This window comes from Oculina patagonica, chromosome 10, assembly GCF_052425735.1.
Source record: "Oculina patagonica isolate OP01 chromosome 10, crgOcupat, whole genome shotgun sequence".
NCBI classification, from domain to species: domain Eukaryota; kingdom Metazoa; phylum Cnidaria; class Anthozoa; order Scleractinia; family Oculinidae; genus Oculina; species Oculina patagonica.
Window position 1 is genome coordinate 3076882 of NC_135767.1, and position 285230 is coordinate 3362111.

Genomic DNA, 285230 nt, shown 5'->3' on the forward strand with positions numbered 1-285230 from the left:
GGTGAATGCCAACAGATCTCAGCCTGTTGCTGGCTACCCTCGCCATACACTTTCGGGGCTTTCGAAAGCGTTTCCAAAACAGCGCGGTTCAGGTAATCATCTGAAGTGTCGTCGGGCGAAAGAATAGTGCTCACATACTGATGCATAGCCGTGCGATGTTTTCAACCATAGTTACTACCTATGATTCAACTAGTTCGTACACAATGTCGGTCGTTTCGATTTTCACCAAATTGATCGCAATATCAATAACTGTTTGTGGAAAGTTAGATAAAAAATTTAGTAATCATTTCTTCTTCGTCAAATCCTCGCGAAGTGCTAAGGTAAGATATACGGATTTCCGTATCGGTGGCACTTTGCTCGATAGAAGTTAAGCTAAGTATGCAAGTTTGCGACCGGTACGTGTACAGATATGAAATTATTGTCATTATTTCAATTTGAAGTCATATACTATAAAAAAGTTTGAAAATATATATTAATTGAAGTACAAATCAAACAAATATCTTCAAGTGGAGGCATGCATATGCGATCGAGTACGTTTAAAAGTAAACAAAGCAATGTTGGCCCATGTAGCTACTTGAGGAATTTGTTTTTGATTTTGATTAAAAGTTTATTGTTCAAATTGACGAAAAAAGTTACGTTAACAACTTGTTCCCGGCGAACCGGATGATCTTTTAAACGAAACAGAACGAAAATACCAAAACAAGAGCTAACAAGTGCGTGATTAGTGATGAAAGCGTCAATCGTCAGACCACAAAAATGCAACAGTACTGAAGAGAAATCTAAGTACTGTAAATCTCACGGTGATGTATGTTTTCAAAGAAGCTAGTATAGGTAAAAGCATGCTATACAAACGAAACTTTAGAGCAAAACCATTAGGATAATTTCAGACAGAAACTTACCTTTAGATCTCTTAAAGTCACGTTTCACTTCAAAACTGCCCCGTTCCAAATTGCTCAACTGTTCTGCTTAAGTGATTTTGCTTGTTTTGCATAAAATTATTAACGTGAACTCCACGCCGAACAATAATTGTGTTCTTTGTTATTTTAATCTTGTTTCCTCTGAGAATTGATAATAGAGTATTTTGATAACAGTCCTTTTGTACTCATGTAGACAGTTGAAAGGAATGACGGAACAATGCCTAAAGTCTGTGAATTGCTCAAGCATAGCACTGATTGGATCTTGATTGTAACGAAATTCAAAAGCCTATTGCATGGACATGCATGTTTAACATTTTTTGTTGCGCAACAAATGATATACGCTTATTATCGTTAAACTCATTCTAGTTGTATATTTCTATAGCTCTCTCGTCACTCAATGGCCCAAGAATCGCCCTTCCCTCCCTCTCACACTCCCTTTCGGACGACCCTTCCGACCGCTCGACGGAAAAGAAACTGGGTCTTATACTTTATGTAAACTTTGTCAAATGTTCAAGATGAGGCTAACTTGATGGCGGATTGGAGGTAGGAAACAGTTTATTGTAGTTAAAGTAGCTTTCTCATTTTAGATGTCAAAGATCTTGTTCGAAACAACAAATCTCGATGTCTTCAATGTTGTGTAAAGTAGTTGTAGTTGATTGCGCAGGAAATTTATAAACAATAATAAGTTTATATAGACTTTTAATATACACTCCACCAGGGTCAGCCGGGGTTTTTAGGTATTCGGTATACAGGGGGATTTTAAATTGGGTATACAGTACTTTTATGCTAAAATCGTGCCTTTTATGGGTATAATACTGAGGTTTTCCATATGTTGGTATTCTGCATGTTGTTGAGGGGAAATTTTGGGTATACTGGGTACATGTTTTTCAGGTATTTTGGTATACCAGTACCCCCTGGCTGACACTGAATATAGTTATAAGTATTCCAAAAATTTTCCGAACCCCCTGATGGAAGGCAACCTCTGTCACTAAACCTTTCGGAATATTTTTAGGGCGTACGGTACTTTTGAGGAGTTAATATTTACAAAGGTAAAGACTGCATTCAAGCCTGGTGTCCCATCAGGCGGGAGCTTGTCCAAGTTTCCATAGCATGAAGCGACTAGGAGCATTTAAGTCACCCCTAGATGGGATGCTTGTCCATCACAGGGTTTTTCCCCAACATTACCGGTATATCTGCCAGTACCCATTTATACCCTTGGGTGGGGAGAAGCCCTATGAGAGGTTAGTGTCTTGCCCAAGAACACAAAGCATTACCTTGGCCAGGGCTCAAACACAAATTTCATGATCAATAGTCTGGCACACTAGCAACGCCTCCCAAATTACTTAAACACTAGTGTATAATAGTATAAATTACAGTGAAGTTTTATCACTACTTTTGGGCAGTCACTATATTTAGGGATTTAATTGTCATTTTACTCTAAGAATTATTTTATTTATTTATTAGTTTATTTATTTTATTAGCTTCGCCTTATAACTTAAGGCAGGGTACCCGCAACAGCAGAGCCAATTACTGCGGGCCCCCCAGGGGGGTACTCCGGCTTGTTAATGACGGGGATGATCGAAGGATTTTTTTGGGTTTGAAATTTTCGATTCCGGATTCTTTTGGGTTGGAAAATTTGGCAAGTATTTTTTGGGGTATCTTGATTTAAATAGGGGATTTTTTTGGGTATTAAAAACGAACTAAAGTGCCTTGGTGCGGCCTTGGCGTATTTATGGTATGATGAATAAACAAAACGAGTGTTCTTTGTGTTATTTTATTGCACCTCCTGGCAATTTAGGGGTAATTTGACAAGGGATTTTTTTGGGGGTTATTTTTGGTTCAGGGATTTTTTTGGGTAATGTCGGAAGAGTAGGGATTTTTTTGGGTCCTGAATTTTGCCTCCATTCGATCATCCCCGTCATTTACAAGCCGGAGTACCCCCCCTGGGGCGGGCCCGAGCCATTAGCCATATCATAATAATGGCAACCAGTGCAACTAGGTAGAGTGTTTAATTATAATGCAGTAGTTACAATGATTGATTCATATGTTTTCATTCTTACAGTACAGTGGAACCCCGATATAACGATATGCCAAGGGGGCAGTAAAATTATATCGTTATATCGAGGAATCGTTATATCGGGGTTCCGTCCCATACATTTTACTATTGCCGGGACATAACATATTCATCGTTATATCGGGAATATCGTTATATCGAAGATCGTTATATCGGGGTTCCACTGTAAATTTATACAGCTGTACAAGGACTTCTTCAACTGAGGAAATTCAAATCTATATACATCATGTGTACATGTAAAGGTACATTTTCTATTTATTGTTTTGTAAAGATAAAAAAAAAACATGTGAAGTTCTAAATTGATGATTTCCTATGATTGGAGATGTGTTTTAAATGAGCTGACTAAAATATAACTATTATAAATATTAGCTCAGTGTAGATGAAATCTTAAACATGTGGACATGTAGCAGGGTCATTTTGCAGTGACGCATCCCCTCATGAATGTGTGCTGAAGTTTTCGGCTCTTGCAACATGAGTTGTCACTGCAACATGTCCCTGCTACTGCTGTGCATGTACATGTATGTAATGTCAGAACAGTACATGATTTTGTCACTACTTGAGCCCATTGATGACCCACCTTGACAACTCTCTAATGCTCATTTATACTCATGAGTGGAGAGAAACGTTGCAATAGTAAAGTGTCTTGCCCAGGAACACATCATTAATCCCCAGGCCAGGGCTGTAAACTAAACCTCCAAAGTCAAAATCCGCTGAACACACTCACAAAGGCCACAGAACCTTTCACAAATTTAACCACTTTAAAAAATGCACAAATTTATTATTTTTCTACAGGGCTCATGTGTTGCAAGTCCTGCTAACTGAGAAAATTCACGGTTCCATATTGTCAGCATCAGAGTTGAGATGGAACAGGAAGTAATCAAAAAAGAAGATAAGGAAGTTGAAGAAAAATATTTAATTTGCTTTTTAAATCACAACCACAAGTGCTACAGTCACTGAAGCTTACTGACTAACACGTTGGTAGCTCCACGACATCACTGCTCCGCAGGTTCTTATTAAAAAGAAACTGTCTCATCTTGTGTCTAAAAAAACAACAACAACAACAACAAAACAACAAAAAAACGTCAGGTTCACGAGCCAAAGTTGCTGGAGTTCAGGTTGGAGATCCTGAACGACCTGAACTAGTCCCTCCTTTAGCTTACTATCTATAATCAACCACCACACTAATAACGCAGCAATTAAATTAAGGCAATGCAAAATGGTAACAGGCTATTGGACGAGTACTTTTATCATCATTATTACTATAAAATTATTTGTGTCACCGTATTTTGTTGCTGGCCACTGGCCTTCATAAAGTTATCGAGTTTATTTCTCCATTTTCTCGCTAGGTTTAATTTCGATTGAGAAGATCTCCACACAGTATAGACAGTGTCTTGTCACATTCCCAAACTCAAGAAGTTCGTTAAATATACTGCGCTGTGCGTCGTATTTCAACTCTCTTCTAGGTGGTTGGAAATGTATTACCCACTGCCTCTCGTGTTTTATATATAAGAATCATCCATGATCAAAATTTTCGATCAGCGCAATACCCCAAGCCTCCCCCCCCCCCCATGGGTTCCCGCTGGGTTGGTTCAATCCTATATTTCCCATTGCAGTCGCTGTGGATTCTTTAAAAAAATAACTTGTCTCGGTTTCCTCGTTCCCTCGCGCATTTCCCACGGTGCTTTCCCCATGTTTCCCGCTAGGTTCCCCGTGCATTCCAAGTGAGTTCCTTGTGATCCACTTGCTTTTTGTCATTTGTCCCCCGTATATTACTGTAAGCGCAAGGCTATTATATTGCCCCATCACCGCTCCAGGAATACGTGTGTGTAATCTCGTTCATTTTCTCGTGCCCTACCCCATACCCGATGTTTTCCCTTGCGCTTTCCTTTGGGTACCGCATTCCCTCGCGTTTCCAGTGTGTTTCGCCATACGCAACCCCGTGAGTTCTCCCATTTGGGTGCCCGGTGGGTTCCCTCCTACGTTTAGGTATTTAAAAAGGTCTTTAATTAAAATATTTCGAACAGACGGTTTAGAAAAGGGACGCAGTGCTCTTAAGTAAGTATGTGGAAGGGTCCCTTTTTTAAAACAAAATACCTTTCTTGTCAAAGTAGTATGCTAAAGGATAGTATATAAGAGATTGGACCTCGGGGCGAATCCTCCCCGTAGAAAACTTTGTTAAATACTGCCTCGGGACCGTACATTCCCTGCGCACACTAATGGATGAGGTCCTATCTTTCTTTGCGTTACCTAGGCCTTTGCATTTCCTCTTGAGTTTTTTCCTTGCGTTTCCCCCGCATTTTGCGATGCTTTTTCCTGAGCACTCCACCATGAGTTCCCGTTGTTCATGAGTTCCCTCTTACGTTCCCCGGCCATTATATTCTGCTTCCCCTCGTGCACTGATTTCCTCGCCCTTTCTCCGATGTGCCCACTGCATTTCTAGCGTTCCCTTCCATTAATGTGCGTTGAAAGTATTCTGATAATTATAGTGTTTTATAGCTATAGTGTGACCCGGTCCATGTGAAGGTACGGCGATAAAGGAGATAAGATTGCTTCCTCTTATAATTTCTGAAATCAAGCGTTATCTTTTTCCTCAGTTTCGACCGTTTTTCTGCAGGCGCGCGAATCTTCCCGCCTGGGACTGTTACTACTATCGTAAGAACTAGCAGCGTCACGTCTTCACATCTCGCATTTCCCGCCAAACACACACAACTATCTAAACATTGATCCTTTATTTTGGCTCTACTTTCTTAGGCCAACCTGTCTGAAGGCAACGGTTCAAGACCATAACTTTGGCCGGACTTGCATGAGGAGGTAAACATTATGCGATAGAAATGTGTCTAGTAATTGTCAGTGTGAATATTTGATATTCAAATGTGCGCTATGTATCAACTGCAGGGCTGTATTTTTTCTTTAAGATAAATTTTTCTGTAAGAAAAATGTTAAGGCGGGGTACACCTGAAGGCCGTTTATCTACCGATTAACGTGGGTTAAATGCAAATCGCTCGTTCGCGTTTTAAGCAATACAAAACTCTATTCTCAAATCACGAATCTATGTTTTGCGGTGTTTTGTAATTTTTTTTTTGGTGATTTTTGGGGATGTTTCGGAGGGGAGATATTTGATCAATTTAGGATTAGTAAAATTTAGAGAAATAAGAAACAATTCGTAGAGGGACAAAATTTCACTCAAATTAACGTTTACCCTCGGCTTAAGCGGAACGACGTTTGTTGCTAAGAACTAAGTCATTTCTGGAGCTTGGCGTCGATGTCTTTTCTTTTGGTTGTTTTTCTGGACTCGGAGCCAAGTTAGAATTTTTAATTTTCACGGGCCTATTGTCTGTTTTGCCTATGCAGGTTCACGTAGGCCGCCATAACAAAGCAAATGCAAAACATTTTCAGAAGAACGCGTGCAAAGAGGCGTTGCCACTAAAATTTGTGATGTACTTCTTTGCCATTGGTCTAATCTTTTTTTTTCCATATTCATGACCACGCAGGTCCGAGATGTTTGTTTGTCAGTCAGAGAAGTTCGCGCACGGGGTAAGATGTGAAGCGCTCCCTTTCTTCACGAGAAGAACTTTGAAGAAGAAGTATCGAAGCCGTTTGGGGAAACGTCAGTCTACACCAGCTTTATTCCATGGTTAGTATGAATTTCTTGACGTTTTACCTTCGAAAGTAATATTTTTACTAAATTACCGGCTCCAAACCTAACACGTGCGCTTGCAGTACTCGGTTTAGGTTTCGTGTCGAAGTTCAAAGCGCCTCCATGGCCAGTTAAGAAGCTGGCGCTGGAAGCATTCGAAGTGCTTAACTTTGTAGCCGTTGTTTCGACGAAATTTTGCTGGACTTGCTTTCATGAAACTATTTCTTTAACGAAATTAGTCTTTGCAAACGACTCAACGCGCATTCATGTTAAATTATTCACTAGGAAACTTGTTAATTCATTAAAGTTTACATACTTGGTTTGTTTCTTACGCTTTTTTATCCGTTCTATTTTCAGATGAAAAAGACCTGAAAACAGCAAAGTCAGCAAGAAAAAAAAGATGGAAAGGATTCAAGCAGGAAAATGTTCGAAGTTGGAGGACGCAGAGATAAGAATAACATTTAAGAATTTTGTGAATTTTAAATCTTTCCGATAAGAAATGGCAGACTTCTAGGATAAAAATGGGTTCAAAATTCTAAAACAGTTTAATTGCTGGGAGTTTGAAGTTTATTTTTCTTGGCTAAAATTATTACATTCGAGTGATATTTAAGCGGGGGAAAACAACGTTAAAATTTGAATTAATTCTGCCATATTTGTCGGAAAGGTTTTAAGAACTTTTTTGTCTGTACAAGTTTTCAAATTTTGAGGAGTTTTATTCTTTAGCGTTCAATATGCTTCGTTGATTTAATTGAATTTCTCGGAATTTTGGATACTTTACGTTCTTGCAAAATTTTTATCTTTTTGTTTTTTGTTTAAATCATTAAAACGGCTTGCAGAAATGAAATCGCTCAAGGCTCCAAAACAATTTGAAAACATGTCCTTAGACAACACACATTGCGCTCATTTTTTAAGGTGGCACTGCATGCATGCTGAATATAAGCCGTGATAGCAATTGGCCTTCTGTAACTATTGGCTACGTGATCATGTCAATCAAAACAAATAAAAAAAGTCAACGCTAAAAATAATTTGTCATGTTTGAAAAAAAAAACGCTTTAATGAAAGATCATTTTCAATTAATAATGTGAATTGTCTGTTTCAGGGCATTGCCCTTGCTCAAAAACGATTGAAATGAGAGGAATCGCGTTTCAACTTAGAAACCTATTGTCACTTGGTGTAGCTATCAAACATTTTTGATTAATTACCGTGGAATTATTAGGGATTAGAGTTTAAAGAGATAATTATTTTTGAGTCGTTCTGATCTGGCCAATTTTTACTTAACAAATTATTTTTGACAATTTTTCAGGTGCGAAAAAAATTATTTATTTTGGTTCTTTGATATAAAATTGAAAACTTTTAATTTGTCTTGTTTACAAAAACGTCACCATGGACCAAAGTTGACCTTTTCAGATATGAATCGTGTGTGGAGGACAATAATCTTGTAGCTTGATTGCGCTTAGTACCTCAACCAAACGCTTGTTATTATTTCTTTCTTCTTCACTTCAAATTATCTCTGAGAGGAAAAACGTTAATGATATTATTTGACCTTTGAATTGGTTTTTAAATTCATTCAAGTTAATTTTGTTTCAGTATGACGAATAAATTTCTTCAAAACTTACCAAGAAAAATCTCGACATTAATTTTTATTTGAAGCATTTGTTGACATGATCACAATACATTCGTTCGTTCGTTCGTTATATATTTTTTCAGTTTGGGTTTTGTTTTTTGTTTTTGCGTTTTGGACTAAATTTCGTGTAAATTAATTTTTTTAGCATTCCTTTTTGTATTGAACATGCAGAGCCACCTTAAAATAACTTTACAAGAGAATATTGGGTTTCTGAAATGATCTTCGTTCGTTCACAAACAATAATTTATCGGCCTTTAAATTTGTTCTATTCTTAGGCATATCGATACGGAAAACGTTCGGTTTCCTGGGAGGGAAATAAGCATCGAAAATCAATCAGAAACCTACATATTCTCTCGTTACATGTATTTTCAGTGAGGCTGTAGTGAATTATGTCTGGTTTCAAGTAACTATGGCTAGAAACGATCGCGTCGAAATAGGAATAATCGCTAGATCGCTTGCTTTTTGAAATGAAAAATCGATCCAATTGTCTGATTCTTCCAAAATATTATCGATACCATTCGTAACTAAGGAACATTTTTACTTTTTAAATATGTAGCTCAAATTTTCTCTGAACTTCCAAAATATTACTATCGTTCGCAACCGACGAACTTTTTTCACTAAAACATTCACTATTAGATCTATTACTTTTCAAAAATGTAGCTCAAATTGTCTCTTTTTCTTCTAAAATATTGTCATTCGTAACTGGCGAACATTTTTACCGAATATTTTATCTATTAGTTCTTTACCTTTCAAATATCTAACTCCAATTGTATGATTCTTCCAAAATATTATCCATCATTCATAACTGACGGCCATTTTTAACAAAAAGATAATCTATTGGTTCTTTTACTTTTCAAACATGATGCTCCAATTGTATATGATTTCCAAATATTATTGCTATTGTTCGCAGCTGACGAACTTTTTTCACTAAAAAATTCACTATTAGATTTATTACTTTTCAAAAATGAAGCTCCAATTGTCTCTTCTCCTTCAAAAATATGATTGTCATTCGTAACTGACGAAAATTTTTAGCGAATATTTTTTTATTAGTTCTTTATGTTTTTAATATATAGGTCCAATTGTCTGATTCTTTTTAAAATATTATTGCTTTCGTTTGAAACTAACGAACATTTCTACCAAAAATATTCATTATTTGACTTTTTTACCTTTTTATCTTTTACTAAAATATTATTGCTGTCGTTTACAGCTGACAAACATCAGTAAAAGTATTTACGGTAGCCATAGGATATATAGTGATATTTTTTTAGGTATTCCTTGAAAACCAGACATTAATTTTTAGAGCCTCACTGAATGTATCTGAGCTTTCGTCAAAGCCAGTTTCTGAATGCTACACAGGACAAAGCGCAAATGTTTTTGAAGAAAGTTGTTTTGTTTTTTGTTTTAAAAAAAAATCAAACTATTAAATGCGTTTTATTTTTATGAAATTACTTTCACAAAAACTGCGCCATAGATTTATTTCAATTTTGCTATGATATTTATGCTTCGTCTTGCTTGTTCTTTGTAGCAAACCGAAGCGAATGGTCTTGACATTGCTCGATTTAATTTCTTGAAGGTAGCACGGCAAGCCATAAACAATTCTTTTTAATTGCTGACAATTATTCGGATTTTTAGTTTTTCAACTCGGCTAAAATGTGACTAAAGCTTGTATCAAAATTTACCAAACACTAGATCGAAACTTTCTTGGTAGCTTTGTTTTATTTATATCGGACTGATCCAGTTTATGGCTTGCGTTTGCTATCTTCTTGAAATATAGTGCATGATGATATCACGTTAAATGGTAATGCCTTGAACGACGGCCAGCTAGAAATCTATTTACGGATTCGAGACGAACAGGTTAAAATTAAGACAAATGCAAAGTTTCTGCACACTTGTTTGAACATTGATGAGGTAGGACATTTTGAAATCGCAGTAGTTAAGAGGGTTTGTATAGTTGGGTCTCAAGTTATCCGGTTATATAAACTTTCTTAACTATTTCGATTTAAAAATGTGTTTACCCTCTCAATGTTGTGCAGAAACGTTGCAGTTGTACAAATTTTAACCTGCTCTTCTCATTTTGTAAATGGATTTCTAGCTGCTCGTCGTTTAAGTGCAAGCTATTTAACAAGACATCATCATGGAATACACCATCTTGTACACAAACGACTGTATGTTCGACGAAGAAATCGTACGTTTGGAATCAAAACTTTTTTCCGAGAGCTAGTGTATAAGATGGTGTATATTGTAATTTTTTGGCGGGAAAAATTCAAGGGGATACCCTCTTAAAATTTTTGTCAGAAAAGTTGTCAGGGGAAACGCTGTGCAAATTTTTCCAAATTTTCCCGCCAAAAGTCTTAGTATATATAGGAGGAATTTTTTCTTCACACCTTTGTAATTAATTGAATTTTAATAAACTAATTAAATAATGCTTTGTGATTTTGTTTTATTATTGAATTAAAGTCATTGAATATCAATAAAAGACACAAAAGAAGACTTTAAAACATGTTTGATTATTATCACTTTTATTGTGTGGATCAAATAATACTTTATTTACCGTACAAATTATAATATAAACGATATTGAAATATTACACATCAAAATGTTTTTTTTTTTTAAAAAAAAAAAAAAAACGGCGCATGCGTATTTTAGGCGCCTTTTAGGTTTTATGGCTGGAAAAATAACATGTATTTACTGACAGTGATTCAGAGGAGGATTTTTTTAAAGAAAACGGCGCATGCGTATTTTGAGCGCCCGTATTTTTTCTAAGTTTTTTGGCGGGAAAATTTAAAATTTTGACATAGGTTTCCTTGTAAGGAAATTTTCGCAGTCAAGACAATGATTACAAAACTTTATTTGGGAAAAAATGACTATGTAAAACACTGAAGCAAATGTAAAAAAGATTAAAAAAAACATTTGTAAGAAATTCCGAAATTTCAAATTCTTCTTTGTCGAAAAAATTGAAATAAGAAAAAGCAACTCGAAAAAAATTTGGCAGCAATTCGTTTTATAATTTCCTGAAAATAATTTTGACAAACAGACAATTGCAATTGAGAAAAACTTGCAGCAAATTGTGCATTCTAAACACGAAGGCTCACTATGAATATTTGCTTCTCAACGAAAATCAAAGACTTACGAAGCTCACGATGCGAGAATTTGGTGAATCATGCGATAGAATCGTACGTGACCCTTGAAACAGTAGTCTTGCATTACACTAGCGACTGTCAACAATATGTTAATAAAGTTTGCACGGAAATTATTCCAATTCAAGTTCTTAAAGTTGTTGTATTTTCTAAACTGTTAATTTAGAAAATCAAGCATACGAAGCAACTTTTGGTGCTCTGCTGTCTTGCTGTTTGCCTGAACAAGCCAACAGAGAATCAAATGAAACTTAGCGTACTTGATTTACTAAATAATAGTTGAATTTTCAATAAATATTGCAATACAGTGTATTTAAATTTCCCGCACAAAGCCTTATTAACATATTATCAACAACCGATAGTGTAACACAACACCACTGTTGCTCAAGAGTCACGTACGCCTCAGTCACACAATCCACCAAGCTCTCGTATCGTGAGCAAAGAAAAAGGAAAATATTGGATTAAAATTTGTACAGCGAAACTGATGAAACATTCCCTTACAAAACTAAACTGCAAATCATTTGGTGTTGGCCCCAGTCCCTTTCATAGTGTGCCTTCGTGGTTCCTGTTCAATTGAAATTTGAAAGAAAATTCTGCCGATCCTATTAAACGTTTTATCAACGAAAGGGAAACATCCAATCTTAGGTTCCGTCTTACTTTTTTCCCTTATGTAGTATTGTCTCCAATGCCTTGTCTTCAGTGTCTTGCTAGTGTCTTGTGTCTTGACTTTATTCTTTTCTTATCTTGATCGTGATGTCTGAAATCCTGAAAGAAATAAAAGAACGGTTGATTAATTATACTGAAATCGTTTCCTTGTGTGAATAACGTCAAGCAAAGATCCTGGGGGAACAGCTCTTCAGTTGTGTTTCTCTTAGCATCCACGAAGCTTACGTGCATTGATTTGCTCAAATGTAAATTAAAAAGTTAGAATTCTAGTATACGTTCTAGGAAAAATAAAATATATAATATCAATCCCAATCTCTATCGACATTATTTTGGTACAAATCATAAGGATCTGAATCTTGTTGTTTTTTTAATTTGTTACGTACTTTTTTTGCAAAGACTAAAGACTAACCTTTAGAATCGGCAGAATTTTCCAATTGAAAAATAAAATCACGAAGGCGCACTATGATATCATTTGTCAGTTGTCAGTAGAGATGTTGAGATCAAAACATGATTGGTAAGTTAAAATTTCACATCATTTGTCAGTTGTCAGTAAGGACGTTGAGATCAAAACATGATTGGTCAGTTAAAATTTCAAAATTATTAGTCAGTTGTCATTATGGATGTTGAGATCAAAACATGATTGGTCAGTTAAAATTTCAAATCATTTGTCAGTTATCAGTAAGAATGTTGAGGTCAAAACATGATTGGTCAGTTAAAATTTCAAATCATTGGTCAGTTATCAGTAAGAATGTTGAGATCAAAACATGATTGGTCAGTTAAAATTTCAAAACATTTGTCTGTTGACAGTAAGGACGTTGAGATCAAAACATGATTGGTCAGTTAAAATTTCAAATCATCTGTCAGTTATCAGTAAGGATGTTGAGATCAAAACATGACTGGTCAGTTAAAATTTCAAATCATTTGTCAGTTATCAGTAAGGATGTTGAGATCAAAACATGATTGGTCAGTTAAAATTTCAAATCATCTGTCAGTCAGTCAGTAAGGACGTTGAGGTCAAAACATGATTGGTCAAATTTCAAATCATTTGTCAGTTGTCAGTAAGGATGTTGAGGTCAAAACATGATTGGTCAGTTAAAATTTCAAATCATCTGTCAGTCAGTCAGTAAGGACGTTGAGGTCAAAACATGATTGGTCAAATTTCAAATCATTTGTCAGTTGTCAGTAAGGATGTTGAGGTCAAAACATGATTGGTCAGTTAAAATTTCAGATCATCTGTCAGTCAGTCAGTAAGGACGTTGAGGTCAAAACATGATTGGTCAAATTTCAAATCATTTGTCAGTTGTCAGTAAGGATGTTGAGGTCAAAACATGATTGGTCAGTTAAAATTTCAAATCATCTGTCAGTCAGTCAGTCAGTAAGGACGTTGAGGTCAAAACATGATTGGTCAAATTTCAAATCATTTGTCAGTTGTCAGTAAGGATGTTGAGGTCAAAACATGATTGGTCAGTTAAAATTTCAGATCATCTGTCAGTCAGTCAGTAAGGACGTTGAGGTCAAAACATGATTGGTCAAATTTCAAATCATTTGTCAGTTGTCAGTAAGGATGTTGAGGTCAAAACATGATTGGTCAGTTAAAATTTCAAATCATCTGTCAGTCAGTCAGTAAGGACGTTGAGGTCAAAACATGATTGGTCAAATTTCAAATCATTTGTCAGTTGTCAGTAAGGATGTTGAGGTCAAAACATGATTGGTCAGTTAAAATTTCAGATCATCTGTCAGTCAGTCAGTAAGGACGTTGAGGTCAAAACATGATTGGTCAAATTTCAAATCATTTGTCAGTTGTCAGTAAGGATGTTGAGGTCAAAACATGATTGGTCAGTTAAAATTTCAAATCATCTGTCAGTCAGTCAGTCAGTAAGGACGTTGAGGTCAAAACATGATTGGTCAAATTTCAAATCATTTGTCAGTTGTCAGTAAGGATGTTGAGGTCAAAACATGATTGGTCAGTTAAAATTTCAGATCATCTGTCAGTCAGTCAGTAAGGACGTTGAGGTCAAAACATGATTGGTCAAATTTCAAATCATTTGTCAGTTGTCAGTAAGGATGTTGAGGTCAAAACATGATTGGTCAGTTAAAATTTCAAATCATCTGTCAGTCAGTCAGTAAGGACGTTGAGGTCAAAACATGATTGGTCAAATTTCAAATCATTTGTCAGTTGTCAGTAAGGATGTTGAGGTCAAAACATGATTGGTCAGTTAAAATTTCAGATCATCTGTCAGTCAGTCAGTAAGGACGTTGAGGTCAAAACATGATTGGTCAAATTTCAAATCATTTGTCAGTTGTCAGTAAGGATGTTGAGGTCAAAACATGATTGGTCAGTTAAAATTTCAAATCATCTGTCAGTCAGTCAGTAAGGACGTTGAGGTCAAAACATGATTGGTCAAATTTCAAATCATTTGTCAGTTGTCAGTAAGGATGTTGAGGTCAAAACATGATTGGTCAGTTAAAATTTCAAATCATCTGTCAGTCAGTCAGTAAGGACGTTGAGGTCAAAACATGATTGGTCAAATTTCAAATCATTTGTCAGTTGTCAGTAAGGATGTTGAGGTCAAAACATGATTGGTCAGTTAAAATTTCAAATCATCTGTCAGTCAGTCAGTAAGGACGTTGAGGTCAAAACATGATTGGTCAAATTTCAAATCATTTGTCAGTTGTCAGTAAGGATGTTGAGGTCAAAACATGATTGGTCAAATTTCAAATCATTTGTCAGTTGTCAGTAAGGATGTTGAGGTCAAAACATGATTGGTCAAATTTCAAATCATTTGTCAGTTGCCAGTAAGGATGTGGACGTCAAAATATGAATGGTCAGTTTAAATTTTTAAGTCATTTGACGGTTGTCTGTAAAGAAGTTGAGATCAAAATATTTGTCAGTTAAAATTTCAAATCAACTGTCAGTTGACAATAAGATGAATGTTGAGATCAAAACATGATTGGTCAGTTAAAATTAAAACATGATTTGTCAATTATAATTTGAAATTTGGAGAAATCTGTCCGTTTTTTGTAAAAATTTTAAGATGATTGAAGCATGATTTGTCTGTTAAAATTTTGAGTCAACTGACAGTTTTCAGAATTATAAGGTGTTGAGGTCAAAGCATGGTTTGTCAGTTACAATTTCAAGTCATCTTTTGGTTTTCAGTAATGATTGTGTGATCGAAATCGATTGAAACACTGATGGTTCGTCAGGTCTGTCAGTGAAAGTGAAAAATATATGCCAATTCTAAAATCCTAATAAATATCAACTACAGAGATCTTGAACTGAGTGTCAAAATCTTGTTTCTCCTTTCCACAACAATACATTGATATGCAGACAGCTGATGAGAATAAAGAAGCTGGTCAAAGAGCGGGTCATTATTAATGTCTCGACCAAACAACAAATTCTCAAAAATGACATCGAAAAAAATATGGCGATGAGTGGAAAGATTTCAAGTTTTGAACTTCGGAACTTAAAGACCAAACGTTCAACAGTTTTTGGTGTTCTGGGTAAAAAGTAAAATTGGCTAGGTTTAGAGCATTAGTCCTGCATCTGAATACAAAATAGAGAAGAGGCAAATTTACGTTAAAGTACCCGAAGAAGTTTCCGACTCTTATTGTCCAATCAGAAAAGAACGAGCGTTTCTAAATAACCTAGACGACGAGCAAGGCATGCGTGGCATGTACATGTAGCTAAGCAACAATCCTGCCGAAAACTGCAAGCTTCGTAATTTCTCTGGACGAAATGTTTTGACCAATAGTGTAAATGAGCTGTTCCCCAAACTAAATATACAGGTATACTTGCAAACTCTATTACGAATATAATATAGAGAGAAACACTGACTGACCTGCCATTGATAAACTTGACTTGACCCAATGATCTTTAAGTCTTCCAGTGTCGTGACTTCATAGGCTCCTTGTTTGCCTGATAAGAAATACGAAGACATTGGGATAAGTTTCTTTCAATTTGCCACACATTACGTCTGCTAGAAGATTTTGAAATAATAATGTAATGTGCTTAATGTGCTTTCTGTACAAAGAAATCTATCAACAAGAAAAAGGTATTTTGAAATAAAAGTGATCGTTTGAAAAGTTGTTAGTTCACGCAGCTTTCTTGATCATGATTTCCCCTTCGATAAAACTAGTGCGATCTTGTATATTCTTACCAAATATATTAGTAGCTGTTTTATAGAGGTACACTTGCCTGAGATACTACAAAAAATATTAACTGACCTGTCAAAGCTGTATTTGTACTTCGGTGTTCCCGCTGATGTCGTCACTTTATATTCCTTTGCCTGATGAGAAATAAAGATATTTTGATGAGCGACGTACGATTTGTTACTGTAGTTATTTAACAAGGAACTAAAAGTCTGCATAAATGTATTGAAGATAGATAAAATTTCCGGGGCGAAAAAGGAAAATCTAAAAATAAACCTGTCTGTCAAAACGCTGCATCACGAATATGTATCAGTTGCTCTGACTCCGAATTATCATCTCCCGATTTACGATCGTAAATTCAACTTTATGAAAACGTCAATATAATTAGTGATTAGTGATACAACAGTGTAGTGTAGTGCACTATAGTAAGCATTAAATTACGATCTACTAAATTCCAGACAATATAATTATGTCAAAGCACATTGCCATTATGGTTTTTATTAAAAACACTCGTTGCAAGAAAAAGGAAAATCTAAAAATAGAATATGTAACACACAGGGAGCCCAAACGCTGTATTAGCTATTCATAATCTTAAAATAAAAATGTCCTTATTTACCTGCGTTCCTGTGTTTTTTACCGGTTTTGGGGGCGATTTGAATCAGAGCGAAAGCGGTTTACGTTGCGAGTTTTAAACGGTAATCGATCTGTCGCAATGTTAATACGACGCGCCTCAAGTTTCAATTTTTATTAACTCAAGTTACTATTAAACACCATTAACTATTAACTCTCCTCGCGGGGAGTTTTGTGCTTCAATTTAATAACAGTTAAAGTAAAACTTGAGACATAATTGAGGCGCGTCGTATTGACATTGCGACAGATCGATTACCGTTTAAAACTCGCAACATAAACCACCTTCGCTCTGATTCAAATCGCCCCCAAAAGCGGTTAAAAAAAAAAACACACAGGAACGCAGGTAAATAAGGACATTTTTATTTTAAGATTATGAATAACTAATACAGCGTTTGGGTTCCCTGTGTGTAACAGTTGCTTTCTCCGAATTATCATCTCCCGATTTACGATCGTAAATTCAACTTTATGAAAACGTCAACTTTGATTAGTGATACAACAGTGTTAAAAATACATTTGCACTATAGTAAGCATTAATTACGATCTACTAAATTCCAGACAATATAATTATGTCAAAGCACATTGCCATTATGGTTTTTATTAAAAACACTCGTTGCAAGAAAGAGTCGCATTAATTAGTTGACAAAGTTCTGAACGGAAACGTTCCCGTTCGTTTATACAAGATTTCCGCTGCCCTAGCGTTAAATAAGTCGAGCTGTACTACAAGAAATATTGACTTATTTTAACCAAATAAATATTTAAGGCGTTTACTCAAAAGCACAAAGTTTCCATTACATACCATGGTTATTTCAAGGATCCTTCACATCTTCAAACTGCACGCGTTTTTTTTGGCTCTCAGGATCCACATGTGGCCGAATTTCACTCCAGAAGGTTTCACCAACAGAAATTTCCGTTTGGGACATGTTAAGCAACGATTCCTCAAATGTAGAAACGTTATTAGGCGAAGTTTGAAGCAAGAAGGTCAAGAAGCCGAACTTGCAAACTCCTCGTGCGCGCAAAGGTGGTGAAGAACATGAATAGTCAATGAGGGTAAAAATATTTGCAATGCAAATTCAAGTTAAATTTTGTGAGATGATAAAGGAGATTGGGACCAACGAGCTATCAATCAGTAGTTTCAAAAGTCTATGCAGTGTATCCTATTTTCGTATGTTACAAATAGCGATCAGTCGAAATATCATCATAAAGGAATATCAAAAAGAGGATTCCTTGCCTTGGAGGTGGGTAAAATGGTATGTTAACGTAGGTCATTTTCTATCATTTGATATTTTTTCCTTTGCACGGAAAGGCATGGTGAGCTAGGGAAGGGTACTAATTGAAAAATGAAGTTATTAATGGGGGCTGAACATTGGAGATGGGGCTTTTAAGTTAGTAAACCGCGTGGAGGAACGAATGAACGATGCAACGAAATAACATATGTAAAACAAGAAAAGAAAGTTGCGTATAATAAAATAGCCTAAAGTCCACATGTGATGTTTTAAGTTCTCTTTTTATTACGTTAATAATTTTATTTCATTTTAAAATTTATTTACGTTTGCGATGAAGTACAACATTATCTTATTTTTAATTACGGCTTATGTTGGCTTAGGTACCCTTACTAGAAAACAGGACGAAACTTAACAGGTAATAGAATACTGAAGGTAACGTATTGACAAGAATATCTACACTCATTGGCTTTCAGAGAGTAATTGCTTATAAGATTCGTAAGTTTCAATTTGGACCTTAATAAAAACGGGAAATTGCCTAATATTAATTTGTTTTACAAAGCGGTAGACGAAAGGAATTTGCGTACCTTGTGTTGAAGCATGCAATGAATTGTGCTGTTTTACACCAAACGTCGTAATTGGAATTGTTCACTATCCTAATCACACGTTTTTGCGAAATTTTAATTTAATTAGTATTATTGCTTTATCCCCAGATTAAGAAACAACTTTTTGCAAAGTTAAAAAAAATTATCTGGAGCGTTTTCAGAGACACCTTAAATTTTCAAAAAATTAAGATGGCTCTGAAACCGCTCCAGAGAATTGTTTTTTGGACTTTGCAAAAAGTTGTATCTTAACATGCTGATCATTATTCAATAATAAAAAATGGGGGTCACCGGACTCGTTTTGGAGTTATAAGCACTTAAAGCTAAAATTAAGGGTGTTTTCAACAGGTTATACAGTTGCTATGGTTACCAGTGAGGGCAAGAAAATAACCACAATTTGTTTATCAATGATAGGTTATTTGTTTGATATAATTTTTGTAGTGGTAACTAATAAATGTTTGTAGCAGTGCCCCATCAAAGTATATAAGATCTGGAAAAAACTGTGGAAACTGTTTTGAGCGTCCATAAATTACAATAGTTTAACCTATAACATTATTACTTCTGAACTGAACTGAACTGAACTGAAGTTCCAGGGCCGCAGGAAGGGGGCGCGATGGGTGCATCCTCACCCACCCACGGTCTACAAAGGTCCGCCTAATCGGGGAGTGAGGGTTAAAATGACTCTCAGAGTGTAGGAAATGTGAGACTTAAACAACTTGAGACGAGACGCTCACGCCTCTGGCCCTCGCACCCACCCATGCCAGATCCTGCTTACGGCCCTGCGAACTGAACTGAATTACTTAAATTACAACAATTAAATTAACCTATAACATCATTACTTCTGAACTAGATGGATTGATAGCAAGTTCTAGTCCCTACGTTTCAGTGTTGTTTGTTTGTTTTGGTTTTGTTTTTGTTTCACTTTTGAGTCAGGCAGCTATCGTCGTTTCAATCTACGCAGCATTTAAAAAGTGATTCCAATAAAATATGTTAAACGAAATAAACGCACAAGGAAAAAGAAAACGTGACACAAAGTCAACACCACTTGCAATCGAGGCACATGGTCCTTTCTTCTTAATTTCTATTGGATCCTGCTCTTTTGACCTGTCAATCATCTCAATGTCATTCTTGTTATTTGACATCAAAGGGATTCCGCTGTTACGGGCTATCACGGGCTCGCTGCTGCTTAAAAGCTTCTCCAAATTGAGCAGACTTCGTTTCTTTACGAACTTCCCTTGATAGGCGTCTTCCTTGTTGTGTGATTTCTGCAAAACAAAAGACATTTACGTTAACAAGAAAATTGGAGCTACCAGGAGCCATATTTGATCCCGTCGACGGTAATGGCTCCTGGAGCTAAGAGTGATTCAACACTTTATATTTTAAAAAGAATTCGTCTTTAATTGACGAAACATCAAGATACCAAAAAACACAGGGCAGAGCCCCGTTAATAGAAACACGTGGGGCCAACAAATTCCGGTTGTATTAAAGGAGTGGGCACTTCTTTTTACGACGAACTTTCCCGTGTGAAGTGTGGTCGCCCGCGTATACGTAGGGAAGCCTGGGGCGAACTATGGACTTAGTTCTGGTCCAAATTAAACCCCTTCAACACGTTGGACTGGACTCTGGACTCTGAATAAGGAGGTCCGACAGTCGATCTTTGACCTTAAATCTGCCCCCGTGTCGTTTACCTGGGAAGAACAAATAAACTGGGAGCGCATTTAGTCTTTGCGCAGTTCCTCCGCTGGGTGGGGGTGGGGAGGCGCTCGATATGTCGCTTCAAATTCGCGTATTCGCGCCGCACGCTATAAAAAGAAAAAGACTGCCCGCACTCTAGGTATTTTGTTAATTTTCATCCAGAAATTTGTCTAAATAGGTAAACTGCCACCTGCTTTGGATGGGCATGCTATCCATGAGGGAGTTGCAAACTACTTCTAATCGCTTCTTACTACCAAAAGAAGAAAAAAAAACAGCAAGAAACAAAAAGCGGAGTTTGGCACGGCGACCGATAAGCTAACTAGTCCTAGAATTTACCCACCCCTCCCCCTACTTTATCTGGCTACGTACCTCTGTCATGCCTTGCTCGAGATCTACAGACTTCTCTGCAGTTCTATCCTTGAAAGTTTGCTTTTTGGGACGCAATATGTACACGAGGATACACTCCACCAACACAAGAAAAACAAACAGGAATGACACGATCAGATACCAGTCGATAGCCTTGGCATAACTCACGCGTGGAAGAGCAGTATTAACAGAGCCCAGAAGAAACATTATAGTGAGAAGAGTCGTGATACCCAGTCCTACTCGGCCACCCATGTCGTCTTGATCCAACCAGAACACGATCCAGCTGATTGTGACTATAAGGGTGTCTGGGACATAAACTTGATTGATGTAATAACCGATGCGTCGTTTAAAGCTGAAGGTGATAGTGAGCTGTGAGTAGTTTCCTGCGGAATGAATTCGGCAGTTTGTTTAATTTCCAGATTCTAAACCAATGTGCTCTTTGTAGCCGAATGAAACAATATCCACCATGCCAGAAAGCAAGCTACGCCCTGAGACATTCAAAATTAAACAAACTGAATTCAGATCATGCTTGGAATTTGTACCAGGTGGCCGTTAGCTGCAAAAAGCCGTAGTAAAAAAAGTTTTATTTCGGAGGATTTCGTTAACAATAAGGTGGAAGCATGAGCAAAAAAGTGCGAACATTTCTCAAAAATAAACGAATTTCTTTACTTTTTGAATGTTTCGCACCTGAACAAAATTGTTTTGACAAATGGTGCCGACAAGTCCGAAAATTTCCCGTTTTCAAACGTACATTTTTTTGTAGCTGAGTTCTAACACCAGTAAAGCACCTAGCTTTAAAAAGCGAAAATCATAACCTTATCTTTGAAGTATATTTTTTCAACTTTTTGTCGTTTGACTGCAACCAACTTAACCATAGCAACCTTGAGCTCATACAATGTATCACGTTTAAAATCGCATATATTTTTTCTTTTTCTTTTCTTTTTTTCAAAAAGTTATTTATTGAATCAAAAATGCAGGACTAGTCCCTCAGCGAAACAGTCACTTACCCCCTCTGTTAATTGGAACAATTACATTTGGCCGAGCTGGGCCTGGGACTAATAAATTATAATACCAGAGAATGAATTGTAAGTTTTCAACAGCGAGCGGCGTGGTGTAGTGGTTAAGGTGATTGACTTCAAAGCGGGAGGTCGCAGGTTCGAGGCATGGTGGGAACATAAAAAAAAAAAAAAGAAAAAAGAACATACGGGAATAAGGGGAGTCTGAGTGATAGGAACTTGGGGGGCGAAACTAGGGGATGAGAAAGAGACCGGCGGATTACGGGGGAGATGGAAAAATGGGGAGAATAAGGGGAAGGGGGAATTCAGGGAAGGGGGTGATAAGCACATAGGAACTTAGGGGGGTTTAACTAAAAGGGGAATGTGAGACAAACTCGGATAGACAAGGGATCAATTAAAAGGGATGAACAAAGGGGAGTTTGAGGGGGAAGCAAAAGGGGAGAAAAGGGGGGGACGTCGGTGGGCGTCAGGGGTGGTGTCAGTCGCAATATGACGAAATAACGAAAGAATTTGACATAGTTAAGACGACTGTTACAGTAGGTGATAATCTCGTGTTTTTTTTTTCTCAAAAAAAAAAAAAAGAAATCTAGTGGACAGTACACACCATATAATCTTGTTGAATGACTTTATTTCTTCCACCGCATATTTGTCAAATAAATGTAGAGTTGGTCAAAGAATTTGACAATTTTTAAAAGTTGAAAACTTTGAAAATAAAAAACTTTGAAAACTTTGAAAATTCCAGAAAAGCTGATTCGGGGAATTTTGGTATTAAAATTCTGCGTTTTCAAGTAATTTTGATACGCGCAAAACAGATCATGTCATCAGACAGAACGTAGACGAAAGTATAACTATTTCTTGCATGAAATAACGCCCGTTTACCTTAATACCTATGAAAAGGCAAGAAACAAGAAAAACTGGCTTTCCATTACTCCTTCGGTGTTCTGTGATTTCCTACACGCGCGCTGGTTTTCTCGCATGTGTGTGTTGGATTTTGAGCCCAGTTTCCCGCAGCTTTTACATGTCATTTATAGTAAGTCTTACATGACGTGACTGACCTGTTACATAAGACATAACTTCTGAACGCAGCTGAACGTCCTTCACGTCAAACTGAGCAATGCTTTTCTTCTCAACTAATATAGTGTCTCTCTTCCACTTATATATGACATCCTTCATGCTGTGACCATCTAAAACAAAATAAATTTTACTGCTGTTTAATGACACTCTGCTTGCTCTTAGACTCTTTTTGAAAGAAGAGCCATATCCTTATCATTCAAACATTAGAGTTGTACCTTCAGTTAGGGAGTACCTCCAAAAGTTGAAAATGACTGCGTGGTTCTATCACGATCGAAGACTCATATGGTTTGCTAGAGATCCCCCCCCCCCCCCCCTCAGCGCCCAAAAATTCGAGGTGAGTAAGGCCCGGGCCAAACGTCGAACTTCACGTGAGTCGAACCTAATGCAAATTACCAAAAACAACAGGTTTTGCTCATTTGCGTTAGGTTCGACTCATGTAAGGTTCGACGTTTGGCCCGGGCCTAAGTTTCGACCGACGAGGACAGCCAATGAGGAAATAAAATCACGGTACCTTAAGAATAAATCTTCTTTTGTATATAACTGCATAGTTTAAGAAAAAAATGCAGTAGTTTATTTTAACTATTATCCTGTTTACCAATAATGATTTTGTTATACATAAACAACTAAAAACTAGCGATATAAACAGACGTTTCGGTTTTCTTCACAATGCTTATGTGTTTTTTAAAGACTAAAAAGTCTCCGAGTCCAATAAGGTCAATAAGATGTTACGCCAAAATTACATAATTAAGGATGCGAGGTTAAATTATCGAAATAGTTTTACACGAATAATAGATCAGTACTTACAGCTTCCCAGTGTCAAAAAACAATGCTGTGTGTCCATTGGAAAATTCTCTAAGACCATGTCACAAGACGCCACAATTTTTACGCTGCAAACGATGGAAAAAACATACACAAACGTTTACTATTGTTATCCAGAAAATAGAAACGGAAAGTATGTAGGACTACAGCAAGTCATTACAGTATTTGTAACTTTTCCTATAATAAGCTCGTATTGTAACCCCAACTTGCCTGGCCTTGGTTGTTATATCGTTATGTTTAGAGAATTTTATTACGTAGTATTCTTGTATGCATGCAGCAAAAAGAAGTAGAAACCCAAAGATTTTTTGGAACAGAAATTTACATCTGATGCACGTGCAAAGAGCGTGATACACGCGAGACGGGGCGAATACGCGAGAGTAACAAGAGACAAGCGAGACGAACACGAAATACGTGGCCAGATAAAAAATTTATATTTTCTTTGCCAACATGCATCTGGCGTCTTAAAAGTTTGCTTTTTTCATCTTCCAAGTTTTATTAGTTAACTTTTAACGTACCCCTTCGAGTAGAAAATTGAACCATCCGGGTAAACAAAGAAGGCGCTTTCCACTTCCGAGTCCTTTTGTCTGAGGTTCGACTGTCTAGCGTTACTTATGTAAGTGTCTGGAGTCCACGCATGCTCAATAGTCGACCCCTTCAGTTGGATGGTCTCTTGGGATTTATTCGCTAATCGTTTGTCAGTCCAGTAGTGACGAAAATAACCAAATATGGCGTACTCCTATCACAAAAAAAGAAAGGAAAGATTCTAACTGCTAGTAAAAATAGACTGGTTAACAACCAGTCTATTTCTAACCGTTGAAAGTAGAAATTTTAAAAAGTTTGGTGCTATGGTTTTTACAGCGGTCAAACGCATAAACGACTCCTGGTTTTCGCCTTCTCGAATTTTCTAGAGTTTGAAGCGGAAATGTGCAAGACTTTTTTTTTCTTAAAAAAAGTTAGTAGGTGGATAACAATTATTAAATTTCCCATGGATCAGCGACGTAAAAATCTTACTTTTTAGTGACTGTCTTAATTTTTGACTTGAAAGTGCAGGATTCGAAAATTTGAAACGTTTATAAGTGGCAGTTTTTGGCGGGAATTGCGCTTGCGCAGTGCGTTTGACCGCTGTGATAGTGTAATTAGGCTCACACAGCGTACGAGGGATCATGAATAAAAACAGATCGATTCTGTGAAACTTTGAATTGATTATTTGATTGTGTGATATTTCAAACAACCGCTTTTGCTTATTCTACCTTAGATAATCAAGCAAGAAGCCATAAAACTGTGAAGAAAAAATAACCGCGCTAAAATGGGGCCGAGGGGTGAGTTGGCATATGGTTACATGGTTATATGATTTTCCTACCATGTTCGCTTCAGCAATATTCGCGAACGATTCAACATACAAGTCGACTTCCATCAGCACTGGTCCAACTGAAAGGAAAGGTCGATAAATAAGAAAGATAAGATAATGTTTTTGACTGAATTTGAAGATTTGAGGATGTAATAGCTCTGCTAAGGGGAAAGAAAGACAGGAGTTAATTTAGTAAAGGGAAAATAAAAGAGGGAAGGAATAGGGTTATGAGTAAACCACAATTTAAAGCCATATACTGTTCAACAGTGGTCTATTAGCTTAAGGGGAGACTATTCTCCGACTATTTCTTTGAGGTTTCATGTAAACTAATGCTGTGTTTACACTTGAGCGTTTTACCGAGGTATTGGAGTTTACTTACCTAGGTAAATATATTTAGTTCGATTAACCCTGTGATCAGGTATGGTTTAGGTCGGTAACCAAGGTCGAGATGACAGATATATCCGCTTGCGGTCGCATAGTATTTCACATTCCCTGGTGTCCAGATTGCGTCAGTGTCATTTGATTGCGTTTTCATAGCCTGCGAGCAGGCTCACTTTGGGGCAAACACGAGAGCTACGGGGCAAACACGAGAGCTACACGGGAGCGGCGAAGCCGCGACTCCCCGCCTTCTCCCCGCCTTATCGCTACGTGCTCGCCACTCGCGCGTGCCCCAAGGTATTTTCGCGCGTGCCCCAAGGTGAGCCTGCTCGCAGGCTAGCGTTTTCACGACGTCGTTTCCACGTTTCTATTTGATCTACCTATCAATCTGGTGTTCTTCTTTGCCAAATCCGGACCAACCACTCGGACAGAGTAATCGCACGTTTCTCTAGATATTCTGATTTTTTCTTTCCACCAATCTTCAACGAAATTTCTTTGTAAAAGGGATTTAAACCTGAATTGGTTTCTCGGCAATGATCTCGCACATTCAGCGCGCATTGTCTTTTGAAGCAAAATCAATTGCTCTCGCCTCGACTTCTTGAAGTACAGCTGTACTGCAAAAGTAAGAGCCGCTGAAATATTGTGACCTGAGTTCGCAGCTCAAAAATATTAAAATAAAACGCGAGGACTACAAGAGCCACAGCTTTTCTTTTTCTTTGGCCGCCAATTTGATTTGATCGTTATCGTTATTGATGACAGAATTACCTTGGTTTATATTTAAGCCAGTATAAACACTGTACAAATGTACCAAGGTTTAGTCAGTAAACGTTAACCGCGGTAAATGCTCAAGTGTAAACAGCATAAAAATGCCGTGATGGATGTGTAAGAGAATGAACTATAAACCTTTTAAGATGTTGATGAAGGAGGAGCGAGATGGGGAAATATTAAGAAGAAAATTTAGTAAAGTAAGATTTAGTAAAGATTTCAAATTTGGTCGTTTAAGTAAAAATATCTTTGCCACAAGTGTACAAGAAGTAAACATAATATTATATTTGCTCTGATTCTCTTTAGTCTTAAAGCCACTGAAAATAGTGAGTTATACAATAGCTACAATAGCTACTGGCAATGCAGATAAAACACCTGATTCAGATTTTATTTTCAAAGACTGTTAAATTATTGGTCTTTTGATGTCAGAGCTTATTGAGCTCATTGAGTATTTTCTAAGATACGCACCTCCTTGGTTTGGTCTGACATCTTTGTCATAATCTGAAAACAGCAGCTCCAGAAGAGTCTTGTTTCGTGCTGCTTCTGTTGAGCTAACGAAAAAAACGTAAGTTATTGCAGCTAGAGTCACATGGTACAAAATAACACCTTGCTAAAGGCCAGCTATGCATTGGGGCACCCAAAACAGTACCAGAGTGTAGTTTGACCTCCACCATGACGGATTTTGTACCATGTGACCGGAAGCTGCAGAGGGCCCTATGGGCCGAGAAGAAGTAACCAGAGGAAAATGTTATAAAAACTCTCTAAAATGTTAAAAACTGTTTGTTTGCATGAAAAACATCAGAAAACTACCTGATTATAGAGCATGCAGAAGTGAATGTTTTGTCAAAATTATAGCTCCGTAGGCTTTATCACAACCGAGATTTTACAAAAATAATTTTAAGAAAATTACATTATTTAGCATGTAGCCGCCATGTTTGTGCCCCTCCTTGGGGCACAAATATGGTGGTCATAGAATTGTAAAATCAGTATTTAAAAGTAGATTCTACCCTGAATATTATCGCTTTTACTTAAAATCATTTTGAATCTCACCTCTTAATTATTTATCGCATATGAAAATTGAAAAATGCGATAAAAATGTCCGTTTTTGAGACAGTAAAGAAACACGTTCATCCGGGACATAACAAATTGTAAAATGATTAATCTCCTAAACGAAGCACTGAATCGTTATCAAAATTTGCATAGGGTTTTATTTTCTTTACGTGTAAAAAAAGTGTAAAGAACAGCTTTGTAGGATTAACATTTTAGATTTTAGAATTTGACGGCGTTAGATGAAAACCAACATCAAAAAGTTAAATCATAGTTAATAGAGGGAAATCGTTAGGAAGCCCGGCAAACATCAAAGGAGAAAAAAAAGAGCCAATTTTTTTGGCCCTTTTTTTTTCTTACTTTATATATTTGAAAAAATAACTTTTTTTTTTTTTTTTTGAAAGGAAAACCCAAAAAAAAGAAAAAAAAAAAAAAAAAAAAACAAAAATCCCCGGTTAAATGCTATTTCAAGGGACATCTTGAAAGCAGTTGAGATAAATATAATATTACCCTAACAACAACAAAGAGATCTCAGGATTAATAGTAGGTATTTTGGTGCTTGAGAATTACGGCACAAGGCCATCCGCATAGTTAATAATAACAAGGTTTAAACTTAAGGTTGAATATAGATAGAACAAGTTTAATTTGGTATAGTTCATAATTAATTGATGTCACTGTTTTTCTTTCAAACTTTTATTTATTACGCTTTGTATACAACGGTCAATGCAAAGATGTTTAAAACATTGTTTGAATTTAAACTTAAAACACTATTTGAAGTTTATGGACACTTGTAAATTCAAGCTCTTGGCTTTCAGTAGGGTTTTCCATTTTCCTTACTTGGTTTAACATATTTATCTCCAAATTTCCAATTAATTTTAGTTTGAAGTTGCTTTGGAAAAAATGCAAAATAACTGAAGGTAATTTCGTTTAAAATTTGCAATATGATTGGATAGCTGTTAACAATAAAACCACTTCCTCCAAAACATAGTTCTCAAATTCCTAACTAGCATGCATTGCAGCTGTTTCCTTTCCGAGAGCACAGAAGGCGAAAAGAGAAAGACTGTTATACAGGCTATTTCCTGACTTCCGTGACTGACATGCGCCACCACAAAATATCAATGAACAGTAAAAAGCCTTCTTGGGGTGAATGAAATGCACTTTGACATTTAATTAGAATTTATGCATGATAGATGATGTCTGCGTGTTTGTCGAAGTGTCCCGCGGTGTTTATGTAAAAATAATCTTCAAGTTATTATGCTTGGTGTAAGTCTCGTTCATAATTTATTGCAGTGAAGCCAATTTTTTCATCTTCTAGCATCAACAAACAAGAAAATCCTTCGAGAGCTAGAAAAAATGATTTTCCTCTTTTAACAAAATTTCTTGGGTCAAGACAATTTTATTTTCATTTTCTCTAAATGTGACAAATTTCTTAGGAAACTAGAATTTATAAAGCAAATAAATTTTAATTTTCACAGATGAAAATTATGACCGTTAATTCTGCAAAGGTTTAGCAACCTTACTGCTAATTTTAATTGCGTTTTCCAAAGCATCAGTAAAGCTGGATTAAAAATAAAAAGAATATTAAATACTGTGAATTTCTGCATACTCATGTGTAAAATTTCGAAATATAGTGTGGGTCATACTTGCGTATAGCTTTAAGTCTCTGAAATGAAAACGTTCTACAATGTTTCAGTGTGAATTATGCATGTCAAAAAATTAAAATACTAACTAAGCTAATGTTAAAATGCCATGGCTGTAGGTTAGATTGGTCGTGTCTAGAAGATTTAGAAGTTTAATATAATTTAACTTTAAGGAATTTTCTTTTCTATTTTCATCTTTCGTAATGACAAGTTTGAATTTCACCTACCCACAGCGAAGAACGAGTGTAACGACTGCTGTAATTGTCAACAACCTTGAAGAATTTGCGTACAATTCACGAAGGGACGACATATTGCTTCAGTCCAACTGTGACTTCTTTGTTGACTAAACACCAGATAGTGGAAGCGACTCATACACACTCAGGCCGCAACTAAATAGCACTTGGCCTGTTCAGGAGGTCTAAAAAATAACAAAAGGAAAATGTCCTGATGTCGCTTTTTTTGAAGTACCTATTTCAGCAACGACATAAATATTGTTTAAGTAACTGCAGTGTATACTCATTTCAATAGCGAAGACGCTTTATGCCAACTGTGCAAGTAGCTAAACGTATCTTTTTTTTTTCTGAAGGGTAGTGACTTAAAATGGAACTTTTTGTATTGAATAATATTTACTACCTTCCGGATGAGCCTTCAGGTAGGGCACTCAGCACTGTTAGAACTCTATGACTGCTGTGAATAAGTGAAGATAATTGCAATTCAAATTTATAACCGTTTCGACTTGCCGAAGACGATAGAGGCCGTCACTTCATGCTAGCTTTGGGGAACACACCTTGGTAAAGATCGCACGCAGCGACACTTTATCCGAGCTCTTCAGTTTGATGGTAAAAGCATTCACTGCCAACTAATTAGGCAATGCCCACGCGCTTTACGGTAATTTAAATAACGATGAAATTAAGACGCATTTGCCGCAGAATGCTGTTAAGCCCCTGACTGAGAGAAAATTAAAAACATCAACCCTTCCTCATTTATAATTTCAATGCCCTTTATACAGACTTTGCTTGCGAAGCACGCCCACCGCCTTTTTGTCCTCTTTTAAATCTATTTACACCGTCTTATTCATCTTTTCTATGACACTTAAAAGTTTTGATGTAGAAAAGTTAAATTACCACGATAGCTCTTTCTAGCCCAGTTAGTCTTGGAAGAGTATACCAGCAAGCCGGAGTGAATATTATTTGAAGGTTAGCTATTGCTGAACAGCTCTTTCCTCTTGAAGATTTGAAGATTTGAGTATTGGTGATAAATCAAAATTGATTGCATTTTACCATCGGGCAACTTTTTAAAGACCAGAGGGATGTTTAAATTCATTGGACGGACTATTTTTAAAGGCTTAAGGCATAGTGTCAACCCTAAAGCTAAATCAATCGGAATGAACACAGCCATTTATTAGTACATTGACATTTTGCGGGTCTAGTGTATGAATCATTTATAATCGGAAGATGAAGGGTGTCGTTATATAAAAGAGTCTCGTCTGGTTGCATATTTCAACTTTATGCAATATCGAACACTTATTTCATGGGCGTGTGTTGGACACGAGATGGCAGATAGGCCAAAAAGCGCGTTATTTTTTAATAAAAAAACAACCAAAAATTATTGAGAAAAAAATGGCTGGCGTGTTCACTGGCCATATTTGTCTGGCATGAAATATCGATTGAAATCCGATGGTCGCTAAGCCGAACAAATCTAAAAAAAATTCACATCCGATGCTCAAGGATTTAATAATCTTAGTTATCTACTTTCCGTCGATGGCGTTTTTCGGAATATGCATGGCGAATGATAAAAGTGCCGTAAGTGTGAAATGTGAAATGTTTTTTTGCAAAGAAAGCAAACATGCTTAATTAATGGTTAAAATCAATGAATTGTAATTAAGGAAAATTGACATCTATACAAACACAATTAAGTAACGGTAAAAAGGTTAGCAGATTGCAATCAAGGGTATTATATCGGTCGAGCAATTTAAAATTTTCACCGTTTTAAATTACGATCATTACCCTTCAATTGCAAAACACGAAGTTCTGTTACGAATTGATAATTATAACATCAATGAAAAATCGGGATTTGAGCTTCTTCGTTGATTCTTTTTTCTCCCTTTTTTTCTTCTTATTTGCACACGAAAATCTCACTTGAATTCTGACTTTCGGCTATAAAGGCGCAGATAAGAACCAGAACCCATTTCACTTTAAAGTGCACCGTTCAATTTCAGCGATCCATTTTCTAGTAATTATAATTAGCCACCTGTCAGTAGACACCTACTATATTTACTTGCGTTCTAATTAAGGCTTGCTTTGCATTTTTTGAGCTTATAACTTTTTATTCTGGGCGTACAAAAAAAATAATCGAGAAAATTAATTTTTAATACTTTCGTCAGCAGAAAATGTTGAGCTGCGTAAGCTCGTTCAAGTTACACCTTAGGAGATATCAACCCTTAGATGAAAAATATGGGATACATACAACGATTCACGATCATCATTAAAAGCTACAAGCTTGTGTGTAAATAATGGCAGGCATGAGAAGAACCAATCAGAATCGTAGATTGTGTTATTGAAAGATGCGATAAATGGGGTATAAATTCGAAAATTCGAGACCCACCTTGGGCTACAAAAACGTTTATCACCCCTAAATTTTTTGGCATGCTTTAAGCAATAATGTATCAGTAACTGATAAAATTTGAGAGTTAAAAGCATTTGTTGAACGTTGTTTTACTCGAAAGTTCTGTGGTATTATATCGGTTTCTAAAATAAGAACAAACTGCAGGAACCAGACCTTCCTGCCTAATTACAGGGCGATTCGATTACTAACAGTTACAAATGGCATGGTAATCTATACTGCTCGCGCTCAAATTGACAAATTTGGCTATCAGAGGCCCAATCAGAATAAATATCTTTTTCCGACACTATGATTAGTTTAAATATGCTTCATTCAGAAAATGAATGGCTTAGAAGCCTCGTAATTACACTTTTGAAATAAATTCAAAAGTAAACTTCAAATAAAAGGACAACAACCTTCATGGACTTAATTTTGTCTGAGGACCACCTTTATATTCTACAGCTGCGGGTCACGTGACCTACCTCCCAAATAATGACAAAAAATTGCGACAGGGAAGGAATGAAAAAATAAAAAAGAAAAACAAGACAACGTCATTGAATCCTCGACAATTTAAAAGTGTATATCACGACATTAAACAGAGATTAAATGGGGCGCCATCGAGTGGCCGGATTTCGCTCCATTTTGCTGGTCAAAACAGTTCTAAAGCTATGCCTAACTACCTTCACTCGTACACAAAATGCACCTAAAACAAGAGCCCGACTATTTAGTGCAGAGATAAACAAGCCCGGGACTTGCCTATTAATTTACACAAGGCCGAGTATACAGCTTCAAGACCGAAGAATCTGGTACTGAGCCGAACGCTTAGTAAGAAAGCCAGGCGCACTGCCGGCAAGGCTTTCGGTGGGAAATCTTGGAGGCCGCGATGAACGCCGGGAAACTTTCGTGGAATAGACCCATGGGATACCGCAGAATATATGCAACGGCTTTAATTTCTAGGCTCTTGTTTGGCTGCATTCTTCAAGGCATGAGATAAAGTGTGATATAAGTTTAAGGTGATTCCCTTGAAATGAAAGATGACATAGAATTCGAAATTATCAGAAACTTGTCCTTGTTAATCATTTCGATTTAATATTATTAATTTCAAATTGTTAAAAAAGCTAGCCACGGTATATTGTAATTCCCGAGTCTTGATTGGTTTACAGGTCATGGCATATGAGCCTATACGACACCACGGACCACAAAAGTGGTAGGTGAACGCGCCATCGTGAACAGCCGGGGAGCTAAGATATTGAAATTCTTTGGTTGTTTTTAATAAAACAATTATTCCACACGCGCTTGTTGTATATGGGATAGCTATAGCCAACTCAGAGCTACGCGCCTCGTTGGCTATCTACCATTTTATGTCCAACGCGCGTTCGTGGAATAATTGTTTAAAAAAAGTATATTGAATAAACGGAATGGGACACCATGCCTGGGAAAGAAATGTGATCGGTTAAAGGTTGCCTCATATTAAAAGAAGTGAAGCTATAATAATAAAAGTAGCTGCAATAACTTTGTTAATTGGCCAATTTTTTTTTCGGAACATTGTGCGTTTTATTTTACTTTATAAAATGTAAATATCTTAAAAACGCATACCGATTTTTGCGTCTTTAGTAAAACGGCTATCATAAATGAAAAAGTAGGTAAAGTGACTACACAATTTGTAGGTATAAATTATACATTATTAGGTATACAGTCAACTCTCTCTTAACGGACACCTCTATAAGACGGACACCTCCATAAGACGGACACCTGGTGAAGGTCCCTGCCGTTTTTCAGTCATTTTACTGTAACAAAACTCTCTGTAAGACGGACCTTCTCTAAGACGGACAACGGACATGAAACCGCCAACGGACACGCACAAAAAGTTTTTTTAGTATATACTTCGAACTGGTACAAAAAGATAGTAGGCGCAGATACCAAACTACCAAAACCAATCCGCTATACGTATTTCTTCTCTGCTTAGTATGTGGCACAAGATTTTTCTATTCACCGTTGTTATAACGTTTTTTTTTATTTTTTCCACTTTAGTTTCTAAGAGCGACAGACGTTCGTTGTCATAGCCGTTAGCTTTCTCTCAATTCGTGTCACGTTACCCGACTTATAGGAGACACCCCTAAGACGGAAGTGGGGCCGGTCCGACGGTGTCCGTTTTAGAGAGAGTTGACTGTATACACGGATGCTTGGAATGGATCTACCGTATTAATTCGATAGCGCGGGCGCTATTTTAATTTGACGAAAGTGGGCGCTACGAGGGGGCGCACGAAACTGAGCGCTTATTAACTTTTCCTGCCTCAAGGTGGGCGCCACGAGATGGGCGCTATTTGAGGTTAAGCGCTCAATTGAATAAATACGGTATCTTTTATTTACAGCAAATTATTTTACGAGAAGACTGTAGTACAACTTCCCGTATCTCACACAACCTCCAACAATAAAGAAACGGATTTAACGAGGAGTTAATAAACACGATAGTGGACGTGAGGGATCTGGCGAGGAATTCATTAATCGGATAAAATGAGGAGAGGATATAAACAACTAGATAAGGGCAATAACAGATGATAAGTACCAGAAAAACTATAAAAGCGTTAAACGCAGACTTTTTTAGGCCCGACATATTGTTACAATGTCCAGTGTTTCTTTCAACTGCTTGCAGCTGAATTTGAATCGCATGTTGATGATAGCGCACAATTTTGTATATTTTTATATGAGAAATAGTGGAAATGCACAGACAAACAAATATCACACTTCCCATTAAAATAAGCAGCGTTGTTTCATGCCATAACTGTGTACTTGCTAATATAACACAACCTGTCCAAATCGCCACAAGGATGCGCCTAACTCGCGGAATTGTGACAATGTTCGGGTACTATAGGGACTTTTGAATGGCAATCAGTCTATCAACGCTAATCGCAGCGACTGTACAAAGAGAGATCCCACACAAGGAGAAACCCAACATGTTGTAAATGTTCAAGAAAAGTTGCACATGTATCGATCGTTGGCATTGCGGATACAGTGCTATTAAATCGTTTGCGATGAAAAGTGGCTGTACAACTGCACTCACAGCTAGATCAGATAACGCTAAGCCACAGAGTAAAAACATGGACGTTGAACGAAGAGTCGGTGATTTCCATACAGCATGTAGAACCAATGAATTCCCGATTATCGATGTTAAGGCGAGCGCAATGTTTAAGGCACAGTTTATCACCAGGATTTTCAGCATGGCATCGGAAATGTTCTGTTCCCCTATGGATTCACTGTTGTTAGGGACAATATTTATAGCAAGCTGTCTTATTATCCAGTTTGTATCATTGGGTAAACGCATTGTTTTCAGATTTTTAGCCCGCTGTTGAGCGATTGTTGATTACATCTTTTGCTCAGCAACTTTTTAACAACTAAACAAAAAGGTTTCAAAACAGGAGTATCCAATTTACTATCCACAGCAAGAAACAAAACAATATGTTGAATATTACTTCAGAAACTGCATTTTAAATTGTATCTTGTATGAAGCTTTTAGCTGGTGAAGGTTTTCATTTGTATACCATGACATGATTGTCCAAAAAGTGACATTTGTAAGAACCTTTTAACCTATATCCGCTCAATATGGATTTGAAATTAAGTAAAATACTAAATATTAACGTAGAAAAATGCAATTATCCTGTTCTGGAAAACCACGGTTTAACAGGATAAAATGTCGAAAACAAGAAGTTAATTGTTCCTGAAATAATACTACAAAATTATTTTAGTGTATGATTATCGTCTGTTTTCTCATTGCTCAAACTGAACAAACCTGTATGTACACAGGTGTCCCTTTGTAATATGATACATCGCGACCTTAACATAACGAAGATTTTAAAGTCGTAAAATCTTTTAAAAGCTGACCATGTACGCTTTGTTTGCTATGTAATAAGCCGGTGATCCTTTTTTCAGAGAAACCACCAAAAGAAAAACAAAACCAATGAAAAATACAGAAGCAAATGTAAACGACATAAGTTTTTGGGATTGTACATTACCCCGGGGGGGGGGGGGGGGGTTAAAAATTTTTTGGGGGGGGCCCCCCCCCCCCCCTTTTTTTTTTTTTTTTTTTTTTTTTTTTTTTTTTTTTTTTTTTTTTTTTTTTTTTTTTGCCCCCCCCCATCCCCCCCCCCCCCCCCCCGTACGTTACTCTTCACCAACTCGTCAACCCAAAAATTTCAAAGATCTATTTATGGTATACCCTTCGACGACAACTGACAAAGGAAACCGTATCTCAAACAGTGACACATTTATTCAACTTTACATCTGGCCAAAAAATAAAAATAAAAAACACGGTGTTTTATTACAAGCTTTTTTATTCTTCTTTTCACACAATTCAGAATGTTGAATTGACATTTCAACAACATCTGTCAGTCACTAACGTTATTGTATACCAAAACTGCAAACAGTCCTGCAGATACAACAGATACAACGTAGTAAGATAAGACTAACTGAATACAATGTATATTCAGAGATATCGCATTCTATCTGCATAACAAAAGCAGATGTTGAAGCCTTCGCGGCGAAATGTCACTCCTTAGGCGTTCACGCATCCCAAAGGCTTCAAAATGGTGAAAACTTGGCCTTTCTCGAGGAGCTTACCAAGATTAAACTTGAATTTCTGTTGTTTGTTTTGAATTTTTTCTTTGCTTGTTTGTCTCCGTCAACTCAAGCAGGTGCAGATGATTTTTTTTTTGGTCCGGAAGAAGAATCTTAACGACAATGCATCAAGTGACGAGATTGTTGTTAACGTTGTTATTTTCTCAGCATTCTTGAAAGATGAACCTAACAAAACGTTATCCGTGATAAAAAAAAGATCAATACCCGGAACTTGGTCAAAAAATTACATCCAGTCCAAACGATGAAAATCGTCGAAGGTCAGTATGTTTTGACGTTTCAGCTCATTGTTACGACGAATAAATATTAGTTTAAATCCACAACTTAAGGTTTCCCGTGGAAAGCGCCTTTTTGCCGTCATTTTCATTGTTTTATCCTGAGTGAGTATTCAAAAACATCACGCGGTCAAAAACTTGTGAGATGATTGGTCGAATAATATAGTCTAATCTGACTATCATGACTGTTAAAGCGGGTTCAGTGTTCAGTGTTAGAGTGACATCTGTCAGTCACAACGCTGTGGTATCCCAGAGCTCTAAGCTCGGTCATGACACTCCATACTTCTTGGCCAAATTATGGACATCTTCTTCACTTAACTTCAGTACCTCCTTATTTTCCCGTACGTGGTGTAGAAGGCCGCTTATAACTGGAACACAACACAAAGAGAATAGATTAACTGTAATTACTGTACATACGCCAAATGCAAACGTAAAATCGTGTATTTTCAAATTTCAAGTGAAAACTTACACTTTCGAGCTCATGGTTCAGAGAAGGTGACTTCCTAGCTTACCTAGCAATGCACGCAAGTTCTTCTGGGACAGTCACGCACACGCCATACTCTTCATGCAATTACGGGAGCTTTCGCCAACGAGATGTCTAAATTCGAATGGTCTATCTTAGCGAATTAGTGTTATAGTGCGTTGCACGACCAATTAAAGCCCATTAGAATCGAAAATGGTTTATCATCCATCATTGCCGATAGAAACTTCAAGCTCATAGTCAACTGTTAAATTTCAAGAGTCATTCAATGAAAAATCAACAGTTATACATGTTTGTATTGCACTGTAATTGCATTTCTGCCAATATAGCATGCCTAATTTTAGCCAGATCGTCAGCGAGAATCAACTGTGAATGTATAATAATGTACCTTTCTTATCCTTGTCTGATAGAAACATGACAGCCATGCTAAATCTCTTGACTTCAGCAAGGTATCTTAACTCCTTGTACACAGGAATACCATTTCTAAAATAAATACCGATAACGATATCAGTAGAATTAAGATTTTTTATGCAAATACTGCAATCTGATTGGCTAAACTATCGTACGCTATCAGCCAATAGTGTGCCGAGTGGCCTAAAGTCCTTTACAAAACGGACCCGCTTGATGTGAGAAGTTCTCCATCTGTTGACTTTTTTAAAACCAATTTTAAATTTTTTTTTTTTATTTTTTTTTTTTTTTTTTTTTTTTTTTTTTTTTTTTTTTTTTTTTTTTTTTTTTTTTTTTTTTTTTTTTTTTTTTTTTTTTTTTTTTTTTTTTTTTTTTTTAATTTTTTATTTTTTTAATTTTTTATTTTTTTTCTATTTTATTTTTATATATTTTTTTTTTTAGGCTTTGATATTTTTTTTAAAATAAAAAAAAAAAAAAAAATTATTAACGTGTCTTTTCCCAATACACAAAAGCACAAAATTGCAAACTCACGAAATATAAAAGTCCTGCAAAAGCTTGGTTATCTTCACCAGCGTATCAGACTCGAGAGACTGCTGAAACAACTTGGGGTACGATTCTGGATTGATTTTCTGAAGAAAGAAAAAAAAATGAGAGAAAATAAAAATACTTTAAAAAAATACATGATTGTACACCTCATGGCCAATACAGCAGTATGCATTCCTAGTTTTTCTTAAAAAGCAATAAATAAGTGTGAGGGTAATCTCCTTCTCAGCCGCGGTCAGCATGCAACACTTCCGTCTCCTCACTTGGTGGGAGAGGGAGCGTTGTATGACGAGTCCAAACAAAGGCTGCTAAGAAGCAAGTTATTAAGCGAGGGTAATTTCCCCCTTTGAAGCCAGTATTTGGGTCTTCCCCAGCGCTTCTCTACACTCTTTGGGGGAGACGGTGTTGTGTGGCGAGTCCAAACAATGGCTGCTAAAGAGACTAGCAAGAAGGCCATACTGGGAGATTATGGGGCTTACAGTTGTAGGTCTACACTGTATGGATCAAGTGCAGATAGATCCATACAGAAAAGACTGAAACCCCACGTTCTCCCATTACTGCCCCAAACACGTTAGGTTAACAAACGATTTACATTGAGCTGTCTTGTACTAACAAGTGTAGTAGTCTATGAAGAGCTTACCCTAAAATAATGAAAGAGTTGTTCGGGTTCTTTCTGCAGTGCTCTCCAATCTGCTTGAAACTGCCCAGATGTTTTTGGCACAGTAAATGTCTTGCAAGTGGACTGGGACTGGGTTTTGGACGATGGAGTCTGGACACGAGCTGATGATGGCAATGATGATGATGATGATGGTGATACTTTACAAGGATTGTCTTTTGATTCTGCTTTAAAATTCTCAGCTTGGTTAGAAATGTCTGTAAAGACAGCTTGATTTGGGTGATCAGCTCTCTTCTCTTCAGTTGACAAAGAAGCTGTCACTTGTGCCTTGGTAAAAACTTTATTAGATTCATCTTCATGGTCACTCTCACTTTCTGTTCCAATCTCTTCTATAACAATTCTTTTAAGAGGCTTCTGGAAAATATATTGGAAAAAACCAGCAGTAAATTAGGGGCGTGGCCGCAACTCTAAATAAATTTTTTTTGAGGCAAACCAAGGCACTTGCCTCAGTCATTTTTTTCGTTTTTGTTGTTGTTGTTGTTTGTTTGTATTATTTTTGGAGGGGGGAAGTAAATACCTGGGAAGAGAATCTAACCATGGGCATTGCCTCAGTCATAATTTTTTTTCTGGCAACGGCCCTGTAAAAATACAAATTATTCATTGTGAAATAATTGTAAAAACATAAAGCAGGTACAGCATGGCATATACCACCCTCCATACCAAAATGAATTAATTTTATGAAGATGACAATCTGGGTGAACAGTGGGGGGAGGGGTGGTTTCAAACTCCCCTCCCTCCAAGAAAAAACTAAAGAATATTTTGAGAGGATTTACAAACGGTTTTCACAAGTTTTCAAAGAGGCTAAAAGACAACAGAATACAATAGGATATCTTGCTTACTTTGGATTTAGCTGGCGATTTTCTGCTTGCTTCATCTTTGTGTAACTGTTCTTCTGTTTCTGCTGGTTTACCACTCTTATTCAAAAGCTGAAAAAATATCCAGGCAATCAGTCAATAAATCAATCAATCAATCAATCATCAAGCAATCAATCACTCAATCAACCAATCAGTCAATCAATAAATCAAGAAAACAAGTAAGCAAACAACACCCACCAACCTACAGATGTAGTCACTGAGCTGCTAGCTTTGGACATTTTGAACAGACAGTTGACAAAAATGGATAAACTAATTCAGCAACTAATAAGCATTAGTGAGGAAAGATTGATATTTTGACCAGGCAAGTTTACCTTTATGATGTTTTTAAGTTCCTCCTGGGCCTGTTTGTTGCTTGGTTCTAGTGCTAGCACCTCTCTGTAGTCAGCTTCGGCCTCTTGGATCCTTCCCAGCTGAAAGCGTGCTGCTCCCCTTCTCAAATATGCCTTAGTGTAAGATCCATCCAGAGACAAGGCTTGGTTGCAGTCTGCTTCGGCAGCACCATATCTGAGTAAGGATTTGTTAATTTCATCAAATTATTATGCAGCACCAATTGAATTTGGGAGGCACAGTGGCCTAATGGTTAGCGCACTCAACTTTGAGTCAAACGGCCCGGGTTCGAGCCCCGGCCGGGGTGCTGCGTTGTGTTCTTAGGCAAGACACTTTACTCTCATAGTGCCTCTCTCCACCCAGGTGTATAAATGGGTACCAGCAAATTTACTGCTGGGGGGGGGGGGGGGTAACCCTGCAATAGACTGGCATCCCATCTAGGGGGAGTAGCAATACGCCTAGTCGCTTCATGCTATGGAAACCGGGATAAGGTCCGGCTGTATGGGCCACTTGGCTCGGACACAGACTTAACCTTACCAATTGAATTGGTAATTGTTGCAGGAGGGTTGTTTGTATCATTTGAAATTTGGTAGTTCACCTATCAGTCCACCAATTCTTTCCGAGGAACCCCTTGTTTTCACATAATGCAAATAAAAATGTAAATAATTTTTGGTCATGCCATTCTCACATGGCAGATTAGCATGGCACCTGGAGTAATTAAACAACAATCTTTAATCAGTGACTTAGACCTCTGTACAGTAGAATCCCGATTTTGCGAACCTCTAATGGAAACAAAAACTGCTTTGAGAAATCGGGGTAAAATTAAAATTACAGAGAAGTTTTATCCAAGAGAAATGAAAATTGGAATCAGGAGTTTTGAGACACCAAGGGTTTGAGAAATCGGGAGGGTTTGAGAAAACTGTAAATGCACTGACCTTTGTAATTTTAGTAGACACATTGCCCTGTTAGCTGGGAGAACAGCATTTGTTGGGTCCAACTGAATTCCTGTTGTGTAGCAGTTAATAGCCTCTTCATATTTGCCCTCCTTGAAGAGAGCATTTCCCTGTACAAAGAATGTTAAAGAAAATAAAATTTAATATTAAATAAAACCACAGTTAGGAGTTGATTGGCATGCATATTTGAAGAGTGTCACCACACAGACAGAAAACGAAGATTACTTAAAAGAATACTTTAAGTTCATAATTATACATGTACATGTACAACTTGTACACAGTCATACAGTCATGGTATGCATGAACATTCATGAATACATACCGTAAAAATCCGGTTATAAGCCCTGGGCTTATACAACTTCATATGGGGTTTTGGGTGGGCCTATAAGCAGAGGGACTTATATCCGGCAGGGCTTATAAGCGGAATAAAAAACACGTTTCGAAACGAGCCACGGGAGTGTTGATTGAAATACGTTTTTAGGTTAAAAACGCATAATAAAGCACATTTTAGCCCTGTTCAGTACTGTCATCCAACAGAGGGGGGCTTATATTACGGGGGGAGGGGGGCTTATAATCGGATGGTTTTTTTTTGTTTCCAGGTAGATGGGCCTATAAACTGGGGGGCTTATAAGCAGGTGGCTTTTAACCAGAATTTTACGGTATGTGTATTAGTTAATCATGCATTACATGTATTCGTGAACTACTCTATGGTTGTAGATTAGGAAAATCTGGCAAAATTATTGGCTACTTAATAGTAATAAATACCTTTCATGACCTAATTCAACTGTTACATTAAGATTTCAATAACTTTCCTGGATGTAATGTACTTAGTTTTCACAACCTTAATTCTTAATTTCTAATTAACAATTAGACTGCGAGCCCGAGTTTTCTATGAGCAAATAGTCAACGAGGCGCAGCCGAGTTGACTATCGCTCATAGAAAACGAGGGCGAGTAGTCTAATTGTTTTAGTAGAAACTCTAAAGGATTGCAGTCCAAAATCTACAATATTGTGCACTTTGAGGACAAAAATCAAGAAAATTTACCGCTTAAAGAGCTACGTGCGCGCGCGACTGTTTTCTATCGGCGAATAGAAAACAGTGGGAGAACCAATCAGATTTGCGGATTTCCAACAGAACACAGCTGAGTTTCTACTAACAACTGTTAGACATACGTGTCTGGTTTGTGACAGGCAAACCAAAACTAACCTTGTCCTTTTCAAGAAGTGCCCTCTGTAATCTTCTCTCATTCTCGATATCTTCATCAGTCTCATCACTTTCATCCTCAGAGCTGGAAAATGTCTTCATTTCATCTTGATCATCCATGTCTTTTAACACTTTGTCCTGGCAAAAGCCAGTTGATCATAAATGTATAAATTATACTACATAAATACAAAGCTACATGTATAGCTACCTGCAGTATTTATATTGTATGCATGTGCAAAAACTGACAGTATTATTGACTACTTGCGTAAAAAGAAATTATTAAACTAAATATTACAGATAGGACTCTTCAAATAGCATGGTAGATATTCCTAAAACTACATACGGGTGATTCCACATGAGACCTTGCAAAAGTGAAAAAAATCAAATCTATTTTTTCTGATTGAAACTTGTGCTAGCAGAAAGCTAATACAATGTGCTGTTTGAAATTTCCAAGCTTTTGTTTATTTTGACCATACTCACTCAGTAGGAGGCTATGGAATTTGGGACTATTTTAATCCTCTGGTTTCGAAAAGTTTGGAAGGGAACTTTAAGACAGGAAATCAAAAACACTAAAATGATTTATGTAACCATTAGAGTATGAGTGCAAACCCTTTACCATAAACAAGCATGAAGCTATAAAAAAATTACCAACCAGTTGCTTCTTTCTAGGAAAAAGCTATTTGAATTTGTGTTGCAGACATTACGTAATGTCCGCAACATTGAGGCATTGTCTTTTAATTCATAGTAAAGAGTTACACCATTTTCAAGATATATTTATGCTGCTCTTTTAGTTTGATACAAACATTGTTTTAGTCAAAGAAAGTTGGCCAGGCAGGTTTTCTGTGTCCAGAAATTATGTGGGTTATTGTGTTGCGGACATTACGTTGCGGACATTACATGTTTTGTATCCTTCTTTTGTGACAAATAACAAAGTTCTGGACAGAATATAACTTTAGTTATTTTGACAGTGTTTTTTCAGTAAGTGATAAAAAAACTTAATTCAAGAATCAAGGAAGCTATTTGAATTTGTGTTGCGGACATTACGTAATGTCCGCAACATTGAGGCATTGTCTTTTAATTCACAGGAAAAAGTTACACCATTTTAAAGATATATTTATGCTGCTCTTTTAGTTTGATACAAACATTGTTTTAGTCAAAGAAAGTTGGCCAGGCAGGTTTGAGAAAGCTCTGAACAGAATATAACTTATTTTGACAGTGCTTTCTTCAGTAAGCAATATAAACAAAGCTTAATTCAAGAAAACAAAAGACATGTGGACAATCAATGTCATCCCTTCCTGGCCAAACATATGGTCAAATACTCTAGTATGCAAAACCTTGGATGTCATAAACTGGTTTTCAAAACTGGTTTTTAAATGACAAAAAAACAATATTTAGAGCTTTATTTCCATAAGTACATTCTTTAAAACATATACAAGTACCCAGTATGATCAACAGGTTAAAATAAATATGATTTGAAACATATTCCCAAAAATGTAATGTCCGCAACAGATTCTTTGTAATGTCAGCAACACGAATTTTTGTTTATATAATCAAATAGAGTAGATTAGTAAGAGTTTTTTCAAGGCAGTTGGAAAGTTTGATCATTCCTATGTTTAAAAGTATAATAATTTTCTTGTCAGGATTTTTTAATTCACAGGAAAATTAATTTTAGGAAAATCACTTTATCCTTTGGTTGTTTTTTGGTGTAACGTCCGCAACACACCTTCTTAAATTTGTTGTTCAAAGGCATTGTGAGCAAATTAATTTTTGTTTTGGGAAAATGTTAGGAGTTACTTATAAGTTATTCAACACATAAGTTTGAGCACCTCAGTAAGCTGTGTAAAGGTTTGGCGAAAGCTTGAAATTCAAATTTTTGTGTCTAAATGTAATGTCCGCAACGTGGAATCACCCATACGCAATTTTAGGAAAACTCACTGCCAGACACGTCAATTTCACATTAACTTTCAACTGATTTTTATCATTTTGTCATGTTTTTCTTTTCTCATTTTGTGCACAAAATTTAACATGAATTCACTTACATGTATCGGGTAATAAATATTGTCATATAAACACACATGTATTCATTATTTTAAACAGTGACTTACAACATCGAATTTATCCCATGATCTGTAGTCGTAAGAGCTTATTCTTGTTTTTTCTTTTGGTTTGTTGTCTTTAGCAGTATCTTCTGACAATTCTTTCTTTTTCTTCTTCTTTTTCTTTGTCTGATTCCTGACAGGAGGCAGGCTCTGTGGGACCATAAAAAATAATTCTGCTCATTTTTGTGCTGTTCCAGAACCCCTTCCACAGAAGGTTTTTTGGTTTGAAACCCTCCACCCTGCTGGAAATTCCAGTTAAGCCCCATACGTGACCGGCTTAAATATTTTGTCTTTTGAGACCCCTGAACCCCTCAGAATTTCCATGACCTTCCATGGGTGGGTATGGATTTTTCTGGAACTGTACAATAAAATTACAACTTGTTTATGTATTTAACAAAAAACAAAATAAAATAAATCACGTAAAACCACTGTAGTCATGCACACAGAGCTACTGCATGTGTGTGGTGTACATGTATACCGTATGTAGTTTCCAGACATGCCAAGTAAACAGATGAAACAAATGATGACAAATAAACATATTGTGGCTATCATGGTTGAGAATCCTAACAGGCAGGAAACAGACTGATTGGCTGTCTAGCTACAAAGCATCAGTGACCAAGGAGTTGAACTCAGATTTACCAAAAACAAAATACCAGGTACATGTAATCAATCTCAGAGTGGCTGTGAGCAGGGCTTGAATCCAGGACCCCTAGAAATACAAGACCAGCACCAAAGCATGTGCACAGGGTTGGAATGAAGGTCAGAATTGAAAGCACAAGAGTCACAAGCATCATTCTGGGCTGAGTCCCAGCAACTACATACAAAATTAAATCTACCACAACTCACCCTGGGCAGGCTGGTTACCTGTAAAGGTGACTAAATGTTTTTCTTATTTTGTCTAACATATCAGTTCTGACTCTGCTACTACAAAATTTCTAAATGATCCTGATTTCTGAGTAATGGAACACCAGGTTTTGCAAGAGATTCCCAGCTGCATTTTCCTCGTATCTCTTTAAGAACTTTTCCCATCTCCTACTGGTATAATGCTTACAAATAAGTTACAGCTACATTACGAACGTCTAAATCTCCATCCGGATTGTACAGTCATTCAGATTACTATGGTATCTAGACATACTGTACTTGAAACTGTAGTCTAAGTTATATCGATAGTCGATAACATTCGATAAACAATGCCAAGAAAAGACTTTAAAACCAAACCTTTTTTGTAATTATCTTTGAATGACGAAGCTCTTCGTCTTTGACTTTCATATTATCCTGCCAGCTATCCAGATCTTTAAGTATATCTTGTAATTCCTCGGCATTTTGACGAATGCCTAGTTGCACCTTCAACGCGTCCGCCATCTTTTTTTAGCCCTTTGTAACCTCGCTTTCTCTTTCGGAGACGTTTCAGTGTCGAGGCTCATGAAGCATGTACTGTTTTCGCGCCTTATCACTGGGGGGCGGGGGAGCTTATCGGTAGAAACAGTATAAAAACCGTTTGTAAATGAGCTAAAAAGAAATGGTAGGAGTTCGGGTTTGTTCATTCATTCTAATCTGGATCTAGCGGTCCGGGGTTCTAGCCCTGTTCTTCAGCTGGTTATTTTGTGTTCTCGGACAAGACTGCCTCTCTCCGTCCAGTTGTATAAATAGGGACTTTAAGGAGGGGGAGGGACAGGAGAGTAAATCTCCCTCCTCCCTACTTTTTGCGCCAATTTCTCCCTCCTCCCTCCTTTTTTGGGCCAATTTCTCCCTCCTCCCTATGTTTTTGAGCCAAAATTTCTCCCTCCTCCCTATTTTTTGCCAAAATTTCTCCCTCCTCCCTAATTTTATTGGGCCATTTCTCCCTCCTCCCTATTCTGTACCTCCCCCCTCTTTAAGATACCTGGACGGCTGACCTCGTGGACGGCTGACCGGAAGTAATTTTTCGCGGGTAGCCTATATTGCGCATGCCCGCTCCACGCACATTGCCGTCCAGCTCCGTCCAGCTGTTGTCGAGGACGTGAGAAGTAGAGTTTTGCCGTCCACCAGTGAACGTGAATGCTTTTTGTTTGATTTCATTTAACAATCTCATTATTTTTAATTCTGTTACTTTGTTAGGTGGTCCTTTATGGTATTCTTGGTTTGGTACTGATAAAAAGTTAAGAAGTTAAGTTTTATTTGCGGTTGCGAATATATTTGCTGTACTTCGCATAAACGCTGATGGCGAAGCCACGTGGGTGAAATTATGAACTTCCTTGCTTGTGTTTCTACAAAAATTTCACTTGGAATTTGTACCCTGTGAATGAAAATCGTGCTTTCTCGTCCCGGACTTTTCGCTAGAAGCGCCAAATGTTTTTCTTCGCATGTTTTGGGCTAAGGAATTGTTGATCCACTAACGAAGCCGTTCACACACGCCAGCGCTAGCTCTTAACGTTGAAAGTTCCTGCCAAGAACGTCGACATTAACCCAATCCTCCTCGCGAGTCTACCGTCCTCGCACCGTCCTCGAGGTCAGCCGTCCAGGTATCTTAAAGTCCCTAATGGGTACCGGTAGACATCTCATCCACTGGTTAGGGTGGGCTTGGTGTGGGGGTGACGGTGGAGGAGGGGGGGGGGGGGGAGAGAAGCTAGAAATAAAGGCACTCCTAGTCGCTTTATGCTACGGAAACTTGAAATAAGCACCGGCCTGATGGGCCACTGCGGCTCAAACACAGTCTTTACTTTTTAAGTAGTGCTGTTTTATTTTCTATTGTCCCTCTTTGCCCTTCCATCTATTATATTTTCGTTTAGTTTTGAATTCATACATATAATTCTCGATTACTTATAAATTGTTTGTAAGTTGTGTGAAATGGAGAAAACTTGAATTAAAGGAGTGAAGTTACTGGTTGGGGATGGGGTTTTTTTAAAGGGCGGCGGGGGGGGGGGGGCTTATGAAGCCACCTTGTTTCCTGAGTGAGATCCTACCCCTTCTCTTGCCTAGTTCCTAGGCCTCTATTTTCGTCGCGGTCAACTCGTTTCGGGTCACGTGGTCCGAGCGAAAAACTGAGGCCTTTCCCCGGCCGTTCGTCCCGGATACGTCACCGAAACGAGTAGTGACGTCAATAATACCGTGAAGGCCTGGGAATAAAGCCGTACAGGAACTAGGCAACCCCTTCTCCTCTCTCCCCAGCCTTATAGCCGCAAAATGCAAACATGAAATCGCAAAATGACTGAGGAAATATTCGTTTATTCATTCCAAATCTGAATTGAAGTGATTCACAGAAATTCACATCAATGACCTAAACCTGAAATGAAAATTAACTAATGTACAACTTATGGACAAAGTCCTGGCACCGACATGAAATAATTAATCTGATTAATGTTTCATTAAATAATATTAGAAGTGCTTATTAGCTGATAAACACTTCTGATAATATTAAATATAATTATAACGAGATAGTCATGATATTATGTTCTGATAATTAGAAAAGTCTAAAATTAATTGATAACTACACAATTCTATCTCACTGGTAATTTTAACTGGATACAAATCAACGCGTGCAAAAACTCCACTCCTAGCAGACCCGGCGGTTTTGGTACGTTCCCCATGGATCGGACAGAGTGCAAAAGAATTCTGTATTCTGAGTGCAAAGGACGTCTCTTTTCACGTGGTATATTCTAACTCTTCTCGAGACACGTCTGCGATTTACGGAAATATCCCATACCGGTGACGTAACTCGACGGAGAACCGTACTGAATGCGTCTATGATTGGCTTGTTCGGTTATGAATTTTCGCGCGCAAGTTTGAAAACACTAAGCTACAGAAATCCCTGTAGAGTCGCGACATCGTATGGGACTTTTTGGGACAAATCTTAGACGTTTCTTGAGCGCGAGAAGATTTAACCTCGTAAGGTGTCACGTCTCTTTTTCGGACCTCTAGCCTTTTTTCTTGAAATTATTCAAGAGGTCTAAAATTTGCTATTTTCTGGTCGCTAGCTTTAGCTATAGTTATTACTAGCACTGTCAAAAGTGATTTCTGTCCAACAAGAACGTTGTCTATCATAGTTTAAATCTTTTTTTGAAAACCACCATGCCAAACATTTTTTCTCCTTTTTTCTTTTCTTTAAATTATCTTCCAAAACCAGATCTCTAACTACAAAAAAAAAAAAATAGGAAAATAGACTTTTTGTATCAAAACTAAACATGAGGCATTCAAAAAATATATAACGCTACTATGTATACAATGATAAAACCTAATCACTTCCGATATAGAAATAATGTCAATAAATCTAATTTGTTTGTTTGTTTGTTTGCGTTCTTATTTAACCAAAATAGCTAAACATCCAAACATCGCCTACATTGCGAAAAGTGTTACTGAGCAAAAAGCTTTAACTACACAAAACAGACTCATATGAACTACAATACACCTAGTGTACGTTATGAAAATGGGCACCAAAAGTAAAACAAAACATTTTACCTCCACATATATCATAATTACCTGGTTTATGGTCCAATTGTAACTTTAAATAAACAATATCGTGTACCAAGATATTTACAGCAAAACAATCTACCTTTATATTACTGAGACAATAATTATTTTACTTATATTAAGCAATAATACCACTTTAATATTTTTAATAACCCGTTTCACGGTTGTAGGAATAAATTGATTCCTCTTGGGGCCAAAACAAAACACATGCCTCGCCCGAAATCGCCAAAAAACAGACTGGCAGAAGTTTGAAAGCGCTTAAATTCAGATGTTTCTAAAACATCTATTGCATTTGAGTTTGCCCCGTTTAACCGTGAAGTGAGATATTGTCCATATACATATATTTAAGCTCATAATTCAACCCAAATTTAATTTTCCAAGGATTATGCAACACCCCTTCTTACTTTCCTACACATCGATAAAGACTCAAAATAAAGTCGAAACTAAAGGCAGTGAAAGATTACGTAGTACTAACAGGCTTAACTTCTCTACGTCATGATATGAACCTTCATATTCTCATTACCAGTTTATTAGATAAATAGTCGATACTGTAAAGAGAATAACGTCGTCGTCTTTAGTAAGGAATGTTTTACACAACCTGATCACGAAATAACTAAAGCGAGCACATAATAAACGTCTTTCTTAAATGAAGAGATGTAATCGGCAGACGTTCCACATAATATAATATTGTATAATTTCTTTAGTGGTTATTTCAAAGAATTTTTGAAATTTAAGCAAGAAACATTTGTTGTAAAATACAGAAAGAAACAGAGCAAAGCATTTTTTCTGTCACGATTGCTAACCTTTATTCGGTTTGAATATAACTACTTTGATCAAAGAAAGGCAACTTAAAAATAACAGTTTACTAAGGGAGAAAGACACAAAAGAGGTAAATAATAAACAAGATAAAGACGGATTACGAACGATCTGAATGTAAAGAAAATTGATAAATTCTCCCAGACGTGCCAACCATGTCGTACACAAAAAAAAGAAAGAAAAACTAAGGACCTGTTTATATGGAGAAGAGTTGTCCCTGGTAGGAGGGTTACTCTCCATAGCGAGTCACCCTGTTCGAGAGAGCTTTTCAAATATTTTATAATTATGCCAGAAGTCCCAGAGTTGGTTCAAAGGCATGGGTGTCTAGGGTGATCCAGGTCGGCGCCGGTCACTCGCTGAAAATAATGTAACGATGGGGTCGCGATAAGTTTTTCAAGTTTCCTAAGAAACACTGTGGCTCATTTGACTCACCTACCAGAGACGAATCTGGACATACATAGCATGCGCAAAACCGGGAGGGTCAATTTCTGGCCCCGAATATGGCTCGCAGAATTAGGAGGGTACCCTAGTTCCTACCAGGGACAACTATTCTTCAAATAAATAGGCACCTGAAGTTTAATTACACATTAGTGTCAACCTCGTTCCCAGGGTCTCCCTCTCCCTGCCCATCGAGCTCGAGGTTGACACTGGTGTCATCTGGATGTTTTGGTGGTTCACCTTGATCTTGAGGTGAAAACTTCTCTTCAATTTCCTTTGCAATCTGTGTCAGCTCCACCTTAGGATCCCTGAGAACCTTGATCAAGTTTCCGATTGTGCTTCCTGCTTTCTCTCCGTAGGCCTTGAGGAACTTTTCGGTTGGATTATCAGCCATCTTCCATGACTCACATTCATCACGCAGGCCAAGTTTCTCTGCGGTTAATGCCCAGTAGAAATAACCTAAAATACAAAAAGATTCCTCATCACATCTTTCAAAATTAAGAAGAAATCATACTCCTTGGTACATATGTGCAGTCTTTGGCCCAGAAATGAGATTAACAGTATGCTTACCATCGTAGTATCTTCCATTGAGCCTCTGAGCTATGAATCGTCTTTCATCAATTGAAAGATTTTTTATTGGAAGATCCAAGCCTGGAATCAAACAAAGAAACGCCAGAATGAAATTTTGCATGTTAATAAAAATTAAACTCGGCCGGCCGCGTCTTCATGGACGTTTGAAAAGTAAAGCCTCGATCAAACGGTTATGATAGTTGATGATAGTTCGCTGCTTCCAACTATCATTCACTATCATATTGACTATCATGTTTGCGATCAAACGCTCCATGATAGTTGACGATAGTTTGTCAAAATCAGGCAATGCGCTCGCGCATTTCATTTTTTGATTTTCTCGTTCTCAACTCCACTATCACTCGGTGCAGAAATGTTTTCATGTTTTTTCCTTGTTTCCGTTGCTTTCACGCCGTCTCTTGCTTCTGGCATTCATATTTTCAGTGCTTTCTCGATGCTGTTTTTACTCTTCTTCTTCCCACTCACTTTCTCGTTTTCAGCTTCACTTTAGTCCAAATATTAATCTAAATTTCGGTTTTTTTCTTCACCGAACGATAGAATTTCCTTTGCAGCAGCCATGAATCTTCGATTGAGCCCGTCTTTGACTGAACCACTGACCGATAAACTATCATGCACTATCATCCCCGCGATCAAACGGTAAAAACTATCGTCAACTATCATGTTGAATTTGAGCACGTCCAAACTGCGTGATAGTTGGTGATAGTTGATGATAGTGCATGATAGTTCGTGTTCAAACGCGCGTGATAGATGGAACTTTCATCAACTATCATCAACTATCATGACCGTTTGATCGGGGCTTTAAAACTAGTCAAAACGTAGGTTAAAAAGACATTTTTATCGCTGATTTTAATTTTTATTTCTATAACACGATGAGAGGTAAACGTTTCCAATAAATTTCAATTCTGAACCTTTCAATTTCCAAAAGTAAACAACCAAAAATAAATAAATCTACAAGTAACGAGGATAAGCCCACTTATGCTTGTTATTCTACTGGTCCTCTAGTGTAGCAGTTGCTATTGTTTCGGGGGCTAGGGGCATTGTTCCTGCTGTTTGTTCTATTGTTCTCTCGAAGGGTAGAGCTCGAGAGCCACTCATGTTAGACCTTGCGAGAGCTGTTACGTGACAGGCATTAAAACGTGCATAAGGCGATTGAAGGTGTGACTAGTACCACGTAATTTCTGGACCACCAAATATTCAACGCTAAACACTTTGGTGGAGATATAGACATTTTAGATATTTTATCCAAGGACAATGCAGTGAAACCGGCCAGGGCTCAAACTCCGGACCACTCGAACCGGAGTCCATGGCACCAACTATTTCTGTCCTACACTGTATGAGGGGGAGAAGCTGGGATATATGGGAGAGTTAATGCGGGTTTTAAAACAAAACCATGACATCAGTACTTAAAAACTCACCGCATTCAGCAGATGGCATCAGTGGAGTCCTTTGCTGCATCTCTTCCCCACGTGTTGCAGCGGTCCTAGCATTCACATCATGCTTCCTTCGATTACTTTTTCTGCGTATTATAACTACAACTAACGCTATAGCTATAATTAGGATCCCCACACCAACTCCGACCCAGAGTCCCGCCTTTTGCACCAATGGAGTTGAAGCTGGTGACTCAGTTCCTCCAGCAGCTAACGCTGGATCTTCTGGCTGTACTTTGCTGCCGTCATCGCTACTGTTGGGGATTTCTTTTGCAGAACCCTTTGAGTTATTACCTAAAAGTATAAATATTGTTACTTATACTGGTCGACCCAGAGGATATTTTACTCCTTTCTCCAACTGTCGCGTCAAATTTGATTGACACTGTAGAAAAACCTCTGGGGCAAGGGTAATTGCAGTTGTGTAAATTCAAACTTTACGGCAGCTTTACGCTAACACTACGCCACCTTTTCGTGCTGTGTAAATCACTATCAAATTGAAAGGAATATAGCGAGGGGGGTGCTTTTGGTAGCGCCTGGCCTAGAAATCGTCCATCGCATGCTGCCAAAATCATTAAATTATTTAACTAATTTTAAGGACGACTTGGTCAACTGGTCTGTGTCTACAAAACTTTAAAATGTAGCTTTGATTTTAGTTATCCGTATATCGGCTATGCAATAAATATCGGGCAGTTGCTACCAACCCGCCAGACTGTGAAAAGAGGTATCTAAGGGACCGGTCATTATTTATCGCCTGGGGGGAGCGGAGGATTTTGGGGTGGATCACTTGAATTATAGATGAACAGAAGGGGGGATCAGTCGTAACTGAGAGCCCAAAAGGGGGGATCAGTGAAAATTATGGGAGGAATCAGATGCAGGACAACTCAAATCTGTTGGGATAATGCAAGTTTGAGAGCATACAAAATACACTGTGGAATGTGTACATTTCAATTTATATCTAGAACGTTTTGTGTTAACACTTTATATTTTTCCTTTAAATCGTGCTTAGTTATATTCATCTTTGAACATGACAGGTGAATTCTAAATTGTGAGCCATAACCCCTGATAACTGAAACATAGCAAAAAAAAATTTTATTACTTCCAAACGGAAGGAAACCGCAAAATAATAGTTTTCTAACATAGAAAAACAACAAAGGAGTAATAAAAATGCGAAAATAACCGAGGTTGGTTTCGACTGACGAAGATTAGGACGGATTACAAACAACAAACTTGCCAATTTTTTCAATATGGGGATTGCGTTGTCCGCGACGTAGCTGCTTTAAACATGAAACATTTGTCGCCTCTCCTAGAGATTGGTCCGGCTCTTGTAAACCTATAGTAGCGGACTGAGGTTCCGGGTACAGGGTTCTCAGGTTTCGGGTACTAAATGGGCGAACTTATTGCCTTCGAATGCAACTCTTTATTATGCCTGAAATGAACTTATTAATGTTTCGGTACACTCCGTATTTCTCACTCTTAAGGACAACTATTCGCTTTGTTTGACAGCTCCTCTTGTTCTATGTTTAGCATGTTTAGCGCCCATCGCATTTGCTGTTCAGTGTTCAAGCAGCTAGTTCCTGAACCCAGATTACTTGCGACGAAACACAGAGACGTTAATCTGTTGGCTAATAAAGCTGTTACAAAAAATCTTCAATTTCATGGAGTGTTGTTTTGCAGAAGACATTTTTGTCAGGGCTCCATAACTGGTAACTGAATATGCAATGGGTGCAAAGACATCGGGGGGGGGGGGGGGATCACGAAAGTTATTAATAGTAATGAGGGGATCACTTCATGGAATAACGTTTAAAGGGGGGATCACCTAAATTTCACTATGTTTATCCCAAAATCCTCCGCCCCCCCCCCCCCCCCCCAGGCGATAAATAATGACCGGTCCCTAAATACACTGACTAAAATATCTGTAGTAGGGTAAATAAACTTACTTAAGACCGGGCCCGGTCTTGTTGTCGGTTCTGTGCTTTTTGGTGTACACTTTCGGTCATGAGCAGTGCTGCAAGATCTTGTTTCGTCTTCAAGGATGTTGCATGGGGGCGAGCATTCAACACACCCTCCATGCCCAGAATTGGGGTCAAAAAAATTGCCGTCTGCACAGCCATCACAAACAGGTGGGGAATAAATCGTACAGTTTTTGATCTTTTTGGGATTACCAGGGAGACAGTTCGAATACTTGTCACATCTGGAAAGAAAGAATACATTTCTCAAACAGGAAACGTAAACGGTTATTCAACGGTTATTCATTCATTACTGCATGACAGCTGATCCCACAAGTAAAATTTCACAATAAAAAGTTAAGCATAAACATAACTTTATTGAAAGGTGGACTGATCACGCACATAGCTAAAAGTTTACGGTGCATCTTATTCAGATGCACTATATGCCACTAAAATAAATAAAAATTAATACGAAATTTATAATATAATAATGAGGATAGCTCCCTGCGCAACCTCGGAACGGCCAATACACTTGTAATTTCTCTTATAAATCGAGAATACATTACTATAGACTTACTCAATACATCCATCGAAGCCGGTGGTATTTGAGTAATCAAATCCGGGCCAGCATCGATGACACTCTGTGTTCTGTTTCGAAGAACATTTCGTCTTCACGCCATATCCTCGAGGGCAAGATGAACAGGAAGCACAATGCGTCCCGTTCCAGTATTCCATGTTGGAGCAGTCATCGACTGCCGCCATCTGAAAGTCAAAATACGACCGTGGTCTGTGATGACTGCACAATGCTTTGGATACGTCTTTAGAGCCTATAGCCCTCCAATATTGATTATATAAAACTGCGAGGGTCTCGCATAGAACTGAATTCCTCTGGGTCCCTTAGGCCATCCCAATAAAATGTTTCGTTTCCCATCGCCCCGTCTCTTGTGATGGTGGGTCGGTCGGTCGGGCAAGAAAAAGAATGAACACTTTAACAGGTCTGGGTTCATTCAAGAAGCCAGGAGATGCAGAACTGAAAGATTTTGTTCCAGTCGATCTCGCTGAGAATGTTGGAACAATCGTTAATGCCCTTGGCACGAAACAGCCTTTGAAAAACTTAGTATCGATGTTAATTAAAGACAAGGACATCAAATCACAGCAATTGTTGTTAATAAAACAAGATCGTGTGCTTGTAAATAAAAATTCTTGTCTATTTGACTAGTGAATCTGGATTTTTATTTTACATTTCGAAAAAAAAAAATTGGTCGGTAGGGCGATGGAAAACAAAACATTTTATTGGGATGGCCTTAGATAGAAAAAATCTCTGGCATTTGTACACGAGGAGGCGAGCTGGGTGGTAAGTCAAGTGTTATCAATCTCGTATCAAATGGCCTTGAACCTCCTTGATTCCGAGGAGAACGTTATCGAAGATGATCATATCGTGCGCCTAGTCTTTTAGAAGCAGACTGTCTCTGAGGTATTTAGTTACATGTGTAATAAATGCAAGAAGTGTTCTCGGTCTTAACTTACGGAATAAAGACTCGACAAAATTCAACGAAGTGTTTTTAGGAACCAATATCTGCACACGAAATTTGTCAGAACCTTTACAAGGATTGCACTGTCTATTGTTTTTAATAATTATCTCGGAGTTATACTTGAAGATATATGACATTTCACGACACAGTAACTAAATAAAAATAAAAATTGAACTGTAACCAGGATAAGACATATTAAAAGTGTAAAAAAGCGTTCTCTGGTTTCAAAGGTTTAGGAAACATAAAAAAAGAAGTCAGCCCCGACAACTCCTCCTTAGCTTTTTACACTTCTATTGTATTTTAGTTTTTAATCTTTCTGACACCCTCCCTTGCATATATTTCCAACCACGCGCTTTCTCTTTTTTACATTCGTTAAAGGCTATAGTAAAATAGCCGAAAGCTAATATTTTTCTTAAGGCCCGTTTACACAGGCGATTTTTGTCGCGCAACTCAATGCAATTTTTGTCGCGCCGAAGTTGCATCATGTCGCCGCGATATCGCGGCGACTTCGTGCAACTTCGGCGCGATATCGTGGCGATAAAATCGCCATGAATCGCCGCGAGTTTGCACGCGTGAAAACTAGCGGCAATAAAATCGCCGCGAATCGCAGGAGTTTCGAACCTGTTCAAAACTTGATGCAACTTCGGCGCGACAAAAATTGCATTGAGTTGCGCGACTAAAATCGCTTGTGTAAACGGGCCTTTAAACTTTTAAACCAGAGAACGCTTTTTTACACTTTTAATAAATAAAAATAGTAAGGGTATCAAATGGTCTTTGCGAGCATTTGCGAGCATGCGAGCACAGCGTTTTTCTTTGCGAGCACGAGCATTGACAAAAACTAGCCTTGCGAGCAACGAGCACTTTTCAAAAACCTACCTCCACTAAAAACCGAGCATGCGAGCACTTGTAAAAATGTGCGAGCACGAGCAAACGAGCACCCACTAAAATTTTTCGAGCATTGCGAGCACTGCGACATTTTGTGGGACCATTCTTGACTCCTAATAGTCATAACCGCGGCGTCTTATTAATTCAGAGACGAGCTCGAAAGTTTTTGCAGACAAAAACTGACTGATGAGCAAAAAAAACTCATTTTTGTCTTCATTTGAAAGAAAATTTTCGAGTCTAGAAACTTTTCACGGCTTGTATGGAGGGTAATTAATTTTACATCGCAGTGCTTTTTGCTCTGACAAGGCGCGCCAAAATTCAGTGAAGCACTTGCAGGCACTTTATTAGTACTGAAAACAGCTGAGACCAACTGAATGATACCCTTACATGTAGCAAGATAAAACTCATACAAAAACAGTGGAATAACGTTTGATTTTGCAACTTTAGAAGTAATTTCCTCTCAAGTACAATATAACTCTTTGCTTCGATTAACTTTAACTGTTTACAAAACAATGGTAAATGAAACAGGCTTTTAAATGTATTGATCTTAATGGCCTTAATTTGTATATTGATTGCAAAACCACGGCACTTAACGCCCTGCAGTTTGTTCAACATAACTCCAAGCTCAACATAATGAAACAAAGCAAAGCTGTACCGCTTAGATAATAAAAACACAACACAATCCAGCCAACCAGAACATGGCCCAAGCGATCAAAAAATGCTTGTCTGAAAAGCAGTCTTCTTTTTTCAATGACATGCCGACAGGGAAAATAGATACCCCGGATTTGATCCGGATTTCCGCTGCAATTAATCCGTTAAGTTGATATCATTTGAGGATATTAGCCAGTTATCACCTGTGTTTAGGCGATAATAGTGATATTTAATCAATTTTTTTAAAGAATGGTTTTGTCTACCACACGCAGTGTTTAAGACATCGTGTCTTAAGTCATGACCTTGCCGTTTTCAAAAGAGATTCATGGCGACATTTGATTTTCATCAACACGAAGTTGCTATGTCCAAATGTTTTCAAAATAAAATGTATATCACAGCCTGAATTAATGAGGTGACAAGTGGTCGAAAGTTGTTAACAGATAATCATGAAAAGCTTTCTCGCTTTTCAAACAATAATCGCATTATTAAGGTGGAACTTTAAACCTTGTAAATAGGCATTACGAAGATTGACACTTCAATATTGCTTACACAGAGGAGGTCTCTCAACCGAAACGTCACGCATGATGAAATACTTATGTCATCTGAGAATCTCAGTGAAAGGATTACAATCTTAGACAGTTCGATAAACCAACCAACACCACATTTCTCACTAGCACCCTAACAGCATTTATATCAAAAGGAAGGAATACTAAAACAAATACTTCATCTCAGAAAAGGAAAGGGCCCTTTCAAGTCTTTCAAGGAACGCGCGTGAGCCCGACATCAAAAGACGCCGACATCACGGAATTTTCGCGCCAAACGACACACGTCAAAACCTTGCTTACAAAGCATAAAATAATTTGACGGGATTTTTCTGCCCGACCGGAAAAGGATATTAATTTTAAGAAAGAAGTCTGCGGTTTTACATATATATTCTATCACGAATTTCTAACCGACATTTTTAAAGCGAACACATGCCTAATAAGAACATAGCAACTGCGTCCTGATTTATTTGCTGTGACAAAACTACAAAAATGTAAAATATTTTGTTTTGTAAACTAAACTAATTGTATTTAGTATACTTCAAAACTTAGATATAACAGGCTTCCAACAACCGAGAGCGGCCAACTTGAAAATTCTAACAACAACGTCAAATATATTTAATGCAGAAAGAGCGTGAGCCGAGATATAAACCGGACCTAGACAAGCGTAACCGGTATTTCCGGTAAAAAGAAAAACAGAATTCAGGGTTTAAATTGAATTGCTCATGCTTATAAAAAGTTTATCCGAATTTATGTTTTCTATATCGTCTTGTTACACGTATGTGAGACCGTCAGTATTATTATTCAAAGTATTTAAGCTTAGCATTCCAATACAGCGAGACGTGTGCGCTGAAGTTGTTACTATTTAAGACATTTATACTGCCACACCTTAAATTGTAGCTGTTAACATTCGTCCAGGGCAATAGAACCTTCATAAAGCTTTAAAATATAATGTGAACACACGAGAAATCAAAACATACATGAAAAACATACCGATGTTCCAATCTCCACCAGCAAAATTAACAGAGTTACGGCAAACATGTCTTTAAATTTAGTCGACTTCCCATGTGCTCGTAAAGTCACTGTTAGTATCACTAACGTTCTTAACCTTAGAACTGTTTTGGCCTATCAAGACACGGCTATGCGCATTATTTTTGAGAGCTCTTAGGAATACGTGGCACAAGCTCATTATGCATTGACGGCATCCCACGATCAGCCAATCAAATCTTGACAAAATGATGTAATGTGCAAGGGGAAGCCCCCTTTTCAACCGTCGGACGTGGACCGGAAATGCAGCCTTTGGCACAAAGTTAATACTGAATGTTTGTTTTATTCATAACATGAAAGCTTGGGATGTTTCTATATGGAGACTCGAAGTCCACAAATACAGTTAAAATAACTTTTTCAAGCGGTATCTATCTTAAGTCAACAACAGTCAAAGCGTGGGGTATAATTAAAGATACATAAAAGGGAGTCAAACCCTTGGATGCACTAAATCAGTTCGTTGATTATTCCTTTGTCACGCGATCACGACAACGAAATGTTAAAAGAGTCCAATATTAAAAATTCAATTTGTATTGAAAATATACCGTCGGGTTTGCACTGTGAACAAAATAGTTCCCAGAACTAGCTTGTAAAGATCGAAATATGAAAGTGGCTGAGCTCGACTTACATGTACTCTCTTTTCAGATAACCGTGATAAAAGCGAATGTAGCGATGGTACAGCACTTTCATGTACTTGTACATGACCAAGTTATGAATAACATCTTAGACATGCTTAATTGCTATATATAAAGCAGTCAACAATTTAAGTACCACCAAAATTTGACAATTTAAGCACTAATAACGGAAAAATTATTCCACTATCTTTGTAAGATGGATGTCAAAGCACACAGCCCTTTCACAGAAAGCTTGAAAACTAGTCATGCGCCTGTTTCTAAGGCCGCCAGTAGACAATCAAAAGCAAAGAAAAGACATTTTTTTACAAACTGCAAATTTTGATGACTGAAATTGGCTCATTTCAGCCTTATAGAATATATATAAATATTATATATCTAAATCGTGAGACTAGAACAAAAACTTTAAAGTTACTCTTAAAAAAATGCTTGGCATTGGCGATTTGTGACCTTTCTAAAGTTTTCTTGTTTGTTCATATAAGGCGAATTTAAAATGCAGTATATCAATTTTAATGGCAAATAATGCAGTATTTGTAACTGCAGTCACCACGGGTGCAGTCACTTGCTAGGGAATCGAAAATGCCAGTTTTGATTGAAGTTATATAAGCCGATCATTGCAAAATTCCTTAGTAGTTCAAAGACCCGTTGCATTGCAAGCATTGATTATTATTTTACGTGAAAGAATTTAATTAGTATGCACATATCATTCAGTATAAAAATAGGTTGTTGAATTGTTTTGATAACGCTGAAGTGTATACGATCTTTTTAATCAAGCTGGTGAAAACGATTTTTCGATCTTAGTAAAAGAATTCAATGCGGCGTTTTAAAGTTTCAACTTGCATCCGTTAAACGACCATAGGAAAAGATTCTAAATTAACTGAAACTTTACACCATGCAGGTTGTGTTCTTCTCTTAAAGTGATTGCCTTTTTTTAGCATTCCTGACGCAGTCTAAATATTTCATACAAAAGGTCAAATTTAATGAAAGCACGAAATTATAACTTGGGCTCCACATTGTCGATCACGCAATCTAAATTTAGCAGTTTATAAAGCAGTATTTATAGAAGCCAAACATTTTACATTTAACCACAACTTAATTTAATTCAAACAGGAATTGGATAAAAAACTATACCAGTTATTAAAGAAATGTGTCTCCCAAGCATTCGGAAAGAGATTCTTGACAAGAGGCCAAATAACAGGTAAGATGACAATTCAAACATACTTGCCGCCGTAACTATTGTGTCGGCTTTCGATTGAGGAGCCGGTTTATATCTTTATTTTTCAAGTGTATTCCTTGCTAAATAGTGCTATTTTTGAAAACAATATGAAAATTGCAGACTCACAGTTGCCGGCTTTGTTTTGAAAAGGATTTCAAAGCTCCCACCCGCCGCGACACTTCGCTCAAATCAGCGAACTACGAAATTGTGCACATAAAAGCATTTTCGCCGCGTCACGTACTGGATTCAGCGGCAAAAAAAATAGCTTTACACCAAATTGTATATATTGTATGTTGCTCAAAACTGTGAGAAAATTGAATTAACATTTTAACCTTGATTCTTGAGGCAGCTGAGAAAGAAAACTGGTTGCCAGCGTGCTGCGAGATCCTCGAATTGGACTGTTTGAAACCGCGCCCCATTTCCACGTGCTTTTGTAAAATGCGCTCTCTTGATACCTGATCTTAAGTTTAAAATGCCAGACAAACTAACAAAACTTGCAAAAATCACACAAGCAGCATTCGAGATCAGAAGGATTTGATAGATCATTATTTTATTCTACTGTTGGCTTGCCGAGCATCAAAAATGGAAAGCAAAATATTCGGGTTCGTGACTTCCCAATTCGGTAATATGAAATGTCAGCAAAATCTTGCTTACCGTTACGCTCAGGATTATAGACAGCTCCAGGAAAAAAGCCCAAAAAGCCAACAGTGTCATCTGAAAACCTGGTGGTTGATCTGGTTCCACTGACTACAGAATAATCGGCACCGGATCGAGTCGCGGTTAGGCGAACTTAAGGTGATCGGCTAGCTTCTGTTTGGAGCCTTTACTGTACATGCGAAGAACATTCTAGATTCTTCTCGAAGTTCAATTATCAATTGATTGACATTTTGGAGAGCTTTCATTATCAAAGCTTCTCGATTGGCTGGTTCAGTTCGTATGGTAAAGCCTAACTCGCTGCCTGTCAGCCCTTTTGATCGCCAGTTTCTCAACAATGATCTACACGAATTTACAACTAATTTGGCCGATATTCCTACACGAGAATAAAAATCCAAGTCCATGGTATTTTGGATTCAGCGACTTCGGGTTGCGTGTGTTACTAATCTCAATCATTTGACACATATGCTGAGTAAGCCCTTTTCATTGTTTACTTTTCTTCTAATCCATTTGCATTTTATCGTTTGTATGTCTTCTTGCAACATAAGTTGGCAGAAAAAAGCGATACTAAATCGCCAGTCTGTAACAAATACCTGGAGGTCGAGACAGAAGAAATATAGATCAGCCAAGAAACTTTGATGGCCAAACTGTTCAGTTGCTGACATGCATGTTAGCATATACGATAAAAATTTGACCTTGGTTTTTTTTTTTTTACTGTGAGGTCTAGCCGATGACTTAGCTCAGATTGTATTGAACATTCAACATTAAAAGAGAACGTTTTTATTTTTCGTACTGTGCTTTATAACGCCCATAAATTATCTAAGCTCGTCAAGTTATGTAATCGATTCGAGTGTTAATTCCTGAATAAATTGTTGCAGGCTGATTCATTTTTTTTTCACTGGTTTCATAAGAACTATGACTGAAAATAGACAGAGCCTTTTAGGCAGTGTGGCCGCGTGGACGCAGACAATCATCTCACAACCGGCTGAAACTGCCGGCGGTCTGCAACTAATAAATATCCAACTGTTCTTTTGTGAAACTCCTGTTATTTAAAAGCGTCATTAATCTTCTGTAAAGCGGTTTTAATAGCGTTGTGACAGCCTGACTTTCAAAAGATGATTGATGGCATTTATTAATTATTTGGCCCCCTTGAGGTAATATTTATCATTCTAATTCTTTGACACAACTGATTGAGAAATTGCATAATGTCAGCTTTAATTGCTAACATAAATCTTTACATGTGAAAAACAGTCGTTATTTTAATAACCTTGACGACCAACTCAATTTGATCAACACGCGAGGCGCTATCCACCTGCTTTGTAAGCAAAATGCATCGACTGTTGCACCCGTTTTTGTCAATAAATTAGCTATGCATGGGCAGCTGTTGCATCAAATGACTTTTCGGTAATGTTTAGATTTAAGCAAAAGCTGTTTAATCGATGTTTTAAAACTAAGTTTTCCGCGACGTGAATGACTTCCTGCTGTTCACCTTAAAATGCTTTTTAGTATGTTATATTGTGTTGCCAAGGTGCGCCAGTTGACCAATGTTGACCATGCGAGGATACGACGATTACTTGCCGGTTATCAAACAGAAGACCCAGACTCTGCAGAAGACCTATCAATTAGTTTATGTTATTGTTAGAAACGGCTCAACACACAACAAAATCTGTCAGTTATCAGCTATTCAAATGCTCATCCCATGGCGTCGAAAGATGGTCGAAGAGTTGACGAATTTAACCCGACTCTCGCGCGTGTAAGTCGAAAAACACGTTCCAGATCTGTTTTCGCCGAGAATCTGGTTTTGGTTTTACACCTCATGATCGTAATTTAAGTAGGTGAAAATGCCTGTATAAAAAACAAATTGAGCTATTTATGTTTGACAGCTATTAAAAGAGCAAATCCACTTACGTACATTGTATCTTAGAGTGTTACGGGTGGTCTACCACGCCGTACATTCCAATCTGTCTGCTTTTAGTAGCGCAACGTTTTTACTACTGATTCAAAATTAAGCATTATGTAGTTGTTTCAAAAGATCGGAAACCTCATACTGGCCTGTCGAAGTATCTTGAGACATAAACATATTCCTTTACTTCAAGCTAAAAAAAAAAAAATGGCCGTCAATCAGCTAAGGAATGTAAAATGAATGGGTGACCTTAATGAATAATTCTTTGACGACTAAACGTACACCGTGCAGGAGTTCGAAGATTTTGAACTTCTTCCTCCTCTTTCACTTGCTCATCTACAATATCTCAGCTTTAGAGTCCCATTACCAAATGATCACTAAGGTAGAGTTCTAACTTAAGCTGGGTTTAGGCCCATGGCTCTTAGGTTATAGGCGGCTATGCTTGAGTAACTCATGCAGTTAGTTTAAAAAGTCGTGCGTCTTTTCAGGCAACAGGATTTGTTGCTAAACAAGACACCAGTAAGAAAGTAAAGAGGCAAACATACCGTTATTCCAACGCTAAGCGCCAGATTAAGAAGAATTTTGGTCAGCATAGTGATTCCTTGTCGGGTATTGATGTGGATATAACTCACAACGATAACAACGTGGCTACCGAGCTCTTGAGCGCATGAAACATGTGCACGCATAAGTTATCGAGCGGACTTTGATTCTACGGGCAAGGCAAGGCAAAGTATTGTCAGGTCTGTCACTCAAAACTAGATCAACCAATGAGACGCAAGTTGACGCAAAAGCTTGATTTTGATAGGGAAAGTCCCTTTCCACACCAAAGCATTTTCAATATCCACATGGTTGGGAGGCTACGAGCAAGCCCAGACTTGTCACAACCGCATGGCAGGTTATCTTTTAAGTTCTTAAAAGAATTAATCGTGATAAGAAATCTTGGCGGTGTCAGGCCGTGATCTGATCGTGAATTTAAAATTGAACTAATATTAAAAGCGAGTTAGTTAGTGAGTAAAGCGAGTAAGTTAGTGACTAAAGTCTAACTCAGAAAGAATGAAAAAGACAGGGAAACGAGCGCTTTCTCTAGCCTTTTCTGTGCATGTTGACTGAAAAACTTCAAGCTTTCGGATGCTGTTGTGTAGACTTGCTATTTATTATAACTATATATATAGCATTGACGCAGAATGCGATAGCGTGCGCAGAATGAGTAGCTGAGGCCTTTTAAAGGTCGAGAGATGGCAAATTGACTGAAGGCAAATCAGCAAAAACTGGCCCGAAATTAAAGTTGTGCTCGTGTTATCGCCACAGTCACGCGACAAGACTTTGAGTTACACAGGGCGTACGTACTATAACGGGCGTATCCAGGAGATGGGCTCCTGACGTATCTATATCTTCTTTAGCTGCCAGCAAGTGGTGTATGAAATATCTTTCCAGCACCCTGATCGAATCCTGGAAAAATGAATTCAGGAAGGAAAGACAATCCGTCCTTTCCTGTGCTTGTGCTCGATCGCGTTATCAGAGAAACGGGTCTCATTGAGACAAAAACGCCGGAAAGAAAATGATTTTTTTTTTGCGTCAATTTTGAAGGAGTACTATCGAAATAACTGGAAATTGTTAAAATCTGTGATTAAAGACCCAAAATGGATGAGTGGACTTGAATGCTAATTTCCTGTTCACCCCACAAAAGATACGGCCGTCAGAGAATTGTTCATTCAACACAACACACATGTACAGTCTTGGTCATAATGACATCGATCCTAACCTGACTGCAAATCTTTTTTATGCCTTATATTTGCCATGAATTCAGCTGAGGCTAAAGTTGAGTTGTGACTTACAGAAAATGTTTCGTCTGTGCCATTAAAGATAACCATAAGTGTTTCTGAGCTTCATTTGAATTGGAATTTTAATATGTCCTAGTTGTCAGTTTCCTGTCTCTTTGAAAAACAACTTGGTGTAAAGAACAATATCTTAAACGGCGACGGAACACATTAGAAGAACAAAGAGAATTCGAGAACAAACTAAGTGGGCAATAGCTGAATAGTTTAACTGCCAACCGGCTGGTCTCGATTCGTCATGTATCGCTGCTTATCGTATTTACTTAGCCCAACACCAAGATCATCTCAATTAGCATTCGAAAATAAAGCAATACATAACCATTAAGTGCTAGTTTATTTGTCAATACGTTTACCCTGTTTCTTTTTTCATCCTTTTTTTTCCCGGTTATTTCGGTACTGAAATCTTAATTAAGGCTGACTAGCAGAAGAAAGCTTTTTCAACTTCATATGCACTGATACAAACTCGGATATTGGAGCCTTAATAGTTTTGACTTTCCTGAATTCAACAGATTGTTTTAATGATTCAGATTGAAAGTTTTTGTCGTTCTCCGCTAAAAACGTCTCAAACCTGTTTAGAAAGCTTAAAAACAACCGTGCGTGTTTAGAGGTTATGTCTGGTTTCGATGACAACATAAAAACCGCAAAGCCGCCCACTGTTTTGACTGAACACTAGAAAAACAATAGCTACTTATTATGGAGGCGGAGAATTTAACACAAAGCAATTATAATTAATATATGCCGATCATGTGATTGTTCAACAGGAATGTTTCATGCCATTATACATCTGATTAGTTACGCGCCAGATTGTGAGCGCGACGGTGAACTTTTAAGTAACGACACAAATAAAATAAAGTCAAAAAACTTCTAATACATAAACAACCGGGGCAAGATATATTTATATGCAAGCCAACTTAAAAACAAGGATTAAAATATTTACGGCCCAGAGTGGAACAAGTGTAGAAGCGTAAACGTGGATTTTTAAATACTGTAAACATGCATATCGGCGAATATATTTCATACTGAGAAATATCACAGTGCCTTTTACTTACCGACGATGCGACAAATGTAATGAATCCTACAAAGAAGCCAATGTCTTGAAACTTTCGGGCCATCTTATTTTGAATAATAGAAGCTTAGACTACGTTCACGTGTAAACACAATGACTTGAGGAATAAATGTCCTACTAACGGCGCTGGCAGAAAAGGATTGCCTTCTTGCAGCCGTCTCCCTATATAGAGATTGGTATCGAGCTGCATGTTGGGATACGGGACTGTCCCTTGTAGTTTTCGGTTGGCAGAACGCATGGGGTAAACCAGTCGGCCAAGCAAAAAGCGTTTGTATTCGGTAACAAACCTTAGTTAGCCGGTCGTTTCTATGCCGAAGTACTTACTAGAGACCGCATAACTATTTCTTCTATTTCCAGTTGCGGACTGGCAACATAAAAAATTGCGAACAGGCATGCATATTGGTCATCGCAAAGGTTCAGGAACACGGTGGTCGGTAACCAAGGAAATATCCTCCGCGACGCTATTTTGGTCACGTGATCCAAGCGTCTACCAAAATGGCGTCGTTTCCATAAATTATGTAAATAAACTTGGCTGACTTCTCTCGTTGGTCTATTTGTATTGTTCTTTCCATGTTGGGGGCTTGCATAAATTATAATGCATCTTTTTGCTGAAAATCTGCCAGGGAGGTGTGCTAGGGCTGTTGTCGTTCAGAATTTGGCTGTCTTATTGACCCACTAAATACATGTTAGGGGTGGTATTGCAGACCACATATGGACATAATGTTTTGGTCTTTCTAGTTCTGAAGGAGTACAATTATATAAATAAAGATTTGAGCATAGAAAGTGTTTCATGTTTTGACCGTGCTCCGCGTGAGAGCACATTTCAGCCCGTGGAGCCCCTACTTGAAGAGTTTTTTGCTCTTATTGAGAAATAAATCCCAGCAGGCAATGCCAGGCATAGGCATCGCACGTTCAGAACAGAGTTTGAAGTAATGGCTTCCGTCAGCGACGAAGAGAGAGACAAGAAAAGGTATTTACAACGAGTTGAAACTACCGTTTTGAATTCTATTTTAGCCGTCCGCCATCTTGAAATTCTCGTATCGTCATTGCTAAGCAGAAAACGTTTTTGGTTTCTTTCAGCGGCCGAAAACTTTGCTCAAAGAGCAGAAAATGCAGCAAAAATGACCGCCATCATGGAAAGTGCGATTCGTGGAGAACAGTGAATCCATTTTAGGTTCGATCACCTATTCAAGTCGGAAACTCGATCAAACGGGAGGCACGAAATGTCGCCAGTGAGGTCGAAGCGGAATGCGAGATTAAAAAGGCTCGAATAGATGAAAAGGAAGCCAGAGTTTCTGTTAGGGAATCAGAAGTGATTGAGAAAGAAAGGCAGATACAGGAAGTTGAGGAGAAATATGCAACAGCTAGAGTTGAGACAGGTTTGAGTCAGACATTATTTTCCTTAGGCTCTTGTGTTCTAAATTTAGAAGCAAAGATGGTTGACCTTTTAGGATGTCTCTTTATGGCTGTATTTGAGAAATTTTATTTAACAGATTTTTCATTATAAGTAGAAGAAAATAATTGTTTCTTTACCCTGCTTTACTACTTGAGCTAGACCTTGGTGCCTTAATAAAATACACTTAGATGATTTTATTTAGCACAATTTATATTATACATGTTTTTAGAAATTCAAGGGATATTTTCATGAAAATATTTAAAGGTAGATCAGAAACTTTTAGTCTAGTTGTATAATTCAGTGAAGTGTAATTGAAATGGCAATATTTGAATGTGTAACTGTGAGATTGCAGGTGAATAAAGATTGGTTGATTCGACTGACTGATTTCATTTTAATTTATTTAATTTTAGAGAAATTAGAAAGGCAAAAGGAAACTGTTGCAGTAGAGCTTAAGGACAAAGAAAAGCAGTTAGACACCATATCTAAAGAATATGAGAAACTTAAGGTGCTACTGGAACAAAAACAAAATGCCAAAGCACGAAGGATGAATACGGCCACAACCTTTGAAATGGTCAATAATCCACACTCTAGCACAAGATACAGGCGAAGGCAGGAAACCAAAAACATTCTAGAATTTATTCATGGTGGGGAGGAAGGGTCAATCTATGGGGCATGGGACTATTTACAATCAAATGCAACAAAAGATCAAATGGAGAAATTCATTGGTAGTTATAAGAGGGGTCGTTTTCTACAGGGTGTGTTTGGGAGGGCTATGAAAGAATATGGCAACAGTGAGGAGGCATTAAAGCAGGCTGTTGCCATGAAATATCAAGCATTTCTGTCCATCACAGGGTTACCCCCCAGCAGTAAATTCACTGGTACCCATTTATACACCTGGATGGAGAGAGGCACTGCGAAAGTAAAGTGTCTTGCCCAACAACACAACACAGCGTCCCTGCCAGGGCCCGAACCCTGGCCGTTCGACTCAGAGTCAAGTGCGCTGACCATTAGGCCACCTAGCCTCCCATTAAAAAAAATACATGAATCTACTGTAAATACACCATGTCTTCCAGGTTCTTAATCTGATGCCCAACCTCTATTCCAAAGTACCTGTGGACTGTCTGAATGAATAAAGTGTAATAGATACTTTTTGAAAACCTTTAAAGATTAAAGCAGCCTGGTTTTGCTCACATGGTTTTTTTAATGGTAATTTAGAACAGAGTTTGATAATTTGATATTACAGCCAAGTGAATTTTCAATGACTTAATATAGTTTGAGTTTTTTTTTCTCTCTCAAAAAAGAGTAGATAAATTAAGTTCTTTAATTGATGTTGAGATTGGAAAACTGCTTGACAGCAGAGTTTAACCTTTGTGCATGTAGTTGCAGTATATGTTAGCAGCTAACATATACTGCAACTACATGCTAAGCATACATGATTCTCCTTACTCATCTCCATTAATTTTGTATCCTAGAAGAAATTTGTTAAATGTGAAAATAATTTTAGCTTGATAATTAAACAATATTATTTATTATTTATGAACAAAAAGATGACTTGTACATTGATATTATAATGATAAAATAGATACTGATCACTCTTGCTGCTTAATATATTATTAACTTGGTAAGGCTTTGTAAAATGTATATCATGTTAAACTATATAATACACATATGTTGCTACAAAATGTCTATTTATTGTTCATTATCTTTTGTAGCTGACTGTCAATTGCAAAACCATCTTCGGTGTACCTCTGAATAAATGCTGAGAGTGTAACACGATTTGCTGTCATGTTGTAATCTAGTTTCATCGGTGTGTTTTTTGTAATAACCACGGCAGATCTTCCAGAATAGCGATATTTTCCATCGGACAGCTTCTTAAACTTCCGGTGTCCTAAGTAATTTTGGCCGGAAAATCTAGATGGGCAAAACATTTTTCTGGCCGTAGCTTGGTTTTCAATGGTGACTTCAATTCTCTTCCCACGCTTGAAAACATTTACCTCGCATTTGTAGCCACGAACCAGTGTCAGTATGTGTCTAAATATCATCCAAGGGATAAAAAGAACGATAGGGTTAACAAGCCCAGTTGCCTTTGAATGGGTTTGCTTCTTTTTCAAACCCTTTCCTAATTCGCGAAGATAGCAATCGATGAGAGGTCCAGCCATTTCAAGTTTGTTGCCACAAACCTCTTCGTGTAGGGAATCCATTTCGCCCATTCCATAATTGGGCTTATTTTTGGCAACTCTTACAGGCTTGATCCATTTTTTCTCAACTAGGGACTTCATTTCTACCGTGCTTGTGTTCCAAAACTTTTCATTTCGCTCAGAACTACCATGATTAGCCTTTAAATCTAGATTTCCTTGCTCCACTTCGTCCGCCATTTTTGTTTGCTCTTGAGAACTCATGGGGAATTCCGCTGCATACTAATGAGCCCACACACGTCTTTGGAGAAGTTCCGCTGCATATTAATGAGCCCGCACAAACGGGAGAAATTTCCTTAGTTACCGACCACCGTGGAAACTACTGCTATCCTTCACATCACTTGTCAGAGCAAAGAAGAACAAAGAAAGTTCCTGTGGCATTTCCGGACAATTGTGTTCCTCATCCTTTATGAAACCACTGACAGCTAAATTTGTTTTTAAGGTACTTGAAGACTTCAAAGAAAGAACAATACTGATGAACACTCGTGGAATACTATGTATAGATCAGTGTAGATAACTCCTTATTTATTATTGTAAAGTTTCAATTATAAAAAGTCATTTCGATAGAGTTTGCAAAACATTCTTCAAAAATTTGAAATTCATGGCTCTATTCTTTTCTACTTCTAAACGTTTTATATTCAGTTTATATTGTTCATTCATTGACGCAAACAGGAAATTATTCAGCAAATTCTTTCGCGCCATGAAAACAAAACTAATAAAAACAATCGTGGCGGGTGCACTTGCGTAGGCGAAGTTTAGTTAATCTTTGGGCTATAGTTTCTAGGAAAAGATTTCCCTGTCCATGATTTTACTCTTATGAAGATACAATGCATATCAAGCTTCTAAAACGAGGATCCTTTTATTGCCAACGTTTGTGTGGGAATTATTTCACATCGGCTTCCCCTATCAACCATGTTTGTACTCTTTCAAAATGCATGGAGAAAAAAGAAATCACATAAACTAGTCGGTTGCTCACTAGATTCGATGTTATTCGAAAGTGTTTGAATCCGCTAGACTGTTCACAGCCCTTTTATCTTTCATTCATGGTTTTTCTTCGATCGTTGAACGCAGAAAAGAATCACGAGAGAACTGGACGCTAGCGAAAATAGCGTTATTCAGTTGCGCGGAAAATTAGAGAGGCTTAGCGATTTTTTGAGCGAAGCGGGACGGCTGTACACAGGCTAAGAGAGGTTGCGAACAGTCTAAAGTCTGCGGGAATTAAACTATTCGAGACCTTGTTAACGTAGAACCGTGATACGCAACCACATCGATCAAGTTAAATGAATAGCAGCCAGCTGTTGTAAGTTTTAACCTAGTAATTAAAATTAGATCTGATTAAATAAGGTGGATGAGTTGTTGTTAACTGGTAGCTTGAGACTACACGCTTAGACGTGGTGTAAAGACTGCTTTCAATAACAACAAAATCTTCAATTATGCGAAAATTAGATTGAGGTTAAAACATTTATTGAAAACTGAACAACAAGGTTATTTCAAATAATTTATTCACGATCCATGATAACTGTTGCAGAAAAGTATTATTTGTATTCATTGAAACAACACAGTCCACGTACGCAAATGATAAGAAAATAATTATTTGTAAATCTTTATAAATATATTTTGATTTTCTAAAATATTAGATTTTAAAGGCTAAATCGTTTAAAAATGTTTAACATAATTATATAAACTTTACAATTTACATCTGAAATCGTGTTTAAACAAAAAATATCAGAGGTAATTAAGGGTACTAGGGATCGTCTTACCATTAAACATTTCAATTTCAAATTTTTTTAACAACCTCAGGTTTATGCCTTACTATGTCTGTACATCTTTTAAATAAATCACGTACAATATAAACCAATTTAATTAAGTTTTAACGGCATCAATACACTTGAATAAAAAACGATTCTTTCGATGGATTTGGAATCCGGCGTATAAGTTAAAAATTCGTTAAATAATGAAGATGCCAGTTAAGGAATGAGATTTTCCGTCACAGATTTTGAATCCGCAACATAAAATATTCTACAAGCTCAATGCAAGTTCAATAGATCTATTTCGAATACTAACTTGGTTCTGAGGTTTAGGGAAATAAAAACATAATATATATATATATATATATATATATATATATATATATATATATATATATATATATATATATATATATATATATATATATATAATATATATATATTATCCTTCGACCGAAGGCCGGCTCGCAGCCAAATGGGCCTTTTGCAGCTTACAGACACATGGTACAAAATCAGCTATGATGGAGGGCTGGAAGGAGGGCCAGCTACGTTCTGGGAAATTCAAACAAGCAAAAGTTAAGCATAACATGGGTCACAGCATGTAAAAATTGGGATTTACATTAAATTAAAGGTGGTTAAATCTGGTGTAAAGTCGGTTATCCAACTTTACACCATCAATTAAATGTTGTTAAAGGTGGTTAAACCGACCTTTATGCTACCGTGTGTAAATGTGATTTAAAGTTGGTGTAAAGAAGTCTCTTTATCTACCTTTATACTTGAGTGTAAAGCTGGGATAAAGGTCAGCTTTAAAAAATGTAAAGTCAGCGTATAGCTGAATAAATTCCAAATTTACGACAGCTTTATTTGAGCTTTACACCACGGTAAATTTATGTTTTCATGCTGTGGTTGAAGTCGCCCTGTTTTGGATGTCTCAGCGCGCATGGCGCGTAGCTTGTCCTTCAGCAAGGTGCCATTTAGAACCACGTGATCGTTAGCTGCAAAAGGACCATTAGTTTTTTAATGCATCGAAATAGGCCTGTTCATTTTGCAGTATTCGACCTCTGTCTCTAGCTTCGGCCTGTGTAGCAGGTGCAGGATTTAAAAAATGAAAGGGGGGGGGGGGGGGGGGGCACGTATTGACGTCTCAATTGTCCTGCTGCTCCGAAATATAGTTCAATCTATTCCTGCTCTGTACTTGACAATTCGTCTTCTTTCTGCGCGGACTGACTGCATGGGTCGAATCAGTTAATTTTTCTCGAAGCCTTGAGTTTTACCGTAAGGCGTCTGGAATTCCTGCAACCAATTCTGTTCAAAAATAACAAAATCAACGCGCGTAGATATTGTTTTATAATTTACTATAGCAAAAGGAAGAAATAGTTAAATAGATGTTACGAAGTTTACAACTTCCGGCGGGCGGCGCTTCTCCCCTCTTGAGGGGGAGAAAAGAGGGAAAAGGAAGCCGAGAAAAAGAAAAAAAAAAAAAAAAAAGGAACTTGATTCTGCATGATAACATAAAAGACTACGAGCAATCCCTCTTTTTTTCTTAGTCCGTCAAGCCGTAAAACGAAAAAAAAAATAGAGCACGAGAAAGGGGAAAACCTGGGACGGTCATTTTCCACTCGCGTTCCGTTTATTCGTTTGCTTGTAGTCAAGATAACATATATCTCATTAACGAATTGAAGGGGTTTTTTTACTTACGAATTATACTGTCGTCTTCGTTGTCCGCCTCGTAACCAGGGTCGTCATAGTCGACTTCTTCGTCGCTCTCCTCATCCTCATTTCTGTTGTCGTGTCCGTCGGGGTGGCCATCATCGTTATTGCCATCGCCATTCTCGACTTCATATTCCTCATTCACCTCTTCAGGGTGACCATTGGGCGCACCATAATAATCACGTTCATTATTATTTATCGCTGTTATAATTACCAATGTTATTAATATAACTTCACCGTCCAGCACGGACGTTGCAATCAGGATGACGATCATCGGTTCTTGTACGTCCAGAACAATAACAGGTGCTTTTCGACTGCACAGTGGGCTAAAAAAGAACCAAAATGAATTAAACTTCAAAGCTCCATTGAAGTGCACTTTCTCGGCATCAGACGAAAACAACAAATGATCGAGTGGGAAATGTGAGGCTCTTTTATACTGACAAAACAGAGCTGTCAGTGACCTCTTAATCTGATGTTGTATTGATTATAGCACTGGTCACAGTACAACGTCAACTTTACGAGAAAATCGACACAATCGAAGGAATAACACAACCTTAATTGCAAACCAGCAACCGTTTTCATAGCCTGGATTACAGATTAATTGTATAAAGACTGCAGTGAAAAAGTACAGCAATTAAGGAAGGCGGGGCTGAGATTCCGGCTTCGGTGGATTCCGTTCGACTAACTAAGAGGCTTATTGTAGCTTATTATTAAAATAGGGATATTAGGGAAATAAACACAATAGCCACCATTCGGCTTGAAAAGTTGTTTATTAAGAGATGGTCTGGTTGTTCCCCAACGCAAGTTAGCAAAGACGATTTTCCCAAACAGAGTTTGCTATAAATGGAATATATCTCACATTAAAGACCCAGTTCTAATAAATCAATGTCTTTGCCAACTACACGCCAGGTACGAAGTTAGTCCGTATCACAGAGTAATAAGATAGACTTTGTATGTGAGTTGGAAGAAGAATCACAAAACCAGATTATCGCAGACGATACTATCTTGTTGGTAGATGACATTTATTCCCACCTGTGGAAATATTTACACTACGGATTAAGACAGGAGCCCATTACTAATTAATGGGCTCCTGATTAAGATTATAACATCCTTCCACACGCTTCCTGTGGGTGCTCGTGATAAGCCCAAAGAACGTCCGCCGATTAATATAGCGTAACACTTATTAAGAGTTTACCATCTAGCTTTGTCCTACCCTTTCAATGTTCTAGTTTAGGTTGAAATGCTGCAAGAGGGTTTGCATGGGGCTTAATTACATGTTTAGTGTTGCCCTTTATTAGTCAGTATTAGTGTTAAATTGGCCAATTGTCTCCATAAAAATACTGTTAGTAGTTTGAAGAGTTTTTCTTAGGGAAATAATAGAATTTAGCATTACAAAAACCCTTTTGCTCTTTGAAGATCACTAGTTAAACTTTTTCAATCGCAATGCTTGAATTTTGAGCCTGTACCGAGAACAGGAAACGATTCCTTTTTGAAACACAAGGATTACAAATACCAGAGGATAAGGTTAAAGTTTACACATAACCAAGGTCAGAAGGCAATACAACATGTATATCAGTCTACAGGTGCTGTTATTTAAAAATGGATTTAATTAAACAGAGATTTAATAAAGACGCCAGTGATGCGGTGAAAATTGCGTTGTTGACAGTTCTGCTTCCGTTAACGTTTCTGCCGCACTATGATGGTCTAACATGCTATTAATAACAAATAGTTATAGTCTATGTCTTTTTGGAACGCAATGTTTCATATGACTAATTCAAGGCCTTGCGTTAACTTCGGTGTCGATCAAAAAACTTTGCTCTCTTAGGGTCTTAAGAAGGCCGCCCACCCTTCAATGCCCAAGGCTAGGTCGTGCAAAAATGGTAACTATTTTGTAGACTAGAAAGGGCCGCGCGGCCACTATACATTCAATATTCTCTGGCCTTGTTACCCTTGTGTGGTTATAAAAACATGGCATGCTCTTACAATTTAAAGGGCAATTTAAGACATTAAAATATCAGTATGATCCTCGACAACCTCTGGTCATTGTGCACATTCTTGCCCGGATGTTTTGAAAATAAACCTAAATAATGTATACATTTTCTGAAAGCTTTCAAATATATGAGGAATTAAAATATATACCTAAGTTATAACTCGAATCGAAAGCAAACTGATTTTGTTTTTTCAATGCGAAGCAGGCTAAACTTTTTCAGGAAACCGGTTTTGAACAGGAGCTATCAATATTTTAGCTATCAATAGCAGCTATCATTATTTTAAATCAATATTTTTAAAATGTCTTGTATCGCAATATGACTGTTTGGTAAACTCAAACAGAAAACATGGCATACTTACGGACGCTTTAAAAAGTTAGTAAACAGATTTCTTAAAGCAATCACGACGGAGATGCAGATCCTGATTTTGTGTTGTTGTTACGACAGAGGAAAACAAAGAAATATACGCAACTTGTCACATCAGTTCTTCCTTTTGTGTAGCGGCGGACTCGTTGCCGTTATGGATTGCTTATACTCCCGATAATGATCATTACCTGACTTACCGTATTGTCGACAGTACGTTCTGCAGCCAAGCAAGATAGGAAATTACTGGTTTTAGTCGAGCATTCGGGTTGCGGCCGGACCAAAAGTCTTGCTTCACATCATTTGGATGCAGCGACTTAAGAGTCACTGAGCTATATTCATTTATAGCTACACGCCATCGCCGCAGGCGTATAAGCTTTATCTTGTGTAAATAAAGGTCATCCATCCCTCCCGATCGCTTCATCAGCGGAAGCAGCGCTGTTCCAGTTCCGGTTGTTGTCAACTTAAATAATGTAACCATAACATAATGTTGCTAGACTGAATGTGTTTACATTTGTCACTCTAAAATTGTTATTGAATATCTAGTCCGTGAAATTATTTTATGCCCGAAATCATCTTATTGTCGGCAACGGTGTAACTTTGATCAGAATGTGTCTCAGGCTATTAAATTGTGTTATAATTATGACCCCATTAAAGAAGAGAGGCTTGGCTTTTCGAAAAGTAAACATAATAAGCTACAAAATAACGCAAACAAATTCCTTCATAGGCACTTTAAGCTCTCGTCCCATGCTTACTTTCACTTTCACGGAAAAAGCTTTCTGTTAGAGGAAAGGGCGAAGAAAACGCACAGGGAAACCGTACGAGTCGTAGGCGTTGTGAAGTTACCTTAATATGGTAATAAATCTTCATACAACCCTTGGCGGTCTTGCTTTATAATTCCCTCTTGAAGGGTGGCCAATTAGTTTTTTAAATCATCGACACCGTTACGTTGCTATAGGTTGTTACTGTGCAAGTAAAGCTTTGTAGTGGAGTTGATAAGCTTTTGCCGTAAGTGGATTTGATAAGCACCACGCGCCCCAACTTTCAAGCAAGTCTACTAACAAAACGAACATCTACATTTTTCAAATGTGCTCAGTGAGCCGCGCACTATAAGCTTGTAGATTTGTTAACATGAGTGGTTGAGAAGAGTATATATAAAAGTTGTCATGGCTATGAATAACTGACACTCAATCCTGTTTCAACACAGCCTCTGTACACAAAGAAAAAGCCGGCAAAGGACGTTTTACTTATCTTGTTATCGGGATCTCTTTAGCAAATTAAGCACTATACAAATACGGAATAAAATATTGACTGCCATGCTTACCTTTAAATATTGACACTGCTGACGGTCGAAAATCAACACAAGCTTTTAACAAACTTGCCGCTCTTTTAATATGCTCTTTATAGGTACATAAAAGCTAATATCAGCTTTAGTGGGCGGTCTCGATTGTTTTGTTATTTATCTTATCCCAGACGATTGTTCATTATGCCGTCGCGATTGGAAAAGGTTGAATATTCGATTTAATATTGCCGTGATATCTCGAAGACAAATTTCATTACAGTTGCCGGCTGTATAACCAGACTTTATTTTAATCAAAACGGAAAGATTTAATTCTTAGCTAAGCTGTTGATAAGCTTTAAGTAATTAAGTGACACCCATCATCAATGTCGTGACACTCTAGGGCGGTCTAAAATTAAACGTTGACAGCAAGCATCTACCTGCTATGGCTTAATTTTACAGTTCAACTCATAATTGATACCCCCAGGGTTTTCTTTATACATACCCCAGATAGTTTGCAATGTGCGCGATAACCTTCTAATGAAGACCAATAAACGAAATCTTAAAATAGTAACTTACTTTGTAGAAAAACAGCAAATTTGAGGTAAGCGAAAGGAACGAAACAAGAATTTAGCTAAGACTGGAGAAAAGTGGGACTGATTTACGAAAGCCCCTTTCAAAAAGTACGCCATTCATTTAATGCATGTATGTCAGTTTCACCCCTCTTAAGAGCCAACTAGTAGGGTGGTCAAAGCTATCAAGCTGAATTGCTCCATTCAAGCTAGCGGATTATGATAAAATATCTGAACTAGCGAGGAAGTATGCGGAGTTAAAATCGTGTTACAAAATATATGGCCTAAAAATGTTAACTATACATTCTACATGTAGAATTCATCAAAAAGTTTCATTGCCTTTCGTAACTAACAATGCAAGTAGAATGAACAGGTGTGCGGCATATGACAAATATTTGCATAAAAGCACAAGCAATCCATTTGCAATTGGCCATTTCTTTCCATTGGGGCTGCTAACACGAATTACATTTCTTCTTTATCTTTTTGTCTTATCGTGTAAAATGATGTCAGTTGCTCAGTGTATTATCAAGCTTCGCTCGTTTGGCCTCAGTTAAACTACAAGTTTGAGTAGCGGGCTCCTGGCTTAAGAGAAAGCAAAAACATAAGAATAAAAAGATGAAATGCCGACGAAGCCGTTGTTTGTTCCATTTGAAATTGTTTTGTCCTAAAATCATGTTGAATTAGGCAAGAGAAACCGATTGCCACAACACATGCACTATATCCCTGACGGCTAGTCGATCGAGCCAATACTTAAGTTTCTGATAACTTTGATCGCCGGCGACAATTGATATAAATATTGTTTGACAAAATCAAACTATTTGTATAATCACAAACTGCTAATCAAATGATACAGTTCTTAACGATCTTATACTTTCACTAAACCGCTTACTGTACCATACACATCGAGAAGAAATGGTCTGGGCGCGGAACTGCCCAGCTTACCTCAGAGTCCGATAGAAGATAAGCAATCCTCCCACTCAGAGCAGACTGCTCGAACGCCAATCGCGCAAAGTTTCAAAGAGCCAAACTAGTTCAAGTAATATATACTTTATCAATATACGACCTGCAATATCGGGTTTTCTATCAGATTATTGATGACGTGTGTTAGTAAAAATAGCATTTGCCAACGTAAGCATGAAGTCTGGTTACAATAGAAAGGTCTTAATTATATATTGTCATGTGCGCTTTTGAAACTCGTCGTTCATGCAATTCAAACGTTGGGTCAAGCTAAATGTTTCTCAAACGTTTCTGTTTCCAGCCAACGTCTTTTGTTATTCTTACTGATATCTTTGGAGTCGCAAGTTCAATTAATAATCTAATCATCCATTCCATTCGGCATTCACGGGTATTTGGTTATATTTTTATATTTCCGTTTAATCTTTGTAACCATTTGACACTCCAGGGTGGTTTAAAACAACACTCATTTTTGAAAAACCTTTATCAACTGATAAGATTTTTCAATTAGTTTTGATTTGATTCCGCAGGTCTTGTGAGCAAGTCTGATGTTGTGTTATAGATGAAAAAGCGGGTTTAATTAAATTTACTCTTAAAAGTAATTGGCGTAGCAGGACCGTGCTTTAAGCACCAAGCACAAGTATATGCACAGAGTATGTTTATTTTCTTCCAGTTCTAATAGCCTAAAAGTTCAAGACTGTTTAAATCCGCATATTTATACTAGCCTTCTACTGAAAAGGCAGGTGTTCAGCTGAAACAGCGGGAAGTTTACTATAAGTTTATTAAGTTTTTAATATTAGGAGCAGCTTTATGATATCATATTTAAAAAGAAGCTCAGCCTTTTTGGCTGAACGCCACTGGTTTTTTGATTTTCTGTATCGGAATGTTTTAACTTTCTCACTTCATACTAACTTCATGCTAACTTGTATCTAGAATTATGCTGCAGAACAAGCGGAGAGCGCGCGCGATAGACGAGCGTGAAGCGCAAGGACGAGACGAAAAATAAGCCATACTCGTGCACCGCGATTGTCCTTGCACTCCGTGCTCGTGAATCACGCTCCACTGGATGCCACTTTCTCGCTTTATACTTGTATCAAGGATTATTCTGCAGACAAAGGGCGGTTAAGCGGGCCAGAGTGCGGAGCGCAACACACGAGCGCGAAGCGCAAGGGCGATGACGGAAGACGAGACGAAAAATAAACCACGCTCGTGTACCGCGCTCCACTCTCTGCCACGCTAAATAAACTGTTTGGCAGGCTAATCAAGTATTTACCTTTAGGACACTTTGACTTCCGTCCTGGCTTTCTAAGTTTCACACTACACGTTACGGACAATTCCGCATTCTTCACCAAGTCGTATATTGTCCTCGGCCTTACGCTTGCTTGTCGAAGAAGTCAAACTGGTCCACAAGTGCGTTTACGCCTTCCCAAGACAACCTTGCAGCCGTAGCACTGCCTTCAGTACACCCCTCTGTAACAGACCCAGTGGAACCCAACCCAGTGGATTATTTTCCCCTACCCAGTGAAAATCTAGTCTCCCCGGTACCCAGCAAATATTTTGATTTTACCCGCCTATTTTTGTGCTTCCCCAGTGACTGTGCGTTGTGACTTATGTCGAATAAACCTACTTTAGAAAAAAGCCCAAATAAGCTGACCCAGTTGGAAATTGGCCAACCCAGTGACTTTTTTCAGATTCCACTGGGTCTGTTACAGAGGGGTGTTTCAGTAAGCCACACGCAACGGGCATCACAGCGCATGGCAGGCATCACGAAGATTGTACTTTATGTTAATAATGGATATCTAATAGAGAGTCACGCCACAAGGCATTTTGCAAACCCACAACGTTAACTGATTTTTAAACATGATATAAAACATCGGGAAAATAATGAGAGAAAGTACTCAGGATGTATTTTTTGGATGGAGTACTATTGACAGCAAGCCGAGATAGTTATTTTTATTGAAGCATAATGTAGAGCGCTGCTTACAAACACATTGAGTTTTGTATAACTTGTTGTGAGTGGCAATCGCGGAACGTTATTTTAACCAAGCCGCAGCTGACTCTTTGGTGGCTTCTTTATAAAAGGCATCCAGCAGTGCAGTTTATTAGGTTGTGATGGGAGTACTTATTAAGGCACCCTAGGCCTGCCGGTAATCAATAAGCAGTGTTTGCCACCAGCATTGAAATAGCAAGTCAGGCAGTCTGGGAGGCCTACAAAAATTCCCGCTGTGGTCAATATAAACGTCACTCTTGTTTGTGGAGGGGGACAGGGGGGCGGGAGCCCGGGAGAAAAGGGGCGGGAAGCGGGAGTAGAGGGGGCGGGAAGCGGGATTTTTAAGGTGGCGGGAACCGGGAGAAAACGAGTGAAATTTCATAACATTTCATTATATTTCGCAATGGACATGGAAAAAACAGGAGAGAACCGCTACGGAAAGGGGCGGGAGGCGGGAGTAAAATGTACGGGAGGCGGGAGGTTCAGACCCACCTGTCCCCCCCACTTGTTTGCCTGCCACGTCGAAATGTCATGATTCTTTTTAGCTGCTGCTACTTTACAAGAATAGTTTTTAAGTCAAAATTATTGTGATCAATAAGCAGGAAGAAAAGTATATTGTGTAGGTCATAAACGATTCAACTGTCTCAAAGGGAGAAAAAGCTTGCTGAGTGCAATCCATGTCACTTGCATTGAGAAGTCAGATCAATCGACATACTCAATTCGTGGCTTTGGATAATCACTTAAAGTTTTTGTGCGGAATGTTGGTGTAAGTGAAAGAAACGCTACGCTCCGCGGGTGAGCCGGAAGTAAAAATTTGCGTGTCCTACGGCTTACCAGGTCAAGTAGCTACTTGGGTAACTAATCAAAAATGTACAAAAAAACAGAATTTAACACGAAAGTCCAGCTTGAATTAAACGATAACATTGAGAACAAACAGTTAACATTTAACGGCTAAAGGGAGCTCACAAGGATCAGACCTATTCTTAAAAGGGAAGCCGCGCAGTTTTATAGCAGACTGAGTTTAACTGCTATCACTTAAGGAAGGGTTCAGACATGGCACAGAGGCAAACTTATGGCAGCGAGCTGAAACTATATTTTCCTGCATCGCAATTTAAAGGGCCTTTGTCACGGGGATTGCGCAGATTTTTGGTCCAAATGGTCTGAAATTTGCCGTAAGCAACTTAACCCATCTGAAAACATTATCTTTGAACAACTGAAGGAAGATATAACCTTAATTTGCGGATAGAATCAAGCAACGGCTATAAATATCGTTTTTTTTTTTTTTTTTTTGAAGACGCGTGGAAACAACTTGAAAAGTTAAGCCTTAATGTTTCAGATTGCAATCTGTTTCCATCCGAGCTGCCATCTTGCAGCCAAAGCCCGCGGGGGGAGGGGGGGGGGGTGGACTCGCATATGAAAGTGACGGGAATGCTCGTCGTCTCGCTTAGGGATAAATTTTGGCTGTTTAGAAATGTGGTAAAATCCGTGAAAACGCCCCTTTAAGAAAGGTTTTGACAAACGTAAACTGAAAACATGTATGACAAACATAGTCAATCTACTTATCAAGTGCTTAACCTTGTCCGTGTGGTTTCATAGACGCACCTCCAAGTATCGTGAAAATGAGAGACTTGATGAGAGCATTTTCCGCTGAGAGCAAGGTGGAAAACCAATCAAACAACGCTATAGTGGTTTTAAACAACCCTAAATCCAGGAATCCGGACTTCCAACTATTTCCTTACAAAAGAATGTTTTGACATCCAAATCTCATTTATCGGACAGTTGAGTTGATTATTTTGACAGAGGCAAATTCGTAGTAATTACATTACATATAGACCCATGATACTTCATCATACGATGGTATTCGCGGAAGTCGTTTCTAGTCATCCTAAAAACCTGAACTTGTATGTTAAAAGTTATACGAACGTGTGATAAAGTTAATCAGATCGCTTGCCACACTTACCTCAACGATACTCTCCGCACAACAAGGTGTGAAAGAACGGCAGTGGGTTTAGAGTGTAGTTTGTTGGGCGGTTAGCCTCAAAGTGACAAATATTGACAATGTCAACGCGGATATAAAACACCGAAAGGATGTTTTGACAACCACTATATCGGTTTATCGAGCCGATTACTGACGTAAATGTGTAGGTAGTTAATTATAATAACATTATCGCTCCCGCAATACACGGGGAACACAGTTTATAGTATCTGGCTTTGTACATAAATACATACGTACTGTATAGAGAGGTCGAGAAGTCAACACTGATTGTGCATTCGCAAAGGACAAGTTGTTCCTTTTGTTAAACGCGCTGCTCCGGCACTTTTGCGGTTATGAGCCTTTAATACAGGTTTCCGGCCGTAGTTTCACATTTGTCAAGCATTTGAGATATGTCAGTTTTTCTTTTCCTTGCGTAAAAAAGCCAAAATATTAACTGTTAACCGTAAACGCCACCGCCTTATGGCGACCCTGTGCTAAATGAGGATTACTAAAACTAAAATATCCCGACCTTTCGGGAGGAAGTATTTATTGAAATAGGCTGAATGGCCAGTTTACGGGATTTTGCCTCTTTTCTTGTCATTTTCAAAGGATGAACTGGTTGATAACAGTTCTAACTTTACTGGCTTGCATCAAGTACTTACCTTAGTTAGTTGGGGCTAGGATCGTTTGACTTATGTCTTTGTAGATTCGCACGTCACAGCCAATGTGTACTTCGCCAAGGCCGCAGTAGACTAAAAGAACCGACTGTCTCTTAGACCGTCCGAGCGAGACGCAAATAAGGAGACGCAAAGCCGCGCTGATATGGTTTGAATACAGTGCGGTCTTGAGCGCTCCATTTTATTGAAGTGTTTCTATTGGTTTAACAAACTATCAACAAGAATCAATGGCGATAAACATCTCAGTAAGAATGGGATTGTTTTGTTTGTATAAATGGCGGCTAAGACACAAATCTTGTCCATCTTGTCCATTGTACTTGCTGAGAACAATTAACTGTAAATGCAATTAAGATGCTTATCGCAACCTTTTATCGCCGGCCGCTAAATGTTTGTTAAATTGTTACCGAAGCGTATCTCATGGCAGTGTGAAAAGGTTAGCTTAAACACAAACAAACCACTTTCAATCTCTTGGTAATGGTCGCAGACTTCAGATTCGTACCAGGCTGGAATTTTTCTACGAAACTGCAAATTACACAGTTAAGCTTTTCTTTTAAAAAATTTCATTGAATTTCGCGCGTGAGACAAGATTCTCTTGTTCACTCTTTCACACCGAGAGCATGTCTCAACGCATAAAAGGCATCCAGCAACGCCGGCGCCGTTGTTTCAAAATAGTGCCACAGGGCACAGAGGAGTCAAGTTTGTCCGCAATTCAAAATCTCTACCGTGCAAAACGACCTTCAAAGCGATCGTGTAAGCGTACGTGATACAGCGCCGTCATGCGATACTTGTTTGCAGATCGTCTGGTGATATCGTATTCTGACAATGGTCGCCTGGGGCGAAAAAAATCGTCGCCCTTCGGGCGACGATTTTTTTTCGGAAAGCGAAGCTTTCCGACGAGGCACGAAGTGCCGAGAAGAAAAAGAGACAAGGGACGAAACATTATACCACGTGATCGGCTCGATGTCACCCGAAGCATACTGGTGGCGGAAACGGAAGTCGTGTGTAGATCCATGCTGTGACAGATCTAATCAGCCGTTACTAATCCGAAATTCAAAACAACAGCTGATCCTTCGACCGGCGGTAAGATTCAAAATATGAATAGTGCTCTTCGGGAAAAGCGAAATTTCCAGACGAGGAACAACGCAATCCGAAGAAATTGAAAGTGGAAAACAAGGTTTTCTCTTCAAAGTACTAAGTTACTTGTGAAACACATTACGGTATTGCAACATCACATGTCTTGTGACGCATTTCCGCCACCAGTATCCTCCAGTCCACATTCTACGAAAACGAATTTTTAACTGCCTTAAACTCGTCCCCCGAAATACAGCTTAAACGACTTGTTTGAAGATTTTCTTACAGCGTATGGGGAGACAATACTAGTCTTAAACCACATGTTAAAAATGAGATCGTTTCGTTTGATTTTGAGCGAGTAACGAGGGATCGGAATTTCGCCTCAAATCGCTTTCGTCCCTTGCTCTCTTTCTTACTGCTGGTCTCTCTAGTAACGCCCACAAACATTGCTGTCTGCGGATGTCGCATGAGGGTACGAATACGATATCACCAGACCAGACGATCTGTAAACAAGCCGTACGGCTTACACGCGTACACGATCGCTTTGAAAAGCTTTTGAAGGTCGTTTTGCACGGTAGAGATTTTGAATTGCGGACAAACTTGACTCCTCTGTGCCCTGTGATAGTGCTAGTGGATTCATTACCGTCATCAATCTGCATTTATGCGGTTATAATTAAGTTGTTGACAGTTTTGATTGACGACATTTATTCTAAGGTACCCTGTGGTTATATTTATCAATGTTTGCTGCCAAAAGATCAATATTGACCGCCTTTTTACTATACGTGTCTAACGATTGGAAGCAGAGGAGTTCAGTTAATTAAAACTAATCCATAAAACGTCTTTAATACCTCTTTAAAATGTACTTTGCGTATATTTTCCCACTAAGCACCTCGTCTGCGAACTAGATAAAAATGCACTCATTTGCGACGTGGAAAATATACGCAAGAGTGCACTTTAAAGAAGTAAGACGGTTTTTAAATTGATTATTCAGTAACTGAACTGCTCTGATCCCTGTGGTCTAACAGGCTGTCTGTTTGTATAACACAACTTTTGCCATACTTATTCACTGCACTCAATTTCAACTTCGGTGTCAAAAAACGTTACTCTGGAGTGCCAATTCTTACAGGTTCGACACTCTTCGCGAGAATTAAGTCTGTTGATAAAATTCTGAAGTGTTGCATTTCAAATGTAACCTAAACATTTTATGTTAAGGCCGTGCAGTACAGGTGTGTGTCATATTTGCTTTTTGTGCTTTCGCATTCTTTGTGGTCTTTGCAGTATATTAACCCAATCCCCGCAAAGGTCTCACGATGTTTCCAGTTAGAACCGAACCCTTTTTAGAGAACCGTCTCTCTGAAGCCATGCCAAAATTTATAGGCTTGTTTCGCGGGAGGCAGCGAAAATTTTAGACATGACTGTTTTGACAAGTGATCAGTCCCAAACAAATCGTCTTGTAGGGTCAAGCAAATTCTGCGACTAAACGAAAGGTCAAATCAATCAGAGCTACCGACAACGTTGACTTAATTCGCTGATAATTCTCTCTGGGAGAGCCAGTATAAAGAATGCACCACTTCTTTTCTTTTCCTCTGCCACCAAAGTAAGATTTCTAGCTGCTACTGTCATCAACAAGCAAGCTCACCGCTGAAAGGATGTTGCTGTGTTGATAAAATGAACGGGGCGCGTTTCCTTTTCTACACGGCGTAGAAATGTTTGCCTACTGACATGTTTTGGCTTTGATCACTGGCCAAAAGTTTTATGTGGTTTACCGTAAACAGCATGTCGCGTAAAATGGATCATGACCAATGCAACACAAGTAAATAAACAAAACATACGGGTACTTACGGGTACATACAGGTAACATACGAGTATTACAATCGAATAATAATCGAAAAATCAAATATTGGTCATTAGATGTAACGCGTTTCTCCATCGCTCTCCCCTCCAAAAAAGATTGTGTGACAAGCCCAAAGGACAAGGAGCAAAAAAATAAAAAATAAAAAATAAAAAAAAATAAAATAAAATGAAGTGAAATGAAATAGGAACTGGTATGCACCCGTATGTGTCATTATGTTACTCGTATGTTACGGGTAAGATAGTAAGTATGTAAGTGAATTCAAGAAGATGAGCTATTGATCTTATGACATTTCAAATTCTTGATACGTCTTCAATACGTTTTGTTCTTGGGGTTCGTCACGCAAACTTGTTGAGGGGATGGGGGGTTGGGGAGCAACCATATATGCTTTTACGCATATATGGTGTTTGAGGACTTCTTTAATCAGATTGAGAGTGTGAATCTACTGATAAGCCGTAGGCCACGCGGCGCGGTGCTTACCTCCGTCTAAACCCCTCAAACACATCCACTAACATCATCTTACGGATCATGACTAATACACCACACGAGTACTACGAGTAACATACGGATAACATACGAGTAACACACGGAACATACGGGTACATACGGTTACATACAGGTAACATACGAGTAACATACGGATACATACGAGTAACATACGAATACATACAAGTAACATACGGATACATACGGGTGAATACCAGTCCCTTTTTCATTTCACTTTATTTTATTTTATTTTTCATTTTTATTTTATCCTCCCCAACCCCCCATCCCCTCAACAAGTTTGCGTGACGAACCCCAAGAACAAAACGTATTGAAGACGTATCAAGAATTTGAAATGTCATAAGATCAATAGCTCATCTTCTTGAATTCACTTACATACTTACTATCTTACCCGTAACATACGAGTAACATAATGACACATACGGGTGCATACCAGTTCCTATTTCATTTCACTTCATTTTATTTTATTTTTTTTATTTTTTTATTTTTTATTTTTTTATTTTTTTGCTCCTTGTCCTTTGGGCTTGTCACACAATCTTTTTTGGAGGGGAGAGCGATGGAGAAACGCGTTACATCTAATGACCAATATTTGATTTTTCGATTATTATTCGATTATAATACTCGTATGTTACCTGTATGTACCCGTAAGTACCCGTATGTTTTGTTTTTTTACTTGTGTTGCATAAAATAAAAATGACAAATAAAATGAAATGAAATGAAAAAGAACTGGTATTCACCCGTATGTGTCCTTATGTTACTCGTATGTTATGGGTAAGATCGTATGTAAGTGAATTCAAGAAGATGAGCTATTGATCTTATAACATTTCAAATTCTTGACTTTTTGCTTGTGAAAAGTTTTGTGCCTTACTTTTTCGTTCGTGACAGCGAAGTCCAGCAATGCGTTTTGTCCTTTGGGCTCGAAACGCAACCCGGTTGAGGGGAAGGGGGTGGGGGAGCATAAAATAAAAATGAAAAATAAAATAAAATAAAGTGAAATGAAAAAGGAACTAGTATGCACCCGTATGTATCCGTATGTTACTCGTATGTATTCGTATGTTACTCGTATGTATCCGTATGTTACTCGTATGTTACCTGTATGTAACCGTATGTACCCGTATGTTCCGTGTGTTACTCGTATGTTACCCGTATGTTACTCGTGGTACTCGTGTGGTGTATTAGTCATGATCGACAGGAAGTTAGGGATTAGCGCGAGCTAAAAATAAGCATTATTTTATCAAGCCATAAATTGGCGATTACCTGTTGACACATTACAAAGACGGTCGATCCTTCAATCTTGTGACGCTCCAGGGTGGCCAAACTAAACAACATGTCTTACCGTTAGATTTCATCAGTAGCTTCAAAGTTGGCACAGTTATAATAACTTTATTTACCACCACTCACGGTAAATGAAATGCAGTGATGTAACAAATGTTTCTCGAAAAAAATTGAAAAGTAGTGAAATGAAAAGGGAAAATGATACGATATATTTTAAATAAATTCGATTAATCATTCCCCACCCCTATATCGCGTCTCGTTGTGCACTTTTTTTTCGAAACAAAACACTAACTAAGAGAACACTAACTTTACCTTGAGCGGACTAAAAACACTCCTGGTCTGTAACATGCCCCAGCTTACTTCGAGGCTATCATATTTTATCCCCTACAGGAAATTCATTGACAACAAAATAATGGGTGGTCTCATTCTCGTTCCCAGAGCCCGCGTCCCCCTGGACCAGCGGTCGGGATCATTCGGGAACCGCTGGTCCAGGGGGACGCGAGCTCTGGGAACGAGAATGCCGCCATATTGGTTTTGTATTCTGCACTTCCGGTTGCTGCTACTGCGCACGCCCAAAATTGTTGCTCCCAGAGCTTCGCGTTTCCCGACCGCTGGTCCAGGGGGACGCGGGCTCTGGGAACGAGAATGGGGTGGTCTAGCCTACGTAGCAGGCGTCTGTTTACTGTTTAGTTTTTAGCGCGTTTTACGCGCGCTAGAAACTATACGGCGTCTGCCACGCAGGCTATGGGTGGTCTTTTATGTCAGACTCTGTCTCTTGTTCTCCTGATATTACTGTGCAAATGATCGATGAGATAGAAGTGCAACTGAGAGGTCTGCTTAAAGTAAGAAGGGACGTCATTTTCACCACAAAACTACGTTTTAATGAAATACCCTCAGAGCCACCCAAGGTCATTTTGCAGCCGGTAGATGGATGAGTGTTTTAACAAAGTGGATTTGAAAACGTTATCGATCTTCTTTAATACAGTGATAATGACATTGTTGACAGTTTTGCACCTAGTGATAATTCGTGTTTGTTCAGCTGGACTTTAAGTGTTTTCAGATTGGTGGTGCTAACGTGTTTTTGGTTCCAGTCTGTCTTTCGCAACTCTTTCGCATGACTAAACGTTCATATTCCAACTTGAACTTCTCGTGAAGGTCGTGCGAAAAAATGTTGTTTTGCAGGCAAGAACCGGAGACGAAGGCATGGTTTGCGTTGTTGCCCTTTGGCGGCCATAAAGCCCATACCTGAGCGACTCTAACAATCGGATTAACACTGTGCCACACACCCTCATGTAGGACCTAATCCCGGGATTAAATGAGAGCTAAAGAAGAAAGAAATCGAGAGATTAAACTGATGAGAACAAGAAAGAAGAGATAAAATTTCATCGAAATCGTCTCTAATATAATTTACTTACCCATCGCGCAGATAAAGTAGTGTCTTTTCTTCTTTTAAAATTTGACAGACACATAAGAGAGCCAGTATGCTAACTGGAATGGACACTTCATTTTTAAATCAGCGGAGATATGCTTATTTTGCACATTTCAGTTGCATTGGACGGCTTTGATGGCAAAAAGTTTACTAGAATTTTATGCATTTGTTTATGCATTTTATGAGTGAAACGTCAATGGTCTTTTTTGTGCCATATTTTTTATTTTATCTTTAAATGTCGATGGTCTTACAGACAAATTATCTAAACAAATATCACATGTAAAATATTATCTGCATGCGAGAGGAAGGGGTACCGTTTAATGACAACTTTGAATAATTTTTTGTATTGTTTTCGATTGAGTTTTAATAATTGCAGAATATGAAAGTGGTGTGTTTCAACTGCTTGTATTTATAAAGGTTTGAGAGAAAAAAAACGGGTTCGAATTATGGCTAGATATTATGATATTTTCCCAATAAACTAAAATCAACTTATCTCCATGCCTGTTGTCTCGTCTTTCGTTATCTCGTTTCCCAGGCCGATCAGGAGCCGCCTTTTAGGCGAGTTATGGCTTTTCGAGTTTCAACTGAAAAAGGAGTAAGGAAACTGGAAAAGCCATAACTTGCCAGGTCGCCTTCGCAGCAGTGGTTTGATACGGCATGCATGCAACGCTCCCTCCCTAACCAAGGTACGGATGGCCAAAAGTGACGAAGACTGAAATGGCCGATTGCGATATAGGTTTTTGAAATATTGTTGGGCTGAACAGTTTTCAAAGTTAGTCTAGTTGCAATTTTTAAATTATAACGCCCGGGAGACACATTTGATTGCAATGAAGCTATGGTTTTGTCATCTAGATCCATAGAATAATTTTCTTTGCAAACTTTAAGTTTCATAGCAAGTATTTGGCAAAACTTCACGAAATAAACTTAACTCAGCCGTGACACAGTCCCTTAAGAGGTAATTATGGTATACATACTAGCTCCCTGTCAGGTGAAAATATCGAGCTCTGAATTGTTTGACTTCATTCCAGTTTGCCTTGTAGGCATATCCATGGCAGGGGGCTTCATCATGGTAGTCCTCACAGTCTCGCGCGGGCCTGATTTGCATTGAAAAGACTACATGTAATCCAAGCGAGACTTGATTGCGTGAGAATGTGTAAAACCGAAAACCTACGTCTGGCAAGAAAGATAACACTTTGGAAGCCGAAAACAACCAGGTTTTTTGCTTAAGGTAAGAAAACGTTAAAGTTATAGCTAATGCTTTAAACTGTAGTTGAAGACAAGTTTTATAATAGAAACTCGTTTAGAGATGTCAGACTGTTATCACAAAGCCGGCATGTTTTGAAATGCGTAAAGAAATTGTAGATCTGTTCAACCGCTCATATAGTTGATTAGGTGCTTTGTTAACTGCGAAGATACCCGCGGATGCTTTCATATAACGGTTTTAACACCGATGAAACGCAATGAGGTCCTTTCGTTCGTACGAGTGCTGGTGGCAGCTACTAAATGTAAACTGAAAGCCTAACATAAGGTGTTCCAAAAAATCGACATAAACTCGCTATTATAATCAATTATCAATTGCCAAATGCTAGCCATTTATTTCTGCAATCGATATGACAATCGCATTTGGTCGTTTTAACAAAGTGGATTTTGAAAAACGTTACTAATCTGCATTAATGTGGTGTTAATGACGTTGCACTTGTTAAAAGTTTTGTTTCATTGACATCCTACCTAGACTTTCAATAAAGTCCTTCGTATTATACTTGCGTCGCTCGTTTTCGCAACTTCAGGTCACTCAATAGGCCGCTTTCGCGATCATGCACTGGTTACGCAATTTAGAAAACGTAGTCTTGTCTCCAAAGACTCCAAACGCTTACTGAATAATGAAAATAATGTATTGGAAGGAAAAAAGAATTACGGCTTACAATCGCACTCGACGAGAAAAACAAAAACAAAAATTCAAGGTTTACGAACTAATTACCATAAGTATATTTTGGTCCGTGAAGAGTCGGGAATTTTTTCCGAAGACTGTTAGGAGAAATACAAGCTCGAACACTTGACTATACTGCTTCACATTGAGGTTAATAAATTGTGATTCTGACAACAAATATGTGATTTGAAGACAGTGGTAAAAAGAAACGGAAAACATTGCAACCAGGAAAGTAAATTACCATGACAACGGTGTACGATACTTTATTGTCCTGCTGAAAACCCAGTGTGACGCATTTTATATTTTTATTCTCCCACTATGCAACAACTGCATGCATAAAAAGGCCAACCTGGAACATTAGAAAAGAGTTCAGCATATTACGTATGTGTTTGGATAGAGTAATTAATTAGGTTTTTCAGTAAACTGCGACGCTGCGCACATTCTACTAAATTGCATGGTTTTCGACTTTGATAGAGTGTTTGTTTTAGTTGATCTTCCGCCGTAGAATTACAAATCGATCAGTAATAAATGGAAAAAAAAATCCTTGTGCTGCGTGGCACTTGTAAAAGTACAAAGTTAAAAATAAAGTGTTCACTAATTGAGTAGTAAGTGCCTTTAAAAAAAGTACAAAGTTCCAAAGGTTTTGGGCTCAGCCCTTCATCAGTGGAAAGCCTAGATTTCGGCTTAAAAAATTACGAATTTTGTTTTCGGACCGTAACCAGCCGAGATAATAAGGTAAAATAAAATAGTAATCAAAACTTAAAAAAATAAACAAACTTTTTTTAACGACATCCTGTAAAAAAAAAACTCATATTTGAAAAGCGTTTTACACTAAAGTGTCACTAAGTCTTGTTCACCGCTGTGGGTCTCCGGACTTCCTTTTCTTTTATTAATTTCAGGATTTCTATAAGTTTCCATGGTAATCTGTCAGTTTTACCTAAAACGCACCAACTTTTCTATTCCAACGCATCAACCGGCTCGCGTTACGGAAGATAAGAAGCACCAATTGTAAAGACATATTATACCGGCCTCATGTACCTTGCCAAGCAGAGCACTTTCTTTAAAGGTAAGACCCAGAAAAAAAATTCGCATCTAGGACACAAATTCATCTGTTGGTTTACGAGTTCATTTAAGAAAGAAGCAATGTAAGGAGAAATCGCTTATTTAGGTACTCGCTTAATTTAAAAATTTCTTTAAGGTTTCCGTCAACATAATCGACAAAATATGCCAAAACGTCGAAAAGATCGCTTTCAGTAATTTAGTAGTTAATGGTGGAAAAACCATTTCGCTAAGGCTGATGTTGTTTCGAAGAAATCATAAATTTTTCGAAATTTAAGTCTGCCATCTTGAATGTGGAATAATACTGATCTGCAAGGACAAAAACAGTGTTTGTATAAAAAGAAAATAACCTGATATAAAAGAAATCTACAAACAATTCAGACATACAGGTGCATCATCTATTATGCTGCTTCCTATTAGAAAAATCCTATATATTTATCTATGTTTATGTTTCGCCCTCGACTCCAACATAATACTAGAAACCTCTACTAAGGTCTCTAGTAAGAAAACAGTCGTTTTGTGTCAGGGATATTTGATTCGTGTCAATACACATTGCGTAAAATTAAAACATATTTTCGAGTATTTGCGGACCCGAGCAGGTAGAAGTTCGTAAAGCATTTGTCTAAAACACAGTGCAATAAAATCCGTTCAAGCCTACGACGAATTTTATTCTGCGAATGTTTTGAATGATTTACGGTGCATCTAGCTATTTTTTATAGTGATAAAATGCATTTCAATGTTGTTTTTATGTTTTCATCTGAAGAGAAATGGGCTTATTTTTATTAAAATGACAAATGAGTGCCTGAGGTCGCTTTGCATCAGACAGAACTGGCCGGCCGGTTCGGTGGTGTTGAATATGAAATGGGCCTTTTTGATGAGATTTTACCACAAATCCACCACAACAGTGTATAATATTTATGCATTGACTGATTTGACAGGACAAATCTGACAAACAACGAAAACCTGTTCTAGAATATACTGGGTCTGACCAGCCAGTTCTGACTTATGGAAAGCGTCCTGAATCTTCGACACATTCCTTATGTGTGGTACGGTGTACTTTTGATGACATGGGGGGTCTTCAACGTTAACTAAAGTATATACTTGAAGGGCAGCTATAGCTAAATTAGTTTATTTGCCAAATCCGTGAATCAATCCCGGTAAAGGACCTCAAAGATTTTTTTAACTCTGTTATATATTTCTTCACAGAAGCCGTGATGTGGCCAAGAACATTGATGAGATTTGGCGGGGTTTTTCTGGGTGTAATAATTGGCTTAGGAGTTGCCGGTATCATGATCGCATGGACGAATGATGGTTATTACATGAGACAACAACCACTCATCTACGATAATCGTGAGTGATATTAAATTATATTTTTGTTTTTTGTTTGTTTGTTTGTTTGCTTGGTTGTCTGTTTGTTTTGGACAAAAGGTAATGGGCGATCTTTTGACAGAAAAAGCTAGTTCCAGATTCGATTCCCTTATGAGACTTCGTAATATAGAGTGTGTTCATGACGGCCATATTGTAGGAGTGAAACAAGTGATTTTTGAGTTTTTTGGGCCCGGGCCGCCGGGGGGGCGGGGGGGCTAAAATGATTGTCCTTAGGGAAAAAATCATTTTTATGGAAATATAATTTATTGTTTGACTCCTCCAACATGGCTAACATTATATTAGGCGACCAAATATACAGTAAGGGTTTGGGTTTTGTGTGACTTCCTTCCACCAAAAAAAGAAAGGGATTTCAATTTTTAATCTCATCTTTTGTTTGTTTGTTTTCGACGGGGGATAGTTACATTTCGTTTTAAGGACGGGCCAAGGACGGGCCAAGGTAAATAAAATATATTGTTTCATATAGTCGCTTAATATATGTCGACAAATCGCCTGTGCGCAGTTTCTTTGTATGGTCAGGATCGCTGGTGCCTTTAACTAATTTGGATCGAGATCTTGTGTAACTGCATTATATTACTGCTCAATATTCAAAATGAAATTATGATTTATGCCTAAAAGCGTTCTTATACTTTTTTCCTGATTCGCCTGTCGAGTTGCTTATTCATTTGCATTTAAACACGCCAATTTAATCATACTGACACCACTCGGCAGGAAGCAAGAGACAAACTTTAATTAACGAACCTGATAAAAAAAAAAGCATTTCCCTCCTACCACGAATAACAGAACGATTACAAGTGCGAAGTTTTTCCAAAACTGAATTGAAAAAAAATGTCTTTGAAGCGCACAACAACAGCGGCAGAAAAATGGGATGGATACCAGCGCTATTTTCGCCAAAACAGTGCTCTGCACTTCCTAAAATTAAAAAAGAAAAAAAAAACGAAACAAAGAAATGAACGGTTAATGATTGTATGCAAGTGAAGCCAATATATATTATCCAGGCTGGTAAAGGGGTTTTTCGTGATCCGTGATAGCGTTTTTTTTTTCCCACGTGAATTGTGAAATGGCTATGTTTTCCCGTGGAAAGTGATCAAGGACGTTAAAGGGTTTTTTCGTGATCCGTGAGAGCCTTTTTTTCCTCATGAACCGTGAAATGACTATTTTGTTTTTCGTGAAACGTAATCTAGACCGCCGCCCCTACCACACTGATTTTTTTTTTTTATTATTTTTTTTATTTTTTTTTTATTGCAACACACAGAAAAAAAAAAATAATATAAAGCCTACTTACAGAACAAATACTTAGGTTACCTACATGTCTTAACTTACAATTTACTTACATTTTTACATTTCACTGCATTAGAATTGCTTACATTCTTCACACTACTTACACTACAAACATTACTCACATGCCGGTTACATTACCTAATGAACAATAATTACATTGTTACAAACATACTACATCACATTGCTTATTATAATCACTATTTAGCTCTCCCTATTTACCCTAATGGACGCATAAATAAAGGAAGAAGAACTTATTTTACTAAAAAAAAGATTAAGGTAAATTTTCACATCTTAGTTTATAGTCAAGTTTTTTTTAAATTCAGCCCAGTTAAGAATTCTCTCATATTCTGAAATGAGGTATAATTGCAAACAGGAGGCAGAAGTTAAATTTCCTTAGGGTGTTGTCCTTAGAGTGTGGTACGCCAAAGAGAAACATGCGTAGGAGAAATAGTTTTGCACCCATGAACCAAGTACTTTTGTGAAAAGATATGCCACACAGAGTAGGAGAGCGACAGGCCACCACAAAAAAGCATCTTTATGCGTAACATAGAGATTGAGCTCTTTTTCACCACAAGAGAATTTCTTATAATAAAATTCTCTCAATCTATTTCTTTACAAATATTTTTACTCTGGTGAAGATGACGCCAAGGCAAGGTTGCCGGAGCAAGGTCACGCTCCCATTTCAATGGACCGGTGGCTTGAGTCTTATTGTTATGAAGAAAAAGCCAAAGAAATTTTATAAGTTTAGTTATTGGGGCAGTGAATAGCGCGTAATGTGACCCGCCCTGTTTCAAATAGGCTGTGCGGATTAATTTAAGAAAGTTGCACTCATACGTTGTTTAATTTCAAATATATCAATGAATAGTAGGGCACCTATCAACCCAGTTTATAGAAAAAAGTCTCTATTTTCTTTTTTTAAAGAGAACTGTTCCGCCGTGTTGAATTTTTAAGTTTAGAAAAAAATTTTTTGAAGAGGGGGTTGGGTTAGGGCGTAATGAGTGTAATAGAAAATAAGACCCCGTTTTTATATTTATTTTGCCCTGGGCCCCAACGTCATTTAGCAAGCGCGGAATCACGAGACGAGGGATGAAAATTTTCGTTACCTAGCCCACAAGGAACTTCTATTTTTTTTCCACAAAAATTTCGACTGATAAATTTGTGGGAGTAAATGGACGCAGAATAAACAATCTGGGAAGTCCCAGCGTCTTTCTATCAAGCTCCTTCCAAAAAGAGAGTCGCGAGCGCCAACCAGTTAGCATCATAAATTTCTAAAAGAAATCCTTCTCTCGCGGAGAGGACCATAGGATCAGGCCCCAACCGTTTTTGACTTTACGAAGTCTGAGATACCCTTTTTTTTACGCTATTGTTTAGAAGCAATTTTATAATCCACGTTCAATAAGGTGATTGGACGCCAGCTGGATAACTCAAGGAGGTCCGAGTCATTTTTGGGATCAACGTGATTACTCCTCTTTCTGGGATATAGACATTTCCCCCTGAAAGTAGGCGGCATTGAGGCTCTCACTGATTATCCTTATGTATATACTTAATAATACGACGAATCCACATAATTTCACCGTTGCCATTACCATTTCCATTCGAAAGTTAAATTTTAAAAATTTGGCATTTTCATCGTTTATATTATCGTTATTAAAAGGCAGTAGCTTTTGTTGTCGCTGTTGTTGTTGTTTTTCAGTAAATTCTGTAGGTAACATTATTTTTTTTTTCCTTTTCCTTTCAAAGGACCGATAGACGGTTTCCGCGTAGAAACAACCGTATCAAGTGGACCAGTTAAGAAGACAATGGTCCAGGAAAAGCATGTCGTTAAAGAAACAGAGAAAAGGACATTAGCAGGTAAAAAAAAGTAAAATTTCCTCAGTTGTTTCAATTAAAACTGTTTCTTGAGAAAATATCGCCCCCCCCGGATTTCTATTGTTTGAAATATATATAAAAAATAGGTGCAATGTCCTGACAATAGGCTGAAGTCCTATTTAACAAATTTCGTCACGTATCTTGCCTGCGTCACTGTGGCATGGCTTAGTCGCCAATGGTTAGCGCGCCTCCGACTCCGGAACTAGTTGACCAGGTTCGAGCCCTGGCCGGGGTCCGCTGTGTTGTGTTCTTGGGCAAGACACTTTACTCTCATATTGCTGCCTCCACCTGGGTGTATTGATGGGTATCGTCGAAATAATGCTTGGGGGTATGTACACTGCGATGGACTAGCATCCCATTCAGGGGGGAGTAGAAATATTTCTAGCCGCTAAATGCTAAGGAAACTGGGATAAGCTCCGGTAGTATGGGCCGCATGGCTCGAGGCTTCCCTCCAAGGCCTGACCAAAGCAAGAATCTCTTTTAGTTATTTTGCTAAACAGTAATACCAAACACTAAAACACTATCTGTTACTTGGTGAAAAAATTTAGAGACAATGTATACGCTTGCGTCACGTTTCGCAAGTCTTTTTTGTCTTATTTTTTAAAAAAAGAATATATACGTGTACTACATCCGCTCTTCCCTGTTCACTAGCTCCTTCCAATACACTAAACATCTCCCATTTTAAACTTACGGTTTTGTTACAGAATCAAAGTCACTTGACAACTTGTACAAAGCTTATGGTCACGTGCACACAGTCTTGTTTTTCATTGGTTATCCACGTAGTCGTCACAGTCTCCTGGGATCACTGCTGGATGCTCATCCACACATGGTTATCTCGGACGAAACATTTGCATTTATGAGATGGAGAGGAAATCTTAAGAAAAGGAAAAATGGTACAATATACCAGTTTTATGATTCAATGTTCGGGGCTTCGCAGCGTGCAGTCAGTCAAGGCAGAAGGTCTCGGGTATTCGAGGGAAGTGTTGTGAACAAGACTTCTTCATATGGATATTACGTACCGAACCAGTGGCAAGGGACCTATGATCAGTATGTTGAGGTGAGTCGAGTTTACCGCGTTTATTTAACTTTCTGGTCAAAACGGGAACATAATGACAAAAAATACTTAACGTTTTTCTCAATATCGAAAAACAAACAGTCACTGTATGAAAGTACTGCTCAATAGCTTATTATTTGAATGGTCACACACTAGGGATTAATCCGCAGACTTAAGGTTTAGACCACCTTGAAAACAGAGTAGTACTACATGGAAGTACTGCTAAATAGAGAGGTTTACACTTGAGTGTCGAAAGTAATTCGCGTTTACATTGATTTGCATTACTACGCTCAGGGATTGGTTTTAAACTCTTGTACCACTTCTCAGCCAATCAGAAGTAAAACCAAAACCAATCTTTACTCACTCGCGCACATTTTCCCGCGCTTCGTGCCGGCTACATGTATTTGCTTCGAGTTTTGATTGGTTTACTGGATTGTCTGTGTTCTTTGTGATTGGCAAGGGTGATTACAGTGGAACCCCGATATAACGATCCTCGGTATAACGATATTCCCGATATAACGATGAATATTCTATGTCCCGGCAAAAGTTAGAGTAAAATGTATGAGACTGAACCCCGATATAACGATCTTCGATATAACGATATTCCCGATATAACGATGAAAATTTAGCGGACCGAACGTAAAATCCTCCCGATATAACGATATTATCAGTTCACAGTCACAATTTATTTGCAAAACATCGAATTTAATGCAATAATATTACAGTTATTGAGTGATCTCTAACGTTTCTGTAAACAGCTTTGTACGATGATATACGAAAATGATACTGTGTTCTTAGCCTCTTTATCAAAATTATTCTCTTTATCCTCCTTTATATGCAGTAAAAAAATACTTGTTAGGCTTACCCCGATATAACGATATTTTCGGTTATTTTTCGCCCACATCGTTATATCGGGAGTTTCGATATAACGATACCTCGAAATAACAATATAATTTTACTGCTCCCTTGGCATATCGTTATATCGGGGTTCCACTGTACTTTGGTTTTGATTTTACGACACTCAACTGAAATTTGCTCCAACTTAAATTGAAAAGGTCACACTCAGTCTAGGGTTACGTTTGATCCTAAGACGTTTAAGTCAAAACCACCTTGTAATACATTATAAATAATACAACGTGGGAGTACTACATAATCGCTTTCATTTGAATAGTCACACACTAGGGTTTAATCCACAGGCTTAAACGTTGGAACCACCTTGGAGAGTATTATAAATAGTACCACATGAAAGCACTGCTCAGTAACTTTAATTTTAATAAATGTTCACACACTGCAGTTTCATCAAAACGCAAACGAAGATAATACATATATTATTCTGTTTATTATATAAACCTACTTAATACGATTTTTTGACGATTTTCCGAAGATTTCCGACCGTTTCCCGATGATTTCTGACTATTTTCAAAATGTTGTGCGAAGGTCGGACGAATGTTTCCGAACTTTTCCGAAAAATTCCCAAGAATGCCAAAGATTGCCAAGGAAGTTTCAAAGATGTTTGGACTTAATATCGATTAACTTTGGCCAATTCAACATTGCAACAGGGCAAAGTTGTCAGGAAACGTTTCGAAATCGATATCTTCACGTGTGAAGATATGATTTTTTCGCGCGAAAGATTTCCTGGTATTTCATTGATGTTAACAAAATAAACAGTTAAATTAATTAACTTCCAAATGAGGTAATCACTACGAGACTTTTTCTGTTTAGACAAACATTGAAGATTTTTCACTTCTCACAGGTAATCGGTGACAAGTCAGGGGCTTTTACGGCGAAAGCAATGAGGCAACGGGATGCTTTAGACGCTGTTCGCCTGTTAGAGCAAGCTTCGGGCGCAAAAGTGAAGTTTGTTCATGTTGTGAGAAACCCATTCGACAATATCGCTACAATGGCTCTCCAGGATGCAAGGATTAAGAAACGGGACGGGACACACGACAAAAAGGTATAAATGGTATTTTATAAAAAAAATAGCTTTAGCGACAGCTAAACTAGAGGCCCCATTAAGTGTGATGGGTGGGGGGGATCTGAGTATTTCATATCGCATTAATTTTTGGCTTAGATATCCCGTGTCCGGTTATTTCCTGTGATTTGTATCCCAACTTTGATTTTCGATATCTCGGAATCTCTTTCTTTAATTATCCCGTATTCCGTTAATTTTTCTCCAAATATCCCGTATCTCTATAATTTTGTACCTGAATATTCCCTATCCCGACAACCCCTAATATGGCTTCAAATTACGCACTGTATGATTTATGTCCTCGTGCAACATGGCCGCAAGCAGTAAATTATCATTAGAATTGTGCGTGAACGAGAATGCTTTTAGTCTACCATACGTTGGGATTTTTTGGCCGCCATGCAAAATTCAAAGATCATAAACTGGGTAAAACGTAGTGTGAACCTTTTATTCACTCTCAAAAAATGAAAATACTCTTCGTCCGATTTTATAGTAGACGGCAAAATCAAACGAACAAAGTACAATCTTTATAAGTATAAGTTTTTAACAAAGACACAGTTACATAAAAAAATAACTTCCATTAATCTTATCTGCAATTATGCCGTAATTACCACGTCATTGTAGATTTTTTTCTTTTTCTGACCGAGTTAAAGCGCGCTGTAGAAATAAATCTGAGGCTAATCAAATAAATTAATCCCTTTCTGGACTCAAAATCAGTGTCTCAGCTGCTCTCGCTGCTTCGCTGCTAGCCCAACTGGGGAAAGGGGGGTTTAATTACTAAACATCACAAAGACATTGAAACTTTAACGATAAATATCTTGGACTTTGTGATCAGCAGGTCAATGTTCCAAAAGTAGTTGACGAAAGTATACTCCGGTATTTCAGCTGGGCTGAAGGTAGTAACAAAGCCAGAGAAGCTCTTCCTGGAAGCGTCCTTGATATTCCAAGCATGGAGGTTGTCAAGAATCCTGCAGGAACTCTAAGAAAAATCTGCACGTTTCTGGAAATCTGGTGTTCAGAACAATATATCCAGGACTGCGCGGCCACTGTGGATCCAGTCCCCTCAATAACACGTGACTTTATAACATGGACCGCTGAACAAAAGAAGCGAGTGTACGAAGAAATGAAAAAGTACTCGTTTTTTAAGGGTTATTCTTATGATAGATAGGTTTTCTAATGCAAAAAAAAACTTGGCTTATGCGTAGAGAGGAATGGAAAATATTAGAGTAAAGCTGGGGCTAGACAACGTGATCGTCAGCTTTTGTTAATCAAGAAAAAAACATAAAGAAGGACAGAGAACGACAATTAACGTCTTTCAAAAAACATTTAGGCAATGTGGAGACTAATAGAGGGTGTTCAATTAAATATTGGCATTACCCAGTGACTTTTTATTAGAAAACTTGCAATTTGATTTGCTAGCTACAAGGCATTGCCTGTTAGCTTTCGACTAAGCTCCACAGTGGGGCATGGGGTGAAACGAAATCGGCGAGCGAGACGAGCCGAGAACGGCTGCTCACTTCAATCGCCGATCGATTTCTTTTCGCCCTTTGCCCCAGTAGGGAGCTTGTTTATAGGCTATTACCTGTTGACTGATAGTTGGTCTTGGAAACCATGGAAACAGTCAGCCACCAGTTTTAAAAAAACTTTTACCTAGACCACTTAATTTGTTCTGAGATTCTTAACATTTTGATAGCTGTCTAGAAACCTCAAGCACACAGTATATAATGATAAAAAAATATTACTTTAAGGCTGTTTTAGCCTTTCAGCCTTTCATTATCACGTACGTGCAGTAAGTTAATAAATATGCATAGCACGTATTTGCGAAAATTGTTTCTTCGAACTGATGTCTAATGTTCGAATTGTCATTGATATCCTCAAGCAATTTTCAACAAAAATCTGTAGCTATGGTAAAAAGGGATAGATTCAAAGGGGTATTCCATATAAAATGGCTTGGAAAGTAAACATTTCTGAAAAAATGTTTAATTGGTATTGTTGGTAAAAAAAGTCTTCTACATTGTTCTGTTCATCGAAAATCGCAGTTATCTGGATGATACTTGTGCAAACTCTTGATTTGCGCACTTGACAAAAAACTCCTCCTTGAAGAGAAACTTGAACGTCATGCCCGGTGTTTAATTTTCTTGTATACGTATTAGCACAAATTTTCACATTAACTTTTTGAGGTTTCATGCACGCTATCCTAAACGGCTGGCACATGTAAGCATTTCATGGTCGGATTTGTAAACTTTTGTTAGTTAAAAAAATGTTTGACGAGTTTTGTTTTTTTGAAGGGATGGGGAATAATGGACTTAAATACAGTAGCGAAAAAATTGATACGTGAAGATAACCTATTTCTTGAAAATTGTGAAATAATTAGTATAATTTTAAGTTAATAATTAATTGATTGACACCAAATAAACTTTTGTCAACCCGAAGTGTTCGCGTATTGCAGTTAGTTTATTTTATTGCTGTGTGTATAAGTTTATCCTTAGTTAATTTTCATCCCATTTCATAAAAAAAATGCAACTTAATATCCTTCAACCCCTCACCAAACCCCTAACGCCCGAAATGTTTTTCCCCTTAACGTCAACAATATGTAAATGCTTACTAAGTAAGTATTGAGCAACGTAACTAAGTGAAGTTATTTTAGACCACTTGATTACAGTACGGAATTTAAAAAAAATGGAAGACCGGGGAAAAGAAAGAAATAAGACGATGCACTTTTCGCTGAATAACATATGGCGGCCAATATTCTTGGCACATAACCGCATCGTTTAGCCCCTTAAATCATTAATGTAACATAAATGCACCTAGTTAACAAGGCCAGGTTTTTGCATAGTGTCAACTGGTGGTTGAATTGATTGGCTTTTTAGTAGCGGAAAACAGTTGTAGCGGCCCTGGAATCGATGCGTTGGTTCGGTCCATTTTTCTTTTGGGGGACTTTTGTTTTCACTTTTCTAACTTGGCGGTTGCACCCTGTATATGGCCTTCCCATCTTATTAGGACACTTTAAAAACAATACTAAGGTTATATATTAATCACTTTCTTTGTACTGGTAGAATGCTAGTAGAATGCAAATGAAAGTGCAATAATAGGCGTGAATGATGCGGACCCATTACTCGCACTAAACGGGTGTTATCAAATTGAGTGATGGAACGGTACCTAGAGAAAGCGCGTTAATGCACATAACAAAGATGACAGCGACTATACATAGGAGCCAGTTGTGAGAAAGATAAATATATTCTGGACTGAAAAGATATACGACTTTTGTTACTGAGGTGGGAAGGCAAGTTTGTCTGTTTGCTTTGGTAATTTGTTAACACTTAACACGTGTTAAAGGTTATAAACTACTTTCTAGTTCCATATGATTAAATATGAAAATCATCCCCATGATTATCTTAGCCTTGTTTTCGTTGTCTGTTTTAGTTGTCTTTTTGCTCAGACTGGTTTCCCTCCTTCAATTCCAAGCTGTTTGTCAGGTATTCAAACTCAAGGTGGCGTTTACTCAACTGCCATACCTGTTTATATAAATTCAAGTATTACTTTGTTGTTTAGTTACAGCATGTTAAATGACTTGCTCGCCTTTTTTAAAATGTTTAAGAAAAGCTTGGCTTAGGTGCAGTAATTACTGTAATTTTGAACGTTTTATTTATTAAAATCAAGGATAAAATGTCATCTGATTCGGCTTACGGTCATCGTTGCATACTTTAGTTACTGTCGATTTTCTTGGACGATGGCTAACCGTTCCTGGGTATAAAATATAATTGTGTCACAGTCATATACTTTTCTAAATTCAGTTATCACTTGCAGTATAAATCTTTACGGATCGGAGCTGCAGTGTTCAATAACTTTTTCTTCCACACGATTAACGTGCAGGTAATGCATTTCAATATATCGCTGCCAGGAACAGCTGAGTCCGCACGTAAGTTCATTAGTTCAGATAATCCTTTAAGCTCTTGATAAAACTTTAAAAAGATAACGTTCGGTATTATTTAAGTTTGCGTTGTTTCACACAAAGACTACATGTATTGACGGCAAAAAGAAGCGTCGATCTTCACGCGTTGCTGTCTTGGTAAAGAACATTAAAAAGGACATCTGGTAAGTATAGTAAAGAAGAAAGAGGTTAACATAAGTAATATTTAATTTTAAACAATCCTTACAACTGGTTGGTTTTGAATTCAAAAGTTTTTACTGAGTCTTTGTAAATTTGCAAGATTTTAATAAAGCTCAGTTAGGGGTTTGGTTTCTGGCATTTTTTTCCTTTTTTCGCAGTGTGGACATTCCTAGATTTGCCATGAGGGTGGCACAGGCAACCTTCATTTTACTTGTAATGACTAGAGTGGCTGTAAAGACGGAACAACTGTCGTGTTCCAGTGGAAGGACTTTTATTATCACTGAAGGTAATTAGCAAGTGAAGCGGAGGGTGTGGGGCAGTGGTGGGATGGTAGGTGGGAATTAGAATGGATGGAGGGAGGGCGAGGAGAGGAGAGGGTAGAAATGAGGGAAGGAAGAGAGGAATGGTGAGTAAATGAGTGAGTGATCATCATGATTGCGTGAAAGGTCTTTGTATAACAACTGTGAAGAGCCACATTTATACTGGCGTTTCAATCAAGGCTACGATAACTTTCGATTCGCGTTGATAAAAGCTTAACTTTTAAGTGTATTTTCTATGCGTTTAGTTTTCTTTACTTTTTTTATTAGGACACATTCTCTCTGGACACGCAATCTCGACCCACCAGGTGTATTCCTTGCCAGAATGCCATGACTTGTGTTTGGAGCATCCAAGATGTTTGTCATACAATTATCAAGTTACGTCGATATCATCGACCCACTTGTGTGAGATCAATGACGCTACAGCAAAAATGTGTCCTCAAGACATGATTAAAACCACAGGATACAAGTACTACGAGGACAAGGTAATCAAGTGATGAACGATGTTAGAAAATGCTGTTAAAATAATTTACTGGCTTGACGTGAGACTAAACCTTGTAAAATCATGTAGTACATCTTTCTATATGGGGTACTATCACGTACGGGTATTTTTCTCTATGTTAACGTTTGGTTAGAGAAGTTCTAGATTAGGACTATTAACCCATTCACACCAAAGCTAAAACACGTTTAAAAGCTGTTTAGTTAAAAAGGTTTAAAAATGTTTTCTACGTTGAAGCTGCTAACTGATAATTGTCGACTTCGAATTTAGCACAATGAAAGCACCAGTTAGAGCTTACTTAAACCCTATATAAATAAAGTCTTTTAGTTTTCTGTTGTTGATTTTCATTTCGTTAAACCTGCTTTAACTAAACACGTTTAGTCTGTATGAATGCAGTAGCTTCGCTCATATACACGACTAAAATACCAATTTTAACGTCTGATCGCAGGTTAAGTTTGAAAAAGTCTCCCCGACTTTTACGATTTGAGATCAAAACCTATGAATGCGTAAATCGTAACAGGTTTAGTACGCTGTAGTATAGACCATCTTTCTAATGATGTAAATATGTCTTTTGGCTTTTTTGCTTTAGTTCAGAAGTCTCGTCAATGATAATGCCCCTTTAAATGGACAATTTAATATTGTACCCAGTACGTTTCCCTCCTAAAGAAAGATTGAAACAGATCTGGTAAAACAGGTTAATGTGAAAATGACTCGATCTTAGTCCTTCTTCGCGTGCAAATTTATATAATGTTTTCAAGTACTCACAGCCGTTTTCTTGGTTGACTCTGCAACATTGCTAAACATTTTGCGTAAAAAAACAATTTGCCTTTCTGAAATTTATACTAATGTTTTTTATTCATACTTAGGATGCATCTTGTGGTAGGCAATGTCCTCCTCGAGGTTTGTTTAAATGTTCTTTGTTTTGAATATTAGCTTCTTCGTTTGCTTTATGCTTGTTTGTTTGTCGACTCTTTGTACTGCTCTGTTATAAACAAGCAATTAAGTGCTTATGTTTGCCCTAAACATAAGTCAACCGTGGCTGTTTTCCAACTTTTCTAGTAAACTTCAACTGTTGGTGTGAATGAAACAAGTACTAGTCACATACTGCATCGATTTTTTTCTTGTTTTGTTTTGTTTTATTTGTCTTAGTTTGTCTGCTCCCTTTTGACTTGCATCGATTTTGAACGCGCAGAAAATCCACAATAGAATTTGATTATATATTTCTCTTTTAGATGCAGATGAATCGAACTTCCAACTAAACTTTCCCGAGAAATCCGTGACAAATTACGTCAGATTCGATCTGCAGCGTTGTGCCCCACCGCTGACCGCTTTTACTGTTTGCCTGTGGTTGAAAACCGCTGATCCAGCAGATGACGGCTCAGTCTTTAGCTACGCAATCCCAGACGAAGCCAACGAAATTATCGTGACTGACTACACGAATTTAAGACTATTACTTGCTGATACATACAGGTATTTACAAATGCTAGGACAATTACTTGCTTTCGGCCAATGTAGCTGTCGTATTGTCAGTGACAAAACCACCACGAGCCCCCCCAGCCCCGTAGCTTTTATTGCAAAAGCAACAGCTTTCGTCCCCCTCCCCCAACACACTCACAGCACCTCCAAACAAACTCAGCCCCAACCTTGCCCTTTCACGCCATTTCACTATCAACAAACAATAATAAATTTTAATTTACTATTAATGATTAATAAAAGCGGCGAGGGGCTACCTTCTGAAAACATAAGTTAGACGTACAGTGTGTATAGAAACGTGATTTTATAGCAGCTTAAAAGCAAAAGCAAAGACCAGGCGAAATTAAAGGAAGGCGATTCATTTTCTGTGAGGTCTTTGAGAACTAAAGCAGCAGCGTCGTGAGCTTCTAAATGATATCAGTTTTTGGCTGGTTTCAATTCCGCTTCTAATTTTGCGTATACCCCTCTAAGTCATTTTTTTCTCTTTGAAAACTCCTTCCCCTGTGGGCATCGTAGCGTCGTTTGACTACTTAATTCTTAGAACAAACAAGTCACGCACAAAAAAGTAAGTGTGGCAATGATAAGTAAGGAGATTAAATGTTCCTAGCACATGACTAAAAGGTTAAAATTATAAGAACAGTCCATGGTATTTGTAAAAGTTGCTCAGTATTAACCTTTAGCTCGTGCCATAACTGCAGCTTATCTTCTTTCTCGCAGTGAAATAGGATTGGCTGTCGATGATGGCAAGTGGCATCACATCTGCATAGCCTGGGAGAACACCGCTGGCTTGTGGGACTTTTACAAGGACGGCGCACTTTCGAGTTATGGCGATGGTTTGGAAACAGGTCACGTCATCGACAATAATGGCATTTTTATCCTTGGTCAAGATCAAGATTATTATGGGAGTGGCTTTGAAGAGGTTCAGAGCTTCTTTGGCGAAATGTATGGTGTGAACATGTGGAACAGAGTTCTGACTGCTGAGGAAATTTTGCACATGTCGGGAAACTGTTCTTATGGAGTCGGTAACTATCTGAGGTGGAGCGATTTCGTGACTGGCTTACATGGAAATGTCAGTAAAAAGTCTCCAGCTACCTGCTTGCCATGAACAGCGTATAAACATTAAACGTTTTCTTGCTTTAAGATAAAAGACAAGTAATGTTGACTTGGATCAAGGAGCTGATATTCACTTTGTACATAAAATTATTATTTGGCATTCTCGTGTTATTACATGAAGAACGAGCAATGTTTGAAACTTTTTAATTTGATAACTAACCATCATTTTTGTGTCAGTTTAATGTATAAAATCATTTTAAAAAACACAATGCTCACCCTTAAATTTAAGTTATTCGGGTTCGTATTTCATGAAATAAGATATTATTTCACTTAATGTGTGAGTGGTAATCGTTAATTCATTTGTTAGCTATGCAAATACGTACGTAAATTATTCATTTGCGAAAAGGATCGATTGCGGAAACAAATTCAGTCCTTTAAACAAAATTCCACGCGCACATTAATCATTTATACAGCCTTGAAATAATGGGGCTATGTCACGCAATTTTAGGCAATTTCGGCACTGACCAACTGGTCACAGAATTAACTGAAATATCAAAATAAGGGCTTAAAACTGTAGAAGAACTCAAAAGAAACACAGAAAGGCCAATAAAGGGCATGGTTGGGCAAAATTCAAGAAGAATGAAACGGATTGCGTTCGGGTAAACTTGAAAAACGTCGGCCCGACTTTTTTCAAGTGTCAATTACAATGTTCGAAAATCATCCTTGTTTGTTTTTTTAAGCGTATGTTAACACGCTTGGTCAGATTTCAGCAGTCGGCTTTTGGCTGGATTTATATGCAATTTTGTTTTATTAGCACAAAAATATTATAGTACATGAAATAAAAGGTGGATCCATTCCATTTTAATTCTTATAGTGTCCTTTTCTTTACTAAGATTTAAGCGCTTGTGCGTTGTTTAGGGGTTTTAGGGAAAAGGGAAAACTCACAAAATTATTTTAGGGATAAGGGATAAATGTTTAAATAATTATAGGGATAAGTTATAACAGCTATATTTTTGGGATAATAAAAATCAAGTTAATAGTGATAAAAGCTTTGGTAATTTTAGGGATGTGGAATAACTGCACTCAAAATTATTGGGATAAGGGATGACGTACACCCTCCTTACAGGATATAGACTTCCCGGGCAGTACAAAGAATGGAGCCTAGCGCACCCAGGACAACGAAATAATAATTAATCAATAATTAAAGGGCGCAGTCTTTGAACCAAATCAAACCATGATATATAATTTAGTCGTTAGCTGCAAGGCAAAACGACTTGATCGGCGAACCGAACAATTTACGTTGTAGACTACTGTAAAGTTGTTCAAGAGAGAAGATGTGAAGGCAACTCTCCTTTTCTTGCGATTGATATCTTACTTAGTTGTGCTGCGCAAAAAAATATTCCATGGCAGATATGGAAAGCTTCTCACTAACTCTAACAACCAACTGGTGTTTCCTACAGGCAAACACTGCCAAAAATGAAACTTTTCAATGTATCCATCATACAAACCAAATAAAAAAAAAACAATCGAGCAAATTCCTATCTAAAAAAAATTTGGACAGAAAACCTATGCTACAAGCTGGTAGTCAAATTTGCAAGGCATTTTAGTTTTAAGAACATCAAATTTCCAAGGGGCAACTATCAGACCGATAGTTCCGAGACAGAAACACTCTATTGTCTTTATTGTTCACCACTAAATTTTCTTCCGCGCGCACATACAAGAACGAGCATCGTGAATTATTTTTACTTTTCAGGATAAAAAACTCAATTGAAAGCCGAAATTTAACAAACGAAACAAAACCAAACAAGAAACCCACGAAATGCAGTGAATTTGGTTGGGTTTTTTTGTCTGCAGGCACGCTTGTTTACAAAAAAAAGTCACGGGCGGGCACTATCGATCCGGGCATTTTTCTCGGGAGGGCACTATGGGCTGATAGTGCCCTCCGGCGGACGGGCACTATCGCGTCACGTGTTCAATTTAAACCAATCAGAATCGGAGAAAATTTAGTGGTGAACTATAATCGCTGATAGTGAATCTAACCGTCTCGGTCAACTTAAATTTCTAATTTTCAGATTTCGTTCGGCCTAATTTTTTTTGGGTCTGCTGGACAAAAATCGTTTTTTTTTTTTATTTTCTGGACTGTAAAACGTAAAACGTTTCGAGTGAAAAAAAGAAATATTCAAATTTATATTTGGCTTTCTAGTTGTAATGTCAAAGAGGAGATCTTCAATGTCAGATGCACGAATCGAAACCATATCTTACAATATAATCCACCTTTTACAATCCATGCTTTACAAATCCACCTTTGATAAATCCATGTTTTACAAACCCACCTTCTACAAATCAATGATTTTAAAATCCATCTTTTACAAAACCCTGTTTTACAAATCCACGATTTACAAATCCACGATTTATCAATCCAGCCTTTACAAAGCAATATTTGGCAAATCCATGATCTACAAATCCACCTTTTTCAAATCCACCTTTTACAAATCCCTGTTTTACATATTAGTTTGTGGTTTAAATCACATGGGCATGTACCTGGCTTTATGGCTTTTATTTATTCATAGCTAATTAATACGATTGTTTTAATTAAGCGGTTTATAAATGCCCTGTTTACTTGGCTTGTCACTTGTAGTGTAAAATGTCGGATATCGCGAGTAGCTCTGACGGGAAATTTTGGCTGACGAAAATCTTAGAAACGTGTGTGGATTAGCATCGGATACGCATAATTTGCAGCATCGCATTGTTTTTAAAGAAAAGTGCTGCTTCAATTTATCCCTCTCCCACCCCTTAACCCGAAGTTTATACTTGTTGACATGTTGAGTTTTGTTAAGGAAAGTCATGGATTTTGTTCCTTGCATTTTCCCCCAGGGTTTACAGTCTTAGTTTTACAATGAGGGCAACACGGGCAACTATTACAATTTTACTGGTGTTAAACATAGTTACTGTCAACACAAGACAACTGACGTGTTCTAATGGAATGACTTTTCTTGCCACTGAAGGTATTCTAGAGTAAAGCTATACTGTGAGGTAGTAAGGGAGCCAGTAAGGGAGGGGGGGGGGGGGACGTTGAGAGGAAAGGGGTGGTTTGGAGCCGAGGTCCATCCCTTTACCCTAGCTTTCAAGAGAAAATAAGGGATGTTGGGAACACTAGGTCAACACTCAAAAAGCTTGTAAATCCAAAATCACTCGTCTAACTGTTCGTGATTTACAAGCCTTTCTCGCGTTTGCCCAACATCCCGCGTGGTTTTACTACGGCAGTAAAGTCCTAGAAAGAGCGGTCTATTGCTTAAATAAAAGTACGGCTTTGAGCGCGCGCTTTGTTACAAGGTGTTTTCTTATATCATATTGACGCTCAGGCCTATTTCTCTCCTTGGGGTAAAGGCTTTGAGTCACATATTGTCGCTTCCATCAGAACTAAATTTTTGCTTTATGAATCATTTTATTCCCGTCCTCGTTTTCCCTAACTTATAGTTTTTCCTTTTTCTATTAGGGTATGCCCTTTCTGGACACACAATCTCGACCCACCAGGTGTTTCTCTTCCCAGAATGCCATGAGTTGTGTTTGGAGCATCCAAGATGTTTATCATACAATTATCAAGCCTCGACGACTTCATCGACTCATGTTTGTGAGATCAATGACGCTACTGCAAGACGTTGTCCTCAACACATGATTCAAAAAACAGGATTTAAGTACTACGAAAGCAACGGTTTGTATAGGCACGCAACAATTTTGTTTTAGGAGGTATATTTAATAAATTCAGATGTGTTATGATTGAGAAGTTGGCTTACACTGTTGCTGTGTTGCGTTCGACTTTGTTATTTTCCAATTGTCGCCTGTGCGGCACTCGAAGCTCGATATATTCTACAAAAATGCTAAAATCGACACAAAATTTCCACCAGCATAATCTCCAATAATTCCTCTTCCTTTCGTTGTTCCTCGGGTTCAGAGTGATGTATCGAAGTGTAGAAAAATCCTTTAAAAAGTGATCATTGCTGTTCTTGGTATGCTTAATACTTTTAATTTCTTGGTACGCTGGGTATGTTGAACCATTTACTGCGTCTCCTATCGTTAGCTGGCCTGCCTTTGCTAGACCTTTTAAAACTAAATCGAGGACGCATATTTAAACCACTGTATGGTGATGTTGGTATCCTCAATAAAAATTACTCTCAATCAAAGTGGTCTTCACATAACCTGCCATAAAAGGGAAGGTCTAAAACGCAAATCGTTTAATATTTCCTTCTCTCTTTGTTAATCTTGCAGATGTGGAGAAACCAGACTTCCAAGTTACCTTTCCACGCAAATCCGCAGCAGATTACGTCAGAGTTGATCTGAAGCGTTGTGCACCACCGCTGAACGCTTTCACTTTTTGCCTGTGGTTAAAAACGGCTGACCCAGATCGCCTCCGTACCATCTTTAGCTACTCAGTTCCAAACGAAGAAAACGAAATTATACTGATTGACTACGCGGTATTGCGTCTCTTTATTGCCGATGAAAACAGGTAAATATCATCAATTGGCTTCAGAAGTATTTGCAAAGGGATTTCAGGTTAAATAAAAAAACCAAATAGGCTAACCTAAAGAATTGCAAGGCTGATCAATGAACGACGTGAAACGTTTTCGCGGTTGAATTATATAATACGGCCCGATATCAATATCAATTAGAACTCAGCTCTAGAGTTAATGTTTCTTAAATTGAAATGCAGCAAATTAAATATTGAGTTTCTTTCTTATAATTTGGGGATAGAAATCAAACTTTTTTTGAAGACGCGCGGAAATAACTTGAAAACGTTGGCTAACGTTTTCAAATTGCAATCCATTTCCATCCGAGCCATCCGCAGCCAAACGCGCTTTTAAACAGTTTGCCCTAGAATAGCAATTGTTAATAAAGATGGACCATTATTTTTAGGTTTCCTACGACGCAAATATAAATTTGGGCTGTTCAAAAATCTGTTAAAACCCGTGACATACTCCCTTTAACAATAGTCAACTCAAAAAAACAAAAAAAAAACAATAGTCAACTCCTCTTTCTTGTAGAATCCTGAATAAGGCTGTCAATAATGGTAAATGGCGACATGTCTGCACAACCTGGGAGAACACTGCTGGCTCTTATAACTTGTACATTGACGGCGCACTTTTGGTGAATGGCGATAATTTGGCGACTGGTCATGTGATCGACAATAATGGCATTTTTATCCTTGGTCAAGATCAAGATAGTTATGGAGGTGGATTTGAGCAGTCTCAGAGCTTCATTGGCGAAATGTATGGCGTGAACATGTGGAACAGAGTTCTGACTGCTGAGGAAATTTTGCACATGTCAGGAAACTGTTCTTACGGTGTCGGCAACTATCTGAGGTGGAGTGATTTCGTGACTGGCTTACATGGAAATGTGTACAAAACGTCACCAGCTACCTGCTTGCCATAAAATTGGCAAGCGCATTGTTCACATTTTCTGTCTCTTACTTAAGATAAAAGAAAAATGATGTTGACTCTTTTAACGAGTAAACTGGTATTCACTAATGTATATTTAAATTATTATTGGGCACCTCTATCTAGAAACCGTCATGGACACTTAAAAGTATATTTATTGGTGGATAATATTCCAAAACTCCGTCAGTTGAACCAAAACGAAGCAAAGCTAGTCAGTGGCTGACGGATACCAAACTTGCTTACGAAAAACAATCCGCTATAATGGATTACTTCTCTGCTAAATTGTCTTGGCACCAAAGAGGTCGTTTTCTACAATAAATTATAAGAGTTTGTAGAAGCTTTCGACGTTTTCTCCAACAACCGAATGCGGTGTTTTTATTGTTTTAGTCTGCAAAGTCAGTTTGCAAAGTGTAGAGTTAATAATAGGTTTTTACACTAGACGTGAACGTTTCCCTTAACAAGCAATAACATTTCGACATGTTACAGTTTGCAACATGTATGTACTGCTCACTTTTCCAAAGCAGTAAACTATCGAATGCAATGGGCAACAAGTCAATGTTCTAATATAGTTATTTTTGTCCTAGTTTGAAGGTTTTGCTAAAGTAAGCGACTTTAAACACTTAAAATTTAACTACTTTTTAAAACACGAAACAACTTTTTAAAGACATGTTTCTGCATGACTCGTGCCATCTTCAGTTTGTTGAGAATTCACAATAAACTGAATATGGCACGAGTCATGCCGAAACATGTCTTTTAAAAGTTGTTTCGTGTTTTTAAAATGAGTTATTTTACTAGTGCTAACAATAAAATATGGAAATATCTGGTAATTATTTATCTATTTCCACTTGAATTTATGACAGATAATTCTTAAGGGTAATTAAATATCACGTGATCCGAAATAGGACAACAAACAAACGAAGCTAAAGAGGTCCCAGATTCCGATAAAGAACTGCCTTTTACAATTGCGTACACATGCATTTGGGAGTGTTTTCTGTATTCTAAAACGCTGGTGTGAGTAGAACAACATGTAACAATGATTCCATTTGAATAGAGCGTGTTTTTATATTGATTGATTGTAGATTGATTGATTGATTGATTGATTGATTGATTCGTTGATTGATCCTTCTTTTTCCAATATGTTTTGGCCTTTCACTGTTTTTGACAATCTATAGCAGAAAGGCATAGTTAATCTCTTAGTACTTAGAACATTCTCAAGCCTACATGTAATAATTTTTCTCGTGGTTTAATTTGTATTGTTTCGGTAGCATTAAAAGTAGCCAGTTAAAAAAAAAACTGCCTGCTTCTGTAAAAGTGTGCCGGTGGCTTCTGAATTTGTCAAGATGTATCGTCATAGTTTCGCTTAAGGCTTGTTTTTACTTAATAAAACACAATAAAACAACGAAAACAATAACCTTCCCTGGAACCATACGTATCAAGTTTTTCTCGGGGCTTTGATTCAAGATCACCTGGAGGTCTTAAAAGAGACTTCGCCGAGAAGTACAAAGAATTAAGCCTATCGCACTAGGACAGCAAAATAATATGGTCAATAATTCAAGGGCACAACCTTTGAACCAAAATAAACCATGATATATAATTTAGTTGTAAGCTGCAAGGCTAAACGACTTGATCTGCCAACCGAACAATTTACGTTGTAGACTACTGGAAAGCTGTCCAATAGAGAAGATTTGAAGGTAGCTCTATCTCCTTTTCATGCGATTGATATCTTACTAAGTTTTCCTGCGCAGAAAATTTATTCCATGGCAGATATTGGCAGCTTCTTGAAGGACCATCTACCAGCTGGTGTTTCCTTTAGGCAGCGACTGTCTAGACTGAGATCTGTTTCATACATGTATCCATCACACAAACCAAATAAGTAAAAAACCGTGAAAAGAATTCTGATCTAAGAAACACTTGGGCCAGAAAACCTGTACTACAAGCTAGCTTGCTAATCATGTATACAAGTCATTTTTAAGTTTGGTACTCGTACTGTTGTTCACTACATTCTATATTGTTGTGACTGTACGACTAAAACGTTCAAGAGGGCTAGATAATAGCATGATTTGGCGGCCAAACTCAATAATCGATTTTGTTATATTCTTAAGATCAGCCGTTGATATCAGTTTTAAAAAGCGAGGTACTTTTTTTCCACTTTAAACGCTTTTAATCTGAAAAAAACCCCGGAATTTCGGCTACGCGATTGCAAATACAGAATTTTGGTAGCTTTGATTTTCGATAGCGTGTCCGGTCCCGTTAGGTGCACGGGAGAATGACCGTCTGATCGTCGGAAGGATGATCGTCATGTGCCATAACTACAAACTTCTTCAAACGTCGCATATGGAACCCTCTCTGCTGTTGGTGAAAAAATTGGCAACTTTTTTTCAAGTTTGTCATTCGTAATCCGTCTTTCTCTTGGTCAAGTCGAAACCATCCTTGTTTATTTTTGGATTTTTATGATTTTTATTTCTCCGTTGCTGTTTTTCTTCGTTGTAAAATTATTATTGTGAGGTTTTCCTCAATTTTAAAGAAATCAGAAAAATGACTTAAAATTCTGTGACTTAGCTTCTTTAATTATATTTAATTCAAAATCAGCTTGGGTTATTTTTCGAGCGGTTTTTTAGGCGCTGCTGAAATAACCGAATTTTAACGAAAACATCAAAAACAAACAATAGACTGTAATTTCGACACCATGGGAGTTTGTTAAAATAAAAACCGTTTAAAGGCGTTGTATTAGCGAATTCCCGATCTTAACGGCAGAGTAACTTGATTATTTAAATGTAGTTTATACATCACAGTCCTAATAAGTTAGTATTGGTTTTTATTGACGTTTGAGGTATATAGTAACCTATTGTGGAACCATACGTATTTTTCTTTAGAACTTCAAGATCGACCGAAGGCCTTAACAGAGGCTAAACCGGAACTGAGTACCACTGAAGAAAAAAGCTTTGGCACTTATTGGGCAACGAAATAACATAGTCAATAATTCATGGGCACAGTCTTTAACCTAAAAAAAGAAACCATCATTTGTTAATTCAATTGTTAGCTGGAGGTCAATTTAACCGACTCGGTTTAAATTTATGTTTCTAATATTTTCGGCCTTGCGTTCGGCCATATTTTATATATTTTTTTTTTTTCGGCCATATTTTTTTGGATTTAAAGCATTTCGAGTGGAAAAACTACATTATATTTACTTTACATTGTAAAGCTATTTATGGACACAAAATATAGAAAAATAGATTTTTTGACTTCTGCCGCGAAATGTTTTAAGTTTTGTCAAGGTAAGTCACGGATTTTGTTATTTGCATTTTTTGCAGGTGCGTACATTCTACGATTTACGATGAGGGCAGCTATTGAGATTTTACTGTTAATGATCATTGTGACTGTCGACACAAAACAACTGTCGTGTTCAAATAATGGAAGGACTTTTATTGCCACTGAAGGTATTCTAGAATAAAGTTATCAAGCGGGCTAAGGGAGTCAGAAAGGGAGGGAGGCGAGGACAGGTTTTCATTAGGATCGGGGTAGAAGCTCTGCCTCTAGGTCCTCTGGGTCCTCTAGGTGCCTTTTTTAAACCATTCTTGACAAACAAAATAACCCTTCCATACACCATCGATACAAAATGACACCCCATTCAGATACCTAGGAAGGGACGATATGGTATTTCTTTACTAAACGTTTAATATGGTTAAAAAAACCCTTACAATTATAGTTACTTGATAAATCAATCGTTTGGTGCGTCTCTTCGAGAAATTTTAAAACGCACTTTTAAAAACCTACGTAACAGTTTTTCCTACCCGTTTTTATACTCCAACTTGTAAAATCCCTACACTTATACCCTTTCATACTCCCCTTGCCTAAAAAACACTTCTTTCTGGCGGAACTACGCCTGGCGGAGGGGTGGGGGGGGGGGAGGGGGTGGATCTTAAGGGATAGTGGGAGATCTAATAATCACAATTAAGTGAACGAAATTAATATCAATATTATATATTATATATTGCCCTCCGGCCTATTGCTCTCCTCGGGGTAAAGGCGTTTACTCGCTTATTGCCGTTCCTATCAGAACCACATTTGCTTACTCATGAATCATTATATTCAATGTACATTTTTTAAACTTGACTTTTCCTTTCCCTATTAGGGCACGCCCTTTCTGGACACACAATCTCGACCCACCAGGTGTTTCTCTTCCCAGAATGCCATGAGTTGTGTTTGGAGCATCCAAGATGTTTATCGTACAATTATCAAGTCTCGTCGACTTCATCGAGTCACGTGTGTGAGATCAATGATGCTACAGCAAGACGTTGTCCTCAACACATAATTCAAAAAACAGGTTATAAGTACTACGAGAGCAAGGGTATGTAAGGAATAAATTCGAACGATATATGATTGAACATTGACATACAAAGTTGTTGCGTTCTTTGTGGCTTGCCATGGGGCGGGGGGGGGGGTTGGAGAAAGGAGAAAGTCGGCACTTTTGTATGACGACATAGCGGTACAGGGAAACGGTGCAAGCCTGTGTCAATCAATCCGTTGCTAAAAAAGTTTTTTTTTTCTCAGAAATATTTAAACATCAATGACTGCATGCGTGTGAAACGCGAATAGTGGCGGTTTTTGCGTTTGACGTCTCACGTCGCTGAGATGTATTTTTGCATTTTCAGCCAGATTTCTCACCTGATGTTTCACGTTACTGAGAATGTTTTGGCGGCGTGGAATGGCAAACGAAAACGGTTGAAATTTAACGAGCAAAATATGGTAAATCAAGTAAAGGGGCCAGGGGTTCTTTTTAAACCTTCATTTACACGACCTACGATAAAAGGAAAGGTGTAAAACGCAAATCGTTTCATATTTGCTTCTCTTGGTTAATCTTGCAGAAGTATCAAACTTCCAAGTTACCTTTCCACGCAAATCCGTCGAAGATTACCTCAGAGTTGATTTGAACCGTTGTGCACCACCGCTGAACGCTTTCACTCTCTGCCTGTGGTTAAAAACTGCGGATACAGATCCGGAGCGTACCGTTTTCAGCTACTCAGTCCCAAACCAAAGCAACGAAATTTTACTGATAGACTACTCGCTATTGACTCTTTTTATTGACAGTAAGAAAAGGTAAAAAACATAATTTGGCTTATAGAGAACTTTTAATTTTTAGTTGGGGTAGAATGAAAAACAAATCGACGAATCTCAAAAACTACAAAGCTCATCAAAAGGCGTGAAAGGTTTCTCGCGGTTAAATTATTTAATACGGTGCAATACCAATATCAATTACAACTCAAATAAAAGTCCAAACTGAGCTGTGCTTAACTCTTATCACTAAACTGAGTGCTTATAACCCTAATGACTCAAATAAGTGCTTAACCCTAATAAGCATGTACTGTGCCCCTAAGCTCAAACAAAAGCTAACCGCAATCAAACTAGGGTGAAGCTAACCATTCGCAATGTGATTCTGCAGTCTGTAATATTTCCGCCTTTGGCATTCTACATTCTACAATGTGCAAATGTCAGACACTGTTTGTACAGCACTGGTGTAAAATTAATTAAGTTATGAAAAAGAAAAAAGGAGAACACATCGTGACAATAATTTTACTACTTAGATCAATGTACACATCGTGACAATAATTTTACTACTTAGATTAATGTGCAGTGACGTTTTGTTTTGTTACTCAAGAGTGAACTATGAAGTTAAAAATAAAATATAAGACAATAATAATTAAAAAATAATAATAAAAGTACTTTGCAGAGCCTCAGTCTTGGTAAAGAAACATTACCACAGATGTTAATCCAACGTTTGATAGCCATAGTCATTTGGAAAAATTGAAACCAGTACAAAAAATTGAAACCAGTCAACTTTAATGATGACGATGATGATAATGATGGAAGATTTGTGCAGGATAACCCTTCGCTGCAATAGTACTGAGATTAACTGGGTGTGTAAAGGCAATCATGCATGTAGTTGTACTAAGTTAAAAATCTTTTAAAACGACAATACTATTGTCGGCGGATCCAGGGGGGGGCTGGGCGGATTTAGCCCCCCCCCCCCCCAGAATTTCCGAAAAAATAAAGACTTACTAAGAGAAGGGTCTTTTAAGCCCCCCCCCACTTCAAGTCACTAGTCAGCCCCCCCCCCCCCCCCTCACTTGGAAAATTGCTCCGCCGTCCCTGAATAGAAATTACGAGTAAAAATTTTCCAACGCTTTCTTAAATATAACTCTAGAATTAATGTTTCTTAAACTTACAGGAAGTGAATTAAAAATCGAGGCATGAATCTAAAAAACTAATAAACTACAGCGCGCGAAATAAAGTTTGACTTTGGACAGGTTTGCTGTTTCCCGTTGCTTTTAGTGTTTGTGGCGTTATTATTTAATCGTTCAAAGTAATTTTTAAAAGGAAAAACAAACAGTTCCATGAAGACAGTCGAATAGTTAAGTTTTTTCTTCTTTAAAAATCGAAGTTCACAGCTTCGCGGACTACATTTCGTGGAAATGCATGATTACGAGGTTTCGGTTATTCCAGAAACCCATAAGGGTTGAAACGTGTAACGCGCGCGCACAGCGTTTGAATATTCATTTTGCTAAGTACCATATTTGGAAACACGAAGGATTTGTACGCGAATGCTTTTACACGTAATGACACACGCAACATAATTTTTGGTTTTGCGGTAAGTTGCTTGAATTTCGACCTAAACGCCGTAAATTTCTTACAGAAACTGAAGAAATTCATTAAGTATATCGAAGCGAAGTTTTCCAGACTACTTCATGAAGATGAAACAGGAAAATTTAACCAAATTTAACTGTATTCAACCAAGCTTGTTCAAAAACAAGATTACGCCATCGAGCGCGAGCTAGCGCGCGCTGTGAATTTAATCCAAATATAGTAATTTTGATTGGTTAAATGTATGTCGTGATTTTCCAAATATGGTACTTAGTGTAAACGAATGTGCAAACGCTTTGTACAATGCGAATCATAGGGAGTTACACGTTTCAACCCTTATGGGTTTCTGGTTATTCTCAATGCAGCGGATCATGTCTTTACGGGACAGTGGCCATCCAAGGCTATTGTCAACTTGAATCCGTTACCTTATGCAGTGAACTGTAATTTTTAATAACAAAAGTCAACTCCTCTTTCTTGTAGAATCCTGAATAGGGCTGTTAATAATGGTGAATGGAGACATGTCTGCACAACCTGGGAGAACACCGCTGGGTCCTATAACTTGTACATTGACGGCGCACTTTTGGCGAATGGCGATAATTTAAAGACTGGTCATGTGATCGAGAATAATGGCATTTTTATCCTTAGCTTGGTCAAGATCAAGATAGTTATGGAGGTGATTTTGCCCAGTATCAAAGCTTCATTGGCCAAATGTATGGCGTGAACATGTGGGACAGAGTTCTGACGGCCGACGAAATTTCACACATGTCGGAAGACTCTTCTTATGGGGTCGGCAACTATCTGAGGTGGAGTGATTTCGTGACTGGCTTACATGGAAATGTGTACAAAACATCTCCAGCTACCTCTTTGCCATGAAATGCGCATGAGCACTAATTTTGTTCACATGTTCAGTTTCTTACTTAAGATAAAAGACTAATGTCACTGACTCTGAATCGAGTGAACTGATAATTATTCACTTTGGACATTAATGCATAAAATTATCATGGGCATTCGCCTTGTTCGATGAAAGACGAGTAATGTTTTTAACTTTTCTCTTTGACAACAAGTATATTCCCTTTTGTTCTCAGTTTGACGTAAAAATTATTTTATAAAGACACGATGCTCACCCTGAAAGTAATTCGAGTTTTATAGCTCACGAAGCTATGATTCCACTTAATGCAAGAGTGGTGAGTTTGTTCGTTTTGTTAGCTGACAATTACGTAAAATTATCTTTGCGAATATGCTCGCATTGCTATGGGAACGTTTATTTTAGAGAATGATCGAAATCGTAAGTGTAAACAAGAAAAGTTTAATTAAAGTACCCAGCTTTCGCGATTACTATTTTTTGGCCCGTGTATGTGAGTCCTTTTTAACAATAGCTCCTCATTAATCTTTTATTCGGCCACCTTGTTATACCACCTAGTTGCACGCAGCGCCAGACTTTGATGGCCTTCTTGTGGCTGGATTAATGTGGATGTTGTTGTCTTATTGGCACAAAAAATTTATTGTAGATGACTTGTATATTTTCATGCCGTACTTCCAAGGTGCTTTTTTGAATATATTTACAAGGCTCTATGGATCACTTTCTTTGTACTGATATACCGTAATACAAAAGGCAGCACAACTAGCTAGCAAAAAGGTAATTTAATAGTACCGGTGTTACTTTAAATAATACGATTAAAATGTGTGTTTTTCAAGTTCAGTTACAGAAGCACCTGCATGTCAGAAGTTTCCCCTGAAACCTAATTCGTTGTAAATATATTCTTTGCACTTAACGTGCTAAATGTAATTAAAATTTGATAATATAATTAGATCAGTCGTGTTTTTTTATTTATTGGACTGAAAAGATGAACAAAGTCTTTTAGGATAATCATAAAGGCGGTAAGTCCACCTCTCTATTGGGTAACATGTTACATGCAAAAAGGGCTGAACGAAGTGTAGATTACTTTTCAGCGCCAAGTATAGGAGTAAAACATCACCCCCTCTGCATGTAGCACTCCGTGAAACCACAATCCACGCCACAATCTAGGACCGTTGCCGTTTTATACAAAACAGGGGGAAAATCTGCAATTACCCCCCTGTCCCATTATAAGTTGTGACCGAAATCAATGCCTCCGTGCCCGCACCGGTGGGGGAAGGAGGAGGAGAAACGGTGTCCGAATGGAAACGAGTGCCCAAGAAATTACGGCATGGATCGTTGCGTTATTTTCATTTTCTGTGCTTTGTTAATACGGTCTCTTTTTGTGAAATAATGCGATGCTGGCTTTCCAAACCCACTTTGTGGTTTGGGTGTAAAACATTTAATCAACTGGCTCAACCTTATATAAGACCTTTAATTTATTATTTCAATGCTTAGCTCATGAAGCTGCCACTAACCACTGACACAAAGCTACATAAAATCAAAATGGCCGCCATATTGGAAACTAAGGTCTATTAGGCACACAGCATGCCCCATTTGGGCTGTTTTCTGTTTTCTGAGCCGCTGGTTTTGAAAGCGTATTAGCTCGTTTTAACAACACGCCACAGTGTTAAACACGCTGACTATTGATGCAACTTCGCTGGTGTCTTTTAGACAGAGTATGTTTAATTTCCCTTTATTGTATCCGCCTCAGTTGCAACACGTATCGGCCTTGTATTTATTTTTGACGATCCACAACAGAAAGGCATATAATTCTGTATTAGTATTTCGAAAATTTTCAAGCCTAAAAAAGACTTTTGTTATTAATAATTTTTCTTGCAAATGCCGAGGGGAGGTAGGTAAAAGTAAAGTCTGCGTTTGAGCCTAGAGACCCTTAAGCTTCAGACCTGCGCTTAGGGTTTTTCCTGATTCCTCAGATGGGATGCTAGTCCCGGCATCGCAGGATTACCCTCCAGCATTAAATTTGCCGGTTCCTATTTATACACTCGGTGATCAGATGAGAGGCACCGTGAGAATAATATGTCTTGCCCAAGAGCACAACACAATGAAACCAGATGCCCCCAGCCGAGGCTTGAACCCGAACCGCTCGATCCGGAGTCCTGACCATTGCACTAAACCATCCCATAAGGTGATACCTTAGTATTGCATTACGCATCCTTACTGCGCAAAATTTTGTCGCGTTTTTAGCGCGCCCACATTATTTTATTCTATGTGGTTTGGCTCGCAAGAGAGATAAATCGTCGTTTTTTCGTAAAGGAGTACAGTGACCTATCAGTTTTTTCTCTTTTTTTTTGTGTAGCTAGCGATCAAATTCTTTCTATAAAATGAATACAGATAAATTTCTATGGCATAAAAATAAATTATCATCCAAAACGTGTACTTTGCCAGTACTGGTAAAAATATAATTCGGCTTTGTGAATACTGCGAGCTTGGAACATAATTAATCGTTATCGGATAAAATGTGCGTGCATTTATCATGAAACATACATTAAATTGTTCCTTGATGTCGATGCAATACATTTATGTTGTATATCACACTTTGCTTTCTTCAGTCCTGCTTTTTTTGCTCTCACGAAGCGGTTCAAATATGAACGTCACTGAAAGCTGCTAAATTACGAAACTATATGTCATATACCAGGTCTGCCTGCTCCTAAACGAATACGTTGCCCCCCCCCCCACCCCCCCGTCCCCTTTTATTTAGAATTTGATTGCAAATTTATGGGCAGTTTTATTTCACTAGAATTACTTTAAAAGCTTACTGCCCTCCATTCTGTGAAAGCGTGCTGCATTCTCGCATCCAGATTTGTCAGGAAGCATTGTCATAGTTTTAGTCAAGGCTTGCGTTCGCCTTATAAAGGCCACAATATATTAATGAAATGGCATGGTCAGTAATTTATGGGCACTAACTTAAATCTAAAAAAAAAACTATATAATCAAGTTGTAAGCTCAGTGGAGGTCAATCTAAAGGAGTTGATCGGCAACAACACTGCCAAGACTGACTGTATTGCTCAAGAGGGCCTAGAAGATGTGATGGTAAATATTTTCCCCTACGACCGATATCTTACTAAGATTTCCCGCTTTCCCGTGCAGAAAATTATTTTTGGACAAAAATTGAAAGTTTCTTACAGCCGGACCAACTATCGCCTGTTGTTCTGCCTGTTGTTTTAGGGCAGAGACTGTTAACACAAGAAACTGTTTCACGTATCCATCAAGCAAACTACAGATAAGAAAAATAGTCGGACTTTTCATGTTTTATGGCATTTTTCAGTTTGGTATTCGTAATGCTGTGGTACGTTCACTATAGTGTCGCGATACAAACAAAACGACTAAAGCATTTAAAAGAGACTTTCTATATTTTCTTCTACAGATAGCATTTAGCCTTTGATGTCGTAGATATGAGGCGCGAGGTTGTCTTTTATTATATTCCGCTCGAAACTCTTTAGATTCAAGAAAAATCGAATTTGCCAAAATTGGCCGAAATCATAGACTGACGGTTAAGTTGGGGAACCGATCGAAATTTTATTTGCGTTTGCGTGCAAGGAAACTAAACTGAAATGAACTTGACTTGAGCGCAAACCGTGAAGAGATTAAAAATGTTGACAAAGGAAAAATTCCTAATTTAGTAATGAAATTCAGATATATTTTTCGATCGTCAGATGCCATAAATCCAATTTTCTCTAAACTTCGGCTTTAGACCCTTTTATGATGTTGTACATTATATCTGAAAATCGGCTTCGGTCAGTAATTCTAGCGGTTTTGTGCATGTGACATGATGTGAGCGCCGCTGAAATAACCAAACTTAACGAAAACATCAAAAGTAAACAATTAAGACCGTTGCTTGTTTTTTCGACGTCGTGGGGGTTTGTTAAAAGAGAAGCCGTTCTTTTTCTAAAAAGCCATTGTATTAACTAATCTTTGTATTGATAAGCAAATTCCTTGCTTTCAAATAATTATCTCAAAGTGAAACAATTCAAGTTGCTTAATTATTTAAGTGTAGTTTGTACATCAGTGTCCTCATACGTTATTACTGATTTTGATTATTCTTTGAGGTGTAAAGTAATCTAACCGGAACCAGGGGAATTTTTTTAGGGGACTTTCAAGATTGGCCTAAGACCGAACATCGTCAGCCTCAGAAAGACTTGACCGAAACTGAAAAATCAAGACAAAAAATCCTTTGGCACCAAAGTCAACGAAATAACATGGTCGAAATTCATAGACACAACCTTTAAGCTGAAAACAAAACATCATATATAATTCAGTACGTTGTTAGCTGAAAGTCAATCTAAAGGTGGATTTCCACTGTAATTTTTAACGCGCGTTTACGTGCTTGAAAAACTTAGAGACACTTGAGTAAATTTTTTCACGCACGTTTACGCACGTTAAAAATTCACCTTCCACCTTAAATCCACCTTAACAGACTCGGTTTAAATTTATATTCTAAGGCTTGCGCTTGGCCATATTTGACTATTGCCTGCCTGCATGGGCAAAATATGTTTTTCTCGGCTTTTTAAAATTTTAATCTACATTGCCTTTCATATCTAACCTAAAAGTTATTTGTGGACAAAAAATAAAGAGAAATCGATTTTTTTCTATTTTTGCAGCGAACTGTTTAGTTTTGTTGATGTAAGTCAGGAATTTTGTTTCTTATTTCTTTTCAAAGTGTGTGGATTCTACGATTTACGATGAGGACAACTATTACTGCGAACATTTTACTGTTGATGATCATAGAAACTGTCAACACAAAACAATTGACATGTTCAAGTGAAAGGACGTTTATTGCCACTGAAGGTATTCTAGAATTAAGCTATATATACTGCAAGCTTAGTCAGGGAGCGAAGCAAAAGGGGGGAGGGGGAAAGGGGGTCTTTGGAGACGTTAGGAATAGGATGGACGCTCTGCCACGAGGTTCAAACCCTTACCCTTTTTTAAACCATTTTTAACAGACAAGGAAGCCACTTCATATACCTTCGATGGAAAAAGTTGAATCCCGATAACTGGAACGTTTTCTGGGGAAATCCTTGAAAAAGGTTCGAGATATCAACCGTTTGGGGGCTCGAGTAATTGAGGGTAAAATTAATAAGGAATAACAACCTAAGGGGAAATTGGAAAAGGTTCCTTGAGTTTTCATAATAAACGCGGGAGGATACTGTACCTTCTTTTAGATACTTACCAGAAAGGGGTACCCCTTTCTGGCAGAGCCTCTCATAAAATATATATGTGGTAATGGATTCAACTATCGGTGCCCTCCAGGTGGGAGGAGCTAACCTAGCCGCCTTAAACCCCCCTCCGAGCTCCGCCTTCCCCCGCTGTCGAGTGGATAGTGAGTGAGTAAATAGTCACGATATTGTCAACGTTGTTTCCATAGAAACTGGAATGAACCAAATTTATTTTACTATTTTGTATAACCGCTCTTATCCGAACTTCAATGTTTTGCATGATAGAAAACATCACATTCCCGTGTAGATTTTCCTAAACTTGTATTATTTTCCTTTCTCTATCAGGGTACATCCTCTCTGGACACACATTCTCGACCCAGCAAGTGTCTTCCTATCCATTCTGCCATAAGTTGTGCTCAGAGCATCCAAGATGTTTATCATACAATTATCAAGTATCGTCGCCTTCATCGAGTCACGTGTGTGAGATCAATGACGCTACAGCAAAAATGTGCCCTCATGACATGGTTAAAACGACAGGATACAAGTACTATGAGGACAAGGTGATCGAGTAAACGACGTTTTGAAGTGCTATACATAAATAAAAATTATTATAAACTTTTTTAGGCTATAGTAACATAGACACAATTGGTACAAACCCGTTGTGCACATTAATGGAGTAGATCAATCTCGTACATCGGGTCTTCGTTCACTACTGTGCAAACTTGACAAAACGAGCAACTCTCGACAGTTCCGTTGCAGGATCGAATTTGATTGGCCTTAAACACAATGAAAATGGCCAAAAGTAAACAACAAAAAGTTAGTAAATAATAAAGATGGTAAATTTCAAGCTCGGTGATAAATAGTGAAGAAATTATTCAACATGACACGAGCGTGGGACAAAGAAAAAAATCTGAGTCCCCGACGGGAATCGAACCCATGGCCTCCCAGATACCGGTTGGGCGCTCTAACCAACTGAGCTACGAGAGACTCGTTGTGAGTTGGGCCATTTACTAGGTTGATATGTGACACGCGTCCTGCATACTGCTAGGATCAGCAATGTAGAAATCATCAAATGTGTAGTAAATAATAAAGATGGTAAATGATGATTTCCAGGATCGCTCGTTTCGTAGCTCAGTTGGTTAGAGCGCCCAACCGGTATCTGGGAGGCCATGGGTTCGATTCCCGTCGGGGACTCAGATTTTTTTCTTTGTCCCACGCTCGTGTCATGTTGAATAATTTCTTCACAACAAAAAGTTAGTTGGCCATGCCTTTGAAAGCCAGGCCTGGGTAATTTAACCGGAAGTCCAATATTTTCGGTCTTTCAATCAGAACTTTCCAGGATCGCTCGTTTCCCGACCGCTCGTCAAAGGGAAGGAAGGCCCTGGGTACGAGGATGGAAGTGGATTGAACAGCTGTTTCGCCATTGCTTGGAAGAAGTTATTTTTTTTTAACAAAAAGTGTTTTTAAATTAGGCTTGATGTTGAGGCTAAGCCATGCACAAGCATTCATATTGCAACTTAACGCAAGCGAGGGAACGGAGTTGATCTGATCTGATGAAACCTATTATTCTGATTGGATCAATTCTTTTTTTCGAAAATGGCTACATCACAGTCCTGCGCTACCTTTTGCGGGTGCAATTTAAATATTTTCTTATACTCATAGCCGTTTTCATGGTGGAGTTTGTAAACACTCCTGTTCTTTGTAGAACACTTTTTATGTCTTTTTAAAACTGACATAATTATTTTTTTCATATTAATCTAGGATGCAACTTGTGGTTGGCAGTGTCCTCCTCGAGGTTTGTTCAAATTTCGTTTGATTATTTAATATTGTCTGTTTATTTTTGCAACGCTCTGTTTTAAAGATGGGTCAGTGCTACAAATATGTATGTGTTACTGCTACAAAAATGGCAACAAACAAATTCACAATCATTGATAAACAAAATGACGTTATTTTCTTGACGTCACTAGTTTTCATAGCAACGGTGGTTGATTAAGCGTCGTCTTCGCGTAACGCGGCATCAATAGAAGGAGTAAGCGTGAAGCGTGCAGCAGGGATGGTGCAGTGGTGAGAGCGCTCGCTTCCTACCAATGTGGCCCGGGTTTGATTCCGGCCCGGTGTCATATGTGGGTTGAGTTTGTTGTTGGTTCTCGTCCTTGCTCCGAGGGTCTTTTTCCTGGTCCTCCGGTTTTCCTTCCTCCACAAAAACCAACACTTTCAAATTCCAATTCGATCAGGAATACACGGCCCCGCAAGCTTATAGCTTTAATCCTTACCGTCTAAATAAAGGTAATTTATTTATTTATTTATTTATTTATTTATTTATTTATTTATTTATTTAATTATTTATTTATCTAGGGGCAACCGCACAAACAAGATAAGTGCAATACCGTTTTTGTGATTTTCGTCGTGGGTAATGACGTTATTATATATTGTTTCACTGTTATTGACTCTCCAAGACCATGCATCCAGTAAGAAAGATAACATGCACGCCACATTAGTTAACGGGTAGACAAGAGCAGTACTGCTTTTTCTGGAAGTGACAAACACGTGGACCCTCGGCCTGCTAAACACATGAATTGCATATAAGAGGTTATCCTAATACCATACTGGGCACGGAGCCTGTTTATGGAGACAATAATTATATAAGGAGCAGAACATAGGAGTTGATGTATGAGATGTGCACCAGTGTGAACGTTAGATTTGGAAGCGGTGCACTTCTGTAACAATGTACGGTGGTGGTCCTTCACCACATACCATTTTTTTAATCACAGCAAATGCGTCTTTCTCGTCATCAAAGGTGACGTGTATTATGTATAAGGAAAATGAGCAATTAAAGTTTAAAACAAAAACGAGGTTTTGCTCCCTCAAGGCAAACAACTAAGATGCAATTAAAGCCAGCGAGGTTTATGCTGACTCTATGCAAACAATAAAAGCAAGCGAGACTATTCCTCGTACTCTCTCGAGGTCAATAAACAGGACTCTGGCTAACTGAAATAAAGGTTAGAAAGTTTTGGGAATATGAAGAAGCAAGATGCTGCCTCTTGATGTACAACAAAGATAGCAGTAAACGAGACTTTGCTCGCATTCAAGTTTAACGTAAATAAGCCAGACTTTTGCTAAATAAGCGATACGTTTGCTCGCCCGTCAAACTTTTAGAGAACTAAGTAAACGAGACTTTTGCTCGCGCATTACACTTTAAGACAACTAAATAAACGAGACTTTTGTTCGCACACTAAACTATTAGACAAATAAATTAGCGAGAGTTTTGCCCGCGCATTAAATTTTTAGACATAAATAAGCGAGACTTTTGCTCGCGCATTAAACTTTAAGACAGCTTATAAGCGAGACTTCAGCTCGAGCATTAAACTTTAAGACAGCTTTATATACGAGACTTTTGCTCGCGCATTAAATCTTTAGAAAAACAAATAAGCGAGACTTTTGCTCGCGCATTAAATTTTTAGGCATAAATAAGCGAGACTTTGCTCGCGCATTAAATTTTTAGACATAAATAAGCGAGACTTTTGCTCGCGCATTCAATTTTTAGACATAAATAAGCGAGACTTTTGCTCGCGCATTAAGCTTTTAGACAACAAAGTAAGCGAGACTTTTGCTCGCGCATTAAACTTTTAGACAATTAGGTAAACCAAACTTTTGCTCGTGCATTAAACTTTTTGATAACTAAATAAGCGAGACTATTGCTCGTACGCAGTGAAGATAGTTAGATGTGCGTTTTCATAGCAAGTGAGACGAATGCAAAACACTGGTGTTTTTTGTACACTTCAAGCGTTCTTATTCCATTGACTTCAGCGGATGAAGTCTTGCTGAAATAGCCGGCGTTCGATCTTAACACACTAATATCCAAATCAACTGTTGCGTTTGTTCAACCTTTAAATTTTAAATGAAACGGCATACTGATTTTTAAAAAAAACCTAGAAAAAAAGTAACAAAATAATTGTTTCTGTTCGGATTTGAACCAACGACCGGGGCTTACACAACTTCTGTAGAAGTGCTCTCTACCAATTGAGCTATCGTAACTTTCTGCAATACAGAGTATTTTCTTTTGATTATTTAAACATTATATTTGGACGCGCTGTAAAAAAAATGTTTTATAACTCGGGCATGGGTAAGCAAAACCCCCCAAATCGCCCTGTTTTAGCCTATCGTACAGAGATAATGCCCACCAAATTTCTGCCCTGTATATAGCGTAAATATTCAAGCGTAACGAATGATTTATATATATGCAGTTACAAAGCAATGTATGGGCACGTTGCACAGAACTGCTAATTTCTCGATTCTTGAAAGATTCACACCAAAAACAAAAACGTAGGGTTATTAAGAGTCATACAGAGATACTTCATGCCAAATTTTAGACTGAAAGGTGTAATATTGAAGTTGTAGAATTATTTAATGGTACTAATTTGATTCTTTATTGAACTAATTTACAGAGCAATGTATGGGCTCGTGGCACAGAATTGCAAATTTCTCGGCTCTTGAAAGATTTACAGCAAAAACAAAAACGTAGGGGTTTAAAGAGTCAAACAGAGATACTTCATGCCAAATTTTAGACTGAAAGGTATAATATTCAAGCCGCAGAATTATTTAATGGGACTTATTTAATTATTTAGTGAATTATTTACAGAGCAATGTATGGGCACGTTGCACAGAATTGCAAATTTCTCGGCTCTTGAAAGATTTACCTCAAAAACAAAAACGTAGGGGTTTAAAGAGTCAAACAGAGATACTTCATGTAAAATTTTAGAATGAAAGGTGTAATATTCGAGCGAGAATTATTTAATCACAGAGATGATTTACATAATTACAGAGCAATGTATAGGTACATCACAGAATCGCAAATTTCTCAACTCTTGAAAGATTTTTATCAAAAATCAAAACGTAGGGCTATTAAGAGTCAAACAGAGATACTTCATGCCAAATTTTAGACTGAAAGGTGTAATATTCAAGCCGTAGAATTATTTAATCGTACTTAATTATTTAATTTTACAGAGCAATGTATGGGCACTTTGAACAGAATTGCTAATTTCTTGGCTCTCGAAACATTTTCATCAAAAACAAAAACGTAGAGTTATAAAGAGTCATACAGAGATACTTCATGCCAAATTTTAGACTGAAAGGTGCAATATTCGAGCCGTAGAATTATTTAATGGCATTTGTTTAATTTTTACAGAGCAATGTATGGGCACGTTTCACTGAATTGCAAATTTCTCGGCTCATGAAAGATTTTCATCAAAACCAAAAATGCAGGGTTATAAAGAATCAGACAGAGATACTTTATGCCAAATTTTAGACTGAAAGGTGTAATATTCGAGCCGTAGAATTATTTAATCGTACTTAATTATTTAATTTTATTTATTTTATATCTTGTTTGTGCAATTATTATTTTACGGTATAACCTGTTAAAAACACCCTTAATTTTCGCTTTAAATGCTTTTATCTCAAAAACGAGAACGGTGATACCCATTTTTAATTATTAAATATTGATTAGCATGTTATGATACAACTTTTTGCAAAGTTGGACAATTTCCTCGGAGCGGTGTTTGAGACCATATTTGTAGCAACGGATAAATATTTAAAGCACTGACCTATCAAAGCATAAGAGCTGAAAAGTGCTGGAAACTGTTGTCAACCTCCTAAACTGAGAAAGTCATTAATGAAATTGTTACAACCTCCATGCTTCACGACTACTCCTTCAAGAGATGCCGCGTTACGCGAAGACGATGCTTAATCAAGGAGCTAGAGTTATACAAACAAGCCACCATCTTTAAAGGTTTTTGGGGGGCGGGGGTGGGGGGGGGGGGGTAGGAGCTTCAAGAGACCAACTGTTTTTTGTTTTTTTTTGAAGAGTGGTGGAACCTGTCTGAGTACAATAGTTTTGACCATTTCTTTACACAGAAAGGTGTAAAAGGCAAATTATTTTATATATATTTGCCTCTCTTGGTTCTTGCAGATGTGGAAGGAACAAACTTTCAACTTACCTTTCCACGCAGATCCGTCGAAGATTACGTCAGATTTGATCTGCAGCGTTGTGCGCCACCGCTGATCGCTTTCACTGTCTGCCTGTGGTTAAAAGTTGCTCATGATGGAAGATCCGACACTCTCTTTAGCTACACAATTCCAAACGAAGACAACGAAATTGTACTGCGTAATTACATGGATTTGAAATTCTTTATTGCCGGTGAAAAGCGGTAAATATCATCATTAAAAAAATCATTTTCGGGAAAGAATTATATTGAACCAAATAGGCTAGCTGTAGAAAAATAAAAATACGATGCTGAAGAAATAGCGGGGAACGCTTTCCGCGTTTTAATTCTTTAATAAGGTCCAACAATCTTCCTAAGCAGGTAATAGCAAGAACTAGCAAGCTACGGGGAATTTGTCTTTTTGTGTAATTGCAGATTTAGTTGGCACAATTTAAAAGCATAGTGAGTATTTTAAGCATTGTTAGTGTTTGTACCGTGTTGTGAGTAATGTTTACTGTAATCAAGAGCACGCATTCGTGTTGTAAGTAGTACTTCCATGTTGTAAGAAGTAGTTCTTTTGTGTTGTAAATTAATATAAGAAAAAAAATCAAAATGTTTAGATAACCTTAATAAAAAGCACATGCTCTGATTGGTTAATTTAGCATTTACAATTTACCTATGGGTGGACGCTGCCGAATACCTTCAACCAGAGCGCGAAGGGGATTGAAATTTTATATCATCTGTTGTCTATTTCAATAATTTTCAATTATCAATAATAACAGTTATCTTCTTGTAGACGCATGAATACTGCTGTCAAAAATGGTACGTGGCGACATGTTTGCACAACCTGGGAGAACACCGCTGGCTCCTATAACTTGTACATTGACGGCACACTTATTGTAAATGGCGATAATTTGAAGACTGGTCATGTGATCGAGAATAATGGCATTTTTATCCTTGGTCAAGATCAAGATAGTTATGGAGGTGAATTTCAGTGGTATCAGAGCTTCTTTGGCCAGATGTATGGTATGAACATGTGGAACAGAGTTCTGACGGCAGAAGAAATTTTACACTTGTCAGAAAGCTGTTCTTACGGTGTCGGTAACTATCTGAGGTGGAGTGATTTCGTGACTGGCTTACATGGAAATGTGCGCAAAACGTCTCCAGCTACCTGCTTGCCATGAACTGTTGTGATGCGCATGCCTGATGATGTCTGACGGAAGACGTTTTGACCTTTGAAAACTTATGTTAAATTTTATATCTGTATAAAAATATCGGAATAGACACATGTACAACGTTGATTATTAGACAATTCTTGTAGTGTTAATTCCAAGAGTTTAATAGCACACTTAGGCATTTTTGACACTGTTACATGTACACCTTCATTGTAAATTCCCTAACAACTTGAACCGAGAATCGTTTCCCTACCTCAAGTGTTGGTTCTAAGAGCTTTATAGCACACTAAGGCATTTGTAAACATTTTGACATTTAAAAAAACCAAGGATGCGCATTCAGTGCATTTTGACAATGTTGCACCTTCAGTGTAAACCCTTATATCACCCCAACCAAAAGTCATTTCCATATGGACATGCTTCAATAAGTCTAACACTGCAATTTTCCCCCAAATTGCATTTCCCTTGAAGGTTCGAAAACACGGGATTTAGTTATACTTTACGCAATACGAGTCCGTTTTTTATCATCAACCATTTGAGCATGACTGCTTAATAATGCACTCGTATCATAAGCTAATAGGGCAATCCTTGTATATAAGACTTCATGTAAACCAAGGTAAATAAACGTATTTTATTGTCGTCGTTGTTGTTGTTACTTTCACTTTTGATCTTTTCTGTCGCGTTGTCTGTAGAAGTAGATATTAAACAACAGTACAACCAAGCAACCATATATTATCAGAAACCCTTATGGTATAATTTGGTTAATTCGCTGAACGGGCTCCATTATGGGAAATTTGCCATGCTATAATACAGAAATGTCAATCAAGTCAGAAATTTCGCCAAATTCGTCATTTTCGTCGAATTCGCCGCTTTCCTAATACCTACTAAGTCTCTCAAATGTCCGACTTTGGCGAAATTTCGCCAAATTCGTCATTTTCTTCAAATTCGTCGTTTCGAATTCGCCGCATATGCGATATTCGACTTTCGACTCGGAGGTGAAATGAGAATAATGAATAATGAATAACGGGCTAAAACAGAAAATAAATAAGGAATATTTAGGTTTCAATGCTTGGAATAATGAATAAGTCATTTCCAGTAAAGGAATAATGAATAGCGGTTTTCTACCGTGCTATATAATTTTTTATGTAAAATGATCTTCAACCCATGAAAGCGAATTTTCGGCAGTGTTTACAATTACACGGTTGAAATAAAGAGTGGTCTTTCAACGGAACAGGAGAAAGGGTCGAGAAAAGGATCGATCAAGAATTGCCAATGGGTAAAAAGAAGAAGAGAAGTCGTGATAAACGGTAGAGACTGACAGGACTGATCAGACATAAGAAAAAGTAAGCAATGTTTAATTTGCAGTAAAGAAAGGTGTAGATCTGGGCTTAGTTGTTCAAAGAGTGGATAACACTATCCACCGGAAAAATCGCTATTCAATGGATAAGTCAGTCAACAAACAAAACTGCGCTATCCACCGGATAGTGATTTATCCGGTAGATAGCGTTATCTATCTTTTGAACAACTGTGGCCTGGGTCGAATCTGAGGGAATCTGATATGTTTGCATTATTTTATGATGCATACACCGATACTTTAGGGACCGTTTATTTTTAATGAGGTGGGGGGAGGGGGTGGAATTCGAGGGGCGCCAGACCAAAAAAATATGGCTTCAAGGGGGGGGAGGGTGTGTGAGGGGGAGGGACACGCAAAATAATAGTAAGATGGCATCTAAAATAGTGCAAAACTTTTACCAGAATGCCTAAAATAGCGTTTCTGGGGTTCTAAAAATGAAAATTTTCCCGGGGGAGCAGGCCCCCCAGACCCCCCTACTTTGTTTTGTACCGAGCAGCATCAAGTCAATCCCACTAACTATTTGGTTGCAAATAAAACTGACCAAAAGTAATTGACACAATATAAACAATCAATGCAATAGCAATATTTTTCTTATCACTTTAAACTGCAATTTTTTCTGATATTCTAAATTGAGCTTGATACGTTTTACTTGTCATTTTTTTTTTGGGGGGGGGGGATTCTTTTAAAACATTTAGGATTACGAAGGGAAGAGTAGGGTAAAAATATCTGATCACGAGGGAAGGCCATTGTATTTTACAGGCACTGTCGATCAGATCCCACCCCCACATTATAAAAAGTAAATGGCCACTTAATTTAGGAAATAGGAAATAATGAATAACAAGAAAAATCTAAAAATGAATAATGAATAAGTCGTGAAAAATTTGAAGGAATAATGAATAAGTCAGTTCCAATAATTCCTCTTCTACCCCAGATTTCGACCCTTGGCGAAATTTTGCAAAATTCGCCATTTTCGTCGTTTTCGCCGAATTCGCCGCTTTCGCGGTACCATCCTCACAACTTAAGTCTCTCCAATGTTCGACTTCGTCTTTTTCGTCGTTGCGTGCATTTCTGAACATATCTCTCGCCCAAGTAAGACAGAATAATCTAGCACTAAGTAAATAATTATTCTGCCCTCAGATAACAAGAGTTCCATTAGGAACTCACCACCCAAGTAAGACACAACAATCCAGCACGAGGTCAATATGCTGCCCTCAGATAACACGAGTTCCACAAGGAACACACCAACCAAAGAAAAAATAATAATCTTGAACGAGGTTGATATTCTGCCCTCAGATAACAAGAGTTCCATATAAAACTCAAAACCAATGTTATACTTAATAATCTATAACGAGGTCAATATGCTGCCCTCAGATAACATGAGTTCCATAAGGAACTCACTACCCAACTAAGACAGAATAATCTAGCACGAGGTCAATATGCTGCCCTCGGATAACATGAGTTCCATAAGGAACTCGCTACCCAACTAAGACAGAATAATGTAGCACGAGGTCAATATGCTGCTCTCAGATAACATAAGTTCCATAAGGAACTTACCACCATAAGACATATAAACTAGCACGAGGTTTATATGCTGTGCTCAGATAACAAAAGTTTCATAAGGAACTCATCACCCAAGTTAGACAGAATAACCTAGCAGTAGGTCAATATGCTGCCCTCAGATGACATGAGTTCCTTATGGAACTCACCACCAAGTAAGACTTAATAATCTAGCACGAGGTCAATATGCTGCTCTCAGATAACATAAGTTACATAAGGAACTTACCACCGACATAAGACATATAAACTAGCACGAGGTTTATATGCTGCGCTCAGATAACAAAAGTTTCATAAGGAACTCACCAGCAAAGAAAGACAGAATAAACTCGGGCGAGAGCAATATATTTTGCCCACAGATAACAAGAGTTCCATAAGGAACTCATAACCCAGGTAAGACAGAATAATCTAGCTCGAGGTCAATATGCTGCTCTCAGATAACATAAGTTTTATAAGGAATTAATTAATTCGAACTTACCACCGACATAAGACATATAAACTAGCACGAGGTTTATATGCTGCGCTCAGATAACACGCGTTTCATAAGGAACTCACCATCGAAGTTAGACAGAATAATATAGCACAAGGTCAATATGCTGCCCACAGATAAAATGAGTTTCATAAGGATTCCACCACCCAAGTAAGACAAAATAATCCAAAACGAGGTCAATATGCTGCCCTCAGATAACGTGAGTTCCAAAAGGAACTCACCACCCAAGTAGGTAAGACAGAATAACCAGGAGTGACAGTAGACGATAAACTGAAATTTGACAAGCATGTAGCCAAAGTATGCAGAAAAGTCTCTCAGCAAGTTGCCGTACTCAAGCGCACGAAGAAGATACTCCCATTTGAAACAAGAAAGAACATCTATTTTGCATTCATTATTCCCCACTTCAACTACTGCTCAGAGACCTGGCACTTCTGCAGTAAAAGTGCCACTGCAAAACTGGAAAAAGTTAACGAACGTGCCCTCCGATTCGTTTTTAATGAAAAACAAATGCATTACCATGAATTGCTCAATAAGATAGGATTACCCTCATTGCTAAGTCAAAGACTTGCAAAAATAGTTTGTACGGTTTTTAAAGCAATTAATAACGATCACGCTCCCAAGAGCATTAAAAAGTTATTGGATTTTAGAGACGTCAGATACGATCTGAGAGGAACCGACATCCTGAAACAGCCAAGGGTCAACACCACCACCTACGGCCTCAAATCGTGGCGTTGCCTAGCGCCAAAGCTGTGGAACTTACTTCCAGATTCGTACAGAACCAACAGATCTTTTAAGGCCTTTAAAAATAGTATAATGAAAATTGACCTTTCGGGCCTTTTAACCTAATTTTAGTAGTATCAACTCATTTATTGTACAGCATATTGTATATATAATAACTACTTTAGATTTTATCTCATCATCCTGACTTATACATTTTTATTTATTTATTCACTTATTACCATTATTTTTTTTTTCTCCAACTAATTTAGGTGGAATACCTGTAAACAAGCTGGTGTGACATTTCTGCAAAGTCACACCTTATTGCTAAGTGTATGACACATTCAACTGCTGCTTTTGTTTTTCAAGCAGTGTCTCTTAGACATGAAACTTTATTTTCCAAATGATAAAATCGCATTTTTGTTTTATTTCTGATTCTATGTTATATAGCTTTATAATTTCTTAAGTGTAAGTAGGTAATGCCATGTATTTTTATGGAAATACCTCAATAAATTGTTGTTGTTGTTGTATTGTATTGTATTGTATTCCCTCAGATAATATGAGTTCCTTAAGGAACTCACCACTCAAGCAAGACTTAACAATCTAGAAGGAGGCCCTAAGATAACATGAAATCCATAAGGATTTCACCAACCAAATAAGACAGAAAAAAAAGCACGAGGTCAATATGCTGCCCTCAGATAACATAAGTTCCATAAGGAACCTACCTCCCAAATAAGACTAAAACTAGTGGTAACCACAGGTTAGAAAGTGTGGGCCTTGACGCACTTAGAAAAGGTACTTGTACGAGAGTGCGTACATTGTAATTTTAGATGGCAGTGTCAATAAATAAATGATAAAATCGACAAAAGACAATTATTCCGAGTAACGCATCAAGCAAGGAATGCATGTTTTTATCGTTTTGGGAAGTGTAATCGAACACGCGGTGTGAATTGAGAAGTGATTTTTCTCAGTCGGTAAACTCGCTATGTTGTGCTCGCCTTTTATTAACGTGGCGCGATTAATGATAAATCACTGGACAAAAGACAATTATTCCGAGTAACGCGTCACGCTTAATTGCCTCCAACCGGCCGCGAACCAGTCAGAGTTGTTTTTTGATTGACAGTTTTTTTGAAGTGTAGACGAGCACGCGGTGTGAATTGAGATGTGTTTTTCTCGGTCGATAAACTCGCTATGTTGTCAGTGTTATAACGAATTTCTCGAGAATAACCGTTGTTGGAATCATTCGCTTTGCCGTGGTTTATGTGTGATACAATCAGAGCAAATTTTCTCAAAAGCAACACCTGTAATACAAGTCTGCAAATTGTAATGTTTGCAATCTTCCATGTGACAGGAGCCTAGATCTTATGTGACAATCGTTCTTGGAGAACAGATTTTTCTCTTCCGGTGTTACGACAAACTGTCGTGATTGACACATTTTTCGCATTCCGATCGTTCTTAGTGGAAGAACAAAATTTTCAACTTCCGTTTTCTGTTTGCCTTTTATTAACGTGGCGCGCACGCGTAAAACGCAATCCGCTGGTCACTGTCAAGATTAGGGTTGCGGGCCTCTCTTGGGCCCGCAATAATCTAGCACGAAATCAATACGCTGCTCTCAGATAACATGAGTTCCATAAGGAACTCACTGTATATAAGCTCAAGTATTTTGTCTATGCATTGTACAGCTGTTTCACGCTCTAGATTAGTGTTGATACCTGCGCTGTGTGGTGGAAACACATGTAGTGAAATGGCCGCCATGATAAGTGGGCGACAATGTCAGTGCAAAGTTTTTTTTCCCTGTGTATGGAAGTTTAAATAGGTTCAAGCGTGTTTCGTAAATATTTCTTGACCGTCTACACTAGTGTTTTTTGGCAGTATATTTCAGCTTGAAATTCTTTGTATTTTTTTATAGAAACCATGCAAACGTGCGATTGTGTATTTTGAGTCTTCGAGCTCATCGAGCAAACTGTAAATGCTGCCTCGTCCCCAGGCACCGGTCGGCCGGACGGCAAAGGCGGTAAGGCGGGAAAAAGGGAGCGCGGGGGTTGATGGTTAGAGAGCGTCTGCATCAGGCCCACAACGCCAAGCAAACCGTGTACGTCAGTCCCACAACACCAAGCGAACCGTGCACTACCAAGGAGGAGGACGCCTGGGGACGAGGCAGCTGTAAATGTGTTCCCTTGGGCAGTGACCGAGTGTAGGATAGTGTGATTAAAGAACAGAGTGTGGCACGCGTTTGGAACCTGGATTTGTCAGTGTCAAGTGCCTGACAATTTTCTGGGAGCGGGTGAGGGATTGGCAGGCATCTCGTTTGTCCGTGCCAGTCGGCAAACAAAAAAATCTCTGAGTTCTGGGTACTGGATGGGCTTTCAAAAAAATAAAATAAAAAATACGGGGTTCCAAGGCTTCACGGATCCCCTGGATCCGCCACTGGAGAAATTCGTTCGACACCAAAACTTTGAAAGTAAATAAAATCTATTTGTAACGTTATTTCATATTTAAATAAATCTTTTTCTGTACATGAAAGGTTAAGTTTATATCATTCAGCCAGTTAAAGCTTCTCGGAAGACTTGCTACTTTACGGTGTTCTCATTATCAAAACTTTTTTAAGTCTGAGATTTTATCATTGCATTTCAGATAACATTGTTTTTTTATGAAACTTTTATGGGCTAATTCCGTTATTTTCGTTCAAGGAAAATGGAGAATTTCCGCTAGAATTACCATAATCGTATCGGAACTAAAGCCCCTTACTTAATTCTTATGACATTGTTTAGCCATATACCCACAGTTTTACTTTGTTTTAGTATGTTTTTTATTGTTTTGCAATAACTTCCTCTGTTACAATTTATAAGTTCTTAGAGCAGGCTAGGTAAAGAAAACTACAGTGGGAAACATTCCCACGCTAACAGATGTCAAAAAATTCACGAAAATTCTGACAAAGAAGCTTCCTACTGATTCTTAATTTGACTGTCTGTTCTTTATAGAAATAAAGGTCAAATGCAAAAAATAAGCTGGAGCCTATTGCGAAAAGTTAATTCAGAAGTTCAGTGTTTTTTCTGCTAATGAGTTCATGCCTTGTCGATTGTCATAACTCAAACAATTGATCGAACACTTCTTTTCATGTGTAATAATATATTATTATTAATTCATAGTTTACTCTTAGTTAAGTAAGTACTCGACATGGATTTTCAGTCTGATATTTCGTTTCATGTGATTACATAATTCGTTTGGCAGTGGTTTGGTGGGGCGCGCTAGCGCTAACTAAGGTTAGTTTAGTTTATTTGCCTTTTTTGTTCCCCTGCTTTTTATTGAAGCTTGACTTGTCAATATAATTAAAAGCACAGTACTCCGATAGACACGCGTTCTTGAAAATGTTTCAGTATGCGACGTTGAAAGAAAATTGTATTATCCTTTATTTTCACTTTTATTATATTTTTTCATTTTTGCCTTTTCAACGTAAATTTTACTAGTCAAATTTGATTTTTAATTTACGTGCAACTCTGAATGTATACTTGCAGTTACGTTACTAATCTACTATATCATATAGACCTTCGTCAAGTAGTTTTAATTTTCAGTGTTATTTTTGCACTTGTTTTGAGTGTTAATTTCACTGATTTGCAGTGTGTTAGTCATTCTTTAGTGCTTTTATAATATTTGCACTTAAACGTTTCTGTTTGCCATGTTATAAATCGCAAAATGTTTTTTTTCTTCCAAATTCGAATCCACTTAAAGTTAAGGAAATTTCTGTCGCAAAATTCAAAAATTGCCACTTTTCCGGCGCTTAAAATGGTGCACGTTCTTATAAAGAAAATGGGAATATTAATTGCCCGTAGAAAAAAATCTGTATTCTCATATTGTTGTTATCAGATCAAAAGATTCAGATTGCTTGATTCTGGATTTTTAACATCTGCATTTATTTTCCTATCCAGTCTATGAATTCAAAATTTAAACGACAGATTCGTTAGATTCTGGATTGCCCCATCTACTGACGAGACGAAAATAACTTCGGGAAGTAAAAGCTAACAGCTACACGTCTGACTTGTTTGTGTACTACTTTTATTACAGGCTTGTAAGATGTAACACTATACCCGAGAAAGTGGCAACAACATGATGAGGCTATCAATCGCTCTGTTTATCCTGAAGCTGGTTCTTTGTAAAAGTACAAATGCTGAATATCTTCAACCTTCCTGCGCGAAAAAATCCAGGAAATTCCTTGCAACTGAAGGTACAAACTTTCCTTAAAGCATATACAAATTTGGAAGCGCGGTATTACGCTGGGCTGTGCCGTGTTCTGGTTAGATTTGCCCTACACGTCGAACTCACACAATCTAAACCAGAAACGTGAAGCGAACGACTTTGAGAAAGTACGGGTTCTGGCGCACAACACGTAGGAATTGCTGAATTTTGGCGCAAAGCTAGGGAAGTATTTTGAGGCTAACCTTTACTAATAGAGAGAAAAGCAATGATATTGTTGGTTAGTTCAGAAGGGATTCTGCACTTGCCGCATCGGGTTTCCTACAAACCCAAAACCTTTGAATCTTCTACATTTATTTATATATTTGTATGAAATGACAACGCAAGCATTTTAATTCTGTCATAGTTAAATCTTCATTTGAAAAGGCAATAATCCTTTCAAATCTTTGAATATTTAATGCATATTATTCCTTGACGTTTGCATAAGTAATTTAGGCCAATCGCAAGAAACTTTGATCTAAGATAATTTATATTTCTGACCCGTTTCAAAAACTTTTAAGGTGGCTTATCAAAATCTGTGATTCAATTTTCCCTCAGGGCACGCTCTCATTGGTCACGTGTTCTCCACCCACAATGTCAACTTATTTCCAGAATGTCATGAGTTATGCCTTCAGGCTCCACGCTGTTTATCATACAACTATGAGTACAAATCAACATCAGCTAACCACGTGTGTGAGATAAACGACGCTACGGACAAAATGTGTCCTGGTAGCTTGGTGAGAAAACCGGGATTTAAATATTACGAAGACAAGGTGAGTAAATTGAAAAAGAAAAAAAAACGTAATTGCTCTGCAGGGGAAGAAGGTCTTTTAGGTATAACAGTGACAGGAAGTGCCAGGGTATTTTAGGGGGTCGAAATTATGTTTTGAGTATTGTTTTGGGCTAAGTAAGATATTTTGCGATGACTTCAAGGGGGTGAGACACATTGATAAGGACTCTCGGCTTGACGAAACGGAGGCTTCTCAGTTTTGTGTCAAACAATGGTTCAATTCATTTACAAAACAGTAAAATGTATTTTTTTTTTCAGAGAAAAAATGCCCTTTTGGTTTCACTTACATGTACGTTCTGCACCGTCGGAATTTGGGGGAATGGGGGGGGGGGGGGGTTAGATAGTACATACCACATAATTGACAAACTTTATCTTGAGCCTATCAACAACAAAGACAACAAAATAGGCCCTTTTCCACGACCCGGTCATATGGTACAAAAACGCCCATGCTGGACCGAAAAAAACATGCAGTGGAATATTCAGAACAAAGCCATTCGCACCAGTCAAGCTTCACCTCCTTTGTTTTGAATTTCCCTCTGCGTACCTTGCGTTCCATCATGGCTGATTTTGTACGATGTGACCGGGTCGTGCAAAGGGCCTTATTATTGTCTTGATCAATTATTAGTTTTCGCGTAGCTACCCTCGGCAAGCTAGATTTAAGTTTTTGTTGTTGTTTTTTCGTTTATCAAATCAAGCATCACGGTTTGTTTGTTTGTTTTTATGTTTACTAAACTATTGTTTACTTTAATTTACTCTAGGGCTCAATGTGCACCAGACCTTGTCCACCATCATCAACAGGTTATGTAAATTTTTGACTGAAACTGCCAGTGGCGCAAAATTTCAACTGAGAAGTCGAGCCTCGAACTCGCAATCGACACTAAGGGCTTAACTGTCAACTGACAAATGGTCAAAAATATGTTAATGAAAATTTACATTTCCATCTCTTTAAAAGAGTGTGTAATGAGCTTAGGAGAACAATTAGTAGAAACTAGTTCTGTCATGGGTCGTTCCATAGCCAAATAATTATAATTTCTTTCTCTTGGTTCATCTTGCAGATACTGACGAAACAAACTTCCAAGTTACCTTTCCTGAAAAGTCCGTCAAAGATTACATCAGATTTGACCTGCAGCGTTGTGCGCCACCGCTGACCGCTTTAACTGTCTGCCTGTGGTTAAAAACCGCTGACCAAGGGGATGCCGGTTCCAGCTTTAGTTACGCACTTCCAGATGTAGACAACGAAATTGGAATTCACGACTACACGAGTTTTACATTCATAATTGCGGATAATTATAAGTAAATATCTTGATAATATGTTGCTAGGGTGAAAATACTGTTGTAGCCAGGCATGATTGTTTTAAAACTAAAAAACAATTGCTGTCACTGACTAACATTGAAAATATGGGACGTTTCGATTAAAATACTGTAACCTTTTTCAGCAATAATTAAAACGGCGACCAGACGTAAATAAGGTGTTGTAAGAAGGCGAGAACCAACTCGGGATTGACCAATATTTTGTACATGTCAACTAGATGTGCAACTAGAGTAGTTTTTATAGTAAAGGTAAAAGGCACCTTGGAAAAGGCTTACTAAGGAGCTGTAAATAAAGGCCGGGAAACAACGTGAGGATTCAAATTGATTTAAAATCACGAGCTTGGATAGCCTGCGTAGCAGGCGCCTGTGTAGTTATTTAGCGCGTTGAAAAGCGCGTTTCCCATACGCGCGCTCGAAACTAAGGCGCCTACTACGCAGGCTAGAGCTTGGGTTAACCTATGAGATATTATATTATTCATGCTGGGCTATATAGCTAGAATTATTAAAGGATGCCAACAAATATCGTGTTCAATTACTTCTGACTTTTCTTAATTACTTGACTTTCTGTTTAATGTAAGGGATTTATATATCTAGCAATATCGTCCACCAGCCAATGTAATAATTGGTTGTCTTTCATCCTCATAGACAAATCGGAACTGCTGTCAATGATAACCAATGGTATCACATCTGCGTAACATGGGAGAACGTCGCTGGCTCGTGGAACTTTTACATTGACGGCGACAATTCAGAAAATGGCAAAGATATGGAAGCAGGTCATGTGATTGGCAACAATGGTATTTTTATCCTTGGTCAAGATCAAGATAATTATGGGGGAAGTTTTCAGCAGCATCAGAGCTTCATTGGCCAGATGTATGGCGTGAACATGTGGAACAGAGTTCTGACGGCTGACGAAATTTCACACATGTCGGGAAACTGTTCCTATGGGGTCGGCAACTATCTGAGGTGGAGTGATTTCGTGACTGGCTTACATGGAAATGTGTACAAAACGTCTCCAGCTTCCTGCTTGCCATGAACTGTGCATGCGCATGCCTGATGAAAGATGGAAAATGTTTTGACTTTTGATAGCTAATGTTCACTTTTGTATCTGTATGAAATCATTCGAATAGACACAGTGTAGATTAGTGTTGTTTCTACGAGTTTTTATAGCACACTAAGGCATTTTTGACATTTTAACACTTCAGTGTACGTAATCTCCCTTTAAACAACTTGAACCGAAAGTCGCTTCCCTATGAATTTATTTCACTAAGAAGAACACTGCAATTTTACCCCAAATTACGTTTCCCTTGGACGTAAGATAACACAGGATTAAATATTACAAATGTAATGTTTCAGTCAGTTATATAGTAATAAGGTCATTAGTTAAGCTGACAACTAGTCTTTTTCAGTTTTCAAAAAGACTTTGCTCGTTCTAATATAACCTAACCATTTTAAGTCTGACAGTCCAGCTGCTCAACTAGATTAGCTCCTATATATTTTCTGAGTGGAATTCTCAAGGTTATGGTTGTGTAATTCTTGTAACCCAAGGTAAATAAACGTGTGTTGTTGTTGTTGTTGTTGCTGTTAGTTTTGATGTGGTTCGAGTTCCACACCAAAAATATAAGGGCTCCAAGAATTTGAGCCCCCCCCCCCCCTTCCCCTTTCCTATTAAAACCATGTAAAGAAGTCGAAATTAATCGAGGGTTAACTGCATTTAGTAGCTTTAGGGTTATATATTTAATTGAGAAAAATTAAAATTTGTTATTGACACGAGCCAGACTTAACTTAAAATGACACGCATATCCTTACATTTGCCGGACAATAATGGCGACTCGATCTCTACAGTGACCTTAATCAGGTTAATGATCCAGGGGATTTTCAGTTGTTAATTATTTAACGAGTTTATTCTTAAAGTGTTTTTCACTTTAGTGTCGAAAGTAATTCGCGTTTGCATTGGTTTTGCATTACTACGCTTTGTGATTGGTTTAAAACCATCGCGCCACTTTCTCAGCCAATCAGAAGTAAAACCAAAACCAATAATGACGCGCTCGCGCACGTTTTCCCGCGCTTCGTGCCGGCTGCATGTATTTGCTTCGAGTTTTAATTTGTTTACTGGATTGTCTGTGTTCTTTGTGATTGGCTTGAGTGGCTACTTTGGTTTCGATTTTACGACACTCAATTGAAAACTGCTCTAATGGGTTGCAAAGTTATACCACTGCGAAGTTCGTTCCTCACAAAAACTCAAAGGTAAATTAAATCTAGTTGTTACGTTTTTTTCCATATTTAATAAACCTTTTTCTGTACGATGGAATTGATCAAAGGTTACATCATGAGTGAGTTTAAAGAAATATCTTTGCAGTTTTTCTGATAACTTTCAAATTGAAGGAAACATCAAATCAGTAGTTTTCTGGGGTATTAAAAAAAACTAAAGGAGTAAAACAAAACGGAAAATCTACAAGGATGGTTTAATTTTGACTGACGAAGATTAAGATGATTTATGAGCGAAAATATTTTTCAAGTTGAGTTGTCCGTGACGTAGTTCCTTTAAACGGCTTGCACAACTTGTTACTTTACGGTGGTTTCCTTTTGAAGTCTGAGTGTTTTTTATTTTCAGGCAATTCTAAAAGCGTTGTTTTTATAATGAAACTTTTGAGTGGCAATTTCTTTCCTTTCGTTTAAGGAAAAATGGAATATTTCGGTTGGAGTTACAATGATCACAACTTAAGAGGACATGTGCACAAATTTCTCACAAAAATGAAACTTCTTGGCAAGAGTCCTTTTAATGGATTTCGCTCATACTCTTACCATGGGTAGGCCTTAATATGAAATAAATCACAGTATACTTTGTTTGGCTAAATATCGATTTGTTTTCGAGAAAATCGATAATTCTAAAATCCAGCAAAATTGACGCTTTCGGAGCTTAAAATTTATGCCGAGTTTGTTAGCTTCGCGTCGAAAAATAAAGCACTCTGGAAGAAAAATACCTATTAAATATCGAAGAATAACATCAAATTAGTACGTCGAAAGCAATTTCGGTTCTTGAAGTCCTTTTATTTACAAAATATAATTAAATTTATTTGACACACTTTTGATTTAATTCAAAATAGGTCAAACTTATCGCTTTATTTAAGTATGAGCGAAGCGAAATAAATGGCCGAAAATTTGGTATTAGACAGATAAATGATTGTTCTTTTCGATACTAAAAGGATTTCCTTGGGAAATGATTTAGTGCGATGCTTTCAGAACTCAAAGTTGCTTAAAATTCGTTAATTTAACCGACCGTGACATTGTTGATCTTATCAACTTTATGTAAACATTCCACGCAAAGGTTAATTTTCCCCATGTGAACGTCAACTGAGTAAAATAAAAACATAGACTCGCTTACCGTGGTGTTCGCTGATACATTATAAATCCTGTTTTCTTCATTTAAGACAAAACCTAAGCCCTCGGCGAAGCTGGTTATCCAATTTTCTTGACGCGCTATTTGTAACTGATTTCCACGTCTTGAAGTGACAGTTCTTTTCCATGCATTCTTGAAAACAGTCCAGTCTTAACTGATCAGTGTAAACAGGAATACGAAGTACTTTGCTTTAAATCAACTTAAAGCTTAGCAGCAGTGGTAGATAAATCGATACGGCCGGCGAATCTTCGTTTCGAAAACCGCCATTTGAGATTTGTCGGCCCTTTGTCCTGCGGTATGCAGATAATTAATTCACACTTGAGTAACTTCCGGCACATGAAATCGACAACCACCGTGACCAGATAGCACCCTGCTTTTGGGTTTATTGGTTGATGCACTATTTTTATTATTTTAATATAAGCTCTGAATGAAAAACTTTTGGGCTGAACTTGTAATTAAGTTTCACTTGAGTAAGCCACCGCTCGAGAGAGTTGTTAAATGGTTGCATGAAAGCGCTTTTAACTTCCGGGTCGAAATTCTTCTGTTGCATTGCTTGGCTTTGTTTCATATTTTTTATCCAGTTTTTACCCTTGTTCAAACTCTTGATTAGGCTAAGGCAAAACAGTTGTAGAGTCAACTCCCTCTTATTGAAGACCTCTATAAGACGGATACCTGGTGTTGGTCCTGTCCTTGCCGTTTTTCAGTCATTAATTTTTTATACTGTAACCAGCTAGGCTACGTTTACACGGGACCGGTCCGGAACCGTTCCGAACCGGACCTGACCGGATCGACCTCTGTTTACACGTAACTGTTTGGAACCGATCCATGTGTTTACACGGGACCGTTCTGGAACCGGTCCGGAACGGTTCCATAACTGGACCTGCAAAATAGCAGGTCCAGTCCAGTTTTTGGATCCGTCCCGGACCGATTCCAGAACGGTCCCGTGTAAACAGAAGGCCTATCCGCTCCAAAAATCGGACCGGATCTGTTCCGGACAGCAGCAGTGGTAGATAAATCGATACGGCCGGCGAATTTTCTTTTCGAAAACCGCTATTTGAGATTTGTCGGCCCTTTGTCCTGCGGTATGCAGATAATGTATTTCACACTTGCGTAACTTCCGGCACACGAAATCGACAACCGCCGTGACCAGATAGCACCCTGCGTTTTGGTATAGTATTGGTTGAGGCACCATATTATTGCTATATTAATATAAGCTCTAAATGAAAAATTTTTGGGCTGAACATGTAATTAAGGCTACGTTTACACGGGACCGGTCCGGAACCGTTCCGAACCGAACCGGACCTGTTTACATTGAACCATTTTGAACCGATCCAGGTGTTTACACGGGACCGTTCTGGAACCGGTCCGGAACGGATCCATAACTGGACCTGCTATTTTGCAGGTCCAGTTTTGGATCCGTTCCGGACCGGTTCCAGAACGGTCCCGTGTAAACAGAAGGCCTATCCGGTCCGAAAATCGGACCAGATCCGTTCCGGACCGGTCCCGTGTAAACTTAGCCTAAGTTTCACTTCAGGTAGCCACCGTTTGAGAAAGTTGCTAAATGGTTGCATGACAGCGCTTTTAACTTCCGGGTCTAAAGTTTTTCTGTTGCGTTGCTTCGCTTTATTTTATATTTTTTTGTTCTTACCTTTGCCCAAGTTCTTGATTAGGTCAAGGCAAAACAGGTGAAAACAAAATCTAAGATGTTATCGTTGGATCCGTCTTCCGTGAATGTTAAAAAAATATATATGACCATATATATATTTTGTTGGGGTCCGGCGTAAACAAGGGAAGGTGCCCCCCGCCAGAGCTTGCGGGGAGGGACGAGCGCCTCGCCGTCAGGGGACCCAAATGTATTAAAAATATCATAGTCATCTGAGTCATCATATAAATATTTTGTTTTTTACCTGTTTTCCGGTGTGTTTTTGAGTTGATTTGGAAGCTGTTAGTGCAAAGACGGTCTAAGTTTCAAATATTATCCGCAGTCAGTTCCTTCGTAAATACGACGGTTGTAATTATTATACGACTCAAGTTTTCAAACAACAAGTGATATAAAGTAATAACTCATATTATAATCACCTTAATTCTCAATTCCCTAGGCGAACTTCATTAGGAGGGAGTTGTGGAAGCTGGGGTATTCCCCAAAAACGGCTCTGTGCCGTCCAATGAGGTCGTGATTTTGGATTCCCGATCTAGAACGGAATTTCAATAATAGACGATATCTAGAACGAGGTATCTGATGGTATTTTGAACACACAAAAGTTTGAAAATATCAGCAGCCAAAACGGGGTGACTTGTTTCTAGAACGCGGTATCTTTTGAATGCAAGTTCTTTCTAACTGAATACCAGAGGCCCTTCCAATTACGCTGGTAAAAAGGGAATTTTATGCTTCTAGCAATGCTTGTTTTTTGTCCGAAATAATGCTCAACTGTAATTATGCTCATTTTTTTTTAAATAATGCTACTTTGGTATAAATGCCTTGTTGTATTTTGAAGAAATAAATATGGCATCACGTCAGAAGTCCATAACAAACTTTTGATTACGTGTACTTTTCTTCACCTAGCTTTAATCAAATGAAGTGAAAAACACTCTTTCCTTTATAATTACATCAATATACACCGTGGTCTAAACAGTCATAAATGTTCGGCGTTTTATTATAAATTGTTTACCTTGACTGGTACTACAACTGCATATAAATAATATATGGTCCCTTTTTCCCCACCCCTTCCCCACCTTTTCTTCCCGCTTTCATTTCGCCCAATCCTACACAGGAGAAAGTAGGAGAGCCTGTTTACAGGCTAGACTACACAGAATATATATTTTTAGCATTCACGGGAGACAGATCCAACGACGCCATCTAAGGTTTTGTGTACAGCCAACCCTCTCTGAAACGGGTAACTTCGGGACCGGCTCAAACTCAGTTCGTCTAAAAGAGATGTCGGTCTTATAGGGATTTTAACGTCGTTTCAAATTTTCCACTGAAGAAGAAACAGTAACCCCGAAAAGTATGGAAACAGTTATCTATCATCTGGCCCATTTTACATTTACATCTTAAATTATCGTTTACATACACTAGTTATATGCGCTACACAGTCGCACGAAATTTCTGTTAGATATTTCTATGTCACCGTCTCAAAGGGAATTAGTTTAATACAGTATAAAAATGACTGAAAAAACGGCAAGGACAGGACCAACGCCAGGTGTCCGTCTTATAGAGGTCTTCAATAAGAGAGAGTTGACTCTACAACTGTTTTGCCTTAGCCTTATCAATAGTTTGAGCAAGGGTAAGAACTGGATAAAAAATATGAAACAAAGCCAAGCAATGCAAAATTTCGACCCGGAAGTTAAAAGCGCTTTCATGCAACCATTTAACAACTCTCTCGAGCGGTGGCTTACTCAAGTGAAACTTAATTACAAGTTCAGCCCAAAAGTTTTTCATTCAGAGCTTATATTAAAATAATAAAAATAGTGCATCAACCAATATACCCAAAAGCAGGGTGCTATCTGGTCAGGGTCACGGTTGTCGATTTCATGTGCCGGAAGTTACTCAAGTGTGAATTAATTATCTGCATACCGCAGGACAAAGGGCCGACAAATCTCAAATGGCGGTTTTCGAAACGAAGATTCGCCGGCCGTATCGATTTATCTACCACTGCTGCTAAGCTTTAAGTTGATTTAAAGCAAAGTACTTCGTATTCCTGTTTACACTGATCAGTTAAGACTGGACTGTTTTCAAGAATGCATGGAAAAGAACTGTCACTTCAAGACGTGGAAATCAGTTACAAATGGCGCGTCAAGAAAATTGGATAACCAGCTTCGCCGAGGGCTTAGGTTTTGTCTTAAATGAAGAAAACAGGATTTATAATGTATCAGCGAACACCACGGTAAGCGAGTCTATGTTTTTATTTTACTCAGTTGACGTTCACATGGGGAAAATTAACCTTTGCGTGGAATGTTTACATAAAGTTGATAAGATCAACAATGTCACGGTCGGTTAAATTAACGAATTTTAAGCAACTTTGAGTTCTGAAAGCATCGCACTAAATCATTTCCCAAGGAAATCCTTTTAGTATCGAAAAGAACAATCATTTATCTGTCTAATGCCAAATTTTCGGCCATTTATTTCGCTTCGCTCATACTTAAATAAAGCGATAAGTTTGACCTATTTTGAATTAAATCAAAAGTGTGTCAAATAAATTTAATTATATTTTGTAAATAAAAGGACTTCAAGAGCCGAAATTGCTTTCGACGTACTAATTTGATGTTATTCTTCGATATTTAATAGGTATTTTTCTTCCAGAGTGCTTTATTTTTCGACGCGAAGCTAACAAACTCGGCATAAATTTTGAGCTCCGAAAGCGTCAATTTTGCTGGAATTTAGAATTATCGATTTTCTCGAAAACAAATCGATATTTAGCCAAACAATGTATACTGTGATTTATTTCATATTAAGGCCTACCCATGGTAAGAGTATGAGCGGAATCCATTTAAGGACTCCCCCACCGGCAAATGTTTGACCGTAATTAACATGTGCTCTTAACCCCTTTTATTCGTATGGCAGTTTTTAGCCCGCCATATGTTTGCAGTTAAGTTTCTTTTAGTAACTTACTCAGTTACATTTTTTAAGTTAAGTTATTTGAGTAGACGATGAAAACTACAGTGGGAATATTGCCAGGCTAACAGATGCGAGAAATTCAAAAATAATCGGCGGACAAAGAAGCTCCCCACTGATTCTTAATTTGATTGTCTCTCCTTATGGAAATAAAGATCAAGTATGAATTATAATCAAGCTGGAGTCTATGCATTAATTGCAAAAAGTTAATTAAGAAGTTCATCTTTTTTGCTAATGAGTTCATGCCTTTGTCGCTTGTCATAACTCAAAAAATTGATCGATAACTTCTTTTCATGTCTATTTATTATTAATTCATAGTTTACTCTTAGTTAAAAAACTCGATAAGGATCATATGCATTATCAATCTTGTATTTTGTTTTAAATTTTATGACTACATACTTCAGAGGTGGTTTGTCTGGAGTCGTTAAGGTCGGTTCTTTGCTTTTGAAAAAACTCAGTTGTGTTGCATAGTTCCATTCCATTTTTGTTAGGTACTTTTTTCTCTTTTACTTGAGAAATCTTATCTTGTCGAAAGTAACCACTCTTCTCGCATATACGCTTCTTTACAAGACGCAAATGTAATTTTTCATTTTTTAGATTCTCAGAACATACATTACAAGACAAAATTAATTTTTTACTTTACGCTAATTTTAATCTATACTTGAAGTTCCGCCACTGTTATAAACCTTTTCGGCCACGCTTTCAACTGTAAAAGCTAACAACTATACATCTGTCTTATTTCTGTGCTTTTATCACAGGCTTGCAGAATGTAACACAATCGCCGTGAAAGTTGCAACAACCTGATGATGAAGCTAACGATCGCTCTGTTTATCCTGAAGCTGGTTCTTAGTAAAAGCATAAGTGCTGAATATTTTCAACCTTCCTGCGCGAAGAAATCCAGGAAATTCATTGCAACTGAAGGTACATACTTTGGAAGCGCAATACTGCTTGCACCATAGTGCACGAACTGGGCTGTGCCGGGTTCTGGTTAGATTTGCCTACAAGTCGAGCTCACACAATCTACACCGGAAACGTGAAGCGAGCGACTTTGAGAAAGTCTAGGTTCTGGAGTACAATGCGTGGGGAGTGCTTGATTTTTGGAGCAAGCTGAGATATGGGTCTGAAGGATAACCTATGCTAATTAACTAGCATCTCATTTGGAAAGAAATATCAATAATTAGCATGATTAGATCGTTAGTTGGTTCACAAGGGCTGCAGCACTTAGCACACCGGGTTCCCTACAAATTAAATCCAAACCTTCGCCAAATAATAATTCCAGTATCCACTGACAACGCAAGCATTTTTCATCTTTCATAGCTAGATCTTCATTTGCGTCAGGCGATACTCTTTTTTAATTATTTAGTGCAGTTTATTATTTTACGTTTGCATAAATAATTTAGGCAAATCATAAGAAACTAATTGGCTTAAGTTTAACCTTTTAAGTTTAACCCAAGTCACGATCATGTGACTTGTTAAATAAGACTGTGATTCAACTTTCCATAGGGCACGCCCTCATTGGTCACGTGATCTCCACCCACAATGTCAACTTATTTCCAGAATGTCACGAGTTATGCCTGCAGACTCCACGGTGTTTATCTTACAACTATGAATACAAGTCAACATCGTCCAACCACGTGTGTGACATAAATGACGCTACTGACAAAATGTGTCCTGGTAGCTTGGTGAGAAAACCGGGATTTAAATATTACGAGGTGAGTGTGAGTAAATTGTGGAAAATAAAACAAACAAAACAATTACATAATTTGCCAGTAGTACGGGGGTACTTAGGTATGATATGGACAATAGTGTCAGGTAGGTGCGAAAGTATTTTGGAGGGTTTGAAATTACGTTTTGAGTACTGTTTTGAGTACGAAAATTTGTGGTGACTTAATTGGCGTGAAAGATGGACTATTAATAAGGGCCTCTCTTGCCGAAACCAGTTTCTCATTTTTGTTTCAAAAAACTATATCAGTTTCATCTTCAACTAGTAAACCACATGCAAATGACAAGCAGGGTGTCTGAAACTCCTTTGATGGATTATTTTCTAAGCAAAGAAAAAATGGCCAGCCCCTTTTTGGGTTTACGTTTTGGGCCGTTTGACTTAATTACTTGGCTGTTTGACTTAAATACTTGGCTTATTCAAACGCCCCCGTCACGAATACCAGGGTACACCCCCGTTGGCAGACATGGTTCTTAACTAGTACTTCCTAAGAAAGTGGTGTGTTATATTTCATAAAACAAGGGAAGAAATGAGGTGCAAATCTAATTGTTATTCAGGTTTATGCTCATTATGCATTGTCTGACACATGCCATATTGTTCTTAGTTTTGTCCTTTTGGATGGGTGAAACATACTACATGTATGCTTAAATAAGCGTAAGCCTGGGCTTATCGACAACAGAAACAACAAAATCATTTTGTTGATCAACCATGACTAGTTTTTGCGTACCTATTCTCGATCAGTGTTACTAGAATAGCTGCCAAAAAAAGCCATGTCAATCCAATGCTTCAAACATGATTGTGCTACGATTCTACTTCGCTACAGCGTTGCAATCATTCAACCTCGTCACTTATTGCTACAGCTCGATCAATATAGTCATGCATCGCCCTACATCCGAAGAATCTGTAAATTTGATATGCTTGATCACTCTTTCTATTTCGTTAAGACTAAAAGGAGTCGTGTCCATTGTTTCTAATTCAAGGCCTTTGCTAACGTCTCTGCCTTTCATGTTTGATTCACAAATGATTGTACAAACAGTAGATGACGATAAATCAGTTGACATATACGTACATTGTGTTTTCTCGATTAAACGCAGGGGGGGGGGGCAGCTGTACGTTGGCTCATCGTCCATATTAACCATGTCTATTTGTTTTGTAATTTCTGTACCTAAGCATCGGCGCGGTTTGCTTTAGCCTGTGCCATGCTTTCGGTTAGTTGGGCGCGACAGAAAGCAGGCGAGCGAAGGGAAAAAAGAGGACGGACTAGGAGAGAGAAGGAGAGCCGCCATTATTTCTCTCTCCCAGTCCCTCCCCCGCTCCCCCTGCCCCCTCCCCACGCTCGCTTCGCTCCACTGACCGAGAGGTTGGAACAGGCTAGGTTTGTTTGTTTATCTGTTTACTAAAATGTTGTTTACTTCCATTTGCTTTAGGACTCAATGTGCAGCACACCATCATCAACAGGTTAACTCCTTTGTTTGTTTTTCTTAAAACAGAAAAAATAAATGAAAAACGGCCAAATTTCTGACTAACATCTGGCCAATGGCGGGAAATTTCAACTAAAAAGTTGAGCCTCGAACTCGACACTCAGGGCTTAACTTACAACTGCCAAGTGACCAAAAAAGTAACTGAAAATTTAGACTTCTATCTCTCAAAAAGAGGGTGTAAAGAGCTAACGAGACGACGGTTAGTGGAAACTAGTTCTGGGCTGGATTGTTTCAAAGCCGATTAATTATAATTTTATTATAATTTGCTTCTCTTGGTTAATCTTGTAGATGCTGAAGGAACAAACTTTCAAGTTACCTTTCCTGAAAAATCAGTCACAGATTACATCAGATTTGATCTGCAGCGTTGCAAGCCACCGCTGACCGCTTTCACTGTTTGCCTGTGGCTAAAAACCGCTGACCAAGGGGATGACGGTACTAGCTTCAGTTACGCACTTCCAGATGAAGACAACGAAATTTTAATTGACCACTACACGAGTTTCAGATTCCATATTGCGCGTAATTATAGGTGAATATCTTGAAAATACGTGGCTAGGTTGTGTTCAAATAAAAATGAAATGGCAGTTAGGTGTTTGTTAAAGGTGAATGTTTATAAAATGGATGAAAGTTAAGGGAGGAACAAAAAAAGGGAAAAGAGGGCACTTGGGGCTCAGGGTTAGCAAAGCAGAAAAAAAAAATAAAAAACGGCCAAATTTCTAGATCTGACTAACTTCTGGCCAGTGGCGGGAAATTTCAACTAACAAGTTGAGCCTCAAACTCGACACTCAGGGCTTAGCTGGCAACTGCCAAATGGCCATAAAAAAGTAACTGAAAATTTACATTTTTATCTCTCTGAAAGAGTATTAAAGAGCTAACGATGATGTCCATCTATCACTTAACTCAGTAGTCAGGTGAAAAAAATAATGGACGGAGAAAGTAGCGGCTAATAAATTTTAAAAAAGGTGCACCAATAAATAGTTGACACTTCTTTTACTTTAGTAATATATTACAAAAAAATAAAACCAATCTAAATTTTCGCAATAAAACTCACGTTAACTCGAACCAAAAGTCTTTTTACTTCCCTTAGTCGAACACTGAAGTTTTAACCTCGATTTCTCAAACCAATTTTCGATTTCCCTCGGAGGCTTGAAAAATTGGGACTCCACCTGCAGTAATATCATCCACCGGCCATTTTAATAACTGGTTGTCTTTCATCCTCATAGACGAATGGAAACGGCTATCAATGATGACCAATGGCATCACATCTGCGCAACATGGGAGAACGCCGCTGGCTCGTGGAACTTTTACATTGACGGCGCACTTTGGAAAACTGGCACTGATTTGGTAGCAGGTCACGTTATTGACAACAACGGCATTTTTGTCCTTGGCCAAGAGCAAGATGTTCCTGGGAATGGATTTCAGCAGTCTCAGAGCTTCCTTGGCCAAATGTATGGCGTGAACATGTGGAACAGAGTTCTGACGGCCGACGAAATTTCACACATGTCGGGAAACTGTTCTTTTGGGGTCGGCAACTACCTGAGGTGGAGTGATTTCTTGACAGGCTTGCATGGAAATGTGCGCAAGACGTCTCCAGCTACCTGCTTGCCGTGAACTGTGCATGCGCATGCCTGATTAAAGACGGGAAATGTTTTGACTTTTGATAACTAATGTTCACTTTTGTATCTGTATGAAATCATTCGAATAGACACAGTGTACACCCTTGATTGTTAGTCGAATATACTCAGCAATATATATAACATTCAATATTTTTTAGAAGCTTAACAGTGATATATTGAATTGAGAAATATGTAATTTATTATTGTCACGAGCATGGACAAAGAAAAATACTGAGCTAGTCCCAGACTCGTTCAGTTCAGTTAAAATGACGCGCATAGGTAACATTTAACAGGAAAAATATAAGCGACCCTCTACAGTAAGCTAAATTTTGCACATTTCGGGAGACTGTTCTTCAACCCTCGTTCCCAGGGCTTTTCCCTTGGTAATTTTGACTGTTCTTATGGGGTCCCCACTGCCTCGTACCCAGGCGCCGCGAGAGCTTTTGGCGAAGCACGCAAAGGGTCAAGGGAAGGCGTGAAAAAGCACGCAAAGGGTCAAGGGAAGGTGTGATCGGAGGCGGGGAGCGCGCTCCGCTTCTTTCGCCCTTCCCATGTTCCCTTGCGATTCCGTATCAAGCGGTAGCGCCTGGGTACGAGGCAGGGGTCCCCGGCTGTTACGTGTGGAGCGAATTCGTGGCAGGCTTTATGAAAGTGGGCGCAAAACGTCTTCAGCGACTTGCTTATTATTAACTTCGCATGCCCTTTTGTGTTTTTGTATAAAATGCTACTTTTTATTCACTTGTCATAAATTGAGCATGTGTAAGATGTTGTTACTGCCTATCAACTAATACGCTATATTTTGCACGATCTAATGAAATGCACCTTATGTACTAAGCTATCACATTCATTCATTGTTCCTTTTCACCCCCTTGGGAGCATAGGGCGTAATAAAAAAATACCAAGGAGAACTCCTATAAAAACGTGTCATGAAACTCATCGAAAATTTTCAGAAAAAAACCCTAAAGACCTTAAAGGAACAAGAATCCATTTTCGACGACAAGGCTCAAATTCTAAGAGATTTTAAAATGTCAATTCTATTCCTTCGACTTCACTTCCTTCCTGTCCCCGGCGGGGAACGACTAATTCCTGTTTATTCGCGTAGGAACCAAGTCCAGTCCAATGTTCCTTTTTTACAACAGGAATGTTTAATAAAGAACCTTGACTGGACCAGGTGAGGTTGTGGCGGGGCTCTGTCACGCAGCAAGCCTGACTCTTCAGGAGGCTTTCGTGCGGTCCGTGGCGTTCGAGTTCTGCTGTTGAGAAAGGCAGATGTTTTCTCGAGTCCAATATGAAAAGCAATTTTATATTAATAGTATTTTGAGTAATCATATTTACCTGTTGGATGGCCTATAATTATCAAGCGAAAAGAAGTACAGAAAAAAAAAATTAAAACAAGTTTTCTTTGTCGCAATTTACACCACACAAAAGACAGCCTGCTATTTGCAGTGAACAAAGGCACAATGAACTTCTTTGTAGAATATATCTACTAACCCAAAAATTCCATTTGCTAGTAATAAAATATCGTTCGCTCTTTCAATTGATAGAGGTAGAAATTAATTTCTCAGGTGATGTTAGCCAATCAAATTGCTGCAAATTGACGTTTTAAAAGGGCTTATATATATATCATTACCAAGCGAGAGCAGATACAGAAAGACTTGTAATTTAGCTCGAAAACAACGGGACCGACCCCAACACCCAAAACGACGAAGCGAGGGAGTGTATTTTAGGAGTACATTGGCGTTCGATCGGTGTTTAATTTTCGTTCGCTTTTCAGTGGTAAGTTGTGTCAATATAAGTTTGCAAGTTTTCTGTAAACAAGTGAGGGGTTTTATCAAAATGGCAGGTCTTTAGGTTTCGATCGGATAACAGTTCGTCTAAGTAAATTCAACCAATTGACCTGGCTAAAAACATTTTAGTTTGGTAGAACGAGCCCGCTAGCAGGGTAAAACGTGGAAGGGGAATTGAAGGGGAGGCGAAAGAGGCAAGGGAGAAGGGAACCAGATATGTAACGTTAATTTAAATAATTATTTTTTGCAGTTTACTGTTGAAAGGGAATGTTTTATCTCCTATATATCCTATATACCGCTAAGTTTAGCCGAATGTGACATTTCACTGGCGCTTCGACCTAAAAATCAAACAATGAAAGAAAATGAAATTACCTAGAGTTCTCGACACTGGAATCGAATCGCAAAAATTTCATTGTAAAGAACATAGTGCTGTTTTTGTTGCTCTGTCGATTTCCCACTGTTTTTATAGCTCATGTAAACACTAAGAAAAGATAGGAAAAAAATACACCATATTCGAAGGTTTAACAAATAATACGCGCGGGTATTTTGCGAGTTACGTAGTACGAACAATGAGCAAAATGTTCGCTCGGATATAGAATTTTAAGTTTATTTAGGAATTCCATGTTGACTTAGTGCACCTGTCAACGTTGAATGATTTCTGTCACGTTTTTACGGCAATTCCTGCACGGTTCAACAAAACGAGCCAAATTAAAACGGGACTTTGCTAAACTAGATTGAACGTTCCGCAGTGTATCAGTATCTATTTTATTCTGAAGAATAAAGATTTTTTCTTCTGGTCGAAATATTTCACGATCGAAATAAGGGCTCCTTTAAAAGTTAATCGCAACAAGCAAAAAAAAACAAACTCGCAGTATTTCACCTTAGCAATCAACTTGCCATTATCTGTAATCATGAAAATTATTTCCTAAAATAAAATTTTAAAAATACGGTAGATAAGGCAATTTATAGCACAACTAAGGTAAAGCGCGCGCTCTGATTGGTTAATTTACCGTCTACTACTTGCCCATGGGTGTACGCTGATGTATGCCTTCAACCTGAGCGCGCGCGCTGATCTGATGCAACAAGGCACAAGAAAGTGCTGCTACTTCACGAGTTCATACATATTTTCTTGATTTTCCTTTGAATTTGAAAAGCTAAACATAAGAAAATCCATCTCTCCATAATGCTAAAAGACTTTTAGGCGTAAGGCACGTCTGAAATTTAAAAATTAGAGCAGAGACCTACTAAGCACTCACGCTTCTTTCGTGCTTAGCAAGCTCCCGCCTACATCCATAACTCAATAGTGTACGCTATGACGTTTACCATTTGTTAAATTGTATGGACTTAACGTTTCGATGTAAACGTTTGTCGCGCACTAACCCTTTAAGTTAATGGGATAATTAAACACTATTATTGACATTACTGGTAGCTACTGGTGTTATATTGTTTCCCTTGAAAAATATACCGCAAACAAATAGGGCGCGTTACGTCATACATGCTCTCGTATTTTTTAAGAAATGATTCGCATAATTGAATTGTCACGTTCCAAATCTCTAGAGTGATTTAAACGGCAGCGACTGATTTGTTCAATTGTTGATCACGCTATGTTCTGACAAAATGAAAATGTAAAAGGTCTTAGCCAGTGGACGAAGTGACTCACAGTGTAAAATAAAAGAAACATTGTTAATACGGGACTTAAAACTCACCCTCAATGAAAACGTTGGCAGTGAAAAGGTGTGGCTTTATTAGCTCTCACCTTTTGTTATCACTGTTGTTTATTATTGTTTAGCTCGTTACCAGTACCTCGCTTTGTATTTTTAAGTTTTAAAATCTTTCGCTTTTTGTGACCGTAACTTCTGAAGATGCGTGTTGTAGCATGCGAAACGTCAAGTAAATTTTAGATTCTTTTCTCTGACCATTCGTAGTCCATGTGTTATGTTTGTTGCCGCTGTTTGTATTTTATTTTTGGTGAAATTGAAATGGCCAAGAAACAAGAGCGTTTATTATGCTGAAGTTTAACTTATTTGTGTGTGTTTTGTTTACAGGTTCGAAGCGTATACAGGTAAACACGATTGCACAAGAAGTGGCTTCAACATGAAGAGACTGATCACCCTGTTCATCCTAAAGCTGATTATTATTAAATGTACAGATGGTGATAATAATCAACTTTCGTGCCCACAATCCAGGGGATTTATCGCCACTGAAGGTATACATACTCTCTTTAGCATAACAGCCTGGAAGCACTGATGCCGGCTGATGCCACGGACTGCATAGCGTGCGGTATCCACCGGATCATCACTATCCAGTGGATATCGTAGATTGCATGTCTCTGTTTTTGTTGTTTTTAGTTGTTGTTTATTTAACACCGCCCATGTGATATATAGTGATTTATCCAAGGAAGGCGTTATTTATCAATTGAACAACTACGGCCAACTTCCTTATTCTTTCTTATTTTCGTGCGTACTTAATTTCGCGAAAATTTGGAAGCCGAATTTCGCGGGTTTTAATTTTCGCGATTGCAAGAAAAATTAAGGCAAAAGTGTATTAAATTTCGCGATTTTCTCAGTGTTTTATGGCTCAGTCGTTAAAGACTAAAGCCTGGTTTTCATTAGCGACGCAAGCACAAGCGCAAGCATAAACGCAATCACGCAAAAAAGACAAATTTTGATCCTTGTTCTTGTGCTTGCCGCAAGCACAAGCACAAGCATAAAACTGCAATGCGCTTGTGCTTTTCGTTGAGTCGAAGCCGTTTTCACGGTGAACTATGAGCTGTTAGTCTTGCGCTTGTGCTCGCGCTTGTGCTTGGGTCGCTAGTGAAAACCAGGCTAAGGAATAAGGAATTAACCAGGTTAAGGAATAACTGGAAATATGCAAAGGTCTCGGCTGGTTCAATGTAATTACAAGGAGCCTGCGAAACGGACACTTTGGAGGTTTCACCCGATTTACAAATCAGGGGAAGGGTGCTAGTCGAAAACAAAAGTAAGACGGAAAGATATTTTCAAGGATAGATAATTGCAGTTCCAAACATTTCAAGTTCCATTGTTGTGAAATATAATATGGTATTAATTTTTGCGATTATTTTGAAAACGCGAAAATCGCGAAAATTATTACTCGCGAAAATTAGTAAGAATAAGGTAATATACTTGCGTTTTAAACAGCTTATCATCATATAATTGATTTATTATTTTAAATATAATACAACTCCTGACATCTTCTTTATTTGAAGCAAGCGAAAATCTTTCTGCCAAAATTCTCCTTTTTGTTTACGTCAGACTGAGATGAATCCGGCATAACAAAATACTAATAATAATAATTAAAATAATAATAATAATAATAATAATAATAATAATAATAATAATAATAATCATAATCATAATCATAATCATAATCATAATAAAAAGATCCCAGCTGCTTTTGTTTTTCAGTTGGTCTTTCTTACCAATTTGTTTCTTCTCGAATATCACTTTCCATAGGACACGCTCTTATTGGTCACGTGATCTCCACCTACACTGTCAACTTATTTCCAGAATGTCAGGAGTTATGCACCCAGGCCCCACGCTGTTTATCGTACAACTATGAGTACAAATCAACATCATCCAACCACGTGTGTGAGATAAACGACGCTACCGACAAAATGTGTCCTGGTAGCTTGGTGAGAAAACCGGGATTTAAATATTACGAGGATAAGGTGAGTTGATTGTAAAAAGCATTGCTTTATTCAGTTAGCATAAATAACAGACCTTCGAAGTGCCAAAGAAGTAGTGCGGCATATTGTATACAACCATGGCCAGAATTGGCGGACGTGCACAATGCGCATGTGCGAAATTCAGTTCCAATATGTCCATCAAGCTATACAAAGCGTTGTATGGAGATAAATAATTACACGGAAAAATACTGATTTACTTTACTTTTTGATTATTTGCCCAATCACGGCATTAATCTTGCATCCATTGTTGGTTCTATGCATGTTTCGTCTGCTCAAAAATATTGATTCATTTATACTCGCTCTGCTTTTCACGATTAAAATTTTACGTACCAGGTATCCAGTGATCTTCTGTAATCGGGGCTCCATAAAACCCTGTTTTAGTCCTCATCTGAGATTTCAAAGCGTGATAGCTCTCTTCTATGAGCGATATCTGAATTTACCCAATTCGTCAATCCGACCGGACAGTTTACTCGATAAATTCTGTCTTGAAAGCAATTTTCGTGGCCCTGCTTCTTTGCTTTTAAAAATCCCGTAAATCGTCGAAAAGCAAACACCAGGCGGCAGTCCACATTGAAATCCAAAAATCCACTGTCTTTGAACTACGATATTTCAGCCGTCTTTGCTCCAATTTTACTGCAAAAGCCATCGTTTGAAAGCTCTTTTGCTCCAGTTTTGTAATCGTGCAATATTTTTGACCAGTGGTTTCCCTGCTACACAAAATATTCCTCTATGTAGGCCTCATTCTTGTGTATCATCGTCGATGAATATGAGCCCAAAGTCAGGCTTTCGAATCAGCGGCTATTACCAAGTTTCGTGACCGCTTAAAATACGATGCATCAAAATTCGCCGACTCCAATGTCCGCGATTTCTGGCCATGAAACGCCAATTCTTATTTAAGCTTCTGGATGGTTACTGATTACATAACACTTAGGCTTGTCAACAACACAAACAAAAAAACTACAACGACAACAGCAACAGCAACAACAACCGCCTTGATTTTAACACTAAAAACAAAATACTTTTAGTTGGGTCAGATTGATTTCTCTAAAAAAAAACTTAATAAACTGCTGTAAATAGCGTTTCAAAACTTTTAGAGTTCAACTTTTCTGGGGAGTATTTTCCAAGACCCCTTTAGTGGCTCGAGCTTTGAGCGATCCCAGATTCTGCCTAGTCTATGCCAAAAGCCTAGCTTCGGCCCTGATAACCACGAGAAATCACAAACCTTCACTCCAGAAGGCACTAAATTACGAGTACCTTTTGTGTGTTTATTTTTGTCTTGTTGTTTGTTTCTTTATTATGTTTGTTTTTTTGTTTTGACTTTGTTAAACAGTGTTTTTCTTTAATTCACCACAGGACTCAACGTGCACCAAACAATGCCCACCGACAGCAGGTTAGAAACTCGCTTGCTTGTTACATATACAGTGGAACCCCGATATAACGATCCTCGATATAACGATGAGAATTTAGCGGACCGAACGTAAAATCTTCCCCGATATAACGATATTATCAGTTCACAGTCACAATTTAAGCAAAAAATTGAACATAATACAATAACATAACAGTAATCGAGTAACCTCTAACGTTTCTGACAACAGCTTTATACGATGATATACGAAAATGATACTGTATTCTAAGCCTCTTTATCCTGTAAAAAGTATATGTTAGGTTTACCCCGATATAACGATAACGATATAATTTTACTGCTCCCTTGGCATATCGTTATATCGGGGTTCCACTGTACCTCGACTGCTGTGTATTTTGTTATTTGATACTACACTCTTTATATTTTTTTTTTATATTGTTACTTGATATTTTACAAAGTTGTAAATATTTTTTAATTGTCTTTTAGAATGTATTCAGGATTTTATTCTGTTCTATACTCACGAAACGAAATCAAATTACTATTGGTAGAGATGACATGAGGCACATTTGATATGTGCAACTTAGTTTGCACACTGTCCGTCGTCGTCGTTGTTGTTGTTTTTGTGTACACTGCTTTTTTGTTTGTTTTTAACCTTGGTTTGCACGATGTACAATAAACAGGTGTAAAACTGAACGCAGATCGTTCATAATTTTTTCTTTTGGTTCTTGCAGATGTGGAGGAAAAAAATTTCCAAGTTACTTTTTCACGCAAGTCCAAAGAAGATTACGTCAGATTTGATCTGCAGCGTTGTGTACCACCGCTGACCGCTTTCACCATCTGCCTGTGGTTAAAAGTTGCTGATAAAGAGCAAAGCGGTTGTCCCTTTAGCTACGCACTTCCACATGAAGAAAACGAAATTTTTCTGATGGACTACAAAAGTTTGAGACTCTATATTGCTGGTGAAAAGAGGTAAATAATATTATTTGGTTTCGGTAGAATTTTGGAATGGGAGTAGAGTTGGGGGAGGTTCAAACTTGAAATTAGACTAACTTTTAAAAACAGACTGATAAGGCTGATCAAACTGCGAGAACAGTTTCCACGTTTCAATTCTTCAATACGACACAATATTAAGTTTGGTTAGGCAAAACTAACTTAAGGGTAAAGCGTGCACTGGCATGTTAAGTTATAGATGTAAGCGTGAGTTACTAAATACCAAAGAACAGTAATTAGATTCGCTCAAGGCAATAGCCAAGAGTGACTCAGGCTTCTTGAGTGATTATCAAGCCTCCCAAATCGGCTGTAATGTTTAAAACAAACTGAAGATTAAAAACCGATAATGATCGGAATATTAAAAATAAAATGGTTGAAAGACTTAAGACTTAAGTAACATAAAACTATAAGGTAAAGAAATATGTAAAAGATGAACTTTCATTGCGTTACAGTTTGTATATTTGTATATTATATCCTTCCCTAGCTTTGCGTACATCGTGACAGTTTGATTGGAGGAGGGAATCATTTTAAGATCGTTCATTAAGTTTCCGATAGACAGCTTTAGGTATTACAGTATAATTACAAAATTAATATTGAATGGTTTCAATTTTGTTTTCTGTTGCTGAGCATTAAAATAAAAATTGAGTAATTTTTGGCAAGAAAGGGAGTTTCAGTAAGTTACAACTCCAATCCGAATGCTGTAACTGTTTATCTTCTGTAATTATTGTTATCTCCTGCTTCTTGTAGATACATGAATATTGCTGTCAACAATGGTACATGGCGACATGTCTGCACAACCTGGGAGAACACCGCTGGCTCTTGGAACCTGTACATAGACGGCGCACTATTGGTAACTGGCACTGATTTGAAGACTGGTCATGTGATCGACAATAACGGCATTTTTATCCTTGGTCAAGATCAGGATAATTATGGAGGTGAATTTCAGTTGTATCAGAGCTTCATTGGCCAGATGTATGGCGTGAACATGTGGAACAGAGTTCTGACGGCCGACGAAATTTCACACATGTCAGGAAACTGTTCTTATGGGGTCGGCAACTATCTGAGGTGGAGCGATTTCAAGAATGGCTTACGTGGGAATGTTAGTAAAACGTCTCCACCCGCTTGCTTGCCATGAACTGCGCACGCACGTTTGTTGATTGTTTATATTTATATTTCGTCTGTTTAGCTGTTTGAAAAGTCAGATTTTAAAAGTATGACCGGTAAATGTTATTTACTACTTTTCACGAATATTGTTACAAGTCAAACTCATTTTCATATGAAAGGTTGTGTACCAGACCTCGATATAAAATGCAACTCGGAAATGGCATTTTTAAGCATGACTTCTTTAAATATTGGTAACTAATAGCTAAGACACTAAATTTTGCATGAACTTTGATGTACTCTGTTGACAATAACCTTATGTACTTATATAATATCATGTAAAAAAGGGAACAATAAAAAACAAACCGGGGTGGGCGGGACGGCAGCTATTATAGATGTAGCGATTTCGTGACAGACGTACATGGAATTATGGGTAAAACGTCTCCACCGTTTTGCTTACCACGAACTGCGCATACGCAGTTGTTGACTGTTAACATTTGTTTAATTATTGTATATAATGTTATTTACTTGCCACTTACTCTTAATTTTGCATGACCTAAAGAAACGCATGCTGTACAAAAGTCACCGTATGTACTTTCCATTAATAAATAAAAAATTCTATGAACGCCAAGGAAACGTCCCATATATAACTGAAAAAGGATACGGGTCAGGAATGTTAAAAAAAAGAAAACCACTAGGAACTAGAATGCATTTTTGAGGGCGTGGCCCTCATTTTTGCCGGCTGACATATACATGTTACTAACCGGCCAAGATATATGTTACAGAAATAAAGACGTTTTGAAATGTTAAAATGTGAATTTCAATCCTTAACAACTAGTTCCTGTCTGATTCGCGTCTCACTTTGAAAATTTCGTCCAAGGGGTACCATGCCTGTGTATCAGGCGTGAGTTGATACACCTGAAGGCGAGCACCCCTGTCAGTTTCCTATATAGAGTCCAGCCCTTAAGAATCCACTTCCTCGTTTCCAAGAGTCCAAAAAAGCCCTGTCGGAATAGGGTTAACCTTTAAATTTTTTAAAAAAAATCACTTTCCTTTGAGCAAAAGGTCAACGAAACCCACTTGACTTGCGTCTTCGTTGATGATACTTGCAGCATACGACAGTTTTGAAACTACCGTAGCGCAAAGCTCCCATGTCTATGTTACGTTTCGCAACTGGTGATTTATAGCGTTACCAATGTCTCCAAGAAACAAAAGGCATGTTAAACGACAGAACACTTTTCTACTACAATAAGTGATTCCCAAACTGCCACTTCTTCTTTTGTGCTCAGTTTTTCTGGCTTCTTGATACAAGAAACAGCAAACAGCATGGCCGCACCGATCACCATTATAGCACCGACCATGTTGAAGACTGGGACATAAGATCCTTTGAGATCTGCTACTAAACCTTTGAGAAAAACGAAATAAGTTGAAAACCGTAAGCGTAATTGCATGATTAGACACAATTAATTTAATTTTATAAGTTATATTACCGAAGATAAGCCGAGAACATAGGAAGATTATCGGATTATATGAGCTCTTACGAAGACCACCTAAGAACGCGAGATTAACCAAGGAGTTCCAACGATCGTCCTTAAGCAAAATAAAGAGTTTAAGGAAATCGTTCATTTAGCGCGTATTGAGTATTGTAGGGATGGATAGCCTTTACTATATCCAAGCTTCTGAGGACCTCAAACGACAAGCCTGAATGAGCTAGAGCTAGTACAACTTTAGTAGTCTTGTTTTAGTAGTCTTGTTTTTATTGTTTTCGTGCTTATACAGTGGAACCCCGATATAACGATATGCCAAGGGAGCAGTAAAATAATATCGTTATATCGAAAAATCGTTATATCAAAACTCCCGATATAACGATATGGTCATAAAATAGCCGAACATATCGTTATATCGGGGTAAATTTAACAAGTACTTTTTAATGCCTATTAGAAGGGGATAAAAATAATAATTTTGATAAGAAGGCTTAGAACACAGTATCATTTTTGTATATCATCGTACAAAGATGTTTTTAGAAACGTTAGAAATGACTCGATTACCGTAATGTTATTGCATTAAATTCGATGTTTTGCAAATAAAATGTGACTGTGTATTGATAATATCTTTGAGACCCTGTTAGGGGGGTTGAGGTTATCCCTTATCCCAATAATTTTGAGGGCAGTTATTCCTTATCCCTAAAATTACCAAAGCTGTTATCCCTATTGTTTTGTTTTTTTATTATCCCTAAAACTGAGTTGTTATTGTGTTGTTATACCTTATCCCTATCATTATTTAAACATTTATCCCTTATCCCTAAAATATTTTTGTGAGTTATCCCTTATCCCTAAAACCCCTAACAGGGCCTCATCTTTATATCGGAGGATTTTACGTTCGGTCCGCTAAATTCTCATCGTTATATATAGGGAATATCGTTATATCGAAGATCGTTATATCGGGGTTCTGTCCGATACATTTTACTGTAACTTTTGCCATGACATAGAATATTCATCGTTATATCGGGAATATCGTTATATCGAGGATCGTTATATTGGGGTTCCACTGTAGCATCAACATGACCTGCCAAAGACATGAATTAGTGAATAATAACGCTCAAGTGTTAGATGTCATTTCAAAAAATAAATGTTAAATGTCATTTCAATTCATTCCCTTATTTTATAAGGAAGAAATTTGTCAATAGTTTAATTTTAAAGAAATGTTTACCTCCAAGAGCTGGACCACAAGCTGAAGTAACACAAGCGAGGCATTGATAAACGCCAAACCCCAAGGGTCTTAACCTTTCAGGCAGACTGTTAAGTACAGCAATACTCAACCCGCATCCCAACGTGCCATCAGCTAACCCGTACACCACAAAGTACATAATAAAGTGAATATTTGTAGTGGCCAGGGGCAAAAGGAAAGTGACCACGCCCACCAGACCACCCGCTACAGCATAAATGTACAGCATGTTAATCCAGCTGACGTCATTCAATCGACCAATCAAAGGTCGAACAAGCAATGACGCTACGCCACTGTAGATGTACAAACGGGGGGCGTTCACTTCTTCAAATCCGATCTCTTCCAAATAACGAACCTGCAAAAACAGTATTACAGTCAACATTCTGGATCTGTAAGTTCGTCCAACTGTCAGACGAGTGTATGTCTTACAGGGATCGGGTCATCTGACACCAGTAATTCAGAGTACAGCTAGCTTGGATAGCTGGCAGTTTTAAGCTGTCTTGCAAAACGCGTTTCCTGTCATGTTCAACTCAACTGTCCGCTCTGAATTATGTTTAACCAAAAAATAAGTTCTTAAATAACCATCAGTTGTCTGTTTCAAAGTCAACGATCCGTCAATACCAATTTTAGGTATAATTACAGTGGGATGGCGCAGAGGCGAGCGTGCTCGCCTCCCACCAATGTGGCCCGGGCTAGATTCGGCCAGGTGCCATATGTGGGTAAAGTTTGTTGCTGGATCTCGCCTTGCCCCGAGGGTTTTTACTCCGGATTCTCTGGTTTTCCTCCCTCCTGAAAAACCAACATTTCAAATTCAAATTCGATCTGGATAGAGGACCCGCACGAGAACCAGTTAGAGATGATGTGTCTCTCCTAAATAAAACCCTAAATTGAGATTTTTACAGTTATTTTGTAGGAGATTCTTTCTAGAAACAGCTACATAAAGGTAAGGCGGAAGTAATTGTTTTGTCCAAGCCACAATTACTTAGGGCGTTTTCAATTTGTCAGAACTGGCCGGCCAGACCGCTATATTCGAGAACAGAATTCCGTTGTTTGTCAGATTTGTCCTATCAAATATATGTTACACTGTTGTGATGGATTTGTGGGAAAATCTCGTGGAAAAGTTCAATTTCACATTCAAAACTACTGGACCGGTAGGCCAGCTGTGACTGATGGGAAGCGCTCTAAGAATCGTAGGCTGGCAATGGATACAAAAAGCTAACAGTACTTCTTCGCACATTGCGTCTCGATAGTGTTATGGTAAGGGAAATGGTCAAAACTGTTGTACTCAGACAAGAACCACCACTCTGCAAAAAGACAGGTGGTATCTTCATATACCCCCTGCCCCACCTTAAAAGATGGTGTCTTGTTTGTATAACCCCAACTCTATCAGGAGTAGAAAAAGATTCAAACCTCCTTGTACCACTTCTCCAGCAATAAAAGCTTTATGCCCACCAAATATGAAAGTCTCAACTCAAATGCTGAGGCCAATAAATTTTGTCCGTTTGGCTAAACAGACAGGTGGTACCTTGCATAGCCCCCCACAAGGTGGGTCCTCGTTGAGTACACTTGTTATGACCACTTCCATAAAGTAATGTTGTTTCAGACTTACCATATGTACTGGTGGAATGTAGTGAGCAAGGTAGTAAACGATTCCCGCAGTCGTGCAGAAAACGTATACTTTGTGTTTAATGATTGAAATATCCCAGAATTTCTTGTCTTGTTGTTGGTTGATATTCAATTCCTCGTTACGGTCAGAGTCTTGCGCGACTGGTTTATAAACAAAAGCTAATACGCAAATTATAGAGTCTATGCCAGCCATTGCTAAAAACGTTCCTCTCCATCCAAATTTCTCGAACAGCGCCTGTACAATTGGGCTCATGATAAAAAGCCCTCCACCTGGCCCCATGGCTATAAGTCCCAGGCTCAGCGAGCGCCACTTCATAAAGTACCTTGGCACTGCTATGTACGTAGTTAGAAAAACACAACTTGAGCCAAAACTGAACAAAGCTCCATATGTTAAATACATGATATAGAGGTTGGAGATCTTTGATGTTACGATGAGACTAACCACGCAAATTATCGATCCAAAAAATGCGACAATTCTAGCGCCAAATCGATGATAGAGTCTTCCAATTAGAGGACCGTAAAGTCCCATGCCCATCATTGCAATTGATCCAACCCAGGCTGCGAAGAGACAGAAAAAGCTATATCAACGCCTTTTTAGCTATTAACTATTCCAAGAGTGGAATAGTTCAAGATTTATCAGAAAATTATTATATACACAAAACCCGTGTAACCACTGCATTTCTCGTATGTTAACGTAAAAGCTTTCGCAGAGTCCTTTTTTTTTTCGCAGAGTCTGTACTTTTTCGCAGAGTCCGTCGAGCGTTCGCAGAGTCCCGTCGAGTGTAAAGCGAAACAAATAAATGGCCGCGTGAAAAATGGGGACGAGGCGAGGCGTGACGGCGCGAAAAATGGAGAAAAAAGGGACTGCTCGTATTCTACGTAAAAGCCGTTGTATGTCTTTTTAGGCTTTGTCATTCGATGATACTTTCGAGGGTACATGGGTACATGGGTTATTGCTTAATTGTTTTTCATTTTTTCGCTCCAAAATTCGTTCGTTCGTTCGTTCATTCTTTCATTCATCAATTTGTCCATTCGTCCGTTAGATCCCCTTTCGTACTATCTTTCTTTTTTTCCTCCTTTCTTTCTTTTATTCGCTCATTCGTCCGTTCATTTGTCTCAGAAAAAAATACCTGTTTTAGCCTTTCCCTGCTGAAACTCATCCAAGAGAGCTGGGAACAAGATTCCATAGCTATAGGTAAAACCGCAAATGACGACATTTGAAATAACTCCTGCAAAACACACTAACCAGGACCAACAACTGTCCTGATACGGAGAAATCCTTTCTGCGCAAGTCACAACTTGTGTCGTCTTCTTTCCACTACTTGTAGCCTCAACCTGTTTGTTCATGGCGGCTGGTTACATTCAATAAACTGTAAACAAACAGCAAGGGGAAATGTTACTGAGAAGAATCTATTTTTATCCACATAGATCTAGAGTGTAAATTAAATAGCATTTGTTTACAAAGAATATACGTTGCGCAGCATCATAATATAGTTGCTTGGACCTCTTACCTAAACGATATAGCTCAATAATGAAAATAAATAACCGAAATTCAAAAACACTGGAATTGGTTTTTGAAGATATTTCGGTTTAATTAAAAAACAGAGCCAACGTATACGCTACATAAGTTATCGCAAGACGCTAAATGACACGCACTAAAGTGACAACAGTTTACCAACGGTCTAGTGCGCGCGCTTAATAAGAGAGTGTGCGCGAGACAATGTACCGATGATTTCTTAATTAGCCCGCACAAAAAAATCATCAAAAAATAGAGATAGAGTCCTTAGACGGTAGGCCCACTGGTCTTTCCTCTCCCTGAGAATAAATTAACTGGGGCCTTGTCGATTACAACTACTTGCACATCGTTTACTCCTTTTTGTTCCTGCTGATAGAAATGCTGGTATATGAGATCTTCCTTAGATCGTTCTTCAGTAAAGAGATTCCTAAGTCAGTTAAGTTTGGACTTATGGTTAACAGATGATCCCACATACTGCATGTTACAATGTTTGCAAAAAATAAGATATATAACAGTCATAACGTGGTCTGAGTTACAATTGAGGTCGTAATTAATGAAATATTCCCTGCCCGTAACGTCTACTGTGATAAAATCACAAACCTTACACATTGTACTACTACATTTATGACCACCTTTTGAAAATTTAGCCTTTAGCCTTTTCTGCTGCTGCTCTGTTTGGAATAAATTGCGGAGTGAAATAAGGCAGGAGGACAATTTTGAGCGTTTCAAACCGAAACTGAAGACAATTTTATTTAGGAAAACTAACGTATGAATAGGATCAATTTTATTATCTGTTATCTACTTTAAAGCGCCTTACTACATTTTCTTTGTATAACAACTGGGCGTGCCTAAGGTTACTCTCTGAATTTTTAAGTAACGCATCCAGTGCTCACGCATTCCCTGACGAAACGCTAAAGGAGATCAAACTTTTGAATAAGAATCAGGCGTGGTGCACAGTTAACAATCTTTCAGTGTTATGGAGGAGAGTATTTTTGATATTTAGCTTTTCAAATTAACTAGTAGATAATTGACAAGAAATAGAAAAACTCGTGTAGTAAATACACTTTCTTTTACTATGTTGATCGTTTGCGCCATGTCGCGTCACATCAGCGCGCGCGCTCAAGTTGAAGGTATTCGTCAGCGTCCACCCATGGGAAATTGCAGACTCTTAATTAACCAATCAGAGCGCGCGCTTTACTTAAGTTGTGCTATAGTACGAGTTGGCGAGTTGGTTATTAAGGTCGGGACACACTAGGCGACAAGTCGCAGCGACAGGTCGCTGCGACAAGTCGCTCCGTGTGTACTGCTTCAAAACAAGTCGCTGCGACAAGGCGTTTGTTCACAAACAGTGAATTTGGAAGAGTGGAAATGCGAACTCGTTTTCCAATTCAATATGGCAAAAATACATAACGGTCTCCTTTTGGTTAATTCAGTTATATTTTGTCGCAGCGATTTGTCGCAGACGTGTACACACGCTGCGACAACGCTGCTATCGCTCATTTTGTCGCTGCGATGTGTCGCACGAATTCAAACCAGTTTGAATTCGTGCGACACGTCGCGGCGACAAAATTCTGTCGCAGCGACATAGTTTGTCGCATGTCACACGAGGCGACATGTCGCAGCAACATGTCGCAGCGACGTGTTGCAGCGACGTGTCGCCTAGTGTGTCCCGACCTTTATATTCACAGCTTTATTTAGGTTGTAGCAGACCCCCCCCCCCTCCCCCACGTTTAAGCTTCCTCCAACCAACTTTGCCTCAGTCATTGATCTCATAGCTCTTCAGCAATCAAGTGCGCGTCAATGCAGAATCCTCGGTCTCGTCAAAAAAGTTGGTTTTAACTGGGCATAACGAGAACGAACACACTCATTTACGATACGCAGTCCTCGCTAGGAATAATTATAGCTAAGCGTAAGCACAAGAAAACAAAATTGTTCGTTCTTCTTGTGCTTTTTCTTATTCCTAGCGAGGAATGCACGAGACGGAATGAAAACAGCCTTAACTTAAGAGGGCAATAAACCTGAATTTGAATGAAATGTAAGAGGTTTAAAGAGGAGATTGAAGAAAGAAACAAATTTTGAAACACCACTAGTCACAGTTGACTCCCACGCAAGAACACTCCAGGTTGTCAGGGGGACTGTCTGGTGTCCGTCTACCAATTTTTAACTAAAAAATTCTAATTTTTCCAATATTTCTTATTTCTCTAAATTTTACTAATCCTTTGCGAAAAACTATCTTCTCCCAACATCCCCAAAAATCAACCAAAAAATTACAAAACACCGATAAACATAGATATATGAGATAATGAGAGCGCTTTTGGATACCTTGAAACGCGAACAAGACATTTTCGACCTTCGGGTATATTTCCCCCTTAATGAAACTTATCAATAAAATCAATAAAAGTTCCCCCCTCCCCCTTATAAGCTGATAAAGTTCTGAGTACTAAATCCTGGGAAAGCTTTAAGCAAACAATTTAGTCACGGTAAATAAATAATTACCGCAAGAAATTATCGAAAAACTAAAAAAACTGCGCCTCGCTTGAAATATTCACACTTAACTTGACTGCCAAACCCCCAGAAATAATCGGATTCCATCAAAGTTAGTTATAAACGTGAAAGGAAATTAAAGATGCTCTGACCTTTTGAAAAGTAGGGCGCTGTCTTCTTTAATTGAAATGATTTACGCAACAACTTGAATCAACAAACTAAAAACCTAGACTGCTTTCAGTGCCTTTTGCCCACTATGAAAAATTCGTTTTAAAATGGACTTAAAGAGTGAGGACAATTACATAATATTAAAAATGTTTGGGTTGTAGCCAGGCATGTTAAAAATTCGAATTAATAAGTTGACACTGGCTAAAAATATTGTTTTTGGACGTTTCGGCCACTACTGTTGCCTTTTTCAGCAAGATAAAAATGCAAATGGGTCGCCGTTGAACATTTGCATTTTTATCTTGCTGAAGAAGGCAACAGTAGTGGCCGAAACGTCCAAAAACAATATTTTTAGCCAGTGTCAACTTATTAATTCGAATTTTTAATTACATAATATTACAGACGGTATTGAACCAAGTGGTATTCTTACTGAAATCATTGCGTTAATTAAAACGCTATTGCCCGTGGCTACCTACTTGTAGAAATTTTTATTTTAATCGGGACCACGGCTTCAAAGCGACCTACAAGTATCGATACAAGTACAAGTATACGTACAAGGGACAATTTGGTTGTCGCTGAGACAGGGTGAAACGCAATATGTTATATATCAATTGAGTTAATCCGGTTCCATGAAATTTTCGCTTATACTGGCGACAATCAAAAACTACGCTTATTTTACTCATTAATATTCACCGACCAGCTGTATTTTTACAATACAGTATTTCGACGCTTTTCTTTCAACCTTCTAACGTGTACTGACAATAATTATATCAATTTATTGGCAAGCTAACCGTAGCGGGTACGCTGGGGTACGGATTCGCGCTTTCATGGGATCTTGAAATCGTCAGCGCGTCAACAGTAACAGCCTATAAAGCCGTTTCGCATTTTTAAATAAACGCGAATATACAAGAGGGATAAAATTGCTTGAGCATTAGATATTGTTTACAATTCAATAGGAGTTAATTTTTTGCACCCTTCGCGTTGGCGAAAAAAAAAACATGTTAAAACAATTATACGAGGAACATTATATCTGACGGCAGTCTGTTGAATGGTGGTGGATTATATTATTCTAGCCGATGTCACGACATTAATTTTTAAAAACATAAAATCTAAACAATGGTGACCCAAAACAAAAACTGACAAACGCACATTCGCTGTAATATTTTAAACTTGTTTCAGCTTGCGTAACTTGAAATCGATGCATTCAAGCGTACCAAGACTACGAACGATCTTTTATGTTTCGAACGGCACGGGCTGATCTGAAATAATGGTTCTTTGTTATGTACAATCCCGACAACAGGATTTTAATATTTTATAGAAATCTATCTGACCTTTTTTCTTGCCTTCCCTTTTACCAAGGATGATCGTAGAACTTCGGACCTGGCTCCTCGGACCTTCAGTTAAAGAGCGAATTTAAAATGTACCCCTAAAAGCTTTCTGGAATATCCCTTGTTGTTTGTTATCTTTGTAGACTGCAACGGCTTTGTGCACAGAAGCAAAACTGGTTAAACGAGAAAAAGGATTCGACAAACCGGACTGAAAACGAGATAGTATACATACATTAAGCATCTGACCTGTGGCGAACGTAATTTCACCGCTTCCAACTAATTTGTTTTATATTTAATATTCTCAATAGCCTGTGATGACAGACCAGAATTCAATCCGTCTGTGTTTGTAGGCTACTTTCCGAAAGGTGAGCACTTATTCTAACAGGTATCTTAATCGAAAACCGCCAGTAGTAGTTGGTCTGCAGCGCTTATCGATAAAACAAAGGAACTTCTGCAATAACTTGAAAACAGTTTTTTTTTTTTTGCGCAACTGGGCTCAAAAGATTTATCAGCGCGCAAGCATGTTTCTCTTGATGTGGGAACGTGAATGCGTGACGTTGCTATATAGCCGCGACCAGTTTGCTTTAAGCTCGTCACGCAATCTTGGAGGTTATGGAGCCGCGTGTCGGATGCGTCGTGTCGCGTGTGAATGCCTGGAGTCGCGTGCCGCCTCGCATCATTCATATTGTTTCATACAGTCAGGAGCCCCAATCCAGATTTCTCGAACCACCAGGGGAAACAAAAATTGTTTTGAGAAATCGGGGGTAAAATCACATGAGAAGTACTATCCTAGGGAAACGAAGACTGGTTCAAGAAATCGGGAGTTTCGTGAAACCGAGGGTTCGAGAAATCGGGATTCTACTGTATTTGTAGCTTAAACAGTCGCTTTTTTAACTGAATAATGGCGACGAAGAAATAGTGCCCCCTTAATTCACGTGATCTCACAAGCTTCATTCACTTAGAAATAACGACCACCTTCTACAAGAGAGAGGACGAGGGAATCCTAACCTCGTTCCTAGGAGAAGGGAAGAGCCCAGCGGCAGGTAACGAGGTTAGGGCATCCCTTCTTCCCTTCTGATCTTTTACATTCATTCGATTCATTTCCTGTGGCAATTGAGCTATTATGTTCATGGTGTGATATGAAAAGAAACAACTATGTTGCAAAACAGACCTTATTTTATCGCAAATTTGTTTGGGGTAGCTTTCAAAAACAAAATCTGGAACGGGTGGGAAATTACGAGAGTGGGCTCGCGAGGTTCACGCGCGTGCTAAAGTGTGTTTTGTTCGCGCGCCTCGCGAGATCAGCACTTTAAAAAAATAAAGAATGGAAAAGGCAGCTACTTTGCAATCTAAGGAACGAAATGTAGTCGATTCGTTCTGTAGGCATACGAGTAATAAAATCTGTGAAGTGGGAGTACGACTGTCTAGGAGTAACCGACAACCACGGACATATTTTGTTGAAAAACTTGTGAAAACCTGAAATTATGATCGTAATGACTGTTTAATACGTGTCAGTACCCCCGTTCCCCCTTTCAATGTTGGAAAATGGTAAAACGTACTCATGTATCAGATGATTTTTTTTTTGTCAACATTATACGTGGGGGGGGGGGAGGGGGGGCAAAATGTGTGTAAATATTTGTGACCATGGCTGTAGCTTCAGGCTACAGCCAAGTGGGAGTAAAGAGCGAAAAACGTCCACGGCGAGTGGAGCGAATCAGTCGAGCAATAAAACTCAAGCTGTTTTGCATCGTTACCGCTTAATTACAAAAAAAAATGGATCTCTGAATAACAAATAGATTAAAAAAACCGTTTTGGAGAATAATGAAATTGGACCACTTATTTTGTATCTAAACAAATTATACTGAAGATACTGTTAGAATGTCTCTTCCACAATTACAAAAAATACATAAAGTAATAAAAAACATTCCATTCATATTTCATAAACATTTAAGAATAACTCGGTTAGTTTAGTGAAACAAAGCTGAGTTAGCATCTCCAAATCACAGGTACTTTTCCTGTGTGACAATTGACAGTCGTGAAACTGTCCTATCCGACAATCGCAAACCAAAACAAATGATTCAAATGGCAATAAACATCACCAAAGGACGATATCTGATTTTAACCACAGCACAGTAGCTAACTAACAACAATTTCTGCAAGCAAACTGTACTCCTTGATTTCAAATCGGCTTATAGCTTAGAGACTTCGCTCGGAGGGTATCAGACCGTTGATGAAGGGGTCTGGTAGCAGCTCTCGCATGACGGTAGCTGGTCTCACATAAATGGCTCGCTACGCTTCGAGAGAACAATAGAGGACTAGGAAAATTACAAGCTTACAAGACTACTGTATGTGAAGCAGAACGTACATTTTGGTTGTGTAGCATCTCTTGTAAGCTTGTTGAAAGTGCGATTAACGATCGTCTTCGGTGGCTTAAACTGCAGACAACGTATATTTTGTCTGCCAGTTTAAGCAGCTTTCAACCCATTGCTTTAAACCCAGTGCTCAGACGCGATCAAGAGGTAGCAGATTTGCATATTGGTCTTTTCTTGCTTTCCTCAATTTCAAAGCTGCCCGAAAGTCTCTTTTTCCGAAGACGTACAGACATGGGTTAAGAAACGACGACAAATAACGCAGCCAGATGGAAAAGTAGATAACAAGGTGGGGTACTTGGTTCAGGCGATGAAGTCGTAGTACGAAATACGGCAGCCAACCAACGGTATAGACCAGTAGCATCACGGCAAAAATTGTAACAACTTTCCTTTCGGTGTATTTCATCTCTTTTGCCTCTTCCCACCCCGGTGTACTTTGCTTTCGAACGAGGTCAATCTGTCGTGACACCTCCCAGAAGATCTTCGCATACACAATAACCATGCAGACAAGTGGTGCGAGGAAAAACACAAGAAGAGATGTGACGTCATAGATATGTTCGTTCCTGATGACGTCAGGGGTAAGGTCTTCATAAACGTCATGGTGGACTGGGTCCATCCAGCTTAGTTGGATCAAGGCAGTTACCGCTGACAAGATCCAGATAAACAAGATTACAGAAATGCATCTTGGGAATGTAACTATTGACTTGTAGCGCAAGGAATGTATTATAGCCAGATACCTAAGAACGTAAACAGATGAACAGAACTGAGTATACTTAAGGTAATAGCAGGCTTTTGGTCTGCTCCCTACCCACCCCCTCCCCTCTCCGCCTCCCACCTTCTCTCTCCCTGGATGGGGATGTTAGTCAAACACTTTTTTTACACAGCGTTTATTTTTTGTTCAAGTTGCCGTGGCAATTTGCCGGTACGCGGTACCCATTTATCACGCCCCCTGTTGGGAAGAGGCGCTGCGAGAGTAAAGAGTCCTGCCTGGTAGGTAGGTAATATAATATGTTTAAGGAAGACGCGGTGGCCTGATGGTTAGCGCGCTGGACTCCGGATCAAGAAGTCCTTGGTTCGGTCCTCTGACAGCGACCATATCCACTCAGGTGTCTGAGTACTGGCGAATTTAATGCTAGCTAATGCTTGGGTGGGGGGGGGGGCTAACCCTGCAATGGACTAGCATCCTATCCAGTGGAGAAGTAGAAATACTCCTACTCGCTTCATGCTACAGAAACCCCTGGAAACCAGGATAACCTCCGGCCTGTTGGGTCACTAGGCTCGTACGCTGACTTAGTAAAATATGGAAATGATTATATTTACCTGTCCACACATACAGCCATAAGATGGCAAACAATAGACACAGACGTGAAGCGCAGCATCTGATCATCAGCGATACAGAGCGCTGATTGGCGCAAAATGTTACACGTCATAAAAAGCGGTATGCTTACTAATCCTGTGAGAAGATCGGATAAAGCCAGGCTACATAGCAGGAAGTTTGTAATCGTTCTAAGGTGCCGTTTTGTTGCAACCAAGAATAAGGCAAGTCCATTGGCAATCAGGATCAATAATCCAAGTGTTATTGGAGGAACATCTACTGTGGCGCTGAAACGAAATGAAATGGATCGGTTGTCTATAGGAGATGGCGAGCCATCTGAAGGCGCACTGTTCAACGCTTTGGATGTAAAATTTAAGTCTGCCATTGTCGTTTAGCTTTCAGACAATATTTCCTAAAGGGTAAAAGAAAACTGAAGTTAGTCAATAGCCAAGAGACAGTAATTTATTTTTGTTATACAGCTGGCGGCTGGAATATATATTCCTTAACAATGCGCGCTTATTGGCTACCTCGAGGACACATGGCTTTTAACAATAAAACTGTCTGAGTCCCGGAAAAAGTCTCTGAGTGGGCAACATTAATTGCAAACTCTATGACGTCAGAGGGTAACTGATGAGTACACAGTTTCCCGCAAATGTTGACCGACGGCCGCCGTTGCACGCAATGCAAACTGTTCGAATGTCTTCGTTGTGCTATTATAACAAATCACTTAATAATGACTGGTCCCTTTGAATATCAATGATTCTCGAAGCACAAAATTAACTGTTTTCCTCGAAAGAAGTCATGAAGTGTTAAATATTCACTCCGAAAGGGACGAGAGCATTTATTTATTCAAAAGGGACTCTTCATTTTCTCCACGCCAAAACGGGCCCTTTGTAAAAAAAAAACTGTGTGCTATTTTTTTCATTTACTCCATTGGTTAGAATTGAACGTAGTTTTTTTTGTAAACAGGAATATTATATTTCTTCTCATGAGTACATAAGGAAGTTGTTGGACCAGAGCAAGCACCTTTTCCGCTTAAGAAAAAACAACCTATTTAAGAACCTATAGCTAAATATAGCCTCAATTATATATTGCATTTTACAAAGCTAATTTTAATAGTTCAAAGGAAAATTTAATCAACACGAGCTAACGGGAAGTTTTAACAAAGCAGGTGTTAGCAAAATAGTGAGTTGCGCAACAGCTAAAAGGAAAGAGAGATATTTTGGCGAAGTCTTAGAAGTCCAATGCGAAAAACGTCACATCAACAAATATTTTAAAATTTCATAACGGTTAGGTGTCTTTTAAGGTGTTTTTTTACACTGTAAATTATGTGAAAGTATTGTGTGTTATGTTCATAATGAGCCAACACCGATGAATCTTTCAGAAGATAATTGGAAATTAATCCCTCTGGCATTATGAAACTTGTTAACCTGTCACTTGTACTATGATACTTGAATATGATTTCGTTTCATAGACTATATTTTCTAACTTAACTCTGCTCCTGGTGGGTACTTCCCCAAAACTGGGTGGGGTACCGGTGTGCGGCGCGATTCTTAAAACCTATACCCTGATTCAGACCAAAATATGCCGATTTTCCCTACCTCATATCATACCTGACCTTAATAACAGAAACCCTATTTCACAGACGAGAACCCTGCTCAAGAACTACTTTGGTTTGCGTAAACCTTTGAGAAAGACTTCAAATCCCAGATATAATTATATCGCACTTCTCAAAATATGTATAATAACAATGATAAAAATAGTTTTTTTTTTCCACGAGTTTTACCTAATTGCTGACCTGAGTGCCAAAGCATACCTATTTCAGATCAAAGTGGTCAAAGTCTACAGTATGCTTTATTTCAGATCAAATTGGCTCAAAAGCCATATAATCTTTACGCGTCGCACGCGCCTATATATAGAGAGCTTGTAAATAAATAATAAAGATGGTAAATTTTAAGCTCGGTAATAAATAATGAAGATGAAGTATTCAACATGACACGAGCATGGGACAAAGAAAAATTCTGAGTCCCCGACGGGAATCACTTATGTACATTTTCACTTATCAACCTAGTAAAATGGCCCAGCTCACAACGAGTCTCTCGTAGCTCAGTTGGTTAGAGCGCCCAACCGGTATCTGGGAGGCCATGGGTTCGATTCCCGTCGGGGACTCAGAATTTTTCTTTGTCCCATGCTCGTGTCATGTTGAAAACTTCATCTTCATTCTTCATATAGAGAGCTTATCTCAAGGTGTACCCAGCGGCCTTTTGCTTGTCGGCAATACTGAAAAAGAAACAGGTTGATAGTTGAAGCTGATGGTATACAGCAATCGTTTTCCTATCGAATTCAGTCAAAACTTTGAACGAGCGTTCAGGCTTTCGATATAAATAAATAGCGTTGTAGAACCGACCATTTCGGCAAAACATCACAAATGGATTGACGACTTCCGATCTTGTGAACATTAACTTGTCGGTCCTCGACAGAAGAATTTTTCTCAACTGAACTTCAAATATCCTGGGTATAATCTGACAGATCCAATTGGTAACCAAGGGTTGAACGACTGATTAACTTCGTCGTACGTATCGACATATCAAGCGCAGCATACCTGTTGTATTTGCTCTCGAAGTTCGGACAAAGCTCAGAACTTTCAAGTTTAATTGTAAAGAGTGCTGCTTATTTTGAAATTGCTGCAAATTACGTAATGAATCTAAAGTAAAAGAAAAATCCTCGGCTTGCGTTATTAAACGCATTAAAAAAAGTACACATATCAAATCATGCGACGAGAGGTGTGTCAGGTGTTTCAATGAACTGAACGACCACGCTACAGGAGGGGGGTGAATAGGGGTATGCAAATCCGCCGATCCGTCACAATTTAATGACCGAATCCGTCGATCCGTTGTAATTTAATGACCAAATCCGATTGAAGGATCCGAAAATCCGTTTAAAAATATGCTCTGAATCCGAAATCCGGGCCAAAATATAGTCAAAATCCGTCGATCCGTTTTCCTATTCACCCCCCCTCCTACAGTGGTTGTGCGGCCTGAAACAATTTTTGACACAAAGTAAGAGCATTTATTATTTTAAAAACATTTGTTACTTAAGCATTCGGTTGAGTTCACCAGACCAAACTTTTCGATACTGAAATTCAACTAATCAACTATTCGTTCCTGCATGTATAAAGGTAGATTATATGCAAGAAAAAATGAGCAGACATGTTATGAACAAATCTGTGGCACACAGGCAATGTAAACGAACATTATTCAGCAAGTTGGCTTTACTTTCCTTCGCTTCTTGCACTGACTGAAAACTGAGCAATAATAGTCAAGGGAACATATGTCAAATTCATCTGAAACGCAAATAAACATGAGGATTGTAATTTCACCACATTTTCCGTACTTCTCCCGCTCTATTTACCGATAGCAATCGATAGCAATCTCTTATCAACCGCTTTACAGCCAACTGCAAAACTACGCCATTGTAAACTCACCAGCCAGGAAAACTACATGTATATATACTTCGATATACAGAAAATTGTTATTTTAAATATTTACTTTCTTCGGTGGATTGTCCGAAAATTTATTCGAAACATAATTTTACGGATTAACCTCGGAAACGAAATTTCAATATTTTCAAGGACGTTAGTGTTTAACTCATATTGTTGTTATATACACAACTTGAAAACGTTACTACAATGTGAAGTTGTAGATTTTTTGGACGGTTTCTTACTTGCAGTTGTTTAATTATAGAGAAAGGACACGCGGCAATCTGAATTTAAGCATTCAGCCAGCGAAATTGAGAGAAGATATTTTGAAACCTCACTAGCTCGGAAATAAACACAACTTGAAAACGCTAAAATGTGCAATGCAATGTGAAGTTGTAGTTTTTTTGGGAGATTTCTTACTTGCAGCTGTTTAATAGTAGAGAAAGTACAAGCGACAAATCCGAATGCAAGCATTCAGCCAGCGAAATCGTTAGAGGATATTCTCAAACCTGTCCTCGCTAGCTCGGAAACAGTAAATTCGAAATGCTAAATCTGATTTTATTCTGTACGTAGCTAGAATTTGAATCGTTTTATGCGTTATTATTCTCAGGTCATGTTTTCCTGCACAAGAATTCAATTTCACATGGCAAACGGAAGATATTACGTCGTTTATATAAAAATTTTTTACTTCGACTGCCAGTACGAAATATTCGATTGAGAAAAAAAGGCTTAATCTGACGGTTTGTATCTGTCAATCATGCAGCAAACAAAGTTAACATACTCACGGTTTACCACAAGCTAGAAGAAAACCGCTTTATATTTCACTCTCCTGCCAAGAACCTTACGAAGGCGTTTTGCACTAAAATTAATTAAAACTGAGAGGTCAGTGCGGCGTTCTAACGAGTTTACTTTCCAACAATGCGCAGCAAAAGAGGAAATGTAACACCACAATTTAATTAGTGGCTTGCCATTCTGGCCAATGGTAATGCGTTGACAACTTGTCACCTAAAAGCACCATAAAAATTATTTCTGTTTCATTCAGTGCTAAAAAACAAAATTTGCAAATTTTCAATTTAAGTTAATTTACCTTTCGTTGCTTGTTATTCAAATTCAGCTTTTGCTTCAGATAGTTTACTTTTTCAATTTATTAAATAAGCTTTCTGCCGTCTTAGCCGCATTCGTTGTGGAAAAATCCTCTCTATTTGTTTCGTCTATCATTTTTTGTTTCCCCACACAAATATTGAAACTGATATGAGAGGCTAGCTGCTATGCTAAAAAGGTTTCACGCTTTTGTTATGCATTTTTTATTCCATTAATGTCGAAAGGTTTCTTAATTAGACTTCATAAGTAAAATAGGATTTAAAGGTGTGAACACCTGAAAATGAAAACAAAACAATAATCTTAAAAAATTTTTCCTTTTTATATTTTCTGTCGTGGTAAAATAATTAATTAGATATTACAAAAAAAGCTTCTTTTCAAAAGGGGATTTTCTTGTTTTATTTCAGCTTCACTTAGTGCATGAATTGGAAAGTTTTCCTTCAATAGATGAATGTGAACAGTTAATTCTGTGTGACGTATATAATTCTCTTTTTCATTCCAAGTACAATTTTCTTCCAGCCGGCTTTTAATGTCTCCGGTCTTAATAAAAACAGCGGTTGGATAAAAGGCTTGCTTGTCTTAAAGGATATAAATGACACAATGTCTTTTTTGTCAGCTAAATAACAGCTTTGGGCCTTGAAATCGTTGGATATTTACGTTAACACCTTTAATTTTTACAAGGGTTAGGTTTCGCCAAGAAAGCTTCAAATGGATCAGTTTATACGAAGTGAAAATTTTCGCGACACGCAATTATGGCTTGTTTTGCTCCTACATTTGAGTTATGGTAAACAAGTAATAATGACCTTTTTCTTTCAAAAGATATTTTTGTGCTTTTGCTGTTTTCCGTCGAATATTTAATGACACGCAAGAAAGAAACCTTAACAGAAAACTAAAGATATTAGGAAGCATGAAACCAAATTTATTATAAATCTAACACGCAATTTTTTGATCCGTTACCAGGATACCTCGTAACAAAATTGTAAGCTTGTAATTCTACTTGTCCTCTAGTGTAGCAGTTGCTCAGTTGTTTTGGAAGCTAGGGGCATTGAGCAGGAGGGCATTTTGCGTGCGCATGCGTCGATATGGACTAGTGCGCACGACAGAGAAGTTCTGCTATCGATTGTTTACATATTTTCCACAATTTATGGCCTAATTTCTAGCTCAAAATGAAACGTGTTTTAAGTTTTATTTGCTGTATACAATACTAAGATTCCTTGCTTTATCTTCTGACAACAACAAGCAAAATTTGGTGTCGGCGTGCTGTTTATCTGATCGACTTTGTCTATGTGTATTAAACATTGCACGTGGACAAAATGGCGACCGAATGTCGAGAACCTAAATACCTTGCCCATGTTTTTAATAGCCGGAAGATCTAAACGGACAAAGCGCTACGGCTACTTAGAACTAAAATATAAAACAGCAGTTTTAACTATACGATGTTTTAATCAAGTATCCCGGGTTTGAGCGAGTGGTCATGATTTTGTTCAGATTTGTCATAAAACTGCAATTTAATCGTTCTCACGATGCAAAAATCTCAAAATCTAGCCTTGATCTCCAGCGTCTACCGATGATATATGGAGCCTGAAGTACTTAAAATATCGTCTAATGATGCGAAGGTAGGGTTAAAAAATGGTCAATTGTGGAAATTTTTAGCTTTCTTTAACGTACGTTCTCGCTGGTTTATTCTAACAGAGAAACTATCGTTTGTGATTATTTCCTTAAACTTGAGCATTGGTCAAAATAACTTCACATTTCGATGATACCACAATTATTCTTTTGAACAAGAAAAGAATTACTGCGATCGGTCTTAATTTTTAAGTGTTATGGTAATTCTTTGCTGGTAGACTATTTGTTTACATTTTACTATGTTAATTGTAGTACATTTTTGGCTCCTTTATCAAAATCTAGCCTTGATCACCAGTCAAAAAATAGCATGAAACGAACAAGCGATATATATATTTTTCAGAAACGTTCTAATAACTGCTGCATAAAATGTCTTAAGAAATAATTTTTAACTATAAACAATGTTATTTTTAATTTTTCATTCAACGTTTATTTCTTTAAGATTGATGTTCATTCTGTTAAAACGACTGTTTTACTTCTGTGTCGCCAAAATGCGTTTTAAAGAACTGCAGAACTTGTTCCAAGAAACCCTGTTTGCCAGTCGAGGGCAAGTTGGCTTTGCTTTAGAGTCATCAGTGAGCTGCATTATCATGTGCAGAACACCCAAACATGTCTTTCCCCTCAGGGAAAACCCTTTTCTTTGCTGGCCGTCCCTTTAGGCAAAAAAACTCCCGACAATCTATAATATTGCTCGCACTCTGCCTGTATTACAGCAATTGATTTGATGTGAAGTTTTGATCCTAATGTATCACACTCCAGCACACGGATAAATATTTTCCTCTTTTTACGGCCTGTTTGATTTTTGTCGGTGAAGGCTTTCCTACCTGTCCGACATATTTTCCCATTATTTGCAACAACGATCCCGAAGCAGGCCATAAAATCTGCTTTATAAGAGCCTTGGCACACACAAAACCTTTTTTCTTAGCGAAAATTAAATTATGTGACGATAAACAGTACAAAAAAACAAAGTTTGAATCTTCCGCGCCATTTTTATTCCCAAGATCACGCGGTCTTTGTACAGCGGTTGCACGCATGCGCACGCAAAATGCCCTCCTGCTGGGGCATTGTTCCTTTTTTTGGTTCTATTGTTCTCTCGAAGGGTTACTAAGGACATAAAAGCATACCAAAAGTGTCAGGTGCCTGCGAAGCCTATTCCGCAAACCCTTCTCGTGCAAAGTGTACTCATAATTCGTTATATTATTAAAGGAGGAGTAGGAGGTCACGGGCTCCTGATCATTAGGTGAAATCCCAACAACATGAATGTTTTATTGGATTTAATTCCTATTCTTGCACGTAAAAACTAATTAAACAAGGACATGGTGGTAAAATAAGGTTTTGCTTCTGTTGCAATCAGCTATTTTAGAAACATGTGGCCTCCAAAAGAAGTTTACATTTACAAATTGAACATGGAAATTTGTTAACTAAAACGCGAACAGACGCCTGTAGACCAGTTCAATTATTTCATAATTTTATAAATGAATAAAATAGAGCGATTTCGATTTGCCGCAAAACCAAAACCATAGTAATCACTCTGACCAATAACAATGGACAGAAATCCAGCGAACCAATCAAAACTCGGAGCAAATACATGTAGCCGGCACGAAGCGCGGGAAAACGTGCGCGAGTGAGTCCTGATTGGTTTTGGTTTTACTTCTGCATGATTGGTCGAGAAAGTGGTGCGGTTTTTTTTAAAACCAATCACTAAGCGAAGTAAAGCAAAACCAAATAAAACATGATTTACTTTCGACACTCAAGTATAAATCGCTCTAATAGCTGTTATACTAATAATGGCTGATTGCATGATTGCTGATTGCGCAGTTTGATTTCCTACTTTGCTACTTACAGCTACTTGGCACAAAAATTTATAATTAAAAGAATTGCACACGGACAGGCAAGACGATGGCGCAAGTAAACGTCGCTTGATGACCTTGCCAGGTCTAATTATTGATCTCGAAGGTAAATGACCGAAGAGGGGACAGATGGATCATCTGTGGATAGATTTAAATCGTTTTTTTTTTTCTGGCATATATCAAAGAAATATTTAGATCACGTAAAAAACCATCAATCCCCTACCACCGTCAAGTAACTAATTGGCCTCCTTCGTATGCAGTGTCTGCCTAGCTAGGAAGTGAGTCCTATAGTCAACCGTAAATACATTTCAAATCTAGCCTAGTACTCAGAAAGTGTCCCAATGCGACTCACAATAACTGCGATACGATGGCTATATTAGATATTACAGCGGTAAATTTTACTAGGCATTTAATTTTTCTCAACATTTTAAATATCAAAATAATAGTTTTCTTAGTAAGAAAAACACCAAAGAAGTAATAACAGACAAGCAAAAAAATCAATAAAAAAAACAAGGATGGTTACTACTTGAAGTTTAATTTAGACAGATAATGAGCGACAAACTTAAAAAATTGTCCCATTATTTTTCCAAAAGATGCGTCGTCCGTACCTTCATGTAAGTTCCTTTAAATTCGGTTGTTATTAACACAGGCCATCTCAACCCTGACACGTGACTTAAATGAAACTCTTTATACTTGCATAACTTGAGAGCGAAAAATCGTTGCACAGTCAAACGGCAGCCATCTTGAATCGGTTACAATTCTTCTGAAAATTTATTTCCGGATACGTATCTGGGATTGAAACGGAGAACTCAAGCTTTTCGAATTCAGTGTTTAGAGAACAGTTATTCAAATTGAAAAAAATGTAGAAAATATAAAAGACGCCGATAAAGCAAATATAAAAAACTAACTGACGTGCCGAGAAACACGTCCCGTGGAACCTGTATCATAAATGACGCTGGCACCTTATCAATAATGATCCCCATTTTGTGGTGGTGAGACAGAAGAAAATTCAGACTACCTCAGTTAAGGCTCATAAATACAATATATTACGATTAAAAACTAGTTCTTCTAGGTGGAAACAAAGTAGTGAAACTTTAGGGTGCACTGTATAACTTCTGTAACTCAAGTGACCACGCGCATAAATTCTAGACCGTAAACTGAGTGGAGATTTTGACAACAGCTTCACATCACCGTCAGGGAACCAAGATAAAGAAACAATTACATGCAAGACTTAAGTTTTATACCATATCACACAAGATCCAGGAATTGATCGCGAGCATAGTAACGGACGAGCTTGAACGGCTTAGTGAGGGGACTGTTCTGAAAAAAGACGTAATATTCACCAAAAATTAAACGCGAGAACTCCCCTTTACGTTACCTCAACAGTCTGACTTTGTTGGTCGGCTTTCTTTGAAGATAATCATTGTTCAGGATTTTCCAAAATTGCGTCGATCTCCTCGCCAAGAACTGAAATAATCTGTGCTGGGAATAGAGTTTTTTTCTTGCTTCACAAGTTGAGTTTACGAAAAGAAGCACAAGTTGAATTGAAGCGCACGCAAAGTGAATGTTAAGTCTAGCACAGTTCCGAACGCCTGTTAGTGACGTTAGCAAATGAAAACTTCCTTTGTCAACAAATGGACTGTCCTATGGAGGTTTAGTTTCGTTTTCTGCTCCGACCTGATAAAACACAATTACCATTTTGATTATTTTGATGAGAAAGTTAATTTGATATTTATCTCTTGGCCATTGCTACAACTATCTTTATCATCAAGAGTAAGATATCATTAGGGAAATTTTATGTTTTGTGTTCCCGAAGTTCATGTATAATTAATTTTTAATTTAGAGAAACGTTATATCACCCGGCATCAGTAACAGCCTTAACTTCAACTAATTTTGTGCAGTTCTGTTTTACATGCCATGTAAAACTCATATGACGCAACCATTTTATAAGTAGAAAAAGCAGGCGAGTTTAGTAAACTCGTGTTTGTATTTGTCAGTTAAATCAGTTTTCATCCCTGAAGCCGCTGAGTTACTCTTAAGAAATTTACCGGTATTATACCAATGTATGATCAAGGCGGTTTAAATTTTAAATATTTAATATTCCGTTAAGAGCGGTACCGGTGCTCACGTTAATAAAGTTAAGTGTTATTACAGACGTAAAAGCCATTCTTTTTATCGGATAATAAGTCAGAGCTTATCTTGCTTCAGTTATGTAAACACAGCCGAAGAGAGAAGGTCAATTCAATGCGCACATAGTGTTCAAGTGAAAACGCTTAACCTCAGAGATAGTCCTTAGTTCTGATCTTAAATGAAGAGTACTTTTGACCCAGTCTCTCTCAAATCTCGCCCTTTTCGAGCCAAAAGAGACGTTAGGGACAATGGGACAGAGACATGTCAGACAGTCATCGCCATTAACACCATTGCGGCGATAACTGATAAGTTCTCGACAGCCATTTTTACATTCAGGAAACGGTAAAACTGTCCTACCGATTCCCGACAGATAACCATTATTTAATTTATAATCATTCAGTTTCTGTTATTTTCATTATTATTCATTTTAAATGAATGTGTGGTTGCCTCCGTCAATTTTTATGAGTAATTTATATCATGCTGGTCGTTTCTCTACTACTGGCAATTCTTGAGAAAGCCGTAATATTAACTAGTACATTAGTTTCTGTCGCCATTGTGGCCCTTAACATTGTTGACTTTGAAGACGCGAGATCGTGCATGCGCTCCAGTTTGATCGGACGCACATGCTCAAAGAGAGCTTTACGGTAATCGTGTTTGCCAAAGATATACATGCATGGGTTTAAAAGCGATGCCAGGTATCTCAGCCAAATGATGACATAAATTAAAGGTATTGGAAGCTTGTTGAGATCGAATCTACGAAGACCAAAGTATGGCAGCCAGCAGATTATGTAAACAAACAACATGGCGGCGAAGATTGCGACCGCTTTCCTCTCATGACGATTTCTTCGCCTTGCGTTGTGTGAACTAGGAAGATTTTGTCGCTGAATGACGCGACTCTGGCGAACTATTTCAAAGATTATGCTCGCGTATGTAATGCACATTAGGGCAAACGGAAGTAAAAAGAAGAAGACAAGAAACACGATGTCATATATGAGCTCTGCCTTTAGTGCGTCCTCGGTTAAGTCTTCATTAGGGTCATGGTGTACTGGATCGAGCCAGGTTAATTCCACCAATGCCGTAACGGCCGCAATCAGCCAGATAAACGTGATTCCCAGAATGCACCTGAGTCGTGTTACGAGTGACGTATATCGCAAGGGATGCACAATTGCAAGATATCTGAAAACAAAAATTTAGTTTAAAATGTGACGATTTTCTGCAAGGACTTGTTAGGTAAGGACGGAACTAAGAGGATGCCACTGTTTTATTGAATAAAACCATATAGAAAGATTTTTCACTCAAGAGCTTTTTTGCGTGGACAGGACAATTTAGTGCGTTACTGCCCTCATAGCAGGGTGAGAAATTATCGCCAGAGCTTTTGGGGGCGTACGACAGCGCAACTGGCAGCATTAGACATGCAGCAAGAGACAAAAGTCATTTTGAGTCAGCAAGAGCTTTGTATCGCAGTCAATAAGGACTTATTGATCCCACCTATTCTTTAAGTATACTAATTATTGTTACCAATCCAGTAGTAAATAAGAATAGAGCCATTCCCAGTCAACTTCTTATATGCATGTTATAGAGGTTGAATGTCTGACTATTCAAATATTTCAAAACAGATGCGAGCTCGAGGCCAGGATTCTAAGTCAATAGCGTTCGAGAGCGAGAGGATATTTGCTGATCTATGGAACATCGAATGCAGATAAAGCCCGGGCCAAACGAGGATGAGGATGATTTAGAGTTGACTTCCATGGAGAGTGTTCGTCCACTCTCATCCCGACTATCGACAACTCGGCCCAAACCAAACGAGAAAAAACTCTCATCTACTCTCATACAAACTTCGAGCACGTTCAACTGAAGTCAGTGAAAGCGCACGAGAGTTGATGAAAGTGTAGAGAGTTTCAGGCCAAACGAGAGCGTGAGTCTAAATATCATCAACTCTCATCCTCGTTACGCCCGGGCTTAACAGTGCGCGCGTGGCGCTCCGGGACATTTACTGGAGAGACAGATTGAGAGTTATGACTAGTTCCATAATTCATAGACGTTATTAAAGTAAACTTTACCTGTCAATAACAACAGACATAAGATGGCTTACAATCGAAGCCGAAATAAACCTCGCCAACTGTTCCTCCGTAATACAAATCGCTGATTGTCGAATGATGTTGCACGTAATAAACAATGGCACAGCAACCAGGCCTGTAAGCAAGTCAGACACGGCCAGGCTACACAGCAGCAGATTGGTGATCGAGCGCAGATATTTTTTCCTCGCCATCAAAACCAAAACTAAGCTGTTTACAATAACAATCATCACTGCCAGGAGAATTGCTGGAACGTCCGTAGGAGGGTAGAAATAGCCGTAGTCTATTTCATCGTACTCATCATCTACAAACGATAAATTTTGCAAAGATAGGTATAACAAACTTTCGAAGATAAATAATTTTGTCAGACTTGCATGGGAGACGGGCGGGACGGGCTTATTGTTTTATGGGAATTTCCCCTAACACCGGATTCTGTACAAGGTTAAAATGAGGGTCAACGGTTATGTGATGAGTAACTTGTCAAAAACCCCTGATAAAAAACGAAGTATATAAAAACGTCAAATACGGCAATTCCATGGTCCCAAGTTTACTTGTGTCATGCAAAAAAAGCTCTTCTTGCAAAGCCTTTCATAAGAAAATGAATTTACCTGCAGCTGCATGCACGTCCATTTTCCTTTAAATCCAACTCATTTTCCTTTGAAAGGCAGTTAATTCAAAATAAGGTCTTAAAGCAGCAGCTTAATTAATGGAAAAGGGGTTATAGGTTAAAAATAAGTTTGTTTTATTTGTTTTCTTGCCAAGTTTTCATGCACTTAACTCAACGCGCGCCTTCATAGGCTCGTCGTAGAAAGACCCAAAAAACTGAAAGAATTTTGTTATAATTTTAGCATGTTAAAAAGGGAAGAGAAGAGGACTTGGGGATAAGTGAATCTTAAATAAATAAAAAGTAAATTAGATGGAAACTTAAAATTTTAATTTTAAGTCAATATTAAATCCATGGAACTATGCAAATTAGACCACAGGATAAATTCACAGTTAGGAAATCCCGGGGGTAATTAGTTCTCGGTGGTATATTTTATCTTTTATTCCTTTTTAAATTCTCCGTCGACGATCACCCGCTAAAAATCAGGCTGTAACTTCCCTTTGATTATACAGCGAAATAAGTGCAGTATCAATTTATATCTGGGTCGATGGAGAGATTATACACATCAAAATGAAAACCTTGTAGCATTTTGCAATCATATCAGGGATACTTATTTCGTCAAAACTTAAATAAAACATCTATTAGAGATAACAATCATTCTTACCTGTTGTCAAATTTTTAGCCGCCAGTTCAGTGGAGACGTTTGTAAACTGAGAAGTGTTTTTAAGCGATGACTTCTGAGCCATGTTGAAATGTGCGACAACGTCAGTCTAGTGTGCTACAATAGCCACAAAATAGCAAATTACAAACAGGCACTTTTAAGTAATTTGTTCGTCCAAGGTAAACGTCCTCAACTATAAGTACAAATGTCAGCTCGTTCAGCTCCTTGTTTAAGGCGACAAAAAGAGCGCAGTATAATCGTATTAAATATGATTTTCTTCCATGCAGTTCTGTTCTCAAAGCAAGAGTTACATCGAGTAAACAATTTACTCAAAGAATCGAGACTAAAAGTAAACGAAGTCTGTAGTTAATGGCATACAGACAGGTGTGTGTTTTCTTATTTTGCTTTTGTTCCGGCGACTAAAATGCAGAACAAAGACGTTAGCCAATGATATCGCGATTTAAAAGAGCTTCCATCATTAATTTGACATGCAAAGTGAGTTGAAATGTAGTTCCATTCATAAGTTCTTAACTGTTTGGCAATTAAGAACCACAAAAATACTAAACAGTCTGTCGTTGTGACAACTAGTGACTAGTTAACAGCATTTCTACAAAAAAAAAGGTTTTCACATATAAAAAGACTTTGGGAAAGGTTTTAAATAAAATTTGGCTGTATGTTATTAGTGTAACCTTTCTCTGTGTCCATGACAAACGAGATGTCATTATATTCCCATGAAGAAGATTTCCGAAAATAATTCAAACGCACGCCTTTATCAAAAGTGGTATTTCTGTCTTGAGGGATATGTTTTTCAGTAATTACAGCTGCTCTTGTTTCAGTCAATAGTGAGTGCAAACAAAAATGTAGAAAAGTAAACCTGTATTGTAATATGTAAAAACTGAAAAAAGTTAATATTTAGTCCTTCACGATGGATAATGCCCAAGGATAAATTCTGATAGTGAGGAGATTTGTATACTCATTGCTGGTTTCATCAAAATTTTTGGAAGTGAATCTGTGAACAAAGATGCTTATACCAACGACATCAGCTGGTCTTGTCTTTAAATTAAATCTGGACAATGTACAGTTCGTGTCCATATCACTTAGCAGACACTCGGCGTGTTATAATGGAAATCCGCGAATCTGATTGGTTCTCCTATTGTTTTTTAATTCGCAAATTGAACACGATTGCGCGGGTGTTGGTCCTAAAAGGGGAAAATAAATCTTAACTTTTGGCTTAAAATACATAAAGTTGTATAGGTTTTGGACTGCAAGAGTGTCCACTTTTTAAACATAACTAACCTTCTATGATCTCGCCCTCGTTTTCCATGAGCGGCAGTCCACTCACGTATTCGCTCTTTACTCATTGAAAACTCGAAAACTCATTGAAAAGTCTAATTGTTAAACATAATTTTGTATTCTTATTTGTCTGACGCTAAAAAGAACTGAAATTCAACAACTTCTTGAGAATGTATTTCCAAGAGTTTACTGGATATTAGTACTAGACCTCAAATGTCAAATTACAGTTTTTTTGTGTGTCTGATAAATACAAACGAAGTCAAATCTCAACTTTCTTATTGTATTTTATTTTTTCATGCATTTCACGAGTTAAAAGAAAAAAAATGATCAAAACGTGACAAGAATATTCATCATTCACCCGATTTTCATAAAGAAAAATTTCACATAGCTTTTATTTGACCTCCTTATTTGTTCGTGTCGGTCTAAAAGGCCAATATTTGCGACTAGGAAATTACACACTCCACAATCGGTGAGTTAAAAATATCACGTTTTATGGCCCGACAGATAATTATCCGGACGTGCTCGAAAGAGAAGATATCAGCTGCACCGATGACAAGTGATCTGTTGCCATGGTAATTTGTGGATCCGGCATTGATTTTACGTAAAAAAAACTCACTAAAATAAAAATAATTTTAACGGTTCTCTTTGTAGTGATTGTTCTTTGCATGGCAGTATCGGGCCGGGCAATTATTTTTTTTTACGCCCACTTTAGACACTTAGTTTTTTTTTTTCGAATTTTATGAAAGAGGAAAAAAGGAAAATGTTCGATATAATGTGCCCCGGGGTGGAATCGAACTCGGTCGTCTGCCTGAAGAGCGAGTGCGGGAGGCGGCTCCCAGAATTCGTAAATTTTAACTATATATCGTGTTTCCCTTACAAATATCGATAGCTAACCGTAATCAGGCTAACCAAAGTGCATAGTAGGCTAACCGAAGTGCATAGTAGGCTAACCGAAGTGCATAGTAGGCTAACCGAAGTGAATAGTAGGCTAACCAGAGTGCATAGTAGGCTAACCGGAGTGCATAGCAGGCTAACCGGTACTAGTTACCAGTCGACGACCGTAAGTGGCGGCCATCTTGAAGAGGGCGTAAAAAAAAAACTGCTCGGGCCGGTCTGGTCAAACATATAAAACTGTTTCCTCCGGCAAACCTGACAAATCTCGTGTCGATCTTGACCGATTAAATAGTGTTATTATGTGGAAACTGTTTATCCTACGGTTCGTATCAGCCCCTAAAACGTATTACTGTTGCTCTTAACATGATGTATTTGCCGATATATACAAAATGTTCTCTCAAAAATTGGTTAGAAGTCAAGAAGAGACATTGACTTATGAGCAAACAATGTACTAACAGTGCGAATTGTTTTTACGGTGATTTAGAATGATTTATAAATTTAACACAAATTATTTTTTAGTGTTTCAGTTCTTATAGTTTACTCATTGAAATTGAAGGTGCCTTCAACTAAAACTCGTCTTTTGGCATTCGCAAAAACATTATTTAATCATAGCTCGCATCTTACTAGCTGATTAAAATTAAACAATTTTAAACGCTCTTTTATGGCCCGTTATTATTCAATCGGAAACGTTTCAATGACAGCTAAGGCCTATTCCATAAATATTTAGTCCATTTTTATATTGTCGTCTTTGCAGTGTTGACGCGACTTTGTCGACTTTGCAACGCTTCAGATAAAAATTGAAAACTAAAGTGGCTTGACGATCTTAGAAAAAAAAAAACATTGTTATAAATTGAGTTTTGCATTTTATCGTGCAGTTTTAATAAGTCAAATATAAAAAGTAAAGTTGATTACCGGCTGGGGAATGACCACGAAATTCGCATTTTTGAAGGAACGACAAAATTAAATAATTTCAACAGTTGCCAGTGTAGGAACATTTACTGATTAGAATTGGCAATCTCTTAACCCATTCCCATACATTTCTTTACATGTTAATTCTGAGAATTCAGTGTTACATCAAGAAATGCTCTTAGTTGATGGTTTTCTCTATTCTCAGTGCTCGCTCGCGCAACACAGGCCTCACCGGCCAATGACTAGCGAGATTATTTATTCAGGCGTGTGTTTGTTATCTCCCTTGGGAGTGGCTCTGTAATAATAAACACGTGTGCAGATGAATCGTCCAGTTTAGCAGCAAGCGCGGAAGAATTTGGATTCCTGTGGAGTCGAACCCCCTACGGTAATGGGGGCAGGGGCGGGGGTAGTCTACGGTTGTCATGGTTGGTCTACGCCCCGCCGAGATGTTACCCCCCTACCCTGCCCTCTTTTGCACTCATCTTGTACGATTGTTTTCCCTCCCTCCCCCTCCCCTCATTTTGCACTCATCTTGGTCTAGTCCTACGCCTCCGCGCCGCGGACCGCTGTCCCGTAACTCAACTCTCGAGTCCTCGGGCCTGTTGAGCGAGCGCCCACTGGGAATAGATTACTATTCTCATCACATGTGTGCTTAAAAATGTATTGATGTCGTCATTCAGGGGAACTTAACTTTTCAAGCTAAGTATCATTGATAGTAACATGTATGAAGCACTTTATGTAAGAATAAATAAGAATAAACGTATCCCTTACCTTCAAAATCTATGATCTCGGATCGAAGATTGATTGATTTGTCGCAAAATTTGAAGAACCAATCTTCATAAGATGCAAGCTAAAGGGAATCGTCGACAACTTATATAACCATTCGTTTGACGACAACGATCACATCCATAAAGTGAAACGTTACAGTAAAAACAGCAGCAGTTTAAAAAAAGGATTATTCTCAATTCAAATTGACTTTAGCTTGTAATACAATTGAAGACGTCAAGAGTCAAACTCCTTTATACGAGCAGCGTTACGAAACTATCAGATGAAAGAACGCGAGGACTCGATTCAGTTGAAACAAAATAAAATAAAAAAAATGTGTTCGATTCTTTAAGTAACCTTGACATCCAGGCTATCTCCCACTCAATATCGCGACTTACGCCGAGATTTACAATAGCTGCTTCCTTCTGATAAAAACCAGTAATTTACCAGTAAGATGTTAAGTGCATCATCAGGCAGAATATACAGACGAGAGGGCTTCATGATTGGTCCAAAAAAATCGATTTGTTTTCATGCGTTTAAAGAATTAACTTCCCTTTGTCCTTATTCACTTTAAATTGAAATGTGTGATCAATTCGACGTATGTACGTTTATTAATAAAGAGGAAGATTTCTCTTGAACTTTGCCGACTCATAAAACAAATTAAAGGATTATATTGACATTACGGGCCATAAAAATATTAAGCGATCGTAGTATTGTAATCGTAAGATTATTTACGTAAAACTAAAAGTAACAAGTGTTTTTAACTCTAGAGCTCTCGTTTGACTAGCCGCCTACGCTCCTGTTTGATCCTGCTCGAATTTTTATGAGAGACAACAAAAGTTTTCTCGTTTGACAAGCAGATAACGCCAACTCCCTCGCGCTGGTGACAATACGTGGACAAAAGGTGAAAAACTGTATCCCCTTCAACGTTCGTCCATCACAGATCAGCGCTTGTCGATCGACTCTGCTTCTTGTGATTCTTGTCCGTTCGGAGAAGATTTGAGCTATCATGATTTTAATTATGATAGCTCAAAACAGGTAATTAAAATTACCTGTAAGTTGATTAGAAAAATCTCTCTTGGATCTGCTTAAGTAATTACTCAATTTTCATTCGGATTGACTTTTGAAATGGTTTAAAAACAATACATGGAAAATATAATCTGCCAATGTACAAACAACAACTTAAACAGTTGTTTTTAATGCCCCCTTCCCCCGTCGAGTCCGTGAGAATTTAGAGGAGAGTTAGGAGGAAAAGCGATTCTCAGTACATTGTGCACCGAAAACAATACGAAGATTAGTGCGATATGACTTTCTTGGAAAAAGTCGCGTAATTGTTGCAGTAGACTTGCCCCACGACTTTGGAGCGACGAAGTCGCGAAGAAAGCATTGTTGCGGGTTTTGCCACATATATTAACAAAGATTTTATTTATCAAACTATATTTTACTCTCAAAAGAATTGTTCGGCGGGTAAGATAATTTTCAAAATTAAACAATGGTTTCAATTATGGTGAAGGTTACGCGCGTTGCGCATGCATCAATTAAAAGCGGAATACATATTAATAATTGTTACCTTTTACTGTAATAATCAAGAGAAAGAACTCTCTTGTAACAATGTAAAGACACAAAACAAACAAAATGCTAAGGCCTCAACTAGTCATTTATTAATTTGCATGTTTAAAAAAACCTCATCCAATAAATAACTGTTTATTATATGATCTTCAAACGCTTTTTTATTATTGTAGTTTAGAATTTACCCCAAACAGATTTTTGCCAAACACATTTTTTGTGGAACAAACTATTTCACCTAATTTAATTAAGCATGTTTTCTTTTCTTTTAAGTGACTCGAGTTTTCCAAGTTATAGTGGGATAGAAACATGCTAAATTAATCTTCGGAGCACTGGCGGAGTTACATTCAGTCAGATTATTTTTTTAAAAATATTATGTTATTTAAACTTCCCAAGAGGATTTTGCCATGTATGCATGCTGTTTATAACTTTTGTATATGGATAACTTGTTAGTGTAGATAATTATTGTATATTTCCCTCAATGTGTGTGTGAGTATATACAATCCGGATAAATACACTTGTGCTTACTTCCGCCAAATTTGCTACTACAGGTCTAGTTCACTCACGGGGCGAGAAAAACAATTACAAAACATTCCAGGGGGGGGGGGGGGGGGGAAAGTTTTTTTTTTCTCTTTTTTTTATTATTTTTTTTTAATAAATCTCTTTTTTTTTTTTTTTTTTTTGGGGGGGATATAAAGGGGGCCCCCCCCAGGTCTCCTTCTTTTAAAAAAAATACCCCCCCCCCCCCCCCCCCTTTTTTTTTTTTTAAAAAAAAAAATTTTTTTTTTTTTTTTTTTTTCTCCTTTTTTTTGGGGGGGAGGAAAAACTCTAATATGTATCAACCTCTCTCGATTCTTTTTATTCTTTAAATGTTATATTTTGTAGATAATTCTAAAGAATTTAACCCAAGCCAACGAATATGTTTGTCGATTAAGATCAGGCACTTGGATCAGATAAATCCCAGCCGTTCTAGAACTACGCATAATATTAAAATGATATTATGAAATACTGTACAGAAGCCTACAAACAACAATTTAAACGGTAGTTGTCTTTAAAGACGAATGAAGCGAGGAAGATCGTAACCGGGTCATGAGGTTCTGTTTGGAAGCCCTAACAGCCTGGCGAAAGTCTCGCTTACCAAAAACGTACATACATGGATTGAAAACGGAGGTGAAAAACCTCAGGTACATAAACACATACTCAACAACGTGAGGAAGGTCGTAAAAGGCGTCGCTTCCCAGGTTGTACTGGAGTCGAACAGTGAAAAATGGCAGCCAACAGACAATGAACGCTAGCAGCATGATGGAAAAAATCGCTACAGCTTTCCATTCATGGTGTGTCCTTTTCTTTGTTTCCGCCCATCCCGGAGCACTGTACTGCTTGATATGGCGATATTGGCGTAAGATTTCCAGGAAGATGTCCACGTAAATGACAGTCATGACTATAAAAGGAATCGCAACATACACCACCAAGCAAGTGATGTCATAGCGGATCTCATGGTTGATGACATCATCGTTATCCTCGTCAAGGTCCTCGCGGCCATAGTCAAGAAATGCGAGCTGTATTAGGGACACAAATATGGAAGAACTCCAGATGAAGACAGAGGTTATCAAAACTCTCTCTTTTGTAACCAATGCATTGTAACGAAGTGCGTGCTTTATGCCTATATGACGGTCTACGGTGATAGCAAATAAGTGAGCTACGGTGGAGAGGGACGTGAATCTTAACGCAAGCTGTGACGCTACGCATATCGGGGTTTGTCTAATAATATCACAACTCACGTGCAGCGGTATGCTTATTAACCCTGTCAGGAGGTCCGATAAGGCAAGGCTACACAACAACAGGTTCATGTTCGATTGGAGGTTCGCGCGCGTCTTGACCAGGTAAATAACCCAGCCGTTTAGTCCTATGATGATTAAGGCAACAACAAGTGGTGGAATGTTGTAGACAGGATCGAAACCTCCTCCAAACCAATCAGTCTCATTTCCCATCATATCGGAGAAATTTTCGTTCGCCATGGAAGCAGCCGTTAACCGCTGGTAGTATTTTTAGGCCTGTTAAATTGAAAATAATAATATTTCAATAATTTTGATTTATTGCTCTCAATATTCAGCTGTATATGGAGTTATTTTGGCGCAGACTGACAGAGGTTTCACTGTCATTAAAGCTCTGACTAGGGACGCCTGAAGAAGGCCATCCTTTACCATTTATTTAAGGGACACTGTAAGAGGATTTTCTGCTTTTCAGTAAATAAGTTCTTCTAAAATTGGCGAAGTACTCTCGCTCGTACACAAAATGCCCTAGAACATCAAGATCAAGATATAAATTAATTTTTTTTAAGGAAGAGGGGCCTAGAACATCAAGATGAAGATATAAATTAATTTTTTGTTGAAGGAAGAGGGGAGCCATTAAATATTTATTAGTTTTAGCTGTTTTTCCAGGCCACAAAGACCGAACTTGAAAAAGTTAGCCTAACTTTTTCAAGTTGAGATCTAAACTTCCTGATGGCATCACTATAAATATCACTTGTTTATAGCTTCAGTACCCTGGCATAGCAATTTTTAACAAACTTGGACCACATATTTATGTGTTTCCATACGTCTTTAGGCTCTTGAACTAATGTCTTTTTAATATGAGGTTACTACCTACAGGAGTCCATGGGCTCTTGCTATCTATTTCGTAGCTACCTACAGGACTCCGTTACCTGTTTATAATTACTGACTATTCTGCATAAATTTAACATTTTAATATTTAGCATTTTACTATCCCGTTTATAACTATCCTATGTATAATCTATTTAACATCTACTTCAATTAAGCGTCCATGTATTATAAATTTGCTGTCTATTTACGAAGCTCAGGATGAGCTCATCAAGTCGTCGCACAGGATGTCGGGACAGCAGGGAAGATGCGAACGTAAAACCTGCTTGAGGCGTAGCCAAGGGCAACTCAGCCTTAACACTTATAATAAGTGCTTTAAAATATGGACTTTTCTTTCATATTTACCAGATCTGATACAGACGACTAAAAATGGTAAAAAAATCGAATTTTTTAATTGGATAAAAAATACGGGCGTAGAAACAAAACAATTCAGGATTTTTAAACGTTTTACTGTAGTTCTAAACTGGACGTCAATTGTTTCTGCCAAAATTTGTGAATTTCAGTTGGCTATTTGTGTTGTTTACATGTCACCCTTTAAATGGCCGCGGCTTTTAAAGCCCTCAGTTAATGAAAAGATAAACCCATTTCTACTGAGTAGAAATCGGAAACAGCGAAAATTCTCTTCGCTTCTGTCAGTATCCTGGCGACAAAAAAACAGAGCGCCTCACGAACATGTGTTTTATACTCAGTTATTAGGGAATAACGCGCACAAGTTTGCAAAAGGTCTCACATTGCAAGTATCACTGTGTTCTAGGCCGATGTCCGAGACTTTTCGAGACAGCGAGACTGATATCTTTTTTGCGAGCTCGAAACCGTTTCTTCAGTTAAGCCTTGCAAAAGAAATTTAGACTCCGTCCGGGGAGAAGGCGTCCGAGAAAGATTGGAGATGACGAGACCCCGATTCAGAAATATGGCTTCAATTGTGCGTGACGCGCATTTTTTGAAGGACCATGTTCAGTACCCCTACTTGTACTACACATATTCATTCAGTGTTGAATTTGCACTATATACATATTATGTGCTATCACTTGCCTCCTTTTTTAAGATGCCTATCGACTGTCGACTTTAGGTTTGGAGATGCAGCGTTTTGATTCCCAGCATGCCTTTAAGCGGTGCGGTTGAGTCGTACAATTCAAACACCAATCATTTCACTGTATCGACGCTTTTACATAAGTCAGTATTAAATATGGCATTTAGACTATGAAGAGAATAACGTTAATATTTAAGAAATGGCTTTTTAATATTTCTAGACCTTTCTGAACGTTTTTTTTTAAATGCAAGCCCAATCACAGCGAAAAGTACTCGTCTGGTGCGCTGCCAATTTCTAAAGGCTTTCTTAAATATGCTTTGATTGGAAAGAACATTCTGGCTTCGAGCTTTTGGCCAAGATGTTTCATTTGCTCTTAAATCTCAAGTCAGCTAGGTGAAAAACGAAGACAAAAAGCTAAAAAAAAAACACTTAAATCTTTTGCTTTTTTAACTTGTTCTTTAAAAAAAACTAGCTTATCTTACCAAGATTTTCCAGATTCCGTGAAATAACCCTTGGAAGGTTCGTGAACTGAAGCGAAATCAATTACTTCGCATTTAGAGATTGTTTTCACCTTCGTTCGGCAGCTAGCAACAATCAAATGGCCCGATCCCTGGCGTTGTTCTACTAAACATCATTTCAAAATCCATTAGCTAAAAGCCGCTATATGCTGGCAAAGTGAATAACAAATAAACATATGGGACTTCCTTTTGCATAATAATTAGACACTTAAGTATTATATTTTTTCCACAGTTTAGACTGATCTGTCCAGGCTGTAAATACACGGCCTAAATATTCTAAAGTAGATACGATTAAATGGCACGTATTGAGTCAGAGGTTGAAATAGTAATTAAAACTGAACTGGGGGCATGTTCCTAAGTGTTCCGATTTTGAATTGTCGGCTTTCTTTTCATGACTTAATATAACCAGTTATTTTTCCTACGGGAGAAAAATATTTTGCGAGTTGGAAAGGTTAAATAAAAGTGCGGACGCGTGCGAAACGCCGCAAAAAACATTTTAAGCTACATACCAAATCTAACATCTCAACTGTAATTGATTTTTTTTTCGCGGTTAACGTTGAATTAGAATTCTATTTCAGTATTGTCGTGTTAAACACATATGGGTTAGCCCAGCTGAATGGAAGGCAATTTACGTTGGGTTTGTGGTGTGAAATTAGCCAATTCTCAGTATAAGATATCCTTCTTTATGAATACTGTTTACGATGGACGCAATATTTTCGAATGAGAAAATTCATTCGTATAAAATATCCGGTACGTGTGGATTGAGAATCTAGAATTCAAATTGCCTACGATGGTTTGCGGTACAAAAATCAAGCCTTACTTTCACAATAATATTATTATTTTTCAGAATCATATTCCGATTCTTGGTTTGACATGCTTTTCCAATTTAAACTTTTCTTTTCCTTTTCCTTTACTTAAACACAAAAGAATCCTGTCAGAAACGTACCACTATAGTGCTAAGAGCAACAAGAGCTTAATTCAGTTTGACACGGTGGTGCTGAAGTATTGCCAGGAATTGGCAAGCTCATTGCATTGTGTAAATTTTAATTTTCTCCTACCTTCGACAGTAAAAACTTGATTGTTGTTGATATAAAGATCTGCCTTGCTTTCACCTCCGATGAATGCTCTTTTAAATGTTTCCGATTCGAAGCTCATTCGAACAACACCCTTAGTGTTTTGGTGGATTGAAAGAAATGCTATGAGTTTTAACTCAAGTGTGGCTTTTTATTTTGACTCACTTTCTCTAAATTAAGGCAATATCCTGCAGAGTGAGGTTTCACTTTATGCAAATCCCTGAAGCCTGTTCCACCTGTAACTTTTTTCCTTCTTTCCTTGTTTTTTCTTTTTTTTTTTTTTTTTTTTGCTTAAACTTAACCACGAAATGGTTTTTACAATCGCTTATATCTCACTGTTCGCGTCAAATGGTGGTTCTTGTTTTGTCATCTTTAGCATGTGGCTTGGGGTATCAGTTATATCTTAAAATTAGATCTAGATATGAACACTTATGATAAACCTACGCGTATGGGCTCTTGACCGATACGGGTTTTCGTATTAATTTTGACATGTGGAATTGATTATTCTGCTCTGTGTCTTTGTTTAAAGCTTGTTCCAACTGCTATACATTCGAAATTCAAATTAAAACTAGAAACTCTACCTCGAACAAATTAGTTGTCAATTTTTCTTTTTAATATTTCTTAACCACAAATATTTGGGTTTACAGACATCCCGTGGCGATGTTTTTGAATAATTTTAGCTTATTTTCCTCGGTGAAGTCAAACAATTTGCTCTTTGTCTAGCAACGGGTAATTTATTAATTAAGAAAAAAATACTGCGTGTTTCTTTTTACAGCTGCGAGTTAATTTACTTTTCTTTCGGGAATCAGATGTCTGTCAGTTTAATAATGAAACATCGAAATCAATCTTGCGTATTACTGTTAGGAAGCGGAAAAACGTTTGGGAATTTATTCTTCCAACATCATTGACTAAATAAATCGATTGTCACCCACTCGGAGACGATAACGAACGAATTCAGTTGTTAAACCGACTGTTTCTAAAAACATTATCAGTCAGATCGTATGTAAAGATTAAGTAAACCAAACCCATATTGAGCGAACCAGTAAAATCGTTGCAAAATAAAACAAGAGCAGTTGAACGTTTTCACGTCACCTATAGCGAGAGTTCCGCTTTAAGGAGCTTCGATAAGGTATACATCCTTTTGTACCCAATAGAAGAAAATTAAAATATAAACCCTCGTCTGGATTTAACGAGCGGTGAAATTATAGCTTGAGCCCAAACAAGAAGTCTCCAATAGCCGTGTTTCAATTCCGACTTTTTACGCGGATGCTATTCCTAGTTGCATAAAACATTTTTTTCTTATGACAAGACATTGATCAAGCGTTTATCATAAACTTAAACGTTATTCCGTCAAAACTAATCATTTTGAAGGCAAAAATTCTAGATAAAAGAAACATGAAAAGCCCAGTATATTCGACGTGCCATATAATTTAAACTAGCAAATGTCGTGGATAACCTTTTTAAATAAAATTTAATTTACGGCCCCTGTTCGTTGTTAATCTTCAGAAATTAACTTACTAGTATAATCAGTATAATGCTTTCACGTTTGTAATATTCTTAGCTAATATCTTGGATTCACGATACATGTTACTAGCTTAATGCTTTCGCGCTTTTAATACGCTTAGCCTGCTTAGCTTACCTGACAAAACGATTGCACCGGTGTTGGCTTTACTTAGAAGGCCGAAAAAACTACTACCATATTAAATGATAGTGGAGCTAGGACGTGGAATGCGAAACTAAGTTTGTTTAGAGTCGCAGTGAGATGCGTACATAATTTATAAGCAATTTCTAATAATCCTACAGAGCATAATTCCTTTTCAACTCTACGAGATAATTGTTGTGGCCATTTAAGGACTTTTTCCTCCAGCTCTTCTCAATGTTTGTATTTTGAAAATTTTAAGCAATTAACTTAGTCGGGTTCAAGTCTATTTTCCATGCAAACGACGCCTTTGCGCACCTGCTGTCTGATGGTACTGAACAGGGCTAAAAAAGTATTGCTGTAACCCACTTAGTGACAAAAGTGGGTCATGTGATATAAACACACAGGGCGTGATATAGCGCTTTTATAATCCCACATAAGACTGAAAAAGCGGTAAATAAACAGCTTTCACCTTAAAGCCTATATCGAAAAATGCAAGGTTCCCTGTGTAATATAAATATATCAAACACGAGAGACAGTGTTTATCCAAACACCGAGAAGAGAGCTCAGAATACGACGTGCAGCGAATTATTTTTGACGAAATTCGAGGTGTTTGGATATCCCGATGAAACACTGCCTCTCCTGTTAAATATATTACTTCTCAAACGAAACAAAAACTACGGAGTAAACGAAGAAATAAAATCGTAGATATCCATGCTAATTTAGACCGGGTATCCAAACCTCCTTCAGGGTTATGATTTTCTTTGTTTTAACTTGATGAAATATTAATGAGTTTGAGAAATCTATATACACAGTTCACTGGTATAATGTCCAGCAAACCATTGCTTATTTTTCATAATTCGCAAGTATACATAAACTCTAGTAACCAGTATACAAAATAAGTCTGATCTCCCAAAGATGTTTTTTGTAAAAAACCCCTTCCGCGGCACCTTACTTTTATCACCGTTGTCTGTTGCCCAAAGCTTATGACGCCCGAGGTGAAACAGTGTCGAGAAATTTTATCCGTCGCGACAAACAGGTGCACGGCCTTTTTAACTTGCAAACGTGTAGCTAAAAATACGACAAACTTCCCTTTAAATAATATGATTTTTCACTTAACTTTCCTGCTGATATCGGCTTTGTGAGGCTCAGCTGTACCGCAAAAAACTGGTCGTACTTCAGGAAGACAGAATAAGCCTATGCAAATATTGTATTAGCTAGCAAAAAAATTCTTAGAATTAAGATGATAATCATTGAGAACGTTGTTTTAAAGCTGAGTTAATAAAAGGACTCGTGAGTTTTACTGAAGTTACACATTAATCTGGCCGAATCAGCCTGACTGGCGGAGACATTTAAACCTATTTATACGATCGACTAGTCGTATGTGTGTCGCAAACCGGGTCTGTTTGAGCAATTAAAATAACGAATTAATCAAATAACTTTTCACGGTAAAATTTGAATACGTACAACAAATAAAGGTTATCCCAACCGTTGGCCGGGTTTGTGGTGTGAAATTAGCTAATTCCCAGTAATCCTTCTTTATGAACATTGTTTACGGACGCAATACACACGAGTTTTGAAATGAAAAAATTAATTCATAATAAAAATCCGGTGTGCGTGGTTTGAGAATTCAGAAATTGCCCATGATGGCTTGTGACACAAAAAGCAAGCCTTATTTTCACAATTATGTTTTCTTATTTCACAGTATCATATTCCAATCTTTGGCTTGACATGCTTTTGCCATTTAAAATTACTTTCGTTTTTTCTCATTTTTTCTTCCCCCTATTTTCTTTAAACACAAATCCTTTCACAAGCGTACCACTAGTACAAAGAACTACAAATTTATAACATCTTTGTTTTGGAACGGTAGTTCTGTCAAGAATTCAGGTTCGCTGCATTGTGTTTGTCCTAATTTTCTCTTACCTGCGACAGTAAAAACTTGAGCTAGCGCTGTTGGTAGAAATTCCTTTCGCCTCCGATCGATGACTTTCAATTGTTACCGAATCGAAGCTCATTCGAACGACACCCTGATTAATAAAGATGAATTTTTCAACAATGACACGAGCATGGGACAAAGAAAAATTCCGTGAGTCCCCAACGGGAATCGAACCCATGGCCTCCCAGATACCGGTTGGGCGCTCTAACCAACTGAGCTACGAGAGACTCGTGGCTAGTTGGGCCATTTACTAGGTTGATATGTGACGCGCTTCGTGCTACGAGAGAGAACTCGCAATCATCAAGTGTGTTGTAAATAATAAAGATGGTAAATTTTAAGCTCGGTGATAAATAATGAAGATTAATTTTTCAATGGTAAATTTTAAGCTCGGTGATAAATAATGAAGATGAATTTTTCAACAATGACACGAGCATGGGACAAAAGATTTTTCTTGGCATTGCTGATCCTAGCAGTATACAGGACGAGTGTCACATATCAACCTAGTAAATGGCCTAGCTCACCACGAGTCTCTCGAGCTCAGTTGGTTAGAGCGCCCATTTACTCGATATCTGGGAGGCCATGGGTTCGATTCCCGTCGGGGACTCAGGATTTTTCTTTGTCCCATGCTCGGGTCATTGTTGAAAAATTCATCTTCATTATTTATCAACGAGCTTGAAAAAAAAATACCATCTTTATTATTTACGACACCCTGATTGTTTTGCCGTGGATTGGAAAAATGCTGTGAGTTTTAACTCAAGTGTGGCTTTGTATCTTGACTCACTTCGTCTAAATTAAGGAAATATCCTGCAGAGTGAGGTTTCACTTTATGCAAATATCTAGAGCCTATTTCACCTGTACCTTTCTGCAAAAACGTAACCATGTGCACGAGCAATCGCTTACGACTTTGGTCGCGTCAAATGGCTCAGTTCCCGTTTTGCGTAACAACAGCCCCTTCTTCCGGGTACCTTGCTGCTTTCAGTTTCTCCGGTTCCCAAAACACAGTGTCGAGTTGTTTTACAAGGGGAGAAATAAAACGTGCAGTATTTTAACTTGCAAACGTGTAGCTAAGAAACGACAAACTTACCTTTGTATAACTCGACTTTTCGCTTAGCTTTCCTTCTTGGTTTTCAGGGCTTTGTGAGACTCGTGAACAAAACTGATCGTACTTTGGAAAGAATAATCCGATACAAATCTTGTATTAGTACTTGTCAGGATTAAAGCAATTGTCATTACGGACTTTCTTTTAAAGCTGAGCTAATGAGTGAAAGGACTCGTGAGTCTCACTGAACTGCTATACACACTTACCTGGGCAAATCAGGATTTGAATTTATATTTATATCGGGCATGCCGCAGCCGCCTGTATGTCGCAAATCGGGTCTGTTTGAGCAATTAAAATGACGAATTACTTTGAAAATTGGCGCTGCATTGTTACAGCGCAAATCGCTTTAATAAAATTAAATCAATCACGGCGGCAAGAAAATTCTAGTGAAGGTAAATTGAAAAGCTTACAGCCTCAAATTCCTAATAAACGTCAGGTTCCCGTCCCTGAAACATAGCCAAAAAAATAAGGTACACGTTTTTTGTTAGGCTCCATTCAATCAATTCAATCTCAATGCTAAAAATACTGTAATTTCTTCACGATCAATTAAAACAACACGCAATAAAAATAAGATAAATTCTAGACTTGAACATTAAGCTTCCTCAGAAGCATATCACCTCTTCCTACGTCCGATAACGACGACAAATCTTATCAACTAATAAATCTTTATGATAGAGGAAGTTTCTCGACAGAATTAGAAGAGTTAAAAAAAAACTCCAGCTTGCAAATTATCACGTAAAAGGAGCGGCTTAACGGTGGAGTCGTGATTTTAAATCGGCACGTGTCAGTGCTGAACAAAAAGACGTTTGAAAACTGGTGAATAATTCACTGTAAAACGTCTGTTTTCGTCAAGTTTTTAGCTTCCGTGTTTTTCTTTCTGTCTCTTCATTGATACGCATCTTACACTAATCAAAGTTTATTATTGTTATGGTTTTGTATAACCCCCACTAACTATGGTATAACACACCGAATCATTTATTATTTAGTTATACATATTGAAATGTCTGCGTCAGTGTTTCAAGAACATTTGGAGCTATATTACATGTTATATTGAAAACAAGCGTGCGGGATTGAGCGCAGCCATGCTTTTTTTATTCGTTCGCCCAAGAAAAATAGCAAGAAGACTTCTGCTTCGTTAAAACAAAATGTTTGGGTAGCAGTTGGGCAGTGTTTGTAAAACTTCAGTCACAGTCAACACTACACTGATAACAAATTTAATAACAAAATCGATAGGCAAACCACTATTTATTTGATTTTTTGCATGTGATTATCCAAGAAATCAAGCAAACGCATGCCATGAAACGCCGATATAACGCAACTCGCTTTGTAACGGACATGACGAAGCACGCAAAATAACGAAACGCGAGATATAACGAACGCCGATGTAATTAACGAACCTTGCTGTTCAAAGCTTGTAGCATAAAAATGGACGCATATACGTAGTTTTGATTAGCAGAACGTTATCAAAGATGGATAAGATCAACAAACAAAATTGACCTCAGTCGAGAGTGGGTCGAAATATTAAGCACCAAATTATTGCAGCTTAACCTTATAATTACAGGAATGGTTCTAATAAAAAGACTTAAATTCAGATTTTACAATATATAATTGCATATTTTATTTGTTGTTGTTGTTGTTGTTGTTCCTTTGCGCTGAACACAGTTCCATACAACTTTCCCCTTATCAAAACCTCTGTCCGCGGCCACTTCAACTTTTATCGGAATATATTGATTTTCCTGGCATGTTTTCACCTTATAAAGTTTCATTTTGGTTTTCCTAAAATAAATTCAAATTTTGTAGAATTTCTCTCGACACTGAGTTCAGATCATTTCATGCTACGACTGTACGTGCCTCTAAGAACGAACTTCGGATATAAAAAGGAATTTGGCGGTATTGTAAAGAAACCTTGTGGAAATAGTTGTTTCCGTCGGTAGAAATAAAAGGTATGAACGGATCACGTACAGGAGTAATTTTGCATATTTTATTTTTATACAAAGTATAAATATATAACAAACGCAGAATTTGGCCCTAAGCAAAACACCGTTACTATGCATTCACAATAACGTCAAAATTTTCTCCAAAGAGCAAATCCCTGCTATTTTTGGTATGCTGAAAAAACGAAAAACCAACGACCTATGAAATAAAATTGTAAGTGAACCTTTTAAAAAGGAAAACCGACTTCGATCGATGTCGACCGATAATACAACAGGCATTCTTCAAAACATATACTACAAAATTTGTAATGTCCGAGTTAAAGGAGGTATGTCACGGGCAACGCATCTTGAAAAAATTGGCAAAGTTTTTCAAGTTTGCCGATCGTAATCTCTCTTAATCTTCGTCAGTCGAATTTATCCTTGTTTACTTTCGGGTTTTTATTTCTTTTTTGGTGCATTTTTTCATTACAAAACTATTATTTTGAGATCTCCTTCGATTTGAACGAATCCAAAAATGACTTAGATATACCGTGATTTTCATGGAGGGGGGTATCAAATGGTCTTTGCGAGCATTTGCGAGCATGCGAGCACAGCGTTTTTCTTTGCGAGCACGAGCATTGACAAAAATAAGCCTTGCGAGCAACGAGCACTTTTCAAAAAGCTACCCCACCAAAAATCGAGCATGCGAGCAGTTGTAAAAATGTGCGAGCACGAGCAAACGAGCACCCACTAAATTTTTTCGAGCATTCCGAGCAAAAGCTTAATTTTGCGAGCACTGCGACATTTTGAGGGACCATTCATGACCCCTTGACATAGCTCCTTTGAATTAAAAATGACCCACAATTGCCTATTCGGAATTCTCTCTATGAGACGCGCTTGCAGGGAATCATGGTAGTTGCATTCATGATATGACAAACGTTGAATACCGCTACCGTACGTGATTCCCTGCAGGCGCGTCTCATAGGAGAAACTGGGCACTGAATAAGTTTACGTACATCTAATTAGTTATTGCAGACATGCTTTCGTCCTTTCGTTTGCTGGTTAGTTCTTTCTTTCTTTCCTCCTTCCTTCTTTCCTTTATTCCTTTTCCATTCTTTCGCCCTCCATCTTTTTTTTTGTATTCCACTCAGTCAATCTTTCTTCCTTTTTTCTTTTACTCAAAGTTTTATGATTCACTCATTCATGTATTCATACATTCTTTCTTACTTTCTTTCTTTCTTTTTCTTACTTTCATTCATTCATTCATTCATTCATTTATTCTTGGTTCATTTGTTAGGGCAATTTTCATTGTGTCCTAAAACCAAACCAAAGCATTACTCTGGTCAACACAAGGACACAGACAATCCAGTGAGCGAAAAAACTCGAAGCAAAAATGAGCTGCAAGAAGCGGGAAACGTGCGCGAGCGAGCACGATTGGTTTGTAGTGTTGATTGGCTGAGAAAGTGGCGCAGATTTTAAGCCAATCACAGGGCGTAGTAATGCAAAACTACTTTGACTACTACTACTAAAACCAATTCAAACGCAATTTACTTTCGACACTCAAGTGAAAACCGCTCTATTTCTTTTAGTTTTTCATTCATTCATTAACTTTCTTTCGTTTTTCTTTTCTTGGCTTCTACGTTCATTCAACTGGCAGGAGGACTAGGAACAAGCTTTATTTCTATCAGAAACGAGCGAGGTTACTGAAACCCACTCCACCCACCCACTCTTGGAACAATAAAGGCCATCTTTACTTCGCTCCTTTCCTCCTTTTTTCGCACAAAAAAGGGGCCTATCTTCACTTTAATTCCCCCCCCCCCCCCCCCCCCCCCCCCCCCCACCGTTTTGAGCATCTCTATGCTAGCTCCGCCAGTGGCTACGGCCAATATAAAACTTATTGAGGACATCCGTTTCGTTGTTGTTGTTCCAAAAAAATAGAGTATATTACAAATCCGAGTACTAGAGCTCTTATTCCGTTACCAAAAACTCTATCTTATTCAACAAGTATTTCAAACATTCCAAATTCCAAACACTGACCCGTACACCTTGCCCAGAGCCCAGCTGAGACGTGCATGACACGGAAATACGCGCTGCCATTTTTACATTTCCTTAACTAATGAAGGATCATCAGCCATGCAATTAAGAAATGATAAAATTAGATTACGGTTTTACCTCAAACCCAACTAAGAGAGTGCCCAAGATATGATAAAAAGAATCTATTTAAAAATGGAGGAAAATTGCCAAGTTTATTTTCATCGTCACAGAAAGTGTTACAGCATGCTGTGAACATACCCGGCTAGAGTTCAATACATTTGTCATCGACAAATGGGTGGGAAAATGTTCCTAGTTTCCTGTGTCAAGCGATCTGATAAAAAAAAACTAGAGTAACAGCCTCGTATAATGCAGTTGTCAGCAATTAGCTTATAAACATCCGCAAGGCGGACCAATGGATTGTTACCTCACGCATTCGGACTTGCAGGCAAAACACTCTCTGTTTAGTCTTCAGTCAAATTTTACCCTTACTTTGAAAATTATTTTCTTTTCATTACGATAATATCGATCTGCGATCCTACCATCACGTACATGGCGTGCCAATCCCCAAAGGAAGGAGAGCCGCACGTCACAGAAACATAACATGACGGTACGAGTCTAGACGCAATTATTTATGACTGACGACTGTCAAATGGCCACAACTTTTTTTAGAACAATAACTATAAATTCTTTTCAATTTTCTTTAAATAGCGCGGGACAAAAATAGTTTGAATATCCTTCCTCTGGCAGTGGACATGCTCTTTTTTCTTAAGTGTTCCATCTTTACTTTTTAAAATTAGTGTTTTATAAGCTTATTATAACTGGGTACGCGACTGGTTATCTATCTACTGCTAGCCAACCAACAGGTGCAGCGCAGACGTGCAGATATCTTCCCGATGCAGGAAGGTTGTGAGATTGAAACGTCTGCATGCATGCATGCAAGATATATCTGTTGCATGACAAAAGTGTTACGTGTCGGTATGATTGTCTTAGAGAGCTATTTCTGACTTACCACTGACAAAAATAACCACAATTTTCACAGACCATTTACACCTCAATTTTTTAAAAAATAAAAATAAAAATATCGCAGGGCGTTTGCACAAGACGAACTAGTGTAGTAACGTGATCGAAGCAAGTGGCCGCGCGACTCCTGTCGGAAGTTCTCTTCGCTCAGCAGATTCTTTAGTCTTGCTGACTCCTACTAATGCTACCGAGATTTTCTGCGAAAATAAAATCGCTGTAGACTATCTTGAATACAGCCAGTTTCAAGTTAACAGATTGAGGGACGCGGGTAAAATATACTCGGGAACAAGGACGGGAGGACGTACTATTTCTTTACTTGTTAACCGCCTTGTTTTCCATTCGCACAAGCAATCGATCTTGGGGGCACGGATCACGCTATTCAAAATTTTACAGTAAGGGATGATTGACAGTCAGAAGACTCTCATTTAGACAAAATTAAAAAGCAAGGTATTTTTAAACAATTGCCGGATTTATCTTCGAGCCTTATTGGCTCAGAGGGCACAAGTCTTAATATTTCAGCCTCACTTCTAATGTGCTCAGAATATGATACACATAAAAAACCAGGCGTAAAGAAGATCAGTGATGAAATCCGAAGGAAAAGATGGATTTGGTTTGGCCAGGGGCCCAAAAAGGAAGGGAAGAATTTTTGATGGGGGGGGGGGGGGGGGGAAACGAAAGGGAAAAAAAAAAGGGGGGAGAAAAAAAAAAAAGAAAAAGAAGGAGAAAAAAAAAAAAAAAAAAAAAGGGGGGGGGGGGCGGGGGGGGGGGGGGGGGGGGGGCGGAAGAAAGAGGTAGGGGGGGGAAAGGTTCTGCTCTGGGGGGAAGAAAAAAAAAAAACTAATTAATAAAAAATAAAAAAAAAATAAATTTTTTTCCCCCTTGGGGTTTCCCCGGGCTTTTTTTTTCTTCCCCCTTAAAAATTTTACCTACAAGATAACTTTCTGCCAAGCAAAGATCGTGCATGTGTATTAGCTAAGTCTTTCGACGTTTCCAAGCTAAGGATGTTTCAAAACTCGAATTTTAGAGAAATTGCATGTTTGATATCTACGGATTGCTATATATACATGACAGTACCCTACTACACGCCATGTTTAAACCTTTTCAAACCCATGAAAGCGAACTGTTCAGATTATTTAGCAAAATATAGTTTATTTAGAAATTATTATTATATTAATCTGTGCTTTTTGTTTGTTTGTTAAATAAAGCCAAGACTAATCTTTTATTCACTTTTATTATTTTTTATTTGTTTGTAAACAATAATTGCTTGATCATCTCACTGGCACGTTTAAGCTGTAAAGAGGGAGACAAATTTTATAATTTATCGGCTTCCGGGAATACAATTTTTCTTTTTATGGTAAACTTTAAAATAGACTGAACACGTTTGTGAGCGGAAACCATTTATTTCCAAGTCTTACGGAGCGGAAACTCGCCTTAACGTGATGAAAAAGTGCAAAACTGCCGAACGTGAACTATAGGAGACATATGACTGACCTGGTAATTTTGACTATCCGTTTGCGTTTAAATGTCAATTGAAACAGGGTGTACTCTCAGAAAAAGTGTAAAACTGGATAGACTGAATGTGAAAGGCAAACTGAAGGGAAAAGAGTCTACGTTCAAGTTTTTTTTTCCTTTTTTTATCTTCCGAGTTTTTTTTACGAAGTAACAGAACTACTCAAATTCACCTGGAATTTTTCATTTCATTGTCAAAAAACAGAAAAGAATCCAAATTATAAATTATACTTTGTGAAAGACGCAAAGATTGAGGCCCAAGATCGCTGTTTTTGTTTGTCTGTTTGTTTACTTGTTCGTTTGTTTATTTTTAACTGAATTTTCTAGGTGTATCCATATATTGTACTGTTTTAAATCATTACTGAAGGGTAAATAAGAACAGCTTTAAATGTAACTGTAATTTGCTAGCATTTAAATTAAATTTATTATTCGCTCTTGCTAATCTCTCTCCTCTTCAGAGGCTCCTTTCGTGGGGAAGGCGCAAAACACGAAAAATGAAAAATAGGGGGAGCGCAGGCTCGAGCTCCGGCGCTTACTTTTCACCTCTCCCCATTTCCCAGCCCGTACGAAACACGAAAGAGGCCACTGCGGAGGAGAGACAGGAGAGAGCTCTTGCTTATTTAAATTATTTGGGGTTCATATATATAAATAGGAAACTGGATTTCCCAAAATTTTAGAAGCGGTACCCGAACGAGTCGAGATAAGTGATTTCACACCTGTTTTGAGTTCCCCGAATTTTAAAAATGTCACTACTTTCCGATTGAGTCTTTTGTCTAATCAAATACGAGTGCTTTCGCGCGATTTCCTATTTTAAACAATTTTCCCTAAAATTTTACTGCGGAAAACCTTTTGTTTTTGCTATTTCTCTCCACGGTTTTTAGCTAATCACAGCGCGCTCGTTTGGCTTTTTTTTTCTTTTTTCGTTGGACTGCTCTTGTCGCAAAACCTTTTCATAAAAGCCGATAAAAAACATGTGTTTCCCATAAATTGAGGGGAAAGTCACGCCCGGATACGTTGTGTAAAATTAAATTTGGCTGATATTTTCGATACCATCAATATTTAAAAGATCTTAATTCGATAGGGTTTGTCGGATTGCTTTGCCTGAGATTGCGTGTAATTTTCCTTTTAATAAAAGAAATGGTCACTCTGAAAATATTGTCCACTGGATTCCTAAAATTACCACATTTCAAAACCTTCCTTCTTGTACATAGGTGTCCGTATTGTTTGGGGAAAAACAAACATCCATTGAAAGTCAGCGCTCTTGCTAAAGTGGGCCCAACGTGGACCACACCGCGGTAGCTTTATATTGGATCGCTTATCGACTGACCGGGTCCTGTACTTCGGAAAAAGCTGGCTGTCTAGAAGTATTGTCTGTCCCCCTGGACGGGATGCTAGCCGTCTCAAGGATACCCAACAATATTTTGTTAGCTTGCCTAAACTAAGTTCGCCAGTACCCATTTATATTCGTGGGTGGAGAGTAGCGGGGTTTAGGGAAGGAAGAATTAAAAACCACAACCGATTGTCATCAACGACTTGGCCGGAAAGCGCGAGCATCACCTCAAGCGGTATAATTGAAAGAACAAAGAAATTTAACTGAAATAAGGATAGGTTCTATTTGATGTTTAATGATGGGTTAGCCACAAACCGGAATTCAGAACTTCGCGGCAAAATCCGTGGTAAACTGAGAGAAAGTTGACTCCGGTTCGCGCGGAAGTCTTCACAAGCGCAAGCATTAAAAAAAAGAGTTTGAAGAGACCTGTGCGCAAATATGTTCGAGATAGCGGCATGACCAAACGTTTAAACGCGGTGTTAACTACTATTTTACCGTACTTCTACAAAATTTGTTTTTTTCTAAACAGATTATATTGGGCACTGGGCATGCAATACTGTCATTTAACAAAAGGGTCGGATATTTTATCCTCAATTAGAAGTTAAGAGCATTACAATGTTTCAAAACAAAGGCCTGCGTTTGTAACAATTACTGTAACGACTTGATTACAACAACAACAGCGATAATCTAGCGAACGCACTATAGTCAGTCTGTACGGCTCCGCAATTGATCCCGAGACGTCCACAATTCCCTTGTGACTTCACTTGCCGAATTATCAGGTGCAAAACAACTACAAATGAAGTATTAAAATATTCACAAAACTTCTCGTTACGGTAATTAAATAACGCTTTACAAACGTACCATTTACTATTACGCAAGAGAAAATGGTTGGATATCTTTGCACGAAAAACGTTTCAATCTTTGCATTCTTTGGATGACCGACCCAAGCTATTTACAGCTCAAATCTAATCTACTATTTGTTCAGTTAATTTTAGTGCACACATTTAGGAAAAAACAAATAAACAGAAAAGCCATTACTGACCTTCAAGGATGCATATGTCGCCGGCGTGCCGAACTTGAAATGACCACAAACAAATGAGTTTATAAGCTGTTTAGCATCAATTATCAAAACCCTCTTTTGGTATTAGCGCCCTATCATTGGCGAGGGGGGGGGGGTACTCCCTTTTAAGGGCTTAACGGGGACGTGCGGCCCGATAGGGTACGGTTTTCAGGCTTTTTGTCTTAAACGGGGATTTTCACTCTGTCTCTTAAACGGGGTATCTTGACAGGTCAAACAGGATAGGCAATATGCCTGTAGAGGTGTATCACACTTAGCCACAAGCTGAATTTCACATTCTTCCGTATTGCTGACTTATATTTGCTTACGTTAATTTCGGCATCGATACTTACCTTAATCCAGACACGATTGCAACAAAGCCAGTGAGATACTTGTTTGTCTTAGACAGAGTATCAAAAATTGGCATTCTGTCTTAAACAGGGGGGAAAATTGGAGGTTCGTGACATATTAATAAAACAGGGTCAGGTTTTAGGAGACCGGCCCTTACCTCCCTACCCGAGATTTTATTGAGTACCCTCCCCCCCCCCCTCCCCACGGGTATCAGTGTAGGCCGCATTTTATCGATTAGCCGTGATGACATACGTGGACGACATCTGAAATACCAAATATTCCGATAACATAATCCCTTCATCTGCTATTAGGATATTAGAGGTCAGCTCACCCATTCCGTTAGGATGCAGGTAATTTGGATGCTAAATTGGGAACGCAGAAGTGTTTTGGTTTTGATTTGATATCTATTCAGGGGTGTTCAGTAAAACCCAGTCATATTCTTTCTTTCTGTTTTCATTAATCGCTGTTTGAAGACCCTCGATTGCATTTTCTCGTTAAAAATCTAAATAAAACAGAGCACGTTTTGTTAAACACTACTGCAGGAGGCTAATTCATAACTAAGCTTTGATGAAACCCAAAAGACAGATTGCACTTACAGATAACTCAATAATGAAAACATCGCAATTATTTCCTGGGTTCGGAGCCGAAAATAACTCAACATAATGATACAAATTGGAATCTAAATATCCTCTTATCGAAGCCAGTAATATTTGTGGCTTGTAATTATCAATTGATCGTTTTATTGTTTCATAAGCCGGAAAAGTTCAAGCTTTTCCTCGCCATTAAGTACGCAATATGTCAAATTAAATGCTCACTTCAATTCAAAGTGAACAAGGTTAAAACGACCCTTTGTCCGTTTTTCAAACACAAAGACAAAATCAATCATTTTGGACCAATGACGTGAAGCGCTCGTCTTTAAATTCGGCAGCGTAATGAGCTTACAATCTTACAGATAATTGGGACGTTTATCAGAACAGGGCAGCTCTTGAATGTGAAATTCAACTCGTGTTGTGACATTGAAGATAACAGCTATAATTATAATAGTTCAGGGTTCCAAAGCGTCGTGGTATTACCAAAGGACACACACTTCAAAGCGGTGTTTTGGAAGCGGCGTTGTATTTCGCGTTAAGTTAGAACTTCGCAAAAAACAACTTGTTTCTCATGTTGTGAAGCGCAACTTGAAGGATTCTCAAAACCGCGCCTAAAGTTTTCGCCTGACTCGTCCAATTTATCTCAAGAAAGAAGCGAACAGCTTTGTTTTTATAGCAGAAGTGGCCATCGTCAACTTAGTGCGAGCGACAGAGTTCCGTTTCTCGTCTGGCACACCACGCTTTTTCTCCGACGCAGGAAATTCATTCAAGCTCCCCGAAGGTAAGTAAAACAGTGCTAATTGTCATTTAGAGTCAAATTCAATCCGTTAAAAAACTCGCTGAAGACGTTTTTTATGTAACTCAAAAACACTTATTTCTGTTGAATAACTGTTGACTTAAAATTCTCGTAGTGATCTTTGAAACAACAGTTCGTGGCGTTAGAATTCACTTAAAGAAAGACTCATACAAATATTGGTCACAAAACCCCAAATTATATTAACATGCGTAGACTCAAAAAAAAGGTTTCTTTTAAAATATATTGCTCGTTAGAGTTTTCGTAATAACAAATAGATGGAACACTTTTGTAGAGGTTTATTTTTCGGTCTCGATTCAACTTAAACCGAAGCTGATATTTGTTGTCGTAGCACTTCGATAAACAAGTTTATCTGTGTTCGCAACATCCCACGTTTTGTTTTAAAAACAAGCTTGTGAACACGTTTACAAATCAGCTTTCTTTAGCCAAACGATAAAGTTTGGATTAAGGATTTTCATGAAACGTTTAATGCCGGCCGTATCCGAATCATTAGGCTCCTAACGGGAGGAGGGGAGGGGGAATTGGCTTAAAGATTGATAGTTTCCTCGTAATGCAAATATTGTGGGATGCCGATTTTTCAAACCCTCAATTCACCAAACCTCCCGATCCTAGTAACTCGAACTAAAAGTGGCCGTTTCACTGGATTTGTTTTACTATTAAAGTACAACGCTGCAATTTTACCCTCGATTTTTCGAACTCCGGATTTGTCAAGCCGATTTTCCGTTTCCCTTGAAGGTTAGAAAAATAGGGATGCTGCTTTTCCAACAAAAAAAATGAGAGAAATAAAATATGATCATCAATGCTTTCTTTGCGTCACTTTCAAAAATCGTGCATCAAGCCTGTAACCCCACGTTTTTTTAAAAAAAAAAATGGGTTGCGTAATTATGTCTATGACATCGAGAAGTCTGGAGGAGAACTGATAATGAAAAAGGTTAAATTCATTTAAAGCGAGAATTGACAAACATATTTCACCTGTCCTTCAAAATAACATAATTTTAACTGGAAATGGTATCTGGTTATTATCCAGACAGCGCCGAGACAACTGAAGAACGGCGATTTTTTATTGACAACTGACCTGCATTTAAAAACTTGTGTCAAACGTTTTTACTTACAAAGTAAGCTAAAATGTCTTGAATACCAGTTAGACCTTCCTTCTGGAGAGGGGTGGGGCACTCATCTACATTAAATATATAGGTACATGTATGTGTTTTCCAAAAGTGCATTTGTTTTGAGCTTTTTAAGCTTGCATTTTACCTTTTCTTGTTTTTTGGTCTAAAATAAGGCGCAGAATTAACTAGGTCAAGTCTAAAAAAGGTTCGGATTTTAGGGCTTTTATTTGAAAAAGAGTCGAAAATGGTCTCGGGAACCGCACTATGGCACCCAAGAAAAATGTTCAGAATTTTCTCCTCCCAGGAACCTCTTATTACCTGTAGTGTATTTTACTGTTCGTTTATGAATCACGATCAAATGCTGTACTAAGGGAGTTGAAGGTCGCCTTGGAGGCTTATATATTCAACGCAGTCGCTACCCTAAATTTTGGCGTTTGTCTTTTATCAGTTAGTCCCACCCAGGACTTCGCTGTCATCGATAAAGACGAATAGCAGCTTTAATAATCACATTACAAATACCTCCAAGCATAAATTCTCCATAATCATTACTCTACATTTCTTGTAAGCTAGTTCGGAGAATTTTGTGTTTCATCAACATACTAATCGAATCATTAATCCCCAGCTGATGACTTTCTTTATTCTTGTTTCATGTCTGTTTGACAAGGTATTGATATTTAACGCACAAATTACATATTTGTCAGTCTGTTGGATTAACGTTTTAACCCCACACAGACCATCCCTGTTGATAAAGACGAATTCGTAATATCTTCACGTCAAGTGACACAAATCTTCAATCCCACTCAAACGTATCACTTTCTGTGCCCACGGTTACACTTGGGGGCATTTGGAGCTGGCAGTTCTGCCTGGTGTTGTGTTCTTGGACGGGGCACTAAATTTTCTCAAAGTACACCTGCTTGATCTCCTATTTACATGACACTTTATGCAAGCCACAAGTTCTTCTCAAGGCGATTTGTGTCATTTGACTACGATTACCAGAATCCTTCACTTTTTCTTTTTCTCATGCTAATTATTGCAATTGTCATTAACACCCCTTTGTAGTTTTAAAGTTTAATAATAAAAGAAACACGAAAAGAATTCTGGTAGTTGTTGTCAAATGACGACATCGTGCAAGTGTGCTATTGGGAGAGTATGATGATGTATTTATTAAGAATACTTTCCGGTTTCAACCAAAAAAGTATACCCTGTAATGAAAGCTGGGTTCTGCGTCTGGAAAATATTAGGCGTTTATAGGAACACCGCATAGTGAAAATCTAAACAATCTAAACACAAACAAGCTTTACATTGTCAAATTAAAATAAACATAAAAGGTCTCTGAATATACTCTGATAACAGTTGCAAAAGATAATTCGCAGGAGCATGTTATTGAAGGGTATTTTTCATCTGGGATTTGGCACGACTTAGCTCTGCATATGGTGAAAGAGTATTTTCTAGAAAGATTACTGATTGTTTCAGTTTCAGGTAGCTATATAGGTAGGTAATCTTTATTAATCCACGGAAAAATTCGTCAGCAAAAATATGAAAAATTACAAAACACAGAATTACGAATAAGAGAAAAATGTTTATAAAATAAATTGCTGCTTTCCACGCTGATAACTTGTGTTACGTTGTAGGGAAGACTGTTCCATAAAATGACGCCACGGTAGCTGAAGCTTGTTTTGTAATTATTAATGCGCGGTAATAAAACATTGAGTTTATTCTCAGAGTCCCTTAGGTTGTATGTGGTTTCACGTTTTGAAAATTTCGTACATAAATTGTCTGAAGCCAACCCTTGTAGAGACCTGTAAACTATCGTAGCTCTTTGAATTTGCTGCTGGCGAGCCTTGAGTTTTGAGAGTTTTAGACTTAAGAGCTTTGAGTTTTAGTGTTTTGTTTGTTTATCAGTATTTATTTCACCACACCAATCAATAATAATAAGAACAAAAGAGAAGAAATTTGTAACGAAGTAGATGGCGAGGAAGCTTAAAAAGAAACCATGGGTCTTGTAGTATAAACAGGGTCCCTCTTAACAATAATAACAAGATATAAGATTCTCGAGTCCTGCCACACATGTACAGCGCATCGCGTGAGACCCAAATTCATCGCCTACGTGCGAACTCGCATAAGCTGCTAACATAAGATCCTTTGATAACCCCGAGGGTAAGAACACTTTGCAGCACTTGATTTATCCTTTAATCACCAGCAATATTCAATGATAATGATTGTCTTGTCAAAACAAATGTGAACCGTGATCAAGTGTTAAAAATACAGGTCACGAACAACAGTTTACGTGAGTGATTTTAGTAATTTATTTTTTAGTCGAGTCCTTCTAAAGTCCCTTGGTCGGTTTTTGCCAAGATTATATAAAAATTTCCACAAAATGGCAGTACTGTAACGAGGCCTCGTGTACATAAAGTTTGCGCAACTCTTTGTTATTGGTTATTTTTGAGCCGAGCAATTTTAAACTGATTGTGCCAAAAGCAAAGCTCAGGTTCAATTTTTTTCTTTTTTTATTAAAAAGACACTAAAATGCCGGATGAGTGGGTGAACTGTAACGAGATGTCACGATTTGCACAAATGTAATGTACAAGCTACCTTTAATTGAACGTAACCTTTGAGTTAACAGAAATAAAGAGGTTCTATTGTAGAAAACACCAACGACTAGGAGAAATTTATATTGGAAAGGACTTTTAGCAGGTATAACCAAAAATAGAATGTTAATAAAAAAAAAACTATAAAGTAACAAAGGTGGTCAAGATGGGGGAAGTTTGACATGGATTAGTCATGAACTTCAAAAATTTGGATTTTTGAATATTTGTCATCGACGTTTATATGTATTAGTTCAGGCTCGGACCAAACCAGAAGAATATGCCGAAAACTTTAAATTATCGGATGACGAGTCGAAGGCAGGAGATTTACTTGAGCTCTTGAGTGTTTTTTAGTCCAACTTCCCACATAAACTGCCTAGCTAGACTTAAGTTTAGTGTTTGATGATAAAGAAAGGATTAAAATAACACCTCTACAAAAAAATCAAGTAGAGAGAGAGCCGATGATCACGAATAGAAATTATTTGATTCGGGGAAACACCCAGGGAACGAGTACAACCTTGAAGCCTTCTTTAGTTTTGCTGTTACTTTGTCAGGCAGTCAATATGTGTTTTATCGCATGCATGCGTGAGTCAATAAGCGTTTTCTTATAGAAATTCCATGTCTCCAGTCAGCGCTTTGATTACATTTGTTTAACGCATGTCATTAGCAAAAGCATATTCCAAGCAAGATTTAAATAACTATATATCCTAATTTTTTTTTCGCTTCTTTATTCCTGAGGAATAAATTTTGCAAAAAGCCTAATAAAAACAAGCTGGCTAAATTATATTAAAATCTTAACCCTGGAAATGTGTAGGACGGAGGATTTGAAAGTACATGTAAAACATTCCCTGAGGCTCAAGTTTACGAAAAACTACACTTCCTTTCGTGTTTGCTTCAGGCTATGTTTAGTCACGCGCCCCCTTAGTCCAGAGGGTGGTAAAGGGAGAGGGTCTAGATCACGTTTCACGAAAAATAAAAATGGCCTTTTACGGATCACGAAAAACGGTTTACTGGCCTCTTTCTATTTCTTACTTGATATTCGGCAATATCCAGTCTAAGTGTATTTTAACGAATACGGCATGCAGACGCCTTCATTTTGCATTAGCGAGAAAATATATCACCAATTTGAAAAACGTACGAAGAATTAATCTACATTATGATATTAATCTACTTATTAATTGTTTCGACTGTTTCCTTTCCTAAGTTAATGAAAAGCAATATATTATATAATTGTAAAATCGTTAGTTTAACCCCTAAAAAACATTTTTCACTTCATAGGCACTTAAATAATTTGTTCGATATTGCACATATTATTTGTCTGTTTGATACCAACGTTAAGTGAATGAATGGCTTTACATATGAAATATAAAATAAAAAAATATATGGACAGCTTGATTCTGCGGAATAAGTTAAACCATATTCAACTTTCCGTAGACGCAAGCCGTTTATACTATCTCTATTTTATTCTACACACCTAAAACCATTAAAATTCGCGCCCCTAAAAGTACATAAAATAACGTGACAGTTGTGACAGTGGAAACAAAGGCTAAGTACGTGTTCCTGCCCCACTATTTCCCAGTTAAAAGAAAATGAAAAGAAGGAAAAGAAGATGATGATGATCCTTTAGAATTTTGTGGCTTAATGGAACATTTGTCATTAAATAACCGAATTCCGTCGTATTTTTATTGCCAGAAGACAAAACGTGCTCCATTGCTAACTAATTGAAAGCGAGATTTGTTTTTATTCTGTATCATATGCATTAGCTTTATATAAATTATGTACAAAAATTGAAGTTGACTTAAGTCACTTACTTTAATTTGTAGTGCTATTTAAAGAAAACAGCAGATGGTATTTGCTTTATCTGATTTATGAGACGTGAGTTCGTACGAATTGCTTCGAGTCGAATTTGACCATCGAGGTTGATTTCGCTGCTTAACAGCACTTAAAATTTTTCCTCAAAAGCTTTTGTTTTCAAGTGTGAGTATATTGTAGTCTCTCCCTCTCTCTTTATCTGCTTTCTCGGTCTCTTCTAATTTTGTAAATTCGTTTTCTGTTTGATTTAGACTGACCATACAGAAGAATTCGACGTTAATACGACAATGGTTAAAAACTCTTCATTGAGCAACAGCTCTATTTCTGATGGCAACGAAACTGGATTTGCACCAACAAATATATCCAGTGAAGGTAAGGTTAGTTCGTACGTAGTTATCAAAGTCAAAAATTCTGACAAAAAAAGTAACTTCTGACGATTGAGAGATATGTGAACGAATTAGTCAAAAATAATATTCTGTCAGCACGATGTAGAGGTCCGCGTGTGTCAAAGGATGTTTAAAGAACCATTTTAACGTTTGGCGGGTGGCTTTGTCGTGTTCGCCCCTTTTTTCGCTTTAGTCAGTTCTAGTTTCGATAGATCGTCTGATAGTTGTTCTAAATTTTACCCTTTTCTTGGAGTCTAGTCTCGTGTGGCTGCATTAAATGAGGAAGACATTTCCACATTTTTTGGCCACATCTAAAGGGCGGTTTTTCGTAACTAGCGTTATACACTGGTTCTAAGACTTAGAACCAATACCTGTAATTTTCAAGAATACAGGTTAGTAAGATACATTCTGCACTGCACCAGATGACTTACTGATTCGTCATCAATAAACGTTTCAAATTCACATTCTCAAGCCATCATTATTTCAATACGTAATCAATATTTTAAGTCCGAACTTGGTCATAAGATAAAACAAAAAATCGACCTTTCAACACAAGATTAAGCAAACAATAAAGTTACCTACAATGGAAGCTGTCGTTGATCTGAAATAATTTTCGGTAGCTGAAGCGAAACGCCCTACCATTTCATTTTGTTTTCTCTTCGGCTGTTCGAAGGTGAAGGGTACTTTTCTAATTACCTTTGAGTTAGTCAATCAGGGCGCGCAAAAAGTACTATTCCCCTGTGTGGTATATACTAATACCAAATATTTGCCCACTGCAGGTAGCAAATACAATGGAATGTATAATTATTTCGACCCTGCTGTGGATGTCCCACCAATTGTCCTGGCGGTTTTGATTGTGACTGTAAATAGTTTGGTTTTGTTTTTGATGGCGAGGAAAAAATATCTTCGATCTATCACCAATCTGCTGCTGTGTAGCCTGGCCGTGTCCGACCTGCTTACAGGCCTGGTTGCTGTGCCGACGTTTATCACGTGTCAAGTCGTTCGCACAAGGGCGCCTTGTCTCGCGGAAGAAGAGATGTCACGCTTCATTTCTGCATCGATCGTGTGTCATCTGATGGCTGTTACTATCGACAGGTACGTAAGTAGAAGATTCTCGTGTCTTCAAAAGGTAAAGTCTGCGTTCGATCGAGCCCATCTTATCCCAATTTCCGTAGCATTAGGCGACTAGCAGTATTTTAACTCCTCCCTGGATGGGATGCTAGTCCATCGCAGGGTTACCCCCCTTAGCATCAAATTCGCCGGTACCCATTTATAGCACCTGGGTAGAGGGAGGGTAGGGTAGGGCTCGAACCTTTTTACAGGTAGGCAACAGCGCCTCCCCTCGTGTCTTCATAGAGGCCCTGTTACGGGTTTTCGGGATAAGGGATAACAGGAAAAATAATTTTAGGGATAAGGGATAACGGGAAAAATAGTTAAGGGATAAGGGATAACAGGATTAGTTTAAGGGATAATTGAAAACAAGCTCTGTGACGTCCGGGCTCTGTTAGCACACTCAACTTGTCTTTTTTACACTTTTGCTTGAATTTTTTTACACCCTTGATCGGTTATCGGTCGTAACGAGACAGTTTAAGCAACACTTTGAACCCAAGAGCACCGCTTTTGTCGCGGACATGCCTGGGCTGAGAGAGCACATTGAATTCCTTGATTTCGGGCTGCCTCGTACAGAAGTGGTCGATGTTTCCTTAGGTCGTCCCCTTTTTTCTTCGTTTACCATCATTCGACCCCCCTCCCCCAATTCCCCCACTCCCTCCCCCCCCCAAAAAAAATCTCATGGACGCTGGCAGATCGCAAAGAAGCGTTGATGGTTCATCTTTTTTTCACGTTCCTCAGCTGAGGTTAACCACGACATCGAAACATAGGTCATAAAATATTTTTTTCCGGTCCGTGGCTTCTTCACAAGTTGTAGAATTGACAAAATTAATGTTTGGGAAAAAAATTAAACTCAAACATTTCTTACCAATTTTGTCAAGTGCAGATGCAGCTGAAAAGGTACACTATGCGGTCAGCATATGAAGGTCAATGTAAATCTCCAGAGCATGGAGAAACATTGACTGACCTTTTTGTGCAAAATAACCTCTTTATCGACAAAAGCTGGTCACTAATCGATAGCACGTATTGATGGCTGTCTAGGTATTTTGCAGACAATCGGTAAGAATTCACCATCAAACTACAAAAGAAGACCATTATTTCTTATTTCGCTTACAGCACGGCTTGTGCTCAAACGACAAGAATTCAATATTGAAAAACAAAAGGTTCTTTTCTTTTACTTTCAAATACCGTGAATATTCAAATACCGTGAAAACGTCTTTTTTCACTTTTGATAAAATTAGAAATACGATTTTACTTTTCTGTACGGTGATAACTCCACCAGACATACTTTTAGGGATAACGCTGGTGATACTTTAAGGGATAAGGGATAACTGTGCTCCGAATTAAAGGGATAAGGGATAACTGAACCCCCCCCCCCCCCCCTAACATGGCCTCTTCATACGTTAGTTAATTTGGACATGTATTTGATCAGTTTTATGATAAATACAGCATGACAAGCCTACGCGACAAAAGGAAATTGTGGTCTAGGAACTCACTGGAATTTTTCATATCAGCGTAGAAGAAGTCCACAAGTTTGTTGTTTTTGCGATATCATTTTCCGTAGCCTCTCTTTCACTGGTACGTGGCCTTAATTTTGGACACGTTGTTTCTACATATCTGAAGAACTGTCCGTAATGGGGAGGTGGTGTCCGTTTTATAGCTGTCCGTAAGTAGAGATTCGACTGTAATAAGTAAATATGCCTGCATTTTATTTCAGATACCTGGCTATTATCCACCCTCTCCGCTATTCATCACTAGTGAGGAAATCCAGGTGCATTGTGGTTATCCTCCTTATATGGTCATTGTCAGTGGTTGCGTCACTGGTACAGTTGACCTGGCTCGACCCAGTCAACCACGACCCACACGAGCGAGATTTAGCCGACGATTTCAAAAAGAAGGAACTCATTTACGACATCGTCTTTCTGACCTTGTTCTTCTTCGTTCCGATGGCTTTCATGTTTTTCTCTTATTCGAGAATCATCTTTGAAATTATCCGACAGAGTCGCAACATCAGACGGCAAAGTATCTCCATTCCACAGCCCAGAAGAGGCAGAAGTCGCTATGAATGGAAAGCTGTTGCAATCCTTGCCGCCATGATGCTTGTGTACATAATCTGCTGGCTCCCATATTTTGGTCTTCGTAGATTCAATATCCCGGAGCTGCCGATACCTTTAATATATGTCATCATCTGGTTGAGATACCTAGCATCGCTTTTGAACCCGTGCATGTACATATTTGGCAAACAAGACTTCCGTAAAGCCCTCTATGAACATGTGCTCGCAATAAAACTGGAGCTCAATCTCACTTCCACTTCAAAGTCCACCATTTTGAAAGCCACTTTAGCGACATCGGGCGGCAAAGGGGACAAAATTCGAATGAAGTCCTTTGCCAGAATCAGTAGCAGGAAAATAAGAAGCTCTTGTAACAGAGTATCTTAGACTTTTTAAAGTCAGTTAAGTTTTCTCTAGCCGATTGAACAATAAACCGTGTTGAATATCAACAGCCAGTGACCATTTATAAAAAAGACAACATGGTCGCGCACTTTCATTGGTCAGAAATCGTGATCAAACCGGCGCAAGGTGTCAAACAGTAAAAACAGTTGTGATATACAGGGCGATACTTATACCTAATCGTACCTTTTTGGTACGCTTCGGTAGCATATCAGGCGAGTTTGGTTGAGCCATGATTTGTATTTTGGCGAGCTTGGTTGAGCCAAAATACCCATAGCGAGACCAAACGAGCCTGATATGCAGCCAAGCGTACCAAAAAGGTACGATTAGGTATTTACCGTACCCAAATTCAGCTAAAAATCCGGCTATATTTATCGCTCTGTTGAAGCCGTGCTTGCAAGGTACATACTGCAAATTGTGTTGACTTGGTCTTCAACACTTTTACAAGTTTTTCTTCTGCCTTTTTTTCCACTCGTTTGTTTAGAGTTTCATTCTCTAAATTTTAAAAATCAAAATTAAGCGAAAAAATTGGAAATTCTGACTCCATGTTTTCAGACTGAATGTCTCAGTACTCTTCGGCAAACGTCGCGCAATTCACGAGCGCGCTCAAGTTAAGTTTCGGCGGGAAAGTTATGTTTCATTGGTAAAACCTCTTTTCAAATCATCGTACAGTAACACTTCTTTATTTCAAAGTGACCGTGCTATGGTGGCATATCAAGTCAGTGACTTGATATCGTAGGATATCAGGACAGTAGATCGCGCTTCTGATTGGCTACTAGCGAATTTGGGTACGGTAATCATGCATAGTATCCCTCTAAGATAATGGTTTTAACTATTACTTTGAGTGATCTAAATAATAGTACTCTTTCAGCCCCAAAGGTGACTGTCATCTTATTTCTTTCTGAAAAATCAATATGCCATAAAGCTATAAGATAAATTATCGGAATTGTTCCCCAAGTAGAAATGCCCACCCTTGACACATCACCATATTCTCCTAATTAGTGAGAGAACGGGAGAATATTAAGACCAGTAATCAAAATTTGCATTGGTCACAGTCAGGGTGTTATAACTGTTAATGTTCCAAATAGGTTGTAGAGTACTTGAAGAGAAGCTACTCAAAGAATTATAGTTGAGCATTCGAGTAATCTGTATGTATAATCTGTGGAGGAAATTGAAACCTGAAGCTATCTGTTTCAAAACTTATCTGTAGCTAATTCGTTGTGGATTGTCTAATGGAGCTTTAAAATGGAAACAAGGAGGTTACCAGTTTTTTGTCGTACCTTGTCAGTAGAGTTAAAAATGTGTGTTTGGGGGCGCTAAGGGAAGGACCATTAACTTTTTGGAGGGTGGGGGATTAAACTTTTTTCAAGACAAAAAAATGTTTTCAATGTCGCTGTCTGGGCAAACAATTTTTTCCGGCTGCATCTTCTTACAGATAATGTTTATTTGGGCATTTTCCTTTTGCAAGCAATTTTTTTCAGGATTTTTGATTTCCCCCCCCCCCCCACCCCTCCAAATAAAAATGGTCCGTCCCTAAGGGTAACCCGGGGTGACTCCATATGAAAGGGATCGGGATGCTCGTCGGAAAACCAAACTGGGCGTGGCTCAAGCTTTTTTTGACCTAAAAAGATACCATGTTTTATGCATGATCGGTCTAGTCCGCCAACACAGCCGAGTATGAAGGCGTTTTTTTCTTTATTTTTTCATTTGTAAACCTAAACGAGACCTTGATGGCTAAAAATAAAAATATAAGCGTTTTTTTCCTAAACACCCAAAGTGAGACAAAAATCTGTAATTTACACCCCTAAGCGAGACGACGAGCATCTCCGTCCCTTTCATATGGGAGTTCCCCATATGGGGGACATAATGCTATTAAACATTCCCCCCCCCCCCATATTTGCGGTGTTTAATGCTAGTCCATCCTCGTTCCCAGGGCTTTTCCCTTGGTAATTTTTTCTCCACAAAAACCAAGGGGTTTGTTTTGTATGAGTACCTCTTAGGTTAAAAAAATAACCTTTGCCCACCCTCACAAAATGACATTCGGAGGACCGTTTAAAAAGTACTAGTGCATGGCAATCAACACGAATGATATAAACCTCTAGCTAGGGACTAAAGTTATGTTTGTAAATAGTTCATTGTAATATTTTCAAAGCTGTAAAAAATTTAAAGATTTTCTTCGTATTTGCAATACAATAGAGTGTGACTTTTGTTATATTTTGTCTTTTGTCTCACTAGCTCCCCAAAGCGGTTCTCATCCCCGCTCTCCCCTCCCGCACCCGGAAATAAGCCCACCCGAGAAAAAAATCCGTTCAACCCAAATAAAATAAAGAAATACAAAAAATTAACCGTCGTGGTACAGGTTCTCCCAAATACGGAGGATTTGGTTTTGTCCGGTTGTTGTTTTGCAGAGGACGGCCAAGAAATGAAGCCAACTAGCAATTGAGTTATTCAAGTAGATTTATAAAATAGAATTAGAGTTAACGACTTCCAAAATCCTGAATTTAAGATTTTTAAAGGGGAAAATTCAAAATCTTGAATTCAGAATTTTAGAAGCTGTACGCCAACTCCACGCAATAACTCTATACAAATAACTCTAAAAATAGTTGCTCCCCCCCCCCCCCCAAAAGAAATGTATCAAGATTTTAAAAGCATTTTAAACGGAAATCGTTCTGCTCATTAAACCTTTTGTTTGGTAACGTCCTCGTTAGTGTTCCCGTCGCAGTTTCCTTATAAGCTGCCTATAATATGTTTAATAGGCCAAGTAAAAAAAACAAATGTTTCTCTTCCGGATTTCTATTAAAAAAGAGAGCGGGCGGGCGCTTTTTTGTTATTAATTATTTTTATCCTCCATCATCAAATTCTCCAGAAGCGAATTTGCAAAATAAATCCTGAAACTTGACCTGTCCAGTACGGACCTAGCGTGCCTAGAATGACTTTGAGAACGAGCAATAGAAAAATAGAAAAGAAAAAGAAAAAGCTTACTAGTTTTAACTAGTAATCTCTTTTATAGGAGGTACTTAAGTGATATTGATGTTAGTAATTATTGCGGCTTAACTTAACCATGTTTCAACTAAGGACCTTTATCAGGTATTTATATTAGCTTATCGATAATAATACATGTAAATTGGCTTTCTTGGCTACACAAGTTTCGAGCAGGAATTGAAAATACCAGTGAAAAATATAGCAACGACACATTAGTGAGGTAAGCATTGTACTCAACACCGAGAATCTTTTTGAGGCGACAACTTTCGCTTTTGTATATGTTGGATCTTACATATTTCGCGCCCTTTGGGGTCCCTTTGGAGTTCGGATTACATCACGTAGTTATCATTAGCATTTTTGTTTTCACTTTTATATTTAAATTTTCGGCGTCGTTCAGTCAGTTTCCATCATAGTGTTCTATGAATTGTATTACCGCAGATTTCTGCAGTTTTCCTTCGCCTGTAATTACAGAGAAACACTTTCGCGGCCACAGCGCCAAAATATGTAAGTTTATGTTTATGGTTCTTTTTCGCTACTTGTAATTTGTGCTTTATAGGTTTTTCGTTATTTTGCTTTTCAGTTTAAACCTCACTAAACTTCGATCTCAATACACTGTGTGAGAGTTTATTTTCTGGCCGCGAAGATTCTTAACGCGTTATGGCAGCTACAGTATATATACTCAGTCCTGCGTAGCCAATTAAGATCATTGAAGCTGCAGTGGGAAATTTAAAGCCTTTGTTTTTAAAATCTCTTATAGGTCTAATATATAATATATGCTGGGGTTTTTTTTAACAGAGGGAAGTATAAAACTAATTTAGTCTTTTCGATCAGAAATTCAAGATACTTAACAGAAGCAGTTCTCAGTTGTGCTGGAGACAAAATCTTTTACTGACAGAAACTACAACGCGAACGTACAAAGGTAAGGAATTATATCACAGGGGGAGAGTCTCTGATTCCTAATCAAAACCATTTATTTAAAATGCAAGACTGGTTCTGGCGAACACGATATATATAAAAAAGGGTAAAAGGAACCGATTCATATTTGCTGATGCTTCGACTTGTATTACGCATCTTATAGCCGAGCCAGAGCGAGTCTAAAAAAAGGCTATTAAAACTGAAAAGTTAGCCAAGAGCGTTCTAATAAGGCACTCGCATTTATATTTATCGCCCAAATGGATCCCTGTATGTTTGTATATTAGACGTCGCATAATTAATCTATCGTAAATATGCAGCTTCCACTTGCCATAAACGCGGGTGACACACCAGCTGACTCAAAGAATTGTCTCCGGGAAAGTAAAAGGTACAGAAAAAACGGAGAAGAAATTTCATAAGAAGCCGTAGAAAAATATGCGTGATCATAAATATAGGAATAAGATGCCAGATGACAAAATTTACAGCCCGGGTTTTCTTGTCGAGCTTTGAGCTGGGAACGAGTTTGAATTGCGTGGCATAGGCATGCATGTGATTGCATGCTCCAAAAACTGTTTAAAAGTTAACCCATATGCATTTATGCAGTTTATTATGCTACTCACGGGTTCCATCGCTGGTTGGATTCAGTTTGTTTAAATTTTCATTCATTTTTTATGAAGAAAGTAGGTCAGATCAGTGTATCTTTGCTTTGAAACTGCCGACGAATCACTGTTATTTCCAATGAGGGATATAAAAAAATACAAATTAAAGCGTAATGCATTATTTTTTCCCGAAATCATTATATTTAAGATACAGAAAAAATGCCTACCACGGGAAACTATGTTTGAAACGCACGTGTTACTGAATAGTTCCGAAAAATTTGCATTTAAGAAAGATCACTTTTTCAAAACAATAAATTATAAGTTTAACGCAGGCTAGGTCAAAAATGACTAAGGTTGACTATTACCAAACGCGAGCGTCTTCTGTGAATTCACAGAAGAGTAAGATAAAACATATATATTTGATAAACCCAACAAAATTGACCAATCTTTCCTAGTTCCGTGTCCTTCTATTAAACAATTAAAAGTGTTGGAGTTCGAGTTTTCCAACGAGCGACTATTTATTATAATAAATCGTTAAGCGATGTGCACTGATACAAGTGGAAGGTTGTTCCAACCGGCTTGTGTTCAATAAATAATGCCTTCAGTGTTCGATCACTACTGTTAAATGTTCTATATAAGCTTGTTTCAAGCAAAACCTGTTTACTTGGCGCGAACACAGCCAAGGTTATAGGTGTCGACGGTACAAACATTTCAGCGGTTGTTCCCGCCAATAAAAGAAACAAAGATCGGCGTTAATCCAGCGCGGCAAACGATACGAATAGTAAGTAATCCCTGAAGCCACTGTATCATACAGGCAAGTAGCGAACTAATTTAACTATTGCGGCGAATTGTTTTTATGAGTTGGTAAAGAAGTAAGTGACGAAAGAGCGAAACAACCGCAGTTTGACTGAAGCATGTTTAGTGGTTTACTCGGAACGAGCGGGTCACCTGCAATCAATATTACGCACTTAATTTAAATTGCATAAATCTGTTTCCATTTCACAGCAAACGAAATCAAGTGTTGAAGAATTCAAAGTATCAATTTGACAGGGCCGCGTTAAACAGCAATGGTGTTATTTTCTCCTTCTTAATTCTTTGAGCGGAGCAACTACAAAATACCAAGCAAATGAGATTTATTGAGTCGAAAACTCTTTGACGTACGAGGTATGAAACAATAGGAACTACTGTTATTCGATAAGATGCAAATGCGGGTATTCTGCAGTTTAATCGTTTTGAGCAATTTGTTTTAAAAAGTAGATTTCTTCAGCAATGACTAATTTCCCTGAACATGTACATATAACTGTACGCTTTTCAAGTGTTTTCGTACTCTTGTCAATAATTAATTATGTACAATATTTAGACTAACAAAGTTTTCCAGCGACGTGATAAATTTTTCTACAAATTAGTATTCAGCGCGGAACCGCACTTTATAGGGATGTTGTTGGTAAAACCCTTAAAGGTCGGGACACACTAGGCGACACGTCGCTGCAACACGTCGCGGCGACGCAGATTTCCCTTTCGTAAACGGTCGTTGCCATTTGAAACGGTCGATGCCATTTCTCAAAACGGTCGTTGCCATTTGAAACGGTCGATGCCATTTATACTTTGGACCAAATCGCATGAAAGGATCTTTCAAACTTCTTGTGAGTATCAGATGTTTGTTTAGAAATGTCAAGCGATTCCAAAAATTATTTTGGTTTTCTAGTTGACGAAATATCCGAGCTTCGGTATACCATAAGATCGCTATGTTCTCGACACTTGTAAAAAATTTCGCTCAGCCCGGAAGTAAGAAATATTGAAACAGAAAACTGCAGAAAACCTCACGCAAACGAATGAATGGATGAATATCTCCATTTACTTTAGTAACCTATTAAATGAGAATATTCTATGCCTGTTTAGAAATGCTAAGCGGTTCTTAAAATTATTTTGGTTTCGAAGTGGACGAATTCAGGGCGAATTCTTCGAGCTTGTGCATACCGGCATGCCGACTGTCGAGAACGTAGCGATTTAATAGTATGCACAAGCTCGAAGAATTCGTCCACTTCGAAACCAAAATAATTTTAAGAACCGCTTGGCATTTCTAAACAGGCATAGAATATTCTCATTAGGTTACTAAAGTAAATGGAGATATTCATCCATTCATTCGTTTGCGTGAGGTTTTCTGCAGTTTTCTGTTTCAATATTTCTTACTTCCGGGCTGAGCGAAATTTTTTACAAGTGTCGAGAACATAGCGATCTTATGGTAGAGTGGTATAGTGTTCAAGGAAGCGAAATCGAGTCGACAGAGAAGCTGAACCTTTTAGGAGTGACGATAGATAGTAAGCTAAACTTTAACGACCATATCAACAACGTGTGTAAGAAAGAAAGTCAAAGGATTGGAGTCCTTATGAGACTGAAAAACCTGATACCAACAGAAGCAAAGCTGCAACTATATAAAGCTGCCATTTTACCACACCTAACTTACTGTCACCTCACCTGGCACTTCTGCAAGGCTAGCGATAGGAGAAAGCTTGAACGCGTACAAGAAAGAGGACTTAGGGCAGTATTTAAGGATAAACAATCTTGCTATGAGAAACTTCTGACAAAAGCAGACATACCATCGTTGTACAACAGGCGATTACAGGACATTGCCATCTTTATGTATAAAATTAAGCATAAATTGCTGCCCGAGAGACTCAGTAATCTTTTCCACTTAGACAGTGGCTTATATAATTTTAGAAAACGTGAATTTGTTCAACCCCGATTCTCTTCGGTAACATTTGGCAAACACTCTCTTCGATACCTAGGGCCCAAACTTTGGAATGCTCTCACACCTAGACTAAGAAATTTGCCCTCTTTGAAGCAATTTAAATACGTTATACGTGGTCGGGACCTCACTGCGCTGGCTGCTAATATCAGTGACTGTCGGGGATGCAAACTGTGCCAAGAATGACTGGCAGCCAACATTACATGACATAATTTTTACTTTTAACATAATTTTAATTTTTATATTTTAATATAGTTAAAGAAACAGAATTTTAATATATTTGTACTTAGGTTTTTTTAAATGTATATAAATATTTTCTATTTTATATATATTAATTACGTTTTTAGTTAGGCAGGTTAGGTGTCCACCATTAGTAGAGGGGACTTTTCCCCTCAGCTACTACAGATTTGACACGATAAAGTTTTTTTTTTTTTTTTTTTTTTTTTTTATTTATACCGAAGCTCGGATATTTCGTCAACTAGAAAACCAAAATAATTTTTGGAATCGCTTGACATTTTTAAACAAACATCTGATACTCTCAAGAAGTTTGAAAGATCCTTTCATGCGATTTGGTCCAAAGTATAAATGGCATCGACCGTTTCAAATGGCAACGACCGTTCTGAGAAATGGCATCGACCGTTTCAAATGGCAACGACCGTTTACGAAAGGGAAATTTGCCGCGGCGACATGTTGCTGCGACATGTCGCCTCGTGTGACATGGTGCATTCTTGCGACAAACCAGTCGCTGCGACAAAATTTTGTCGCTGCGATGTGTCGCACGAATTCAAACTGGTTTGAATTCGTGCGACACATCGCAGCGACAAAATGAGCGATTGCAGCGTTGTCGCAGCGTGTGTACACGTCTGCGACAAATCGCTGCGACAAGTTGCTGCGACAAATTATAAATTAACCAATGAGAGAGCGTCATGTATTTTCGCCGTATTGAATTGGAAAACTAGTTTACATTCCCACCCTTCCAAATTCGCTGATTGTGCACCGAACAAACACCTTGTCCGGCGCAGCGACTTGTTTTTAAGCAGTACACACGGAGCGACTCGTCGCAGCGACCTGTCGGTGCGACTTGTCGCATAGTGTGTCCCGACCTTAACGGTCAAAAACTAGTGACGGTCCAATTTGGTAAAAAACGTGACGGCTGTACCCGTGATAGCGCCGCAGATACTATAGATAATCTTTATTTTCACACGGATAATTTGTCAGCTATAAATAACAAAATTACAAAAATACAAAATTACTGTACAGAGTTAAATATTTCCATCAAAAGCTGCTTTCCATTAAGTGCCTTAAAGAACTTGCTTGATTGAGCCTTTAAATTGCCCAAGGGAATCTGCTTGTCTTACGTACGTCACAAGGAAGACTATTCCATAGAACGGTGCAATGGTGTAATAGTTAGTGCGCGGTAATGGAACATGGAGTTTATTCTAAGAGTACCTTAGGTTGTATGCGGTTTCTCGTTTTTCAAATCTAGAACATAAATATTCTGAAGCTAACCAATGTAGAGACCTGTAAACCATCGTAGCTCTTTGAATTTGCTGCTGGCGAGCCGTAATGAATTCGTGCCGGATAAGCTCGAATGGATTCTTCTAGATTTCTTGTCGTGACAATAGGGGGTTCCAAAATGTTATATTATCAACACAAAGCAATACCCTTGGTCGTGGTCGGACGTTGGACTTAACATGAGTAAAACATGCAAATGATTGAAAACAATAGCTTTCGATCAGGGACATCAACTATTTCTGAGTTAAAGGGACTGTGAAGGGGACGGCTGAGTTAAGATTATTTTATTAAGCTTTGCCAAATACTCGCTGTAAAACATTAAGTTTGCAAAGAAATTACTTCTATGGATCTAAATGACAAAACCATAGTTTTATTGCAACCAAATGTGTCTCCTGGGCGTTATAATTTAAAGATACAAGCAAACGAGACTAACTTTGAAAACTGTTCAGCCCAACACGATTTCAAAAACCCATATCGCAATCCGTTTCAATCTTCTTCATTTTTGTCCATCCGTACCTTCTTTTGTATTTGCCGTGTTATTGGAAAGTTCCTTCACTGTTTAATTAGTTTATTTTTTATATTTCAACGAATTTGATGGTAATTTGCCATGCCTAAATTTGGCTAAAATCCGTGACAAAGTCCCTTAAGAAACTGGACAGACAATAAGAAGCGATTCATAGCAAGCAAAACAACCTTTTTTGCGTGCGTTCTATTAATATGCATTTTTTGTTTTACTTCAGATTGTTTATCGCAAAATTTGGCATTAAATCAATGCAGTTCAAATGTTTACTGCAGGTGGAATATTATTTTCACGACTTGTGCCATGAAGTACCTGATAATTATGTGGTACGTGGATCTTGTGAACCAATGGATGAGCAATGAATACAATTATATTTATATACAAAAAAACATGTTGTATTCACATGTATCTTCTTTTATTTTTGCCATATTTTTTTCCCATCCGAAGCGCAAAGAAAGGCATAAAAATACGGCAACAATTGTTCAAACGACAAATACGTACTAACACCAAGGTCTTTAGCGAAGATTTCAGAGACGCGGATGCCACTGATGCAAGGTCGGTGTCGCTTAATCGTAACAACTACGCGACTGCCACGCACTTATTCATTTTAAACACGAGGCTGAAATTTCACAACGAAATAGTTCAAATAAGGGTGTCTTGTACAATTACACCCTTAAAAATAGGAAATAGGAAAATATTATTATGAATGGATGTAAAGGAAAAGACTAACACAACTTCGTTAATTGGCCGTTCAGTGTTACTTGATGCTTCAATTCCACATCTCATAGTTGCACTTTGTTTTCTTTCAGTTAGTGATTGGATGAGTTTCTCCATGTCGCCCGCGTGACGCGTGACTATTGCGGTAACGTCAGATCGTACTATCACAGATATCAGCCCTCTCTTTGAAAATGAATGCCATTTACAATAACAACATAGTTACACTTGGCAGCCTTTTAGCCAACGATTTGCCCCTGGCCTACATTCTACCCGAACGACCCTCGACTTTCAACCACAAAGCAAGTTTTGTCAACGACAAGAAATATGTCATTCACGACTACTCTTCAAACATCACCGCTGACCACAGATACTTGAAGGCGATGAGAGCTTGCCCAGTGGCCGGCAATGAGCTTCCTATTTTACTGACACGTGCTGTGAATCCTCTTATAAAAGAGGTTAAGAAAATACACAATTTATGCTTAAAATAGAAGTTAGACAAAAGCAAGTCGTGGTCTCTGAGTTGGGCTTCTCCCGTCGTGTACCAAACACATATTAGGTAAATACAGTCAACATTTCTTAAGACGGACACCTTCAGGACTGGCCTCATCTGTCTGTCTTAGAGATGTGTCCGCCTTATAGAGAGTCGAGGTATCGTGACACCAGTAATTCTGAGATAATAAAGCTGAATGGCTATGCAGTGAATCACGCCTGTTTTAAGTCTGTTTAAATTCGCTTACTTTAGCGAAACCTACAAACTGGAACAAAAAATATAAGAATAATTATAAGGCGCTGACTGAATTTGCTTTTACATGTCGATACGAGGTTTGAAGTATTATTCACAAAAAAAAAAACACTTTTCAAGTTTCCGTTGACGGTTTCAAAGTGCCCATTGTCCGTCTTAGAGAGGTGTCCGTCCTATATAGGGAGTTTAGTTACAGCAAAGTGACTGAAAAACGGTAGGGACCATTACCAGGTGTCCGTCTTATGAAGGTGTCTGTCTTATAGAGGTGTCCGTTAAGAGAAAGTTGACTGAAGTAGAAACAAACAATATTGACCAAGATACAACGACTCAAAAACAGTGAATATACAATTTGTTGTCATTTGTGTCCGGCACCCGGAAGACCGAGCCCTAAGTTGGGTAGACGATTTCGAAGCGAGAAGAATCGCCTGTCCTTATTATTTCACAAAAGTTTCTTTACCAATGAAAAAAGCAGGTAATTTAATAAATTAGCAAGGATGTTATGATCAGACATTATATTTTTGTTTCATTTTCAGCATTGGTCAAAATGGCTACCATTCCTTCCTAAACCCGACATCAGAATCTTTGACAAAGAAGACACCAAGAAACATCCTTTGGTTGTCAACTTTCCATTTCAAAGATTCCCCATCGACAAGCATGCAGTCGATCCCGACATTCACTACAAGCTCAGTTCCAAGACCAGAATCCCTGAGATGGGAGCACCGTGCCCTCGGTACATGTCACGTGACAACTACACACTCCCCTGCATGATCAAAACTACCCAAGGTGTAGGAGGTAGAGGCGTATTTCTTGCTCGAACCAAAGATCAAGCCCAGGAAGCTTTTCGTGAGCTTAAAACCAATTTTGGATGCCAAGACCCAGTCATCACGGAAGTAATTCAACACATTACCGAAATTCTTAACGTTCAACTCTACCTCTTTCAAAATGGCGATTTCCATTGGCTGGGAGTGAGGCGAAAAACGGATTCGTCGTTTCGAGATGTGCATCACACCCCAGCTCCGGATGTCAACTGGGGCGAACAGGAACAACTAAAAAAAGTGGCATGGGATGTTGCTTCACCTGTCATGAAATATCTCCATAAACATGGTTACTTTGGTTTTGTTGGCGTTGAGATATTGATCAACCACAAAGGCAAATTTCTAATCGACGTCAACCTCAAGACTTCAGATTCGACGTATTTGCTACTATTAGCTCCTCATTTAGCATCGTTTCTAGATTTCCCTGTTTCCATTGTAGCTGACATTCAACCGACAAGTCTTGAACATTTGCTTGGGGAAGTAGATAGGTTAAATTGCGACGAGGATGGCAGGGTGATCGTGTTATCGGGAGATGAGTGGCGTGGCGGTAAACCCATGAAAGCATGCGTCGTTGTGTTTGTCAAGGACGCAGAAACGGCATTACTCTTACATCGGGAACTACTCAATTCGTGCGCACCGATGATTTGCAATGGGGTCTGTGAGCTTGATGACAACAAGAATTCAAACGGAACAATACTGCTAAAGAAGACATGAAGGCATTTCCTTTTAAAAATTCACTGGAAATCACTTCCACGAAAAGGCTGCTTCATTCATAAGCCCCAGTGGGAGGCGCTGTTGCTTAATGGTTAGCGCGCTGAACTCCGGATCGAGCATTCTGGGTTCGAACTTTGGGTCACTGTGTTTTGTTTTGGGCAAGACGCTTTACTCTCACATTGCCTCTCTCGTCCCAGTTGTATAAATAGGTACGGGCGAATTCACTGCTGGGGGGTAACCCTACGATGGACTAGAATCCCATCCAGGGGGGAGTAGAAATACTCCTAGTCGCTTCATGCTACTGAAACCGGAGTAAGCTACGGCCTGATGGGCCACTAGGCTCTAACGCAGACTTTTTATTCATAAAGCAAGGACAATCTTTCATCAAAAAGGCTCAGAAACGAAGAAACAAAATCAAAAACGGCGGAAGTTGTGACATCATTGTTGCGTCACTAGGACACGTTATGTTTCTTAGCAACGTATCAGGATCATTAAACGCATACAATTCTTGAATACGCTTTTTATTCAGTCTGAAATAATGCGGTTCTACCGACTGTTTAGAAATTAATTGGTGCAATGTTTACATTAATTAGCATCAAATCAACAGTCTGTAACATGCAAGAAAACTGACATAACCAGTCCCTCCCATTGATGGAATAAAGGAAAACAGCACCAAGATTGAAAATAAAACTAGAATATTTTTATTTTTATTTTGTCCCTACTTTTGTTAATGCGTCTCGAAATGACTTGTAGGTAAAGCAATATCACTTTGTTTTTAAATTAAAAAATAATAATGACATTTTTAGGCTCAAATCGTCTAACATTGAACAACGTTTACCCTCATCCTAAAATTAGACGTTGTTATACAATAGAGCGTAATTATCAGAAATTAATTGAGCATATTGACTGGACGTCTCAAATTTGAGCTTAAAAGTTTATTGATTTTTACAACAGCTCTATTGCCGGCGTCGTTTCGTCAATGTGTCAGTTGTAAGTCAATTGGTGGGGTTGGCCCGTTATCACTACCAAAACAGCTGCAGTGTACTGCCCGTATAAAGAAGTCTTTGAATTGTTTCCTAACAATAAGGTAATCACCATGAGCCCACTTTGCAATTAATTGCCTCTATTCACAAGCTGTGTTGTGAAAGGGTCGCAGAATCCAATTCACTTCAGATTTTTTAGTAGACGCTGCCTTTTTTTAATATGTTGTTCTTTAGTCAAGCTCAGATGATGTAAAAGGGTTTAGATGTACGTTAATTTTTTCGATGTCAAAAAATTTAGCTGCAGCTGAGTTCAGTTCCAGGTAAGTAAAGTTCTAAAATTTCTGCAAAAAAAATTAAGAGAGCAGAATTAATTAACTAAGGTGCTTTGAAGGCCTCATTTAAAAGTGAAGGTTAAGTGGGGAGCATTTTCGGTTGTATGTATAAACCATAACATATTACCAATACTTTAAGGGGGCATTTGGATTAGATGTTTCCACACATTGCATGCGTTCGATGAACCTTAAAATTTGGGTCAGAAAATAAAACCAAAACAAATTATTTCGTTGCCTTGAGTTATTCGACTTCGCAGTGAAGTCAATTTCCATAAAATCTAGACAATAAACATGTTTAGGTGGTCCGCCTTAAGCGTGTCACCCGTAAGAGCAAAATTATTTCCCTAAGAAAACGTTTTTGTGATAAGTGTTGGTACCAAAAAGAACGCATGCTTATCAAGAGTATGCAACCATAAGCTTCTAAATTGTTATTTCAAGTGGTTTCGATTCTTTGGCGTTATTTTGAGGGTTGAATCCACTCCAGACAATTACTTAGCACTATCTTCCTGCCAGCCGTGATATCAGTCGATATCAAGCCATTAAAACTTGGCAAAGATATGAAGTCGCTCAGCTGGACTCATTTTGTCCAATTTATAATTAGTCGCAGACAAGTTTTCCGTTTCCTTTTGCTATAATATTGTTTAGTGAATAGGTTTTCATTAGCGAAAAACTGGTGAGTCCGAGATAAGAGGTGTTTTGCCACTGTTTTGCAAACAATAGCTTCCATATTTTATTTACCGATTCTGACACGTCTGTTCACTGATTTAGTCTTCCAGTATTTCAGAAAATGGAATGGTTGAACTTTCCGTACTGTTTCAGACTTTGCGAGTCATTTTTATCGATAACAATTATTTATTTTTCATTTGAATTTGAATTTTCTCAATGTGATGCAAGATTAAAACAGGAACTAGAATGATTGTCATATCGATAATAATTAAAATCCTCGACAATAAGAGCAATTAATATTGTAGCGGAACTCGAACTGTGAAGAGACTGCTAACAGCAAAGCAAATATTGGGCACGCTGGTAATGTAGGAAAAGCCAACAGTGGGACACCTTATATTTATTCTTTATATGTATATTTTGACTGTTCTTGTCTGTAAGGCATAAACACCAGTATGAATATACATTTTCAAACACTGAGACGGGTGATAAAAATACTTGGCTTCACACTAGAAGCTAAGTTAGTTTTAAGTAAGCACTTGACTCAAGTGTACTTGAAAATCTCAAGTCGCATTTTACAAAATCTGGCTTCACATTTGATGACAAAGTATATTACTTGCGGTACAAGCAGTCAATCATCTTCAAAATCGTGTCAACGCTGCGCGCCGTTTTCATTTGCCTTCCATTTCCTATTTGCAAGTGCGTTCTCAAGTGTGGTGTAGACCATACTTGGCGGCGTACTTCGGTTTCTTTGAACTGCGAAGGTTTCCATGGTCACCAAGTAAAGTTCTGGTAAGTACGTTTTACCCCTTCACACTCAAAGTAGATTCCAAGTGTTCGAAAACGCCCATTCCACATTCAAAACCACCAAGCGGCCATCCTGTTCTGAATAATGAATAGGAAGTGCCCTACGTTTTTTTAAGAGGTTATTCAAGTGAAACGTTTGGAAAATAGATGCAGTATCCCTACTGAAGTTATATGAAGGGGTTACTATTTCCTATCGAAAGTGTATGAAAGGCAGTTACCTTGTCTGTCAAAATTGGTGTATTAAATGGTAAGGGTTTGGACCTCAGCTCGGGGGGGAGCTCCCCCCTATAAAATATTTTTAAGTAGCCCTCCCGGGCAAGCCATACAAACGTCCGTGAATTTTACTTTTATATACAGGAAATATCTCGTACAATATTCAACGTTTCTATGTGGTACGTCTATACGCTACCAATTTATCATATCTACAAGTGTTTTCCAGACAAAATTTAATTTTCCAAAAATTTATGCTAATGTATAAGAAGACTCAAGCAACACCTCAATGTATCACGCCACATCGCTAAATTCTCAAGCTTGAAACCAATCAGCTAAAACAGAAGCATGGATAAAAAGTTTGTGTGCCCTGTTGGATGATTCATGCGGCTCGATGGGTCTTCGCCTTTTTTAGCTAGTACTTTTGATTATGTCTAAAAGTTGGTCTCGTCTTCCCACTCGACACATAAAATAGCAGACACTTGACAAATTTATTAATAGTGTCCCTGGTACAAAAACGGAATTAGTTAGAAAAGTACCATCGTCTTCACTCATCATACCGAAAAGTAAACCGTTTTCTCGGCAACATTTACCTAACATTTTCGTTACTCGGGCATTCACTCAGCCAAACTTAAATTCGTTTTTGAACTTCGCTCAAAATTCATATAACGCCAAAGAAAATAACACCATCGATCGTTTTCAGTAAGTCCCGGTAAGTACACTGAGCGATCTTTCGGGTGAGGTACGCCTTTCCGGGCTTTTAAAAAATAATAAGTCGAGTAAACAAAATGTCATATCAAAAAAATGCATTCTTCATTATCAGTAAACACCGAAAAAGCTTCTATTTTATCAGAGTATTGTGATCAATATTTTGTCTTGTTGTTTTGTCTACGATTTGCTTATCAATTTCAAAAATTAAATATCTCCTACCGAAAATATCACAAAAGCCAGGAAATAGGTTAGAAAACCGCGAGAGCTATAATCTAGAGTTCCTTGTCAGTCTTTTTTGTCCCAAGCAGTTGAATTGGCATAAAATAATAATGTAGATTCCCGTTCCGGATTTCTTTATGAATATGTAGTAATAAAATAGTATTTTCAACCCTATCTGAGTAAAAGCCTTAAATGAGTCTGTACTTGTTCGTTTCAAATACAGTGCTAAAATGTCTTTCGAAATTAAATGGACATTGTCACGAGAAATCTTTTAAATCTAGTGTAAAATATTCTAGAATTACGAGGATGCACTCACTGTTAATCAAAATAACTTTTGAACAACAAAAGAAAGGCATGAAATCATTCTCCAAGATGTAAATAAACCGCAATCAATGGTTTTTCTTCTAAGTAAAACCGTCAAACTTGAATACGTCAGCCCGACGTTTTCAAGTTTTAGGCCACTTCTTTTCTACCAGTCTGTACCCAAATCACGTTTTAACAATTTTTAGGACTTGCAAAGTGTGTTTTAGCAAGGCCAAGCTACTATGAATGTTTTTACAATTCAAACCAACACCTTCATGTGATTTTCAAATTGCACTAAATCTCGGTGATACTGCCCCTTAAAATATTAGTTTAAGGTATACAATTCGCATTTTATCGTGGTATATTCACCCGTATTGCATAGAACGAAAACCATGAAATAAGCAGTTTTTCATGGGCGGCTTTGGTCACGTGATGTCTAGCCTTTATATCGACGGCACAGCTACACGGAGATATAAAGACTCATATAATGAAGCCTTTGAAAGCAGTTGCCAAGCAACCAGGAAGTCCGCTAATACCATACGGTCCAACATCAGCTGACCGCTGTGCTATTCAACGACAAAACAAGCTGCTTTTTGGAAGTCGAAGTCGCCCAGGTGATGCGGCCATTTTCGGCAATATTTTCCACATTAAGTCACACTTAGATGACGAAAAAGGACTTTTAAGAAAATTCCTTAAATTTTCTCGACACAAACTGACGTAAAAGGATCGACTGGTCCCAAGTAAGTATTAAAAAAAAAAATCAAGAAACAGCTCATATTGAGAAGGAAATTAATCATCCAGAATTCAATGGATCTGAATATTATTCAGTTTCAAATGGCCTAAAGCATAATTCTTATTTTACCGTCCACAAAACAAATCAGGATACATTTTATGGTCAATGATCAATTTAGCGTCAAGGCTCAAATGGGTGAACACTTAACCGTAAACAAACAAATGAAGGTATATTTTCCTGTTAATAAATACTTGAAAGAAGGTCCTCTGGGCTAAAATGGGTGAAATTTCAAATGTAGATAACGGGTGATCGAGACTTAAGACTCTGTATTGCTCAGTAATTAAACTCTACTCTCTATATACTAGCTACTGATTGCCCATATGTTACACGCATGAATATATCGATGACATCAGATTTTTAATTCGGATTTAAATATATCTCGATTTTTAGCAATGTATACAGAAGCTTCTGTCAGCTGATCATGAATGAACGCTTAAAAACCGAAGCTACTCAGTTCGTGCAAAAGACATGTACAAGTGTTTTACGGCAATTTAAAACTTTATATTAAAAGCATACTTGATTGTCGCGTATTTCGGTCCGGTAAATGCATTTTACATACAGCGCGAGTTGACACCTTCTCTGGACCGAAACTAATCGATTTATTCATGCAAATTCATATATCTCCACTTTAAATAACAATTCGCCTTACTAATTACAACAGCTCTATTCATTTTAGCTTTTTCCTTAGCATGTAAGCAATTTTTCGTTAAAATTAAGTAAAGCAATTATTTTTTTAGTTTAGGATTGTACATCGTCAACTGCAGGCAGTTATTTCCCTCCAGGCAAATTTTAAGACTAAAACATTCATTTCGTCCCTTTATAAAGCCAAGAGCAGACATCTTAAAATGGCATCTTATCGACCACATCCGTTTGAAACTAAAATGTTATGTTTCCCGCTTAATTGCACACGACGAGTTGTATTATTATACAACCAATAGATATGTAAAATGACTCATACATGTCTGTTATAGGTAAAAAACAAAGAAACGAGCAAACAAAAAAAGAAGGAGACCGACACTGCAAAGTCTTGCTATAAACCTGAATTTTCCAACCTGCTGTGCAAATGCTGCTGGTGAAGTTTCTAATATCCCGAGAGATCGATCCCTCTAGCGGCATCTTTATTTGCTTTTTATTTAAAGAAGAGTTCCTGTTTCTTTGTGCCACTGTTCTTGATTGTTAAATAGCTTTTGATTACTTCCTGTTCATGATCAACGTATGACTAAAAAAATACTAAAAAAGATGTTTCCTAATTGTAGGACCGCATATACGTACATACAAAAACTGTGATCATTGCGAATGTGAAGGGACAAAAAAAAATACCGAAAACTAACAGAGTATAACCCGTGGTTTAAACGTCAGACAATTTGGTTAAAAAGCCGAGTTTATGATTTCACCGACGGCTGGAGTACCCTAGTGAAACTCCGCCAAGCGAGTGTAGGTCCCCCACTACTGAAAAGCCTTAGAAAACAATTAATGATGTTTACACGAGACTGAGTGCACTGAGTGAAACTGACTCATAGGTCAGACAAGCTGTTTCTCGGGCCGATAAAATGTCATATCAGAAGATATTTAGCAAGCGCTGAGCTTTAATTGCATAGTTTTGTTATCGAGGTTTCAGTCGTTTGCCTCACAATCTCAAAATTTGTCAAAGATGGTAAAATGAAATAAAAAGGATTTAAAGCGATAGTGGACTCATGCTATTCTTGATGAGTAATTGTCTTTGACGCCGTTTGGTCTGCGCGATTAAAAAAGTGCCTTTACGGAAATGTTTGTGGTTTAACCAAAATAAAACATATAACATCTTGTCTACTAAAAATACACTCGAGTAACAACGAAATGATCTCGAAAAATAAAATATAAATAACCGTGTATGAGCTTTAAGGATTACCTTACAACCCTGAAAGCAATCATGTTAGTTTGAAGTATTTTGAGCAGCAATAACTCCTATTCAAACATTTTGCTTTTATCCAATAAACTGCACACCATTAGTTTTATACAGAAAATAATTAACGTATAACAAAAATTACTACGACATGACTGTCAAATAGTTGGCAGTCCTAGGCATTTTATATTTACAATTAGAATTATTTTTAGAGTTCAAAGCATGCAGTGGATTAGACCAGGAAGAAAAGTCTTCAAAAGGCATGTGGAAAGATTTTGTACACCGTGCCAGAAATCTCTTTTATGTTTGTTATGCATTTTGAATAACACTTCCCACTTGATTTTTTGCTTATTTTATCAGTTGTTTAGTTGAAAATGTAAAGATGGATATTGTCACAGTGGCGTTATCACGTTTACCATATTGTCATTATTAAAATATTACCATATTGCCCTAATAAACCGACAAAATGTAAAACTTGATTATTTGCGGGTGTTTGAAGTAAGCTGCCGGCATCACAATTCGAGGAATGCCGTTATAGCCTTTGGTCTCCCTTTAGGGGGTCTTCAGGTACGCAAATGTCTGTTGTAAATATTCCTAAAAACCGTTAAAAAAAAAAACAGTTCTAAGAGTTAAGCATTAGTCAGGCAGAAAAAGGGAATACGGATTGATTCTGGAAATTAAAATTTATCGATATATAATCTGTGTAGTTTAAACTTCAAACTGTTGAAATTTTTATTTTAAGGCTTTAATGTTATACACATTAATGCTCCGTTTTTCTTTCTATTAAACTGGAATTCATTTTTGTAACACTGCCAAGCTAACACACAGAACACTCAAACTACAATTTAATGGTCTTTGCGCATTAAACTTCAACTGAAACATATGGAAATTATCACATCATAATAACTAAATGTACGTGTTAGTTTTATTCAGGTACAATAGACTCAATAATTTAGATATTTTCAAATCAATGTGCTTACTAATGCGACAGTTCTTACATAAGAATTTGTGCAAATTTGCTTTACGAGAAGAAAATAAAAGCCTTTTTAACTGCTCGATAAACTTTTTTACTTCGCAGTTTAATCGCGTCGCCTTCTGCATATTTTAAATAAACACAAAGTTGTGTTTTTACTACGTTGCTACGTGACAAATTCTCTTCGATTAAATTTAATCGGTCTAAATTTGAAAAAGCCCGACAATGTTTTCACTTCACACTGACTGCCAAATTACACAAAAAAGTTATGTGTAATATTTTTTTCGTATATAAATCTGATAGTTACAGAAATTGATTACATTGTTTTCGTGAACATTTCCAAGCAATACAAAATATCCATTGCCTGCTATAAACAAAAAAGCGTTGTATTATTTTAACGTATTTTTAATATTTTTGACATATAATCACCTAAAGTGCGTGTCGGTTTCAATTAGATATATAGAGAAGTAATTTCAATTCGATAAATTCTACAGATAATGAAAATTTTCAACGAAACAATAATTATGTCTGCAATTAGCCAAACGAATTTTGCCGCAGATTTTCATAGATCGATTTTTTTTTTCATTTAACACGAATCAAGAAAATGCTATAAGATATTATCCAACCCTTTTTAAGTGGTAATTTTTGATAAATATGCATCAAATCGACGTTATAATGTCCCTTTTTAAAATAAACTGTTTTTTATAACTATTTAAACGAATAAAATTATGTTTTTGCTCCAATATGTCAGATTTTTAAAATGCTAATCCTTTGCTCATTTTATTAAACTGGGCGACTTTCAACGTTACGTGCGATTAAAAAAAAACTTTTTTCTCAAATGGGTATTTGCCGAAATAACTGATTTTTAATCATTAAAAATGTCAAATGACACATGATGAATTCTCACAAGAAAATCACTTATTGCAAGAAACAATTAAAGATTAAACAATAAAAGCTTTCAACTAAGCGGTAAATGTAGAACGTTTTAAAGGCTTTTAAACATAGACTCATTAAAAACCGCTTTTAATCCTCAATAATGACACGTGATGACCAAAATCTAAACTCTCATTGTAAAACGATACGTTTCCAGGCGAACAGGTGGCAGGAATAAAAAAATTCATCAACTGCAAGATTGTTGTTTTGTACGTGTTGTTCTACCAAACTCTCATAGCCAACATAAAAGAATGCAGGCAAACCAGTAGGGAGAATTTATTTTTCGAACTTAGAACGGAAATAGTTATAAGTATTGAACACACACCTTCTACGTTCGCACTTTAGCAAGGCTTGACTCGCACGGGCAGGACTTTCATCTTTCCTCGAGAACTTCAGTCTTATAATCGGTATGTCGATTTTATATTTACACCTTCGCTCTTTCTTTCTCTTGGAGCATATTCGTGCTAAGGTTTTTTCGATATTTCTACTAAATTATCGTTGTCATACTGATTATTCTAATATATTAATTATGCCGTCTTAACTGCATGAAAAATTGTAACTGTTACTAGCTTTCATCAAGAAAGATAATTTCGTGTTTAAGGCGATTGAACGTTCATGGACATAAATCGTCATGATTTATACAACATCGATGAGTTGGCATCGTTTCGGATTCAGTATCATTAACTGCGCAATATAAGTTTCCATCGGTGCAGCTATAATTTACAAATTAAATAGACGACTTTCCCTTTAGTTTTGAAACATTAAATTATGTTTTATTTTAAAATTAACACCTCTCTCAAAATATTTAACATCTCTGCTGCGCAGAGTTCGCCAAAAACGCCAGTAAAAAATACTTGCTTAATGGACCAAAATATTGAATAGATTTTCTGCTTTTCTGTCAAATTACAGACTGTTATTAAAATGATATGGCCGGTCTTGCTTGTAAATAAAAGTTTAATTTGCAAGAGAATTTGCGATCTTTTCACAGGGCCGTAACCAGACCTTTGCCATAGACGAGGCAAGATTTGAGCAAGATCTTGCTAGAGGGTTCTGGGGGCATGCCTTCCAGAAAATTTTGAATTCTACAAGCTATGAATCTCTTTCAGAGACATTTTTCATGGCGTATTTCTTGAGAAAAAACTATCCCGTTCAACTGGGGATTATTTTCACAACAAAACATATTTTGTTTTGAATTTTGGGTACAATTTAGACGAGGCAAGTGCCTCGTCTTGCCTCTTGCTAGTTACGAGCCTGTTTCATCAACGTTTTTCGGTCATTTCACAAATTTCTTCATTTTAAATTTCAGTGCAAGAACTGCTACGAAAGCACTCTTATTCGTATAAAGATCAAGTTTTTCGATGAAATAAAAAACACCTGGTGGGCAAACAAAAACCTTGTTTTTAAAGATCCCTTTTTCCGACTTACACTATTGAATACATTATCAACCAAAAAGATTATGAAAGTTAAACAAATCATCTACTTATGTCATTGCAGTAATGCCACCGTCCAAATTTTCTAAGAAGAACTGAAAACCGAACACTTCTCTTTGCATGTTTTCTAAGCCCGGCAAGAAATCGAGATTCTGGTAAACATCCTTCTTAGTTTACTCGCTTATTTTGTATTCTTTATCCAAAAACTATTTGCCTTATTAGAAGGTTACGATTTTATTCGACGTCCGATCTTTTAATTTTTCCTCCGGCCGCAACTTGCAAAATATAATATAAATAACGATACTTAAAGGTTTAAACTTAAATATTAATCGTGTAACTAGCTAGTAAATATCATCAATATTTTAACCGCACAGGTAATTGCCTCCTTACAAAATTAGTACCCCATTGAAAAAGAGAGCATATCTTAAAAAAAATGCAAAATTATGTAACAGCGTCAAAAAATGAAACCGGTCAATTTGGATTTTGCAACATTTTGAGGTTTGATGTGTGGCTGTGGCAACTCTTAACTCAAACCATAGAAGCAGCTGTACATTTGACGTCTTTAAATGGGAAAGATCTCGTTTGATATTGAATGTTTTCCTCATAAACAAGAAGTTCCGGTATAGGGCGATCTTGGCTGACGTCATTGATTACGTTTTGCCTCATCATAAGTGACCACAAGTATACAACTAACTTTGCTTAGAAAAGGCATCATGCTATAAACTAAGTGACTCCTGATATTTAAAGAGCTTGTAAAACTTAATGAAAACAGAATTTTCAGCTCTTTGTGTAGCCTGCAAAGCAAGCGTATTTAGCGAGCGATTTCTAATGCATTTTGATCGGGCGAGTGCCATCTTGGATTCATATTGGAGAAAGGATTGGGGATAGGAGAAATCGTATCATGGAGAGTAGGAGTGAGGCTGACAAGACTCGATCGCGAACTAGTACTACGCGGACTACACGCCCACGGAAAACGCCTGCACTGCAGGCTACCTTTTGTGTATAATATTCAGGGAGATATAAGCGTTCAAAAACTGCAAAATTTCTGGGTGGCAAAAGCGCTAATGAGCCCATACATTCTTTGCAAAATATCAAGTTTTCAAACCTGTGTCACAGAAAAGGTATTTAATACATCGGGCTCAAATTTATAGCGAAAGTTAATCGTACCATGTACTTTTAATATTCAGAATTGATATTTTTGTAGCTTGATCAGAAAGTGAAGTGCTTATGCTTATGAGGCAAGTATCGTAAAAAAAGATTCCCTTATAAGAGGGGCTTGGGTCGGCCGTTGTGACCCCCAGTTGTCAATCAACCATCAAAGCGTGAACAGCTGACAAACGACCTGCGTATTTTCTACGACAGTTACCATGGTTACGGATAAAATTTATATCTATCCTGCTAAGAAAATTGTTTGAAAACATTAGCAAGGTATCTCATTTTTTTTGCCAGTTCAGTACTGCTTAAACATTGGGTATTCGTGACGGTTATTATGGATTTATTACTAAACATTGCGCTGTTCACAACAACAGTACTGCATTTTTATATTTCGATATTGAAGGAAACGATATTTTGCATGTAGCGTTAATTAATCTCCCTAACTGCCCTAGCGGCGTGCTTTTTGTTGCATTTTTTTCTCCGTTTTTCTAACTATATTTGTCTTGGTAATGGCTAAATGAAACCTCAAGCCAAGTTTTGACGGGGTTAGATCACTTCCTTGTTTTGGTCTTATCGTTGAATTAATCCACTTTGGAGACTGTATTAATTACGTATTGTAACATTACGGATGGCTGGTCAAATGAACCTTAGGCAATTGGTTGCAGTTTCTTTTCCGTTTCTAACTATAATAGTCCTAGTAATGGCTAAATGAAACCTCAAGCCAAGTTTTGACGGTGGTCAATCACTTCCTTGTTTTGGCCTTATCGTTGAATTGATCCACTTTGTAGACAGTATTAATTACGTATTGTAACATAAAGGATGGCTGGTCAAATGAACCTTAGGCAATTGCTTGCATTTCTTTTCCGTTTATAACTATATTTGTCTTGGTAATGGCTAAATGAAACCTCAAGCCACGTTTTGACGGAGTTAGATCACTTCCTTGTTTTGCTCCTATCGTTGAATTAAGCCACTTTGGAGACGCTATCAATTATGTATTGTAATATTTTGGGCAACTGTTCAAATAAACCTTAGGCAAATTAAGCTTGTCTGGCCAGGTTGATTTATTTGATTATTTGCATCAGGAAAATATATAATACAATAAAATAACCAGTTATCACCAGAACGACTGAAGGCACAAACCTGTGCCCTAAACAAAATATACAAAATTGACAGAAAAAAACTTAATCTTGCCGTTTTTTTGTATCAGGTCTTTGATCACGAGTACAGCAGGAACAAGGAAGTGTCTTATCCACAACACTTCCTCGAAGGGCGAGCTTTAGTTTCGGCAGTCAAACCCAGTCAAAACAAACTTGGGATAGATCGAGCACTAGACGACAGTCGTACGTCGAACTTTGTGGTAAGGCTTTGTTTGATTTTTGTAATTTGAACTGTCGTAATACGTTTGGTATGTACGAGCATTTTTCTTTGCCAATCTCTCAACAAGGACATATGTACATGGAGTTTTCATGTTTTGTTTTGTATGCATTTCTTTTTCTTCGCAAGAGTAGTATTTTTCTGAGTGTTTTTCATTTAAAGTACTCACTCAGCCCTGTTGTTTTAGGAATTGGTGATTCCGTTTTGTTCTCTCCCTGTTCTTAATTTTTGAGGAGGGTGGTTTGGTGTGGGTTTTTTTTTTTTAAAAAAAAAATTTTTTTTTTTTGGCTTAAAAGATACATGCAATTGAAGTTTTTTGGACTGCAAACCTTCAGTGTTGACTAAAACAATTAGACTACTCGCCATCGTTTTCTATTCGCTCATAGAAAGCTTGGGCTCATAGTAAATTGTTAAATATACTTCTCTTGATATACTAGCTTGGAGTGCAAACGGATTTTCGTGTCTCTGTTTCCAACAGTAGCAAACAAATTAACTGGGGATTTTAAGCGAATTCAGTTCCTTGTCCCATTTATTTCATTCTGTCTTTCAGTTATTCTTTAAGCTTCGTGCGTGAAAAAAAAAACACAACTTGATACAATTTGCAGATTTGTCTTGTATCCAGGCTGTTATGTCCTCGATATAAGGTCATCTGCATATCAAATAGGGGTCATGAATGGTCCCCCAAGATGTCGCAGTGCTCGCAAAATTAAGCTTCTGCTCGCAATGCTCGCAAAATTTTAATGGGTGCTCGTTTGCTCATGCTCGCACATTTTTTAAAGTACTCGCATGCTCGGTTTCTTAGTGAGGTAGTTTTTTGAAAGTGCTCGTTGCTCGCAATGCTAGCTTTTGTCAATGCTCGTGCTCGCAAAGAAAAACGCTGTGCGCGCATGCTCGCAAAGACCATTCGATACCCCTTCAAATCGGATAACGAGTTTTGCTAAACCGTACAACAAAAAACCGATAAAGTTACAAGTACTGTAAAAAACACGGGCAGAAAAATTAAATGCTTTAAAAGTTGTGACTTAGTAGCAAATGAATATAATTTGCCTTCCTCTTTATTTTATTTATTTATTTATTTATTTTTAATATTAAACGAAAAGACCGAAAAGATAAGCATAGCTGGGAAATAAGCTTCTCTTCGATTTAATAATAACAACTTTCGACTGGTTCGTAAAAAAGGGTTTTTCTTCTTTTTCCTTTTGTTGTTTATTTTTTGGGGGGGGGGCCCCCCCTTATTTCTTTGTTTGTTTTACTTTGCTTGATACATTAAATATTCATTTCCAGAGCCTTCCGGCTCTTACTAACCGAGAAAGACCGAAGACACTGGGTACGATATTAACTATGCAGATGCAGATAGGCAGAACTGAACTTGGCCTCCCACGCAAAGTCCTTTGGCCTCGTCACGCAATCTTTTCTCCCTATGCCCAGGGCAAGAACCGTGACGAGCCCAAAGGACATATGCGTAGGAGGATAAACTTGATGAGATGGACTCGCACTTTAAGTTCAAGTTCACAGCATTTTATAGCAACTGCAAGTATAATTTTTATTCAGTTCTTATTTCCAGTTTTTGCAAGTTAAGTCATAAGCCATTCATGCAGTCGTATTTAAGTGGTGAGTTTTTAAAGAAAATAGACGTTTCGGGATTCCTAATGGTGGCCTGTGGTCGCCATTGTTAGTCGCATTAACAAGCAGGTCAGATTATTAACGGGGATTTCCATAAGAAATTGGCTGAACCCAAGAAAAATTAAAATTGTTCTGCCCAAAAAATTGTACCCGGATGCTGGGGTGGTCGTCACTGGGCGGTCGTAAAGAGGTTTTCACTGTACTACCTATTTCGGCCTTTTCTTGAATTGAAACGCCTACAATATCCAGAAATGGTTATTTATTTTATTTCTAGAAAAGTCAGCTCTCTTATTTACAGAAATGGCTGACCATTTCATTAACAGAAATGGCTGAACAATTTTTAAATGGCCTCCCAGCCAGTTTCCAGTGTGAATGAAGATTTAGTCATATATCGAGACAATATTTCGTCTTGGTGATTTTCCTTAGTTCTCGTCATTTATACACTCGATAATGTGTCCATAATGTTAGTCATAATATCGTGATTATCGCAAAACTTCATCGAAAGAAGGAAGTAGTAAGATAAACTCTATTTTATGGCGTCTCTAAGGCTGCGATCGATGGTAGCGAACACATTTTCCATTAAAATACCAACAAAATGTACAGAATAGGCTTCCAAAAGTTAAATATTTATTTGAAGCAGAACCAAATTATTTGAATATTATACTCCTGCATGAATTAATAATGATTTTTGATTGCAGATATTTTTAGCAGGCTTTAAAAAGTCTGTATTTTCCCACGCTGTTTTGCAACTGCATACAATTACTCTCGCCCTTCAATAGCACGAATCATATTAAACAGTCATCAGATAGAATGATCGCTTTTCTTGCGAACACTTTGACAAGAAAATCTGATTTTCTTGTCCATTAGTTCCCTTAATGTCATACTGTTATCTGAAGATATCAAATAATTCTTATATTGCCACGTCGCTACAGGTATAGTAATCAAATAATCTTTCATTTGTTAACGCCAATGCATAATTATCTCATGGACTTATATGATAGATGATTTCAGACTCTTATCTACTGTTATGCTAATCAAAGTAAAAAAACTAAAAAGGCTTGATAACAAGATTTTAATTATTTCATCCCTTGATGGATTTTGATGTGTAACACTGTTTACATGGACTTATATGCTAGATGATTTCTGACTCTTATCTACTGTTGTGCTAATCAAAGTAAGAAAACTAAAAAGGCTTGATAACAAGATTTTAATTATTTCATCCCTTGATGGATTTTGATGTGTAACACTGTTTACATGGACTTATATGCTAGATGATTTCTGACTCTTATCTACTGTTGTGCTAATCAAAGTAAGAAAACTAAAAAAGGCTTGATAACAAGATTCTAATTATTTCATCCCTTGATGGATTTTATTTGATGTGTAACACTGTTTACATGGACTTATATGCTAGATGATTTCTGACTCTTATCTACTGTTGTGCTAATCAAAGTAAGAAAACTAAAAAGGCTTGATAACAAGATTCTAATTATTTCATCCCCTGATGGATTTTGATGAGTAATACTGTTTACATGGACTTATAAGCTAGATGATTTCTGAGTCTTACCTTCTGTTGTGGTAATCAAACTAAGAGAACTGAAAAGGCTTGATGACAAGATTTTAATTGTTTCATCCCCTGATGAATTTTGATGACTAACACTGTTTGCATTTTCCGGCATAAGTTATATAATACGAAATAAATCTTTCTTCATTAGAATTTAAGGCACGTATAAGATACCATATCTTTATTTATTTGTCTTGGCTAATTTCCCAATAGCTTTAGTAACACATTTTGGACTTTTTGGCATAAGGACCTGCATTAAATATGCCATTAAAAAATGTTGGTGTACTTAATATTTTCAGAACGCGGTAAAAAGAGGAGTGATCATAATCTAAAATCTTCTAACCATATCAATACTTTGTCAAATAGACCGGTAAGGAGAAAATTATCATCAACTGTTGGCTATTGGTTTGATGAATTACCAAATTCTCAGAACGGGCATTAAGAAAATTAAAGTGGTTGTCAATCAAAATTATCTATAACAAATATTTCATATTTTAGTGAAAGTATAAAAACAGTTTTTCAGTAGGGTTTTGTTGTTGCATGTATAACATTAAGTTTGTCTATCAGGATTATGTAGTACAAACATTCCACGATTTTTGAAAGTATAGTTTTCGTATTGGAGAAATTGTGCTGAACGAAATAATTTCATAATATGACAAACAGTTTTCGTTTTTACTAAGGTTTCGTTGACGCATGCATAACATAGAGTCTAACATATAGTTTGTTCATCAGGATTATTACAAATATTCCATGATTTTGAAAGTTACGTATTAGGAACGTGTTGGAGAAATTGCACGAGACGAAATAATTTCTATAATATGAAAAATAATTTTCGATTTCGATAGGGTTGACGCATGTTTATTATCAATTGCAATATTCCACGATTTTGAAAGTATAGTTTTAGGAAACATGGAGAAATTGTGCTGAACTACATGATAATACTTTCTATAATACGTAAAATAATTTTCGTTTTAGGCAATAGGGTTAGCCCATGTATAACATTAAGTTGAGAAACATTTGATCTATTTTAAACAAATCTTCTAATGATATGAAAGCAAGGTGCATGCGACCGAAGATCAACTAATTTTTTTAAAAATAATTTAATTCATTTTAAAAATATTCTAAACGAAACGCCCAACAATCAGGACTTACCAAGGTGAATAAAACTACCTTTCACTCTTAAGATGTGTACCGTATTTTAGTTTATTTAATAAGACAGTAAAAAACAAATTTATATATTCAACGTGCAACTTTTCAAGCCACAGGCATAACTTGGTTATTTCAGCTGCAAGTTCTTGCGACACCAGTGGGTGTTTTATACAATAACTTATTGTATTCCATGCATGAAATCCATACCAACTACAGTCAAACAGACAAATATTAAGTTTAGTTTATGTAAATGCAAGATAACTTGCGAATATCATTATATTAAACAATGTTTCTCCATGTTCCTGTTGTCAAATTCGCCTTCATAATTTTATTTATCTTCAAAGGCGAGGGGCAATAGTATAACCGTTTACTTTATGTATACATTACTGATGCAAAATGATATTGAAAGTTTTGTTATTATTAATATCGTTTTTTTTTTACAACATGCAGCTTCGTGTTGCAGAAATATTAATATCTTTGTTTTAAATAGATTTCCATGACAATAACAGTGTGTATCTCTGTTATGTTAGATCAAGATTTCAAACAGGTTTTTCACGCAATTTAATTTTACTGTAACAATGTTCCGTAACACCACGTTTCAGGTGACAAACTGATTTTCCATGCATATCTCCCAAAACCAAATTTGCCCTTTTTCTTTATTTTTTAATATTTGGCCTTTTTCAAGTTGTGGACGAAATGTAATTTGTCAAATGGAAGCTGTTATCAATTTAAACACGTTTCTTTATTGCTTCAGGATACGTCCTGTTTTTAATGAAGACAGAATGAAAAAGAAACAATCGAATATTGACAAACTAATTTCCTGTAGGATATTAATTCTGGGGTGTTTATTCTTGTTGGCTTCAGTCTTGAACGTTTCTCCAAAGAGGAAGCACAAAAAACAGATTAAGACCTCCATCGACACCGTTGTTTTTATCCGCCGCGCCTGTTTCCCGGGAAATAAGGACATAAAGCTGCTTACAGATCAGTTTGCTAGTGAATCCGTGTCCACAAAATCATTAAGAAGGTAAGAGTCCAAAACTGAAACAAGACGACTGAATTTATAATGACTTTGAGAGAATCGATGATTATTTCGAAGTGTGCTAAATGCATAACCACTCTAGTGATTGGACATTCAGTATTCTCCAATGCGTAAAATTTATATTTGCTCGAAACAAGCTGAAGCGATAATTTTCATCTGTCAGAAGAAAATCGTCACTTTTTTTGCAAATTATTTCGCACTTTTTGTATTATTTTATCACACGGTGTCAACCTTTAGTTCAATTCTTGGATAACCAAATTATCTGACCGTATGCCTTTTATGTCTCACCACACAATAATTTTCAGTATTTTATAGTGTTCTGGCAAAGGCCCTCTTTTCGTCGTTACAACCCAGTTTACCTTTGCAGTCACCTTTTTTAGATTACAGTTTTATAAGCCTTACATTCATCTCTAAGTTATATATCATATAATTATCTCGAACTGAGTAATATCCTGTCTTGATTGGAACTTGCGTTTCGTCATTTCTTTTAGCATACGTTTCACATGCATTATATGTCAAAGATTTAACACGATTTTTTAAAGGATAATGTTTCCTCGATATTCTAATCACAGAGTTGTCATCTTATCAGCTTAGAGTAAAAAAAATGTATAAATATATGTATGTAAATAAAATCGGTGTGTTGTACATACAGATGTTCTTTGCAATAATTTATTATCAGGTCACAGAGCATGAAAAAAAAATCCAACAGAGTTATTCTATTCAACGCGTGAAAACCTCGCTTTATATTATTTAGTTTTCATATTGAGGTACAAGGGAGGTCCGAGCACGTATAGTTTATACAATAAATCAAATAAATATGAAATTAAAGGGGAAGGACCCCTGCCGAGCACGGCGGAAGAGGCACTGACCTGCCAAGTGAAGATTTGCAATTATAAGGTTTCTTGATCTCCAGTGAATTTCCGAGACCAATGCAAGGAGTCTGTATACACAACTTTCGAAGGAAATTATTTGTTGTTGTTTGTTGCATTTCGCAATTGGAACAAAACGCGTGTAACGGGATCTCAGCCAATCAGAACGAAGATATACTTCTTTCTTAGCCAATCGGGTGCAAGCTTGCGCGACTATTCTCACGCTTGACACCACGTTCATATTTCTACTGCAAAAAGCTGAAAAAGGTGAAAGATTAAAGTCGACAAAATACACTAGGATTTGCTTCGATTTTTTCTGATTGTTTACGATGCGTTCACATCGCCTCATGTTTTTCTATACCCGTGTTACCTTCGCCTGCTGTTGCATGTATAGTATAGCAAACAAAGAAACAGTCATTTGATCAATTCTGTTGCAGGAAACATGGAAAATTATATGCAAATTTCGATGCGCTCTCTATCGAAATAACCAACTCGTAGTTTTGTTTATTTTTTTGGGCTCAGCAACGGGGCTTGCCAAGCAGCCTTAAAAGAACCTCTTTTGCTCAAAGCCACGACTCAGTGGATCGCAGGAGCGAGCGACAAATGGATTATTCACCAACAGTTACTTTTCAATCGATCTCTTTTAGCATTATCAGGAAGGACATTTTAGGCGAGTCAATGGTCAATGATGTTTGCTTTTATGGAAACCAAAATTAAACTTAGAGATTTTAGAATAGGTTTAAAGAGAAAATTTTGTGTTAAGAATACTTTTTTATGCTTTCATAAACAGCTGATTAGAGAAAGGATAACTGACGACCTAGTGGAGAATTAAAAATAGTAAACAAAATCATTAGTTCCACAAGCAATCGTTTCTTAAATTTCGTCCACTTTTAACTCAGACATCTATTTTTGCATAGGCGCTTTTTTGACATTAAGAAGGAACGAATTTAATTTTAAGAAACATAATTGAATGAATGGCCGGCTAAAGCTGTTTTTCACCAAGTTCATTTATAAATTGCATAGTATTTAGCTTTTTACTGAGAATTTTATTTAATGCACGGATCATATTTCACAAGCTTAAAACAAACCTATGTTTCAATCGTGTGGATTTTTTTTTCATTTGCCTTCCGCAAACTTGGCTCTTTCCTGTTCTAGAATTGAAAACTATTCATTCGATTTAAACTTTCGTATTTTGCGAAGAAAGACCAATATTTGTTCGAGATTTGTAGCCCTTGCATAAACAATTTTTTTTCATCTGCAAATACCCTCAGCGTTGTCGAGTACTTTTAAACTTAAGACTGCTTTTAAGTCGGTATCGTTTTTCTATGATATTAAATGCCGATTTTAAATGGTGAACACTGCGCCAGATAGAAGAAATATTTGGACATATTTCTTCTATCTGGCCCATTGTTCACCATTTAAAACCACCATTAAAATGACTGTTTATAAACGCTACACAGTCGCTCGAAATTTTTTGGAGATTTCTTTGTTACTATCGTTTTTCTGCTACCCTAAGATAAAATGAAAACGAACTCAATACTCCTAGCGACAAATCACAGGGGGTAAAGTAAAAATGTTTTACTATGTCCATGAACTGATGTGTCCGATTAAGAAAAAAACTTTAGACAAATTTAAGTTCACGTTTGTTTTCAGCCTCTGATGATTCCGTCAACAGCCGGTTGTTTCCGCTGAATAAATTCACATGAACTATTCGAGAACGTTTTCAAAGAGCAAACAAAATGTAATACAGGCATATCACTTTCCAAAAGCATATTTATATAAGCAAATGACAGGCCTAGGCAAATGGGAAAGAAACTGACAGCAGACGAATGGAACTGACATCAGTCAAATCTTTCTTGTCCAAGTTAAAATCTTTTATTTTTATTAAAGGAAGCTAAACAAAGATGAAAAATAAATACATCTTATTCGATGGTTTAACACATATACCGGCGGGATTTGCGAGTTGCGCAAAAAGTCGCTCGTAAAAAAAAAAAATCGAATGAGGGATTACCAGTTTTCCTCGAAGCCCTTTACAGTTTTCGTTCGCATCCCTATGTAATGGCGGCAACAAAAAAGAACGAGTCTCACGGAGAGGATGAAACTGAGCAGATGACACCTCTATCAAGCCGAAGCGGACCGTTACATGAGAGCCTCCCCTGACCGAATGTTACTTACAAAAATTACATCTTTTTGATAGTGATTAAAGATAAAATTGGGGAAAAAATGCCTAACTCCGTTCAATCGTTCAACGGTGCTAAGAACGGCCCCGAGTGCGAACAGACGTGCGAGCGCACCGAGCGCCGGCCGCCAGCCCGGCGGGCAAAGCGCCACCCCCCCGCACAACATGTAGACACAGAACGCGAAATCCAAAAGAAAATGTCACGGACAAGAAAATCACAATGAAAATCGAAAAGTGGAATACAATATATCAATAACTATTTCTCTTCATTGAATAACAATAGTTGACAAACCAGTCAAAGTGGACTTCGAAATTTTCGGCCCTTACTTGATAGCTCTTCCAACTGACGAAGCCAACCTATATAACCGTTCCTATCAAACTCGTAAATTTTTTTTTCAACAGATGGAATAGCAGTAAATATTTTTTTTCACTACGAAGATTTCACACGGCACACTTTTGTCCACGGAAAACCTAGAAAATATCCGCCAAAAAACACAGGAAGGAATAGAAATGTTCATTTGCGTGACGGATTGTTATGTGGAAATCTGTTCGACTCGCTTCAATTACAAATCAGAAACTTATTTGCTTTCTCAGTTCCCCGGCAAAGACAAGTAGCTGCAACGCGAGAAATCTCATATATCACACACGACCGAAAGTAGCCTGAGATCGAGGAGGTGACACGCGCGCAACATGACGCAGCGGAAAGCCGAGAGAATGGCATGCTTGATTACAGCTAGCGTTCCCCGGCACTTTTCACCTCCCAAACAATCTACCGCAGAGTGTAGTTCAAACACTACACTAAAAAGGAAAGCAATATGTCCCTAAGTTCACTTTTTCACTAAAACGGCAATTTTTCAGCTCTGTATTTAATCGTATCTTTATTTAGTTATTTTGTGAAGAAAATGAAGTCTTGAATGGCATGTGGACAGGAGTTAATGTATGTTTACAAAGCTAAAGCTCGGTCATTTATGACTTGGGTTATTTTAATTTCGTTTAATGCTGTTTGCTTTACAAATGCCGTTTTAATGCTTTTTGATTACTGCCTTTTACATTCAGAGAAATGGTTTTCGTGATAATCGTCTTGATAGATTGCGAATCATCGATCTTTTGTCATTTTTTTGACACGTACATTTTATCTTGGTCGATCTTTTCTTCTGTCCCTGTGCTACGGCTTTGAAAATTAATTACTGTGAAAATGGGACAAGAACGATGAGCGTTTATTCGTTTGTCTCTCGATGGAGTCGCTTTGAGTTGTCGATCGCGACGTTTCGACTGCAATACTACTAGGCGATGCTAGTACATGCTAGTAGCTAGGTGATACTACTAGTTGACTTCATTGCGTGAAAAAGACTAGCAGTATTGCAGTCGAAACGTCGCGATCAACAACTAGCTAGTCATGAGACAAACGAATAAACGTTCATCTTTCCTATCTTACACTACGATAAACAATACGCGCATCTTTAATGACACCAAAAAGCGACATTTTAAGGCTATTAAAAGTATTGTGTCCCGGCTCCTAATTGAATTACACCTAGGAGATGACAATAAATAACTGGAAAACATTAATTTGTTGGTATAAATCAAAGCAGAAAGCTTGTCAGTTTAAAACCTGTCCAATTGAATTAACCATATAATTTATATAAGCTGAGCCATAATAGCTCATAATTGATGGACTTAATTTGGGCATTTGGCTTGCACGGAGAAAAAAACATCAGAATGAAAACACATTCAGCTGAGTTAGCGGGAAAAGACCACCTTAATGCCAATTCAGAGCTCGATACATTGCCTTGATAAGTAAATTTACATTAATTACACAAAATTTTGAACGCCTACTGATTCAAAAGACAATCTCGAACTTCGTATAACTAAACAGAATACATGAAAAAAAACAAAAAAAAAAAACAAGCAGCACATCATGAATGGTCACTCCATTACAGGGCAGGTTTTCATCCACAGACATAAAAAGTTAGTCAGCGCCACATGAAAGTATTGCTAAATAAATTCCATTTGACTGACTCACTAGGGTTTCATGCAGGAGTTTCTTTATCACGCACGCAAAAAAATACTACGCAACGTCTACATATTTTTGCGTTCATAAAAGACATCATTCCTTATCTTGATCAATTCCTTTTTATTTAGTTAGTTTTTTTCAAGTTGTGTCGATTTTTTCCCGTCCAAATGTTCCGGTAGCCTTCGAGGTGGTCTGTACAATGTTGTAATTGATCTCAGATCTTAAACAAAAGCTGCGTAAAGTATGCGTAAAGTAATGTCATTTCTAAAAGCCTGTATACAACATGTCAATATTTGCTTTCGTCTTTTACTCACAAAACAAAATACTGCTTTCTTTAGTTAAATAATGTCAGAAAAGGATTAATGCAAATGCACACAAAAGACATTAGGAAAAGAGTTTTTGTCAAGGTTATCAATCCTGCGGTCCCACAACGCCTGGCTCTTTAAGCTATTCAGAGCAGGAGCTCACAAAGGTGTTGGCTAGGTCTGGCTAACATAGATCAGTTTACTCGGCTGATCTTTTCTTCTTTTTTAATTTTTCACAGTTTACTGTGAAGAGTGAGACCGCCGTATTCAACAATGGCCTCGCCAAGCTGCTTAACAACGCAAAACTGTAGTCCAAATTCAACGGATGATCCTGACCCCGAACATGACGAAAATGGTTACGTGCCCGGGTTTAGCGTCCAAAGCGATATCTTCCCCATTGCCATTGCCGTCTTGATCATCGCTGTCAACTGTTGGGTGATTACACTGGTGGTCTTGAAGCGAAATCTGCGAACTGTGACAAACTACATCTTGTCAAGTCTGGCCATATCAGATCTCTGCACGGGCGCCATCTCCATCCCGCTGTTTCTGTCTTGCAGCATTATCCAAGAGACGGAAATTTGTACAGCGGGAATGATAGCGATGCGGTTCACGTCTATATCGACGGTACTGCATATTTTGACTATGACTATTGACAGATACATCTGCATTGTTTACGCCTTGCGCTACATGAGTTGGGTCACCAAGAGACGCGGGTTCCAAGTCATAACACTCATATGGCTTCTCTCTCTTCTTATGTCGCTCGTCCAACTCGCCTGGTACGATCCGGACGAAGAGGCCACGGAGGACCACTCCGAAGAAGCTAAAAGGCAGGTTATCATTTACGATGTTTTCTGCTTCTTCGCCTTCGTTGGAATCCCTGTGGTCTTCATGGCTTTCACTTATGGTCGAATCTTGTACGAAGTTCACAGGCAAAGCAAGAACATCCAGCAACACAACACACCTGGATGGCAGGAAACGCGGCGAAGCACCAAACAGGAATGGAAGGTGGCTACCATCTTCCTTTTAATGTTGCTTGTATTTATTGTGTGTTGGGGGCCGTTTTACCTCATGCGACTCGAGTCTGTCCTGGGTAACGACTTTTTTCAGCTTAATTTGAGCGATTTAGCGCAAGTTCTGTTGCTTTGGTTGAGGTTTTCCTCGTCCCTTATCAATCCATGTTTGTATATCTTAGGTAAGCCTGATTTCCGCAAGGCCACGGGTTTAAGGAGAAAGAGAAGGCAGCGGTATAATGATTCAGAATTAACTCGCACCTCGAAAGCGTCGTCAACCGCTGTTTAGTTAATTTGTAGGGTGGAGTTGGATGGGAACACGCGATTTCTTAGGGCGCTTTCCATTTGTCAGAACTGGCCAGCCAGAACGGTATATTCGAGAACAGTATTCCGTTGTTAGGCAGATTCGTTCTGTAAAATCAGTCAATACATAAATGTTATACATTGTTATGGTGGATTTGTGGGAAAATCTCGTGGAAAAGGCCCATATTACATTCAAATCTAGAGGCCCGAGCGGCCAGTTCTGACAAATGGAAAGCGCCCTAAGTATACGCAACTGCCAGCAGCGCAACATTCATCCTCCCTTGCATGGGGACTACTGTCGGGTTATTGGAAGGTATAGAAATTAAGGGCACCATGAATGGGAACGTTTTTTTTTAATAGCCTCAGTTATATTTCAGTAAGCGGGCTGGCTGTAGGCAAGATAGACTAGACGTGGTCACAAAATCAAACGAAACCGTGAGATAAAAAGGCGTCTGCATGAAAAAAGAAATCTGAGCAACATGCTATAGATGAAGATTAAAAAAAAAGCCAAGTAAAAACAAACTAAACACATCGGACTGCAAAATCATTACTTAATTTACATGACAACGTGACCTTTATACGATGCTTAAAAATCATTTGTTGAGGTAGCTAAGATTACATTCATTAGTAATTTTCAACTATGTAGCTCGCATAAAGAGATCTAGATATGGGTAGTAATCGTTAAACATAACTGATGTTATCTATAAAACAAAGGACAGCATGTTTTAGTTAATCACTTCCCACGATAAAATAAATAGTATCAAACACATTTACAATACTATACACTGTGTTTAGAGCTCGTTTCCGTACAGCAGGGTCGTCAGGTATATTTTTAATCGCTTCCATTTTCTCTTTTTTCCTCCTTTTTGGGTACAGTGATCGTTATCTAGATTGATCGTTTATGGATAACTTGTCCGATTTACGAACAGCAAATCCCTCTCACTCCCGGCTTATTTTCGTTGAACCCAAGTATAAACGTTGTGCCATTAATTTCAGCGAGCGATCGCCTAAGCTCATGGGTAATCCAGACTTTAATAGAATGATATAGTTATCAAAAAATGTGTAAATCGATTTTCAGTGCAACAAAGGATGTACAAGTCGCACATGAAATAGTTACAGTTGATAACACCCAGCAATAAATGTGAAGATTATTTTCTCTTTTTGATCCAAGCTGGATAAGATACCGTGATGTAAGATATGTGTTTAAAAAAAATTAAATACTGTACAAATGGGATTTATTTTGAAACGAAAGCATTATATAAGTGATATTTCATTGCATGCGGCAAATCGTGGTTTACTGAAACTCGGATTTACTTACTTAATCACCGACTCCCAATTCATGTAAATAGCTCACGGATAAAGTTAAATCTTGAAATACAGTACACAACAAAGTATTACAATAAATCACTTTATTTATATTATCAATGTCATTTTCTGTCTCTAATGTCGACACGATCGACGACTATATTGGTTTCTGCCAGGGTTTAATTGAATTCCTCCAATTACATTAGAAGGTCCTGATAGAAGGCAAGAATTCAATATTTAAAGTATTTCATTCGCGCTTTCATATTTCCCAGTACACTCTTTTTTATATATGAGAATATTGTTTTTCTGGCCCAGGCTGAATATTGTTATTTTTCTGTCGATTTTTTGCTGACAATATTCTTGTGAATTTTCTTAGAATAAAGTGTAGGACATTTCCATTTTAGTATGTATTGGGGTATCAAAAACAAGAGTTTGGTGTATACTTTCTTGCAGAAATTGCATCAAGCAAAAGGCTAGTGCTGCTTTAGTTGTTTTTTTTTTAATAGTTTTGCAACTCAAGAGAAAGGAAGAACTTAATACGGTTTAGTTAAAAGCATATAACATATTTATAAATTTTCAACACACACAAATACACATCAAATTTCAACCTCGATATTTTTATAAAATATATTCTTAGGAGAAGAGTGTACTAAACGGCACGAGTTAAAGTTAGGGGTGGAGCTGTAATTCCGATTAATTTGTTTAGAACTCTTCTGAGTTCGTTTCCTTAATTCAAGAGTTTATACTTCCCTTATAATTATTTTTATTGTTCCCTGAAAAAACAAAGTAGCCGAACCACAATAAAACGCCGGATGCGTATTTTATAGATCTAACTTTGTACAGTTTGTGGAAATACCCCAGACCTATCCAATTCAAATATTTAATGTGATCAATTGGTTGTAATTAAGTATTTCAATATTTGTTCTTCTCAAGTTAAGCTCGCCGCGTTAAAACCAATAATTTTCAAAAAGGCAAATTTGTCCAGTTCTTCAGAGTTAACAGATTGGCACGCAAGTGGGTGATAATATTGTCTGTAAGAAATATGTCGTTTCCTTTAACAGATTAGACATTTTCAACGTTTTAGTTTGATGTTGATTTTAAATTGTTTAAATAAATCAAGCAATAATTGTGAATAGCCATGAACGTCCAATTTCTAGACAGTGTACAACCGCCGACTCTACTCAAGAAAAATCCGGGAGGGGCGGGCGACCGTAAACAGGATACCACTTTCCTGCTGTTGATTCAAGGGACTATGTCACGAATTTTATCAGATATTTGAAAGCCAAAATTTATATTTGTGTCGCAGGAAACCTAAAAATAATATGTCAATTTTTATTAGAAATTGCTCTTTTAGAGCACTGAAACTGTTAACGAGCATCTTTGGCTGCGGATGGCTCGGATGGAAATGGATTGGAACTTGAAAAAGTAAGGCTTACTTTTTCAAGTTGTTTCCGCGCGTCTCCAAAAAATCGATATTTATAGCCGTAGCTTAATTTCTATTCTCAAAGTTAAGGTTATATCTTCCTTCAGACGTTCAAGATAACGTTTTTTGGGTCAAGTTGCCTATCACTAATTTCATAACAGTTTAGAACAAAAATCTGCGAAATCCCCGTGACATAAGGGGCACCAGATCACGTTTCACGGGAACACACAACAGTCAGAATTGTTACCGGTTTTACATTAAAGTACATTAGTTACAATGACCACAAAACACAGTTCACGGTATAAAAGAAAACCAAGATTTTCGCCACGATTATGCAAAGTCATTTGCTTTTACGACCGACAACGACTCACAGCTATCTAGCAAATGTTACACCTGAAAACAACAGTCAGCTCCCATTTGATGTTTTCGGAACCTCAATTTTCCTCTCTTCCACGCCTCTATGAGGAGAATTGATGGTTGTTTTGGTCACCAGTTCATATCAGTACAGGTACTCTCTACCGATTTTTAAGATCAATTATTTACCGAGTTTTACGATTCACACTATCTGCACTTTTCACGTGAAAACAATTTTTTTTTGTCACTATTTCATATTACCTTATAAATTTTCCCCCAACACAAGGCCAAGAATACTGGTACTCTCTACCGGGTTTCTAAGATCCCGACAATTCCCGTATTTATCGTCAGGTATTACGGTATCTAGATAAAAATAATTCCCGTAAAATGAGAATCAGTCGAAGCGGAACAAGACAATTTACAAAACTGTATTGTACATTTTTTATATATTTTGTAGTGTTATTTTATTACTCACGTCTGCAGTAAATTTCATTCTTTTAAACCCCTTTGCAAACGCGCGCCGAAAATAGCCACCTCCTTTCTTATTTTTCTTTTTTTTTACAATACCACTATTTGTTTCTTCTTATCATTATAGAATTCGAACCATGCAACCAATAACATTGGGTTTGTTTAACCACCTAACTACCAAGTGATCCACACCTAATTCCTCCTTATAATATCAATACAGTGTCAAGTGGACAGGTCATGAGAATATAGAAAATCATCAACCATGGCCAGTGAACTACGACTCAAAGGCGAGCTTGCTCGCAGGCTAATTATACTATCTTGATGTAAATTCAATTTCTCACAACATTAAACGAAATGTATGATAATAATAAAAGTAATCACTACAGTATTTTGAACTTTGGAACTACATGTATATAGGTTGTTGGGTTTGACCGATCGGATGTACTATTTACAGCTTTAGTAATTGTCTCTATTACTTGACAGTCATTCGACTAGAGTGGGGGGGGGGTTTGGGGGGTGTGCAACCACAATTTTTAGCAGGATGAAGGGAAAATTTGATTCATACCACCAAATAGAAAATAGACGAACCCCCACACGAGCACGTTGGGTTATGCGGTGTATATTTTGCCATTTGGTGTGCATCTACAGATTAAAACGTTTCAATTTTTTAATCTTAAAATTTTTAATATAGCTTCACCATACCCATTTCATTCAAAACCACTTTTTCCCCATCCATTTTCATTACTTCAAACGATTTTCAACAGTTTAAGGGACCTTCTACTAATGACACCCTAACTGGTAAAACCTCTGAGTTGATGGTAGTAGTGTGTTAAAACACATAAAAATGATAAGAATTCAACCATTTACTCATCCCTCACAAACTCTAATAAGACCCTTATAACCTTGACGCAGTGTATAACACAGCGCAAAAATTCTTTACATTGATATTTCATCGTATAAAAATAAACCTCCGCGTTTCTTAACGTAAAATGAGGTAAAAACACGTTTTAAAATTGGCATCAAAGTTGGAGTATTTTCCACTTAACCTGGGTTTCAGTTTCGTCTGCAGCGTAGGCTACTATAAAATGTGTAGTTACAGAAGGAAAGGTTCCGTCCAACTTGTTTCGCCATTTTTTTTTTTTTTTTGCACCGTCCCTTTCCACACCCCAAGGGCCATTTTAGTTTGCAGTGAAGGCGAGTGCTGCAACTATGTTTTAGCACCGCCACTGTCAGTACCCGTCTCTTTATTTCATTGGCCATGAGATCTGAACTAAAGAAGTGCCCCAAAATTTTCTGATTCTTATTAATCAGAAAATTGCACGAGTACTTACACTCTCAAAGGTCGTGACGTAAGCTACGACGTCACTACATACGTCATGTTGCTTAGCAACAAATCAAACAAAAAAACGCAGGCGCAAGTATTTTTGAAGCCGAAATACCACCTGCTTAAGGTTACTTGTAGAATAAATCTACTTGTAGAGGTGAGTTTTAACAACAACCATCATTATTCAAATGTTCGAAATCGTTTCTACTAATAAAAGAACCATGTTTTCCATACTCATGTCTCTAATTATATCCATTTCTGTTTGTCTAGAATTAAGTGTAGAGCATTCAAACATTTTCTAATTATTAGAAATACTTAATATTGATATTATGAATATTACGAAACCATTTCAAAATTTCTATTCATGGAATTTATCATCTAAATTAATACCACTTCTATCTTGGGACTGAAAGTGCTAGCAGTCCTGTGTCAGCTGATATCATAGTTGTTTTATGATATCCACCCCCCCCCCACCCCCAATGTTGTTGCATAGCAAACCATTATAGATCTGGGGGCGTCTACCCCTCAATACCGACCATACGGAAAAAGAACCTATCGCTTTGCTCCGCTCTCTTTTTGGGAAAAATAGAGACAGTGTAAAGTATAGGTTTAGGAAAATGCCTTCTTTGATGAAGCCTTTCTCCCCACCCAACAGACCCCAATCTCACAAGAGGGTCCTGAAGAGGAAGGGGTGGGGGGTAACTCCCATTTCCCAGACCACATTTGGCCAAATCCCATTCCCCAGCCTGTTTTTATTTTTTTGTTTGCCCCATTCCCAATCTCAGTTTCTGTTTGCAATTTCCAGTCCCGTGACCTAAATTCCATTTTCCCACTGACAAAACAGGCACATCCCTAGTTCCATTATTACCCCTTCAGGCCCACCTCAAAATACATCTTTGTGGCTTCAGACAACATTTTGTTATACCATCAACAAAAACAATAACATAAATGTTCATAGCCAGGAGCTCTACTTGAAGCCTATTCCTGACAAAGTTAACAGCTCTTTTTAAACCTTATTCAACCATCTTAGTTAAGATTGAAATCTTCCAACAACATTGAACAGTTCCTGAGTAAATGCCATAAGCTCTGCTGTGGCGTGCAGGCCAGGTGGCAAAGGTGGAGGAATAAACGGCTGAGGGGCTGCACTGACCCTTGGAACAGGGCGCACACGTGGCATCGGACCGTGAGAAGCTGATGTTAGGGGTGGAGGATTAGGGGTGGCTGAGGTTGAAGCAGGGACTCGAGGCGGGGCTGCCAGTGGGACTGGCTCTGGTGTTTTCGGTGTCAATTCGGATTTCTCTTCGTTGACAGTTAGCTCCCCTTCCGAAGCCATCTCATCATCGCTCTCAGATCCTGAAACATCAAACGCTTCTTCATCTCCTCCATCCGAAGCTAACTCAGGTGAAGAGGGCACAGGGCTGTCATCCTGGGAAGGCTTCGCAGCTGTACTGTTTGCTGCAGGTGCGACACGTTCAGCCACGGAGGTGCCAGGGGCAGCATTGGAATTTAAGGGGACCATGGTGGGAGGATGATTATCTGTGGGACTCACTGCTGCATCTGAAGAAAACGATTCCTGGTGAGCAGACCTCATGTGTTTCTTCAGCTTGTGTGGTCCAAGGAAGCCTTTATCACAGAGCTGACACATGTGGCTGTAATTACCACTGTGAATCCGCATGTGGTCGTTCAAGTTATCCCGGCGTGCATAGCCCTTGTTGCACTGTTCACACTTAAAAGGCTTATCTTTGGAGTGAGTGAACAAATGCCGCTTGAGCTTGTCTTCTCGGTAGAACGTCTTCATGCATCCAGTGTGACTTCGGAATGGGCAGGTGAAAGTTGGTCTTGTGTCAGGGTAGTGGATGAGGGAGTGCCTCTTCATTTTATCTTTGCGGGCGAATGCTTTTCCGCATTCCGGACACTTGTGTTTCTTCTCTGTCGCATGCACTGTTCTTTTGTGTGAGCGAAGGTTTGCTGAAGTGCAGAATGATTTCTCGCACTGGTCACACGCAAAAGGCCGGTCCGTGGAGTGCGTGGTCTTGTGCTTTTTGAGCTGCATGTTGCTGGTGAAAACCTTGCCACACTCATCACAGGTGTGCAAATGGCTCTCATTTGCCTTATGCTGCTCGAAACCGCTTGCAGTGAAAAAGCTTTTGCTACACAGCGAACACTTGAATTCCTTTTTGTGCATCTTGTAGTGCTCTTCTTTCTCCCTTAGCTCGCTGAAAACCGCAGGGCAGCGCTGACATTTATACACTTTGGAGGGAGGGTTGAGGTAAATTGGCACAAACACGCTAGTCGCACCCTGTTTGCGCACACCACTTCCCTGGGGGGAGGAGGCTGGGTTAGCTGCAGAACCAGAAGTCAGATGGACTAGCTGTGATTCTGGGATGTGAACAGTGATAGAGTCGTCGGTTGAAGTGGAAGGTTTCTTACTGCGTGGTTCTTTCGCCTTCTCCTGATTTGCAGCTTGAGTGGATGAGGAAGATTTACGCTTCCTTGTGGTCTTTGGATGGGAGTTTTTCCTCTTGTGCCTTTTTGAGGGCTTATCTGTGACAAAAGAGATTTTTTAAATATAAAATGGGGGAAAAGCAAGCAAAACATCCATAAGACAGTTACTTCCTGGCTGCATGAGTTATACATGTATACTGTTAAGGCTCTGTTAAGCCCCACCCCCACCCCCCCCCCAGAGAGAATGGGGAGGGGGGAGTTGAAGACCTTTCGAGGAGGGGCTTAAAAGAAAGGGGAGCTTACTTCAAACCATTAATCAGTTAGGGTAGATATCAGTGGAATAAAGTGGACTTTGTAATGAAAAACTTTAAAAGTGTAAAATTGTCTTGTTTCCTTGTCCAGAAATTGCCACAATCTAACAAGCTGGGAGGGAGGGAGCTTATTTCTTTTTTTTTTTTTTAAAAAAAGAGCTTCCAGAGGACACCAGTAATTATGTTACCCTTCAAAAGTCAGTTTTTTTTAGAGTTATTAGAGAGGGGGGCTTAAAAGAGCTTATATAGTAGGCATTGGACAGGGTGTCATGTGGAATTTCAAAAATAAATAATTATGACAAATAATCATCTCAAGTATGCAGACAAATTACAATGAGTGAAACTCACCCATACAATGTAAGTAACCATCTCTTAGTATCTCACAGGGCCTTCACAAAGCTAGGGGCGGGGTGTTTTTCTCGAGCAGGGAGGAGGGGGGGAAGGATTTGAGTTTAATTTGCTGACTGTCTTTTTGCTTTAGCTTGAGCACCCACCAGGTTTTGCATGTTCATCCCTCACAGTGGATGGCACACCCTCGCCTGCTACCAATGGGTCCAGGAATTGCACCTCTACCCTCTTGGCAGAAGGACCTTCCTTGTTGGTCTCTGCATTTTCTTGAGTCTTCTGGGTTGCGTCTGTTAATGTGTCATCTGTACCATCACCGCTCTTTCTCTCAGATTTTTTCTGCCATTGGTTAACATCAATTGGTAACTTCTCAACTACATCAGTGAGGGAGCTCTTGTTAGGGCAGAGCCTGTTTGCTTTGTGTTTGATGTATTCAGATAGATCAGTAAATGACAGTTTACATCTGCCACAGTAGTGCACATCTTGATCATCATCTAAAGTAAAAGAAAATCAAAGTTTAAATAGATACATTGTATTCTCCTTACAGGTATCTATACATTTCTTATACAGTACTAGTTGGGAGAAATTGATGTTGTATTAACCCTTTAAGCCCCAGAAGGTCAACAATTAGCGCAAATTCTCCATACTGGTCTCCATGCATTTCTTATAGTACTAGTTGGGAGAATTTGATGATGTATCAACCCCTTTAAGCCCCAATGTAAACATACAAACTTCTCCTTACTGGTCTCCATCCATTTCTTATAGTACTTTCATCAAGTAAGTGGGAGAATGTGATGCCAAATGTATTAACCTTGGTTAAGCCCTGATGTCAACATACAAATTCTCCTTACTGGTCTCCATACATTTCTTATAGTACTAGTTGGGAAAATTTGATGATGTATTAACTCCCCCCCCCCCCCCCTTTAAGCCCTGATGTCAACATACAAATTCTCCTTACTGGTCTCCATACATTTCTTAAAGTACTAGTTAAGGGAAAATTTGATGATGTATTAACCCTTAAAGCCCTGATATCAACATACAAATTCTTCTACCAGGTCTCCAGTCATTTCTTATAGTACAAGTTGGAAAAATTTACAGACAAGTGTTTTATGAATCATTATTTTAAGCCCTGATGTGAACATTACTTAAAATGCAAGATGAAATGAGGGTTGCATTTTTTGAAATAAAGACAGTAGAATAAAACTAACTGAGACTAAATTCAAATTACAGTGAAAGCAAATAACTTGCTTGTAATTCAAAATTAATCACTGTTGCAGGGGTAGTTGCCTGATACAATGTAGTTAGCATGCTACATGTTCCTTAGCAAGACACTTCAAAATTTTGACTTCCAAGGGACTTCCAAGGGAGGCAGCGTGGCCGAGTGGTTTAGGGTGTTGGTGTTGTAACCTGGAGCTCCAGGGTTCAGTACCTCCACTCTGCCACTAGCTGAATTTGTTTTCCGTCGTCCCGAGTTCAAATCCTCTCGGTCACGCTTTGTATATAGCCAACTAATTGTGGTTTGCCTCCTGCCAGTTGGGATTTTTAATCATGTTATGTTCATTTACAATATATATTTCCTCTGTTTCAGTGGCATGCCTGCAAACTAGCTATCTCGAAGCTAAGTGCATGACCACTATAAACAACATTTACATTTTTTTTACCATTTACATTTTTTATGTACAATATATTTATTGTATGACCCTAAACTTAACCTTAATGTGCAGTGCAGTATAATAATTTTTATGGAAGCACATATTTAAGTCAGATATGCTCCAGACCACATGCTGTACATATAATTTTAGGGTTCAGTTTGGAAAGTAGGGGTGGGTACACTATAAATCTAATCACATGCATGTACAGCGCACAGGGGCACAAGGTACAATGATCATTTCAAAAGAATGTGCAAAACAAAGGATTTTATTGTCTCTCTTAGATACATGTAGTACAAGCATAGTACAAGCAGGCCATTTTCTACAGTACAGCCTGGTTCCTATGTGCTCAACTTAAAACAGTTTCATTCTCCAGAAATAAAGATATGACTTGCCTTGTTCCAGAAATAACCATACATTGTACAGTCAACTCTCGCCTTGCGGACACCCCGCTATTGCGAACACTCGCTATTACAGACAAAATCCAGATCCCCGGCGAAAGAGGTTTGACTGGAAATGACTCCCGCTATTACGGACTCTCGCTATAACGGGCACTAAACGACGCCCCGAGCGTGTCCGCTATAACGAGAGTTGACTGTATATGTATCTCTCTCGTGGAAGGTTATTGGGTTGAACCACCCACCACTTTGTATATTTCAGTTTTGGTTGATACGTTCCCTTAAAAATTGCTTGTCGGTAAAATATTAGCAGAATATTGCATGACGGCGATGGACCGGGTCACATATGATATTGACTGCTAAGTGTTTTAGTTTTAAATAAACGATTCTTCTCTTTTCTCTTGAATATTTGGAATCAAGCCCATCCTTATCAAGACCATCCCAACACACATGACACACACAAAAAAAATTCAACCAAATTCTTGACTCAGGGTTACTGCCCATATAATAAAAGGTTAAGAAGGAAGGGAGATTAAAATTTTTATTTTTCAACCCACCCAGGGAGGGGGGAAGTTATTAGAAGGGGGTTTTACAGTGGAAGGAGGCTCAATAATTGAAGGCCCGTACGGAAAAACGGCCGCTTGAATTTCTGGCTAAATCGAACATTATCAAAACAGCTCCAAATTTCGCATCCAGGTTTGTTTACTTGTGATAAACACTGTCCTGTGTTTCATTTTGCTGCTCTTTCCTTCGTTTTCGAAAAATAACACTTGCAAAAGACAAGGTTTTTGCTGGCGGCGTCTTTTAGGTCTTTTCTTTTACAAACGATAAACAAAGGAAACCCTTTGTTCCTCAAAACAATGAAACCAGCTAAAGTTTTGGGATTACAGGCCTAGCCCTAACACAAAAGCTATCCCCAAGGCCTACGGTTGGGGTTAGAGATTCAAGTTAAGGCTACAGCCTTAGCCCTAACGCAAAAGCTTATCCCTAGCGAAAAAGCTTAACCCTAACCCCAAGGGTTAGGGTTAAGGTTTGACGCTAGGGTTTCATTTCAAATTTAGGGTTAAGGGCCTAACCCTAACGAAAAAGCTTAACCCCAAGGATAAGGGTTGGGGTTAGCGAGGTCGTTAGCCTTTCAAGTTAAGTTTAGGATCAGAGTCAGCCTTAAAATTTAGATCGCGCTTTTCGTGCAGTTAGCTTTCACTGCAGTCTGCTTGAGGTTAGCTGCTTTTTGTTGTTTCGGGCAAAGACTATTTTAATCTGTTACCATTAGCTGTAATTTTAGGTGAAAGTGAAATAAAGATTGATTGTTGTGATAGACTGACTGATGGAATACGTTTGTTGGTGTCTTCACTTTATACTAGTTTTGCTTTCAGTTAAGTGCCGCTGGCTTGATCTCACTTCTATCTCCACTCCTTACATCATCACACATCTACAAAATCCCGCGAAAACAAGAAAAGCTTCTGAGGTTTTCGCTCACACGAACCGATTGATTGATTGATTGATGAATATTTAATGAGGCACAGAAAAAAATTTTGCAAGGGAAGGTGCCCTGCGAAACATCTAAAGAATTTTTTAAAGTCTAAAACCAGCTCGCTTCTCGGCAACTTTGTCGCTGCAGCACCCAAGAACACTGCTAAACTCACGCTGTTCATAGTGTTTTTAGACTTTATTTCCACTTGGCTCCGCCGGCCTTTGTCAGACAACTTTCATAGCCGAGCGCTAAAAAGCACTATTGTACAAAACAAAGGTCGAACATCTCTCATTTCTTCGAGAAATGCTGTGAGACTTACGGGTTTTCAGACTTAATGATGTCCTTCAACCGCCAAGTGAACGCACTTGTGCTAAAACTATAAACAGCTACGTTTTCTTTTCAAAGCCGCCATTTTGCTCGATTCGAACTCTGATCTTCTGCCTCTAACATGTGACCTTGAATCACAATGCAGTATCCAGTGCTACTCTACTCAAATCAATGAGGAAACATGGTGGCAGCAAGTCAAGGCAGGCTTTTAAAATGGTTTCTCGCCTTCCGTAGACGCTTAGAAAACCCTACAAGGAAAGATGCGCACGTGATGCGTTGGAAAACTCAGTCTGCTGGCTGACTGGAAGAACGTAAGCTTGCAAAATGCCTTTTTTTGCACACATTATTTCTGAAAAACTAACAAAAGAGCAGTGAAATGAAACACAGGACAGTGTATAGCACACGTAAACAAACTCACATGCAACATTTGGAGCTGTTTTGATAATGTTCGATTTAGCCAGAAATTCAAGCCGCCGTTTTTCCATACGTGCCTTCAATTAAGGAAATATGTACTAATAAATAAATAACACTAATAAATAACAGTGTTTTCAATTCTAAACCACTAATGACACTCTTGAGATTGAGTGAGTAACAGAGATTTCACTGCAAGTAATACATGTAAGTACCTGAAGGTATGCTGACTTCTTGAAGAGCTTGTGGCCTGGCAGCACAGTCACCCTAAAATGATTTTATTTCATTAGCTTTGAAAAGCAGGGCTGCAAATATTTTTTTTCACTTAAAAGACATATGTCCTTCTAAGACACCATCTTGGTCGGACAAAACAAAATTGTGGTCGGACAGATTTTTATTCATCCTTGCCGTAAAATCATTTAGGATCAAAAAATTGTCCGGACATCATGTCCAACCACACTAAGGATTTCGTCAGACATTAGCAAAATTTGGTCGGCCAATGTCCGATGACTGACTGTTATTTGCAGCTCTGGAAAAGTGTATAATAAATTTATTTAACTTTAAGTTTTGCAGAATTTGTAACTGTTACAGAAATCAATTCAAGCAAATTCAAGCTACACAGAGCAAAAGTACAATCCGCTTTTTTTTTTGTACAGTGTAGTTCATACGTGTACTTTTATCTTAAAAATCCCAAAAGGGTGTGGAGTTTGACACTCTGTGAAGCCCTAACTGGTGGGGCATTTGAGTGTGTAAACTGCCAACATAGACAGCAATTTTACAAACATTTTTCAAAAGGTAAAAGATCCATGGGTTTGCCAGGGGAGGAGGGAGGGGCACTCTTGGATTTGACTGGTACATTACAGCTGTTGCTGATTTTTGTACCTCCTCTGGGCTAGTATCCTCCTTAGGGCCTGATTACATGGCAAATTTCAGCCCGGTTTGCCGGGCTGAGATTTCAGCCTGGCTTCCAAAACAAATTCTCTTAAAAACATGTTTGCAATTACATAAAGAAAGTTTCATCCCGGGCCAAATTACAGCCCAGGCTGAAATTTCCAGCCCGGTTTTTGAAACCAGGCAAACGGGCTGAAAAACCTCATGTAATTGCATTCAAATTTCTGCCCGGGCTGAAAATGAGCTTACGGATGCGCAGTGGTGGTTTTCAATGAAAGAAAATGGCTGCCCCGATTAGTTTTGAGTTTTAAAAGTGTTCAACCTGGGCTGAAATTCTCCATGTAATTGCAACAAAATTCCAGCCCGGCAAACCGGGCTTAAAGGCGGGGTATTCTGCAATCTAGCCAAAGCCTGCACCAAATTGGTGCATGCGCTTGCAATCTCATGTGATCTCACAGAATGATAACGAGGTAGAATCCAAATGTATACCTATCCAGAAGCCTTTTCAAATGCGCTAATTTTTATGTGTTTTTTTTTTGTTTGAAGCCCACACCGCATGCCGCACCCTGTTCGTTTTCTCTTTCCTTTTTATATGCATCTTCTGCTTATTAAAAGCAACAGATCACCGTCTGAACGTAAGTTACATTGTAAACGATCCTTTGGCCATGTTTACCTTCTTCCCCATAACCTACGTCATAAACTTCAACGAGAACCGCTGACGCACGAGTTCTGAGCCACCGTACCATAGCCGAATATTGGGCTAAATCTCGCCAGAAAATCCTAGCTTTCTGCGTGAAAAATGTCGTTTGAGAGGGAAAAAAGTATGGAATATTGTTTTATGATGTATTGTTGTTCAAATTAAGCAAAAAAGTTACGTGATTTTTTACTTCAGTTCTCCTTTAAACTTTATATCTACCGATAAATCAACTTTGCTAAGCACATGTAATTTAATTTCATATTTTAGTAAATGGGAAGTTCCAGCGTGTGCTATACAATATAAAGTTTGACCAGTTTCGAAAACAGATATTCCCGGAAAAAAACTCCGGAATAATTCCGGAAGTGGCTCGCTTTTCGTACATTTGATATGCAATGTTTTTGAAGACCCCGAGCTCGTTGCCTTTCGCTCATGATCGAACCCAAGTTACAACTTATTTACCTGAAGTTTAAAATTGCTCCAATACAAAAAAGCAAAGAAGTATATCAAGGAAAAGACCGATCTCCTTTGATCAAATAACGTCAAAATAACGTAATTAATGCAAAAATCAAATTAAACAATACCTCAGCTTCGACCAGACTGTCCGCCATGTTGCTATAGAGTTCCCTCCTGATCAAACAAAGTTTACTCCAATTCCTCCACAATTACACTGAACTAGAAAAACAAAACCACTTGCCAGCGATTATATGCAAAGTTTCAAACACAATGTATAGATTTCATGAGGATTTCAAGCGAGCCAAGGCGACAGAAAGCGAAAATTCCTTTCTGCCGCGGGTGGCGAGGAAGAAATCTCCCACCCCTTCCCATCTCGCTTAGTGACCCCTTCATAATAAGGCGAGGTTACTCATTTTCGAACATGTGATCGAGGATCAAATTTAACGCGGGCAAAGCGCGCTTTGTGTTGATTTCTAGCCATCGGCACATTTTTAGGTAAGTTTGTTGTTGTTTCTATGCTTCGTTTGTTCTTTGACGCTTTTATTGTCCATTTGGCCTGAATTATTCGCAAATGTGAGAAGTTTTGGCGAGAATAATGGCAATTTGGAGGGAGACTGCTTAACAGAAGATTGGAGAGATTGTACTGAAGAGAGAGAGATTGTACTGGTTTGAAGGTTAAAAGCCATGCATGCGCACACAGCTGTAAAATTGAAGTTTCTAATAATTTTAAAATCATTCACAAGACTCTAGCTGCCGTAGTTAGTCTACTTTAGATCGATTGTGTATTATTTTAAAAGAAGCTAGTATAAATTTTAAGCAAATAATTGTGCACTGTAATGTGAAATCATTGAAAATCAATAGGGCCATCCCAATAAAATGTTTCGTTTCCCATCGCCCCGTTTTTTGTGATGATGGGTCGGTCGGTCGGGCAAAAAAAAAAAAAAAAGAAAAAACACTTGGGTTCCAGAGAAGGCCGGGCTGCTAAGTAAGAAAGCTTGATTACAAAGTCAACTCGAAAACGTGGTCTTTTCGTTCGTTATTCCTTATCAAATGTCTAAACAGTCTTTAAATAACGTAGTATCGATGTTTATTAAAGACAAAGGCATCATATACCAATCGTTGTTAATAAAACAAGATCGTGTGCTTGTAAATTGAAGGACTTGCTTCTTTAACTAGTGAATCTGGAATTTTTTTTTTTTTTTTTTTACTTTTCAAAAAAAATGGGTCGGTCGGGCGATGGGAAACGAAACATTTTATTGGGATGGCCTAGACAGTAAACACCTGTAAATTAGAAAAACTTAGCAAGTAGGCCATTTGCATCAACCAACTACATGGTACAAAATCCACAACTGGATGGTAAAATAATGAGACAGGCTCTGAAACAAAGAGACCTCAAGTTTGACTTTTCTTTGTTGTGGATGTCCCAGTACGTAGCTCAGTTTGCCATCCGACATGGTTGCATGATATTGTACCAAGTGAAATACATGTAAATAAAACATTCAAATAAGTGTAAATCAGGTTGTCTGATGAAGTTTACCGCGAAAATTGTACGGGGCACCCCATGTTTTATTAGGATTTTAACAACTTTAACTACTAACTCTTCTCAAAAGAAGTTTTTCCTCAATATCTCACGATCGTTTAACAATTTTAAATTGATTTTTTTCACCCAACTATAAATCAGTGTTTTAGCTTTAGAATGAGTAAAGAAAATTTCTTCTGCCAAATTTGGCCGCTAAAGGTTGTACAGTAACCTTAATATTAAAGTGGCTAATAAAATTAATGATGATGATGATCATGAATACATCATGTATTTTTTTTTTCTAAAATTTAGGTCAGGTCAACATCATGTAGTAACCAGACTTTCAGAGTGTGCTACAGTAAACATCTTGTAAAATGCCACCCAAGAAGAAACCTTTAGAAGATGCACGGAAGAGATTAAAAGAGAAGTTAAACAACGTAGAGGAACAGTCAGAGTATATTTGTCAGTTTATCAATGATCTGGTCAACAAGGTAATGTATATGTATTTTGTTTTATTTGTGCTGTCTGTTGGCAATTTCCAGGAATTGTAGTGACCTACTTGTATTAATGGTTGGGTGTCAAACACTATACAGCTAGGGTCAATGTAGGTCATGCTGATGTACATGTATGCATGAGAATGTTAGAATGAGCTATGGTAAGATGCTGGTTAAAACCAGAAGTCCCCAAGTCAGCTCTATGAATATAAATAGCATTCAGCAAGTTGCTACATGTAGAGAAGCTCGACAAAATGATTAGGAGTTTTAATTAACCTGTGATGGCTGCTTCTTATTAACCGAGTTTGAGGGCCATATCATCCAAGGTCTTTCTGATATGGACCAAGTAAAGTAAGGTCCATACAAGAATAACCGAGGGTGATATTCTTCCAGTACGGTCCTGAGGCGTGGTTGCCTAACCGGGGTGCTGTGTTGTGTTCTTGGACAAGACACTACTCTTATAGTGGCTCTCTCCACCCAGGTGTATAAAAATTAATGGGTACCAGTGAGTTTAATGCTGGGGGGTAACCCTGCGATGGACTTATCTAGCATCCCATCCAGAGGGGGGAGGGAGTAGAAATACTCCTAGTTGCTTAATGCTACGGAAACTGGGATAAGCTCCGGCTGTATGGGCCACTTGGCGCAATGCAGACTTTTTATGTGGCAGTCTTGGCTGCGTGTTGTGCCTGTGTGATAACCAGTAGGCCATTTACATCACACACATGAATGCCTGTCAGCAGGAAAATCCAGCCTTGACCATTAATTAGCATACCATCTAGAGGTACAAAATTACACTGTATAGCAACATTCCATATACACTGTATATGCAGGAATCAGAGTTAACTGCCAGCAGTTTTGAATTTGGAGCACCTACATGTACATGTAGATCTCAAAGATTTGTAAAGTGACCTTTTTTCTGTGTATTTAATTGCAATTTTACTTCCTGAGTCATACCTGTTAAAAAGTACATGTATTTACAAAAAGTAAAGTACATGTATTTACATGGTGTGAATTTGTTTGTCTTTTTGTCGTCTAGTCATCTGACCCAGCCAAGAAACTCTTAGAAGAGAAAGATCGTAAGAAGTTTTTTCAGAAGTACTCTTCCGTGAGCCAGGAACTAGAGAAATGTCTTGACTGTCTGCTGTTGATAAGTGACTCTGTCACTGCTCTTGGCGAGGAAGACACATTGGGTAATATTTTAGGCCTTAGGTTCCATTCTCCTGTAGCTGGACTTGGCATAATAGAAAACAGTTCATGCGCTTAATTTTTTTTATGTTTGAGATTTTCAATAAAGACAGTTCACACTTGGTTTCACCAACATTATATGGGGGGACCAGGGAGGTTTGCATGGGCACTGCCATGTACTTTGCTGACATTGCCTGCTAAGTTGTGCTCACTTTGTATCCCACCCTCTCTCCCACTGGTTTCTCATGTTGTTTTGACCTCAGTACCCTACTCTGTTGCTACCCTTACGGCACCTACCTTTATAGTTTTAAATAGGGGGTGATTACTCAATAGAGTTTTGACTGTATTTCTTTGTCAGGTGGTAGTGAAGACTACAGCAGCTCGGCACCGTCTGAACCCAGTGAACCTGCTGAACAGGCTGTGAAGGACAGTGCATTGTCAGAAAAGACAGACAGACATAAGAAAGATTTACCACCATCTGCTGATGAAACAAGCAAAGGTTCTCAAAATGTACCCCAAGTTACAGGTGACTGAATTATTTTTTTATTCTTAAATACAATTTTTACCCACTTGTGTGAAACAATCAGTGTTATTTAAAACTCAATTTTGATCGCCACACAAAATACTCGACTTCCACACAATTGTCTGCTTCCGTGTAAATCGAGACTACCATTCAAAAATCTACTTCCACACAAATCTCTACTTCTGCCACACAAAACTCTAATTACACACAAAACTTGACTTCCACACATAGCTCTACTTCCACGCAAAACGGACCATTTCTGCACAAAGCTTAATTTCCATATTAATACATGTATTTCTAGGCTTCTATTAAAAACTCGACTTCCACCAAAATTTTTTCTGACTTCTTTCTTTGCAATTTTTTTTATTGCAAATTCACTGCAAGGATCATTTCTTAACTTTACAAAGTTGAGTTTGTTTTAACAAAATTTCTTGTGTAGACAATGGAGCTTTAAGTGGATGTTGAGTTCTGTGCGTGTGGACGTGGAGAATTCAATAAAATTAATGTGGACCTCCTGTTTTGTTTGAATATTTTTGGTTTGTGGAGTTCTGTGTGTTTCCCAGATTGTTTTGGCCCTTATACAGTCAACTCTCGTTATAGCGGACACGCTCAGGGCGTCGTTTAGTGTCCGTTATAGTGAGAGTCCGTAATAGCGGGAGTCATTTCCAGTCAAACCTTATTCCCCGGGGATCAGGATTTTGTCCGTAATAGCGAGTGTCCGCAATAGCGGGGTGTCCGCAAGGCGAGAGTTGACTGTACAATATATTTCACAATGTTGATAAAAAAATGTCTTTAAAAACACAAGAAAAATTCTATGTTTTATACAAATCTAATATTCATTGCCCCCCCCCCCCCCCACCAACAATGGTTACTTTAACTAACTTCAATCAATTCTTTTTCAGAGGACTCTCAAAGGATAAGCAGTGAAGCTCAAAAAAGCATTGAAGCTGGGCAAGCCAAGTCACAGTCTTCATTTTCTCAAAGTGCATGTGCTGCTAAATCAACTAGAAATGACGAAGAAGCATCCATTTTGATACCAGCATCTGAATCAAGTGTAGTCTCCAAGCCACCAAATGTGCAGCAAATGCCTCAAAGTCAAGCGAAGCAGTCAATCCCAGAAGATCTTAATAAGCAATCCCAGAAGCTGTCATCAAAAAGTGGAGAGGGCCTAAATTTGATATCCAAGCTCATCGAAGCTGAGCCTGCAAAACAAGTCAATCATCAAAAGCAATCAGAAGAAACTTCATTAGCACAACCACCAAAAGATGAAAAAAGAAAAGGATCTCCTGACGTTGTTCAGAAGCAGGCAGATGATACTTCATCAACAAGGCAGCAAAAAGATTTTAAAGGGAAAGGATCTTCTTCTGTTGTTCAAGATGTGAGAATTGAGCCCACAAAACAGTTTATTAATCAGAAGGAAGCAAATAATACTTCATCAGCAAGGCCGCCGAAGGAGGTCAAACGAAGAGGGTCTTCTTCTTCTGTGAGTGCTTTGTCTGATATTATTCAAGATATCAGAATTTCTCCAAGAGAAGCTAGGACTGCAGCTGAGAACATACCAACAAAAGGTAGGTGAAATTTGATTAAAAGAAAAGAATATCTTCCCAGAAGTCTTATTTTGAATCTGTCCCAGATTCAAAATGTGAATTCTTGGTACTGATTACATCTTATAGAGAAAGCAAATTGTCTCATTCAGTTCGCCATGACATGATAATGGGCAGATAATAGATAAAATAATAAAATAATATGAAAGGCGTTCTCTTTAAGGGCCTCTTTACATGAGAGTTTTCGTCCCGGGATGACTTTCGTCCCGGGATGAATTCATCTCGGTGACTGGTCATTTTCTTGTTGCTGTTTACATTATGATACATGATTTTGTCCCGGGATGAGTTCATCCCGGGACGATTTCATCCCGGGATGAAACACATTGCATGAAATGTCATCCCGGGATGAAACGTGACGAAAAACCCCATGTAAACAGTCCTTCCCGGGATGAAATGTAATGTTATGTAAGCACAGGCGAGATGAATTCAACTCGGGCGGGACGACTTATCCCGGGATGAACACGCTCATGTAAAATGAAATTTTTTTCATCCCAGGACGAAATTCATCCCGGGACGAAACTCATCTCGGCTCTCATGTAAAGAGGCCCTAAGGTCACGAAATGAAAATCGTGTCATGCCTAAATATTTGCAGAACTGACCAATGACTGATGACAAAATTAACACGAGTCTACAGCCAATAACATTATGGCAAAACTGACCAATCATCTTCAACAGCCGAGAATTATAACATCATTGACTGACAACAACCTTTTACTTGACTCTGAAGATGATTTCCACTCAGGTTGTTGAAACGTCAGTCATCAACAAGTTCTTCTCAGAACTAGTCTCACCTGCCCGGACGATTACACTATACGAACTATTTTAGCATTCATGTATCTCTTATCGTGATCTTGTTTTGTTTTTGCAATGATGTTGCAGTTCAGCTTGCCCAGTTCCCATTCAAGAATGGCCAGAGACTTGAAGTTGTTGTCACTGAGGTGCTGAGTCCGTGGGAGTTTTGGGTCCAGCCTGTTGGCTCTGATGAGCTGGATCTGTTGATGGAAGAAATGTGGTAAGAACAAACAGGAACTTGGATATCTACATGTAACTTGTAGAGACTGATTGATGAACTGTCTGACTGACTGTCTGTCCGACTGACTGACTGACTGACTGACTGACTGTCACCGTCTCACTGACTGACTCACTGACTTACTGAATGACAGAAGGATGGACGGACGGATGGACTAATGAAAGGACTGACTGACTGACTGACTGACTGACTGACTGATGGTCGACCAGAAGGATGGACTGATAAACAGACTTGCTGGTTGGCTGGCTGAATTACTAACTGACGGACAGATGGACTGGCTGGCTGGCTGGCTGGTTGAATGACTGACTGACAAACTAATGGACAAGCAGATTAATTGCTTGCTTGCTTGCTTCCTCCCTCTCTCAAGCAATCAATCGATTGATTGACTGACTGACTGACTGACTGACTGACTGGCTGGCTGGCTGGCTGGCTGGCTGGCTGACTGACTGACTGACTGACTGACTGACTGACTGACTGACTGATTGATTGGCTGATTGATTGATTGACGTTTTACTATTTCTGTATTCCAGCATGCACTACGCCAAAATGGCAGCCGCAGGTTACAAAGGAGGTCTTGCAACAGCACCCGCCGTGGGGGACTTCTGCTGTGCCAAGTTCACACAAGATGACACATGGTACAGAGTGTTAGTGACAGCTGTCGAGGAATCAGACAAAGGTTTGACCAGTAATATTGCTGAGTACCGTCCATCCACGACATTTCAACATAATTATTTGATCTTAACAGTTTTCTAGATCACTTCTTTTCTGGACCAGGGTTTTTTGTTCTGTATTCTTAAAAATTGCTAGAAAAAACGGGACACGGACTTGTTCGCGTTTTAACGAAGATGCAAACTGGCAGTGTGAATGGAACAAAAAAATCCCGCTTCGTAACTCAAACAAGGCAGTGTATAAATGACTCATATTTGCGTCTTAGTTTTCTCGTATCGTAGCCCTGATATAAAACTTCCTTCATCTTCAAGGCCCCACTGTTGAAGTTCTGTGTGTTGATGATGGCAATCGTGAGAAAGTCGGTCTTGCTCGTCTGCGCC

At 38.0% G+C, this 285230-nt stretch overlaps 20 protein-coding genes, 1 long non-coding RNA gene and 2 pseudogenes across 41 annotated transcripts in view; 13 read left to right on the forward strand and 10 right to left on the reverse strand.

Annotated features, from left to right (window-relative positions):
* Window positions 1-19263: 19263 nt before the first annotated feature.
* Window positions 19264-30031, reverse strand: LOC144628001 (gamma-aminobutyric acid receptor subunit beta-2-like). Its single transcript, XM_078486040.1, has 9 exons — window positions 29926-30031; window positions 29029-29219; window positions 26583-26665; window positions 24984-25051; window positions 24139-24359; window positions 23609-23691; window positions 22786-22914; window positions 20718-21097; window positions 19264-19918 (listed from the first exon to the last, which is right to left on the reverse strand). Exons 2-9 carry the CDS (start codon window positions 29109-29111, stop codon window positions 19607-19609), a joined length of 1359 nt encoding a protein of 452 aa, XP_078342166.1. The 5' UTR covers window positions 29112-29219; window positions 29926-30031; the 3' UTR covers window positions 19264-19606.
* A 3733-nt stretch (window positions 30032-33764) lies between these two features.
* LOC144628931 (melanocyte-stimulating hormone receptor-like) lies at window positions 33765-34832 on the reverse strand (annotated as a pseudogene).
* A 1206-nt stretch (window positions 34833-36038) lies between these two features.
* Window positions 36039-45252, reverse strand: LOC144628603 (RNA polymerase II-associated protein 3-like). Of its 2 annotated transcripts, none has more exons than XM_078486727.1 (10): window positions 45090-45252; window positions 43878-44021; window positions 41776-41910; window positions 40552-40679; window positions 39601-39793; window positions 39254-39340; window positions 38379-38765; window positions 37727-37824; window positions 37176-37270; window positions 36039-36674 (listed from the first exon to the last, which is right to left on the reverse strand). In XM_078486727.1, exons 1-10 carry the CDS (start codon window positions 45231-45233, stop codon window positions 36574-36576), a joined length of 1512 nt encoding a protein of 503 aa, XP_078342853.1. In that variant the 5' UTR covers window positions 45234-45252; the 3' UTR covers window positions 36039-36573. The 2 variants fall into 2 exon arrangements, with proteins under 2 accessions (XP_078342853.1, XP_078342852.1); XM_078486726.1 differs by having other exon boundaries at window positions 38379-38768.
* A 2875-nt stretch (window positions 45253-48127) lies between these two features.
* On the reverse strand, window positions 48128-65555 carry LOC144628090 (uncharacterized). Of its 3 annotated transcripts, none has more exons than XM_078486149.1 (6): window positions 65476-65555; window positions 54110-54294; window positions 53524-53777; window positions 51575-51880; window positions 50142-50222; window positions 48128-50030 (listed from the first exon to the last, which is right to left on the reverse strand). In XM_078486149.1, the coding sequence occupies exons 1-6, from the start codon at window positions 65536-65538 to the stop codon at window positions 49714-49716; spliced, it is 1206 nt and encodes a 401-aa protein (XP_078342275.1). In that variant the 5' UTR covers window positions 65539-65555; the 3' UTR covers window positions 48128-49713. The 3 variants fall into 3 exon arrangements, with proteins under 3 accessions (XP_078342275.1, XP_078342276.1, XP_078342277.1); XM_078486150.1 differs by lacking the exon at window positions 65476-65555 and adding an exon at window positions 60689-60777; XM_078486151.1 differs by lacking the exon at window positions 65476-65555 and adding an exon at window positions 58136-58280.
* An 856-nt stretch (window positions 65556-66411) lies between these two features.
* Window positions 66412-67568, forward strand: LOC144629364 (uncharacterized). Its single transcript, XR_013566365.1, has 3 exons — window positions 66412-66462; window positions 66573-66871; window positions 67299-67568. It is a non-coding gene; the product is annotated as an uncharacterized LOC144629364 (long non-coding RNA).
* A 4470-nt stretch (window positions 67569-72038) lies between these two features.
* LOC144667073 (uncharacterized) lies at window positions 72039-79153 on the reverse strand. Of its 2 annotated transcripts, XM_078528452.1 has the most exons (3): window positions 78971-79153; window positions 72530-72867; window positions 72039-72136 (listed from the first exon to the last, which is right to left on the reverse strand). In XM_078528452.1, exons 2-3 carry the CDS (start codon window positions 72813-72815, stop codon window positions 72102-72104), a joined length of 321 nt encoding a protein of 106 aa, XP_078384578.1. In that variant the 5' UTR covers window positions 72816-72867; window positions 78971-79153; the 3' UTR covers window positions 72039-72101. The 2 variants fall into 2 exon arrangements, with proteins under 2 accessions (XP_078384578.1, XP_078384579.1); XM_078528453.1 differs by lacking the exon at window positions 78971-79153 and having other exon boundaries at window positions 72530-73329.
* A 10483-nt stretch (window positions 79154-89636) lies between these two features.
* On the forward strand, window positions 89637-100218 carry LOC144628030 (uncharacterized). Of its 3 annotated transcripts, XM_078486080.1 has the most exons (6): window positions 89637-89698; window positions 92663-92806; window positions 95864-95974; window positions 96697-97049; window positions 98800-99000; window positions 99848-100218. In XM_078486080.1, the coding sequence occupies exons 2-6, from the start codon at window positions 92671-92673 to the stop codon at window positions 100178-100180; spliced, it is 1134 nt and encodes a 377-aa protein (XP_078342206.1). In that variant the 5' UTR covers window positions 89637-89698; window positions 92663-92670; the 3' UTR covers window positions 100181-100218. The 3 variants fall into 3 exon arrangements, with proteins under 3 accessions (XP_078342206.1, XP_078342205.1, XP_078342208.1); XM_078486079.1 differs by lacking the exon at window positions 89637-89698 and having other exon boundaries at window positions 92546-92806; XM_078486082.1 differs by lacking the exon at window positions 89637-89698 and having other exon boundaries at window positions 92546-92806; window positions 99851-100218.
* A 2524-nt stretch (window positions 100219-102742) lies between these two features.
* On the forward strand, window positions 102743-106517 carry LOC144628820 (neuronal pentraxin-2-like). Its single transcript, XM_078486934.1, has 7 exons — window positions 102743-102760; window positions 103028-103107; window positions 103282-103409; window positions 103711-103925; window positions 104806-104839; window positions 105172-105409; window positions 106130-106517. The coding sequence occupies exons 1-7, from the start codon at window positions 102743-102745 to the stop codon at window positions 106515-106517; spliced, it is 1101 nt and encodes a 366-aa protein (XP_078343060.1).
* Window positions 106518-109343: 2826 nt separating this feature from the next.
* Window positions 109344-112484, forward strand: LOC144628648 (C-reactive protein-like; annotated as a pseudogene). Its single transcript, XR_013566275.1, has 4 exons — window positions 109344-109470; window positions 109962-110171; window positions 110675-110969; window positions 111505-112484. The product of XR_013566275.1 is annotated as a C-reactive protein-like (transcript).
* A 1001-nt stretch (window positions 112485-113485) lies between these two features.
* Window positions 113486-119622, forward strand: LOC144628629 (neuronal pentraxin-1-like). The gene is given in 6 exon segments (XM_078486771.1): window positions 113486-113588; window positions 115209-115334; window positions 116030-116245; window positions 116763-116994; window positions 119017-119176; window positions 119179-119622. Coding segments are annotated over 5 exon segments (942 nt in total). The 5' UTR covers window positions 113486-113588; window positions 115209-115231; the 3' UTR covers window positions 119410-119622.
* Window positions 119623-123861: 4239 nt separating this feature from the next.
* LOC144628627 (serum amyloid P-component-like) lies at window positions 123862-131770 on the forward strand. Its single transcript, XM_078486765.1, has 5 exons — window positions 123862-124240; window positions 124954-125168; window positions 126370-126403; window positions 130574-130811; window positions 131383-131770. Exons 1-5 carry the CDS (start codon window positions 124135-124137, stop codon window positions 131768-131770), a joined length of 981 nt encoding a protein of 326 aa, XP_078342891.1. The 5' UTR covers window positions 123862-124134.
* A 7335-nt stretch (window positions 131771-139105) lies between these two features.
* Window positions 139106-143328, forward strand: LOC144628623 (C-reactive protein-like). The gene is made up of 6 exons (XM_078486760.1): window positions 139106-139136; window positions 139936-140095; window positions 140662-140876; window positions 141652-141691; window positions 141949-142186; window positions 142850-143328. Exons 2-6 carry the CDS (start codon window positions 139978-139980, stop codon window positions 143235-143237), a joined length of 999 nt encoding a protein of 332 aa, XP_078342886.1. The 5' UTR covers window positions 139106-139136; window positions 139936-139977; the 3' UTR covers window positions 143238-143328.
* Window positions 143329-150594: 7266 nt separating this feature from the next.
* LOC144628624 (neuronal pentraxin-1-like) lies at window positions 150595-155309 on the forward strand. 2 transcript variants are annotated; one of them, XM_078486761.1, is made up of 6 exons: window positions 150595-150642; window positions 150972-151134; window positions 151717-151931; window positions 153361-153391; window positions 153703-153940; window positions 154635-155309. In XM_078486761.1, the coding sequence occupies exons 2-6, from the start codon at window positions 151017-151019 to the stop codon at window positions 155020-155022; spliced, it is 990 nt and encodes a 329-aa protein (XP_078342887.1). In that variant the 5' UTR covers window positions 150595-150642; window positions 150972-151016; the 3' UTR covers window positions 155023-155309. The 2 variants fall into 2 exon arrangements, with proteins under 2 accessions (XP_078342887.1, XP_078342888.1); XM_078486762.1 differs by having other exon boundaries at window positions 151717-151925.
* Window positions 155310-156698: 1389 nt separating this feature from the next.
* Window positions 156699-164088, forward strand: LOC144628625 (serum amyloid P-component-like). 2 transcript variants are annotated; one of them, XM_078486763.1, is made up of 6 exons: window positions 156699-156803; window positions 158860-159020; window positions 160288-160502; window positions 161874-161910; window positions 162615-162852; window positions 163621-164088. In XM_078486763.1, the coding sequence occupies exons 2-6, from the start codon at window positions 158909-158911 to the stop codon at window positions 164006-164008; spliced, it is 990 nt and encodes a 329-aa protein (XP_078342889.1). In that variant the 5' UTR covers window positions 156699-156803; window positions 158860-158908; the 3' UTR covers window positions 164009-164088. The 2 variants fall into 2 exon arrangements, with proteins under 2 accessions (XP_078342889.1, XP_078342890.1); XM_078486764.1 differs by lacking the exon at window positions 156699-156803 and having other exon boundaries at window positions 158859-159020.
* Window positions 164089-164618: 530 nt separating this feature from the next.
* LOC144628147 (monocarboxylate transporter 4-like) lies at window positions 164619-173966 on the reverse strand. Of its 2 annotated transcripts, none has more exons than XM_078486207.1 (5): window positions 169836-169878; window positions 169455-169694; window positions 168308-168882; window positions 166684-167053; window positions 164619-165379 (listed from the first exon to the last, which is right to left on the reverse strand). In XM_078486207.1, exons 2-5 carry the CDS (start codon window positions 169669-169671, stop codon window positions 165195-165197), a joined length of 1347 nt encoding a protein of 448 aa, XP_078342333.1. In that variant the 5' UTR covers window positions 169672-169694; window positions 169836-169878; the 3' UTR covers window positions 164619-165194. The 2 variants fall into 2 exon arrangements, with proteins under 2 accessions (XP_078342333.1, XP_078342332.1); XM_078486206.1 differs by lacking the exon at window positions 169836-169878 and adding an exon at window positions 173821-173966 and having other exon boundaries at window positions 164620-165379.
* Window positions 173967-176045: 2079 nt separating this feature from the next.
* Window positions 176046-187137, reverse strand: LOC144628109 (beta-2 adrenergic receptor-like). 3 transcript variants are annotated; one of them, XM_078486168.1, is made up of 3 exons: window positions 186929-187137; window positions 177507-177913; window positions 176046-176923 (listed from the first exon to the last, which is right to left on the reverse strand). In XM_078486168.1, exons 2-3 carry the CDS (start codon window positions 177884-177886, stop codon window positions 176320-176322), a joined length of 984 nt encoding a protein of 327 aa, XP_078342294.1. In that variant the 5' UTR covers window positions 177887-177913; window positions 186929-187137; the 3' UTR covers window positions 176046-176319. The 3 variants fall into 3 exon arrangements, with proteins under 3 accessions (XP_078342294.1, XP_078342295.1, XP_078342293.1); XM_078486169.1 differs by having other exon boundaries at window positions 186894-187137; XM_078486167.1 differs by lacking the exon at window positions 186929-187137 and adding an exon at window positions 181765-182005.
* An 809-nt stretch (window positions 187138-187946) lies between these two features.
* On the reverse strand, window positions 187947-191120 carry LOC144628571 (histamine H2 receptor-like). The gene is made up of 3 exons (XM_078486686.1): window positions 191024-191120; window positions 189741-190059; window positions 187947-188856 (listed from the first exon to the last, which is right to left on the reverse strand). The coding sequence occupies exons 1-3, from the start codon at window positions 191103-191105 to the stop codon at window positions 188151-188153; spliced, it is 1107 nt and encodes a 368-aa protein (XP_078342812.1). The 5' UTR covers window positions 191106-191120; the 3' UTR covers window positions 187947-188150.
* A 6157-nt stretch (window positions 191121-197277) lies between these two features.
* Window positions 197278-203501, reverse strand: LOC144627997 (histamine H2 receptor-like). Of its 3 annotated transcripts, none has more exons than XM_078486033.1 (2): window positions 203368-203501; window positions 197278-198501 (listed from the first exon to the last, which is right to left on the reverse strand). In XM_078486033.1, the coding sequence occupies exon 2, from the start codon at window positions 198463-198465 to the stop codon at window positions 197482-197484; it is 984 nt and encodes a 327-aa protein (XP_078342159.1). In that variant the 5' UTR covers window positions 198466-198501; window positions 203368-203501; the 3' UTR covers window positions 197278-197481. The 3 variants fall into 3 exon arrangements, with proteins under 3 accessions (XP_078342159.1, XP_078342158.1, XP_078342160.1); XM_078486032.1 differs by lacking the exon at window positions 203368-203501 and adding an exon at window positions 201714-201879; XM_078486034.1 differs by lacking the exon at window positions 203368-203501 and adding an exon at window positions 200620-200723.
* Window positions 203502-216696: 13195 nt separating this feature from the next.
* LOC144628141 (histamine H2 receptor-like) lies at window positions 216697-226637 on the forward strand. Of its 2 annotated transcripts, none has more exons than XM_078486199.1 (4): window positions 216697-216987; window positions 222778-222898; window positions 223692-224007; window positions 225740-226637. In XM_078486199.1, the coding sequence occupies exons 2-4, from the start codon at window positions 222814-222816 to the stop codon at window positions 226458-226460; spliced, it is 1122 nt and encodes a 373-aa protein (XP_078342325.1). In that variant the 5' UTR covers window positions 216697-216987; window positions 222778-222813; the 3' UTR covers window positions 226461-226637. The 2 variants fall into 2 exon arrangements, with proteins under 2 accessions (XP_078342325.1, XP_078342326.1); XM_078486200.1 differs by lacking the exon at window positions 216697-216987 and adding an exon at window positions 222608-222691.
* A 3259-nt stretch (window positions 226638-229896) lies between these two features.
* LOC144628611 (uncharacterized) lies at window positions 229897-238866 on the forward strand. 4 transcript variants are annotated; one of them, XM_078486742.1, is made up of 4 exons: window positions 231731-231746; window positions 231971-232129; window positions 236556-236918; window positions 237739-238866. In XM_078486742.1, the coding sequence occupies exons 3-4, from the start codon at window positions 236655-236657 to the stop codon at window positions 238732-238734; spliced, it is 1260 nt and encodes a 419-aa protein (XP_078342868.1). In that variant the 5' UTR covers window positions 231731-231746; window positions 231971-232129; window positions 236556-236654; the 3' UTR covers window positions 238735-238866. The 4 variants fall into 4 exon arrangements, with proteins under 4 accessions (XP_078342869.1, XP_078342868.1, XP_078342867.1 ...); XM_078486741.1 differs by lacking the exon at window positions 231731-231746 and adding an exon at window positions 231752-231837; XM_078486743.1 differs by lacking the exons at window positions 231731-231746; window positions 231971-232129 and adding an exon at window positions 229897-229958.
* A 12434-nt stretch (window positions 238867-251300) lies between these two features.
* LOC144667405 (adenosine receptor A3-like) lies at window positions 251301-263801 on the forward strand. 3 transcript variants are annotated; one of them, XM_078528803.1, is made up of 2 exons: window positions 251301-251485; window positions 262478-263801. In XM_078528803.1, the coding sequence occupies exon 2, from the start codon at window positions 262512-262514 to the stop codon at window positions 263535-263537; it is 1026 nt and encodes a 341-aa protein (XP_078384929.1). In that variant the 5' UTR covers window positions 251301-251485; window positions 262478-262511; the 3' UTR covers window positions 263538-263801. The 3 variants fall into 3 exon arrangements, with proteins under 3 accessions (XP_078384929.1, XP_078384927.1, XP_078384928.1); XM_078528801.1 differs by lacking the exon at window positions 251301-251485 and adding an exon at window positions 256556-256859; XM_078528802.1 differs by lacking the exon at window positions 251301-251485 and adding an exon at window positions 262114-262340.
* A 5494-nt stretch (window positions 263802-269295) lies between these two features.
* LOC144627919 (uncharacterized) lies at window positions 269296-278190 on the reverse strand. The gene is made up of 4 exons (XM_078485943.1): window positions 277955-278190; window positions 276001-276052; window positions 271676-272020; window positions 269296-270969 (listed from the first exon to the last, which is right to left on the reverse strand). Exons 1-4 carry the CDS (start codon window positions 277979-277981, stop codon window positions 269456-269458), a joined length of 1938 nt encoding a protein of 645 aa, XP_078342069.1. The 5' UTR covers window positions 277982-278190; the 3' UTR covers window positions 269296-269455.
* Window positions 278191-279185: 995 nt separating this feature from the next.
* Window positions 279186-285230, forward strand: part of LOC144628647 (uncharacterized) — a 27886-nt gene continuing 21841 nt past the window's right edge. Inside the window, exons 1-7 of the mRNA XM_078486790.1 lie at window positions 279186-279836; window positions 280876-281029; window positions 281383-281550; window positions 282450-283115; window positions 284031-284163; window positions 284712-284857; window positions 285162-285230. The exon at window positions 285162-285230 is cut by the window's right edge and continues 93 nt beyond it. Coding sequence (XP_078342916.1) covers window positions 279720-279836; window positions 280876-281029; window positions 281383-281550; window positions 282450-283115; window positions 284031-284163; window positions 284712-284857; window positions 285162-285230 — 1453 coding nt within the window. The 5' untranslated portion in view covers window positions 279186-279719. The remainder of the gene's footprint in view (window positions 279837-280875; window positions 281030-281382; window positions 281551-282449; window positions 283116-284030; window positions 284164-284711; window positions 284858-285161) is intronic.

What these genes read in the sequence shown, in the direction of transcription:
- LOC144628001 (XM_078486040.1), bottom strand. Translation starts at nt 29,111, where the DNA reads ATGTCGTCCCTTCGTGAATTGTACGCAAATTCTTCAAGGTTGTTGACA. An exon ending in TCAATTTTCTACTCGAAGGG is followed by an intron (nt 23,692 to 24,138) that starts GTACGTTAAAAG and finishes CATCGTTTGCAG; the next exon opens with CGTAAAAATTGTGGCGTCTT. An exon ending in TTTTTTGACACTGGGAAGCT is followed by an intron (nt 22,915 to 23,608) that starts GTAAGTACTGAT and finishes ATTTTGTTTTAG; the next exon opens with ATGGTCACAGCATGAAGGAT.
- LOC144628603 (XM_078486726.1), bottom strand. Translation starts at nt 45,233, where the DNA reads ATGGCGGACGCGTTGAAGGTGCAACTAGGCATTCGTCAAAATGCCGAG. An exon ending in AATCGCCAGCTAAATCCAAA is followed by an intron (nt 38,769 to 39,253) that starts GTAAGCAAGATA and finishes TATATTTTCCAG; the next exon opens with AAGCCTCTTAAAAGAATTGT. An exon ending in ATCAGACAAGGATAAGAAAG is followed by an intron (nt 36,675 to 37,175) that starts GTACATTATTAT and finishes GTTGTGTTCCAG; the next exon opens with TTATAAGCGGCCTTCTACAC.
- LOC144628090 (XM_078486149.1), bottom strand. Translation starts at nt 65,538, where the DNA reads ATGGCCCGAAAGTTTCAAGACATTGGCTTCTTTGTAGGATTCATTACA. An exon ending in GGCTTCGATGGATGTATTGA is followed by an intron (nt 53,778 to 54,109) that starts GTAAGTCTATAG and finishes CTTTCTTTCCAG; the next exon opens with ATGTGACAAGTATTCGAACT. An exon ending in CAATGGAAGATACTACGATG is followed by an intron (nt 50,031 to 50,141) that starts GTAAGCATACTG and finishes TTTGTATTTTAG; the next exon opens with GTTATTTCTACTGGGCATTA.
- LOC144667073 (XM_078528452.1), bottom strand. Translation starts at nt 72,815, where the DNA reads ATGATCGTCATCCTGATTGCAACGTCCGTGCTGGACGGTGAAGTTATA. An exon ending in CGAAGACGACAGTATAATTC is followed by an intron (nt 72,137 to 72,529) that starts GTAAGTAAAAAA and finishes ATTTTTGAACAG; the next exon opens with AATTGGTTGCAGGAATTCCA.
- LOC144628030 (XM_078486080.1), top strand. Translation starts at nt 92,671, where the DNA reads ATGTGGCCAAGAACATTGATGAGATTTGGCGGGGTTTTTCTGGGTGTA. An exon ending in AGAGAAAAGGACATTAGCAG is followed by an intron (nt 95,975 to 96,696) that starts GTAAAAAAAAGT and finishes GTTTTGTTACAG; the next exon opens with AATCAAAGTCACTTGACAAC. An exon ending in CCTATGATCAGTATGTTGAG is followed by an intron (nt 97,050 to 98,799) that starts GTGAGTCGAGTT and finishes CACTTCTCACAG; the next exon opens with GTAATCGGTGACAAGTCAGG.
- LOC144628820 (XM_078486934.1), top strand. An exon ending in ACAAGTACTACGAGGACAAG is followed by an intron (nt 103,926 to 104,805) that starts GTAATCAAGTGA and finishes ATTCATACTTAG; the next exon opens with GATGCATCTTGTGGTAGGCA. An exon ending in TTACTTGCTGATACATACAG is followed by an intron (nt 105,410 to 106,129) that starts GTATTTACAAAT and finishes TCTTTCTCGCAG; the next exon opens with TGAAATAGGATTGGCTGTCG.
- LOC144628627 (XM_078486765.1), top strand. Translation starts at nt 124,135, where the DNA reads ATGAGGACAACTATTACTGCGAACATTTTACTGTTGATGATCATAGAA. An exon ending in GACGTTTATTGCCACTGAAG is followed by an intron (nt 124,241 to 124,953) that starts GTATTCTAGAAT and finishes TTTCTCTATCAG; the next exon opens with GGTACATCCTCTCTGGACAC. An exon ending in TTGGCAGTGTCCTCCTCGAG is followed by an intron (nt 126,404 to 130,573) that starts GTTTGTTCAAAT and finishes TGGTTCTTGCAG; the next exon opens with ATGTGGAAGGAACAAACTTT.
- LOC144628623 (XM_078486760.1), top strand. Translation starts at nt 139,978, where the DNA reads ATGATGAGGCTATCAATCGCTCTGTTTATCCTGAAGCTGGTTCTTTGT. An exon ending in TTGTCCACCATCATCAACAG is followed by an intron (nt 141,692 to 141,948) that starts GTTATGTAAATT and finishes TTCATCTTGCAG; the next exon opens with ATACTGACGAAACAAACTTC. An exon ending in ATAATTGCGGATAATTATAA is followed by an intron (nt 142,187 to 142,849) that starts GTAAATATCTTG and finishes TCATCCTCATAG; the next exon opens with ACAAATCGGAACTGCTGTCA.
- LOC144628624 (XM_078486761.1), top strand. Translation starts at nt 151,017, where the DNA reads ATGATGAAGCTAACGATCGCTCTGTTTATCCTGAAGCTGGTTCTTAGT. An exon ending in CAGCACACCATCATCAACAG is followed by an intron (nt 153,392 to 153,702) that starts GTTAACTCCTTT and finishes TTAATCTTGTAG; the next exon opens with ATGCTGAAGGAACAAACTTT. An exon ending in CATATTGCGCGTAATTATAG is followed by an intron (nt 153,941 to 154,634) that starts GTGAATATCTTG and finishes TCATCCTCATAG; the next exon opens with ACGAATGGAAACGGCTATCA.
- LOC144628625 (XM_078486763.1), top strand. Translation starts at nt 158,909, where the DNA reads ATGAAGAGACTGATCACCCTGTTCATCCTAAAGCTGATTATTATTAAA. An exon ending in ACAATGCCCACCGACAGCAG is followed by an intron (nt 161,911 to 162,614) that starts GTTAGAAACTCG and finishes TGGTTCTTGCAG; the next exon opens with ATGTGGAGGAAAAAAATTTC. An exon ending in TATATTGCTGGTGAAAAGAG is followed by an intron (nt 162,853 to 163,620) that starts GTAAATAATATT and finishes TGCTTCTTGTAG; the next exon opens with ATACATGAATATTGCTGTCA.
- LOC144628147 (XM_078486207.1), bottom strand. Translation starts at nt 169,671, where the DNA reads ATGAACAAACAGGTTGAGGCTACAAGTAGTGGAAAGAAGACGACACAA. An exon ending in GCAGGGAAAGGCTAAAACAG is followed by an intron (nt 168,883 to 169,454) that starts GTATTTTTTTCT and finishes GTCTCTTCGCAG; the next exon opens with CCTGGGTTGGATCAATTGCA. An exon ending in TTGTGGTCCAGCTCTTGGAG is followed by an intron (nt 165,380 to 166,683) that starts GTAAACATTTCT and finishes TTTTTCTCAAAG; the next exon opens with GTTTAGTAGCAGATCTCAAA.
- LOC144628109 (XM_078486168.1), bottom strand. Translation starts at nt 177,886, where the DNA reads ATGGCAGACTTAAATTTTACATCCAAAGCGTTGAACAGTGCGCCTTCA. An exon ending in ATGGCTGTATGTGTGGACAG is followed by an intron (nt 176,924 to 177,506) that starts GTAAATATAATC and finishes TTACGTTCTTAG; the next exon opens with GTATCTGGCTATAATACATT.
- LOC144628571 (XM_078486686.1), bottom strand. Translation starts at nt 191,105, where the DNA reads ATGGCTCAGAAGTCATCGCTTAAAAACACTTCTCAGTTTACAAACGTC. An exon ending in GGCTAAAAATTTGACAACAG is followed by an intron (nt 190,060 to 191,023) that starts GTAAGAATGATT and finishes TATCGTTTGTAG; the next exon opens with ATGATGAGTACGATGAAATA. An exon ending in ATGTCTGTTGTTATTGACAG is followed by an intron (nt 188,857 to 189,740) that starts GTAAAGTTTACT and finishes TTTTGTTTTCAG; the next exon opens with ATATCTTGCAATTGTGCATC.
- LOC144627997 (XM_078486033.1), bottom strand. Translation starts at nt 198,465, where the DNA reads ATGGCGAACGAAAATTTCTCCGATATGATGGGAAATGAGACTGATTGG.
- LOC144628141 (XM_078486199.1), top strand. Translation starts at nt 222,814, where the DNA reads ATGGTTAAAAACTCTTCATTGAGCAACAGCTCTATTTCTGATGGCAAC. An exon ending in AACAAATATATCCAGTGAAG is followed by an intron (nt 222,899 to 223,691) that starts GTAAGGTTAGTT and finishes TGCCCACTGCAG; the next exon opens with GTAGCAAATACAATGGAATG. An exon ending in ATGGCTGTTACTATCGACAG is followed by an intron (nt 224,008 to 225,739) that starts GTACGTAAGTAG and finishes ATTTTATTTCAG; the next exon opens with ATACCTGGCTATTATCCACC.
- LOC144628611 (XM_078486743.1), top strand. Translation starts at nt 236,655, where the DNA reads ATGAATGCCATTTACAATAACAACATAGTTACACTTGGCAGCCTTTTA. An exon ending in TGAATCCTCTTATAAAAGAG is followed by an intron (nt 236,919 to 237,738) that starts GTTAAGAAAATA and finishes TTTCATTTTCAG; the next exon opens with CATTGGTCAAAATGGCTACC.
- LOC144667405 (XM_078528803.1), top strand. Translation starts at nt 262,512, where the DNA reads ATGGCCTCGCCAAGCTGCTTAACAACGCAAAACTGTAGTCCAAATTCA.
- LOC144627919 (XM_078485943.1), bottom strand. Translation starts at nt 277,981, where the DNA reads ATGGCGGACAGTCTGGTCGAAGCTGAG. An exon ending in ACAGTCTGGTCGAAGCTGAG is followed by an intron (nt 276,053 to 277,954) that starts GTATTGTTTAAT and finishes AAATCATTTTAG; the next exon opens with GGTGACTGTGCTGCCAGGCC. An exon ending in GGATGAACATGCAAAACCTG is followed by an intron (nt 270,970 to 271,675) that starts GTGGGTGCTCAA and finishes CTTTTGTCACAG; the next exon opens with ATAAGCCCTCAAAAAGGCAC.